Source organism: Carassius auratus, chromosome 16 (assembly GCF_003368295.1).
Source record: "Carassius auratus strain Wakin chromosome 16, ASM336829v1, whole genome shotgun sequence".
NCBI classification, from domain to species: Eukaryota; Metazoa; Chordata; class Actinopteri; order Cypriniformes; family Cyprinidae; genus Carassius; species Carassius auratus.
In genome coordinates, this window is record NC_039258.1 from 8943067 (window position 1) to 9231424 (window position 288358).

General features: G+C 37.2%; 13 protein-coding genes and 1 non-coding gene across 23 annotated transcripts in view; 6 read left to right on the top strand and 8 right to left on the bottom strand.

The window, feature by feature from the left end:
• Positions 1-21311: 21311 nt before the first annotated feature.
• LOC113116014 (ras-related GTP-binding protein C-like) lies at positions 21312-29217 on the bottom strand. The gene is made up of 7 exons (XM_026283830.1): positions 28853-29217; positions 27517-27720; positions 26388-26587; positions 24605-24719; positions 24168-24310; positions 22861-23009; positions 21312-22779 (listed from the first exon to the last, which is right to left on the bottom strand). Exons 1-7 carry the CDS (start codon positions 29030-29032, stop codon positions 22628-22630), a joined length of 1143 nt encoding a protein of 380 aa, XP_026139615.1. The 5' UTR covers positions 29033-29217; the 3' UTR covers positions 21312-22627.
• Positions 29218-31422: 2205 nt separating this feature from the next.
• On the bottom strand, positions 31423-34789 carry LOC113116013 (gap junction alpha-9 protein-like). Its single transcript, XM_026283829.1, has 2 exons — positions 34678-34789; positions 31423-32998 (listed from the first exon to the last, which is right to left on the bottom strand). The coding sequence occupies exon 2, from the start codon at positions 32974-32976 to the stop codon at positions 31480-31482; it is 1497 nt and encodes a 498-aa protein (XP_026139614.1). The 5' UTR covers positions 32977-32998; positions 34678-34789; the 3' UTR covers positions 31423-31479.
• A 3067-nt stretch (positions 34790-37856) lies between these two features.
• rhbdl2 (rhomboid, veinlet-like 2 (Drosophila)) lies at positions 37857-43054 on the bottom strand. 2 transcript variants are annotated; one of them, XM_026283831.1, is made up of 8 exons: positions 41918-43054; positions 41272-41492; positions 40323-40471; positions 39962-40074; positions 39217-39317; positions 39050-39110; positions 38852-38913; positions 37857-38726 (listed from the first exon to the last, which is right to left on the bottom strand). In XM_026283831.1, the coding sequence occupies exons 2-8, from the start codon at positions 41488-41490 to the stop codon at positions 38544-38546; spliced, it is 888 nt and encodes a 295-aa protein (XP_026139616.1). In that variant the 5' UTR covers positions 41491-41492; positions 41918-43054; the 3' UTR covers positions 37857-38543. The 2 variants fall into 2 exon arrangements, with proteins under 2 accessions (XP_026139616.1, XP_026139617.1); XM_026283832.1 differs by lacking the exon at positions 41918-43054 and adding an exon at positions 41603-41799.
• Positions 43055-43195: 141 nt separating this feature from the next.
• Positions 43196-51453, bottom strand: LOC113116016 (akirin-1-like). The gene is made up of 5 exons (XM_026283833.1): positions 51077-51453; positions 45501-45647; positions 44050-44184; positions 43800-43871; positions 43196-43672 (listed from the first exon to the last, which is right to left on the bottom strand). The coding sequence occupies exons 1-5, from the start codon at positions 51279-51281 to the stop codon at positions 43662-43664; spliced, it is 570 nt and encodes a 189-aa protein (XP_026139618.1). The 5' UTR covers positions 51282-51453; the 3' UTR covers positions 43196-43661.
• Positions 51454-52821: 1368 nt separating this feature from the next.
• Positions 52822-57018, bottom strand: LOC113116017 (cannabinoid receptor 2-like). Its single transcript, XM_026283834.1, has 3 exons — positions 56796-57018; positions 55519-55621; positions 52822-54858 (listed from the first exon to the last, which is right to left on the bottom strand). Exons 2-3 carry the CDS (start codon positions 55598-55600, stop codon positions 53795-53797), a joined length of 1146 nt encoding a protein of 381 aa, XP_026139619.1. The 5' UTR covers positions 55601-55621; positions 56796-57018; the 3' UTR covers positions 52822-53794.
• Positions 57019-59650: 2632 nt separating this feature from the next.
• On the top strand, positions 59651-63231 carry LOC113116019 (proline-rich nuclear receptor coactivator 2-like). The gene is made up of 3 exons (XM_026283836.1): positions 59651-59836; positions 60324-60541; positions 60744-63231. The coding sequence occupies exon 3, from the start codon at positions 60765-60767 to the stop codon at positions 61230-61232; it is 468 nt and encodes a 155-aa protein (XP_026139621.1). The 5' UTR covers positions 59651-59836; positions 60324-60541; positions 60744-60764; the 3' UTR covers positions 61233-63231.
• Positions 63232-63588: 357 nt separating this feature from the next.
• On the top strand, positions 63589-84810 carry LOC113116018 (protein dopey-1-like). Its single transcript, XM_026283835.1, is given in 37 exon segments — positions 63589-65794; positions 65930-66028; positions 66279-66378; positions 67152-67261; positions 69675-69789; positions 69890-70010; positions 70099-70218; positions 70295-70406; positions 70808-70837; positions 71407-71622; positions 73817-74357; positions 74771-74924; positions 75000-75065; positions 75719-75800; positions 75917-76017; positions 76092-76357; positions 76457-78566; positions 78861-78972; positions 79150-79332; positions 79445-79570; positions 79663-79797; positions 79912-79967; positions 80044-80148; positions 80774-80840; positions 80976-81120; positions 81237-81316; positions 81477-81586; positions 81736-81885; positions 81986-82047; positions 82169-82321; positions 82933-82953; positions 82956-83065; positions 83259-83314; positions 83461-83625; positions 83887-83967; positions 83969-84002; positions 84190-84810. Coding segments are annotated over 37 exon segments (6852 nt in total). The 5' UTR covers positions 63589-65506; the 3' UTR covers positions 84460-84810.
• LOC113116871 (U6 spliceosomal RNA) lies at positions 72444-72554 on the bottom strand. The gene has a single exon (XR_003294092.1). It is a non-coding gene; the product is annotated as a U6 spliceosomal RNA (small nuclear RNA).
• A 669-nt stretch (positions 84811-85479) lies between the features above and the next one.
• snap91a (synaptosome associated protein 91a) lies at positions 85480-129930 on the top strand. Of its 7 annotated transcripts, none has more exons than XM_026283840.1 (29): positions 85482-86304; positions 101530-101672; positions 105466-105541; positions 105744-105846; positions 107044-107137; positions 107313-107424; positions 107525-107631; positions 107731-107772; positions 110960-111021; positions 111180-111185; positions 111755-111767; positions 112334-112470; positions 112573-112655; positions 113098-113112; positions 113468-113626; positions 115231-115311; positions 116475-116726; positions 117888-117968; positions 118217-118285; positions 119236-119343; positions 119888-119959; positions 121435-121617; positions 124822-125043; positions 125129-125153; positions 125436-125529; positions 127578-127655; positions 127740-127847; positions 128171-128265; positions 128347-129930. In XM_026283840.1, the coding sequence occupies exons 1-28, from the start codon at positions 86175-86177 to the stop codon at positions 128255-128257; spliced, it is 2742 nt and encodes a 913-aa protein (XP_026139625.1). In that variant the 5' UTR covers positions 85482-86174; the 3' UTR covers positions 128258-128265; positions 128347-129930. The 7 variants fall into 7 exon arrangements, 6 of the variants coding, with proteins under 6 accessions (XP_026139625.1, XP_026139622.1, XP_026139623.1 ...); XM_026283837.1 differs by having other exon boundaries at positions 85483-86304; positions 124807-125043; XM_026283838.1 differs by having other exon boundaries at positions 85483-86304; positions 124807-125043; positions 128409-129930.
• A 264-nt stretch (positions 129931-130194) lies between these two features.
• Positions 130195-135849, bottom strand: LOC113116022 (inactive serine protease 35-like). The gene is made up of 2 exons (XM_026283843.1): positions 135447-135849; positions 130195-132465 (listed from the first exon to the last, which is right to left on the bottom strand). The coding sequence occupies exon 2, from the start codon at positions 132450-132452 to the stop codon at positions 131175-131177; it is 1278 nt and encodes a 425-aa protein (XP_026139628.1). The 5' UTR covers positions 132453-132465; positions 135447-135849; the 3' UTR covers positions 130195-131174.
• An 8193-nt stretch (positions 135850-144042) lies between these two features.
• On the top strand, positions 144043-223408 carry me1 (malic enzyme 1, NADP(+)-dependent, cytosolic). 3 transcript variants are annotated; one of them, XM_026283845.1, is made up of 14 exons: positions 144043-144253; positions 168204-168337; positions 172795-172944; positions 195155-195230; positions 196002-196163; positions 205497-205600; positions 216017-216126; positions 217744-217841; positions 218171-218284; positions 220528-220633; positions 220722-220864; positions 220947-221120; positions 222912-223010; positions 223122-223408. In XM_026283845.1, the coding sequence occupies exons 1-14, from the start codon at positions 144125-144127 to the stop codon at positions 223287-223289; spliced, it is 1767 nt and encodes a 588-aa protein (XP_026139630.1). In that variant the 5' UTR covers positions 144043-144124; the 3' UTR covers positions 223290-223408. The 3 variants fall into 3 exon arrangements, with proteins under 3 accessions (XP_026139630.1, XP_026139631.1, XP_026139632.1); XM_026283846.1 differs by lacking the exons at positions 144043-144253; positions 168204-168337 and adding an exon at positions 172682-172703; XM_026283847.1 differs by lacking the exons at positions 144043-144253; positions 168204-168337; positions 172795-172944 and adding an exon at positions 192498-192612.
• LOC113116023 (uncharacterized) lies at positions 186726-192388 on the top strand. Its single transcript, XM_026283844.1, has 2 exons — positions 186726-186883; positions 187122-192388. The coding sequence occupies exon 2, from the start codon at positions 189819-189821 to the stop codon at positions 192360-192362; it is 2544 nt and encodes an 847-aa protein (XP_026139629.1). The 5' UTR covers positions 186726-186883; positions 187122-189818; the 3' UTR covers positions 192363-192388.
• Positions 223409-230372: 6964 nt separating the features above from the next.
• On the top strand, positions 230373-238626 carry LOC113116025 (melanin-concentrating hormone receptor 2-like). Its single transcript, XM_026283848.1, has 5 exons — positions 230373-231630; positions 232878-233087; positions 235087-235281; positions 235646-235765; positions 236642-238626. Exons 1-5 carry the CDS (start codon positions 231317-231319, stop codon positions 236952-236954), a joined length of 1152 nt encoding a protein of 383 aa, XP_026139633.1. The 5' UTR covers positions 230373-231316; the 3' UTR covers positions 236955-238626.
• A 43542-nt stretch (positions 238627-282168) lies between these two features.
• Positions 282169-288358, bottom strand: part of LOC113116026 (PR domain zinc finger protein 13-like) — a 7244-nt gene continuing 1054 nt past the window's right edge. The window contains exons 2-4 of the mRNA XM_026283849.1: positions 287219-287350; positions 287018-287138; positions 282169-285696 (exon numbers count right to left, since the gene is read on the bottom strand). Coding sequence (XP_026139634.1) covers positions 284261-285696; positions 287018-287138; positions 287219-287350 — 1689 coding nt within the window. The 3' untranslated portion in view covers positions 282169-284260. The remainder of the gene's footprint in view (positions 285697-287017; positions 287139-287218; positions 287351-288358) is intronic.

Genomic DNA, 288358 nt, shown 5'->3' on the forward strand with positions numbered 1-288358 from the left:
GTCCCACCCTACACAACAATGCCTGAGGTGCCCGCTGGTTCCGCATGATTGATGATGCCGATTGAGAGGCAGATCATTTGGGTGCCCCTCGCTACCAAGGACGTAAATCACATCAGCCCACTCTAATGATTTCTCCCAGACCCATTTGGCAGAATCCACAATAACCTATTGAGCCTTGCATGGGGACAAAAAAAACATCAATAAAGTCAAATAATGATTTTATTTAAGCACTTTATCAAGGATTGACAAGCATTTTTCCAAGGTTGCATGAGGGAGAGAAGCTTCTGGAAACTGTCAAGGTGTCTTGGTGTGTTAAAAACACAAGGGTCACTGCTTACAAGAGTATATGTCCATTTCAGCCTCGCAGAATTAGTTGTTTTACTGAGTAAAGATCTGCGGTGTGCTACAGTGATAAATGATGAGCGGGAGAGCAGATTTGGACACTCGTTGCCCTAAGGGGCGACCCATTTCAACTTTTCATTAAAATGTCCAGTCCAGGCCAAACCATGATTTGCTCCTAATTGATGAGGCCATTATGATCTAATTAACCACACATTTTCAAAGCCACTCTTATTTTGGCTTCTTCGTAGCAATGGAAAGTTCACTGGCACCAGATATTCAGATACTTTACAAATGGAGAGGGATGAAAATCACACCAATTTATATTAAATTGACAAATAAAATAAACATTTTTTACAATAAAAGTGATTTTACATACATTCTGGCTTCTATTTAATGTTGTATTAATATAAACACATTTATAGCAACATACAGTTGATATCTAGTTTTAAGTAAATGCAGACAGGAATTGCATTATCTGGCATAATAACTGCCTCTTAAGTAATGTTACTAAAGGTTAAAAGTTCGATTTGGTTCACAGAATTCATAGTCACAGTGATCAATATTTCAATTTAGTTAATAATAATTACTGAACTACCATGACTTGTCTATTTGCATTTTGAATCAGAGTACTGCTAATGAATGATCCTACTGGAAAACGAAACTTTTTGGAGGTATAACCAGAAGTTTTTATATTTATACTACCTTTCTAAAGTTTGGGGTCAGTAGGGTAGATCGATTCGTTGCATTTAATTGATATGATTGCATTGATTGCAAGGATGCATTAATTTGATCAAAAAGTCAAAATGAAGGAATTTATGATCTTATGAAAGATTTCTTTTTAAAATTAAAATACTGTTGTTTATATTCATTAAAGAATTGTGTATGCATAAAATGTATCACAGTTGTGCTGCTTAATATTTTTGTAAAAACTTCTTATACCAACATAATAACAAGAAATTTCTCTTGTGCACGAAAACAGCATAGATATATATATATAAATATATTATATAAATGTATATAAATATATGAATATTTTTCTACTCTATAAATTTACTAGAATATTTGAATTATTTAGGTCATAATCATGCTCACTGTAAATAGAGAGAAACATATTTAAATAAACTTGTAAAAGGAGTTATCGCTTGGTTAAAACCACCAGCCAAATCTAACACCACCAACACCACAATCTTAAATCATATTTGTTATCATCTTCTCAAAATGACAAGGCCTGTCTTGAACCATTCACTGTGAAGAGAACAGTCTGATCCAGTGAGAGGCACCCTTGCATGAAAATCAATCCAGTGAAAGAGTATGAGCATCTACTTATTAGTAACACAAAGCTGGATAGGGACATGTAAAGCTCTGTTCATATAAGCTTGCTGTCCCCAGGCCAGGTTTTTATGTGTGAGGGGGATAAGAAAGAACAAGAAGGAATGGCTGAATGGTTGGATGGAGAACTTTATTTTAATTTGAAGTCTTCAGGGAAATGTGCATATACAATTACAGCACATACGAGCGGAGCCCAGGAACGGCACTAAAGAGGAAATGGAACAATGAAACAGAGAGAAATAAGATGATCTGGGGGGTGTTATCATCTCTTTCCTACTCCTGTCGTCTTCTACACAGTCTATCATGCAGGAAATGATAAATGTATAAGTAATGCCACTGTAATCCATTACTAAGAAGTGACAGTTAGCATGAATAAGCTGTGAAGTTGTGAGGGAGGGGACGGGGGTCCATCATCAAACTCAATTATCATCTTATTACGTGCACTAAGTGGCCTCATATTAGGGTCACTGCCCTTAATTTCAGGGGGAAATAATTGGTAACCCCCCGTAATAACAATACACAGACACCATTTAGCAAACCCTAGGGGGATCCTGTGGGCTAATCAATGAGAAGTCTGGTAACGCAATACGACCATCATCTGATAAGCGTCCATCTCTGTTTTTCTATGGTGCTAATTGAACTTAACGATGACCCAAAGTGATGATTATGTAAATACAGTCCAAAGAAGATGATATTTAAATGGATTGTCCACCTGAAAATGAAAATCCGGTCATCATTAGCTCACCCTTATGTAGTTCCAATCATTATTCTCTGTCACACACACATATATATATATATATATATATATATATATATATATATATATATATATATATATATATATATATATATATATATATATATATATATATATATATTTTTTTTTTTTTTTTTTGCAAATATAACTCAGCAGGGTCAAATACAACAGTGGACCCCATTGACCTTCACTGCATGTGAATAAAAGCTTAAAATTTATTTTTGTGTTCTGCAGAAGCAAGTCATGCCAACTTTGAATGACGTAAAGGTGTATCATTTTTAGGTGAACTTTCCCTTAAGTAGAAATAGTTCACCCAAAAATGAAAGTTAGTTTTTTTTTTTTTTTTTCAGAAGAGATTTTGAGAAGGTTGGCATCGATTACCTGCTCATATTATATGCTCTGCAGTGAATGGGTGCCATCAGAATTAGTTACATTTATTTGATTAAGTAATCCATAATAATGCCTCCTCCAGTGAAGCAGCCCATCCCTCTTGTCCTTGTAGATCAAAATCCACCACAACATATTTAATCAGAACAGTTTGGACTGTTATCACTTCCAAATGATGCTTGATCTGTGCCTATTTCTCTCATGACTCAGAGAAGACCTTTTGGCGAAATCAAAAGCACTATTATGGCGACTCATATTTTATTGCCAAGTAATAGTTTGAAGTTAAAACACCTTAAAAATGGATTTGTTTGTTACAAAGAGCTGGCTTTTCAAGTCGATGATTTATGGACTGGAGTTGTGTTCTCTTATTCTGACGGCACCCATTCACTGCAGAGGATCCACTGGTGAGCGATGTAATGCTAAATTGCTCCAAATCTGTTCCGCTGAACTTTGCAATTAAGTTTGCAAATGATTTGTTTCAAAAGGTCTGATTGGATTCTAGATGTTTTCATTTTTAGTCTGTTTAGATTTTTGAGCACCTTCAAATATGATATGTCCTGCAATCCAGCCCCCATGTGGTGCCCTTAACCATCACATTTAATTTAGAAGCAAATTCTATCCCCATGAGCCAAGCAGAGTGTAAAGCTTCTGAGAGGCATACATTGGGAAATAATATCTCTAAAGTGATATTGATATCAGATTTGACCAAACACACATTCACAACCCTATTTTTCATTCCCCCCAAAATATGCGGCTGAAGTCTCAGGAGGGACCAGTCAGAGATGAAATAATCCATCTGTATTGTAAAAGTAGTTTTCTTATTCAAAGAGCAGCCCCTCCGGTCCTCTGTTTTGTAGATTGAGAGTGACACTGCCCATAGGGCTCCACACTCTCAATGCTTTTAGAGACGCCCTCTAAATGAGTTACCCGATTCTGTGGACACCGCAGATTCAATAAAACACTTGCCTGTCTGTTCTGTTTTTCCGTCCACATACTCTCACTGCAGCTTTTTCTTCTCACCTCCACTCCTCTTGCTGCTCCATCGCTGCTTTGCTAACTTGACTAGTAAGAGTGGAAAAATACAATAGTTGAAATTTTAACTACATATTATAATAAATCAGACCACTTAATGGGTTCATAAAAGAGGAACGTCTCTTTAATTCAGGGGCATCGTTAACCAATTTTAATTTATTTTACTTTTTAATGTGTCTATAGAAACCTGTTTCCAAAAAAGCAACTTCATTACTTGCAATCGCGACTGTATCTCACAAATGCAACTTTATTTCTCATAATTGTGATTTTTATATCACACAGTCTGACTTAATTTCTCACTTGAATTTGTATTTTACAATTTCTTGTTTGGGTTTCGACTAACAGGAAACATGATTCCATGATTCCAAAAAAAAGAAGAAAAAAAAGCTAAATAAATAATTTAAGAAAAATTGTGAATAAATTTGAAAGGCAATGATCATTCACTGCATGATTAAACAATACAATTATCAAGCAACTTTGTCATAAAATATGCATTTCAATTATATTAATTCCACTTGGTTTGGCACAAAAATACGAGCGGGGCATGCTTTGGGAAGCTGTCCCATAACTAAACAAGCAATTTTAAGTAAAAGTCACAGAAATTCAACTGGTTGCATAGATGGTAAATTAAGCTGTAAGCGTGGTGCATGAGAGAAGGAAGGAGAGTGTATATGCACAAATTTGTCTCCCTCACTCCTCTGAGCAGATTCTGAGCTTCTTATCAATATCCCATTAGAGTTTCCTCTTACCACACTCTCTCCTTTATTTCCCAGGAGTGGAAGATGCTCGGTGCCTGCAGCTACATGACACTACCGTGCAAAACAATTAAATCAATATAAAAAATAAAAGTCTTTAGGGAGCTTTTATGAATCTGTATTTTGCTGCTCTCTGTCTCACCTTTCCTCTCCATCTTATAGATTACTGAAGGCTAGGGAATAACATTTTACCAAACAATCCTTAAAAATAAATGTTATGAAATCATTACAGTTAATCAGATGTCTATGAATCTCTTCAGATTCACAGGACAAAGCATATTAATCACAAGAATATTCTTAACATGAATGCACCGTATTAATAATCTTCATTTTAACTGACCAAAATATGACATTATCACTTATAAGCATTAAAACTACTACTAAAAATGATAATAATTAATTAGTCCTTGGTTCATCTTTTTTTTCTTCTTGTAGACTTTTCTATGTGTTTACAATGTTAAACGTACAAAACGTTTAACTTATTCATTAAACATTGTCTCTAAACATAAGTGGCTGTAAAATAAATGTAAGACTGACTGTAAAATAATAGTGTTTGGGAAAAAAAGTAGCTTCATGGGGGATTTGTTTTCTTTTACAAATATTTCTACTAGAGGATGTAAAAATTCAGATGCCAGCTAAACTTGCCTTAAAGGCTGTCATTTGGTCTGCATACAGTTAGGCTGATTTCAAATCTTTTGTTGGACACAAGTAAAGAAAATACATGTAAATAAAAAGAACCTCAAAAAAACAAGCAAAATCATTCAAGTTTGAAACAAACTGCATCCAAAATGTATTCAAATGAAAAGTCTTTCATGAATTGGAATTGCTGGCACAACGAATGCCAATGCATTTTTCTCAGTCCACCACAACCAATTTATATTTTCCATACAAGTCTTTAAACGGATGAAGCGAAATCATAGTGCGCTCTTCCATCCTGTGCCAGTCCCCCCCCAGGAGACAAGGCTGGTCAGAAGTCAAAATCATTTCAATTCCTCTCGTCTCTGTTTCCAAGGCAGAGCCACAAAACAACTCACTCTTCACCCAGTGCCATACTGGGGAAACTTTTCTGCTCTCTGAGGGAGATGCTAAACTATTTTAAAAGGCAATTACGACAGTTTTGGGGGCCCCACTGAGGGGAGGTGGGAATAGAGAGAGAGAGTAGACTGAAAAACAGGAAAAAGTGAAAATATGTTAATGGAAGTCAGAAAGTTTCATGGAGCAGAGTGTGTGTGTGTATGGAAGATCTAATGTGGTGACCTGACCTGTGGGGTGCGTGTTTTTGGCAATAAGGGCTGGAGATGAGGTGGAGGGTGCAATGACAGTTCAGTAGTTGTAATTATTTTCAGGTTAGGTCACGGTCCCTGAGAGGGCACAGGTGAGGGAGGCTGGAGAGGGAGGGAGGGAAGGGTTAGGAGGTCACAGTGTGGTTAGCAGTACAGTTCTTCTTCGTCTTTCTCTCTCTCTTTCTCACACACAGACACAGCTCTGTCCAGCCTTTGCTCGCAGACATGAGAGGAAACTTTAGTAATGCTTCACATTACAATACTATTATGGAAAAGACTGACTTTATAATAAAAAAAGGTTTTTATAATTTTATATGTTAACATTAATGTAAAAACTAACATGAAATAATGTGTACATATACTCAAATGCTTAAAGGGTTAGTTTACCCAAGTAGCAAAATTATGTCATTAATAACTTACCCTCATGTCGTTCCAAACCCATAAGACCTCCGTTTATCTTTGGAACACAGTTTAAGATATTTTAGATTTAGTCCGAGAGCTCTCAGTCCCTCCATTGAAGCTATGTGTACGGTATACTGTCCATGTCCAGAAAGGTAAGAAAAACATCATCAAAGTAGTCCATGTGACATCAGAGGGTCAGTTAGAATTTTTTGAAGCATCGAAAATACATTTTGGTCCAAAAATAGCAAAAACTACGACTTTATTCAGCATTGACTTCTCTTCCGTGTCTGTTGTGAGAGAGAGTTCAAAACAAAGCAGTTTGTCATATCGGGTTCGCGTACGAATCATTCGATGTAACCGGATCTTTTTGAACCAGTTCACAAATCAAACTGAATCGTTTATTATTATTATTATTCTGAGATGTACATTATCCTGCTTATTACACAGCTACTTGCCGTACATAATTAGACACAAAATTTAGGTTTTGTTGCTGTCGTTGTTTCTTAACTATTTCAAGCTTGTCATCCAGACATGTTACATTCCAACACCACGTCTCTCCGAACTCATGACAGTATAAACTCATCCGACCCCCTCTCTACAGTTATTAGACACGGTTTCAGCTTGCAAACGTGTCGGGTTGCAAAAGAGGTTATTTTCATTTACAAGACGAGCCCAGGCCATTGACACAATCCCCCCCGACTCGCCGCTGTGCTCCTTTCCTATTCTTTCTCTCCTTCCAAAAACGCCTCACTTATCAGTGCAATTACCACACAAACAGATCCATCACAGCCCCAACTGTCCTCTCAAACCGCCTCTCTTTCCACAGGCAACCTAATTAGTCCTAAAGAGAGAAAACTGAAGCCAGAATAGAGAAACAGAGAGAATGGACCTATCATGTCCTTCTGTACGCGTTTGCAATTGTGACTGCGTTTATCCTTTTCTCCTGCTTTCTTTTTTGTTGTTGTTCCATTCTTTCTCTCTTTATCAGTGAAGAGAAAGCCTTCAAAGGAACGATTGTGCGGCGGAGGGTTGAAGTGGCCTGTTGGTAGCGGCAACAGTGAAGGCGGACAACACAACATAACAAACATGGTTGCATCTAATCAGGGGCCTCTGTTAATGTAAACAATGTCATTTTTTGGCCTTAATGAGCCAATTTTCCCCGGACACAAGAGGCTAACAATTGGGGCAGCGCCTTTGATGTTCTTCATTTGAAGGTTTGTTTGTGATTGCCGGCACTTTTGTTGGAAGCCCCGTGCCGGGTGTCTTTCATCTCGCTGAAAAGGGAGAGTCACGGCTCACTTGGACGCAAAACAAGGAGAAGTGAGAGAGAGAAAGAGAGACATAGGAAAAGTGAAAGAAAGATGACATACTCCCTTTTTACCACAAACAATCCCTCATCAGCTGATCTTCCCCAAAACCTCCTCCTCTTCTTCTTCAGAAAGCACACACACACATACACATCAAGACATAAAACAAGCACATTGGTTTGGTGTCTATAACTATCAAATGGCAGGCTCATTAAAAGGCACCCCGGTGAGGGTGCATGTGTGTGCGTGTGTTTGTCGTTGACGGGGCTTAATTAACATGAGCCTGACAAAAGGTGACGCAGACCAAAGAGGCAGCCGGTGAGCCAGGTGTGTGTGCGCGGTGCCTTTCAACATCATACTGTGCAGACATCCCACGCTGACCAATATCAGCCATGTTACAGAGCGAGAGAGAGAGAGAGAGAAACGGAGCGTCAAAGCAAAGATCAAGATAATTAAGCATCTACTTTCCATAGATACGAATTTAAACTATTTATAATGTTTCAACACCCATATGTTGGGGAAACGGTTTACTTCTACTTTTAGAAGCTCATAAAACGTACACAAGAGAGTTGGAACAACAAAGAGAACAATGGAGTCAACTTTTTTCCTCCATGCATATTTCTCCCCGAGCGTAGCACACGTGTCAGTGAGATAAACTGCAAATTAGGAAAAAAAACTGCAAGGAAAAAGTTTGTTTAAAGGACAAAAGCATTGTAGATAAAAATCACAACTAATATGTGGAGGCTTTTATCTATCAGTCAAGCAAACACACACACACACACACAGGCTGTGTGAGTCAGGGGCCTCTGGGGCCTTGTCACCGCACCTGCTGGGCCCTGCGGAAGCCAGCTGTCAGCTCACATGTGCACCGGACTCTATATGTAAGTGTGTGTGTGTTTCTCTAGAGGTGAGGGGTGATGATGTCCAGGGGAGAGAGGGACGGAAAGATAGAGAACGAGAAAATGCAAATAAGAGCAGATTCTCTTGAAAGTTACATGACTCAGTTGTAGAAAAAGTAGAAGAAGCAGAGACAGAAACTGCTTTTTCTGACAACAAAACACATACAACTATATGCAAACATTTCTGGTTTGAAAGCACTAATGGTAAGATAAGAAGAGGATATGAAGGAGGATAGATAGATCAGAGTGTGTGTGTGTGTGTGTGTGTGTGTGTGTGTGTGTGTGTGTGTGTGTGTGTGTGTGTGTGTGTGTGTGTGTGTGTGTGTGTGTATACAGTGCATTTTTTAACTTATAGGGATAGTTTACCCAAAACTGTAATTTTTGTCATTAATTACTCACCCTCATGTCGTTCCAAAACCGTAAGATGTTAGTTCATTATCAAAACACAAATTAAGATATTTTTATGAAATTCGAGAGCTTTCTGACCCTGCGTAGACAGCAATGCAACTGACACATTCAACTCCATGGTACATATTTTAACATATTTATTACCTTTCTGGGCCTTGAATGTGTCAGTTGCATTGCTGTCTATGCAGGGTCAGAAAGCTCATCAAAAATATCTTTAAAAATCTTAATCCTAATACCAAAATTAACAAAGGTCTTACGGATTTGGAACAACATGAGTGTGAGAATTTAATAAGAGAATTAACATTTTTGGTTGAACTATCACTTTAAACGAGTATAACACAATTTTGCTCAGCAAATGCTAACACCAAAGTTGAGTCTCTTTTTCTAGGTGTTGATTGTGTACTGTCCAAGATTTTGAGAGTCCATGATAGTTTGGATGCTGTCTTAGAAGGCAGCTTCCTATACAAGCAGTAGACAGCGAGGCAGCTCACTAGTTTTTGGAACAGAACTAATTCCTAGTTTCTACTAACATAAAATACATTTTTATTTCTAAGAAATATGACCTGGTGGAATGTTACAATAGTATAAAAGTGTAAACAGTTCAGTCAATTTTTCTCCATTGTGTTTCTTCTAGCAAAGGAAAAGGAAAAATGGAGATAATCGTACAATGGACAGGTGTTCTCTACATCTGACAGCAGAAAACAACAGATGCGTAACCTGCTGTGGAAGAGAGAGAGGGAAATAGAAAGAGACACAACAAAGGCAGACTGGAAAAAATTGCCCGTTTTGGAAAAATCAATAATGTTCACTGATATGAATCATTTCCCAGCAGGACTATCTCTGCTGTGCAATCCGGTTTTGTTCCCCTGAGGTCAAGTGTGCATGTGTGTGCGTGCGAGTTTAAGCCTTGGAGACCTCTTTCCAGGCTGGAGTAGTGCTGGAATGTATTAGAGCAGCCCATGTCAAAGCAGGCTAAAGCACGTGTGGCACTGGGTAAATTCCACTGGGCTATTCTCTCCACACGCCAGACCTCTGCAGAACACCCTCTAGAGAGGCCACGGATACCTGTATGCCCCTGCGAAGGTGCAACAGGTCAGAGTTCGTCTGGCTGTTTTTCTTTTATCTGAATTGATGTGCGTATATGAACTGCTGCATTGTGATGTCAGAACAGATAATGCTCCACTAAGACTGACATTCAAGTATTTACAATCGCAGACAATTATTTTCAGAATTATTTCTAAACAGTAAACTGACAAAATTTTAAATGTGTTGAAAAGGGAAAATAAGACTTTCTACTTTTTTATTAAGCAGTTTTTTTTTCTTCAGTATATCAGTTACACAGTTCTCCCAGTCCTCAATTTTATGAAAAAAAAAAATTAACTTCATTGTGTGACAAAATGTTTCATATTTGGTCAAAATTTTCAATTTAAATAAATAAACCTTACATAAAAAAAAAAAAAACTTGTATACAAATAATACCAGTAATAAAAAAAAAAAAACGAAATCCCTCCCTCAAATTCTTCCCTCTCTCAACTGCTGGTGATTTGCCATCGGAAGGAATTTTGCATCTAATCTGTAAAAATAAAGTTTAGAGTTTCTAACAGAATTCATATATATATATATATATGAAGAACATACTCTAAATGTTAAAGTGCAATATAAAGAAAAAAAAGATCAAATTAAATATAATGTATTTTTTTATAACTCCCAGTATTAATTTTTTCCTATTTGTTAAATCATTCTTTATTTATTCTTTTTCACTATGTTTAATTTATTTGTTATGCAATGTTTTGGCCATACGAATGTGAAATACTAACATTGTACAAATCCTAATTTAATTTTTACTGAAGTATTATCTGTATCTGTATAATCTGATGACACTTGCTCCATGCAAACTGATGATTTTAATAAAAAACAAAAACTAATGCAATAAACAGCCTGGAAGTATAAGGAAGGAAGGAAGGCAGGAAAAAGAAAGGAAAAAACATTTGAACGACATCATATTCACATGAATATGAAACAGTATTAATGTCGGTAATGAAAACTTGTTTAAGTCTCTCTCGCTTTGTACAATTACCGAGATTAGTGATAAGATGAAGACTAAATAATTGCACAATAATAGCCAATAATGAGACAGAATGAGGAGAGGTCTGAGAAACAAATCAGTCAAAAGAGGGGAAGCGGCATCAGACAGCTGGCTAATTTCCACTGACCCTTCCCTTTCACACAAACACTTCTTTTTCTGTTGTCTTTGCTTCTTTCTTCTCTCGCTCTCAGCCCCCTCCCCAGAGAAGGCGCAAGTGTTTTGCATAACAGCCGCGTCGTGTTTGGACCGGGAGGAGGAGGTTCGAGTCAGGCTGGCACTGAGGTAAGCTTTCTCTTTTTCCATCCTGACCAAACCGCCTCCTCTCTTCCCAACACGCCACCTCCTCCTCGCTCCCCTCTCCACGTCACCCCTACACACTGGCTGTCCCCATCTCTCCAGGAGGCAGTTGTCAATCATCAGCGTCTCTCAGAATCCCGCTGGAGCTCATTGTGCCCGCGGTCGCCGGCGGAGGCAAGCGCTTGGAGGCAGCGGCGGGCCGCAGATGGAGAGTGCGCTGTCAATCATTGTCACTAATTATTAATTTCTGTCACTCAGCCCCGTGGCAACCACACTCTCTGGCTCCCCCTCCCTCCTTTTCTCTCTTTCTCCCTCTCTCGCTGTGGCTTCTCTCTCCCAGGGTGAGATGATTTGGTATGCCATCTCTGCGACGGAGGGTTCAACCTTTCATTATGTGTCACACACACACAGTACTCTCACCTAGGTCACTCCCCTTGACTCCATGCTTGGTTTTAATTGTATTTTACCTTCCACCCCCTACTAAACCCTTTGACCTTCGTCCTATACCTCCACTCGACTCCCCCCAGCTCACATCTTCACTGTTCCACTGTCCTATACCTCCATCACTTCAACAGAGGTGAGGTGCGACAGACAGTGTGTTTGCTTCATTAATAACACCTTATTTGATTAGGCCAGTGATTATGAGTTTTGACAGGAGGAAGCAGGACATTTGGATTTTGCAGGACAGTTCTCAACACTATCCAGTGTTCAGTACTTGCAAAGGTGACTATGTTTAATAAATGCACAAAATAAAATCTAAATGTAATTAACATCCATTCCTACAAGTACTTGCGAGTTATTAGTGTAACTTTTAATTGATTTTTATGTGAACTGTAATTTTATTAATAATATTTATGTTTTATTTTAATTAATAATTCATAAAAACATATCATATAACTGTATACACTTTTCTAATTTAAATAGTTGGTTTTTATTTGAGCTGTAATTTCATCTTTATTATTAAATCATGAATGAGATTATAATACTATATTTAATTTTGTATATATTTCTAACATTGATTTATATTTGATATTAATAATATAATATAATATAACTGTTGTATGATGAATTCCTTATCTTTCATTCCTTATCGATGTCTCTGCACTCTGCCTCAGTTCCCCCCATCTCCTTCCTCTGCTCCTCTTCCTCCTCATTCCCTGCTTGTCTCTGTCCATTCGCTCTGCTCTGTATCTTTTTTATCCACATCTCTCTCGTTCTCTCTCCTTCTGTTCTCAGCCCTGCAGAGAAACGGTTTAAAACAGATTATCAGAACCCTTAAACACATCCTCAGGTCATTCTTTGAGTCTGTGAGTTATGAAAACAGGATCTTTCCTGACATCAAACACTCACGTTCTCCGAGATCCACCGAGAAGCCTCCTAACCAGACCGTCAGTGGACAAATTAGACATCCCAGCAAAACAAGCAACTAAGCATTCTTCAAAAACAGCTGTCAGGTGCACAAGGAACGGGAAACAGCATTTAACTGTCTGGTATATAAGAAGGCATCATATAGTCTACTACAATAAACACAACTTAAATACGTAAGTCTTGTGGAGCTGAGAACAGAAATAGCGAACTATGTCTGTTATAATACACTAAAGATATCACGTCCAAAACACAAAATAAAACACATCCAAGGTGGCAGCACGCAATTTTTAAGTGTAGGCTATACATCATGTACCAGGCTGACTTAAAAGCCCATCATATCCAGCAATAAGCATATAATGAATTTCATTTTGTGTTCCCCTCTTTCTGACATTGTGACTTGAAGAGTAATGGATGTAATTGCAAGAGGAACTAAAAAGCAAATTGCACACCTATTACAGCTTACTTGTGGTGAGAGAGAGAAAAATCATAGGCCTATTTGTAGATTTGAGATGCATTTCTAAGAGGAAGAGAGTGAAATGTTCTCATGGATGGCTTGTGACATCTACCAAAGATTTAAAGACCATTTATGTTCCGAACACAATCAGAAATTTGGTTTCATAGATTTAATTGAACAATGGGTAACCAGAAGTACAACAGACAAGTAAACTAACAAATAAAAGTTTTCATAATTCACAGACTTATATATGTATATATATATATATATATATATATATATATATATATATATATATATATATATATATATATATATATATAAGAAAATTTAGTTAAATTTCAATAGAATTGTCAGATATCATTTCTGCATGACGCAAAAAAAGACCTTTTAAATTCAGCTCATGAACCACAATCACTGAAAAATGTATCCCATACTTGAATTTTTTTTTTCATGCACAGCAAACATTTGAAAGGTAGTGTACATTTAAAAAATAATAATAAAACATAACTGAGGTACAATAGTGTACATTTTTAAATAACACCTTATTTCCAAAAGGTAATTTTATTAAATAATGCTTGTAGCTGGACCACATTACAAATATTTATGGGACTTAAAAAAGTGGCATCCACAATTTTCTATAACAAAGTACAAAACACACTGAATATCACACAGCTAAAAAAAAACTTTGAATATCAATTTATTTCAGAAACAGTACACCCTGACAATAAGGAATAAGTGAGATAGAAAGAGAAAAGAAAGGGAAAGAGTGAAAAATGAGGCCATAGGATTAAAAGCTAATAGCCAGGGGTGCTTGTCCTGTTTGATTTGCTCTTAGTACAAAATGTTTTCACACAGTAAAACCTCCACATCACCACAGGTGTTGGCACAATGCTGTGATTGCCCTTGACAAGAAAAAACAGCGGAAAGGCTCCAAAACCAGGAAACTTTGAAAGACAAGGTCACAACATTGCTTGACATCAAAGGTTAATCCAAGAAGTTTTTTTAATCATAGAAATAAAAGGGAAAAAAACAATAAACCAGCAAGTTTATTCAGCATCCTTGAGACATTACCTTCACCCAAAGAGAATAATGGCTCTTTTGTGTTTAACATTTTTCAGTTCATGTTTCTTGGACAAATATTTAAATGAGAATTGCTGCGAGGAAATCTACTGGTATAGATCCAAAGCTCAAATAACAAACTTACAGAGAAATAGAAAGAGAGTGTGTGATCGAAACAGCACAAAAAGTTCCCAAAAAGCATGTGATGTAACTATAATGCGGTCTAGCAAGAAGTGCATTTGCCAAATTGCATCCCATGAACTTCTGCTTTGGACTCTTCTGCTCTGTCTTCTCCAACACATGCTCCTTATATACATATTTTATCCTCATGGCATATCTTGTTTACATCGCTTGTTTTCCATGATGTATATTTCATTTGTGCAGTAAGCCTTTGCTGTAATTCTCTCTGTCTTTTGCTCTTGCTTAGTTTGCAGCTTCACTGCTATGTAAGCACTCTCAAACGCACACTGTGCCCACAGCAGCAGGTCTCCAACTGTCACTTCTCTTGCTCCACAGTCGTTCACACTCTCTATCCGTCATCCGGCGAAGGTCTTAAGCCTGACAGTTGCAGCAAACACCATCTCGCACAAAAAAAAAAAAAAAAAAACTGAGGGAGTCATCACTTTTAAATCGAGCAAAAAGAACATCAATGAAAACGGTATGTTTGCTAGACATACACTTGCTCAACTGGCTGCTCAATTATAACCTTTGGGCTTATACTGGAAATTCTGCTGATGGACCGGCTGGAGAAAGAGTGGCACATATGGTACAGTAACACCAAATAAAAAAACATTTTAAAACAATGCTGTTATGTTGGGGATGTAGGTTTGATTCCAGCCCTCTCCACAGTAACTTGTTGTCTACCTCAAAAAAAAAAATTAAAGGAAAAATTACACTAAAATCAAATAATAAAAGTAAAAAAGAAATTAAAATCAATGTTACAGTGAGGAACTTTTGGAACGAATGACACCAATTCAGAAATGTTCAAATACTCAGTTTCATAGTCATAATATAACATAATATAATAAAATATCTAGTAAATAAACAAATAAATAAAAATAAATTAGCTTGATTTTTAAGTGCCTTGCCGGTAACCTGAAAGTAAAGCCCCTTTATGCTTTTTCAAAAAGAAAACAAAGTATGAGACAAAATTATTTTTTTATTACCATCAATATTGTGCCATTGTGCCGTCGTCTGAGTTTAGCTTGATTAAACCGAAATATTCATTTACTACATTAATACTATTTGTTACACATCACATTACATGTAGAAACTTTATATATTTTAAAAATCAGATTGCAGAATGACCAATAATATGCATGGTCTTGCATTACATTGAAAGTATAGCTGGCTGCACATTGTACTGCATGCATACATTCTTACACAAGGGTCAGAAATTTGATTTTATCTGATTAACTGTTTGTCTAAAATGTGACCCATGGTATGGTACTAAGGGCCAATGAAAAAAACAGAGCACTAAAGGTAGGCTGAGAGCAGAAGCATTGTGCTGTGCCATTTGGAGCTACCTGAGTAGGCCACATTTCTCAGGGAGTGCATTGGCAGTGACCGTCTGAGAGGTGTTATAGTCTGAGATGTGGTTTCTGTGGGATTTATTACCACGATGGTGTGCTCTCCTCAACCCTCCCACTGCAGTAAAATCCAACCTGCATTCTCCACCACCTTAAACCTGAACCAAGGAGGCCTATAAAACCTAGAGAGAGCAAACTGTTAGCATTTCCATTCACCTTGATAACAGTTGCTAGGTGGCCGCAGGACTCAATCCACTTGATGCCCTCTTTGCACAAGTGCACTTAGTTTTGGGCACAGAATTGTTTAAGCCAACCACATGAGCAGTAAATATCAAAACTTTTTCTAGCTAAAGAGACAAAAGGTCACCCTTTACTTTAAGGTCCAATTCTTGCTATTAACAAACCATTGACTATGACTTTTGCCTCAATAACCTCCACATTTTTCTGCTTAATAGTTAGTAAGGTAGTTGTTAAGTTCAGGTATTGGTATTAGGGATGTAGAATATGGTCATGCAGAATATGTGCTTTATAAGTACTAATAAATAGCCAATATGTTAATAATATGCATGCTAAAGAGCAACTAGTTAATAGTGAGAATTGATCCCTATACTAAAGCTTACTGAGACAAATACACAAAGACTCAAAATCTTCACTAGTGACTATCCTGAGCTGTAATGTGAAAGTAAGCATATATGAAGAATATCCATAAAAAGGGAAATTTTACACTCACTATGCACAAATATACCTCCCTATTATATAGAATGCGAAGAATCTGTTTCCGTATGTAGTTTGTCAGATACACCGTATTCATAAAATGGATACTAAAGTCTTCAAAAATCATTTTAATATGCAGATGTGGTGCTTAAAATAATTTCTTATTTATAGAGAGGTAAGAACAGTTGCTGGTAACATTTAATTTTAAGGAAGACCAGTTTTCACTCTTAACTTGTTGCTTATTAGAACTATATTAATAGCATTTTATTTAGCAGTTTATTAGTACTTATAAAGCACATATTTATGCCTTATTCTGCATGATCATTCTCTTAATCATACCCCATACCTAGACTAAACAACTACCTTACTAACTATTTATAAGCAGCAAATTAACAGTTTATTAAGGCAAAAGTCATAATTATTAATTAATAGTGATAATTGTTCACCAAGTTAAAGTGTTTCTTAATGCTTTTGAAGAAACTTTAACAGGAGAACTCAACAGAATATTATGTAGGCTATATAAATATATATTTTTTTAACATTATAAATGTCTTTGGCACTTTTGATCAATTTAATGCATCGTTGCTGAATAAAAGTATTAATATTTTTTTTATAGAGCAATCTTTAAAGTTTGATTTTATCAAATGATGTAGATAATCTCGCAACATGATTATCGACAAAGAAAACTTGGGCACTTAGAAAACATCTATTCTAATATAATAAAATATTATCAATATATGTTGTTTACAAACAAAAGGTACTTTTTAATGGAGAAATAAGCATGTTCACGACATTAGCCAGCAGCAAAGGAACCATGCTAACCAGCCAAACCTTGACCCGCTGGTCCTAACAGTTCTAAGAGAATGTGTAGGAGTTGGACCACCTATCATTGTAGCTATAAAAGATGTATAAGTATGCAAGATCTTAGCGATCATCTTGTCAGTTTGTATGTCCATGATCTGTCACCATCAACAGTAGCATGTCGTATGGGCTGCCAACACACTAGTGCAGAAGTACCGAGCAGTCGAGACACCGAACAGAGGACAGGAGAGAGAAAGGAGACTCTTGGGTGAAGGACCGGAGGATGAGAGATTTCAGGAGTCTTTGATTAGTGCAGCAGTGTCAGGATAAACCTACAAGACACTAAAGGAGACAAGAGAAAGGAAGAAGACGGGAGACAGTCGGTCGGAGTGGCAGGCAGACTTGGAAAAGAACAGCATGGTCACTTCATCTGCCACTGCCTATGGAGGAAGAGGAAGTTGAGGGAGAAAAAAGGCTAGAGGAACCACATTCAAATGCATGTGCCCATTCTCCCCCTTTTTGGTTAGTCTCAGCAGCTTCACGTCTGACTGGATACTCCAGCAAATTACTTGATAGGTGCCAATCCACTGTCAACAGCCATATAGCTGTCCCACATCACTGCACCAAAGCGAGCACGGATCACATTTGTTATACCCCTAAAAAATGTTGCCTAATGACTCCTTCTCACAGCCTGGGTCACACGCTCTCCGCCCTACTGCCGGAACATCCCTGGCGATGCGAGAAGAACATGTTTTAAACCCGAGCCTGATGAGGGCGGAAGGCCGGCAATATGTTTTTCATGATGCCTGTGAATAGGCAATGAGGAACGGGCGAGTTGAGCGACGTGTGTGTGTGTGCACAACCTCGGACAGGCGAGAAGAGGAACGGGCCATCCTAGAGCCAGAAATTCCACGATCCATCGTGTTCCATTAAGTTTAAACAAGCACTCACATGCAACTTCGGCACTGGGCTGAGCTGTCCGGGACGTCGTATCTGCACGAGGCTGAGATAATGGCATCTGTCGCTGTTCCTTTAGTCACAGTCGACCCAGCGCTGCCCATTAGCCGGCTGCTGGCTGACTGCCCCGGCTCGACACGCTCTGATGGCCCAACACAAAAAATACAGGATCCGACCGGCGCTCCTGTCTCGCTCCTTACTTCCCCTTTTTTCCCTCCCCCCGTTCCTACTGTCATGACTAGAGGCTGTCTGGTGTTGGATTTTGTTGGCAAAGCAGCGCTCTAATAAAAGAGGACCCTGACAGTGCTGAGGTATGACTACTGCTTCCCTCTGATCCATACCAGAGTAGGACAGGCCAGCGGATCAGGTCCCTAATTCACAATCAGAGCGCTGCTCCTGTAAGACAGATCTCTCCTCACAGGACATCTGGCTCAGATCATGGACCTGCCAGACAGCGCTGTCTTGATCTAAAAAAATAACCAGCACCTGGCGAAATGGCAACCGGAGCGGTTTCCTCAAATCACGTTGTTTAGCAAGAACCGAGCCTCGTTTCATCTGCTTCAGGCCTTCAGCATGCTCGGTGACGAGAGAGAAAAGTGAATGCGCAGCTGACAAATGTCTATCAGTCTCCACTCCAGTGTGGCACTTTCTAAACTTATCATAACATCAGACCTAGCCATCAGAAAAGTTCCAGACACTTTGGTGTTAGGACTGTAGCACAATCACGTCAACGATGCGGTTGGGAAGGTGTGTGGAGTGGTAAGCGTTCCCAATTATTAGCCAAGTTTGGTCATTAACGTCGAAGAGCGGAGGGGGGTGCGTGGCCGCGTCAGTTTTGATAAAGCAAAGCAATTTCAGCCGCTGCTATTCAGCCAAATTACAGTTGTACATCATGCTGGTTTCTCCCTCATTGTACAAGTGCGTGATGTTAACATTTCATTAGCATGTTGGTCGCCACTGAAAGGGTGAGAGAGAGAGAGACAAGACAAACAATAACTAGGCAAAGAGAGAGAGAGAGAGAGAGAGAGAGAGAGAGAGAGAGAGAGAAAGGCAGTCATCCAATATAATTCATAAACATTGGCGACATCTAGTGGACTGAAAACGGCATTACCAAGCGATGTGCTTCACACTTGTTTTTTAATATAAATTAAAAAACAATGGTAAATTAAAAATTTACAATGGTAGCCTAGCCATAGTTTTCATCTTACTACAGTTGTCATTGCTGCAACAACTGTCAACTTGGTACAATACAACACTGGAATAAAAAAATATATTAAAAAACAGAACTGATCAATTCTGAAAGCCTCTTATGTTTGATGACAACCCGTTTTAATTTTGGTATTACCCTAATAATGATTAGCTATACAGTGAGACAAGAACCATTTCTGACATAATTAGCCAATTCAGATATTAAGATTATAAGTAAATGACAACTTAAACATAATTATATAATAAATAGGCTATTATGCTTATATGTAGCACTTCAGAACAATTGCAACAAGTGTGATATTGCTTTAATAAAACCATAAACTGTAAAGTAATTAGGCCTAATTGGCCTTTGGGGGAAACTGTGGTTACCATTTTAAATTAATAGGTAATGCCTTACTCTTAATTCTCGCTGCCTATAAATGGTGGATATATATATATATATATATTTTTTTTTTTTTTTTTTTTTTTTTGATGCACACAAATTCCTTACAACAAAACCAGACTCTGAATTAACTAAAATTGTAATAAAATTCACCCACAGTTTGCATGGCGTGTTTCTTGTTTTGACCAAAAATTCTGCAGTGCACCAGACCAGTAGCCATTTAAAGGATTAATGCAACATTTTTACAAGAAATTAGGAGCTTAATGAAGTGGACAGAAATGCTGTCAATGTTTTATTGCCAGTAAATTGCGTAGATGTGGGGGTCTTGTAATGAGTCGTGACAGTAGCTGCGAGGCATATCTGCTTTTATTGGCTTCTTGTGATATTACTGCGTTATTCAAGCTCGTATTTAACAAGACTGCTCGAGTAATGGTGTCTTAGCCAATAGTGTTAGGCTTCTCATCAAACTGAATTAAGCTTAAACATTCAGAAAAATAGAAAGATTACCTAAATTATTATTAGACTGCTATTTACATTGTTGGCCTATATTGTTTAATGAGGCTTTTTAGTACTTTTTCATAAGGACAAAAATGAAGGAAACAAAATAGGATGTTTAACTTGAGGTATGACTGATTCAAATGAATGGAAAGCACCTCAGCACTAGAGCAGCATAATAGCCTATTGCAATTTATACCTTATAAAGTTGTTGTAGTGGTATGGTGGTAAGATATTTCCAATTCAGCCCATGTGTCTTTGTTGAGACAATTTAATTGCAGTACTCTGGCGCCCCCAATAGTCAAAAAAGTGGTAATGTTCAACTAATCTTTTTAGAACGTGTTCTATAATAATTCACTTAAAACTAAATTATATAATCATAAGTTATCATTCTCTATAATTGATGGAGTGTTTTAGTCATGAGCATGGTACTAAAGGGATAGTTTAAGCAAAAATTAACAGGTTTATAACTCACCCTTGTGCACAATTCTCCAGACCTGAGTCTAGTAGGAGAACAAATAAGATATATCAGAAAAAAATAGCGCAATAGTAGTGTTGAATAAGTAGTACGTTATATTCCCAATTTTTATGATAGATTTGTTTATCAAAACATCATGTATTTAAGCTGTTATTATTATTATTATTATTATTATTAATCTTCCACAAAACTCTAGAATCATTCAGACCGATGTGTGAACTAGAAAAGATTTGGTTCAAAATAACGATTGTGTTTGTGAATCAGTGGGCGGATATGAATATTACATTTCTTACATTTCCGCCCGAAATACATTTTGAAATAAATTTTGACGCACAACATTACGTATGACTCGGAAGATTTAGCAAGAGTCAAGAGTTTGTGGAGCAACAGCAAACCTATTTTTCAATGTTCATTTCTGAACAAACTGTTCTTTGAAGATTATGTGTACACAATATTTTTTCCCCCTTTTAGCAAGTGTCCTCAATCTCTTACACGAAAGGTCCCAGTATGTAAGTATTAGGCAGGGTTTTATACCTTGAATATGGGACCAAATCAATAACAGCATGCATACTCTTTCCAGTGTGTGTACGTTTTATTTTTTGTGAATGATAACACCTTCGGCAAAACGCAAAGACAGGCATTATTTGTGTCCTATATGTATTCTGACAAACAAGAATGACAAGCAAGCTTGAAGATCAGTTTGTGTTTTTCATATTTCATTTAGTTCCCATTAAATGAAATTAAAACAGAATGAGTTGATTTGAAACAATATGAAGCATCTCTACGGTCATGCATGGAATGGATTTTAACTGATTTACACGTCTTGTTACATAAGTTATCCTTCATTTCTGTTTAAAGCTGATTTTTTTCAGAATCAAAAACAACATGCTGATTGGAAGAGTGAAAGCAAAGAGTGAGTTTTAAATCTGAGCAAAACTGCACTGGCACCTCAGAACCGGAATGTAAGTAATTCAAATTTCATCCTACAATGTCCCTCAGATTGCATGAGCTACTGGAGGGTAACAGTACAGCATAGCAGTTTGAATTTTGTTAGGTAGGATCCTTGACATCCTCTGAGGTAAGTGCAATCACAGTGTCCCAGAGGTCGAATGAAATGGTACAGCTCTTTCGAAGTCACAAACGCTCTCCCATGTGTGACTTCACAACATCTCTGGGCCCCGAACCGATGCATATGCAATACACCCACCCACTCTCTCCACAGGATACATATATGTGTACACACACACGAGACAAATTCAAAACCAAATTTCAATCCCTTTACTAATCTTTCATACACAATACATGGGCTGTTTAGGTGACCAAGTGTGCATGTGTGCACTAGGGGCTTGCATCAGACAGGCCTCCTTTACATAAGGCTTCAGAAGTGGACACTCAAATTTCGTGCACCAGAAATGTTCACAGAAGTCTGCCACATTCACATGTTGAGGAGTAGACCGGCTATGCATTTAAACTTGGTGACCAGAAAGTGACCAGCAGCATATCATACAGCATTCATCCAAGTCGTCAGGCGGGACGGCTGGTTTTTTGCTGTGCTTTTGTTTTTTTCCTAAGTGACTTGCACTGTTACATGTTTGCGGCCTTTTCTGGAGGAACAGTTTGTTAATGCCTTTTAGTCACAAAAAAAGTGTTCCACCTTCTTTTGTGCCTCTTCCCTTCCATCCATCTGTAGCTTTGCAAGCATACCCACATAACATTTCTGCCCCACCCACTGCAGCAAGTTTATTTTAGTGACTTTCAAACGCTTGCTTATAAAGCATTTGGGAGCAGTAATGATGGTCTGCATACTCAGAATGTGGCTCATCCTGAAGTCTCTCTCTTTTGTTACCTTATCCATCATCTCCACACTTTCATCATTGTCTTTATCGCTATCTTTCTACACAGTGCTCCTGGGGGTTCCGTTTAACGTAACAGTCTTCAGGAGAGGGGTGCCAGCTGGCTGGTTGCTTGTCCTTGAGGTAGAACCACCAACCTCGAACACCTCATGAATGGCTTTCCGGAAACAGTGGAAATTGTAGTCTATTAATCCTGCGGCACAGAAAGGAAAATTAAAAACAACCGAAAACCGCTAGTTTGAAAGGCATCACTATAATTATTGCGGTGGTGTACCTTTGCGCTCAAAGCTCTCTTCTCTCAGGATGCAGACCAGGGCAAGGAACTTGGTGACCTCTTTTAGGTAGAGCACTGTGGTGTTGTTGAGTTTGATGATGGCCATAGACTCCTTATCATATGCACTGCCACTGCCATCCTCCTTTAATCTGTGTGATTGAAACATGCTTAGAATGCAACGGACAAAAAGCATACTAAAAATGACATTAGGAATACAGTTGAGGTCAAAAGTTTACATCCCCTTTCAGAATTTGCAATGTTTAATTATTTTACAAAAATAAGAGGGATCATTAAAAAAAAGCATTTTTTGTTTATTTAGTACTGACCTGAATAAGATTTTTCACATAAAGAAAATGTTTAAACAGTCCACAAGAGAAAATTAATAGCTGAAATTATAAAAATGACCCCATTCAAAAGTTTACATCTGCTTGATTCTTAATGCTGTGTTGTTACCTGTTTTTTTGTTTAGTGATAGTTGTTCATGAGTCCCTTGTTTGTCTTGAACAGTTAATCTGCCTGCCGTTCTTCAGAAAAATCTTTCAGCTCCCACAAATTCTTTGATTTTCCAGCATTGTTGTGTATTTGAACCCTTTCCAACAATGACTGTATGCTTTTGAAATCCATCTTTTCACATTGAAGACAACTGAGGGACTCATATGCAACTATTACAGAAGGTTCAAACAATCACTGATGCTCCAGAAGGAAAAACCATGCATTAAGAGCCAGGGGGTGATAACGTTTGAACAGAATGGAGATGTGTACATTTTTGTTATATTGCCAAAACATCATATTTTTTTACCCATTTAGTACTGCCCTTTAGTGGCTACAGAAGATCAAGTTCAATGTTTACATGAAAATACATTGAATTTGAAGATCGATGTAAATTCAATTTATTTGTAACATGTAAATTTAATTTATTGAAACATGTAACTATCTTCTGTAGCCTCTGAAGGGCAGTGTACAGTTTACTCCTAGTGCATTATTAAAATGGAATTTTATCACCATTCAAGATCTAACTTTTGTCATATACAGACATTTTAAATCACTGAATGATAATTCAAAATGCTTGCGATCACTGTGAGAGATAAAAATAAGGTATATATTGTCTGTCGCATTTCCATAGTTTAAAAACATATCCACAAATAAAGGATATTAGTAGGTTTTACAAGTTAAGAGAATTTGGGGAATATACAATTTAAACCGCACTCATGTAAAAGATCTGAGTGAAATTGGAGCCATTGGATAGATGTTTGTATGTATTGTGCATGTACTCCAATATGAAAGTAGAAATATTATACAAGGCTCACCCGTAAATACAGGAGACGTCGATGACCACATCGATCATGTCGCAGCAAAGCTCATAGGACTGCATGTCCACCGGTGAACTGTCGGTGGCGATGTAAATCTTACTGACGACATCAAACAGGAAGGCCTTCTCAATCCCTGAATTCTATTTGCAGAGAAACACACATACACTCACACATTGCATAATGCCCTGCAGGGTCTGATATGGGATATTACAGCATTGAGAGGATAATAAAACATGCATGAGCATGACTGCATCAGAGATGGAAAGTGAATAAGCCTTTTCTACCGCAGCAGCAACAACAACACAATATATTCTTCATAATGACAATAACGGAGTGACCAAAGAGGGACTGGAACTTTTATTAAGGTGCAACCATCATTAACGCAGCATGACCCATTTAGAAGCGTTGTGAAGTCTTGAGGGAGAGACACATACTGATATAAAGATGTTGAGAAGGTTCTCCAGTGTTGGAAGCTGAGGGATGAGCTTCTGGACAACTTTACTGAAGGCCTCAAAGATGGAGTGATCATATATACTAGTCAAATAGAAACTGTAGAGGACAGAAAAGGGGCATTCGATTAGACAGAATGTCATACAAAATTTTCCTCCATTATCTGTCACAGATCAGACCTTGTTGCACATGTTTAAACAATTGAAACATATCTCAGGACTGAACATTCACTTCTGACAACTGCAATGGATGTGTGTTAGTGGCAAACAGTTAAATGCACTTCTTGATCAAAATGCCAATCTTAGTAGGGTATTCATGTGAAAATAATGTTATTGACTGTAGATTTGGGAGAGAGTGTAAACAGATCTGTTGCCAATTGAATAGAAATGTAACCAAAACAAAGGACACCAGAATCTAGCAGGAAAGAAGTGGCATAAAAGCTCTGCTGTGTTGGACAGCAACCTTTAACTTAAAAAAAATCTTCTAATGCCACACTGGTCTGATGTGGCAATTTAATAAGCAACTTGTAAGAAATGGCAGGAGATGCCAATTATGAAAAATGACAAAACTGTGAAACTGCAATGCGAGTTATTCTAATATTCAAATTCATTTGAGGATTATATTATTAAGGTTAAGTGAGGCAGCAGCATGTATTATTCTGTCCTACTTAAAAAAACTATTCATATCACCAGGGTTGTGTTAGCTATTAAGACCACAGAGAGATTTGACACTGGTGATCACAGTATGCAGAACATGCCAAGTATTCTTGAAATTCACCCTTGTCTGTTGTTCATGAGGCACTGGCAACTCAAGCCTCCTTGAACTGTACACTCATAGTGCTGTAGTGAACAGAGCTGAAGAAAAACAAGCTTCTTGCTTTCCTAATATGACTTCAACACATAAGAATACTATATAGCCTAAACAGCAACCAAAATTTTATATTTTATATATATATATATATATATATATATATATATATATATATATATATATATATATATATATATATATATATATATACACACACACACACACAACAATTTGAAAATCTGGATGGGTGCAAAAAAAAAAAAAATAGAGAAAAACACCTTTAAATTTGTCCAAATGAAGTCCTTAGCAATTCATATTACTAATCAAATTTAGTGTTGCTATATTAACGATAGGAAAATTTGAAATAGTTGATATATGGAACATGATCTTTACTTAATATCCTAATTATTTTTAGCATAAAAGAAAAATCTGTAATTTTGCCTCATACAATGTATTGTTAGCTATGGCTAAAAAAATAACTATGTGACTTACGACTGGTTTTGTGGTCCAGGATCACAAATAATACAAGGTTAAATGCAAATATTTTCAGATAATGCACGATTAAGCAGACATAAAATCACATAACCAAATTAATTTTGCAAATGCCTATAATCGCTAAGATTTAACATAGAGCTCGTGAAATAAAAACTAACATCACCATTTCCTCAGAGAACTGCTTTTCGACATCAAACCATTACATCCATTATTATGTCAACACCAGAGCGCTGACTTAACAAGTTTCTCCACTTTTAGTAACGTAAAAAAAATCTACAGATTTCAGAAATTAGTTTTCCTCAAATTCACAAATTAATTTGATGTTCTTCAGAATTTTAAAATTAAGAATAGTGTAGATTTCTGCTCCATCTTCTAATATCGCATAAATAGTGGCACATATGGTTCAAGATGTAGGCTATTACATTCAAAAAACAGCATTAGAAATAAAACTGCAAACATTACCTGAGATGTAGTTTCTCTAAACTGGCATCTGCCAGGTCATCGTTAGCCCTCTGGTGTATATCCCGCTGGGTCTCGATCTTATGGTCATCAGACAGGCCATCTACTTTATGGATAAACACTTCAAAGTTGATCTCTGGGTTGACCCTGTAGGCGCGTGATACTGTGAGGTGGAGTCGACCAAGGGCCTCCACATAGTCATCCTGTGGTACAGAGGAAGAAGGCAAGATGGTATGAGCTGCCAATGTACAATGTAGAGGATGGCCAGGTTTAGAGAAAATGCCATACTTTAGGTTTACCAAACAAGTTGCATTTTACATATTTACAAAAAAATAACTATATACAGATGCAGAACTAAAAAAATCATGTAAGAAAGTTTCTTGAAATAGCAGAAGAACTTTAACAGCTCTTCTTGATAAAATAACACATCTTTTTGTGTGATATAGCACACACTGCTGTAGTTGAGACTTCCACTTGTAAAAGGGTTTGCAAATCTGCCATCTAATCGATCATATCCTTTAAAATAACTTTCAGCTGAACTAAAGGGCTGAGAGAAAACAGCACGGACTTCCCTTTATCAGCACAAGTCAATCTTGTACCTATTTTCACCTTAAGCCAATGTGATCCAATGATCTAAGCCTCAATGACAAACAACATACAATTAAATGAAACCAGAATATCTGGCCTCAATGCCAAGATTTAAATAAGCCAGCTATTAAGAACCATTAAAGGTATAGTTCATAAAAAAAGTAGGTGAATGTTAACAAACGTAGATAAACCAGTAGGTGAAGGTGAACAAACATAGGTTTTCGTGCCGATTGAGTTCCTACGTGTTTTTTTCCATACTATGGAAGTAAAAACAAAAACCTTCCTTTTGCAGTGACAACTTTGATAAGTTTGATTGATTAATACAGTTACTTTCTTATTGAAATATCATAAAACAAACCAACACAAATACTATGAAACCCAGCTTTATCCGCCTCAAACAATGAATAAAACATAGTCAGCCACGTTTTGTAATTATAATATTTCACAAAATAATCCAGTCGAATTACTGACAGAACTACATCACTATTTTCTGGGGGGGGGGTGCACAGTAATTAGTGTCAAGGCTTTGAATTTCTTGTTTCACCTGTGCGTCGATGACAAATATCAAGGCCCCAGTTCCTCTGAAAATCATCTCGTAGTCAAAGGTTGGATCAAAAAAGTCCACTTGTCCAGGGAAGTCCCAGATCTGGAAGTTGACAAAAGAGCTGCTGGAGATGTCATCTTTATAGATCTTGTTGGTGCTCTCGAGAAACAGGGTCTCGTTGGGGGACATCTTATGAAACACCACCTAATAAGTCAAAAACATTTTGCACAGTACATTACAGCATTCCTCCAGTGGGAGAGTGATAAAGTCAGACAGTTGTGAAATCAATCTAAATGCCCCGTCACATGCTTCATGGACTTTGAGGAGCTTACTGGTGGCAAGACTTAATTCTCAGGGAGAACTCATGCTTATGAGTTCTCTCCTTGTGGCATTTGTGTGTTTCACACACTGATCTATATATATATGAGTAATAACTCATGGTTTCACAGTATGGCAGTTATGACTGTCATGTGTTCATGTCCAGTGCTTGATGATGCAGCATTTATCAACTGACAGGAATTGCTTGTTTGTATGATGTTTTAATGTTTGGTATTTTTATATGCATGTTTTTATTTAAATGCTACATAAGACAAACTTAATCTTACTACAGTTTTTAATCAATAGTTGTCTCTCAATCAATTACATGGCACAGTATGTCATGTGACATCACCATGGCAGCGCCCAAGAGGGGGCGACCCGCTCCATGTACCATAAAACAGCTTTTTCTAGTAGACTGTGTCAAGTTTCATTCCATGTGATGCACTACTTTGTGTGCATTTTTAAATTAGCCACAATTACTGAGTGCATCTTTAATGGCTTTATTTCCTAAACCAACACGATTAATAACATACACGAGATGCACTTAATGTTACACAATTTATAAGAAATGAATACCAGTTGTTTATAAGATACACAAAGACGGTAGATGGTCCCCAGGAATGGACTAGGTTACTTCTAAAAATCGGAAAGGTGTCTTCTAGTCAACCATTTCTGTTTGCATGATCTGCATCATCTGTGTTGAGAGGGTGTGGTGAAGGATGAGAAATAACGTGCCGGGTGAGTTATCACAACATTAACATGGCACGCATATGCCACTTATATACTTCTTCGACAAGTGAATGCGAATGGTGCATTTAGGCCTGTATGGCATCCAGCTTGATAAATCCAGAAGTGCTTAAGAAATAGTTTGGCTGTAAGGGCTCTGGGTGGTGATCTTGCCCGTGCCCAGTGGCAGCAGGGCAGCCTGGAGCGGCTCTGTCCCGGTTCTAACTCGCTTGGCCAAGAAGTCCGCAGGGAGGATAAAATAAACGGTCTAAATATCATCTCTTCCTCCTACCTTCTGGATAGAGGACTTTCCGCTCCTCCTCAGTCCCATTAGCAGGATTCTTGGTTTGCTGTCGGAGGGAGTAGGACTGTCCTCAATGTCTCCTTCTTCTTCTCCATATCCGAAATCTTTGGGAAACGAGTCCGCCACCCCGTAGCTGTCCGCCAGCGGTGCCTCGTACTGGATAGACATGTTAACCCCCTCCCCAACCCCTTTAAAATCTAACCCGGCCGGTTATTAGTAATCCAACCGGCACGAAATTAATGCTCAACGAACAAACATAAAACCTTAGTATCGCAGAAATAGGTGAGAGCAAACTTATTATGGACTCTCCTTTAAATCTTAGTTCAGTCTCTTGTGTTTCCCTTCTCGAATAAACGCCCACTTAAGAACGACACTCGAGTGTAATTGGATGGCCGCCGGGGAACTCGTACGCTGATTGGATAACTAAGGTGTCACTCTACTAAGCTATTGAAATGCGGGTGGATCGTTGCAAGTCATGTGCCTGATGGTCACCTGACTAACGGATTTGTGTGAATGGCTGTTTTTTCCGACCTTTCACCTGAAATGGTATTTCTTACCTTGAAATGCTGATAAAGATTTGTTGGTAACTTACATGTTTAATGTTTATGAATTTTCTTTTATAAATGTACATTTAATCCGCTGATCTATAATAGACACGTATATTATATAGATGAGTGGTTTAATCCCATTTTCCAAGATAAGTGGGCAGATTTTGTTCTTAGATATGAAACAAAATGCATTAAATTTCTTAAAAAAAGAAGAATCAAATAAATAAGTGAAAGTAGCTAGTGATTGATTGATTTAATTATATTTTATTATATTAACTTTATATTTAATACATTGGTTATTATACCATTTTAACATTAGGTTATGCATGCCAAATATGGTAGCAGTACTTGTAGCCTATTATGATATGATATATTTTATGAAATAACACAGGCATAATCTTTCAGATGGGTAAACTGGAATTAACATCTCTGGTCATTTGTTATGCTCTGGTCATATCCATTTACCATGTAAATATGTTAATCATTTGGGCTGTTGTTTAATGTAATAATGAAAATTATGTCACACATAACTGATATGTGTACTGATTAAAGGTTAGGCCTCCAGACAATAACAAGTGATTGACCAATGTGTCACATGGCAGAATAAAGCCAATGTTGTTGTTACTTTTACTACAGTATATGCACAGCTGTACTGAATAATCAGATTACAAAACTGCTGCACTTTAGCTTCTAGTAGCACAGGTCAATTAAATTGAAAAAAAAAGATACATTTAAAAGATTATATTTTTGTGGTTAGGATGCCACCAAAGAAAGTATAAAGGATTAGATCTTAATTCAGATTTCTTGAAATGATAATTATAAAAGCTTTCAATTCAAAAGCTGAACAGGAATATACAACTGTCTTACAAACCAGGTTCATCTAAACAAACATGGGTTGTGTTTTGTTCATTTTGTTATTCTTTCATGCTTTCCTTCTCTAAAACAACCAGGAAGTATAACCAACCCAGTTAATCAGTTCCTCAAATTAGAGGAGCATTTAATTTCTAACATTTTTAAATCAGAATATAAATTACTTGGAGTATTCAAAATATATATATCAAAAGGCTTTAGTCCAGTAGATGGTGCTGTGAGTCCTTAACATTTTTTGAGCTGCATTATTAATACACTGGATCTTGTTAAAATGATAAGAACAATTTTCAAATGGCTCTATCTTTCCTCTTTTAATGTGAGGGGACAGCTTCCTTCTTCTCTGTGATTCTTCTCTTAACAATCAAGTGTAAGACAAGAGCAAGAATAGCTTCATATAAATAGGCTACTTTCTTTAGTGCCGTAGTATGACATGAAGCGATGACAATAACAGCAACAGACAACACACAAAAAAAGTACAAAACTATAATAATACAAAAAGTAATAACATTTTAATTTTGTGGTGTAATAAGTTAGTTTCAAGCCTGTGGGAAGAAACTGTTTTGGCTTCTTTTGGTACTTTACAACTTTGGTACAAACAGTAGCAGCAACTTTAGCCTTAAGGTTCTAAACCAGCTTTATTTTGCTGATCAAAGCATATCTAAATTCTCATCATCATACTAATATTAATATGAGTCAGCTAGAAAAAAAATATTTATTCCATTTGTTTAATCTTTCTTAGATTCCTAATTTAGAAATGCTGGTCGTCCATATGCTTAGAAAAGACAGACTTAAATAAAGATTTGATATCTGGTTTAATTGCATTGTGAATCAGACCAGTTTATTATCTGTTAATATGACATATGCACATAAAACAATTTTTTTTCCACAACATCATATTTTTGAAGATTTTTACAGTTGCTGTATTAAAGCACAATGTGTAATTATAATTATTTTTACCATTGCATCATTTTGACTTCTGATACAGGAAGAGACATGTCCAGACATATTGTTGTTGTTAATGAAATACACTGTCAGTGTGTACTGCTAAATTGATATGTAAAAAGAGAGTGAAAACAATCCATTAAGGAGTTCCACAACGTTATAGAGTTGAATATAAAACTAGTTTTTAATCAATATATTGTAACTGTAAAAATAACATGGCTAACATCAACAATGAAAGCCTATATTGAGTTTTTCTCATATCTGTAGGTCTGTAGGAGCTGCTCGTCTGCTACTGGAACTGCTGGCCAATGAGGCACGATGGCTCGGTGATGCTCTTGGACTATGCCGTGACTCGGAGCTGGATTCTTCTATTGAATCGGGAGAAGTGGGCCTGCTCACTTTGGAATCAGACCTGGATGAAGTACGAGCTCGCACAGCGGCGTAGGGACAGCGGGCCTTAGCACCTTCCGAGGAATCCGTGTCTGAGCCATTACCTTCTACCACCGTTGAGCAGTTCCAGGGTGCGCTGACCTTCCACGGCTTCTTTCCCACGCCGGATGATGTGTGAGAAGGTTCCCTGGGATGGCTCGATGAGTCTAAAGTCTTAGACTCCTGGCCTTTCTTGAACAAAGGTGGAGGGTGGATAGAATCTTCCCCTTCATCTTGCTTTGGCGGCGTGACGGAGTTGGAAGGTGGGGAACGTGTATCACTGCTGGTGTTGTTGGAATTGCTGTTGTGCTCTGTGGGACTGTTCTGTGAGTACTTTGGTGCATCAGAACCATCTTTGGTTTGCATAGCACTCTGAACGGGCAAGAAAGCAGAGGATGGGTTGATCAAAGGAGGGTAGGCGTTTCCATCAGGTGGTCTCTCGAGAAGAAGGTTGTATCCACTGGGTGCTGAAGCAATGGTGGTCTTGCGGCCAGTGGAGGTGCCAGTGCATGTCTGATGCACCACGGAATCTTTCTTCAGCTTGTTTGGATAGTAGCTGTCATCGAGATCATCCCTCAGCTGCGGGTAGTAGTTCAAGATGACCTTTTTAAGCTTCTTGTAGCCCAGGTGCATGATCTCCAGGATGTTGAGAAACAATGAGATGGCAGCTATGCATTGCATGAACACCATGAAGACGCTTTTCTCGGTGGGTCGAGACACAAAGCAGTCCACTGCATTCGGACAGGGCTCCCGCTCACATTTGTAGAGCGGATTTAGATGAAACCCATACAGAACATATTGTCCGGTCATAAAACCCACCTCTACAGCCGAGCGGGTGACTATGTGAGCTACGTAGGTGCGTAGAAGAGACCCTCTCAAGGGAGCTTTATTTAGCTTCCCCTGGTCGATCTGCCGAAGCTCACGTTCTATTTTGCGTCGTACCTCTGCCATCTCTATGTCCACAGCCTCCAGTTCACGTCTCAGTGCCAATTTCTTGCGCTGACGTTCTTTTTCAAGGGCTCGGAGGCGGTAGAGAGCATGGCCCATGTACACCAGCGAGGGGGAAGAAACAAAAATGACCTGCAGCACCCAGTAACGGATGAGGGAAATGGGGAAGGCTTTGTCATAGCAGACGTTACGGCAGCCAGGCTGCTCGGTGTTGCAGATAAAGTCAGCCTGTTCGTCGTTCCACACATCCTCCGCCGCCACACCAAGCACCAGCATGCGGAAGATGAAGAGGATGGTCAGCCAGATTTTCCCCACCATTGTGGAGTGGATATGCACCTCCTCTAGAATCCCACCAAGAAAGTTCCAGTCACCCATTTTTACTCTGGCATTTTTGTGTCTGTAAAAAGCATAAATGGGGAGCAAGAATCATGAAATTGCACTGTGGGGCTCAGTCAATATGTTCAGCATGCTCATTTTCGAGTAGGCTACCAGAGATCCTTGACCTCCACTTCCCAATATGTCCGTAACGTACCGATACGTAGAGACTTGACTACACTAGCTATATCCAAACACCAAGAAATATTCTTATTCATTGCACCGACTAAAACAAAATAGAATAATTTTACTCAAGAAAGACAAATCAAAGCTTCCAATAAACTTAATCTGCTAACAACACACAGTAATATACATAAAGACCTGATTCCTCATTGCACTGCTACATACTATAATAAACCTTGAAATAAAAACATGTTTGCAATCTAATTTAATGTCCCATCTATAGATTTCTTTTTGCCAGATATTTCTTTGTTAGCCCGTTTCTTCTCTTGTCAATTTTGTATTTGGTAGTTTCCTTTCAATTGTATCTAAAAACCTCCAGAAAGAGAAAAAAAGAGTGCCAAAAGAATAAAATGGACTAGTGGATGCATTAGAATATTAAAATGCATTCAAATAAAACCAAATTGTGTACCAGACTATTAACGGACTTGTATCACTTTCATCATTACAGTCACTTTTATTTTAAATCAACATTTTACCAACTAAAAGAAACTTTACTAACTTAGAAACTAAGAACATTTTAGAGTAACCCAAGTATAGTTATATAAATGCATACACTAAAAACTTTTTTTTAAATAGTAAGTAATAAAATAAAGATACACAAAATGTGTTGCCAGACTAAAACTACATGAAAAAAAAAGTCTCAATTGCAAGCTTCAAATCATTGCAGAATCAGGTATATGATAAAGTCCAGTCATAAACACTAAATCACTCCAACAAAACTTTTACAGTTAATCCCAAATATGGTATATTATAAATTTTGGTATAATTAGAATCCTAAAAAAAAAATCTAATATTTTTCACTGGCTTCTCTGACATCACTAAAAACATTAAATAATTTACAAAACATATATTGCTACAAAATGTAGGCAGTCTGTCAGTCTAATGCTGTGTTGATGTCCAATCTAACCTGCACCCGCTCATTTACTGCACTGGTCACAGTACTTTACATACATTATTTGCACTATTCATATTTTTGCACAGACTGCATATGGTTAAAGGTATTACACTATAAACCATCTATAGTTGTTACTGTACAAGCAAAGTAAAATATATTTGTAAAAAATATTGCACTACTGTTATTTTGCATAGAATACATTGTTCAACAATATTTTTTGCACATTCATCCAACTGTATTTATTACCACTGTTCTCACGTTCCTGTTGTTCATAATGTATATATAATCCTTCATTGCTGTTCATAATGTACATACAATCCCTACATTGCATTCATATTTATATTCTGTATTTACTCTGATCAATGTTGTATATAGCAACTCCACTGTACATTCTGTATATCATAGATTTACTTACTCTGCACTTTTATGTATATAAAACTATATATTCTATATATGAAACTATATTCTTGCACTTCTGGTTAGATGCCAACTGCATTTAATTAGCTCTGTAATTGTACTCTGCATAATGACAATAAAGTTGAATCTAATCTAAAAAATTGAATGTGTAGATGGTCTATTGTTAAATTAAACATAGATAAATAAACAGTAAAACACCAACATACCTTTAACAAATAAGGAGAAAATGAAGTAAATCCTCATGGTAACTCAAAAGCTACTCCAGCCTACACATTGTTAAGTACTAAAAGACTCTTGCCATCCTGATCATTATTGAGGTCTTGACTAAACACAAAACAAGTAGGTCTTCTTGCTGCCAACTTATAGCCATGCAGGAGAAATCAATGCGCAAGCCGATGCCATTTACCTTACAGCTGTATGGACAGACTGCCGGTGCTTTAGATCCCCTCGGGTCATACAAGCGCGATGAGGCTGCCAAAATATTAAAAATCGTTGGTGACCTGCTCATCTGACGCAGCACATCACCTGAACTTTTGTGACCCTTTCTTTCCTCTCTGTTGGCACCAAAAGAGGGTTTCCAAATACGCAGGGGCCTGTTGGCAAGAGCACTGCTTCTGTATCTCAGTGCGTCAATAACCAGTACTCCACTATAAATATGATGAAGTGAACCCTGAATTGATTCAGCTTGCCAACCCAGTGGATGCCATGCGTAAATAAAACATTGTGGAATTATAAAGCCCTCTTCTGTATGAATTTAAGGCTCGGATACTCTTCATGCTCTTATGCACCGCTTCTTAATCAGTCTTACATGTTTGATTGCTAGTTAACACCCATTACTGAATGATTTTTCTGCTGAATTGCAGAAATAGCCCAAGTGTGATGAACTAAATGCATGTGCACAACTCTGCTGGTGGACTTCCACATTTTATACAGAGAAATGAAGGCCTGTCAGTTCTTTTAAGCACATATAAACAAACAATGACTTGTTTTATTCTAGCAAGGCAAAGAGGTATTGTTTATTCTTTTCCATGAATGTGTTCACAGCTAAATGCAATGCTTTCTAATGGCATTTGGCCACATGTTGGCACTACTTTCAGTAGTCAATACTTTGGGAAGCAATCAATCGGTCATGTCCGATTTCATACTCTGCTGGGTCCAGCCCAGTGTAATTAAGTTGTCTCTCCTAGTTGTGGTGATATTTTATTCCATTTAAAAGAAATCAATGGTGCAACCCCATTACGCTCACTAACTATGCAGTTGGTTGGTTTCATCCAAGGCCTGCAAAATCTATTTAGGGGCATATCAGGCAAGTCCTAATTAATGTAGTGAGTGAGCCTCTTTATTACACAATATGATTCAGACTAGGCATGACTCTAATGAGTAGCTAAATTAAACCTTTGGTAATTTTTTAAAAAGAGAAAAGCAGCAGCATATGTCAGGTTGGCTTGAATGCATTTTATGCTCCCTGCTGAGAATGTAACTATTTCATGGAAATATATTTATAATAAAAAAAAAAAAAAAAAAAATATATATATATATATATATATATATATATATATATATATATATATATATATATATATATATATATATACTTAAAGACCATTCTAGTCTAAACTTAAATTAATTTTCTGATAACCTAAATCTGAGCCTAATTCAGTAGTTATATTCTATATGTATATCATTTATGTATCATTATGTCAACAAGTTAGTGTAGATCAGCGAGAACAAAATGACCATTTTGCATAAAAGTTAAATATACAATACATTTGAAATGATTGAGGTCTGTAAGAGGTCTATTATGAGGTCTATTATGCTCGCCAAGGCTGCATTTGATTAGAAATAATGTAAAATCAGTAATATATACTATATTAAAATATTAAGAAATATTGTGTTATTTATATATTTTATGTAGTTATTTAAGTTATTAAAATATGAAATTAATGTTATAGTGATTAATGTATAGAATTAAAAATGTTACATTAAATGATTATATAAAAATATTAAATAATTTATTGCAGATATGCTCGCTGAATATAAATCTAACAGACCAATCAGATCATTATGATCAAGTCAGTTAGAAATACCAATGGGTTCTCAAAAAAAAAGGGGGGGGGGTCCTCTTTTAGCTATTATTGTCTATTATTATGCCACCCAGAGTTAGAACCAGCGTCCAGAAGAGATCAGATGGGCTAAAACATAAGCCACATTTAAATCTAGACTCAAAACTCATCTGTTTAGCTGTGCATTTAGTGAATGAGCACTGTGCAACGTCTGAGCTGATTGTGATTGCACTGATTTGTATCATTTTCTATTTTGAATTGCTTTAATTTTAAATCAATTTTTAAATCATTTTAAAAGTTTTTATATTCCTTGTTTTATTGTGATTATTTTACTTTCTTTTATGTAAAGCACTTTGTATTAACATTGTGTATGAAATGTGCTATATAAATAAACTTGCCTTACTGCTGTGACGTTCAAAACTGATTTTTCAGCAGTCGTTGCTCGTGATTACTTGGTGAATATTTAGTATATTTAGTTGAAAATTGGTGAATATTTAGTTGAAAACACAGCCCCGGACATAGTCACTTAAGCTCTAAGAATAGCCCAGAATTAGATTAATACATATTATTCCAGGGGTGGGAGTCTCACACACTGATTTGATTCACAACCCAAATTTTTGTTTGTCCTGGAAAGTTCTTCTGATTGGTCAATAAAGTGGAAATGCAGCCTCACAGCCAATGCCCCTCTTTTCTCATCCTTAAATGCCCTTTGAGGACTTCCAGGTCACACCAGGTATAGGATATTTCTGTAAATTGCACTGATATGCACTGAATACTTAATATCACACAGATATTCAGTTTATTGGGTCAGGACTACCATTAGTAAATAATAAGATCGCTTTATGACATCATGCTTGAAAGACCAGTGAACCATTTTGTGCTATGTGGCTGAAGTTTAGGTTAAATTAAGAACAAAAAACTGAATAGGGGTTTGTAAGTTATTTTAACAAGCTATCCCTGCAGCAAATGCACCGTATAATTAAGAAGGACCTCAGTTAACATTGAAGTGCCATAAATATCATAGTAACTCATTTGTAATCAAAACAGTTCAAATAGACTTTTGCGTGAACTGAAAATACCTGGAATGTTCGGTTTAGCCTGGCAAGAACACTGTATCCATATTGGCCAGCAATCGATGATCTGTTTGGGAGAACTACCATCAGCTAATTAGAACAGAGGGACAGAGGACAGCAGTCGTTGTGGGATGCTTTCCGATAACACAGCTTTTACTTCACACTCAAATTCATTAACCAGTTCATAAAACAACTCTGTTAAACACAAATACTATTGCTAAATGAAATAGACCCATATGGACACATTGGTTTTAAAATGTTTTTAAAATATTTGTTTTTATTGACACGATTCTTCAAGTCACCACATGTCCAATCTTATACTCATTTCTGAATCTTGATGAAGTGATAATAAAAGATAAAAATCCAAGGTAACTGCAGATGCATATTATTCTCAATGATTTGACACAATTTTCTATTGATTACAGGTCTATAACTTATGCAATACCGCAATTAAACTACATTGTTGTGACCTCAGGTTGAGGACTGTCTTCATATTGATGAGTGTTGCCCTCTACTGGTATTATGATGACATATCAAATAGTATAAAAAATTAGAAATGCATTTAAAATGTTGGTAAATTGAGTTTTATAAAATGACAGCAAGTTGTAGACTACTCTGGAAAAGGGCTCAATAATCTTGTGAATATAAAATAAATGGCCCCACCAAATATGAATACAAAATACAATATTAAACTTGACTTTGTTCCTGAGAAACGACTTTATGAGTAAGCATTTAAACAAAACCGAAAGAATATTTGGATATGAATTACAGAATTTTATGAGTCTGTCTATTTACTATGTAGTGTAGAAGCATACAACCTTAAGAGTCTTTAAAAACCAACAGGATTTTCTGAAATTGACCTGAGACCTTCCCCTTTTTAAAAAGCTATGATTGTCCGTTGTGAACGAATGCAATATTTGAACACACACATGCTCCTCATGCAGGTGCTGGGGACAAGAAGATGTTGAAAATGATGGCAAAAAAGAAGAATGCGATGTATCCCACAATGCACAGCCAGAAGCGTGGGTCCTTCAGAAGCGCTTTACTGTAGTTGGTGAAAAACACATAACCAATGGTCATGCCTGCTACCCCACCAGCAATATGGGCCACAAAGGAGACCTAAAAAAAAAGCCAAGTATTAAGTTCCTTTCTAGTATATGAACAAGATTATTATCTTAATATGGTAGTAGCTAGTTATACAGGTATAAATGCTTGTTCAATATATGGTCTCAAAATCATCTCACCTTCATGCCAACCTCATGGGTAATGAACCTTCTATAAATAGCAAATCCAACATCTGTTCCAACTGAAAAAATAAAGAAATACCATTTTATCTGCCAGTAAATAGGTCTGGACACAGTGTTTAGTTTTTACAAATATTAATAGTGGTTAACAATAAAAAAAAGTCAGATTTAATGAATGGAAAGTGGAAATGGGCGCACCAATCAGAACAATTACTAAGATGCGAAAGGCTCCCAGAAGTGGCATCATCTCCCTGAAGTTCTAGAAGAAAAAGAAAACGTTTTATTTGGTAACTGAGTATGTATTAATAGCATTTGTATTAGTAGTATTATAATATCCCATCAAATATAACTGGAAATGTACTCACCACCACAGCATTCATGAAGTAACCTCCCATGAGGGCATAAACACCACCCGAAGCACCCACAAGAGCACTGTAAGGGTCAAAGATGGAGCTGGCGAGAGATCCTGAAAGAGGATTCATACATACACATTCCATGAGAATATGAAGAGAATCCAAAGATAAAGACTGAAATGAATGAAGGCAAATATATAATAAATAAATCAGATGTGACAGTTAAGACATCCAACATTTCTAAAAGATTTCAATTTTTTCAATAAATGCTATGAACTCGTCAAAGAAACCTAAATTATTGAAATACTGTTTGCAACACTGATGAGTATTATCAAATATTAGAATGATTTCTGAAGGACCATGTGACACTGAAGACCAAAGGAATAAACTTAAAAAAAAAAAAAATATATATATATATATATATATATATATATATATATATATATATATATATATATATATATATATATATATATATATATATATATATATTTTTTTTTTTTTTTTTTTTTTTTTTTTCTTTCCAGTATTACAGTTTCAACTGTATTTTTAAACAAATAAACACAGCATTGGGAAACATAGGGGACGTCCTTAAAAATATATTTTAAAAATCATACCGATCGCAACTCTTGAATGAGAGTATATATACATACATATTATTTTTTAATTGTGATATTATATACCGTATCCTAATCTCCTGAACTGTAATACTGTATCCTATTCACAATATAAACTACTGAAATGGACAAAAACTCACCTGCAAGGACCCCAGCCATGTAGACCATGCCCACTTCAAAGCCCTTATGCACCAACTCCAGGGGAATGCCCAAAAAGAGCTGCATTATCAGGTTTCCCAAGATATGCTCCACACTAAACCAAAAAAGATGGTCAGAGACACATATTTAAGTTACCAAAAAGAAACCGACTTGGATGTCAGATACAGTAATCAGTTGATATGGTTCTCTACAGTGCAACATGAGTTTATGCCAGGGAAAGGAAATAAATATATATATATATATATTTTTTTTTTTTTATTGTGCACTTTTATGTACAACCATAACTGTCTCAAAATTGAGAGTCATTTTAAAATAGAACTAAAGGCAGCAAAATCCCCTTACCCGGCATGTACAAACATGTAGGATAGAAACCGCCAAGCCTCCTCGCGGTGATCAGGCTTATAGGTAAGAGGACTCTCCCATATCCCTGTTCCCAGAGTTACCCACTGCTTTTGAGGCTTCCATACTGCATAGTAGATAAACACTCCCAACTGTCCATTGAAAATAGACACAGAACAAGTTGGTGACTGCATTATTTCAGTTGCCCCAAAGCACTGTCCTAAACCTGTTCTACTGTAGCACACGGCTCAGCAGTATTTAACTTTTATTCAAGTACATAATGTTAGTAGACAATATGTAAAATTTATGATTTGTCAAGTTTAACGAATAATTGGTTAAATAAAAATAAAAATGGAAGGTCTAATACATGTCTTAATTTTCAAGACACTGATCATCAGTGACTAGAGGTCTATTTTGAGGAATGTCCACAGAAACAAGGATGAATCTGGCTTTTTAAACACTGTGGCTAAGACTTGCCAAACAGGACCGGAAAAGTGGAAGGCTAAGCTCAAAAGAATCTCAGTTCTTTCATAGTGAGGCATCCCAACGAAAACATTCACAAATTATGGAAATGTACTGGTTGCTGCAAACAGTTTTTTACAATGAACAAACATTTATATTAGTACATATTGTATGTTATATATATATATATATTACCATTTTGAACAAAAACAGCTTAAACCAGTCTAAAATTGTTTGCCAGCCTTGAAAGTCTGACTTGTTGGCTGGTTTTAAAGGGCTTTTCAGCTTGTTCTACTAAGAAATTAGAAAAAACAGCTAAAGACAAGATTGATACCAGCTAAGACCAGTAAACTTGGACTGGTTTAAGCTGTTGAGGCTTAAAAAATAGTAATTGTGGCGACAGTAGAAACAGTTCAATTAATCAGATAGCCAGGAAGATCAAATTCCGCTGGTGCAAAGGTTGATGTTTTGCTCAAACATTTGATCGTACCTCCGCTAAACTGACGAGGATGATGAAGATTGGTGGCGGACAGCAGTTCGCGCGCTCCAGATACGTCTCCCGCAACTCCTCGGGAAGCATCCATTTGGAAACATGCTTGTGATACTTCTCGACCCTCCGACCTCTTCTCTTGGGATTTCCTCGATTATCATCTTCTTCATCGTTCTGATCGCGAAAACTGCCCTGCTCTTCGATGTCATTATCGCCCATTTCTTAAAAATGCAAATCAGAAATGTATTTTTATTGATACAAAAAAAGTAATTAATATTCTTTGTAATTAGCAAAACAGTATCAAACTTAAAAGAAAACTAAAATATAGTACACAGCATTTTTTTCTCGATCTCTCGCTCTCTTCCGGAGCTGTTGGCTCTTCCTGCATAAACAAACGTGTCCTGTGTGGAATTTTACGAGTTTACTACAGGCTATATGCTTTGCGTTTTAGAAGCAATTATATTTAGAAAAATCCTAATTGAAGAATGATTAATATATTGTTTGTTTGGGTGTTATTTTTTTATTTTCTATAAGTGTTTAAAAGTTGTGATTAAACGGAGCTAAAAATTCAATGCCTTGTATACCCGAAACTATTTTGCATAAGTTACATGTAGACAATTTGGTAACAACACTAAAGTCAACTTACCCCTTTCTTCTGATCCACCACCTCTCACGCAAATAACTTACAGGAGGTTTATCTAAGAGCGCACGCAGACCAGTGCTCATTAATATTGTAGGTTTCAAAAATAATAATAACGAAATAAAGAATATGTTTTAGAAATATCCCTGAAATAAACAAAAGATAGTTGTGTGGCCACCGCGGACTTAAAGGCGCTCTCCCTGGACGTTAATTACAGGCTTCATCCAGCTTTTCCGGTTCCAGAGTTCCTTCCTGTTGTTTTAAACTGAAGGGTCTGCGAAATCGTTTTATTTTTACCTTTGTTGAACAAGAAAAAAGCAACCTATGACCGCCAAAGTTGGGTAGAGTCTCTACCTTGACTTCCTCAAACCGCCACACCTGAAGTCACGTGCCGCAATTAGTATTCATCGATTTTAAGCTAGGGATCTAGGGTGCCCATACGGGCTATGTTTATGGGACGCATCCTTGTCAGGATTTCTAGCTTGCCTTAAATGACCAGGTTTAGTCTGTTAGCACAGTGTAGATCGATCGATGTATGACGATATTTCGCAATTATAGATAAATCGCTCTCGCGCTTCTTCGGTGTAATGATCGTTGTGCAGCTTCAAGTGGAACGAACACGTGCGTTCTTTGATCGTTCTTACCTTCTCAGGCGCTACGCTCCACGATTGGTCGATTATGTACAATACCTGCATCTTATTGGTCAAACTACTTTGGATGTTTTAGGCAATATAAAATCATGACCAGGACATTTCCCCTATAAATGGCACATAGAGCCACCCTATTTTAAGCACTTTTTCCAAACTTCACGATAAAACCAATATATTCCAACGACAACAAACAATGAATACAAGTCTGTACCAAGTAGTTTTTGAAAAGACAAGATGCAGCGAATGGTGGAACACCTTCTGACCATTAGAGGTCGCCATTGCCACTACAATTAATAGTCAAGTTTCTTGTACAAAACAGACAACACATTTTTTTATAAATTCACAACTAATTTCTTAAATTTCAGTTAAAAACAACTAGGTTAAATAATTGTTTTTTGAAGTTTAACAACTTCAGTGCACCATCATTAAATACATAGAAAATACCAAACAAGATATTCTTTAAAACTTCCTTTTTGTGTTCCACAGATAAAAGTCAGATGTTTGGAACAACATTATATGACGACAGAATATCCAATTGTTGTTTTGAACCAAATTTAAAATAGACATTCAAACGAACACAAACCTATACAACATATTACACCATATTTACAAGAAACCGAATCAATACAATTCCTGACTTATCACAGATCTTTTATTTGTCCAAAAAAAATAAAAACTAAAAATTGGAGAGTTAAAAAAAAAATGAAATAAAAAGAGAGAGCCTGAAGGATAGAGGAAGAGTCTGGTATATCTGCTGCAGGTCAGTCACATTACATTATACACAAATGATCGCAACAGCCAAGCTTTTTACAGCGGTAGTTTGACATCTTTTCCCACAAATTCTTGAAGAGATTAAACTTCCTTAGAATGCATCTAGATATGCATGTTTGGTGTTGGGACGTTAGTAACAGTTCAGCAAAAAAAAAAAAAAAAAATTGAGTTAAATGTTTATAGACAATGGCCCCCAAGCATTTTAAATGGGGGAGAAAAAAAAAAAAAAAAAAAAAAAAAAGGTATAAGAAAATTTCAAGTGAAACGAAGGGAGCTGGTTCTACAGCAACCAACTGGTGAGGGCTGGCTAGTACCATCTATAATGTTCTTCAAGACACATCTGAAAATAAAGAGAAGACAATGATCAGAATTTGGACAACTGAAATCAGTGAAACCGAGTTGTTATACTGAAAACAAACATGAGAAAATGTTAATGGATTGCTAAAAGAGGAACTTAATATACTTACAGCTTGCAGGCCTGGCACCATATCTTCGCATAATCTGATCCTGTGTGAATTTCACAAAGGACTCGTATTGTTCTTGAGGTAAAAAAAAAATAAGAAAAACAGCACGTTAACACCACAATTCAGTCATAAACTGATAAACCAGAAAACCTGAGAATGAATGATTAATGAAAAATTAACATGTTTTTCCTCACTTTTGAGAAAGGCATGAACTCAAAGCTAATACACAACTGTGGAATCTGCAATGTTGTACCTGCAAGCTTTGTGTTCAGTATCTGTTCGTACTCTTCGCGCATCTTTTCCTCATGATCTTTGATAAGGCGCTCGCACAAATAGCCAACCTGCCTCAGCGTAAACAGTGGCTGATCCTTCTTCATTGATGAGGCACCTAAAAACATACAGACAGACAGATCTTAAAATCCACCATGTCACTATTTTCAAAATGACAAAATATCTACACTACCGTTCAAAAGATTTACATCTTAGTAAAAACTCTTATGCTCACCATGGCAGTACTCAAAATACTGTAACAGTAATACTACGAAAAATTACAATTGAAAATAACTTTATATGTAATTTATTCCTGTGATGGGAAAGCTGAATGTATAGAAAACACTAATATTCTGGTTTGTTGTTCAAGTAACATTTCTTAAGATTAAATGTTAAACAATTTTATGTAATATTTTTGTGGTCACTGTTAAAATAGAAAAAACAGCATTTATTTAAAAAAATATTTTGTAACAAATTATAAAAAGTGACAGCAAAGACCACATTTAATGCATCCTTGCTATATAAAAAATTCATAATTTTTTTTACAAATATAGGATCACTTCAGCCAAGTTCTACAAATGTGCATGCATCAATTTTTACAACTGAAAATTACCATTTACATAATCGTGAGTAGAGAATGTACATTTCTGAAGGTTAGATTTTAAAGTGCTCACAGCTGTAGTAAGTAAATAAACAGCATTTCACTGTTTTACTTATGTACTGTAAGTCATCATGGGTTGTTTCTCACCCTCATGACAAAATGTTTGCAACAGAGAGACAATTTTTTTTAATGGTGAAACTGTTTGAAAAAGATCAGTTTATGCTTCACAATCTATAACAACCGGATTATGCCATAACTCACATCTCTTTTGCATTTCTGCATATTCAAACTAGAATCACAAACCTATGAAAATCAGCATTCAGACTTTACTAGCAACAAACTCTGCACACTTTATCGTCACACTGCACACTACACCTTTCTGCGAAGTGCAGCTACAACCCTAAACAAATGCATGAGCCAGCCAATTAAAACATTCAGAAACATAACTATTAGGGATGCCAAGATACAATTTTTTTCAGAACACAAAAGTCTCAAATTCTGAGTATTGGATCAGTGCATCCCTAATAACTATTAACAGGTGTAGGATAGGAACTGAACTACAGATCTCCAGGAACAAAACTAGGCACCCCTGGTATAAAGATAATGGCTGATAAATAGTTTAAGCACCCTAATGCAATGGTTTTAATCATGTCTGGGAGCCCTCTAACAATGCACATTTTGCCTTTAATCAAACAAACCTGATCCAGTCATCAGCTCCTTTGTTTCATGGTTGTGTCAGACAAAGGAGAAATTCTAAATGTGCAGTGTTGGGGGTGGGAGGGCTTCAAAAACAAGGTTGCAACCACTGGACATTGTGTTTTGAGTGGACTGACCTGTGGGAGAGCTGGGGGAGGTGAGGGCAGGACTGGAGCTCTGGATATCAGTGGAGCTGCAGGGCTCAGTCTGGTTGAAGGCCCCTTCCAACTGCCGTCGCCTCTGATAGCGGCTGTACTCCTGACGAATGTTCTGGAAGATCTGCTCTGTGAGGGTCAAAGATAGATAATCGAGAGTTAACAACAAGGCTAACTGAGAGCGATGAAAGAAAGAAAAAAGAAAGTTATTTCCTCCAAGTATTTTTGGAATACAATCTTTTCCAAGGAATAAACTTCCTTGCGTTTAATCATCTGTGGTGAAGAACAACAGTCATCACTGGTATTACTTTTTCATGCACATACAATGTAGAGAGGATATCCTGCTTTCAGAACATGTCCCATGACGAAAATAAGGCATGAAGAAATAGGTTTCACTTCAGTTTTACAATCGGCCACATTGGTACACTGACATCATCACTAACAATCAAATATTAGGGAAAAAGGGATTAAGGTTAGTTCCGTTCGGCTTTGTGGTGGGCCAGGCTTATTTCTGGAAACTGAATCTGGGTGACAGACTGCAATGCGGAGGGGAGCAATGCAACCGGGGACATCCTGAGTCTCTTCCTAGAAAAACTGGGTTGTTTAGTCCTCGGTCTTAACCTTCAACACCAGTGGAAGACTCAAAACGGAGTATTTTAAAACAACCACGACTTCCATAAGTAAAACTTTAATATTTTCTTCTCTGGTCGTCTTAATTGATCACAAAGGAGTGTATTTGGTGGGCGAGTTTCTTTACTTCCTGAATGTAGGTCATTTAGAGCTTCATGGGTAGACTTTTATCAGAGGACACTTGCATCACTTATCTTGGGCACAGAGCACAGAGTTTCTCCTATTAGCATCGGCCTTCAACTAGATGAAAACAGGGGAAACTCAAGGGTGCCAGCTTCTCTAGCTTGATGATAATGCATTCCAGCAAAGCAAGCAGTGTGGCTACAACCTAACAAAGCACAACACTGCAGAAGAGACTTCCTGTGTTTACAATGTCGCTCTCATCTGATAGGTTTTTATTTGTTTAAACACAGGAAGGATTTGCGTTCCCAGTACAGGGGTGTTATGGGTGCTAAGCGCAACTAGCGTTCACTCTAGAAAGGAGTATTTTAGAAGCAAAAGACTGACTAATGAAGTGTAGATAATCTTATAATTAGGGTTCTTCCTCACAATAGAGGTGCTACTTGTTGACAACAGCATTGCTAATGTAGACTGAATGGTTTTAGTCTAAAACATACAAAATAAGACTAAATAGAATGCTCACCCAAAAATGAAAATTGTCATTCCGAATCTGTATGACTCCCTTCTGTGAAACACAAGAGAGGTTATCTAGAAAAACATCTCAGCTTTTTGGGGGTGAGTGGCATCCAGTGTTGTTTTGCTACAACTAATAAAAATAAAAAAAAAATCAATAATGAAAATGGTCAACAACAAAACTGATTATCATTTTATTGCATTCCTCAGCACATAACTTAAATTTTACAATTGTATTCTTATCCGGAAATACTAGAAAGAAAGACTTGACTCTCACTTATAGGGAGAGTTCATCCAAAAATGTTCATTCCGTCATCCACAGACAGCAACGTAACTGTTGAAAACAACTTTATTCAACAATTCTCCTCCAAGTCAGTCTTCACCCATTATCAAGAGTACCATGATTCATGCGTGTGCACGTCTTACAGCTTGGTTACAAATTATGGTAAAGCTCTCGGAAATTTGTGTTTCGAAGGTGAATGAAGGTCTGGAAGGTTTGGAACAAAATTAAGGCGAGTAATTAATTGACAATTAAAATTTTTGGGTGAACTATCCCTTTAAGTCTCTGTTAAACTTTAGTAAATGAGCACCAGGCGTCCATGTGCGTCAAACAGACCGAGTGCAATAGAGATTAATCAATCAATTATCAAAAAATCATTAGTTGCAACCCCATTGCAGTACAAAGTCTAACAGGTTTTGAATCCCATTAGAATGAGAAAGAGATCAATTTCACTTGTGTACAAACTATTTCAAGTTTTTAGATTATGCAAAAATCCATTTACATATGGTTACAGAAAGATGCAAAAGCCAGCCCCCTTGAATGACAGGTGAGCCCCTCTGCCTATATCAAATGCTGCCAAATGGTGAGACCAGGTCCAACAGGTTACTTAGCAACTGTAACCTTATATGGTCAAACCAAGCAATCAATCACAGTGGCTTCCTGAGAAAGGATGGGGAGCGATTCAAGGCCCAAAAGCACAGAACAGGGATAATACGACCACAATGGAGGTGTGGGATGAACTGGACTGGGGGGAGGGGAGCGCAAGTGGGTGTAGAGTTGAGGCGTCTTATTCACTACACTGCCGAGGGCTTTGAGGAGGAATTTAAAAACCCCAAACCAGCAGGAAGTGTACTCAAGCTAAGGGGTTCAAGCAAGGGGCAAGGAACTCGACCGGAAGTTGAAGTCGGGTGGGGGCTGCCATCTTTTAGCAGAACTTCACTTGCGTTAGCATTCCCATTGACTCCCATTCATTTTGGCGTCACTTTGACAGCGAATAACTTTACATCTGAGGCGTTTAAAGACTCTGTTTGTCCATTATTTATTTCTAAAGATACACGACAATGTATAAAGGGCTCCATCACCTTCTATGTTACATTATGGCCCCGTATAAACAGTTTTTGTAAAAAATAGGCTAACGATTGCGTCATAACCACTGGGCTCTCTGTCGCATTACCGTACAGACAGGAGGAGAAGCTCGCAGGCAATTAACTTAATATGGCGTACTGGCGTTATATTTTAAAACACTATACAAAATTATTAATCAGAATACTTACTCCTGCTCACTCACGACAAAGAACTCCCCGCTCAAGTTCGCCATCTCTGCAAGATTAACGATGGCAGTTTGCACGCACAGCCACTTAGAAGATTTACATCTGTCAGACAGGTTGCTGACGTCGTCAAGCTTCGTTTGAGTCTGCGCGTCAGAAACGGAAGTGCTAAAAAACGCTAAAACTGGGCTTCATTTGTCTCAATTGAGTTCCAATGGGGTCGCTGTGTCCATTTCTTTTACTGTCTATGGGTTCAAGCCCTGGGTGTGTTGCTGCATAGAGCTTGGATCGCTTTGTTCGAGATTCGGCATGTTGCAGACAACTACGTTAGTTATAAGTAAGCAAAAGGCTTGTATTTGAATGTTAGAACAGCTCAAACAGGATGAAGAAAGCAACCCAGACATGGCTTGAAATATCAAGACACTGGCCCATAAGAGAAAACCTGCAAGCAGCAGATTGAGGACATAAATGGATACGATTCAAATTTGCCCATCTAGAGATCTAAACCTAAATGAGGATGTTAGTGAGGGTGGTTCTATGAAAACAACAGGGGGCATTTGGTTTCACAAAGGCAAGACTATCAAACACCAAAGTGGGCTCTAAGGGCAGTTACATTCTTTGCCATTTCAATCAGGCACTGATGGGCAGACTTGAGAACAAAGAATAAGCGCTATAAAATGTTTCACAATGTTTGTCTAGCCAGTGTCATGCAAGATTCTATCCCCGCTAGGGCACCAAAGCAATTGCACTGGCATAAAATGAATACTCTAAATGGCACCTGAATAGAAATCCTACAAAACTCACACTATGATGCATGTCACCGAACTTTTTGAAAACAACTACCAATTTAACAATTGTGTCACAAATCACACAATGAAAACAAAACTGAATAAAAATAATTTCTTGTGAGCTAATGGTAAAAGATTATAGTAACCATGTAAAAGATTATTTTTGTCGCTAAACAATTATTTTGCCATACCATAATACCAATAACAGATTCACCAGCTAACTTGGCATACTAACATCCCATGAACCTGCTTAATGTATTCACACAGATTACTACAATACCATTTTGATAGTCTTAAAAAAAAAAAAAAAAAAAAACAATGCTAGGGGTACAAGGAAAATAAGCACTTATGAATCAGAGTGATTATTGAATTAAGATCGGTTCACACCAACACAAACATTTTGCACAAAAATTTGGCCCCATTTTCACATTTGATTTGTCCGTTCTCGACCAATAAGAAATTAGCTTTGGCTTACAGATAAGCTTAAATACAGTGGTTACCCTGGTACAGAAAAAAAACAGATTCTAATTCATTTGTCACAGAGAAGAAAGTCAAATACTAGTTTTGAATTTTCGGTTTCTGCTGTGTATTTTAAGTCAATCGACATTCTGACATTCTACTCCGAGCAGTTTATTCCTTGGAATCAGAACTGTTTCTCTATAGAAACCCTATTAATGCCACAATCAGTTCACAAATGAATCTGCAGCGGTTTGGTAAAAGTGGTCAGAGCTCCCAGAAAACAGTAATTCTCATAATCATGAGTTCTACAAATACGTGAACGATTTTCATTTAAGAAGTCAGAATCAAGACATGATGGTGTTAATGCACCTATAGTTCTGCTCTGGTCATGTTACAAACAAAAAAAGAAAATGTCTTATTAGTTGGCCAGTTTTCTTTGCATTTTGAGGGAAAATAATTCAATAGTCCTCTCTTTTAATAAAAATGGATTTGATGACATGTAAATGTGTGTGCTCAAACAGATTTAATCTCACCAAATTTGTTTTGGTATGAACAGGCCTTAAATCTGAATCACAAGTAATTAGTTTTTATCATGTTTGGCTCAAAGTATTTTAATTCCTTTAGCAAATATTTCCTCCAACATGCTGGAACAATTGCTAATGGAATGGGAGTCCAAAACACAAAAACTTTGAAGCTCAATATCTCAAAACTGCTCAGAACGCAGACAGAACCTTATAATTCCAAGGGGACTAATTATGGCGTCTTTTTAAACGCGATAAAAGCTGTGACCGTTTTAGAAGCGCCAACCAGAAGCATTTGGGCCGGTTCATCAAGGGTCCACAATTTTTTCTTATTACAGGCTATAATAAGAAAAACACACGACGTTAAATAACCAATGTTAAATTAACTTATTAGTTGGCATATTTTGCCTAGCTTATTTTACACACATACGATTAACACTTACGTTTTTTTGTTAAACAACACTGTTCGATCAAAATGAAATAATGCTACTGCACCCTCGCGCACATACCCACCTTTCTTTGTTTGGACATGCTGGTTCAATCCAGTTGATAAACTAACTGGCTGAACACAGAGATGAACGTTACCAGGCCAAAGCTAGGCGTTTGTAGAAAGACTTTGTCATGTGTATTGTTCGGTAGTAATGGTCGATGACTGTGTATGCGTGTGTTCACACTTAACCATGGGAGTTAATTTGAGCTCTGCGGCCGCTTTCAGTCTAGTTAGCAGAGCTCAAAACAGCGATTCATCCAAAGGAATTAACTAACTAACGTTACAGCCCAAGCCCACTACTATACAGTCCACCAAGAAACATAATAACACATTCAAATCATTACGCAAAACAGCGTAAAGGGGAATTCAATTAACGGACTGTCGAAATTCAAATGTTAGCTGGTTAGCTGAGATTAAACAGCCACCCATTCCCCTCCTCCACTTCAAACAAACCGACGTTAAATGGCGAGAATCAAGCATTCATCTCACCTGGAGTTAGCCTGTGTTCTCCACCCATAGACTGGGGCGACATCGAGTGTGCCGGGCTCTCTGTTGACGGGCGAAGACTGCACCTCTGCGGGGAAGGAGTAGTCGGAGTCCCCGGTAGAGGATTGCACCTCCTCCGCTTGGGTGATTGCGGGCTGAGAAGGGCCTCAAACTCCATCGATCGTTTCAACGTCGCGCCACAAGCCATGATTGCTGAATTAATCAGACAATAAAACAAAACCAAAGGTAAAACAACACCTTTTCAAAATTAAAACACGTCGAATTCTCTTTCTAAATCGACTTTTATGGGGTTTTTATTGAGCTTCGCAGGATCTTGGTGACTCCCCTCCGATCGCACACCGGTTTAAACACCAAGTGTCTGATTTGTAGCAAAAATGCTAAAACGGCGTAGCCGTGGACAGTACCATTCGAGAAGAGGGGGGGTTCATATTATAAACAGGTTGTTTTTTTCCCCAGTGACATTAAATTATATTGAATTCGTAACTAAGCAAAAAATATATACACTCGATGCAAAACATAGTGCATAAATATAAGACATATGATAAAAAAAAGTTTAATTTATTAGTAAATATACTGAAATAATAATCGTCCCAACCTGTGATTACAGGTCTATACTGATGCCCTCTTTTTAACATTGCTTCCAGTGATGTGTTGGTCCAAATCAAATCAAAACGATTATAAATAATGAAAGTGATAGTTATACTTACTCAGGTTTATGCTTGCCATTGTTTCACTTTTCCTGTATAAACGGGCCTATTGCGCCGAAGTTGATGTGCAGGCTATTTGAATATACAATACATTTACTATAAATTAACATTATAACATTGTTACTATAATATTAACATCAAGTTTCCATATACGATAATTATCTATCTTATGTGTATCTATTAAATAGCTAAACAAATCATATAAATACATTATCAATGAAAAATGTAACCTTTTGTATTAATACGTATAATAAGCATTATATAATATTAGCTTTAAAAAAATCCTAATTAATACATTATCTTTACATGCAAACTGAACTATTTGAATTTACCTAAACTCCTTGTAGATCAGTATTTCATAACTCTTAGAAACAAAACCTATAATTTGAGAAGCTTTGATCTCAGATGCCCACTCCTCCAGCAGCTTAATCCTGATTGGTCCCTTACAGTCATATGACGCAGATCAACATTTATTGAGCGCAATTTTTTTTTTTTTTTTTTTTTTTTTTTTTTTTTTGGCCAATGGCCATTTTTCTGAAGGATTTGCAATTTGGTATCTATTTGTGTGAGCTTTCAAAGCAGTCTTTCAACTCACAAAGAATCATTCATTTTCTGTCTCTTCACCACCTACATGTCAGCGACACACAGTTTATCAAACACTATCATATACCAATTTTGACCCGATCCAATGAAAATAATATAAAATTCAAAACAATGTAGGCCTAATTGAGACACACACACACACACACACATACATATACATATATATATATACATATACATACATACATATATATATATACATATACATATATACACATATATATACACATATATACACATATATATACACACATATATATATATATATATACACACACATATATATATATATATATATATATATATATATATATATATATATATATATATTAATGCAGTTTTCATAAATGAGTCTAAAACAATATAGCGCTCCTCAAACAAAGCTATTTAAAGAAACTGAAGGTTGATATCCAGAAAATGTGTTTTTATTGATGACAATAAAAGTTTAAGTATGCATTTCTTAAACAATGTAGCAGTACTTTTATAGTTATGACATACAGCATTTTATATAGTACTCGGTTTAACATACAATAATGCATTAAAACTTATCTTCAAATTAAAATTAATACAAGATAAGAAGTTAATATAACATCAGTTAAATAGCACTTTGCATTTATAGCGGTTTTTCCAACATATACTTACTGTATCATAACAATTACTCTTAATAATGTAGTAAAGGTACAGCTTATTACAATCTATTGAAAAGGTGAAGCAAAACAGTGTAACAGTCATCAATTTTCACAGTGTAATCTATATATGTTTTGGCGTCTTTTAAGCTTGGGTCAAAATGTAGCAGTTGAGTCAGTTGTTCTGTTAACAGGTTTTATTTCACTGCAGAAAGGTGTTTAGAGAAACAGCATTTTACATGGACAGCTGGTCACATAGCCACCTATTCACAATAGACCTATTGTATGTTCCTAAAAAAACAAAATATTTTAGACACTTTTAAAATACACTTTCAAAGCGTTTTTGGCACATCCTCTTTACAAAATAATAGCTAATAGCTAATGCCTTTCTTAAAGTGTATGATAAATTATCCTTGTTTCTCCTTCTAAATACATACACAATACTATTTATAATGAGTAAATTCAAGCAGTACAATTCAATGTGTTAAAGTTCTTAAGTTCTTGTTAGTATGCAAACCTTCTTCATTTTATATATTTCCCACATTTTTAATGCTGTTTATTTTATAGCCTGTATTCTTATGATAAAACAACATGTTCTGCATTCTACAGTATTAATACAATGAATGCTAACCTAAAATCTAATCCTGAAGAACTACATTTTGTGATGTACTTCAAATGGATTAAAAGTTGGTGAATCATTAACCTCTTAAGTGCCACTGGTCCGCTAATATGAATTGGACTTTAAATAATATTTATATGCTGTTTTACTGCTTGTCTACGCTTTCAGAAATAGTATCTGGGTTACTCTCACTAACAGCCTGATCTTTGCTCTTTTTGCTAATGCCAGAACCATTTTCATTTCGTTGGCCCAGAATGTTTGCCAAAGTACGTTCCCTGCATGCTTTGCAACATGCTAACAATGCGAACGCTTCTCCTCTCAGCTCTTTGCAGCGTAGAGCGTATAGAAGCGGGTTTACGCACGAGTTAACTAGACAGAGCGTGCTACAGAAAGCGAACATTCGCTGTTGTTTGTTCGTAAGGGTCACTGTGACATCCACCATCATAAAGGACAGGACAGGCAGCCAACAAACAGCAAGGATTAGGAGGATCAGACTGAAGGTACGTGCGAGCTGAATGTCTATTCGCATTCGTGCCTGTCCTTTCACGGTGGGCCTCCCCAACTTTGGTCCACCCATAGCTGTTTCATGGCGATTTGCTTTCCACAGGATGAGAACGTAAGCCACTATGATAAGAAAGAGCACCACAAATTGTAGGCCCGTCCACAAGGCCAGGTAGTGACGATCCACATAAGGGAAGAGATGGGAGCAAGGAGGATCAAACTTGGTGGTGCACCTCCAACCCATCAGAGGAAGAAATGAAATTATAATTGTGACACACCATAATAATACAATAGCCAGCTTGGCTTTAGCGTGTGTCAGTAGCACCTTGTAATTGGAAGCCTGGTAGATGCAGAGATAACGGTCCAGCGCTGTCAGCAACAGGCTTCCCACAGAGCCTGTGAACGCCATTGTGACACCACCCAGCTTGAACAGATAGATATTAGGGCCGTCGTTCTGACTATAAAGATGGAAATCTAGAAAACTGATGGTGAAGAAACAGCTGGCAAAGGTGTCGGCCAGTGCCAAGCTGCTGATGAACAGGTACGATGGCCGTCTGCGCAGAGTGGCAGAGCTTGCAATGATCAACAGGACCAAAACGTTCTCCAGGAACGTCATAGGGCCGGCTAGCAAACAGATTGTGCCAATAGCTTTCTTCTCTGGTGGGGTCAGGACCATGTAACACTGGAGGCTGTTGCACAAGTTTGCATCTGTAACAGTACAGGTTCAAAATGATTCAAAATAATCACATTTTAATATAATTTCTAAGAATATTTTAAATGTTTTCATGGTTTTAATTTATATTTTAATGTAAAAAAAATTAAGTACTATTCAAAAGCTTGGAGTCGGTATGGTTTTTAGTGTTTTAAAAAAGACATTTTCAAAAAGGCTGCATTTATTCGATCAGAAGTACAGTAAAAAAAGTAATAATATTGAGAAATATTATTAACATTTAAAATAACTATTCTAATATATTTTAAAATGTAATTTATTCTTGTGATGGAGCTAAATTTTCAGCAGCCGTTTCTCCAGTGAGAAAGGAAACAGTTATCATTTATCAGTGAAAACTTCTTAACTGTTTTTTTTTTTAACTGATACATTTGCTTTGGAATTCTTTGATGAAACAGCATATTATAATTTTTTTTTAATTTAAATAGTTTTTACTTTCACTTTTGATCAATGCTTTCTTGTGGAATAAAATAACTGGTTTAGTTTTTTAATAAATCTTACTAGACTTTTGCAAGGTATAGTGCTATTTTTATTTTATTTATGGTTACATTTGAAAACTAGTACAATCAACACAACAGATCTTTGAAAAGACATGTCATGGTCACAGACAGGCCACAGAAAATCTTTCTGAGAAATAATACCTGTGGTTGTAATGTTTGGTGCACTTTCATTTAAATAAAGCGCAGTGGTAGCTTCTTGTTTTTGTGCCGTTCTGGTCTCCATTTTAACAAGAACAGAAATGTACTGTTAAAAAATAAATGACAAATGGTTAAAACACACATACACAGACACATGTATTCATGTGTCTACTGCCAATAGAAAAAATAATAAAAAGATCTGAATCTGAAGTTCTGAATATGACATGATTAAGAGAGATAAACCACACTCACAAAACTCATTTAAAGTCAAACATGTCTCCAAGCAACCTTTTATTAGGCTAATGCATTCTATAAATACAGCTGCATTTCAGATTGCATGGCTTAGATTTGGAAGAGAGGTGATGTTATCTTTAATATGAAATAATCAGTTTGTCCCGCAGGTCTAATCTAGTCATTTTTTAATATAAACAACTGGCTATAGATTAGATAACGTAAGATAATGCCCCCTGCTGGGAAAAAGATGACACAAGATTATTACAAGAGAAGGATTGACAAATAGTTTGTATGTCTACTAGTATCCACTAGAATTTTTTTTTCTTAATGTAATTGTGTTGCAAGCAAAGCCCAGGTATCACATTATTTTATATAGTATAGAATAAACACTGCTCAATTTAGTTTCAATTAAACAGCCTGCTCACTACACAGAGGTCATTTTCATTGTTCCCTTCTTCAACAATATTTCCATTACAAGAAGCACTAATATCATTATTTTTACCCTCCTGCATATCCAAGGTGTATTAGGTCCATGCTATCTCTGTGTGTCTCAATGTTGTTAAAATGTCAGGAAATTTATATGTTTATTTTTTGTTTAAAGCCACTTCTCTAATAGGGCTTTCCCCTCAAGAGTCTTGGTTCCTCCCAATATTCCTTCCTCGTGTATTTCTCCTAACCATTTTCACCCTTGGTGGCGAATTGAGGGTCAAAGAGGGTCATAGAACAAAAAGTGCCAGTTGTTTTCAACTGAACAAGGGCAGTTAAAAAAAAAATTGCTTTCAGAAGCTGTTATCTGAAAACTTATTCATACTGTATGCGATAGAGTGTAAGATTCACAAAAATCTCCCCAGGTTAAAGCTCTTTCAAACTCACAAGTGAAATACAAGAATTCATAATAACATACTTGACAATTAATAACACACTATACTATATGTCTTACAAATATGGCAAGAAAAAAACTGCTGTTCATTATTCTACCCGGAGTTGTTTCAGTTCACACATGATTTTAGCATAGTATACATATTGATTAATGAACTGGTTCTTACCTTCGTTTTTTGCTGTTGGTAAAATTGTCTGCTGTTAGGAGATACTGTCTCTCACAAATCTCAAGCCTCTGATTTCAGTAGGAGAGCATACTCCCCCATCCAGAGAGAAAGAGATAACCAAAATTTCAGTATTACACTGTTATAGCACAAACTGTGCTGTATTCGTTTTTTAATGAGCAGGGATGCAGGTGATTAGAGACTGAAGTAACGAGGACACATTATTGGGGACAGAAAAGCAACAGATGGAAAGTACCAAAGCTGTTTTTTTTCTCTGAGATGAAAACTCACACTCAAAGAGGAACCACAAGATGACATCCAATAAATATTGAAATATTTCTCTTTACCACAACTTCCTCATGGTGTTCTCCCCTCTGTCCACATCATTTTATTAATCCTTTCCTTACAAAAAAGTTTTTATTCTCCCACATATACATCTCAAAGCATATTAGCTCCATGCCACCTCAGACACAATTGTGTCTCAGTGTTCTTAAAATCTCTGTAAACGTCTCATCACCACAAGATGACATTAGTATAAAAAATTGGTAAAACAATTGTCTTTAGCACATCTTCCTCATCTCGTTGCTGACCTATTTCACTCTAATTTACTCTTGTTATGGAGAGCAGATGGTGGAGGGAAATATCGGTTACCTCTCACTGCAGCTGTCCCCAATTTTTTTATACATTTTCATCCCTGTAATTGCTTATTCTCTGAAAGGGTTTGGCTGAGAAGTGATTTTTGTGAGGAGCTGTAAAAAAAAAAAAAACAAGGCTTTTTGAGTTTTTATCTGTATTATTTTGAGCTCCCAGTAGGCTAATCAATAAATAAATACATATGTTGATGCTTTATTCTGGTGCGAGTGTAACCCAACAATATCCATAGATACTGAAAAAATGTATATCTTCCTGTTATCGATATCCAGTAACATATGTTAGTAATATCTTTAAAATTATATTTTCTCAAACTCTGTAACATGTTGACTGTAGTGCTATTTTTAAACAACAGGTGGCGCTTGTGAAGTTCTTCTAATTGGCTCAAGTCTGAAAATGTGTAGAAAGTTTCTATCTATCTATCTATCTATCTATCTATCTATCTATCTATCTATCTATCTATCTATCTATCTATCTATCTATCTATCTATCTATCTATCTATCTATCTATCTATCTATCTGTCTGTCTGTCTGTCTGTCTGTCTGTCTGTCTGTCTGTCTGTCTATCTATCTATCTATCTATCTATCTATCTATCATATAATATATGTATTCATCTATAAATACATTGACATATAGCATAATATAGCTCTTTAACATATAGATATGCATAGTAAATACTTCAACATTTTTTTATTTTGGGTGTAACAAAATCATAAAAGCATGTTTTGCTTCTTGTGTACATGTAGATGTAGAACACTGTCAAATTTGGTCACTTGACCTCTTCTCAATCGCGTGTGACCGACAAGAGCCTCCCACCTAACCTAGTTTCCAAACATAGGACACAAACTTAGGCCAAGCTCCCCTGGAAAGCTCTTAACCAAGGCTGCATGCAGAGGGCGTGCACTTCTGTCCCCAAATACGGATTTTGATTAAACAGGCAAACAAGCACTACATTATGCAACAGGTTTGCTTAAGGGATAAGCAGGAACTGGCCTATTTAATCTACAGATGAGGAACAGTAAAAGTTTTTAGAAGTTAGTTACAGTTTATTTTTTTCATTTTTTCAATTAACATTCTCTAAACAGTGTTAATGTCACAGCTGTTTTACAGCACATCACAATTCAAGTCTAGATAATGTAGTAGTTGACCTAAAAAAACATTTAATCGATGCTTCAAAAACCTAGTTTTGTGTCTTAATAAAACACAAATAAAACGTTATCTTAAAATATGTCAAACAACGGATGTCTAACATAAGTTAAATATTTGATATAGTATTTTGTCTGGTATAAGTCTAGTTTAAATCGTTTCAGTTTAATTAACCTTGAGCTGTTCAGATAAAGCAAGGTTGGAAACAGGTAAACAGGCAGAGAAGGTTTAAATTTGGTCTGAGTCTGATAAATGGAATGTTTAACTGTCTTCTAACAGCTGTTCAACTTAACACATTCTCAGAGATAGAGTGCCATAAACAATCTAAGCAGACATTTTGCTTCAAGAACACTAAATGGCCCATATGCCTCCTCCGAGCCCATTCATTGGTTTATGAAGATACTACACCCCCCAAATAACACCTTTATCTGTAGCTTTTCAAACACTTTTCCTCCCATTGTCATTGGCAGAAGAAACCACTTCACAGGTTTTTATCTACATGTTGTCACATGCCAGCAGGTGGTGTGTGATACTTCTTAAAGGTGTGTCAACGTTTCTTCTTTGTTTTCAAGACAAACTTGACCTATTTCCTGTATCCCATTCTCACCTTTCCTCTGATTGTGATAATGTTTTATTGGGTTATTAATATAAGATGGATTCAACAGCATCTTGACACACTCATAATTATTTTTAAGCCATTTGTACTTTTAAAGCCTGTTCCATTGCTAACAGAATTTTACACAGTTTACATAGGGCTAAACGTATAGCAGTTGTGCCCTTCGATGTTATGCCATGGGCATTCACTACTAGGTAAATGTTTAAGTGCTTGCGTTTTGAGCTTAAATCGACCGGAAGAAACCATGTGATCATTTTTTATATGCCTTTGAGTTATTGTTACAGCAACTCGGAAAAAAACCAAAAATTCCCCACAAACACGTATAACGTTCAGTGACGCAGGAAGGATGGCAACAGGCGTGTTCCTCGCTCCTATTGGTCACACGTCGGCAAGTGCTGCTCCCTGATTGGCCAGCACAACACAGCCCCAAACTACTTAGGCTTTGTTGAGGCTCCATTTTGTTGTTAGACGGAGACAAAGTGGAGAAGGAGAGTAATACCATTCCGCTGTAACCCCGGATTTGAACAAAGATTCGCATATTGGGAAACATTTTCTCCTTTATCAGCTACAGCTGACAGACTAGACAAAGGGAAGACGAAGGTCTTATTCCATCGAAGCCAGAGGAAGTCGGTAAGTTGTTTTCTATTAAGTTGAAGACATAAGGAGTCGTCGACAGTATTGACGCCATGTTGAGCGAGAGTCTTTGTTTTGGTACGGGTCCAGAAAACATGACCTAATACCCTTGTTTATATTATTTGAAACCCAAGTTTATTAGTAAAACATTATGGAGATTAACCTTACCTGCAATTTCCAACTAAGTTAACTGGATATTTACCCTTTTTTTTTTGCACACAATGGAGGAAGATTAGATGTTGCTTATGTAATACCATATTCACAAAATTTTTTGTTATATCCGAGGTTTAAATGTATAATTGTAAAGGTATATGAAACATTTGGTTTGACCCGAACTTATTTTTCACTTTTTATATTTTTACATTGTTTTACACTAACAAATAGTTTAGTTAATTACGCAATATTCGTGAAAATATAAGTGTTACCAAATTTTTTTTTTAAACGAAAGCATTTAGGAAATGATATTGTTGTTTTCTTTTGTTAGATTCACGGCTTCTAGAGCACCGTGCGCCGAGGTGAATTCATGTTCAGCTCGGTTACACGAAAAAACATCGCTCATTGGCACATGCAAACTTCAGATCTTGCTGGACATATATGTGCAGCGAGAAGTAGATCGACTACTTTGAGGACCTGGAGCCCGATTGGTGAAGAGAAATTAAAAAGTCAAGAGAACCACGCACTCAACTTTTCTACAACAGAGAGGTAAGCAGGAAGCGAGTGGGGGATGGGCGGGGCGCGCTGGATGTCTCGCGCTGCACGTAGCCCTTTGTTATTGTCTGCCTGCAGCCAGGGACGCTTAATAATTATTTTAGGCTTGTTTTCAAACCGGTTTTCAGATTTCAGCCTTTGTAATTCAAACATGTACATGTTTCTCTTTCATTAAAAAAAGTTCTTTGTCTGATAGGTGACATCCAATCAAAGCAGTATGGGAGGTGGTGAAAGATACAACATTCCAGATCGCCCGGCGCCCAAGAAGAGCCACCAGATTGGCAGGAGCAAGCAGAGAAGTCGAGACCAGAATGGAGTGGTGCATGCCGCCGTCTCAGGAGCCTTAGGGGTAGCCCATCACCACAGCCATCGCAGGGGTGAGAAGGGCACCGGCTATTCTTGGTCTCCTGAGGCACGGCAGGCCGCTTTTGTAGACAAGAAAAATGCCTCTGTTCATTTTGCCACACCTTATGATCAGAATTGGGAGGGTACCATGTCCCATCTGAACAAACTTTTGTCAACTCAGTGTGGTCAGAACTATGCTGGAGCCAAGTTTAGTGAGCCCCCATCCCCGAGTGTGCTACCCAAGCCCCCGAGTCACTGGGTGTCTCTTCCGATGGGTGCTTGCGATCATCGTGAGATGATGACCTTTCAGTTAAAGAGCCTCCTGAAGGTTCAGGCCTAAGAAGGTCACTCACTGCTGCTCTCTTAAGCCAATATATGAACGAAGGCTCTGCTTGGGCATCTCACCCTCCTCTTGAATGCTCCAGCTGCGTAATATATTTTACAACTATTTTTAGATTTGCATCTTAATAAGCTGGTGACCATTTGGCAAGCAGATGTTTCACCTGATGTTCATCACCTAATTTTTTTTTAAGCAAACCACTTCAATTGTTATTACGTTGCTGTAGCCTTAAGGGGAGGTCGAGAACTTTTAGTGAAGCCATATGCCATGACAAATGAACTGGATGTCCTCCTTAATAACTCATTGCTCTGTTATGCTCCCGTTTTGTTTTGTTCTTTTTTCTTTGTAATGGCTGTTTGAGATGGTGCGTTTTTTCTTCTCAACCAGAGTAGACAAAATTCCCACAATTTCCTCGCATAGTTTGTCGCTTGCTGAGGTTTGACGCATACTCTCGGCTTGAGTTTTAATCCTGCAGGGAGTGTCAGAAACCTTTTGGTGCTAAGCACAGCAGCATTTGTAGCGTTATAGTGCATACTGCGTTTCCAGGTATCTTTTTATTTAGCTTTTTGAGAAGTAAAAGCCACTTGACTTCGTTCTGCAGGGAGACTTAAGTGAACAGGATATGAAGGGGAACAAGCTTAAGTCAACATAGGTCATTTAACTAACCTCAAGCGTAATGAGGTGGCACAAGGGACCTTGTGTTTCAACACCTGTACTTTATTTTTTAATGGCGCTGTGCGCATTGCACTATAGGTGTTGACATTCACGAAGGTTCACAAGCTCTATTGCAGCATTAAACTTTTGTTTTTACATCCCTTGGGTTATAGCTTAGAAAACTAAGTGTGATTTTTAATGTTTACCAAAGCTAAGAAATCAGCAATTTTCTGTTGGGTACCCCCCCCCCCCCTTAACAAAATCTGGTTACAAGTGCCATAAATCATCAAGTAAGGCATTAGTGTATATCAAGGTTTTGGTTAATCTTTTCTCTTTTTTTTTAACTCTGTACTTTTGGAATGATCAGAGAGCAAATATGTGGAGGAGGGTTATAATGCGAGAACATAGGATGGATGTTTTCTGTGGTCTCGTCTCATAGCCTTATTTGCTCTGTGGTTGTTTTGATACAAGCATTGTTATGAAATGTGTGTATTACGGCGTGGGGGAACAGAGAAATAGGGCGCAAGTCCAGTGAGGACATGTTTACATTGTTTTATAAGAAGGCAAGTAGATGACATGATACACACACTGCCCTTTCTCAATTGTTGTTTTTCTTGCACTGCTGTTAATTTGTGTTCAAAAGTTTCAGACAATGTTGCTCTTTCAACTGTGGATATGATGAAGCACCCCTTCCCACTTCGTAATGAGTGTGGTGTAAACTACCTCTCTCGCAGAACGTGTATTAATAGCTATCTTAAAGATGACAAAACAAAGCTGACGAGTATTGATGTGTAACGGAGCCATGTAAATAATGAAATGTATAAAATGTTGTAGCATATTGTACATTTATGCAGGAATGTTTCAAACCTGCAGATAAAGTATTTTTAGTAATAACACTGAATGTAAAAGTCACGCTAAGGACGTGGCTTGTTTTAAAAATGCTGAAGAATATTTTGTTAAAAAAAAAGAAAAAGAAACTTTTGCATATTGTTCGTCAACCCCTGCACTGTGTGGTTTTGTTGCCAGTGATCTTGCACATAATATTTTTATTTTGTATAATGCACTGTGTAGGGGCAGAGCAAGCTTTAAGTGCAAGTAAAAAAAAAATATATAGAAAGAAAATAAAATATATATTTTGAAATTGAAAGGGACTTTTATACATCGTTTTTGAGTTGCCTATGGAATTACAAAAAAAATAGAAATTATTGTAACACTTTTTTTTTTGATATAATCCCAATTATTTTGCCCTTTATCCAAAGTCCATAAAGCAGTGTTGCATTTGCACCAAGTCATTGGTCTTTCCTCCACTGGCCAATGTTTGAAGCCAGCGATGCTGCATTTTTACCTCCAGAATGCCATACAATATTTTAACTCTTTAAAGTAAAAAAGTAAATAATTTTAGTGGAATGTGTAAAAGTCCTTTTCTCAAATCTTGAACAATTGGCTATGAATTTATTCCAACCTTGAAAATGTCACTTGAAATTGAAACTGAAAGCCCTTTTGGTAAGAATTGGTATGTAATAAAAGATTGTTTAATTTGGTTGTCAAAAAAAGAATAAAATCCCTCCCTTCCCCCCCAGTACTGTCTCTGTGTGTGTGCTGTTTGTAATCCGTAAGAGTGTTTAACATTTCAAAACGGTTGGATGTTAGTCTTAATTTCAGTTTGAAGGGTTACAAATATGTTATTTCAATGATGTATAAATATTAATGATGTACAAGTATGTGTTTTTGCCATTAATCTTAAAACACTGTTGCCAGTTCGAGCAGCAGGGCACGTAGAACAACTTGACACTGTATTGGACTTTGGCCCAGAGTTTTGAAACCATATACTGTGTAGCCCATGAAACGGTTTATCTATTTGGACTAGAGCTCTGTCTGTTGACGTAGACTGCAGCACCCATTGGATATGTTTTATAACAGTGGATCACAATGACATGTCATTAACAATTTTAAGAATTGTTGAAAATGTTCTTTGGAAAGATTATAAGAATATGCTTAGGTACTTTTCAAACATTTATACTGCATTGTTATTATTACAATGTAACAAAACAGGCAGAAGACTTGTGAAATATGTAAATACGTTAAGTCAGACCAAAAAAGAAGAGATGGAAAAAAACTACAACCTCTAACTGAAATGCCGGTAATGGTTGGTGTTTGGCCGGAAACGGTAGGAAGTGATGTTTGCTTTAGAGAGCATGATCAAAAAAAAAACCCTAACTCGTCTGAAGCCAAGTTTATTACAAACAAAATTCAGGCGACAGTGAAACTGGTTTGTATCATGAACATAGCAGTCGCATTGGCAAACAATCAACTTTAATTTAAATTACAAATGCCAGAAACTATATTTTTTTCCGTTGTTTATATTCTGTGGTTAGCCTGCAGTATTTGATTTATCCTGATCGCAACAGGAAAACGGTAAAACAATTATTATAAACAATTGTAAAGAATACAAAATTATACATAATCCGGGGTCAATAGTAAGTAATCCCTTCAGCAAGTTCAATTCATCCCCGAGTCTAAGGCTGTGGTTACTTTAGCAAACGTCTTGTAAATAACGTATTTTGATAAAATGCGCTTAACATCTCTTTGGAAATTAAAGTGCGCAACGTTTAATGCAGTGGTTTCTGTTTTGTTTTCGACAGCACCATCAGCTGGCAGCATAGCTAAATTACTGATTTCGATGAAGCAGACGTAACTTGTCAGAGAAACAACCTTTCAATTATTTACATTTATTTCAAACCACTCGGTACAGCCTGAATAGTGAGATACTTTTTTTTTTTTTTTAGCTAAAAGAAACGTTAGTAGTAGATATTACAACGCAAACGCTTCAGTTTGTAGTCCACATTTAAAAACAATGTGTATTCAAAATGCACGTTTGCTACATGAATGTGTATAATTTACATTGTAGAAAAAACGCGAAACTCCTTCAGTAATGTTAATTAAACATAAAGTCTTTTTATTCCATAATCTTTGCTAAATATTTTATTTTATTATAAATCGAAAATCGACGGTTAAAAAAAACGATTTCCGGAGTTTGACTCCAGCGCAACACGGGTACTTTTATTATGAAAGCATGCCGAATTTTTGTTTATTTATTTATTAACCAGGAACTGCTGGCGCATGCATAGAACGAAGCGTTTCACCTGTCAAAGACTTTAACCAAAAATGGTTTCAACCATAGAGTGTCAACGCTACCTAGACAGATGTCAACATTAACGTTGCCGTATAACAAATGGCTTTACTAAAAGCAGATATGTGATCTCGCCAGCGGCATCCGGGGAAGCGTTTCTTGCCGTCGCATCTGGCAATACATCGTTCACAACCTGTCCATTCAACCATTCACCCATCTATCCATTCATACATCCATCTGCACACAAGATTAACAAAAAAAGCCAGCCCCTCACAGCCAAGACCTCAAAAAGCCACCGTCAGCTTACTGGAGAAAATCCGCTGAATAAAACAATTTCTTTCAAAAAGCAAAATCTTACTGACCTCAAACCTTTGAACAGTAGTTTATATTCTGATACTCTAAAATATACGTAGTAAATAAAATAAATGTTAAATGAAGGAAATTTGTATGTATTAATAAGGCAAATATTTGAAATATACGGTAAATACAGATGAGCAAAAACTATTTTCAGTATCAGCTCGCAACTGATATGTTTTCTGATATATTGTGCATCTCTAATCTTAATCTTATTTCATCTGTTGTCCAAAGGGCCAGTACCCTGCTAGAAAAGGTGGCAGCAGCTGTGGAGCAGCCGGCCTTCTACAGTGCCCTCTGGGGCAGCATCCTAACCAGCCCTGCTGTGCGCTTGCCTGGAGTGTCCTTCGTCTTACTGCACCTTAACAGAAAACTATCCATGGAAGACCAGCTGTACATCATTGGCAGTGACATAGAACTGATGGTACACTGATCAATAGACACAATGCAAGCAAAACAGCCCTTATTAACGAATGATTCAAAATATAGAAATTGTATAAATGGCTGCCACTGAATCGTTTTTTTTTTTTTTTTAGTTTTATATCATTGTTTTTATCAGGTGGAAGCAGTCAGCACATCTGTACAGGATTCTAGTGTGCTAGTGCAGAGGAGCACCCTGGATCTTATCCTGTTCTGCTTTCCCTTCCACATGAGTCAGGTAACAATACTGATTTATTCAGGCTTCTTTCATCTTTATTTGTCCCAATGCTAGGAACATTTCCTTAAGTTCTCTCCGAGATCCATCTTTGTTGCTTCTCAGGTGGCATATTACTTGTCCACCTTTAAAACAGATATTTGTAGATTTGGTCTGAAATATGAGTTATTCATTAGTCAAAATAGAAATGTTAAAGAATTTCACATAGAAATGCAACACTAACATTATACTGTAACTGTGTGGTTCATTTCAGGCTACGCGTCCAGACATGATCAGAATTCTGTCTGCAGCACTTCATGTTGTTCTAAGAAGAGACATGTCTCTGAACCGTAGGCTGTATGCTTGGCTACTGGGTGAGATATTGACACTTCACTCTTTTCATTTATGTCCCAGCTTTTAATGATATGGCATTCCTTAGCCATGCTTTGCTTGTGTTTGCATATTTCCAAGCAGATTTTTTTTTTTAAATAATAATATTTGAATTTTTATAACAAATAAGTGTTGTATATAATATTTTAATATATTTTAAAATGTCATTTATTCCTGTGATGACAATTACTTCAGCCTTCAGTGCCATATGATCCTTTAGAAATCATTCTAATATGCTAATTTGGTGCTCAATTCATATTTCTTATTATCATCAGTGTTAAAACAGTTGGGCTGCTTAATATTTTTGTGGAAATTTTTTTAGGACTTTTTTTGATGAATAGGAAGAATAAATGTATTAATTTGAAATATAAATCTTTTGTTATGTGGAATTTTTTTTTTATATTGCATCAATTTAATGCACCCTTGCTAAGTAAAATATTAATTTCTTTAATCATTTTCTTACTGACACCAAACTTTTGATTGTAAATGTCCATTAGCACTTAAACAAACCCTTTTCTTTTGAAAACTTTGCTGAATGATTTGCTGAATTTTTTTGGTTGACCTTATTTTGTCTCTTACTTGCTGTCAATATGCTGTGGATGAATATTGCGGTAAGTTTAGATGTCTACAAATAGCTTGTTACCATATTTTCATAAACACATCTTTTTATCTCTGTAAGTCAACAAAAATTATGATTTTTTTTAACGTTTTTGTACTCTTGTCAGTGTGAAAATTGTTTGCTTGGTGGTGTTCTCAGGCTTCGATAACAATGGTGTGCAAGCAGGCCCTCGCAGCACCCGACTCAGTAATCCAGAAGAGTATGTCACACACTACTCTAACACTTATTTCAAGGACATGCTTGTTCAGGTAAGGCAAAACCTAGAAGTTCAAAGCAGAGTTTAAAGTGTAAACAGTATACAGGTTTCCATCCAACGTTGCGAATTTAACTTATGTGCAAAATTGGAATAATTTTCAACGAGTCAAAGAGAACAAAATCATCACTTCCTGATAAACTGGCACTATAAATCACTAAGAAAAGTAGGAGAAGCTACTGAATATAATAAATTACTTGCACCTCAGAACAAGCAGAAGAAACACTTAATTTAATAGTTCTGGGAGGCAATTAATGCTATACAGAAATACTTTTTCTCAGGCATTTACAAATGACCATTTAACAACATTTCAGATGCTGTAGAACAAGATTGGTCTGCTGATAAATCAGGATTTGCCATCCCATTGTGAAAAGTCACATGATTTTTTTGATGTGCTTGGAGGCATGTATTCGCAAAATTAATTTCCATCTTCCATTATTCGCATAATAACCCCATAATAACATATAACCCTTTTTCGCACAAGCCACCTCAAGCGAGCGTAAAAACTTTTTTGCGAATTAAGGATTTTTCTTTCTTTCGAATTTCAGTGTTTGTATCATTCGATTCTGATGTGATACTTGAAAATGCACATAAAAGCAGGGTGATGGAAACCCAGCTAGTTAGAGTTTCACCCCTTTTTTTAATGTAGCATTAGGGGTGGGATACCATTTTTTTTGTCTTTAATTAAGAAGGATTGATGTTGCTCTTTTTGTTGTTTTGGGCTCTGAGCATCAATGGGACTTCAGAAATCCCTTGTGTTCACAGTACTTTAAACAAATAATTTTCTAGACACAGAGAAATCGAAAGCATTGAAGAAACTTCAAAAGTTTGAGTTTCCTTTTGTTGTAAGATCAAACCGTTTTTGTTATGTCTGCAGTGGCACACAGGTGCATGAACACATTTTGTCAATAAGCCACTCTGTGAGTCTTCACTTCTTTCCATGTGGCCTACATGCATGGTTAAGCTTGCAGTCAGACACTGGTCCCAGTGCAGGCACAGACAGAGTTGTTCAGTGCCATGCGTTTAAACCGTCCTGCTACCCCTGGGGTTGAGTTTAAGGCTTCAGCAGGGGGAGTTTTGTTTTTGGCATTTTCCTCTCTTCTTTTATTGGAGGGGGATTTGTTTGATTGCATGCCATCTGGTTTGGGCCACTTGTTGGAACTCACTTGTTTGGGAAGTAGGTTATTGCAGGGACCGTCTGTTTCTCTGTCTGTGCAGCCATGCGTTAGACCAAGTCTGAGATCCCTAAAGAGCTGAAACGCACACACTTACTCAGGCATTCACAGTATAATGGAGATAACTTTTTTTCTCAAGGGTACTGCAGAGGAATCTATATTTGGTACTTTTGTTACATTTAGAATTTTTTAAATGCAAATTATGGATCTTGTTATACAGTTGTTGCAAAAATTTTAGAACACTAGTATTTTCACAAGCTAGAAATTGTTTTAAAGGGTTAGTTCACCCAGAAATGAAAATTCTGTAATTAATTACTCACCCTCCTGTTGTTCCATAACCATAACATCTTCGTTCAACTTTGGAACACAAATTAAGATATTTATGATAAAATCTGAGAGCTCTCTGACCCTCCCATAAACAGTAATAACTACAATGTTCCCAGGTCTAGAAACATAGCACGGACATTTGTAAAATTGTCCATGTGACATAAGTGGTTCAACCATAATTTTACGAAGCTACGAGAATACTTTTTTTTGTGCATAGAAAACAATAAAACCATAATTTATTCACCAGTTCTTTTCCCTAAGTTTTAGTAGGAGAGTACCCTAGAAAAGAATCAATGTAAATAGTGTTGTTTACGTTTAGTAGACACCGTGTGCATGTTCTAGTTCATGTGTTATGACATTATTTTTGACAACATCCTAATTTTAATGCATTTTTAAGTGCCTAAAACTTTTAACAGTACTGTAGCTTCGCGATAATTACATAATTACATAATAATTACATAATTACAATTGATGGAAAAATAAATGTTGGAAATGTAAACTGGTATTTCCTTTTGAAGCACTACAGCAAAAAAATAGAAATAACTGACAGAAATATCTGGTAAAAATACTAGTGTTATAATAATTTTGGCCACCACTGTAGATTGTGAATGATTCATCCATGTATATATTTATATATATATATAATATATTTATATACATTATATATATATATATATATATATATATATATATATATATATATATATATATATATATATATTTATGTGTATATAGCTACTTATATTTCATTTCAAATTTAAGAACTCTATTTACCTACTAAGACTGTTAAAAATAAATTTTTAGCAAATATTAGTTTTTCACACTGTACATTATAATTTATTATCGTTACTGACCAGGATTATATTGTCAGTGCATGCCTACATTTGTCTGTTGGTGTGTATGTAGGCCATGGTGGGGATCTTGCAGGGGAAGGCTAGAGGAGGGGAGGAGGAGAGCATCCTGATGCACGACTTAAAGCCATTTCGCATTCTCATCAGCCTTCTCGACAAGCCTGAGCTGGGTACAGCCATTTCTACATGATGTCTATGCTAGACAAATGCTTAGACTCACAGGAACAGTGCTTGCAATTGACTTGATGAGTTTTTGTCTACTTTATTTAGGCCCAGCAATCTTAGAGGATGTTCTGATTGAAGTGTTTCGCACCCTGCACACTCAGTGCCGCGCTGAGTTGGACCTTCAGAACCAAAATGCTTACAGCAAAGACCAAACTCAGCTTAGCAGGTCTGCACTGCCTTTATCCCACTAATAGTTTGACATTATACAGTTGTATTGCAATATTTTCAAATTGTAAATTTATTTTGGTTTTCAGCAAACTCAGAGAGAACAAGAAAACGGCAGAGCTCATTAAAACCGCCAACCTTTTGTTTAACTCTTCTGAGCCCTACTATATGTGGGACTATATTGCACGCTGGTTTGAGGAGTGCTGCAGGTGTGTGTGGAATATTGGGGGAAAAATATAATGTATTTTTGTTCCATTTTTACTTACCCTCTTTCTCTTTTTGTAGGTGGACTCAGGGCAGACATAACCCTGGAAAGACTATGAGCTCTGAGATGTCTGCACCCTCATTGGTTGAGTTCTGTGAGCTGGTGGATTTCTTGTTGGACATTGTATCTTTGGTTGGTAAACTTAAAAAGTTAGGAATTGAAATGTTTAGATTACTGCTTTATTATTCCCAATGATCCATTTTCTATTTTTTTTTCTAAAGTGACTTTTTGATAGCTAGAAACAGTAATTCATGTAAACATGCTGAGATTTAGATGGTCTAATTTATTTTCATGTTTCTTTATGTTAGCTATAGGGAACTAAACTAAACATTTTAGTGACACTTGGATTGTCATAGCCTCTACATTTTTTACATGTGTGAAAGTTTGAGAGATCATCTTGATCTTAGTTTCTCTAACACTGGTTGTGATTAAACCAATCAGTCTGAATCAGTTTCTGAAGTGTGTTTTCTGGCCTCTGCTCTGCTCGCTTCTGTCTGTTTGAAAACATCTGCTCTCTTTTTCTTCCCTCGAAGCCTACTAGAAGCATGAGGGTTATCTGCCAGGTATGGTACTGCTCTTACTTGCCTCCTCACCTTCACTTCACTCTAATTGTTTGGCTACCTTCCCAGAAACATGCATATTAAAGTGCCTGTAATCTCTTCAGGTTACCTTCTCCCTGCTTACTTAAAAAAAAAAAACAAAAAAAAAAAACTCTCACTCTTGACAAAAATAAAAGCCACTTCAGGTTCACACCGCTCACATACTCTGATCTGAAATGCCATAAAAACAGATAAGCATATAAAATATAAAATATATCATATAAAAATTAAGATGCTGTTATATTAAGTTATATGTAAAATGTTATGATATATGATTACCTCAAAATAATTCCTCATGTATATCTATGGATGTTGCGGAAGGTAGAACCATAAACTTGCATGTGCTCACCAATTAAAACGCTTGCTATTCCTTTTTATTCCACACATTAAGCCTAATTTGTTCTTATTTGCTGTTGCACTTTTGTTAACCGTCACTCGTAATGTATAGTACTGACTTAATGCAGCAATCGGCCTTCAGCTGGCTTAATATTAACGAAGAACTTAACCTCACTCCTGTCTTTTTGTCTGTCTAGGAGACGTACATTGAGATCCAGACAGTCCAGACTACCTCAGTTGCTGCTTCGGATGGTTTCTGCTCTTACTACACACCTGCAGGCCCTGGGCGTCAGAGAGCTCACCCACTGCCTGCGCCTCTGCTCGAAGATCCTCTGCAAAGTCCAGCCCCCTCTGGTGTCACCCCTTGCACTGTCACAACTACCTCTTCTGCTAGAGACAAAGATGAGAAAAGGGTGAGAGTAGACAATCAAATTATTAAAGCATGTTCAGTGAATACATACTCCAAGCCGATTTACATATATGACTTTCTATTTAAATTACATATTTATCTGTAAGTTATAAACTTAAGCTAAAGCATAATATTTGCAGGGATCACATAGTCATAGAAAAAACTGGGGACAAACCTGGAAAATACATGCAAATTTCCAGTTATGCACAGCGTTAAAATAGTTCTTTTTTTTGGAGGGCTATTTTGAAAATGATATGGGGAAAAAAAATCTGTATTCAGTAATTATCAGGGTTGCTACGGTCATAACTATTTTATTTCTGTAATTTCTATAAACATTTATGGTGATAATTGCTGGGTTTTATTGAACATTTTAGTATTAATGAATATTCAGTTATTAGTATTGTTTGTATATATATAAATGTTGACAATTTACTTTTCCCTCAGTAGCTGATAAAATAAATCAAAAGAAAGTAATAGAATCCAACTTGAATTTTAGTCGCTTTGAGAAGCTTTTATTCAAACCCAACTACGGAAATACATTGGCACCAGTGCAAAGACAGGATGTGATGCTAGACTGAAACATAAAACTTTCTTTCTCGTCTCTGTACTGTGCTTTATGTACATTTACATTTACATTTAATCATTTAGCTGACGCTTTTATCCAAAGCGACTTACAATTGTTATATATGTCAGAGGTCGCACGCCTCTGGAGCAACTAGGGGTTAAGTGTCTTGCTCAGGGACACATTGGTGTCTCACAGTGGGTTCGAACCCGGGTCTCCCACACCACAGACGTGTGTCTTATCCACTGCGCTAACACCACCCACCAAAGATGGAGCGCTTCACGGATTTTGCGTGTCATCCTTTCGCAGGGGCCATGCTATTCTTCTCTGTATCAATCCAATTTTAGTATATGTGCCGCCGTGCCTTTATGTACAATTTGTTTAGGCTTTCCTCACAAGGAATATGTCGTTTTGATTAAACAGTAGCTAGACTTAATTGTTTTAAAGTCATTGAAAACGGTCTCTACAGCATTAGACTGTTCAAGACAAGCCAATATGGCCTGTTTGCTAAAAAAGCACAGGCCTGGAAACAACCATCCTGTTGCCTGATGGTGTGTGTCTTCCACTGACTCCCTGCTTTGGGTCTAATAGATGGGATGGTCCTCCCTCATGACATAAGTTTGTTACGTTGTGTGTATGGCAGGACCTGTTTGCTACCTTACTAGAACTATGTGTCTCTATCTTAAGTGAAGCTTTATCAAAATTATGCCAGACTCCCTGGATGGTGCCAGCAAGGGAATAGGGATGAGACGTTCATGCACAGCTGAGTTTCCCTCTCTAGTGGGAGCCAAGTCTAACCTCTGAAGCCCAAGAGTCTGTCATTTCCACTCAGGTGAAAATGGCCTTCAACCTCTCAAGCTCTCGCCTTTTCCTCTGGGGCTTATGCAGCTCACGGTTTGCCACCTGAGTCCGGCTCTGTGCTGCTACACGGTTCTGTGAGTGGAACCACTTAGTTGTTGATGTATGAACGTTTTATAGCCAGCCCACAGTGTGATGGGAAAGGCTTCATGTAAAAGTGTAAGACTGCAGGAGATGTGGTCTGGAAAAAAAATGGCCTGCTGAATATGCTGTCTCTAAAAGTATATAATAATATAATATATTTTTAACACGATGCAAATAGGAATTTGCAAAAATGCATATTTTTTAAATCAACTAGTTGGTGGGATGCCTGAATGAAAAAAAAAGAAAAGAAAAAAAAACCTGTCTGAGATGTAAAACAATACTTTAAATGGTTAAAATAATTATTTTTAGGTTTCTTCTGTCCTGATAGCCTAGTGGTTAGCACACGGACATCTGGTGACCTGAGTTTGAGTACCATCTCACAGTCTGTTCCCAACTGTCCACCCCACACTGTCCAGTCATTCTCTACAGTCCTCTCTGCTAAAAACATAAAAAAGGCCAAAAATGTTTTTTTCCTTTTGCAAACAGTTTTTACTTTCACTTTGCTTACAGTGGAGGATACTGTTGTCTGAAATCTAAATAAAAGTATCATAACCTAAAAATACAGAAATTAATCCATTATATTTCATTTGAATTAATGAAACTACTTTGACAGTGAAACTTTTTTAGGTTTTGCACTGTGGTGTCTTGCTGGAGAGTAATGGATATAATCTTTTTCATTCCCAATCTTTCTCAGACTCTACCAGTCACTCTTGAAATCTCTGGGAGCACTGATGTATTTAATGATGGTGAGAATGCTTCAAGCAACCGGTTGTCAGAAAGTGGATTTACTGACTTCATCCAGTACCAGGCAGAACGTGTGGAGCAACCTGATAACATGCAACATCCCGAAGATGATGCATCCAGCCCTGAAGATGTACCTATTTAACCCAAATCTGGGCTTAGTAATTCAGCCCACATCAAGCTCCAGGACAAGCCAGTGGTGCAGTGCTGCCTTGAGCATTTCCAGCAGTTCCTTTCTTGCCTAGTGAGGCTTTACATTACCCCAGGTGGTCAGACAGAGGCAGGGAAGGACTGCAGTGCAGAAATGGACACTCTAATTGTGGTGGCTGATAAAAGACGCACAAGTGGGTTTGAGGAGCAGATGTCTTCTGAGCAGATGGAGTGTGTGGATGCATTCACTGCTGCCTGCCAGCTCTTCCTGGAGTGTTCTAGTTTTCCAGTCTACATTGCTGAGGGGAACCTGAAGTCATCACCCACAAGAGAGGAGCAGGCAGGTAAAAAATGACCTTCTGATGCCATTTCTTAACTTTAACTCTTTCCCCAAGTGTGACCAGGACTTTGTTTTGCTTGACTGCCACCCCGAAAAAATAAAGTGTTGGTTATCGCTTTAGTATACATTTCTTACATGCATGCACAATCAGTTTTTTCACATGGATTATACCTTTATCAAATGCCAGGGATTCTGGGGCAGCTAATTAGTATAATTTATGTAAATACAGGGTTTGTTTCACACTCAAAATCCTTTTTTCTAGCAATTTAGTTTTGTGCCAATGCTTGCCCGACAGGTGAGAGTGTTCAGCCAGCGTTGTGGCTTCAGACCTTGATGGATGCGTGCTGTTCAGATGCTGATTTCAGTATTCAAGCTGTGGCTATCTCACTTGTAATGGACCTTGTCGGACTCGCACAGTCTGTAGCTATGGTGACAGCAGAGCGTGTGGCAAGTCCAGACACGGGCCAGCCAATGAGTCCGAGCCAGGGGCGTGTTGCAGTGGTGATACGACCGCCACTCACACCGGGCATCTTGAAATACATTGCAGAGAAAACCAATTTCTTCAAGGTGTGCATTATTTCCTTAATTGCATTTTTTTTCTAGTCTCTCGTTCTATCTTGATCACCTTCTCACTTCTTTCCTGTAGAGGCCTTATCTTATGGGATCAGTTAGGAGTGGAGACACCCCAGCACCACAAGCGCAGCGTGGAGCTCTTTTACCCATAGACAGTAAAAGAAATGGACACAGCGACCCCATTGGAACTCAATTGAGACAAATGAAGCCCAGTTTTAGCGTTTTTTAGCACTTCCGTTTCTGACGCGCAGACTCAAACGAAGCTTGACGACGTCAGCAACCTGTCTGACAGATGTAAATCTTCTAGTAGCTGTGCGTGCAAACTGCCATCGTTAATCTTGCAGAGACGGCGAGCTTGAGCGGGGAGTTCTTTGTCGTGAGTGAGCAGGAGTAAGTATTCTGATTAATTATTTTGTATAGTATTTTAAAATGTAACGCCAGTACGCCATATTAAGTTAATTGCCTGCGAGCTTCTCCTCCTGTCTGTACGGTAATGCGACAGAGAGCCGAGTGGTTATGACGCAATCGTTAGCCTATTTTTTACAAAAACTGTTCATACGGGGCCATAATGTAACATAGAAGGTAATGGAGCCCTTTATACATTCTCGTGTATCTTTAGAAATAAATAATGGACCAACAGAGTCTTTAAACGCCTCAGATGTAAAGTTATTCGCTGTCAAAGTGACGCCAAAATGAATGGGAGTCAATGGGAATGCTAACGCAAGTGAAGTTCTGCTAAAAGATGGCAGCCCCCACCCGACTTCAACTTCCGGTCGAGTTCCTTGCCCCTTGCTTTTACCAGCTTCACAATTTTGCTCCCTCACCCAGCATTTGTGAAGATGTCATTAGCCAGCAGCTCATGCATCGCAACAGGGTCAGTCATACATGTAACCCATACATACATGCATACCCCACTAACAATTTACATAGAGTTACACAACTATACATGCTGTGATTTGTTTTTTACATCATTACAAAATGTTATTTTAGAGGATACATCTGGAGGCTCATGTAAAATTCTCAGTTCTTTGGCACCTAACCAGAGACTTAAATATCACCAAGTCCTCGCCTTTTAATCGGACCTTTGACAGGTAACAGCACTTCTATGGTACAAAAAGTCTAAATATGCAAAATTGGTTGCCTTACAGTTCTCTTTCTTTTGTAGGTCTCTGTATATTATGTTAGATAGCCTCAGTTATTGGGATGGCTCTGCAAGTGCTGTTGGCAGGGCCTGGCTGAACCAGGTTTTACAGAGACATGACATAGCTTGTGTTCTTGAACCTCTACTGCTTTTGCTGCTACACCCTAAAAGCCACCGCGTATGCATACAACGGGTTCAAGCACAACGTCACTGGACCCAGGTCTTTCCCAACCCACCGGAACAAGAGTCCTCTGAACCTATCTACATGAGTGGTATGGGCTGTACTGAAAGTAAGAGGGTTTTTCTAGCAATTGAAATAGATTTAGCATCTCCATTTTTTTTTTACCAAAACAAGTTAATGCTAACAAACATGCTATTGTCTCCTGCAGATTATAACCAGATATCAGGGGATGGCCACAGGGGTGTCCAAGCATGCAGCAGATGCCTCCCATTGGATGATATGGAACCCTTTAGTGTCACAGTTAACCTTTTGAGTGACAGTCTTTCATTCTTGAGCCTCAGCAGTGAGAATCTGCAGCTCTGTGGCGAATATCAACCTCCTGATCAGCAGGGGGAGCCTGAGAGCTCAGATTTGAGTGGTTCTCAGTCATCCACTGTAAACAATGGCAGCTTTGATGACCTCGAGGGAGGTGGTAGCACTATTAATATATCTGATCCTGTACTTTGTCAGTCTGTTTTATTAGAAGAAGAGTCCTTGCACAAGGCAGTGTCTGCTGTGCTTTTTGAGGTAGTGGACAGGGTGGTGCAAATGGTGGAAGAAGAGTCCTCTGAGACACCAGCTCCTGATGGCTGGCCTCAGACAGACTCTGACAGTTCCAACTTGTCAACCGATATGCCCAATGGCCCATGCATCACCCCTGCCCCGTTCTCAAACACCCAATCTAGAACGCTTCCAGAACTGGTTGCAGGGGGAACCTTGGAGTTCCTGGCTGTGGCTTCAATCGATGGTTCAGGGGAAGAAGAACATCAGGAAGGCATTGCCCACCATAGCTCCTCTCCTTCGATTATTATGCTGCCCGATGATGGTGGCAGTGCTTCCACCGAGCAGAGTCTACAGGTTGATAACCCCCACCGCAAACGAAGCCATAGCAGTATCCAGCTCAGCCTAAAGGGCAAGATTATGGAGCGTCTGGTTGATAAATCCCCAGGAGCCAAGCCCAAAAACAAAAAGGTCAAGAGGAGAGATGATGAGAGATGCAAAACCAACCAGGCCGAGAAGAGTCGGCCAACCAGCATCTTCTTTGGTGACAGTCTTGACCTGGAAAACTGGTACAGCTGTGGGGAAGGGGAGTTGTCAGAGATTGAGAGTGACATAGGCTCACCCAGAAGTGGGGCTGCTAGTGGGGTGGGAGGATCTCGCACCTCAGGGTCACCTCCTTGTTTTAACATCCAACCACTATACCAGCATGTGCTGCTGTACCCTCAGATTTATGACTCCTCTCGGACTCTACATGCGCTCTCTGCCATTGCAGCCATGCTACGTGCTTCACCAGCAGGATTTGTGAGTGCCATCTCCACCACCAGCATAAACAACACATACACGCCGCAGCTCTCTCTTCTGCAGAACCTGCTATCACGCCATCGTGTCTCTGTCATGGGCAAAGACTTCTACTGCCCCATCCCCCAGGACTCGCACTCCCACTCCTTCCGAAGTGCCATGTTCCTGGAGATTATCATCTCCCTTTGCCTCTATTTCCTGCACAGCTATTACTCAGCCCATGTGGCTGCCACATCACAGGACCTCGCAGGCAACCATGCCATGCAACTGACCAGTGTGGAGGTGTTGACTTTGCTCTTCAGTGAGCTCGTCAAAGTCACTGGTGGTTCAGCCAAGGGCTTTGAAAGCTTTATTTGTGACGTACTGTCCAAATGCAAGGTGCAGAAGGTGGTGCTACACTGCTTGCTTTCGACCATCTTTAGTGTACAGAAGTGGCATGAACACAGTGTCCGTGGCACTAACATGGCTTCAGTTGAGGAGGGCCTTTCAGAAGACAGTGTCATTAATCTGTCAGAGGACCAGTTGGACAACTGCAGTTCCATACAGTCACAACTCCTGCACCTGCTGCAGAGCGTGGTGGTGTTGGAGCACCGTGTGATGATCCCAGTGGAAGAGGGTGGTGAGGGAGGTCCAGGGTCGACTGGGTCTAGTGGAGGACCTAATGGCCCCGGGGCTGGGTTTGAGCTGATTGGAGGTGAGGTAGAGCATGTCAACCCACAACAATCTATGACTTCCCTGCAATACCTTCATGGGCAACCCATCACAGCTCAGGGCATGTTTCTGTGTGCTGTAATCCGAGCCCTGCATCAGCATCATGCTTGCAAGATGCACCCACAGTGGATTTGCCTTATAACAGCCACTCTGCCATACATGGGAAAAGTCCTTCGGCGAGTAGTTGCATCTGTTACACTTCAACTGTGCAAAAACCTTGACAACCTTATCCAGCAATACCGCTTTGAGACAGGCCTCACGGACACCAGGTATTCGTCCACTTCACCTATGTAGCAGAGAAAAAGATTCATATGGCAAATCATGTTATCATTTCAATCTTTAAACTGTTAATACAGAGTATAATCACAAACTAATTGGTTATTTTTGCTTAAAGTCATGTAGTAGTATATTTACATCCACAAGAGGACACTGTTCACCATCAGTTTCTCAGTTATTGCTCTAACAATGTTATGGCAGGCTTTTAAAGGCACTTTAGGGAGAATAAATGAAATACTGTGCAGAAATCCAGTGTGTGTTTGTGTGTACGCTGTGTCTATTTTTAGGCCCCAGTGGATGGCACTGTGTATCCCTCCTGACCTGATTCTGACCATACTAGAAGGAATGACAGCCATAATCCATTATTGCCTGCTAGACTCAACATCACAATATCACCAGGTGAGGGAGCTAGCTAGCCATGTTTGTGTTTCATGGCTCCTAAATGTGTATATGTAATGTTTGCATTTATAATAATGAGTGCATCATTTTTTTTTTTTGTATTAATGAGTTCTTACTATTTAAGTGTGGGCTTTGAATTATAGTTTTTCTTAATCTTTATGTGCATGCATTCCTCAGCTGCAGGCAAATGTAGATCAGAAGCACCTTGCAGAGGCCCGTGCAGGGATTCTTTCCATCTTGCACAACATTATGTCCTCTGTAACCTTGCTGTGGAGCGTTCTCTATCTGGCTGACAGTTCTGACAGGCCAGCTGCAGCTTCTGCCAGCTCCACCTCCAATATCAACCTAGGATCCACAAAGGTACCACAAGAAGACTGGACTTGTGTCTTTAGACATGTGATGTGTGTTCTTTAATGTTACTTGTAGTCCATGTGCTGTGCAAACTAGAATTGTTTTCTTGGGTTGTTCACAGAATCTCAGGCAGCAAATTCTAGAGCTGCTGGGTCCAATCTCAATGAATCATGGGGCTCACTTCATGGCCGCTATTGCCTATGTGTGGAATGAAAGGAAGCAGGCTAAAACGTCATCAAGGAACAAGGTATGAGCTACACCAGAAGTCAGTGGTTGGTTTTTTACCTTGTTCTTGACACTACAAAACAAACATATTTCATCTGTGTACCTGTGTTTTAGGTAATTCCCATAGCTTGTGAGGAACAGCTTCTCCTTGTGGAACTTATTCGTTCAGTAAGTGCCATGCGAACTGAGACGGTGATACAGACAGTGAAGGAAGTCCTAAAGCAGCCCCCAGCCATCGCCAAAGAGAAGGTTTAGTAACAAATACACTGACTACTCTAGTAATTCCTCTGCAGTCACTGTCTGTTACTGCTGTGGGTTTTAAAGGTGGCTTTAAGATTCGCTATGCCTTTCTTTATTTTACAGAAGCATCTTTCCCTGGAGGTCTGCATGCTTCAGTTTTTCTATGCCTATGTGCAGAGGCAAGTGAACTAATATCAGTATATGCCAAATGTATTGTTTAAATGAGTCTCACTGCTCTTTCCTTGTCTGCTTTAGAATTCCAGTGTCTAGTCTGGTTGATAGCTGGCCATCTTTCTTGGCATTGCTAAAGGACTCTGTCCAGCTCAGTCTACCTGCTCCAGGGCAGTTCCTTATTCTGGTGTAAGTGCTTTCTCACTAGCACAGCCATACTTTAACTTTGAAAGTACATTCGTTTAGTGGTTTTACTTACAAATGGTGGCAAATGAAAGAGAATGAATGTGTCTAATAACAAATTATATGAAGGAAACCCTGTTATAAATGTAAAGTTTACGCAGTGGTTTCATTTTGAAAATAGACACGTATACAAGATGCTGATTTGGTCACTTTAGGCTTACACATATATTTATTGAAAGATCACAAATTACCAGCATGTTAATTTTATTTTTTATTTATAAGACTTCATTAACTATAAACCACATTTTTTTAGAATCTCCTTTTAAAATAACATTAGGCAATATTTTATTTGTAGACTTTAAAAATATAAAATATTTTTTCCTGTGAAAATTCACTTATATAATTGCTATATCTGTTACATTGTTGTTAGAAAATATGATTAAATTATTGTTTATAATTTTCTTTATTTATTGAAGCTTTTTCGTAGTTATTGTATTATTGTTTATACATTTTCTACACTAAGTTTGCCATAAAAAATAGCTTTTGCTGATGATGTTAAGAAAAGAAACCTTAAATAGACACATATACAATTGTAGTAAGTATTAGAAATTAATTAGAATATTTTCTTTAGTGTATTGAATGAGTTTATTCTAAAGAATCCCACCCTGGAGAGCAAGAAGGACCAGCGAGAGCTACAGGTGACATTTCACTCACTCCCCACACTTACCTCAATTAAAAGTACAATGTTTTTTTTATATGGTTTACATGATTTTACTTGGTACCAGCTGTTACACAAGATTTTTTTTTTTTCACATGAAATTATAAAACCATAGGATGTGACCCATAAGATTGTAGAGGCCATTGCCACGATTGCAGGCTCATCCTCAGAACAGACTACATGGTTGAGGCGAAACCTGGAGGTCAAACCCTCCCCTCAGATCATGGTGGACGGGGCCAGTCTGGAGGCCGACGTAGAAGGTCAGTGACTGTATCAGTGTTTATGCAAGGCATATCCCATGTACGTCGACTCATGATTGCATGCACATCGGCGTGAGTGTGTGGCGAGTCTCTCACTAACACTATGTGCATTTCAGATCTAATGCTCACAGTGATGGAGGCCGCCAGCTTCACTCCATCTGTGTACAGCGTTCACGCCCTCACATTGTTGGCTGAGGTAAACACAGAATGTTAAATCCACGCTTATTTCCTTTTTTAAATACAAACCAAAGCCAAATCTACCACAGTCAGTGCAGAAGATAACATTTGTAGGGAAACTGGATGTTGTACTCCAGTGGTTTGCATTAATATGCTCATATGCATGGGTGTCTTTGCAGGTCTTGGCTCATCTATTAGATATGGTCTTCTATAGTGATGAGAAGGAGAGAGTGATTCCTCTGCTGGTCAACCTCATGCATTATATTGTGCCCTATCTGCGCAACCATAGGTATGTAGTCTTCAAAATCCAAAACTTGAAGACATAGGATGAGAAAGTGACAGTTAATTGGACACAAAGTTTCTGAAGCTGCTTCAGTATCTTGGATTTTGTATATTATAGGGATCAAGATCTTGTTGCTCTGTCCTCTTTTCCACCAGTGCTCACAATGCCCTCAGTTATCGTGCATTTATCCAGCTGTTGAGCAGCCTCAGTGGTTATCAGTACACCCAGAGAGCTTGGGAAAAAGAAGCCTTCGACCTGTTTATGGATCATATGTTTTTCCAGATGGACTCCTCTTGTGTCGGCCAGTGAGTACTGTACAGCACAACACATCCTTTCTTCTTGTCGCGGTGATTTTACTGTCACTCACAGGGCAATGTGACCGTTACCCACATCTCTCTCTTTCAGCTGGAAGGCAATCATAGACCACCTGATGACTCATGACAAAACCACTTTCAGAGACCTGATGAGTGAGTCTTCCCTTTCTACTAAATGGGCTATCCAGCTGCGCCCATCTTATTGCTTTATCACCATCATCTAGCAAATTGTTTTTAGCATTGTAGTACTTGCTAACATTTTGTATATGTCCAGCCCGAGTTGCTGTGGCTCAGAGCAGCTCTTTGAGTCTTTTCACCAATCGAGATGCAGAGCTTGAGCAGAGAGCCATGCTACTCAAACGACTGGCCTTCACCATCTACAGCAGTGAGGTGGACCAGTACCAGAAATACTTGCCAGATATCCAAGGTACACACATCCTTCAAACTTCAAACTAACTTGGTTCTTTCCACACCATCAAAATCAAGGGCCTTGGCTGATGTCATACAGACTTGCCTGTGAAATTCAAGGGCTGTATCCCTAGACACTATGGGCACTTTGTTCACTAGAAGTGCTGCAGCATCCTCTGATGAGATACAGGAATTCATTTAGCATGACACTCATAGTGTATAGGTATTCTCAAGCGGAGGTTGAGTGCACATTGGTTGTACACTTATTATTGCAGTGCAATATGGATTGAATAAGTGCATTTGTTAATGTCCACTATGGCTATTACAAAACAATTACAAATGGCTGACCCCATAATTACTGCACTAGAAGTGTATAGGCAGCAGTTTTGGATATAGGCATAGTAATCCTGAAGACCTTGGTTCAGGTTTGTGTATTTTGGATTGGACCTAAACTCTGCAGGGTAATGGACCTCGAGGAGCAGGACTGGACTCCCCTGTTCAAGATCAATCAAAGGATTTTATTCATTTATAAATGATCGAGTTTTGATGTGTTGGAAGACCCTACAGTTGCACTAGTACCCTGTCAAAGCATAAAAATAAGCTGTAAATAATATGTTGATGTGATTTCAGAGCGTCTTGTGGAGAGCTTACGACTCAAGTGCCCATCCTCCATGCTCAGGTCTTCCTCTTCTTCAGAGTGCTGCTACTGCGCATGTCCCCTCAGCACCCGACCTCACTCTGGCCCACTGTGATCACTGAGCTGGTGAGGATATGACACACCTTGCACATTTACATTTTACATATAATCATAAGCAAGCTGTAAGCTCTGAATCATAAGCAAGCTGTAAGCTCTGATTCTGAAATAACAGAAGTTCCTGGGGACAATCTTATTTGGTGGATTTTTTTGTCTCATTCATTAAGCACAGTTCAATAGGCTTGTTTGCTTCTTCCTTCAGGTTCAGGTTTTCTTACTCATGGAACAGGAACTCACTGCAGATGAGGACATCACCAGGTACTCATTATTTAAATCTGTTGCAATCCTCAATATTTTAGCTGTTTTATCTTTTTGTTTTTGTTTGAGAAGTAGAATCTTGCTCAGTTTAAGCATTATGGGTGATTCTGTTGGTTGAACTCTGATGTGATTTCTGGTTTCACCAGGATCTCAGGTCCCTCTGTTGTAGGGCTTGAGACAACATACTCAGGGGGCAACGGCTTCTCTACCTCCTACAACAGCCAGGGCTGGCTTAACCTCTACCTGTCTGCCTGCAAGCTGCTGGACCTGGCCCTCGCTCTGCCCTCTGAGAGTCTGCCTCAGATCCAGATGTGGGTGTCCTCACACGTTTTTGCACACTGAATGTCTGAAATGTATTTTAGTACAAGGCATCAATGTTTCTTGTTGAAAGATAATGGAATAGCTGTTTCTTTTGTTCAAACTAAGCTCATGAGTGCTGTTCAGTCAGTTAGATTCAGTCAAGTCAGTCAAGTAGATTCTCAAGACTGTGTTTTTTTTTAAAATTTCTTCATGGATACAATTTATTCCAAATATTGAGCATATTTAATGTGAAAGACATAATTACACCACAGGTATCGCTGGGCTTTCATTCCGGAAGCCTCGGATGACTCTGGTCTGGAGGTCCGCAGGCAGGGGACCCATCAGAGAGAGTTCAAGACTGGCCAAGCTGCTTAGAAAAAGGGCCAAGGTAATACTCCCATATAACATTTGACCTACATTTAATGATGGAAATCTATTAAAATTCTGTTCTATTGGAGCCTTATTATTCATTCCACATTATTAGCATAGGGCCTATAGATTATTCAGTAGATTTACTAATGCTTTAAGCCTAAAATGTTCATTAGCTCTCATGGTAATACCTCTATTATCTCTAGAAAAATCCAGAGGAAGACTGCTCCACACGCACTCTGTCCTGGGAGCCTGGACAGCTCCTGCTCACCCTTTACGTGATCCGCAGCATGGAGCAGCTCGTCCCTTTCTTCAACCTTCTCAGTCAGGTTAAAAATGGAAGAGAACAAACCAACAACAGAAAAGATTTTTGTACATTTTTTGCTTTTCTAATTAATGTATTTTTTTTCCACCAAAAGCTAAGCTATTTAAAGTCTTGTTTAAAGTCTTTTACTTGTAAATATGGCCCTTTGTGATTATTTCTTTAATTTCTTTGAGACCATAGGATAGTATGATGATACTGCGTCATTCCATATTGTGGTGACTTGCCTGATAAAGAGACATATCATGTGAATTTACTCCGTCATGCACAGAATGGCTTGTAGCAGACCTCATGTCCATAACTAATCAAACTTGCACTAATGTTTATTCTTTTGGATCAGTTTTCAATGGTGTCAACAAAAACCTTTTGTGTATGAATTTATTTTTTATAAATATACGTGGACAGCTAAAAGTCATATTGATTTGAAAATGATCAAAGCCGTAATGAAGATCTATATTGTTGCTTAGAGTAAATGTGAGAGACGAAATAAAACCGAAGTGTTTCACATGCGCCACAGCTGTTTTTTTCTTAAACTGATTATAATAGAACAAATGTAATCAAATTAGCCTTTAGTTTACAGAATATATGTGTAGCAAACCATGCTGATTGTAATGTGTCAGGTCAATTTGTGAACTACTCACCTAGAACGAATAATTGACTTATAGGATTCGAATTCTTCAGTGTTTCATTGAACGAATTCGGCTAATTGAGTCGTGTTCGAGTCTGAATGGGACATTTCGAAAAGGAATGAACTGAAGTGTTTGTGTGTGAACTGAAGAAACGAAAAGGAACATTTGCACAAACTCGGGTAGGTGGTGCATTATGAATGTGTAAAATGAGACAGTACAGTAATGCACCATTATAAAGACGTTAGTACAAATAAAATAATTATTTAATTTAATCATGACATTTTGTAGTTGTTGTATATAGCCTTAAAAAAGCACCTGACAAACTTGATAAAGAAATTCATAATCTATGATGTTAGTGAACTAATCCATGAATTGATCTTTTTTTTTTTTTGTGAACTGACCGAAAGGATTCGAGACAATGAATCAAAATTCCCAACATAGCAAAAAAAAAAAAAAGCACATTTACATTGGGCGCAGATAGTAAAACGCAATCTGGGTTTTTAATGACGTGTGACCTGACTCATGCGTGGGGGCGGAGTGATAGCGCAAATAAATAAATATTGAGTCCAGCAGAGACCGCGGCTTCCCGTTATCGCTGCGTTTCATCTTGCTCGTTCAGCAATTGTCCGAAACTGGACATAGCCTGGGGTGAAGGAAAGGAAGGCGAGCGTTTTTTAGAGATGAGGAGAACAACGCAAGCCGCCTAAAGGTTTGGGTGACTGCACATCCAGCGGTGTTTTTTCCGGAAGATTAATCCTTGATCTGGAGGAGAGAAGGACGACTGGTCGAGCCGAGCATCATCGTAACATCCTCTTCCAGTACAACGCGCAGATAACGAGGAATATCTTTTAAGACTTTATAAAAACTGTCTTTTATAACGTCAATGCTCAACGTTTACTCTTTATAAATTACTATTCGCGGTTGAAATACTCGTCACGCATCTCTCCTGCATCCCCACGAGGCGAATACACGGCGCAGGCGTTGACCTGAAATTTATATTGTAGTAAACACAAAGTGTCTCTCCGTATGTTCTAGTATTGCCTTAAATATGTCCGTTGCTTATTATTTATGATAAAGACTTCATCTCAGCTCGGTCTTGATAAAAGTTGCATCATATTAATATCTCAAATTGCGCTCGAGAATCCATTTTAAAGGGCCTCATCCTTGTGGACGATTTGGAACGACGCGTCGCGTCTCTTTATACGGGAATAAGGGCGTTTGAATCCGCGAGAGAAGGAAGATGTCGGGTCAGACTTTGACGGACCGCATCGCCGCGGCGCAGTACAGCCTCACGGGATCTGAAGTGGCTCGTGCAGTGTGTAAAGCGACCACACATGAGGTGATGGCACCTAAAAAGAAACATCTCGAATGTAAGTGGGTCCAGGTTCCGATTAAACCTTTATTTGCATTGTTTATGGCTATCAAACATCACCTATAGCGTTACACATATTATTGGTTTATCTGCCCATCATGTTCATGCAATGGCTCCTCAAAGGTCATTAGATACCACTGAATCAGTTAGAAAGGCCTTTGTTGCTGTTTTGGTGTCAGTATTGTGGAATGGGGATAAGCAATTGCTCTGTGATTAATGGGCCCTCATTTCACAGTGTGTCTGTCACTAAGCAGAGAGACACCAGAATGAACAGAGAATATGGCTTCCTTCCACTGTATGGCCTGGAAATAAAACAGACTATTTATCTTACTCCTCCAAGTCATTTGTTTGGCATGCCATTTATTTGATGTGAGTCCATTTTCATGCATTCATAATGCAAATTACACCTATCTGTCTGTATATCCTGTAACTGATGTACTGTATAAATATTACCTATCTATCTATCTGGCATGTACAATATTGGGAATAATGTATACTTTGAATGTTGAGGTATTTTAACTATATACTGTAAACCCTTTTGTCTCCTAACTGTAAGTTTACTATAAGTGTAGCCTACTAAGTGTTGATAGCATGATAGGAAGTCCAGTAAAAGACTGAAGTAATCAACCTCCTGCAGCAGTTGGCCTGGAATGATTTCGGCAGCCCCTGTGCTTTTTCAATGCCTCTCAGATTCACCCTTGCTGAATTATACATTCCACATTCAGGTCAGAGATGAAAATGTCACCAAGAACATTAACTGGAGCATTTGATACAGACGTTCGACCCTTTTGAAATTCTATTGAAGTGTAAAACCAAGTCTAATTGGGTCTCATGTAAAATAATCTTACTGACTGACAAATGCGCACATTATTTACCCAAATCTCGTCTGCAGTTAGATACAAAACAGACAAGCAATCCGTCTAATTCAACAATAGTTGTTTATTAAAGTGCATGTGATATTTAAAATGGGCTCATGTGGAAATTTGAGCACATTCTCTTTAAAATATGGCACATTGTGTTAAATCAATGGCTTTCAAACTGTCCAGATCAGCATCACAAAAGGTCTCCATTTTTGGCAGGTGTCCCAAGCTCCTAAGCATTGTGACACACCCACATCTGTCTCAGAAGAGCATGTGTAATAACACGTCAGTTAAACCAGAGATAAGCAATTAAACTGCATGGATCAGGGAAAAAAATGACATGTTTGAAAGCTTTTTTTTTTCTCTTTGGTTTCCATCCATGTGATCTTCCTGTGCAGTTTAAACCATTACTATTCTACTATTCATCATTCAGTCAGTGCGCCAGCAATCTCTTTAATGTGCTGACTCATTAATTCACCTCCCATTTTGTAATGTACACTCATTTCAGTATACCGTAGTATGGCTTTTCTTGATTTTTTTTTATTTTGTGTGTACTTTCTGTAATTATATATATATATATATATATATATATATATATATATATATATATATATATAAACTGTATATATAAGAAGATATTAACTTGCATTTTGCCTGAATGGAATGAAGCATGGAGGGCCAGACCTGCTGGGTGGATTTCCAAACTCTCCTTGGGCTGTTTATACAGTTTATTGTCTTAGTTTTGTGTTGAGTGACAGGGAAATCTGCACATATGTTTATTTAAACATATCTTGGGCATGCTAAACGCTTTGTTATATCAGGTCTGTGTTTGGCGCAAGTAATTTATTATACAGTATATAAAATTATTATATTCAATAGCTTCTCCTAATTTTCTTAGTGATTTAAAATGCCAATTTATCAGGAACTGAATATTTTCTTCTCTTTGACTTATTGAATGGAAACAGTGTTCGCAAATGTTTTATGCAATATTTAAATTTTGCGAACAAGTTAAATTTGCAAGTTTGGATAGAAACCTGACTAATGATTCACTCATAAAGACCATCACCTGTCTCCACCTACTGGTAAAAAACACAGGAAGGGGCAAACGGTGGAGTACCACAAACCGTGAAACGGTCCAGTGCTGTTGGTTTATTATAAGCATTTTATAGCTGAAATTTCTGCAAATGTAACCAATGATAGGATGCTTAATTATCTGAGTTATATGATGTTTGCATTGGCTGCTGGCTAGATATTTTTCTTGTTCTGCTTTGTTTAGCATAATCTCATTCTAATAGGATGCATGTTTGTGGTATTATGTTTATTTATAGATGAGTCAGCCAATCAAGGAATCAAAAATATTAATAGGTATCTGGTTCATTCATGTTGATTCAATTTGTGGAGACTAAAGGTAGAATGGCCATATGGGGCCAGACAAACTGGGCAGGGTGTCAAGCCTTAAACTTACACTTGAGTTTCAAACATCAACAGTATAATGATAAAAAATCATTTTGTCTAATAACCATAAGGAGATACATGACTGACTCTCTGCTAGACAAGAGGGACTAAAGGAGAAGGAAATCATTAATCTGAGTTACACAAGAAAAATGAAGAGGATATTGAGACCATCAGGGTGTCATTTCAACCAAAGTGCTGATTTAAGGAGCTTCTCTTAAAGCTTAATCAGTGTGAAATTTATGATAGCTTACGAAATACATCAAACTCACCATATTACTCAAGATAGAATAATGCATCCTGGCTAAGATGATTTTTTTTTTTTTCTCGCTCTGTACTGCTCTTTGTCTTTCTCTTTATCTCTCCTTGTCTATGTCGCTTTAGCTTGCTCTTTCTGTCCATGTCTTTCAGCAGCTACAAATCAAATGGTGCAACGTTGGCAATACTCTCTCTGCAGTGTGTTAAAGGAAAAGAGTGAAAGCTGGTGAGAAATCAGCAGTGCTGTGATGTCACAGTTTTGAAATGCAGCTTTCAGCCTATCACAGCAAAGCATAGTAGAGTGCTTTCAGCACCATGGACAGTGACACCCCCACTGCAACCAAACTAACACCTCCTACTATTCTTATATTCTGCCAAGTCCCATTTTTTCCAGTACCCTTCCCCTCATACAGCAGACTTGGAGGTCATTGTGTCCTTGGAGCCTTATTCATTGTGCGTTAGCCATCGTGCATGCTAATTTAAAATTCCAAAATGAGTCATTTATGATTTCGTACAAGAATGTGCACATAGTTGCAGTTGAACGTAGAGAGAGATGCTTTTCTGTCAATTCATTGCACAGATGTTTGCAGTGCTGCTTGCTTAGTGGTGAAAGTGCTAAATTTGTCGCCCGGTTAATCAGGTTAAAATCACACTGTCAGGCGTGTACATGGCATCAATGGGTGCTGTTAGTACAACGCTGTGCCATGAATAATGCAAAACAAGATGTGTTTTCTGTGTAATCTGACTGCCGGGCCCCCAAGAGGCTTTAAGAGACAGAGCAGGGTGCGAGGATCTTGACCAGGAGATTTGGTCATTAGAGATTAGGCCACATAGAATTGTACTGATTAAGATTTTCCATGTCATGCTGGAGAGTGAAATTAAGCTTTCCAATAAGGAAGGGGGTTAGAATGGGTCATGGGACTAAGCATTAGTCTGGAGAGGTAAAATAAAGCACTGTGATTATAATAGTGCATTTCTGTTTATCTGATGTCAGATGCTCAGTCCACTTGAAATGTGTTTGCAACCTATTTTGCTTGCATAAAATGACTCATTGCAGAGTAACACTCATTTTAGTTTTTATTAGTTTTATTTATGTAGACAAAATTATGTAGTTTTATATATTGTTCATATATCAGTTGTTAGCCATAACATGTAACTGTATCAGCCAGCTTCTAATAATACTGGTGCATCTCTAAATATACATGCACAAAACGTATATAACAAAATTAAAATCTGATTTTGAAATGTGTTTGCTCCCTAGAAATGGCCTTTAATATATTAACCAAAAAGACATTTTGAGTCACAGATCAGTCTTTTTGGAGAAAAGATTAAAAAATACTTGACATATTTTCGTTGTATTCTTAGAAAAAACAAAATGTAGGATGAGACTTGAATTTATCCATTAAGAAAAAGAAATGGTCTTCGTTTGGATTTCATATTGATTTTACAGAATATATCTTAAACACATTAAGCAAAATTATATATTTTTAGATATATTTATATATTTGGGGATATATATTTGAACATTAGACTGTTTTTCAGTATTATTAGCAAATTGTCATGTTGTATGTTAAGGGTGATTTACTTCAGTATTTTGTAAAATGTTAAAATTTTTCCTTGAGCAGTCACAAAATTGTCAAATTACCAGGTTTTCTTACTATCACTTTAATCATGCTAATATATGATTAAAGCATGATATATACTCACATTTGCACTACAGAAAGTAAGAAATTCTTCTGTACATACTGGTTTACACTGGTTTCTTCTTGGACGCTACGTTGCCACGCTGCTTGCCAGTGAGGGCACACATGGCCAATCTCTCAGTTGTTTTGCTCCAGGGAGAGGCCTATAAATACATAGAGCTTTTCAGGCTTCATTCATGTGCAGCGGAATATGACTGTTTTTGTTCTCAAAACGCACATATTCAGCTCTCATTTTACTTATACTTTCTACTTTAAAACCAATATTTATTCCAGCATGCTCATCAGTTTGCATAGTTCTGCAGAATGGAGATCCTGTCATTTCAATAAAAGCAAACATTTAAAAGTATGAGGAATTTCGGTAAAGATACAAACATATTAAAACTTTTGTATGATAATTACAGTGATAATTATAACCAAGTTAAACAATGTCTGACATAGTAAGACAAAACCACTATAATACAAGCATAATGCAACTTAGCATGCTAAGACTAGTATGAAATTAATATTTGGGTGCTTAGTAGGGTTGGGCCGATAGACGATGCCATCGTCCATCGGCGATGGCTCACAGGCATCATCACAATGTTGAGCCAGCATTGTAATTCCTTTCCCCTTTGCCCTCTTTTGCAATCTGCCACATTCCAATTCTGTGTTAGGAAATCAAATTTTGTGTAATACGGAACCCCTAAAGGGCTAAATAGCTTATGAGATAATGGACAGGACAATTAAAAATTAAAAAAATGCAATACTTTCTCTCACAATTCTATTGTTGGGTCATTATACTTTATATAAATGAACACAGGAAACTATCAAAAAGGTTGACAATGAGGCCCAGAATGTACTATAGGAGATGAAAAGGAAGTGTCATGTGGCCACGTATGGTGACCCATTCTAGGAATTTGTGCTCCGTATTTAACCCATCCAAGTGCGCACACATACTGTGAAAACACACCCAGGGCAGAAAATTGGAAAGAGACACTATATTGTTTGTAAGGTTGGACAAACTTTTTTTTTCAACCAAGAACTCTGTCAAAAGTTAAACTGCAGTAGTTACCTTTAAATGGTAGTTCAGTCTTGTGCACATGTTGTTTTAGCTATAGTGAGTCAAATTATTTATGGGTTATAGAATGTTTTAATAAATAAAAAATATTTAATTTGAAATGTCAATGTACAACATGGAAACATAACATAAAGATTTGTAATTCGCTAAAATGGCTGAGCAGTACTTAAAATACTAGTGCAAATTGCAGAGTAATGTATATGATATTATTATCTTATTTATGATCTTTAACTGATTAAATGGCAATCACCCATTGATTGGTTTGCCCTTCAAAAAGTGTTTTTAACCAAGTTCAAGGTCATATGTGCATAATGTTGTTTGTTGAGTCACAACCCGGATCAGAGCGGTCTGTCTACATGTGCTGCTAGATCAAGTGCAAGAGGGTTTTCTTTTACAGTCTTTAGCTATTCTATTAGGAGGACACTCATTGTTAACTGGCTTTAAACTGACCTCTTATCTCTCTCCTTGGCTGTGTACATTGCTTAATTAAATGTTGCTGTGTCTTAATATGCAACAAAGGAGATCTGGCTTCCCAACACCAGACGAAATGCTGCGGTTGCCAGGGAAACAGGCGGTTTAGGCATGTCTGTCTCCCCTCCCACTCATGTCTTTAGAAGAGTGAAAATTACTGGCTCAGCGACGGACTGCTCTGTGCATTTTAAAATATGGCATGATACCTATTTTAAAGGTGCCTGGTTTGTAAAAGCTATCTCAGCCTGCATAAATTCATGATGCAATTAGTCCACAAAGGTCTTGTGAAAATGCTTGTGTAATGACACCTCTGAAAGTTAATGGGATGTCTGAAGTGCATGTTCTAGCTTTGTCTGCTGCTAATAGTCACTTAATGTGGTACTCAAGGTGTCCAGTGCATTTATTCACCTTATTTTGCAACTCAGAAGTAAACTATTGTCTTTGAATGTGCAAGACTTTCAATTCATTAGCCACTATTAGTAAATAACTATAATAATAACAATGTACCGTAAAAAGTTTTTTTTATCATTGCGAGTGTATGTATGAATATGATAATAAATGTAAAGTAAATGGAAGCAATGACACTGAAAGCCTTGCTTGTTAAAGTTACAAAGGGCCACATCCACGCTTATGTTAAAAATAAGATGTGAATTATGAACGCATATACCAGGCTGTTATGAATTTGGGATTATATATACTGTTTACATATGTAAATCATCTTTCAAGATGTCTTAAAACTAAAACTAAAATGTCTTAAAACTACTTAAAATCTATTATAATAAATTATGATTTAACAATTAAAATGAAGTGTTAGCTAAAAAAATATATGCATTGTATTTATATACATTAGTGTTGCATGATACACCAGTTCTTAAAAGGTATCGTGATACCCTGCTTTTAAAAATGTTACAATATATCATTTTACTAGTACCGGTCCTTGACATTGACATTGTTTTAATAAGAGCTGAGTTGTGTCTGCTTTCCGCAGCTGGGCAGTATGTGTGCAGTGCTCGTGCTCTGCTTCCACTCCCTGCATGACCACTTTATATATCTGTGCAAAGCAAGAATGCTTATAGTTACTGACAATTTAAGAGACATGAATGAATTAGAAAATAAAGTGTGGATGCGTCTAAAGTTATTAAGTGCAATAAACCTTGACAGAGAACTCACACACCCATCAGACACACTGAAAGCCACCTATCACAGACAGCAAGCGATCGCGAATTCTGATCTGTTTCACAAGTTTTACGCTTTGACAGCCAAATGCACACACAATTATGTTAAAATGCCCATATTGGCTTTATGACTGAATGGTTTATGAATTATTATTTTAACAGCTGAAAAAGAAAATGCATCAATATATTGGATCAGTGCAGCAGGCGAATATTCCTCCTGCTCTGTATCTATAATGTTAATCAAAGAAAAAAAAAAGGATATCACTCACTGATCTTGACTGACTAACTTTAGCAGCTTTAGTAAAATAATCAATATATTAATGTTTAATTCATACAGTGAAGACTATGGGTGCTTTGCTTTTACTTTTTTATTTATTAAATTTCTGTATTATCTCTTAATTGAATACTACTGTTCAGTAGACCTACTGTACCTAAAACATTGTTCATTTCATTTGTCTTTGTTTTATTGCATTTGTTCTTTTGTTTGTTACTTTTTTATTATTAATAACAAAGATAAAAGCTTTTTCAAGCTCATATCTGTTTTGCTTAATTTTATTTTGTTTATTTAGTTTTCTGTAAATATGACATATATGCACACATATACACACATGTGTGGGTAGAAAATATCTTAAGCTCAATATAAAAAACAACAGAAGCCACTACAAAGTCCCGCCATGATAGAAAAAAAAGTGTGCATGTGGCCAATGGATCTGCCACTGATACTGTAATTTGCCCCTCTTATTGAACAGGGAAAGTGCCCTGTGGGCCAAGTTGATGGTCGATAATTGTTGGGGAGCTCAGAGGCTGCAAGGCTGCAGGCTAGTTTTTCAGTCTGCTACAAAGCTGGCAATGCAGCTGCTCCTCACTGCATTTACAGTGTGACTTGTGTGCAGCGCTTCAGTTTTGCACGGTGTTTATCTGTTTTCCTGTGTTGTTGTTTTTTTTTTACGATTTTTGGCATGTGTAAGCATTCCTTTCATGTGTAAAGTGAGAACCGTGAGATGTTTCATATTTGACTGTTCTACTGATTCTCCACCCCCAGCTTTTTATCTCTCTTTGTAAATAATTTAGGAAGTGAAGGCTAAGTCAGAGATACTGTGTCCTCTGAACTACCACTGCACAAAACTCAAACTTTTATTACAGTATGACTCATACGAGATTGTAATTTGTTTTAGGCACAGGATGTACAATACCTTAGTGCAGTCTTCAAGTACAAAAAAAGTATCCTCTTTGCTTACGGTACATACGTTGTTTTGCTTCTCTGCATCATGTGAATTCAATTAATTAGACAAAAAAAACTTTACACCTTAAAAGTTTAGAATGATGAACAAACCTTACTAAACTCTTTAAGGAGTCATTAGGTTTGTATCATTAGTAGCAATAGGCACTGGGTACTGAAAAAACACATATACACTATACTGTTCAAAATTTAGGGACTAGATGTTATTTATTGTTTTTGAAAGAAATCTCTAATGCTTACCAAGGCTGCATTAAATTGATCAAAAATGCAATATATCAGTAAAATTGTTAATACTGATACAGTAAATATTGTCACACCATTTAAAATAAAATGATGGGAAAATAACTAGGGTATAGTGCTCCGGTTACTCTGTTAACATAGGTTCCCTGAGATAAGGGAAAAAGTGTTTTGTTTTGTCATTTGACGACTGCTTGGGGAAACTCCTGTTTTATCTATTACTGAAGCCTGAATGGTTAACATTTTTGTAGCAGCACAAACCAATGGAGCTCGAGTCTTCCAGAAGGCTAGGAGCGCCATCTAATCAGAATCATATGACTGAAGTGACAGCCATTGATTTATGTGCAGTTATAACAAGGCCAGTTATGCAATGCTCATTCCCTCTCATCTTCCCTCCCATCTCAAGGAACCGAGGTTATGTGAGTAACCAAAGCATTCCCTATCGAAAGGTAACTCCTGATGAATCGTCATTTGATGACTGTTTGGGTAATGTGCCCAAGAGCACCATGCTATAAGAAGATGCAGAACTTGCTCTGTGAACTCAGCCCAAGAATACTCAGCGAGGGCTCCATAAGCCTGAGCCACAAACAGACCCGACAACGTTCTGATGTCTACTTGAGATAACTCTCTCCACCCGAGGGAGAGTAGAGATTCTACTGGATCAGGCCTAAGAGGAGGACATTCCTCTGGTCGAATGGGCACTCACACCTAAAGGGCATTGTAAGCCAGCTGAGGCATAAGCCAGAGCTATAGCATCTACTATCCAATGAGATAGTCGTTGCTTTGTAACAGGCAGCCCTTTAGTGTGACCTCCAAAGCACAGACAATGCTGCTCTGATTGTTTTGAAAGACTCTGAGTGCTTATGTAAACTCGCAATTCCTGGACAATGCATAACAAGTTGGTACCTTGTTCATCATTTGTTCAAGGGGGGGCTAAAAAGGAAATGACCTGGGCTCTAAATGGTACATAACCGCTGCACGGATGAAGAACGACTTTACATTCATTTAGTTCTCTGCACTTTTATATGAATTTTTATATGAAAGTGGGTGAAACAAATACAAACATGCATTTTTTTAATCAAATAATACGTCATTGATAGTGGTTCACTTCTGCGATTTGGTATGATTGTGTTCACATCAGCAACAAACCGTACCAGAGTTCACATTAACCATACCTCAGACCACCCTTTTTAAGTGGACTCGAGTACGGTTCGTGGGTGGGCACCTGAGTTCGGAAGACAGTGTTCATATCATCCAAATGAACCAAACTCTGACATCAATTGAACCCTGGTGTACCAAAAGTGCTAGTGTGAAAGCAACCATAGAAACTTAACGACCAAGTCGTTCCTGACATGTCGTGTTCAGACGATTACTAAACGTTTGTCATGAAAGCTCTCTATTTGTATGATCAATTTATTTTTAGAAATTAATTTTATACTTTAGAACACTGAATAGGACAAATATTCGATGCACAAATATTTTTCCATACTCTGTTCTCATTTTTTCCATACTTTTCTAGACCTGAAAATTACTTGAGGGAAATAGCTAGCCTACTTTTTTAAACTGTGCAGGAACCAGTGAGCCAAAGGAAATCATGAAATCATAAACCTCTAATATTACAATGCAGTAGCAAGTCTGTAAAGTAAATGAATGTACATTTTATAAATGAAATAAGCGCAAATGAAATTGCAGTGTTGCACTTGCCTTTACAAATACAGATACAAATACTGGCTTCGCTGCACACCCCTAATATATATATATATTAGGGGTGTAACGATACGCGTATTCGTATTGAACCGTTCGGTACGAGGCTCTCGGTTCGGTACGCGGTACGCATTATGTATACCGAACAGTTTGTTGGACTAATTAAAGGGGGGTGAAATGCTCGTTTTCACTCAATATCCTGTTAATCTTGAGTACCTATAGAGTAGTACTGCATCCTTCATAACTCCAAAAAGTCTTCAGTTTTATTATATTCATAAGAGAAAGATAGTCTGTACCGATTTTTTCCGGAAAAACACGAGCGTCTGTAGGCGTGACGTGTGGGCGGAGCTAAAGAATCACGAGAGCCAGTAGGCTTTTGCGCTGATAGCGTTTGGAAGCTGTGACATTACCTGAGGACAAAACCAACCAAAACAAACCATTGCTAACAGTCAGATTCAGCGTATATTTATGATCCAGAGGCTGAAATTTAACAAGAGCAGCAGCAACAACAGCGGCTCTATGTGGTATGTACTGAAACTGTATATATATTTGCTTAGCGGTTTTGGAAAATGATTAAGTTCCACTTTGTATTTTTTTTTTTATTTTTTTTTTTAAGCTGTACATGTGGAAAGTGCAGTTTGATGACAACATCGCATGTTGTTTACTTGATGTGCTTACGCGCCGACAGCTAAGTTAACAACACAGAGATATTTGAAGCTGTTTCACTCACCGCCTGTGGTTCCAACACACGATTGTGACCCTTTTTCGTTGGGACTGCATTATCCTTAAGAAATAAACGATGTGCAAATCCGTCGTCAAACTGGGCCTTGTTTGTAAAACAAGCATCTTCGAAATACAGGGGAACAAACAGAAACACTTACACAACTCCGTTGATGCTCTGTAAAAATAAACTCCATCCACTGGTCCCTTAATGCTGTTTCTCTTTAGGTAATCTGTGCAGGGTTGTCTTGCCCTGGCAACCAAAAACACACTCCTTTTGTGACATTTCGCGACGCTCTCGCTCTGAGCCTCTGATCAGTGAAGTCTGTTGTGCTCTCAGTGCTCTGCTATACGGGAGCGCGCGCTCTTCCGGCAGACGCGCCCTCAGGACCCATATAAGGAAATTCCGCTCCATCTAACGTCACACAGAACCATACTCGAAAAAAACTTTCCTAAACTTGTGACAAACCGGAAGTAGTATTTTTGGAACAGAAATACTCCTTCAATCATACAACTTAATTTTTGAAACTTTGTCCATGTTTAGCATGGGAATCCAACTCTTTAACAGTGTAAAAAACTCAGTATGCATGAAATAGCATTTCACCCCCCCTTTAATTATATTTGACAAAAAAAAAAAATATGATGATATGCGTTCAACAAGGTAGCCCAATAACCCAAACGACGTAACAGGCAACGCCCCTGACACTCCCGAAGAAGAAAAAAACACCAACTTATATGTGTATGTTAGGCTACTCAGTCAGGCGCTCGCTAACCAACAGGTCTGCTGTTTGGGTGCACTTTGGATTACCTTTAAGGATGATCTTCTATTTCTGCTCTGTTAAATGCATTAGACATTTTGCAACGAGCCTTCAGCGCGTGCTGAGTGAGCGAGCGCCTTAGGGGCCGTTCACATATCGCGCCTAAAAACGCGTGGAAAACGCTAGTCGTGCCGCTTTCTCCTCCTTTCCAAAGCGCTCGGGCAGAAGCACTCATGAGGCGTCTGTCTTTGTTAAGCAACAATGACGTGCTCTCTCCATGAGACACAGAAATTTCAGCAAAGGATAAATGGATTTGCAGCTCTAAAAATAACTTGCAGTAGCTCTGCTACTAAATTTATTTCAAAATTGCAATCCATATACAACTATGATCAGCTGTTCCTTCATCTTGGCTGAGTTTTCAACGTTATTACGGGAAAGGATGAAGCTGATTGGTTAGTTCTTGTCACATGACCTGTGGTGCGCTTGCAGCATTCTGAAATGTTGAGATGTTTTTACATTTTGCTGTATCTAAAACGTACCGAACCGAACCGTGACATCAGTGTATCGTATCGAACCGTTACACCCCTAATATATATATATATATATATATATATATATATATATATATATATATGTATGTATGTATGTGTGTGTATATATATATATATATATTTATTTAAAGAAGCACAATTAGACAAATACAATAGAGATACAAATTCAATTCAATTAAATTATTGAGACTGTGTTACAGTGCTTGTCAGTATGTAAAAAAAAATGTTTGAATCCAGATTCTGCTGTGGTTTCAGGATATGTTTTGTGATGTGTAGTTCATGATGACGTATGGATGGCGGATGTGTGGTCTGTAGGAGGAGAGCAGGCTGCTTTGTCATGATCTCCTAAGAGACAGATACTGATAGAAGTCTGAGTGTGTGTGGGTGTGTCCTGTAGCGAAGGTGTGATAGAAAGAAAAAGGACTGAGAAATAAAAAATCACCTTATCTGTGTCTAACTACATGTTAAACGATGGATCTAACTATGTCTGTCTATCCGTCTGTCTTATCTTTTCAACATTCTCCTTGTGTCTGTTTTGTCATTCTCCATCTTAGTCTCAATCACAATGCTATTTTATACCCCTTCCCCTTTCCCTACCCCTACGCCTACCCCTTCCCCTTGTCCCTTGAAACAGAGTGTCAAAGGGTAAAAATATTCCCCTAAGAATTGGGACACCACTACTATGCCATCACGCAGCACAGACATTTCACTGATCAGAGCGATTCACTGATCAGAGCGAGAGCGTCGTGAAAAGTCACAAAAGAAGTGTGTTTTTGGTTGCCAGGGCAAGACAACCCTGCACAGATTACCAAAAAAAAAAACAGCATTAAGGGACCAGTGGATGGAGTTTCAGAGCATCAACGGAGTGTTTTTGTTTGTTCCCTGCATTTCGAAGATGCTTGTTCACAAGGCCCAGTTTGACGACGGATTTGCGTATCGTTTATTTCTTAAGGAAGATGCAATCCCAACGAAAAAGGGTCACAATCGTGTGTTGGAACCGCAGGCGGAGAGTAAAACTGCTTAAAATATCTCTGCCTCCTTGTTAGTGCGTCCCCTCCCATGCCAGAGACCCGGGTTCGAGCCCCGCTTGGAGCGAGTCGTTGCTGCTGCTGCTCTCGTTCAGTTTCAGCCTCTGGATCTGATTCTGGATCATAAATAAACGACTGAATCTGACTGTAAGCCATGGTTTGTTTTGGATGATGGTTTTTCCCTCACGGTAATGTCACAGCTTCCACATGCTCTCAACAAAAAAGCCTATTCGCGCTCGTGATTCTTTAGCTCCGCCCACACGTCACGCCTCCAGTCGGTCGTGTTTTTCCGGCAAAAATCAGTACGGACTATCTTTCTCTTATGAATATAATAAAACTAAAGACTTTTTGGATTTATGAAGGATGCAGTACTACTCTATATGTACTCAAGATTAACAGGATATTGAGTGAAAACGAGCATATCACTCCCCCTTTAAATATTGAATTGCTAAATTATATTTTCCAGCAACGACAGGATACAATCGCTGTTTTTAAGTTAACTCAAACTAAAAAGAGAAAACGCACAGACGTGCATACACACAACTTCCATCCCTCTCAATCTCTATCTCTCTCTCTCTCTTTCTTGAATTGGCAATATTTAATAAAATGGTTTAGTGATTTCTAATTATTAGGGGGACTAGCCCCCCTCAATGTCAACGGTGGTTTTCAAATATTAGCGATTTTTTACAAACATTTCTTTGAGTAACATGATTTTTACAAAGCTCATCGGTTTGAAAAGCGAGGTGTGCTGTGATTGGCCAGCTATCCAGTGCATTGTGATGGGCCGAATACCTCAAGCGTTTGATGGAAATGTTATGCCTCTTAACTTATTGTGATCCTCTGTCTGGCTGGAGCATAAACATTAAACCCCATTATAAACATGATATAACCATATATATCCATCCATCTGTCCATTTCTTTCCATGTTCAGCTGATTGTCTGTCTCTCTATCTTTATCTGTCTGTCTTTGTCTGTTAATCTATTTATTCTACCCACAGAGTTCCCATCACACTGCTTTGTTCAATGTTATGACAGCACTGTAATATTAATAACCTTTTATGTTCCTTTATGCATTATTGAGCCTAGGCTGCTCTTTATGTATCCTGTATGCCATAACTACATTAAGATATGATAATGACTTAAAATTATGAGCACTCTTATGATTTGGTCTTCTGTCCCTAGATGTCTTTTAATAGTTTTTTTTTATATATTAGCATGCTAAGCGCAGTTCAGAAACAGAGTAAGACTGAAACTGAATGCAGGACAACACTGACTAGCACTGGCTTGTGTGTATCTAGAGGCACAATCCACAATTTTTGGTTGTCCCAGACAAAAGATTGACATGAAACAATCGTGGAGATTTTGGTGATCATGGCTCCTAATCGGTGTTCCTGTTCTATATAGTGAGAGAGGTTCAAAGATGGCAGTTGTCACTGTCTTGCGACCAAAGATAGCCTATGATAATTTTTGGACAGTGTCAAAAATTCAGCATTACCATTGCACAGTGTGTTTGCTTCTACGACCCATGTTTACTGACCACCCAAAATAATTTTTTTTTAACATGAAATCAATGCAAAATGATGGCACTACAATATAAAAATCTTATCCCTTCCCCTTTTTTTTCAGCACACATAAAAATATAACTACCCAAGTGTGATTTATCGTGCTCTTTTTTTTTTTTTACCACCATCGCATGTTTATGACGTTTTATTCTTCTTTCGAAATGTTCGTAATAGCATATGATAGTCAATAGGCGTCATCATTGTACAGTCTACATGCATGTCATACATAAGTTTATTAGATCCATGTTACACAGTGTGACCTGCAATTATCTTATAGGGTTTCTAAAATCATGCAGTGTGTCTCTGGCTTTGCTCTTAACCTGATGTTCTGGTATGTGTTGTGCCCGCTGCTTTTACCCACAATGCCATAATACAGGATCAGAAGTATTAAATGTGTTAAGTTTAAAGATCTAGATTTTCATCTTTCTACTTCATATTCCCTCACAGACTTGATCCAGGCTACCCAAGAGTCCAATGTCAATATTCCCCAGATGGCTGATACCCTGTTTGAAAGAGCAGGAAATGCCAGCTGGGTTGTGGTCTTCAAGGCTTTGGCCGCCACTCACCATCTGATGGTTCATGGCAATGAGGTGAGAATCAAGCAATTGATTTCTGTAGTATTATTAACATAATACTTGTGATTTAATCCAGACTTAAGGCAATGTCCTGATATTTTGAATGAAAGTAATTATTATAAATACAAAACATCATGTTTGTGGTGCATATACTGAGATGAAGCCTGTCTATGGACTCATAAGACCAAAATATGTAACCTCTCTAGTAGTAGATTTATTATTCAAAAGTAAATATTTGAACATTTCCACAAAAAAAAAAAAATATTAAGCAGCACAACTATTTACATTGATAATAATATAAAATATGAATTGCACAACAAATCAGCATATTACAGTGTTTATCATAAGTTGTTGGTTATCGTAAGAAATTTCGGTAACACTTTAAAATAAGGTTCCATTTGTTAACTATATTTAATGCTTAACTAACATTAACTAACAATGAGCAATACATTTGTTACAGTATTTATTAATCTTTGTTAATAAAAAATACAGCTGTTCATTGTTAATCCATGTCACTTGATTTTAATAATGTATTGCTAAATGTTGGAATCTACATGAACTAATATCAAATGTTAATAAAAAATTAAGGTATTTCATTGTTCGTTTATGTTAACTAATGTAGTTAACTAATGTTAAGTAATTATTACTGACATTTCTTTCAAAGCTTTTAGATGGTAATGAATGTTAGTTTCATTGGCAAACACTTAAAAGCAGTCAGACTTTTGTTTGTGAAAATGACTGCACTGACCTGGCACATAATTCCCATTTCAGCTCAGGATGTATTAAATGGTTCAATAATGCAATTTAAAAAGTGGTTTGGAAAAGAGTTTTTTCTAATTGATTCTGGCTTGGGTCGCAGATGTCTGCATTAATGAAAGACGTTAATGCAGGGTCTGCATAATATTTAACCTACATCAACAATGTTGCTTAAAGCTAACAGTGCAACAAACTTTTATGAAGTCTTGCCTTGAATTTTAACCATTTTCAGAGGAGCTGATCCCTACAGCTGACCACCTATTGCACTCAAAGCCCTCTCGCTTCCTCTTATCACCGTTATCACACCCATCAGATTCACAATAGGAGCAGAGACTGACAGGCGGGCAGATGCTCCAGCCTTCTCTCCCTCCCTCTCTCGCTCTCTTTTAATGTGCGGTTTACTCTTTCAATCAAGGCTGGCGCTGTGCAGTGACAGAGACATCGGAGAGTGAAAAGGCAGATGGCAGTGGAAGGCAGAATGAGATAAAGAGCGAGAAGAATGGATGATAAAATGAGGGAGTGTGAAGGAACTGAAAGCTTGAGAGGAACTGATATAATTTAGAGATGGAGAGGTGCAGCTTCAAAGGATAATTGAATAAATATGAAGCCAGGTGCATGCGGGTTGCGTGTGAATAGGTGACTGTTATAAATAGTGACAGGGACAGTTATAGAGGTGTGCACAAGGACATGCTAGCTGTGACATCATGGAATGGCAAAGGATTGAACAACCTTATATTTTATAAACAGTTTATACAACAATCCAAAAGGTTATGGAACAGTAAGATTTTTTAAATGTTTCTGATGAGGTTTCTTATGTTCATCAAGGCTGCATTTATTTGATCAGAAATTCAGTAAAAACAGTAATAGTGTGATTTTCTTTTTTACTGTCTATATATATATATATATATATATATATTATATATATATAGACAATTAAAAAGAAAATCACACTATTACTGTTTATATATACTGTTTATATATATATCGACTTTTTATCTCACAATTCTGACTTTATAATAAGCAGTTGTGATTTTTAAAGTCATTTATAAAGAGTTATAAAGTCAGAATTGTGATTTATACAGTCAGAATTGCAAGTTTATATCTTGCAATTTTTACTTTATAACTTGCAATTGTGACTATAACTTGCAATTTTAACTTTATAACTCTCAGTTTATTGTGAACTCGTGAACTTTTATATCACACAATTAAAAAAAAATGTTTTGAGATAAGTCGCAATTACCTTGATTTATTTTTTATTTGGTGGCGGAAACAGGTTTCCATACAAAACAGTCACATTTATTTAAAATATAAATATTCTTAACAGTGTAGAAGTCTTTACCGTCACTTTGGATCAATTTAATACAACTTGCGGAGTAAAAATATATATTTTCAAAATTATTATTATTATTCAATTAATTTAGCTATTGTGGGATTTAAAATCACCAATGCCGATCTAAAGATTAATTTACTTACAAATTAATCAATAAGTTAGCATTTAAACAGGAAGAGACTGATTGTTCATCTTGTGATATTTAGTTTTGAGTAAGAGGGGTCTGTAAAATCATCCATGGCTAAAAGTGATGGTCCCCCATATGCATGTAATATTATTTAAGATACAGAGTGTCGATTACTTTAAAAGTATTGCAATCCATTCTGCTGAACATGCAATAAGGAAAAATGTCATAACAATAATATATGGTAGATGAGCTCACTTTCCAACGTTCTATTTAAAGAGAGCTTTTTAATTATGAATGTGACCTGCCAGAGTGCTTTGTCTGAGGGGACAGAAGTGCTGCTTGATAATCCTCCCCCTAATGTTTCATTGTTATCGTGGATATGAAGTGATGAGAGATAGAGGTGTAGCATGATAGTCAGAAAGGAAGTGATTAGACTGTTATACTCTCACTCTGGAGGAAAACATCTGCAGGATATGTGTTCTATAACATCAGGCTATGTGCCTCTACAGGTCACATACACAAGGGATGTATTTATCCTGATATATGGATATTTGAAATGGTTAGAAGTCTGACCTAGATGATTAAAAGTGTTATATACATTATACACAGCATCAGCGCCCCACAAGCCTCTGTATTGATCAGCTGACACATCAGTTCAACTCTGAAAGGCAGAACTGAACAGGCACAGCACACAGAGATGATATAATGCTGGGATAGGTTTGCAAAAAACTATTTGAAAAGATCATTCACTAGTAAATAAAATAATACATACCCTCATATTTTTTTTGTTTTTTAAATTCATGAACCAAAAATGCAATAAATCAGTTTCTTTCATCAGTACTTTTTGTCTCATTTACAAGTAAAACATCTAATCTTGAAACAAATTTGTGAAAAATAAAAATGCTTTATGTAGTAAGGCTTCATGTAGATAGGTAAATATATATATCAGACATTTCATAGATATACATATCTCTCTACATCTGTCAGATGTAGAGAGATATTCACAATGTGCAGTGCTGGGGGTACTTCATGGAGAGCTTTGAGAAACCCTGTTGTCCATTATACAGCATGTTCTGTCCAATTATTTTTAGTTCATATTTTCAATACATTTCCTTTTCGTTACTCATTTCTGTTTTCCCCTTGACTTGTTTGCCTACAGTTATTTAGTTAATGTGTTAAGCTGCATAAATTTGTTTGCAAATTCAGGCTGTATTCACTGCTTGTATGCATTGAGTATTCTGTTTCTTCTTGATAAAACCTCTGCTATTACTTTCATATTTGCATTCACTCCCACTCAGTGCTTTAATGTGAGTTCTGAGTGATTAGTCATTAGATGGTTATATCGGGTTTGAAGAAATTTTTTTTTCTTCACTGAAGTGCAGTTTTCATGTGCAGTTCTGCATTTCTTATGCCTTTCTTCTTATAATCTCTCTATCTCGGTCAGTATTTATTTTTTATATTTTATATTTATTTATTTATTGAGGTCAGTACTGAGATTTTGTGTTGTGACAAACAGCCTTGCATCTGAATTATTCCACCTTCCAAATGATTATAATTAATGCACATGAAATGCAAAATATTTTTTTCTTCTTCAGAGGTTCATCCAGTACTTGGCCTCCAGGAACACCCTATTCAATCTTAGTAATTTTTTGGACAAAACTGGCTCTCATGGTGAGTGTTTTTTTTTTCAAAATCTTCTTGTTTGACATAAAAATCACTATGAAAAGTTATGCAATACATCAATAATTTCACTGTTCTTAAATTAGCCGCTGATAATTATTTTTTTGTCAACTTTGTTGTCATGCCAATATGAATTTGTCTATGAAGTCAAATATTATCAGTCTGTTGTATGTATTAATGCTTGTACTTTCAGGCTACGATATGTCAACGTTTATCAGACGCTACAGCAGGTATCTGAACGAGAAGGCGTTTGCCTACAGACAGATGGCTTTTGACTTTGGCCGAGTGAAGAAAGGGTAAATGAGTCCTCTGCTACATGGCTGTACCCTGAGTTAACAAGTGTGCCTAGTGCATTGTGGAACGCTACTGAGCAATAACAGATTTGAGTGGGATGCTGGGAAATCAAGGACAACCACTAGTCCTTGAAAATAGCCTTGTGCTACTGCTGTAGAAAAGATGTTATATTCACCAAGTTTCCTGCTCCTTTGATAATACTGCGTGCAAGACCATTGTTAAGTAAAATGGGGCATTATTCACAGGCCACCTAATGTATGTTAGCGACCAAGGTCTCATTGCATGCACAAAGAGCTACAGTACATAAATTGGCTGATTTAGCTTGCTTAGACAACCTGAACACGACAGTTCATGGCTAACAACTCAAACAAAATAGTCCAAAACAAAGTCCACAATAATAACGGCACAGTGGAAAGATGTCATTGGAATTACTTCCAGAATGTGGTGATAAGGAAAAAAATATTGACAGCCAATCAGAATCCATCCTGCTTTAAACAGCTTAAGCATTTAAGTGGCATATGACAGAACTGCAGCACACGCTTATAATAAGCAGATCTGGATGCTAAAATAGTTGTCGTTATTGTAATTATACGAAGCTACGAGAATACTTTTGGTGTCAAAAGAGAACAAAAATATTAATTTTATTCAACAATTCGTCTCCTCTGCATCCCCCTGGCGCCATTTTAGAGAGTATCACACACGTGGATACGTTGTTTACGTTCAGGTGAAAATCTAAACAGCATGAACAACGTAAACAATGTATCCGCGTACATAAGTTGCATACATATGCGATACTCTCCAAAATGGCTCCAATGTAATTGGTAGAATAATTTATTTATGCTATATCATTATACAGTATATTGGTAGTTAATATCAAACACGTTGAAGAACTATATTAATTAAGATTTTAAATTTAAATGCAAAAAGATGCAAAATTCTACATGCTTTCATCACTACTTCCTTCATAGATTTAACTAACTTACAGTATTCTAGTAATACTTACAGTATTAATCATGAGATGTAAAATTCCCAGAAGCGTTTTATTTCATCTTTCTTTATGCATTAATATGCTGAACAGATGATTGAAACATTTATGTTAGATAAAAAGACAAGAATTGTAATTCTTCTTTGGATTATGTTTACCTACATACAGTATATTATTTAAAAATGAATGTGTTGTGAATGTGTGTCTTACTCAGTGCCGATGGTGTGATGAGAACAATGTCTACAGACAAGCTCTTGAAAGGCATGCCCACGCTGCAGAGTCAGATCGATGCTCTGCTGGAGTTTGACGTGAGTCTGCTTCCTGTCACTTTCACAAGCTATATTAACACCTGATGCTTTTATGCAGGGTTCAAACTACAGGGTAGCTAGTTCATTTTGACAGCTGGTAAATAAATATATTTACAGCTCATAGAAACATTAGTTTTTTTGACTTGCCTCTCATTCTCTTGCTTTGTTGTTTTAGGTTCATCCAAAAGATCTTGTCAATGGGGTGATCAACGCTGCCTTCCTGTTACTTTTCAAGGATCTGATCAAGTTGTACGCCTGCTACAATGATGGCATCATTAATCTCTTAGGCAAGTCTCAGGAAGTTTTGAGATTTCAAAGAGGGTGGTTTGACGTCTGCAAGATTTGAAACAACTGTAGACCTACTATGATTTCCTTGTTCTTTTTTAGAGAAATTTTTCCAGATGAAGAAAGGACAATGCAAAGACGCACTGGAAATCTATAAAAGATTCTTGACACGAATGACCAGAGTCTCAGAGTTCCTCAAAATTGCTGAGGTAAGCGATGTGTCTTTGCTTTAATTATAAAATGTTCACTGAAAATTGCATTTGTGGTTTAAAAGATATGCCATATATTCTTACCTTGTCTTTCAACAGCAAGTGGGAATTGACAAAAACGATATTCCTGAACTCACGCAGGTAGGTTTTTTTTAAAACTGGATTTTCCACCTTTTCTACATACATCATGATGCCAATACTCTCAACGTCAGTACTAACAGTGCATGTCTGTGTTGTGCTGTTGTTTTAATATGTGTTGCATGTGTCGTACCCCTCTAATCCAAGCTGTTGTACCAAAATTGAGAGGTTGTTACCTTTCCCTGGCCACTGGGTCAGTCACAGACCTCCATGTGCTACATATACAAGGTCAATCTCTAATGATGGGGCATTTGTCAGATGGGACGTGTTCCATGGATCCATTCTGTCCCGTCCCCTCAGGCTGATTGACAGATTCTGTACCTGTCTTCTTATTTCAGCGGTGCAGATTGATCACACAGGCTGAGAGTGTGAGTAGCGTGTTGAGCTTTCCACTTTGGAGATTCCTGCAGCTCAGGAGAGAGCAAAAGTCAATCCTCATTAGCGCTCATCAAATAAACTGCACACAAAATCTCATTTTAGAGTGAACTTGGATGCGACTGAAGAATCATGATCGGAGTAGCAGCGATGCTTGCTGTCTGAGACGAGAACTCAAGCTGCAGTCACATTTGCATCTTAGTAATGCTAAAGAATCGCCAAGAATAGAGTTTCCACAGTCATTAAGACCTCTGTAATGTGTCGAATAAAACTATTTAAATACGTCTAACAGTTTTGGAAATTTCAGTAAATTCCTATCTAATGGAGTATTTAACTAAGTGACATTTAAGAGTTGTGGTTCCATTTTAGATTAGCAAAATATGAAAATAACATGCACTTTCCATGAATATGGACCACTTTGGTGTTCCCTGACATTTTTTAAAACGTTACAGGCACAAATTATATGTTTTTCATTTATAAGAGCTATTATTCTTTTGTTAATTTTGGCTTTTTTGCATAAACTTGACATGTTATTTTCACCATATTACAAAAAAAAATTCATTTTCTAAATTTGACGCCCATGAAGTAATATTTGAATCCTTTCATACAACATGGCATTTTTTTATAGTCATTTTTTCTCCCATTTTTTTATTTTTTGGAATTGTTTAAATTTGACTCCCAAAAGCAATGTTTGTATCTTATTTTTTATTTATTTTTTACAAATGCGGTTGTGTTGACTGCCTCTGTCAAGCTTTCAACACTGTAACCTAAAAAAAAAAAAACAGACAAATATTATTTTTAATTGATAGGAAATACACATTTAAATGTATACATTTTTTGAGTAGTTTCAGTTTCCAGTTTTGCTCCCTATTCATGGAAAATAACAACACTGATACTAATCAGACTCTATAACACAGAACATTATAATGGTTTTATGATTTTGGATGCTCTGTTACAAGATTAGGAGGGTTTTCATGCTGGCAGAAATGGGGGAAGCTTGCTCTGAAAGCATGCTGTGCGTGATGTTAGGGCAGGATTGTTGCCTTCAGATATTCTGGATCAACGGTGGAGTTCAGGACATGCTGGAGGGAGACGTGCATGACTGCCTGGGTTCTGGATTTGGCAGTGGTTGTAATTGGGTTTTGCACAGCTGTGTAGCTCAAGAAAGCTGATGAATTTTTGCAGGGTGTATCAATGTTCACAAACAATTTATATATTCCCTTAGCCCCTATTTAAAGGGAATCCTTTGATAGCTGCGCTTTGCAATGTTTGATGGATAATAGCTTCTTACATGATCAGTTGTGCATGCAGTCACAATCTACATAACCGAACAGAATTTTAACTTGAAGACTATTATTTTTTAGCGCTATTAGTGTGAAGATATACAAGTCTGAGAAAAGTCTCCCACTCCCACTGCAATTAGTAATCAAAATACATGTTTTTAACTCTCATGCATTATTCAGTTTAGCATTTGTGTCACAGCAAAACACTCTTAAAGGAGCTAAAGTGAGACAGCACTAGAGTCTTTCTAGGTTTTTAACCGCACACATTTGTGTTTAACCCACTGTTTAAAGATCACTATTATCAGAGCACAGGGTAATTAATGGATTAATTCAATGCAAATTAATCTTCATTATACCTCTGTAAATGTGTATGACAGTGTGTAACTATGTGTGTATGAGAGACCGAGAATGGGGAAGGGGGTGGGGGGTGATAATGAGGCTTTGCCTGAGGTTAGAGGACTGGTGTTGACCAACACTTCAGCTCAATCCTAAGTCCTCAGAGGCACTTCTCAAATCACTGATCCGTCTGCTGGAGCGCCAGTATAATTGTCTGAGAGTGCTTTCCTGAAGGTTTGGTTTAGCTGCCACTACTGGTATTACTGTATGAAATATCATACATTATTTTGATGAACAGCAACAGGGCATATATTAATCATACTTTGAAATACTCTGTTCTGATTGGTCAAACACACCATCGTGCTCTGCTTTAACTTTCTGCAGACTTATTCTGTTGTCATCAAAACAACTTCATATTCTAGAATGCATTTTGTTTATTATGTAAACTGCTACAGACATATAGCAGGGTCATCAAATTCGACAAGGCACTCCACTCTATCTGTACATGATAGTTAGTTGGTTTTATGATATTTATAATGTTATTATTACAGACCTGATCAAACTCTATTTTATTTTCAAGATGAATTTGAAAATTGTACAGGTGTTGTGGCATCAGGTGTCATATCATGCATGCTAGATGCATGTATTTTGATTAGACCTAAATAATGCTCTGTGCATTACATATTATGGCTCATCATATCATGTTGGCCAAAGGCTTTTATTTAGTTGTTATTCATGAATTAACCACAAAGTCCAGTTTTTATATATTATTTTAATTAATGTGATTTGTTTGGCCTATTTAGCTGTAACTCCATGACATTTTTACCCATGAGGTACACCCACCTGTGATTATGTGGCATGTCTAACAAATAATGTGCTCTGAATCTTTCTGTTGTGCCTGAATGCATGGGTGAGCATGCTGCAGTGCATTGTGGGCCCCACTGGGGCTGTGAACTAAAGCATTGTGGTCTGCATCTGAACCAGTGTAAACCTTACTTAAAAAAGTCTGTAAGTCTATTGCTTGTATACAATTAGTGTCTTAAAAAGTGTTATAGTAATATTCTAGTACATTTTGTCTTCTACTTGTCCTCATTTAGAGTTAGCAGCTTGACTTTGTCGTTTTGTTTTGCATTCTCAAACATTGTGTCTTTAGTGGTAGGTCACTTTTAACAATGCATTGTTTTGTGGCTTTGTAGGCCCCTGAGAGTCTTCTGGAATCTCTGGAGACACATCTCAACACGCTTGAGGGGAAGAAAGTGTAAGTGCTTTAATTCCTTTGAATAACATGAAGGCCTAAAATAAATTAATCTCTGCTTTATCTCAACAAACAAAGCATTTTTACTGCTGATAAAATAACTACTTCTTTAACAAATATACTGTTCAGTAATACTGTTCCTCCTTTCCTTGTGTTAACAGTGATGAGTAAGTATTTCTACAGAATTGATTTGTATGTAGACGTGATTATATTTATACTGTAATGGTGATGTTATCGTCATTGTGGTGTTCAAAGTTCTATAGACTGATGGTTGAACTTAAATTTTATGTTTCAGCATTTTAAAATTCTGAAGTTCCCTCTCTCTATAGAATGAATTAGTTTTGGTCTAGCTTTATAATTAAGTTCAATCTGTACAAATGGAAACCAGACTGAACTTAACATACTAACAGTGGCAGCCCAGAATTGATAGATTTCTCAATATGAATTTCAGTGTCGTGCATATTTGTTTTGTAACTGAATACTCCATATTCCCCAATGCATGTCTGGGGGAGGGGGATATTTTGGAATATTTTCTACAATAAATACATAAAAATAAAATAAAGAGTGGCAGTAATATTTTATTTTCATTAATAATGCCTTGTTAATCTGCCTGCTATTTAAAAAATTATTTTTCATATCATGAATTATTATGATTCCATCATTTAACCTTTTGAGTATGATGTTTTGTAAAAGTTATTTTATTATATTTATAATTTTTTTAATTTTCTATCACTAGGTCACCGACTAAGGTGAGTAATGAATAAAACTAAATTTTATAAAGTGTAATTATGCGGTATAACATTTTATAGATCAAAAGTTTGGGGTTGGTGAGATTTTTTCTTGTATGCTCACCAAGAAACTACAAAGAGTAATATTGTGAAATATAATTCCAAATAATATAAAGGCTTTCTATTTTAATTTATTTTAAAATGTGATTTATTCCTGTGACAAAGCTTTTTTCAGTTTTCAACAGCCATTATTAGTCTGCAGTGTTGCATCAGAAATCATATATTTTGCTTAATATTTTTAGTTTTCAGGATTCTGTAAAAGTTTTCAAGAACAGTATTTATTTGAAACATAAATCTTCTGTTTATATTATGAAAATATCTTTCCTGTCACTTCTGATCGCTTTAATGCATCCCTGCTAAAAAAATAATATTAATTTATTTTACATAAAAATCTTACTGACCCCTCAACTTTTAAATAGTAGCTTATATTATTCTGCATAATATTATAAAGCAATATAAGACATTATTCATGTTACTGTGAATTAAATGAAATGTATGGTGCTGTAAACCAAACATGACACATATAGAAGGGATCTCCAACAAATAATGGAACACCTGCTGGTACCCCTGCAAAAAGTGCAGAGCCCACCGCTGCAGCAGCTGCAGTTACTGAGACCACCGCAGCAGAGCCTGCAAAAGCAGCACCGGCTACAACCACCATCAAGTAAGATCAATAGATGTATAGAAATCATACACAAAACACAAGCTTCCTTGAAATGTCCTTGCTGTAGATGCATCATTCTCTCTTGTCCTTTTCTCTCTACAGCAGCGGCTTTAATGATCTAGTGGATTTTGATCTGTTGGCTCCAACTGCAGGGGCTTCAGCGGCTCCCACAGCATCATGGGGAGGTGAGCTGGTGTCATTTATGTTGTGTTTGTGTAGTACAGTGTTGTTTTATTACATTCTTTAATATTATTTTGTCAGGTCAGCTCAAGTGATCACACTTCAGGTTAAAAATGTGTAAAAAATCCCAGCATTTATTGTTATAGAGAGTAAAAAGCTGGTGGTTTTGGTTGTTATCTGTGTTTTATGCTAAAATGCAGATTACATTTTCTACCCAAATTAGGCTAATTAGGGGATTATATATTGAGTGTGCATTCTAATGAGTTATAATGACAGACTAATGGAAAATGTTCCTCCTCTCTGCTTTCCTGCCCAAGCTTGTCAAATACAAGTTTCTGTTGAAGTGCTGTAGAAATCAGCTGATCCAGGAACAGGTCAAACACTTGTTTTCATCTAACATGCTTTTCTTCTTTTCTTTCTCAATCCTCTTTTTTGGCAATGGTTCAGATCTGCTTGGTGAGGGTGAGTAAAAATGATTTTCAGGTTGCAAATACATCCAGATTCTGCCCAAAATAATTATAAACCTGCAATATATGTATTATTTTTATTTTATTTTTTAATCATTTCAAAATTTGAATGGACATGACACTCTTGTATCTTGTCTATGAGGAACTTCCTGAACAAACTCTTCACTGTCCGAATCTTTACACGTCTGATCCAGCTGTAGCTTTATGAAGTCATTTTGCTAAAATCTCTCTACAAAAATCTATTTCTTTCATCCTATCCACACCCCTACCCTTCCTCGTCTCTCTCTCCTCCTCCTCTGTCTTTGTGAATGCTGTGGTTTGGTTGTGGCTTGGCTGTGGCGGGGTTCCAGACTCTCTGGCTGCTCCTGCCGCTAGCTCTGAAGCCCCCCTCTCTGAGACTGACTCTGCCGCCGCAGCCTCTGCTACCGAACCCGCAGCTGACACCATCGCTGCCTCGCTGCCAGTGCCTGCCCCCGCTGCCACCATCTCAGACATGGACCTGTTTGGAGGTCAGTCAGGTCATCTCCAGGCTTAACTATCAGGGAAGAATGGGAGTTCACGGGTTGTTTAGCAGTCAGTTTGGTTGGTTTGTGTACATGGATTGGTAATGGTACTATTTTAAGTCACTTAGCTGACACATTATAGTACTTCATCAGGTACAGTTTGATGTAGAAGTAAACACCCCTTTGTCATATTGGCAAGCTTAAATTACCATTTCTTTCATGGCTTCTCCAATATGTGGCCTGAAGTCACATGTAGGTAAAAGCTAATTATTTTAGTAGACCATTATATATTTATTCATTTACCAGAAGCTTTTGACAACAGTATAAGCAGAAAGGTTTAATCCGTAAGAGAAAAGAACAGACGTATTATTAATCCTTTCATACAGCTGAGTTGATTCATTTTTTAGGAAGCAAACTACCAATAAAGCTAAGGATTAGCTCACTTGAGATTAGCTTGCTAGCATTGATGTTTTTCATTAGTTATGTCGCCTACAGCAGACATTTCAGCTTTGATTATACAAGGCCAATGGTAGGCTAGTTCATCAAATTTGATGCCTTGTAAATGTTTAAACCCAGGATTGTGCCAGGATAAATATATAAATAGAACATTTATGTTTTGATTGGAGTAAACCAGTTAAATACACATTGATCATGGAATTAAAATTTTAAATAGTTTTATATTATAATGCATTTAATTATTATTATTATTATTATTATTATTATTATTGTTTTATTTGTTTTTCCATTTTCCATTCCAAGGTTGTTGTTTATTTAATGTCGTTTTGACTAATTTTAATGCCAATTTTTAGTTTTAGTTATTTTAGTACATGAAGTTAAACTACATGAGAATGCGAAATGCTGAAAATAAAAGAAGTTAAACATTTTGAATACATTTTATTTTAACATCTATTTCTTTTTAATTTTAGTTACCTATAATAACTATAATTAACTCGCTGGTAATGTCTAATCATTTTACACATCATACCAGACAAAGATCACTGAATAAATCATCCACAATTTGTATTCAATTCATTTCTATAATATTTAACCTTGACACTCGAGTGTGAAACTGCTTGAATAAGACACTAAATTACATGCAGAAGTAGTATGCAGAATTAATGCATTTCTTTCAAATGCAGAATAATTCTGTGTTATATAGGATGTTGGCTTTTTCGTACAAAGCTGTGCAGTCTGTTGATTTAATATTCCTCTAATTAAATCAACCAGCAGTTAAACAACCCCAAGCTGTTTTTTGTTTTCTCAGCTAATAAATCAATTAATTCATACCTGGATGTGCAGGTCTCCATGGGGTTTGTAATATTAAATGCCACAATGTTCATCACTGCCTCGGCTTTAGCTTACCATGCTGTCAAAGCCAAACACTTTCTTTTACTTACTTGTTGGTCCCGATGGCATTGACAGGATGTTTCACGCAGCCTGACTTATTTCCCTCAGCGTGTGTGTGTGTGTGAATTCAACTGTATACAGCCCACACAGGTATATTTTAGCACCATTTGGGTTGTATAGAGTGTTTCTATTCAATTGTAAATCGCCTCTTCATCCCCGTTTTTTTTTTCTCTGTTGGGTTTCCTTGCTCTGGTTTTGTCCAGACGCGTTTGCGCCATCCCCAGGTGATGGTCCGAGCGAGGGTGTGGCCCCTGCAGCTGCTGCTGATGCATGTGCCGGATCTGGTGGGTGCTCATCCATACACAAGATCCACGCTGCTTTTTATTTGTGTGTGCCTGTGTATTTATGGATGGTTATGAAAGGTTTGTGTGTATGGGTGTGTGCTTGAATGGAAACATGAAATCCAACAGCCGATATGGTCAACAATGTGTGTGTGAGTGAGAGTGCATGCAATTTTGTTTGCATTTCTTGAGTTATTAAACCCAGCTTTTTCCCACACGTTGCAGCAAAATTATTTTGTCCATGAGCTGCCTTGGCACATAGACTGTTCTCTGCAGGCACAATTGATCATTTCTGTCCTTACAGTGCAAAATTCATTTTTATTCACTATTTTGTTTTCCATAACAAAGATGTATACATCCTTAAAACATAAAAAGTAAACTGTTTGATTACAACTTTTACCGAAATTATATTGATGTATTTTTTTTTCACATTATAGCATGTATTTTGGATTATATTTGAAAGAAAAAAAAAAAATTATATATATATATATATATATATATATATATATATATATATATAGTTGTAAGGATGTTTGGATGCTTTGCTTGGAAAACAGGACAAAATATTTTCAAGAAAGTTGTTTTTGCCTTTACTTTCTGCTATATTAGCCTTACTAATAATTCAGCTGCTTACATTGTTCATATAATTTCCCTTCCAGTGTTTATTTTCAGTATCAGTGATTCATTCTAACAACCTAAACTTTTATTTTTATAAAAGCTTAGTGGTTGTATTTACATAACGCAGCTGCTGTGTGACAGAACATGAAAAGACTTACTTTAACCTTTATATATGCTTTTATTTTCATCTTAACTTAGCTCTGCTTTCAAATTACTGCTAGGACTTAAAATCTGCAACCTATGGAATCCAGAATCTGTATTTTCTTGTTTTATTATTAATGGTTTCTCTATAGACAGCAAGCATCCTGAGGTATGTATGATTATATAAAACAGAATGAAAACTACATTGTTTTTATTTTCTAGGATGTATCTTTATAGTCTTTTTAATGGTGGTTGCAGTACTAAGGTTAATGGTGTCTTAAAGTGTGCTTTTAAAACTAAAATCCATCCTCAATCTCTGTGTTTCTGAAGTTATGTACTTTTCTTTTTTAGTTTGCAGTTTTCGTTAATTTAACAAACCTTCCCCCTTCCATTTTCACCCAATAAAGATCCCTGGGCTCCTTCCGAGGGTAGTGCAAGCATTGCCCCAGAGCTGGACCTCTTTGCCATGAAGCCGGTAGAGAGTGTTGTTACTGCTGCATCTGCTGCCAGTGCCGAGCCAAACGTTTCGCCAACAGTGTCCCCAGCTACCCCTTCTCCTCCAACTGCTACTGCTCCCACCACTGCCACAACTACCACAACCACATCCACATCCGCTACAGCTGAGTCTGTGGCCCCGCCAACACTAGACCTCTTTGGTGGTAATGTCTCTGCTAGAATTCTGCCTCTGTCATGCTTTACACTGCATTATGACAATATTAACTTGCTAAGCTAGTTCCCCAACATTATAAAGATTCTCTTTTGTTTGATTCCTCTCATTTAGATTTATATTTTACGTTTTGGTCACTCTGGATTGTGAATCGTGGCCTTTACCACCTTTTCAGTGCTGAAGAATATTCTTGACCTGATCTATATATATATATATATATATATATATATATATATATATATATATATATATATATATATATATATATATATATATATATATATATATATTGTAATTGTACAATAATACTGTAAATATAAATATAATTGTACACCTCCGTTCAATTTTTTTAAAGAAATTAATATTCTGCAAGAAAGCATTGACTTGATCAAAAGTGACAGTAAAGTTGCAAAATGTTGCAAAAAATGTTTATTGAATTTTTTTTTTTATCTTTCTACTAATCAAAGTATCCTGAAGAAAAATCTAAAATTTCCTCAAAAATGTTTCCTCAAAAATATTAAGTGACTGTTTTCAACATTGATAATAAGAAATGTTTCTTGAGCACTAAAATCATTATCTAAGTATTTAATTTCTGAAGGATCATGTGACACTGAAGGCTGAAGTAATGGCTGCTAAAAATCGAGATTCGACATCACAATATCATTACTTTAAATTGTAATATATATATATGTGTGTGTGTGTAAAACCCAAAATGAACGGTTTTGTACATATTTAAAATATATGTAAAATAATAGCTATTGTATATATTGCTATTGTATAACAATGTAAAATAATACTATATTTGCATATAAAGAGGGGTGGTCAATGTCACTGATTCACATTTGGCCTCTAAAATTGCACTGCAATCTGTCAAGATCCAGGATTTGCAGTGACCACATTTGTCCTGCAATCATTTTCTGGTGTTTTTGATAAATCTGGATGCTGTGGTCTGCACTGACATTTGTAGACTTGACTGAGTAGTCTCTTGTTCTACTTGCTCCGTGTAATTATGGAAAAAAGCAAGCAAAACAAGATATTTTAAAATCTGAATGTTTTTCAAATCTAAAATCAAAGTGTTTCCTCTCTCTCACTTGAAGTTGTCTTGATATGCACTGACTTAAAGCATAACGCTTATGTGTGTCCTTGTTTATAGATATGTTTGATTCTATGCCTGAGCAAAGCTCCTCCACAGAGCCCAAAGCAACCACTCCTAGTCTAGACCTTTTTGGTGCAGGTACAGGAGTTGATTCCCGTAGTTCTGTTGAACGTCTTGTCTTTTCTAGTCTCATCTTTCTTCTTTCTCATCTGTTTTTTTGGCCCACTCTGTCTTGGTTTGTCCTCATAGTTGAACGTGGACTTGTGCATGTTTGCGCCCTCAAAAGCACGACTCTGTGTCCTTTCTATGCTTGTGCTCCTTATTGATTTCTCTTCTCTTACGTTTCCTCCTCCACTTCCTCTTCCTGCTTTGCTTTGGTGTTAAAGATCTTCCTGCTGTCTCACGCGGGCCCTCACCTTTGCCTGAGGCCAGTGTGACTGGTGACCTCTTGTCTGGTGAGTTTGCTTGTCTCTCTTATTGGAGCATGTTTTGTCTTTTACAATGAATTATTATTATTATTATTATTATTATTATTATTATTATTATTATTATTATTATTATTATTATTATATTATCATCAATAATGAATGAATAAATCATGTTAATTAAGAATTAATCAAACTATTATTATTAATACTAAATATATAATATAAATAAATAATAATAATTTGTCTATTTCTATTTAATTTTCACTTTTGTTCATTTTTCTGGTCAACTTTTTAGCCAGATTCTTACACTGATAATTTAATTTGTAATTGATATATGTGTTAAATTAAACCATTTTAAATTAAAGTATTGAATAATATCATTAAATATATTTATATATCGCTCAGTATATTTACTATGAATTATTACTATTATAATGATACTTTAATGAATAGTTTGAATATTTTGGCATGTACCCTCATGTTGTTTAAAACCGTTTTACCTACTTTCTTCTGTATAACACGAAAGGAAAAATTCTAGAACTATTTTGCTTTGTTTGTTTTTTACAGTATTTTTTAAGCATTCATTTTCTGAAACTTTGTTCACTTAGAGTCTTTTCAGTGAGTCATTTGATCAAATTCAGCTTGCTGAGTAAATGATTTGATCACAGCAGTTAAAAAATAAGATTAAAAACTTCACCCAAAGATATTAAATGCCTTCAAAATACTTGAAATATAGTTAATGGGTTACAGTATATTAGTTTTTGTTTTTGTTTTCTCTTTAATTTGCCATTCATGCAGAAGACAGATATACATTTATGTTTGAGTGAACGATTACTTTAATTATTTAGTATTGTATCTTTGTTTACATTGCTCCAATGCACTTTTACTTCCATTACAGTTACATCTTAATACAGCTAGCATAAGCTACATTTTATTTAGAGATGTCAAAATCACCCCATATTCTCTCATCCATGTAGATTCATTTGTTGCTCCAGCTATTGCTCCAGTGGCTCCTAAACGTGGTTCTGCAGCTGCTTCTCTCTCTCCTCCTAAAGCCGAACCTAGACCTGTGCTGGACCTCCTTGGTGTGTCTAAACTCGTTCATACAAAACACCAATCCTGAAGACCAATATGGAAATATTATGGCATAGTGTAACCCAGTGAATTATGACCAGGTTTTTGACTGCATCTGACTGCACAATATTTGAGCTTGATGAGCTTGTTCATTTGTGCTAAGCTTGTTCAAGTTCATTTTCTTAGCATAGACATTTACATTTTTGAAGTGGTAAGTATACACCAGCTTTTTCAAAGGCCAGTTTTTCAATTATTGTGGTTAGTTTCTGCAGTTTGTTTTGTCTGTTTAGTGAGCAGATGATGATTTGTTTGGGGTGTGTTTGAGTTTAGTGTATATGCATGCTGTGCTGTCATGTGTTACATTGTAAGTATGGGACGACACACGGATCGTATATCCATGTGTCAGTGTTTTGTTGCGATGTGGGAGTGTGTTGCCTGTTGTATGATGTCAGCTCAATCTCTCCATCTGCCCCTCTCTCAGTGTATGCAGCTTTAAGGCTGACTAATGCTTCTCCTCCTTCATGCTGCGCTGTGGGACGTCTGGCTCTGGAACAGACACATTTGGTGACACTACTGGGGAGACCCAGTCCGCTGCTCCCGGAGCACCATCAGCTGACCTGCTCGGAGGTATGGGTCACATATCCTGATTTGGAAAACGCTCTTTTTTGTTAATGATGAAATAATGACGTTAGACGTGGCACTAACTAAGAGCTGTTCTATATATGTATATAGTACAGTTAATGCCTAATATTCAAACAAACAATAGTAATGAATAATTAAATTAATTAAAATAACAATAATACAATTGTAATAATACCTAATTACTTATAATTATTGATGTTTTGTTGTAAAATGTTTAATCGTAACTAATAATAACAATAATTATTATTATTATAACATTTATTGTTATTATTATTGTTGTAGTATTAATAACAACAACAACAGGGTTCGTACGGTGCTTGAAATTCTTAATTTAACGTAGTTTTCAAGGTTTGAAAAGTGCTTGAATTTTGGATAAAGTACTTGAAACTGCTTGAAATTGCATTGGTTTTATAATAATTTGCTTTATTACTGAATAACATAAGTTCACTTTCTAGAAAAAAATTATTTTCATAAAATTAAAACCATAGACTAAAACAAAATTGACTTGTGTGTGTGGCTCTATTGACGCGTGCCCTCTGATGGAGCAGAGCGAGAGATAAACACGTCGGGAGGTTGCTGCTTCAGTCAGCGTTGGCTTGAAAACGACAAACACAAATAATGCTTCAAATAATGTAAAGTCTCCTGTAAATGTAGCATTTTTTAATGGGAGAGTTTTCCCATGGTCAGTTAAACTATGTTACAGACTGTCAAGAATAAAGTGGAATAATAAAATAAACATTTCAAAGTCAAAATGGAGCGCAGGTGTTTTTCTATTAATGCATGAAGTGAACTGACTGCCTTGAGAGAGGTTTCAATGCCATTGTCGTTTCATCTCACCGACGTACAATATTTACAGACCGACAGTTATTTTCACGCAGATTGCATTAAGTAGTAATGTAGTAAAATGCAGATATTAAAAGATTAAATTCATTAAACACCTTATTGATGATTTATAATTTGTACAGGCAAACATATGAACCCAGAATATAAACACCTAAGACCTGCACACATCTAATATACAGGCACCTATATGTTTTTCTCTCAACTGTTTACTTTCATTTAAGACTTAACCAACTGAGTCTACATGTAAGCCTTGTGTGTTTTGACAGTATTAGCACAAAAATATACTTTATGCACCAAGAAAATATATTTTATGCACCAAGAGCTTGTAACACTCCAATGAGAGAGGAAAAATTTAAACCACGTCATATGACCCCTTTAATATTACTGTTTTAAAATATATTAAGGCACTTTTTTTGCACTATTTAATTTCAATTTTTTCTTTCTCTTTGGAGTGTTACAAGCTCTTGGTGCATAAAGAAGATCTGTAAAGTTGCAAAGGCTAAAGTCCCAAATCCAAAGAGATATTCTTTATAAAAGTTAAGAGTCAACCACTCTTGATATACATTGCAAATCTGAATCTGAAAGTGATTTGGGATCTTATCTGTTGATTTGTGCAGGGTTGATTTCCCCGGTCACCACCACGGTTACACCAACCCCAGCACCAGTGCCATCCTCGGCCCCAGCAGACCTGCTGGAGTCAGCTTTTGATGCCTTTGGCTCTGTGCCAGTATCCGCCACACCAGCGGCAGCAGACAGCGCCCCTGCCACCGGCGCGCCCTCTGGTGGCTTTGATGCATCAGGTGAGAAATCAAACTAGGTGTTTTGAACAGATAGTTATACTCTTAATAAACATGAATTCTTATCTATTTGATAAAACTGTTTTTTCTTTAGTTTCTCTTGAACACAGCGAGACATCTTTCAGGCTTGCTTGCTTCTCAGCACACTTTTGCCTTGCATGAGCACTTCCGTATCTGCTGACATTTATACAGAGAGGATGTGGCAGCACTTATAAAATGCATTCTCCCTGTGCTTTTTCTCCTTTTTCATTTCGAGATTGCTCTCTTACTGTAATACTGCTATTCTCAACTTTATCATCTGTCCCATTCTTCTGTCATCTCTCTCTGCATTTTGTTTCTTATAAATCTCTCTCTGCGCACTGATCTGGCTCATTGCTTGCTTCTGCTGTGCCATTGGTGAGTTGGCAAGAAAAATCAGGGCTTTGCAGCATGTATCGTTTTACCCAGTCGCGCCAAAGGGTTGGGAGGTGTGAATGTCCTAGCACTGTTTATTATTTCAGTCTACACCTTTACCCTTTAGCCTCTCAGTACATTTTTTTCCTGCTTGCCCATGTTGCAGATCTTGTGCATTACTGCATTAGAATGTATTGCCTGCTTTAGTGTTATTGGTAGCAAGAATAGTTTTTCATAAAAGGTGCACTAGGTACTTTGACAGTGGTTTTGGACTTCATACTGACACCTGTTGGCCGTAACGTAGGTTTATTTGACAATCAGTATGACTTTTCAACAACAACAAAAAAATTATATATTTTGTAGAAAATATATGTTTCAACATGTACTTTCATTAATTTTAGTTCATTTGATTAAATTATGAAACTTATGTTGATGTGAATAACACTCATATGCAAGATGACGAGAATGTTAAACTTTTTACATTTTAAAATTTAGATACTTCATAAAAGTCTTGTGAATTTTTTATATATTTCTAGGGTGTGCATTTTTGAACATTTTGAAAAGTTTTATTTCTTTAAATGTTAAAATTAGCAATTAGCAAAAATACTTGGTACACCTTTAAAAAAAATTGACAACCCTTACCCTTTGCTTTTAGGGTGCAAATGGTTCCTATCTGTCAGTCAATTTGATGACTCGACATTAGGGGTCTTACTTGGGAGCCCGAATACTCTCTGGTTAAAAGAAACGCCAATGAAATTTGGCTAGTGGATTTTGCATGTTGAGCCACACCCCCAATGCAGACGGGTATAAATAGGCGACAGTTGCATCCACTCATGAGATTTTGCTTCAGAGTGTATGAACACAGTTCACAGAGCACAGATTCACCAGGCAAATTTTCTCTGCTGCTGGAAGAAGAAGCTGTTCTGGGTGGCATTATGGCACAATCAGATGCTCCTAAAGATGTTAAAGATGCTGTTCTGATTGTGTCCTCTTGGTCGCGTTTGTTTCCTATCTTCGGTTGACATCCACCATTGTTGTCTTCAGTGTCTGGGCATTAACTTGCTGAAGCTCCATTTATGGATTGTTTTTACTTTCACTCTGAGTGTGTAACCATGGCAGCACTGTGATTGTGCCTCTCCTCATGGGCATGGGAGGGCTCCCTCTGTCACTACCCATGCTGGCTTCTCTGCCACGAACAGAAAACCATTATTGCTCTTGGATATCTAAGGGCAACAGTAGTGGCTACTAGCCTCTCCACAAGGTCAGTCGCCGTGGACCTCTTACTCCTCCTGGAGCAGCTGTTCTGTGCGGCTCCCCGGTGAATCTGCTGTGTCGTCTGACAGTCTTGCTCAAATCAGTGATGTTGACATAGTGTGCTTTCTTGACGCTCCCATATCCCAGGCTGGGCTATTCGGCGACACTATCAAGGACTCCATCAGCAGTTCTCTGTAGTGCTAAAGCCCTGGCGTGATCCTCCACCCATCACCATTCCACCTTGGTCCACGCTTCCCACCCTGCGGTTGCTCTGCCCCGTGATGAAACCATGCCGAGGCCGGCACGTCGAGCATCGCGCATGAGCAGTGGGAAGGTTATGACCTTTGTGTAGCATTTGTCTGAAACGCAGCTGCTTGCGAACATTTGTAATGCCTTAGGGTTGTGATGGGGTTCAGTTTGTGGCGCCTTCCATGGACCCCTTATGTCCCCATGCCACAACCTCAAACCATTGCTGGTGGCCAGGCATAAGTTCTCAACTTATCAGCATAAAACCTGATGAGTGGATGCCCCTGTCACCTATTTATACCCCTGTGGACGGGGAGTGGCTCTGCATGGAAAATCCACTAGCTAAATGTCTTTGGTGTTTTTTCTTAATCAGAGAGGATTCGGGCTCCCAAGTAAGACCCCTAATGTCGAGTCATGACATAACTTCTCCGTTCCCTGCATCAGGAAACACGGGTTACATACGTAACCGATCTGTTCTTCAGTGAGGATATTTTTTGTTGCCTGAACAAATGTGTCCAACCATGTTGTAATGCAATGAAAATGTGTATAAAGATGTGTTGATGTGTGTTGCCGGTTTGCGACTTTCCAATGCATGTAGTAAAAGTTTTGAATACCTCATGAATGTTTTGATAAATGTGTGGGTCTGAATTTTTTTATATGTATATATATTATTACAGTACCTTTCAAAAGTTAAGGGTCAGTAGGTTTTTTTAAGTAATACATTTATTTAGAAAGGATGCATTAAATCAATGAAAAACTAAAGACTTTATTGCAAGATACATTTCATATTAAAACTGTTCTTGTGAACTTTCTGTTTATCAAATAATCCTGAAAATTTGTATATCGTTTTCCACAAAAATATTATACAGCACAACTGTTTTCAGCATTAATAATAATAATAAATGTTTCTTGAGCATCAGATCAACATATTAGAATGATTTGTGAAGGGTCATGTGACACTGAAGTAATGATGCTTTAAATTCTGCCTAGATCAAAGTAGAAAAGTTATTTTAAATTGCAAAAGTATTTCACGATGTTACTGGTTGTACTGTATTTTTGATAAATAAATTCAACCTTGGTGAACATTAAAAAATCTTACCGACCCCAAGCATTTGAAAGGTAGTGTATATGTTTTATTGTATTGTTTCTGTCTTATGTTTTACTCCTTTTACATCTGATCTGACTTAGTGTATTATGGGATTGCTGAAAGTTTGTACAGTAAATCCAAATCAAGTCTAGGCTAAAATTGTCTCAGTCCATCCTGGCTATATTAACCCTCTCTCTTTGTGCCAACCCCAGTGTTTGACGTATTAGGAGACCTTCTGATGCCAGCCATAACACCTCAGAGCACAGGCGGGACCCCCATGGCTGCAGCGAGCACGCCATTGGCACCTGGAATTGTGCCCACCGCTGGACCGACAGTGGCTCCGGCCATGATACCAGCAATGGCCCCAACAATGGCACCCACAGCAGCTGCCCAACCAATCAAACCTATTGGAGGAGACTTGGACTCTTCACTCGCCAATTTAGTCGGAAGTACGTATGTAATAATGATGGACTGAATCATTTTACACACCATCCTTGCCGACGCTGACTTAACTTGTTTCTTCCTCTCTTGTAGACTTGGGGATGGGAAGCCAAAAGAAGTAAGTTAAGTGTCTGTTGCAGCGAATCTCCATGTCCTTGTTGTTTCCAGATACCTATTATACCTATCTGGTCACTTATTCATAACATCTATTTACAGACATTAATTACTCAGCCTGACCTGTATTGACAATTCATTTACACTGTTATGGCAGCTTGATTGATTTGCTCTCCCGTGGAGCACAATTTAATCATGTTCACTTTGTGTGGCCCTAGAGCTGTATTTATGAACCAAGAATGATTTACACATATTATGCTGGCTGACAGCTATTTGTTTTGTACAGGGACAACCAGTGGAATGAGAAGAAGCTGACAGGAGGAGCTAACTGGACCCCTCAGGTCGCCCCTACTAGCTGGGGCACACCTGGCGCTCAGATGGTAGCACTTGCTTTTCTCTTACACAATTAAAAAAATGTTTCAGACTTTCAACTTCAAAATTATTCATTTTTTTTAAGATTTATTTTGGGGTTTTTCACGTTTTTTATTATGATAGGATAGTTAAGTATTGACAAGAAGTGAACTAGGGGAGAGAGGGGGGATTGGGAAAGGTCAGCGAGCCGGGACGTGATTTCGGGACACCTAAAGTTCAAAGATGTTATATATTTTGTGGCACTGCCCACGAGGCTATTGGCACCAGCCTACTTCAAAACATTTAGAATTTGTAAATTTCTATGGCAGTGGTTCCCAACCTTTTTCAACTCGCGGCCCACACAACCAAACACATATGTTTGTGCTGCCCACTTCAAAAAAATTAACTGACCCCGCTATTGTTGGGTTAATAACTTAATCTAGTCTAGTACTCAGAAGCTAGATTTTAAACTGTATTTATTGAATAAACATGGACAAAAAAAAAAAACTATTGCAATTTTTTTGATCAATTTAGCAATTGTGACACACACCGATATGCTTTTACAGTCATAAATGCATTCAGGATTAATTTTAAACATATTTCCAAAAGAAAACCAATCAGAGCTTTATCAAAAAGTTGTAACATCTCTAGAACAGACATAAGTCAAAATTAGCACTATAGTGAAGATGTAAAAAAATTTATAGACTTGTGGCAAAAAAAAAAAAAAAAAATGCTGTATACTGGGACTTTTTTTCTTTTTTGCCATGCATTGTTCATAGAGCTCATTAATTGTAGCGGTGCCTCAGGTGTTTGCAGTGTGTATACAGTATGTGTATGCGGTCAGCAGTGAGAGCGCATAAATATAACGCGAAAGCACATTAAAATAATGCACGAGTGCGAATCTCTCTGTTCGCAGCAGATTTCCTTTGCTCTGTCACAAAACCGGTCGTGCTTGCTCAGATACACGCTGCTTTGCGAGGAGAGAGTGTGCACACTTAAAACGTGTCTCCTCTCACTTAAACTGCATCCTGTTCACTAACAAATTCACTCTATGCTCATGTGTTAGACATTAATTATTTTCGCACATTTTTATTTCTAGCCTTTTACCGCAGTGAGAACGCTCTGATCCGTCAACATTGGCTCAGAAAAAAGGTGCATCACAGACAGTGTGTGAACCTAGAGTTAGGCATATGCCCAGTCTCTGTTCTTGCGCTAGGCGCAATGCATTCTGATTGGATCAGATAGCATACTACGGGAGGTCAGGGCCATGGAAAACTGTGCTATAAAGCGATTTAGAAATCGCGCACGCTCAAATCGTGATTTTAGGACGTTTTCTTTTAATCCCACAGCCCTAGAATGGACTGCAAATGAACAGAAAATAATTGGCGGCCCACCTGCAAGTGGGCCGCGGACCACAGGTTGAAATCCACTGTTCTATGGAAAAGAATTACGGCCAAGCAATAATAAAACAATAAAACCATCTTTAGATTAAACTCATTAAATGTAAATGTAAAATTCTGAAATAAAATGTTGAGAATTAACTTAAGTTACAAGAAAAAAGTAGTTTAATTTTCAAGAAAAATCTCAAAAAAAAAATTCGATATAAAAGTTTAAATAAAATGTTCAGAATAAACTAATTAAATTACAAGAACAAAGTTCTTAAATTTAGAAAAAAAAAACGTTTTAAGTTTAATTAAAATGCAGAGAATAAACACTCATCAGGTTCATTTCATCATGTCGGAGTGTCAAACAGCACCTGCAGTGGCGTAGGTTGTAGAGTAAAGGGAGTTTCTATTCACCGGACGAGAATAGGCACATCACGTCACGCCACATCTTTAAAATTCAAACACATTGTTTTCTATGAGTGTATGCACAATGCTGGTGCCATTTGGCGTCTGTCTGCGGTGTCCAGCTACGACTCAGGACTCAGAGCGCCATCTGTGTTGTTTTATATTAAATAAGCTGAAAATTGAGCTTGTGCGCATAGAATGTGCTAGCAATTTCTGAGTGAAAATTGTTTGTACACCAAAAATGTTTAGCATATATTTAATTGTGGTCCTGTTCAAATTGTGTTTAGACTGGCTCCGCCCCTGGAGCTGCCGCCCCACCTGGAGCAATGGCACCACCTTTGGGAGCACAGCCTGGCTTTGGCATGGTGAGAAATCACTTTTAAAATGTTAGAGTTTCTGTATTTTGCACTTACAGTATTCACTTACTTTTATTTTTATTTTTTACTCAGGCTTCAGCAGCAGGAGCTCCCATGATGCCCCAGCCTGTGATGATGGGTCAGCCCATGATGAGACCACCATTCACAGGGCCAGCAGCAACAGGAACACCTGGAGCACCAGTAATTAACATTATATATATATAAATTTAACTGAAAATACCCACAAAATATATTTTTGTGGTAAATGAGGAAGTTTCAAGTAGACATTACAAATTGTAGCCTAACATAAACTTTGGAACATAAATGAAGATAATTTAAGAAACATCTCAGTACTGTTTGTTCATACACATTCATACTCTAAATAAGAAATTAAATCTACCTGCAGGTGGCAGTAAATGTCCTTATAAGTCGACTTGTTCAAATTGCTGATTCATTCAGAAACGAAACACTGCTGTGTTGCTCATAGACCAAACGGCAACCTCGCGCTCTCTCTCCTTTTTCAGTTGTCTCCAGGGCCAGCTGCTCAGAGCCCCAAAAAACCTCCTACCAAGGACCCCCTTGCAGATCTGAACATCAAGGACTTCTTATAATTTTCCAGGTAGATATATTTCTAGTGGCTGCTCAGATGAGGCACTAAATCACAAAGCACCATGACATTTTCTCTGTGCTCTGTTTGCAGTATTTGTTTTCTCAAAGAATGAGCTCCAGTGAGAGAAGTCTGCTGTCTGTTTACACCCCCAGACACCCGAGGAGCCTGCAGCTAAGATATCCACTGACCCCGCCCCCAACCCAAACCCCGCCCTGTCTGCCCCGCCCAGCCTTCCTGTGTCATGTTGTAGCACAAACTGTGAAGTGAATCATAGAGAAAACAAGACGAAAAATTAAGATGTGCTTATTTCGATGTTATCCTTTGTTTTGAACGAAAATACAATTATTTAAAAAACACAAAAATGAAAATGAACGGTTAAAAAAAGATACGTATGTATGTCTTTTCCAGTGTTTAAGTCTGAAATGAATGATGTGTGTGTGTGTGGATCCCCTATACTTCTCATTCCTCTAGGACTTCCCTTTTGGGGTCAGAGTTCCTAAACAGGTTGTTGAAGAGCTTGCTGTTGTATGTTAGTTTTGGAGCAGTGTGCAATGTATCATGATTCGCAGACGGTACTCTGTGTATATTATCCTCATTGACCAAAAAAGGTCTCTCCTCTGCTCCAATTTTTATCTGTGTACAACTTATTGATGTGAACCTGGTACTCGGATTATAAGACATGCTGTTGTCATCTCCCATCATTGACATTTGTTTGTTTACAAATAATAAATATATGAATTATAAATATATATGAATTATGTATAAATTAATAACATATCCAGGCTCCTCTATCATAGATAATTCTCTTGGTGATTGCATGTCATTTTTGTATTTTAACTGGTATTTATTTTTCTGATATATACATATATTTTTTGATTCTTTAGTTTAAACTTCGTTTTGTTTTTAAACTTTAATTGTCAGTCAACGGTTTACATACGTTCCCCAAGAAAATAACCTTAGCGAATTTGGACTTTTAATTCACCAAATCTAAAGTGCTACAAATCTCAGATGACCTCTTAGAAAGGCCTTTTGCAGTATCCTGACATAACAAACGTACAGTGACTTGTTAACTGTTTATATGTTTCCCAAAAAATAATAATAATAATGTTTCACAGTTATAGTCAGTGGAATGCTGTGTTTGAGTCTCATAGTTACTTGTGCTTGTATGAAATCCAAATTTAAGCTGGTACATGTAGTGTTATTTTGTATAATTGTAGATGAACTCATCCACATGTTTGGTTCTCAGTCCTTTCCGCTCATACTATAATAAACCCTGACCCTCATTCATGCTCCCTCTGTTGGTAAGTGATGGTACTGTAGTTTGTAAAGTAAGAGTGTGGAGGAGATCTATCAGATGAAAATACCTGAGTTAATAGAAAACAGCGTAGGTTCTTTAGATAGACTCTTAGATCTGTAAAAAAAAATGTCAGGAGGTCACTGTTAAACAGTGTTACAGAAAGGTCTGGTATTGCCAACCCTCTGTGACTCACTCTCCCTTTTACAGTAGAAATTTTATGGAAATGACAAAGGCAGATCTTTGGATCTCTCTTTTGCAATTCTCTTGAAATTTTTTGGTTGTTTGTTTTTATTTATTGATTCATATGATATTTGACACCCCTACATAGTGCATGTAAGCCCTCTGAGATGCAATAAATACTGATGGGAAGAATTGCCCACGTGCGTCCCCCTGTGTCTGTTTTCAAAAGGATAGATCTATATCAACACATGATCATTAAAAAAGAGACAGTATCATTATTCAGTATTTTTTAAGCTGCAAAGTTTAAGACACATGTTTCTGGTTAAAAAAAATATTACTGGTATGTGTGTGTATATATAGGCTATATATATATACATATATATAAAGGGAAATTAAGCATCAAGAGTATAAAGAAAAAAAAAATTGAAAGCTTAACTAAAAAAAGTGAACACACTATTTTGTCCTCTTAGACCAATGCATATAAATTTCAGTTTATTTGGTCCTTAATAACAAACATTTGGAAAAAGTTGTACAAATTGAAAAATTATGCCATCCTTTTTTGTTTTTAGTTCCTATCAAGTTATATTGCCTTTCTCTTTATTATAATTACAGTGATATGTATCATTCACCATATGTCAATTTAAATAACCCTGTGTATTTTTTAAGGAAGGACATGATCATATGAAACTCATAATACGAGTCTTACATTAAATACATACTTACAGTTCTACAGTAGACTGTTACTCCAACAGGTCCTCTGATGTTTTGTATTTTTTTAAAATTAAATTAGCACCAAAAGTCAACAAGGGCATCTGAATCTGAAGGGTGAACCTCCAACTAATTGCCTGCACTGTGATACAAAATGCAGAACAGAAGCCCAAGAAGACAGGTTACAGTTTATGCTATCAAAGGCACAAAATTAAAAACATCTAATAATGATAACAAGAACAAAATATTTCAAAGAACAACAGCACATTGATATTCAAATGTGTTATTCAAGAAGAAAAAGGAAAGTAAAATCCACAAATAAACTTCTAAGCTTTTTCTCTCAGAAAAAAAAAAATCCTTTTCTTGTGTCAACTAGTCATCTAGCTTTCTACTTCAAGGTATCTAGACAGATTACCAGACAAAATAAATGCCTCCCATATAAAACAACACGGACTGAAGTACATTTTCTAATTCAAAATGACAGTTTAGGACAGAATTAGTTCTCGTTAGGACATCTGAATCTAGAAATACATTCGCTCTAACTGATTCATAACAAAAGTTTGTCTAATAAAATAAATTAAGGTATCAAAATAGCTTGGAAAAGTTCAATGCTAGGTGTGTTATGGTCTTTAGTGTTGATGAATGCAGCAGTTTGTGTAGTTCACAAATGGGAGGCACAAGGGTTGTTGAGAGCCAGGACAGAGGCAATCAGATGGGCCGCTGATTGAGTCTCTCAGGTGCCCCGACACTGGCTGGAGTCCCCATGGACCCAGAGGCAGATTTGTGCGTACTTAGGGGGTGTGATTCGCACGGCCACGTTGTAATCCTGCTGCATCCCATTAACATCCACCCACTGGTGACCAGAGAACACTCCAATGATCTTCCGCTTCCACTTCTTCTTGCCAGGTTCTTTAAGCCGAATGTAGACACCCGAGCCGCTGGAGCCGGGCTTGGCGTCACAATACTGGTACAGCAGGTCGTTGGACTCATCAGACACAGAGCAGAAGCGGTACACCAGGTTCCCTGGCCGGTCGTCGTCGAATCCAGAGAAATGGATACGTCCTGCAGGCAGCTTCTTGACGGAGGGGATAACACCTAAATCCATGTACTTAGTCTTCTGTGCCCGTTTGAGCTCCAGGATGGCATAGTCATAATCAGCTACAACGTTCTCCGAGATCCCTTTAAACCAGCCCTTTGGCACCTGCATCTGTTTCACCCGGGTCCACCGGAACGAGGGCTGTTCGGAGGTGGTGCTACGGCGACTACGGTTTCTCCTGCCTTTGCCCTTTCCCTTAGGCTCCTGCTTCTCTCCAATTTCTATATTTTCATTGATTTCCTCCTCCTCCTCCTCCTCTTCCTTATGCTTCCTCTGGCCTTTCCCTTTCCGTCCTTTCCCTTTCCGTCCCTTCCCTTTCCGACGGGAACGTTCTTTCAGCACACCAACGCTGAGTTTCTGTACCCCGTCCAGGTAGTCTGTACCATTGTGGATGCAATGAGCCGCAGTCAGGACGTGTTTGGGGGACACGAGCACTCCGGAACACCCCGTGGAGATCTTCACAGATGTGGAGAATGGATACTTCAAAGAGTACTGCTTGTCAGCGATGGTAAACCGTGTGTCCGTGCCGTAGACTTCTCGCCTGCGCCGACTATGTGACCCAGAACCTCCCATCAAGTCGTTGCTCACATTTAGCTCCTGTATTGTGACGGTGGTGAGCGTGCGGGTTCCGTTTTCGTACATGGTCTCATAGGACAGTAGCTGCTCCAGATCGTCCAGGCTGGGCTCTGGGAAACCCTGCTGGCACTCAATGCCACATATTCCATGGAGCTCCGTTTGTGGCTTGGCCAAAAACTCAGAACTTCCCAGGTGCACCGTTTGCTTTTCTTGCACCAGTGGTACTTTTCTCTGCGGCCAGGTGTAGTCATCTTCACCTGTGGGATCGTCCAGTGCTGCAGACACCAGCACAGACAGTGCTGAGACGCAAAGCAGGAGCGTTAAGGGTACCGGGCCCATTGCAGAGAGACCCCTAGAACAAACAGAAAGAAAAACAGAGACTCAATATCACTTTATATATTTCATATTGAGGTATTTCAAGAAATTTACTGTCTTTGGATAAAACATGTTCAGCTTTGCTCACAAAAGGCCAGAACAGTCAAAGCCAAAAATATGAGAACACATTGTGCTAATTATACAATATTGGTATTTCCATTTTTTTTTTTTTTTAAGATTTTTTCCATTTATATTATCATTTTAGTCAATCCCAAAGCATACTTAGATTTTTATGCATATGCTAGTATATGCGTCCAGTGTGCGAATTTTCTTTCCTTGTGCTTCATTTTTTTTATTTTTTATTATTATTATTATTAGTTGTATCAGTAAAATCACTGCATGCAGTATGCCATGCATTCATGCATGTGGTATGTTTCTTACATGCATTCATACAAATTGGTGGATCTCGTTCATGGTTCAAGCACTGTGCATTTTGGATGTATCTATCATTTAGCAAACCTGATTTATTTCATTAGCTCTTTAGTATGCATTAAGGGGCCTTCAATAGGAGCGGGCTGGAAGTATTGAAATCAGGAACCTGGGATTACATTAATACAGTCATGACCACTAGGGGGAGACAAATAATAAGACTTTGTAGCACTAGTTCAAGACCACTGAGAATATGTGACTGTCTTTACTGTATAGTTCACCTCATTCCCCATCATCACATTCCACAGATATTTAGATCAAATCCTAATGTGGAAAAAAACTTGGAATCTGCTTTTAAGGCACAATAAAATGTAAACATTATTTAAACACAATAAAATGTTATTACTAAAGAAATAGTTCAAATAATTACTGAAAGCCAGATTTGCTGCATTAGCTTTAGAGACTAAACAAATAGCATACAAAAATGCTTGCATTTAAAAAGTAGCCCCTAAACGGCCAACTGAGAGAAAATATCTCCCATTTGAGGAAAATTATGCTGCCTGTGGAGAATGGAGGTTTGTGGCGGGGACTGTGTGAATATTGACCCTGTCGACACTGACTTGAGTATTTTTGAGTCAGTGTTTTGGAAACCTGTTTGCAGATTTAAGATTTAAGATCTTTCAGGGTCCTGATTGGAGTGACAGGTTTATTTTGCAATAATGACCAGTTAACTTTACATTGTCCAGTTTAATACACAGCTACTAACCAGTAAAGTTGGAATATTGAATTCAAAAACATATAAAACATGGCCTGAAAATGGCAACAACATCATATTAAAAGATAAAAAAGTCACCTGGAGTTACACCATAATCATTAAATAACTGACAAGATGGCATGCAAGCAATTCAAATCTTGAATTTTGTATCTTGAAAAAGGAAGAGCAATATAATAGCACTGTTACAAGTATTTTTTTTTAAGAATAAGGCCAGCATTATCAAACAAAAAAACGTTTCCACCATGTGAATTTACATTCTTTACATAGAGCATAATTACTATCTTCCCCCTCACAATTCTGAGCCCCATTTTTTAACCCCATGTCAAAAAACGAATCCATAAGCTCAAACAGCCCAAGTCTGAAAGCATTTCTATAGGAAAGTCTTTGCATAAATGCAACATGACAGAAATTATTATCCAGTCACACAAAGAAAAAGGAAAAAAAGGCCAACTACAATGCCAAGTGTTTCACAGCCACCACTCTTTCTCATTCATCATATTTTAGATGGCTGAGCACCCAAGAAAAACATTGACTGCAGCAACCTTTTGTAATCAGTAGGGGTGTAGAGGGTGGGTTGGAATATAGATTGTTGCTGCATTCTTGCTTCAGTTCATCCCCGAGGAGCTGAAATCCCTCTCCTCTCACCTCACACTTCACTATGACATGTCGTCAATGTGGATTATCTACATCAGCCGCTCTGTCTGTGAGAATCAATCTGCACAGACAATGTTGTGTGGCCTCAGTGGAAGTGTGAGGGGAAAATATGTGTGCAGGGAAGTTATGGATCCAGGCGATGACAAATCAGATGTATCCCTACTGGAGAGGGCCACGAGAACCGAAGCACTTACAAAAGTCCAAACAATTTTCAGTAAGACGATGTTAAATGTGCAGACAGCTTGAGCTTTAAAAAGCCTGCAAAACAGACAGACTCAGGCAAACTCAGTCTGACATGAGGTCTGATCTCTCTATCAACAGTTCTCTTGCTAAAATGAGCATCTGCAATCTGACATTCCTCCATCAGTGCTGAAATATCACTACGACATTTCCAATGGCATTTCCGATGGCTTTTCTGTAATAGACACATCTGCCTTGTTCAAAAAGATCTTGAGATGCTTAGATTAGCGGAGGGAAACTGGCTGTGGTGCTAGATGTAGAAAATTCCCCTCAATGTCAGCATCAGCCCATTTTTCCATTACAAGGCACAGAAATTTCAGTCTTGCACATGTGCAGACTTCTCAACCAGCTTCATCAACCAAACGGTGGCGCTAATGGTCCCATTTACAATTACATTTAAAACTGATTCATTCAAAGTTGCCAGATCTTTCAGTGCACGTCTTTTCCTCACCATCAGTCATTTACGGATATGTGAATATTTGCATTGATAGTTATAAGTAATCTGCATGGTAATCCTCTCGTTTGCACAACAATTACTATGACAACCAGACTTTCCATCAAAAAAAAAAAAGACCTCGGCTGTAAAAAAAAAATCAAGGCCTGATTTTAAAATACATTTTGTGAGCTGAGAGGTCTTTAACATATCCTAAATGTAATTAATTATAATTAATGATATATTAGTGCAGATATATAATTAAAGTATTCAGTGCATTTTCAACATGACGAACTCAACTAAACTTTCATGAAAAAAAAAATTAATTATAGCCTATCTTTCATAGAAGCTTTGCAATCAAATACTATACTTGAGATGCAAAGGCGAGAATGATGGGCAAAAGGTGTTTTTTTAATGCAAAGAGGAAAACTTTTACAAGAAAATAATAATAAAAGTGATAACTCTCTGAAGGAGAAATGCGCCATACCTGCTATCATTCGATTGATGGAGATGTTCAGTCCGCAAACAGATGCTTGTTATATAAGCAAGAACCGTCTAAAAGTTACTTCATCTCAGAGGGTTTTCTGCTGGATGGGCTGATAGTCCGTTTCTTCTCATATCTGCTCCACCTTCAAGACAGGGAGAGCTCAGAGTCGAAGCCCTTGGTGTGAATTACACTTGACGTTTAAGGGAAAGGGAGGAAAAAAGTCCCAACAAGTTTTTCACAAAGAGTTTCGTATAGGGGAGGGACCACCATGCTTTGCAACGATGGAGCGGAGAAAGTGAAGCTGAGAAAGCGTTCACCACTTAATCTTAATGAATCGTGGGATTTGAATAAATCTCTATTTGACATTTCAAAGAGTTGCTTATATCCAGAATTCAAAGGGGCTTTCCACGGATTCGTTCCACTGAGAGCACAATATAGCGCAGCAGCGGCTTTATTATGGTTCAGTTCCGTTCCCACATCACTGACACTTGTGTCCGTGTACATGATGTGGCAAACACACGAGCAGGGGGTCTGTCAGTTAAAAGAACGCCTCCAAAGTGGCACATGTATTCAGATTCTAGTTTGGGTCGATGACGTCACGCTCCTTTTTTTGTCTCTATGTATTCGATCATTCACAAATTAGATCAAATACATATCACGCAAGACCGACTTTCTGTGATGAATGTGCTTTCAGTTTCTGAATTCTCTTATACATTTTTGTGAGACTAAAGACATAAATGTGATAACTAACTACTATTTATAAAAACTAATAGTAGTTAGCCTAAGCCTATTAATATTTGAAAAACTTGTCTTGCCAAATCAACGTGAAGGAAGCAAATTTGGTGTCATGTGACAGAACATAACAGGAAATTTTACACTTTGACACATGACTGTCTCAGGGTAAGGTTTTATTAGAAATAATTTTTAAAATATTTTTATTAAAAATAATTGTTTTTCAGTTCAAATGAAGTAACCCTATGAAAATGTTGTGATATGATTTTTTTTTTTACCTACATATGTGGTAAACTTCCTAATTTATCTTAAAATTTCTGTTTATCATCCTCATTGACTCATACAAAAATATAGGGGTTTTATGTTTATTCACCCTTTACTTCATGCACAGTCTCTTTAGAATAGTTAGTTTGTTCATTGCCATTTATTCATTGCTTTATTCAGTGAGAGTAACACTATCAAAAGTGTTAATTCTTCCACTTAATGAGCTGCGGGCGAGCTCTGAGAACCTGAATGACTGGGTTTTATTTTTTCCATGAAATTAAAGAGGCCCCCAAACAATAGTGTTGTGTGTAGACACAAATTCCTTTCCTATTGAAGTGACTGGAACAAGAAAGAGGCATTGAGATGCAAGAACTGACTTCAGATGAGATATGTCATATACATTCAGATATTTTGCCTTTTTTCTTGTTTATGTTCTAATTTACGTTCATTACCACATCTTAAAATCACCTTTCAGTTTTGTTAATTTTTCCCAGAGATTTAGGGAAAGGGTCAGTCTTTCTGGTTCCACAATGTTGGCTCACATCAGCACCCTGTGAGGCTCTCTGTCAAGTCTGAACAGAGAAAGGCGATCTCATTGCTTTAGACTGCGGCATTCGCCCTCCAAATAAGAGAATGTGCCCCTACAATGATCATCTTGAGCTCTCTCTCAATTGCTCTTATTTTTTGAACATAGGCATTATTCATTTTATTTTATTTCATTAGAACACATGACATGAAATGATGGAGGCAAAGTGGGGGAAATCAGACTCTTGTCTCCTAAATAAGAGCCACTTCTATTTGTCTGTAGCATGTGCAATAGGTTATCTGATATTGCTACGGCTAAAATGTGTGATACATTTCATATCTAGCAGAACCCATAAACTGTTACATGAGTGTTTGGCAGAGTCACTCTGAAAGGAAGGGCCTTACTTGATATTTCTGCTCTTGGTTGTGTGATGCAATGGTTCCATGGAAGTTATTTTGTCAGGAGAGTCAGCTCTATGAAGCGCTAGGTTTTGTGCAAGCATATGTCGTTTGAAGATTGTGTCACTGAATATTGCAACTGTAGTGTTTGCTTTGAGTATTCGTTTCTTTGAAAAATAGTTTGAGATTCAAACCAGCATTGTGTCTTTGCATCTTGATAGTCTTCAGCAGACAAAACAGCAGATTAATCTCCTCTCAACTGGGTTTGCATTGGCCATGACTGGATTCCAGTTTGCTTAACAGCATGTAGTCAGATTTCAGCTGCTAACAGTCCATCCATGATTCATTTATATGCTAAAGAAGACAATTTGCTTGAGTTTAAGGGAACATGAGTGTTGTGTTAAGTGGCTACTCACGCACATCCTTAGAGAGTCGATGAAGGCTATATACTGTAGATTAAAGAGTCAGGTGTTTATTTATGCAGGTCATGGTCATAAACCATCTCAGTAGGCCTTCACCTTTCCATGGCTTATTAGAGCTTCCTGTCTGACAGAGAGAGCCATTTATTGCCGCTTAGCCCCCCTCTGCCCTGTAAACTAGCTGGAAGATAACTTTAGGTTAGCCCTACAGATGTGTTGACAGCAAATATTTAGACACATTCAAAAGTGTGAAATGTCAGGCTGCAGTGTCATTATATAGCAAACATACAAGCAGTGTTCGAATGTTTAGGCTAGTTTGCCTACAGAGCAAACAGGTCTGTGGACGATGCAGTAAACATTGGACTGCATTATGTTCTGCAACACCTAGACAGACCAGGGACTTATGTGAGGATCCTGTTTGTGGACTTCAGCTCGGCATTCAACACGATCATCCCAAACCTCCTCCTGCCCAAACTAAATCAGCTCTCCGTGCCCACCTCCATCTGTCAGTGGATCAACAGCTTCCTGACAGACAGGCAGCAGCTAGTGAGGCTGGGAAAATACACATCTAGCACCCGTACAATCAGCACCGGAGCTCCCCAGGGCTGCGTTCTCTCCCCACTGCTCTTCTCCCTGTACACTAATGATTGCACATCTAAGGACCCCTCTGTCAAGCTCCTGAAGTTTGCAGATGACACCACACTCATCAGCCTCATTCAGGACGGTGACGAGTCTGCTTACAGACAGGAGGTAAAAGAGCTGGCTGTCTGGTGCACTCTCAACAACCTGGAGCTTAACACCCTCAAAACAGTGGAGATGATCGTGGACTTCAGGAGAAACCCCCCTGCACTCCCCCCACTCACCATCATGAACAGCACTGTGACTGCAGTGGAGTCATTCAGGTTCCTGGGCACCACTATCTCTCAGGACCTGAAGTGGGACATTCACATTGACTCCATTGTGAAAAAGGCCCAGCAGAGGTTGTACTTTCTCCGCCAGCTGAGGAAGTTTAACCTGCCACAGGAGCTGCTGAAACAGTTCTACTCCACCATCATTGAATCCATCCTCTGCACTTCAGTAACTGTCTGGTTCAGCTCAGCTTCTAAATCTGACCTCAGAAGACTACAGAGAGTAGTCCGGACTGCTGAGCGAATCATCGGTTCAACTCTCCCATCTATTCAAGAACTGTACTTATCCAGAGTGAGAAAAAGGGCTGTCAAAATCACTCTGGACCCCTCACATCCAGCACACTCCCTCTTTGAACTGTTGCCATCTGGTCGACGCTACAGAGCACTGAGCACTAGAACGACCAGACACAGGACCAGTTTCTTCCCTCAGGCAATCCATCTTCTGAACAGCTGATAATAATGGCGAACACACTACACTTTATATTTATATGCACACACACTTTATTTATCTAACACACATACTTAGTATACACTTAAATTTTGCACACAATATATATGTACATACATAACTTCACTGTGTAATATACCTGCCTACAATTGTCATTTGTATATTGTCATTCACTGTCTACATATTTGTATTTTTATTCTTTTATTATGTGTTTTATGTTCTGTCGCTGTCATTCTGTTGTACTGCGGAGCTTCTGTCACGAAAACAAATTCCTCGTATGTGTAAACATACCTGGCAATAAAGCTCATTCTGATTCTGATTCTGATTCTGATCTTTTTTTTTTATGTTTTTGAAAGAAGTGTCTTATATATACCAAGGCAAGGCTGCAAAAATCAGCAACATTGTAAAATAATATTGCCTTTTAAAATAACTGTTTTCTATTTTAATATGTTTTGGACTTTTAATTTATTCCTGTGATTTTTGAGAAGCCATTACTCAAATTTAAAGTCACACAATCCTTTAGAAGTCATTCTAAAATGCTGATTTGGTGATCAATAAATATTTCTTATTATTCTTGATAATAAGATAAAAGTAGCCCACCAAAACTCCTGCTAAAGTGAGACACTTGGACAGACTTCTCTACGAGACATGACCTCCTGTGCTCGAGGCGAAGCTGCCAACATACACAAGAGAGGAGCACAGCACTTCAAGCATGCAAACACCTAATACAATCTAAACAGAAATGGTTCCTAAGCAAACACACCAATTTGGCACAAGGAGTCATTCTGCTCCGATATTGGCCCAGACTTGGTCTACAATTCAACATGTAAGTGTTCTCAAGTCAGTAGTTTGAAACAAGTTCAACATTTTACAACAAAATGATAAATATATGCTGACTTCCATTTTTGGTTGAGAGTTTTTGTTAGACTGTTGCCTTCTGCATTTCAGTGTCAATAGTTTGTAGTGTTTCAAAGTCAGGGTCCTGTTGATTGAGCTCACAGGTTATTTAGTTGTTTTGCTGAATCTTAAGTGTAATATATACAAGACTTTTGTACAAAGCACTCACAGTCAGACTCTGGAGACTTGCACTGACTGAGGTGTCTTCAGAGAACTTCAGGGTTAGAGGTACCTCAAATAGTCACACGCCTAAAACACACACATCATTTGCTTGAGATTCAAAAGCTATTCAAACACCAATGCCAATACATAATTCAGAATACCCAGACCAGAATTTACATTGTGACATCTGTATAACTGTTAATGAGCTTCTTGTCTCAAAAACGTCAAGTATTGCAAATTAAAAAAATTGCAAAATCACACTGGCCTCACTATTTGTGCTAGATCACTTCAATTAACCAAGTTAAAAAGCAGCTCTTATTCCTCTTGTGTGACCTTTGACCTGCCTTTGCATTTTCAGGCGAGTCTCATTATGCTGTATGACTGGTTTCCTTGTGCTTTTCCTCATCTCTCATGTTTTCTGACGGTGAAATACGTTTTTACTCAAGCATCACGACACTTGGGCTTTTCAATTCATGTTCAGACCTCTTTCTTTTGCACTCATATATAGCTCCAACTTCACTCACCTTCTCTAAGTGCCCTTTTATCAGTTAAGAGTCTACATTTCAGAAGAACTGAATATAAAATTGATGATCATTTCTGTCTGGAACTCTTTGTCTTTCCCTGTCTGTCACTGACACCAGGGAAACTCAGACGTCTGTGTGTGTGTGTGTGTTCCTGTAGTTCTGTGGAAACTCACCAGGACCTGAGGTGTGTGTGTTCCCCTTGGCTCACCCCTGCTGAGATTTTTATTGGGATATGATTGTGCTTGTTAAAATCAGCAGAAATCCCTCACCGGGAACTATTGTGTTTAAATGCTTCCCTCTTGAGATGCAGCTCAGTGGGCAGGAGCCTACAATGTGTTTCATTAAGACAATGTGTTTATGCATTTGTGTAAAGCGGAACTAACAGCATGGAGAAAATGCAAAATGCTAATTTTGTGACATTTCTATGCCTTGTTCTTTCCATTTCCCACCTCTTCTGATTCAATTACTCTCTTGCTGCTAAATCTTTTCTCTTTGTTCCTAAATACAGTATTACTTTCATATGTTCACAGTTCTTCACAGTTCTATTCAAATTATCCATGCAATTTCCGTTATAAGTGCAGAGGGATCCCCTTTCTCCCACAGCAGGTCCTTCACTGAGAAAACTCTCCACTGATAAGAGTTTGTATTGGCAGGTATATATCACGACACAGGGAGTATAATTTCTTCATTCCTGGAAGTCTAGGTTTTTTGGTTCACACTATGTAAGTATGTGAGTGTGTGTGTACGTGTGTGTTAATACCATACACCACAGCTTCAGCAACACCAGGTGCTGGTTTTCAGAGTTTAGGGAGGAAGTTCAGCAATCCTCTGTAATCAAGAACATCCTTCACTGTCTTTTTAGATATTTCCCCAACCCTGCTGTTATCTGACCAGTGTTGTGTCTTCCTTGATTCAGCGAGGGTCCAGTCTTGTATAAAAATACCCAATAGGGTCAAACAGCTTAGATCTGGGAATAGAGTGTAATAGAAAGCTACTGGAATTCCTGTATGGAATCACAAAACCTTATCGCTGAACTCAACACCTCTGCAAATATAATTACACAGAAGAAAGCAAGCCTTGTTATTATGAAGCAGATAACACAGAGTGTGCACAGAAAATAGCATGTTTACATTTTAGATCCTCTCTAAATTCTTTTCAAAGCACAAGTGATAGCACTACTGGCTTATCGGACTTTTGGGAACTACCATTCCATGTGAGAAGAAGAAGAAGCATAGAAAAAGAAAAGAAGAAACCAAGGCTTTTTCTTTTTGCTGTTGAACTGCTTGTGTGAGGCTATTTATATTTTGTTGTTTCACAAAGTAAGGCTGTCCATTTAGACTATTTCCATAGACTGTTGCTTGGTAGATAAAACTGCAGTGTTTGTATCTGTTATATTATCAGCTTTATCAGCTGTGTATCATCCTGTTTATCATTCTTTATCACCCTTGTCCTGTTGGTGTAGAGTGTAATGAAAAATGGACAGTGTGTTCCTATCTGGGCCTCATTTTGCTTTTATCTGAGCCTCATATTCTTGCCAAATTTATCGCTCCATTTATCTGTACGTAACTCTGTGTGACAGTGTTTGGACAGCTAGTGTTTGTCATTTTGTCATATCATTTACAAAGCCTTCGCCTCTCTGAAAAATCATCCTTTTATGATATTTTTAGTAAAAGAAATATTTGATAGATTTAGCAAGCTAGGATTATATTTAGTGACATCATCTCAAACCTGGCGCTGTCTGGTTTGCTCCTTGTTCTGTTAATCATTTCCAGTTTATTTCTGACAGGTTTAGTCACCTCACACATGGAAGAAAAAATTATACCCTATTTATCCTATTTAAACAGAGAAAGTTCAAGAATATATATATATATATATATATATATATATATATATATATATATATATATATATATATATATTTTTTTTTTTTTTTTTTTTTTTTTTTTAGAAATGTATAGGGTTAAAGTTAGCTATTTAGGGTTAACAAATAGGTACTGTAATTCTGTAAGATGAAATGGCTGTGCATTTAAGTATGTCTTGGTTGTTTGTTTTATTTAGTTTTTTTCCCAAATGCACTTAACTTCACTATCTCCCACATTTAGCCAGTGCAACGCCAAGATAAAGTAACATGGGCCTGAGACTAGTAGGAATACACTTGAACAAGTTGTCCTTGAGTCACACATCATACTTCAGGTAAGTCTCTGAAGGTCACAGAATATCCATTAGCTTCCCCAATAAGCCAGTCCCTTAATGTGCTCTATAGGTATCTTTCCAGAAAATTCCATTGTAAATTAACAATCTGGACAGGTTTCCTATCTACATATTTGTTCATATGGGAACAGTAATTGGTATGCGTGAGCAATTTGGACATTTTTGTCCCTGGCATGCAGTGTTGGATCAGGGCCAAATACTCTGGCCTTTCAAAGCAGTCACAGTGACTAAGCATCTCTGTAAGAGGACCCTAACCACTTCTAAGTCTGTAAGAATGGACATACCATACTGTACGAACCAGATATCTTGCACACTTGCACACACATACTGTAGGCCAGGGTTCAGCCAGAACAGTCCTTTAAGACATGCTCATTTGTGAAACATGATCCTTCTTATCATTAGAAGATAGTTCAACTAATTCAAAAGGTCATTATCCATTAATTTTCTGGATTTCTATTAACATAATGCAATTTAACGCAAAATTCAAAATAAAAATAAAACACCCATAAAAAATACTTAAAATTCCTTAATATAAATATAGTGTGCCGTATTTATTTTATGAGTTTTGTGTGTAAATTATTATCTATTGCTAACTGTTATGATTAAATTGAAATAAAATATTACAAATGAATGTAGGGTAGTTTTTTCAGGATTGGTTTTATAAGTTAATTTCTAGGTTAGGTTAAAAACAGATTAAATATTTGTTATTGCCAAGGAAATTGCTCATTTAAACTCATTGCTAAGGGAATTTTGTTGTCACTATAAACCTGCTGCTGAACAGATTGGTATAGGTAAAATAATACAACTGATAATTATGTATTTATTTACATATTACATTAACACGTAAACACTTTTTATTAAGCCTTTAAAATCAACATATAACCACTGCTATAGAAAACACTTTGTGTATCGACTAATTCTAACTCAAAATATTTCGACAGATTTTGTGACAACTAGCCCCGGTCAGTATTTCCCCCGTTTATTTGAAACCACGCGTGAAAATATTACATAAAACCTTTATTTTCTGCTTCAGATAGGACTTGCCAGTATATTATCGACTTTTTCATCTAATAGTTTGGCGATAACAGCACACACGCATCCGCTGCTGACACTCTCTCTGTGTAACGTCTTCCTGTCTGATGCAGCGCGTGCACTTGTTGAGTTCAGCGCTATTTAAAGGGGAAGCAACATGGCACACGCTTTAGTCAAACAGGAATCTGTCGAGTGGGAGATGGAAAAGTCAGCAGACCAAAGCAAGACATTTGTTTACACGAAGAAGAGGGGGTATGATGTTACACGCAATCCCCACTTGAATAAGGTAAAAAGACAATGTTTTAATAACTCTTCTAGTAACGTCTTTTAATAAATAACATTTTATGTTGACTGTTTGCTAATAAGACAGCAAGGCAGTGGATATCAGTTTCGAGAGAAACTATATTTAGACTTAAAGGGCCACACATTTTCTTTGTCCGCTGTTGCTGTCTGTGTCGAAAGCAAGTCCGTTTGTAGTTTACTGGTGCTCGTGAACTGACGTTGGTCATGACGAGTCACCTTCAGGTTCATCGCACTGAGTTTTCTTTTAACATATATATAGTCTATAATGTCCACATATATTGTTATTAGGCCCCAGATTACGCTATACTTCAGAATAAAGAATAATATAAGACAGATAATTTTATGTTTATAATGGTTTGGTAAAATCAACAGCAGGCTCTGTCCAAGGTGCTGACCAGTCGTTGCTATGGCATCACCTTGAGAACTTGCATTCTGTTTATTTAACAATGATAGTGTTTAGCTTTTGCTCTTTATTCAGTGTGAAGTTCAAACCTCCCAAACAGCAATTAACAGAGCTTTCAGAGCTTTTTAAATCTGCTACCAAACTTACCAGTTGATTGAGAAAATGGTTAAAGTGTTAAGCATTATTTACCCTGTGGAATTATTATATATATATATATATATATATATATATATATATATATATATATATATATATATATATATAATTTTTAATAATGCAGACAATATTACATTGGCAGGTTAGGAAATTTATTAGCAGTCTACTGTTCGCTATTCTAGATTTAGGCCTACGTTTCTGTTTTATGTAATTAGAACGTTTCCTTCAATTCCATGGCTTTCAGAGAAGATTTTCTATAAAAACACTTTCACTGGTGTATACCGAGTTATGAGTCGAGATGGAAAACTTAAGAAATTACACAGATAGATAAACCTTTACAATCATTACTTGGGGATAAAAATTCAGCTGAAAGGAGTTACAGGAAATTAAATAATTGGACCGGATTCTCACTGAAGTTATGGTTTAGAGTTCTGAGGAAATGACAATTAGAAAGACAGGCTGGGGTATTAAAATGGATAGTGCATGACCCAGATTTTGAACCAGCTAATTTGGATTGAAGATTTAAACAATGGGTCTGGAGAGGAATTACATCTTATTGCTCAGTCACCTCTAAGGGAAATTTACTGAGCTTCCAGGATATGTTAGACACATTTGGATTGGAAAAGCAGGATTTCTATAGATACTTGCAAGTTAGGGATTACTTTAATAAAAAAGTAAAATGTATAATATTGAGTGAGGAAAATCTGATTTAAAAACATTTATTAATGCATATTCAAAAGAAGACAATAATAAGTTGATATCGAAATTATATGGACATATACAAACCACTCAAAAATATACAATAAACTGTGTAAAACAAAAATGGAGAAAGAATCAGACTCTCAAATAGCAGAAGAAGACTGGGCAAACACAAAAAACTCAAGATCTTCGCGGGAGTTTGGATGGAAGAATTTAAAGGAAGGTTTTTTATAACTCCCAAATTAACAGCAATACGAACAGATGAACAGAGTCTGGGCCTTTGTTGGAGTCAATGTGGATCCTCAATGTCTAATCATTTTCATATTTTCTGGGGGTTTTCAAAAATACAGCCTTACTGGCATGAGGTGGCAACTGAAATTGGGAAAATAATAAGGGAGGAGTTGGATTTTTCATTTATCATGTTGTACCTAGGGAAAATTCCTAAAACAATTCTAGACAGTCACATACTTTTAGCAAGCAGTCGGAAAGCCATAACACATAAATGGTTTCAGGTTGACCCTCCCACTAGGGACGAGTGGTTGGGAATTGTAAATGAAATATACTGTATGGAGAGACTTAAATTTACTGTAAGACATAAATTGGAAAAATGTTTTAAGTACTGGGATAAATGGATTGTGTACAAACACCACTGAGGATAAGTGTAATACTAAACTCCAGAGAATGTATGGAAATTGTATTGTCTTGACTTTGTAACACCCATGATGACCTTTTGTTACTAGTTTTCAATTAAAAATACAGTAAAAAAAAAAATATATATGTGTATATATATATGTATATATATATATATATATATATATATATATATATATATATATATATATATATATATATATATATATATTTTTTTTTTTATATAATGCAGACAATATCACATCATTGGCAGGTTAGCAAATTTATTAGCAGTCTACTGTTCGCTGTTCTAGATTTAGGCCTACATTTCTGTTTGAATTAATAAGAGTGTTTCATTAAATTTCATGGCTTTCAGAGAAGATTTAAAAAAAAAACACTTTCACTGGTGTACACCAAGTTACTTTATAGACAGCAAACGGCTTTTTTGTTGTTGTTTTATTTATATATATATATATATATATATATATATATATATATATATATATATATATATATATAAACAACAACAACAACAAAAAGCTGTTTGCTGCATGGGCCTGCACTCTGCACACTTGTTTCATTAAGGTGGACTTTACATCCACTTGAACCATTTGTGTCAGTTTTCCATGCTGAAATGAAGGACCATAGTCTGATCAAACGTCACGTCTCTTGGCATTCAGCCACAGGTCAGATACTGATGACAACACAGCACACTGCCTGTCGTTAAGGTTAATGACTTCTCATCTGCACAAGAAATGCCACAGAATGAGGTCATATTTTCAATCCAGGTGCAGACTACCAGAACGATCTGAAAGGTGTCTTTATGTATACATGAATACATAGGGTTGGTTGAGGTATGAAGATCACTTCAGTCATTTCAGCTATGTTGACCCCGGCTAAAAAATAACATTTTCGTAGGCCTATAAATAATGCAAAGGCACTCTTTAATCAAGACTGTCTATTGAAGTAAAACATTTTCAGTGACCCACTCATTACAGAGGTCATGATGCTGTTTTTTAAGAATATAGACTGTGTTTTTAGATCACTTTAATCTGAAAAGGTCTTTCTGTATTGGCAAGATGTTAAATATTTATAATTGACCTTGGATATTGAGTTTAAAAGCTTTTTTACTGCAAAATAAACTAAGAGTTGATGTAGCTCAGGGGCATGTTGTGTGCACAGTTTCAATTTCAATGTATTTTCAGTTGATGTGCTATTTTGTTTAGCCTGTTAAATAAAATTTGAATGAAATCACTTATGACGGTATATGATTTCGAAACAGAGGTGACACTTTATTACCCTCCATGGTCCCCTTTCCTGTAATCAAACAAAATCTTAAAAGAATGTCTCTCATTAATGCGGCTCCAGTGTCTGTGGTGCTGGAAGTTGCTAGACTGGTGCCACAGCTTAAAACTAATGTGGTGCTTCGAGTAGTGAGAGCAGCTCAAACGCTTTCATGTTTTTATGACGTGGCTTTCCAGTTCCACCCACGTTCTTGCCTCTAATGAGCTAAATTCAGTGTTATTGTCTTGTTTTATAGACAGAGACGTGATTTAATGAGATTAATTAAAAGAGAGGCTTGGATTTTGCTCTGTTTCTTTGTACGATTGAGAATCAGCCTTTGCTGAATGCGTCAGGAAAATTGTGTGAAATGCAATATTTCTGACATTACAAAGGAAAAGAGGATTACATAAACAAAAGAATGAACCTTCCGCACAAAAGACTGTGCACGATTGATATCACATTTTGCAGAGCGATTATACAACAGCTAAAGAGCGTGTGTCACTAAGTCAGACTCAAGGTTGAAGGCAGTTCAGGGAATTCAATATGTTGAATTAGAATGTTAGGAAATAACATGAACGTAAGTTTTTAGAAAAGTTAGGACAATATTTAGATCTTGGATTAATTAGATTGATAGACAGACAGAAAGACAGACAGGCAGACAGATCGATAGATAGGCAGATATCAGATAAGATCAATATGTTTAACTAACCTAAATATAACCACCCCCAGGCCAACACAACTGTTTACCACAAAGTACTTTGGTCAAACGCTTACGTCTTTGTTTACGCACTTTTATTTTCTGGACTGTGATGTGTCAGTTGGATATTGCTAAAACTGAGGTTTGTGCAATCAATGACATATCAATCATTCATCTGATGGGTATTATTTCACGATTAGACAGTGATTCTCTCTTGTAAATACAGTCCCACATCGAGTGAAACATTTGCTCTTTCATACAGCTCTCTAAAAAGCCAACCTCCAGAACTCATGACCCAAAACAAGGAAATTAAGAGAGAAGGTAGGAAATTACCCCTGAGAGGAGCTGTGCGAGACCGTACACTTGGTATACTGTGGTTCCCCAGTGGCACATTGTTGCCTTCCCATGGGCCCGGCAATCACAGTGCTTGAGTGTTCTCCTGTTTTCTCGCTCTCAGCTGCTGAGAAGCAGAGGACAACATGCTAATTGATGCTGTGGGACTGCAGACATAGAGGCCTCACGTCCGCAAGCTGGAGTTTACTCTCAGTGCCCCTCCCCGGTATCCCCTCTGACCTCTACCCTTCCCAACAGCCCTTCCCTCTCTCTTCCTGAAGTGCGGGCAGGAATTTATCCTTGTGTTTGAGGGAAGCTTTGCGCAGTAAGAGACTAGAGTGAGGAGAAAGATTTCTCTGTGGAGCAAAGGAGAGAAAAAGGGAGCTGCCCTGCTCTCCACAGACCTCCTCTGTGTCTCTGCTTTATCTCTCATTAATGACTGCCTGTGTGAATCGAGGCCAACAGTGCTGGCCTCTGGCTCCATGCCATGCCAGAGACCAAAAACACAAGCAACGCAGCACAAAACTCGCCTAGCATTCAAGCAGAGATCCTGTTTCACATGGAGAAATGTGCTTTTAGGAGCACAGGTGACTAACAGATGCCCATTCAACTCGCAGTGGAAAACAAGAACTCAGTTGGAAATGTGGCACCTTTTGGGCTGAGCACTGGAGACTTTTAAGGCCCTCTTGTGGTTGTTATGTGTGCCAGTTGCCACCAAGTGTCACTGAGCTATTGTTAGAGACAAAGAGGTCTGGAATATCAAGGGAAATGAATCTGTTTAGCATTCCCATTCATTTCAGTGGAGGTAGCTATGTGACTTACAATCTTTAGAAAAGCTGACGGCAAATGTTAAGTTAACTTAAATTGATTCATGCAGACAAACAAACATGTTCTACTTTATCTGGTTCATTAATAAAAAAAAAAGAATACTCAAATCTGTCTTTCGAAACCTATACTGTATATAATATTGTATTCTATTTATTTAGTTAGTCATATTTCACAGATGAATTGAATGGAGAAAATGCTTCTTTTTGCTGCTATGTTGTGTATTTCCAGCATCTACCAGCAGGGGCTAAGTGGAATAGGCTAACTAGAGCACTGACACAACTACTGTAGTTAGCATGCTTACTGGTGCTTTCCCAGCACACAGGTTTGTCCTGTTCTGTTTCAAATGTGGTGTGTTTAATCTCGAAGGGGGTTGAGGTTAGTTTTGCATTTAAATGAAGGTAAATATGGGTAAGGTAAATAAAATAAGCAAAACATCAAAGGCTGTCAAGTGCATTGAAGGACAGAGCTTTTAATTTATAAAGTAAAGCAGGTATTTACTGCATATCGCTAGTGCATTAGTGTAGTTTAAACTAAATGTTCTTTTTCCTTTTAAGTTCGAAAGGCTTGGATCCTTGTTTTAAAGGTCAAATTTTTTGTGTTTTTTGAAGCTTTGATTGTGTTTACAGTGTGCAATATAACATGTTCATGTTTTGCGTGTAAAAAAACCCCCAGTATTTTTCACACAATTCAGTATATAATCTGTATACCGCTGTTTTCACTGTCATAAAAACGGGCTGATGACTTCCTTGTTCTATGAAGTCCCTCCTTCATAAATACGTAACGAGTTCTGATTGTGCCAGCGGTTCCTGTGTTGTGATTCGATAGCAGCTGAGCACACGCTGCCCTCCTGGAAAAGCTAGTTTTGGAGTAGTTTTGAGAAGCAAGTGGGCAGGATTTGTTTTGAAAACCTGGCAATCCTGATCTGAACGCACATGCTGGAGATGTACTTCTTATCACAGAGCACCTTTACTGACGAGATGCACATGAAAATTGCGTTTGATTTTTTTCCACAGCCCTACGATCTAAACAGCGTTGCCCTTTGTGTAATAAGTTACAGAAACTGTTAAACGCACTAACTTAAATAATAAAATACACTTACCAGTTATGGTCCATAAACAACGCCTTCTCCAGACAAAGAGGGAACTGCTCCATCTTTCAAGAATAGTCTTTGTGCAAATACGTCATTACACTGATTGAGATTGAGGAAGCTGTCCTCAGCAAAATGTGCTGCACATAGTTTTACAACATGTGGATTATAATTTTCGGGATTTGAGTTAAACAAATTGTAACCATTGATCTCTAAGTACAGCGTCCCTGGGAAGGGCAAACAAAGGTGATTGGACTCCGAGATGAAAATAATAGCGTTTCGTCGACATGGCGACAAACACACTCTTCAAACCCAACTCTTCCTCCTACTCCGTGCGAGCGCAACAAGACCACGCCCCCTTTTTTGTGTATTCCTGTGGGCAGAGGTTAGTCAAAAAAACGGTTTTAGTGACGCCATTACGGGTCGTTCGTTGTAAGCAAATTCGGTTATATAAAATATCTTGCTTGGCGTTGAACTTTGAGCTTTAGAATTTTACAGATATTATTTATACTCTAACAACAACATTACACACTAACTAAAGTTTAAAACATGGGATCACGAAGAATGGGAATACACAAAAAAGGGGGAGTGGTCTTGTTGCGCTCGCAAGGAGTGGTCTTGTTGTGCTCGTATGGAGAAGGAAGAAGAGTTGCGTTTGAAGAGTGCTTTTGTCGCCATGTCATCGAAACGCTGTTATTTTTCATCTCGGAGTCCAATCACCTTTGTTTGGGCTTCCCAGGGATGCCGTACTTAGAGATCAATGGTGACAATTTATGTTTAACTTGGTTCCCAAAAATTATAATCCACATGTAAAACTATGTGCAGCAAATTTTGCTGATGACAGCTTCCTCAATCTCAATCAGTGTAATGCCGGATTCGCACAAAGGAAGTCATCAGCCCATTTTTATGACAGTGGAAAGAGCGGTATACAGATTGTGTGTGAATTGTGTGAAAAATACTGTGTTTTTTATATGCGAAACATGAACGCATGTTATATTGCACAAAGCACAAAGCTCAAAGCTTCAAAAAAACGTGACCTTTAATATAAATAAATAAATAAATAAATAAATAAAAACATTAAAGGGATAGTTCACCAAAATAAATAAATAAATAATGTAATCATTTACTCTCCCTACTGTTGTTTCAAACCTGAATAACTTACTAACTTTTGAACAAAATAAAAGAAGGTATTTTTGAAGACTGTTGGTAAGATGCTTACAATGACTTTCATTGCATGAACAAAAATGCTGAGATGTTTCTCAAATCAACTTCTTTTATGTTTAACTTTACACTACTTTACACTAAACCACCATGGGACCTGATTAAAAGATTAACCCATGCAAGAAACTAATGAGTTTGTTTTTAACATTAAAACTAACAGATGTTCGATTGGCATCTCAAACATTTTAATTAGCTTCACATCTAGCCTATAAACTAGAAATGTTCTCAGGGAGTTAAGGCTGCGACATAATGTCATTTTGTTATATTAATGCTCCTTTTTTATGGATTGTGCTGATGAGACCTATTCACAAAAAAATTATGATAACTATAATGACAGATATAGTTTAAAAAAAAGGAACCTTACATAACTGCAGCGTGTACTAATAACAAACAGAATGTTATCATGCATTGGTGTGGTTGCTATTATCTTTGTAGTTATTGTTCTTGGTATGAACGTGTGTGTGTATGATATATACATTCAACTGAGATGCTTATACATGTGTGTAGAGTCTGTATGCTACTGACAAGTTGATGGAACAGACCTCGTTTTGTCTGGACTGGAGAGCATGTAAGCTCTCAGGGAGGGTCAGGTGCTGCTGTCAGTCACCTCTTTCTAGGTGGGCTCCAACAGTTTGTATATATGTATGGCAGTCCAGGTGTACCCAGGTGCATATGGGAGATACTGACCACCCACAGGGCTGCGGTAAAGCATTCCACCACTAGACATCATGTGAGTGAAGTGGTTAAATGAGGAAAGTGCTCTACTGTTCACAGAGAGATTAAGTGCCACTCACCCTTATCCAACTCTAGACAGACACACACATGCATGCATGCATTCACAGATCGCTCGGACCGCCTTCTGATCGCAATCTCCAGGCTTATTTGGCCTTCACATTTTTCTCTTTGACAAATTGTTAGACACCAGACAGTGCTTCAGCAGAACAGTATTTCTAACTGAGACATGATGCAATTCATTTTTAGCTTGGAAATGGTTAGTCTCAGATATAAGAGTGAATTTTCAACCTCATAATATATACAGGAGGCATTTTTAATTATGTTCATGATATACAGTAAGTTTGAACAATAAAAAATATAAAATCTGAATACACTGATTGTTTTGCCGACCTCGATAGCAAAATGTTCACCATAGCTGAGCTTTTTCATGTGCAAATATTGATGTAAAATGTATACAATAAGTTTCTTAAAGCTGCAGTAGGTAACTTTTATAAAAATGTATTTTTTTTTTTACATATTTGTTAAACCTGTCATTATGTCCTGACAGTAGAATATGAGACGGATAATCTGTGAAAAAATCAAGCTCCTCTGGCTCTATTGCCATTTGCAGAAATGCACCGCTCCCAGTTAAGAAACAACCAATCAGAGCTGTGGTCCATAACTTTTTTTTGTGTTCAAGATTTACAAAATGTATATTATAAGTGAGTACACCATTAATCCATTTTCCAAACCATGTTTTCAGCCTGTCCTGAATCACTAGAGTACACCTATAATAAGTGTTTATATTCAGACTATTTTAGATTGCTTCAGCGGAGTTACCCAGTACCTTTGTGATTCTTCATAGACATAAACAGAGAAAAGTAGTTCCGGCTACAATGTTCTTCTGCAAGACGCAAGCAGTTCTGTTTATTAACCGCTAGAGCGTCAAAAGTTACAGACTACAGCTTTAATAAGAAGAAACCTGATGAAAAAAATTTAATTGGTTGTTAAAACGTCTTTTATTTATAAGGTGCACAAGGCCACATAATCAGCCCATCGGATGCTTTGCAGTCCTCTAATGACCTCTGTTTATATTCCTATATTTTGGTAACCTTCATCCAGTTTATGTAAATGTAATAATTCTGTGTGAATACTTTGAGGATATTTTTGTACTAATTTACAGTCAGATTCTTAATAATCAGACTTTTTTTCTGCATGTTATATCAATACACCATTACCTGTATGTGAATTGATAAATTAATTCATTCCAATTGATTCATTCAAAAATGCTGATTCATGCAGAAATGAATTAAAGAACTTTATGATTCAGTGAATCATTTTTTTTTTCAAACAAACTGATTTATTCAGCACTAAGACACCAACATTTGTTTCTTGGAGACCCAAAACAATTCATTTTGGAATATTTTTTAATTTGTATCCAAAATGTACAACATTTACATCTTGTTATCACACTTTCAATCATTCTTCTGTAGATCCACTAAGTGTTTTTTTTTTTATTTCCCACTCCCTGAATCACACTGAATAATTTGATTTGACAGACCTTGATGAAAGTGGATGTGCAACAAACATTACAAAATAATGTTTTTTTTTAAAAGCCAACATTATGCTTTGGTATTCAGTACAAGTTTTTGTAGCTGTCAAATCTCATTTATTGATTTTTAACAAGATTTTTCCTTTGGTTGTCAGATTTGATTTAACATCCAAATTTGTTTGGTGGACCTAAGGCAGTATAGTGATGTACAGCTCTAATCTGATACATATGCTCTGGAAGGTCTTGACAACTGAAGGTTAACCAACATATCTGGGAGATATAACACAGTAATATTAATATCCATTATAAGCTTTGACTAGTCTTTTTCATTATGAATGCACTGAAGCAGTTAAAATATGATGATATTAAATATTAATATTATGGGAATGAGCAAAGTTATAAAAAAAATCAATAATGTTAATAGCAACTTGAGTACAGTGCTTATCAGATTTGAGAACTCTACATGGATTACATATCCAGAATGTTTTGTGAGGAATAGGTGAGAGTAATCTAATTTTCAGAGGCTCATGGGATTTTTAATCTGCTCTGATTTTGTAATTGCTTTCCTTTTTTACTCAGACTTCCCACGGGGAATGGGGAGAGTGGTCACAGTCTTTGCTTACAGAAAAAGAGAAAGATTTTTAAGCCCACTGCCTTTTGTCTTTTGTTTTCTTAAAGATGTGCAGTTTTTCACATGGATGGCCTCCCTGTGGGTGGGCATGTGAATGACTTAACTAGATGTAAGGAGGATGTGAATGAATGGTGTCAAATTAAATTCCAGGCATAATATATAGCCCCAAAGGGAGAGCGATGCTGATACTGTGTAGCAATGAGGTTTAACAGCCATTATGTCAACAATCCAGTGCAAAATAAATGTAGTGTTCTCAAGACAAGAACATAATTCTCACAATTCGGATTTTTTCTTACAATTCCAAGTTTATATCTCACAATTTGGGCTTTGTTTCATGCAATTCTGAGAAAAAAGTCAGAACTGTGAGCTATAGCCTACTTAAACTTAAAATTGTGAGATATAAACTTGTGATTCTGAGAAGAAACATCTAATTCTGAAATATAAAACTCACGTTAACAAAACAAAAGTAAGAATTATGAGATAAAAAAGTTTTTAAAAATGTACATTTTCACATTGTTTTCAATTTATTCTGTGGAAGAATTGTGAGATTTATAAAATAGTGTATTTGTTTATATGTGTTTATTTTTTAACAGTATTACTATTTTCCGATTCTTTTCTCCAAAATGGATTTTGTAATAAAAGCTTCAATTACTTTTTTTTTATTTTAGTTCTGTGGTGGAAACAAGCGTCTAAGCACATGTCCCAAAGTCTGTTCAAAAGGTTTTTCTTAAATGCAATGCATGGGAGAATGTTCATCAGTTTATTCAAGTTCATTAAACATTTCTGATTGTTGGCAGAGAGCATTAAATTGAATCTATTCCTTTGACAGAAGCTTTTAAAGAACATACCTAGAATTCTTATAATGATGATAGAAACTGTTGCTCCATTCCTACTCGTTTGAATCTCTAAGAAAAATAACCCGCCTCATTAGGTACCACTCATCTGCATCAACTTAAACATCAAGGTTGTTTTGAAAGCACTTGCTCGGGTGTTGCTTGATATTTCCGTTTGTCCTTTTAATTTATTAATACATGAAGGCCAAAATATTTCAAAGCTTTCAGAAAATGGTTTGATATTTACCATATGCAATTTTTGTGGTAGATTGGAATCTATAAAAAGTTGAATTATCTTCTGTGAGCTCATTATGTGTCCACTGAGAAAGGCTTCTGATCATGGTTATGGCTTCTGCTGTGTCTATGTATTTGAAATGCATGGCCCTTTTTAAATTTAAATATTTGATTCTTAGATCAGGACTAGCTGCTAAGTACTAAATGGATCTGGCAAGATTAACACAAATACATTATTTTTATTAAATACAAATTATATTAATTAAATTAAATATTGTATTTATAAAAAATACTGAAGATTGACAAATGGGAGAACAAAAGAAAGGCATGAAAATTTAAACAAGATTGACAAGATATGAAATGAAACACACTTTAGACTAGAAGAGAATAGATTACAAAATAAGCGACAAAAAACTGAAAAAAAGGAGAGGAACACAAACAATTGAGTGCAATTTTTACATCTGTCAGTTTCCCTGGAATCATTGCATCAACCTTTAGCTTTTTTCAGGGCTATTTAACTAACAATCCTTTTAGTCATCCTCAGTTGGCATTTATTTTTGTGAAAAAAAAATGAAATGTGTCAAATTCTTCTGGGTTTTTATTGAGTCGGAATGGAAATCTTAGTTATTGCATTCCAGTATTTTGCTCTGATCTGAACCATGATTTGTTGGACAGCGTCACAGCATAAGGAAGACCATTTAATGAAGCATCATGTTTACTTTTCCTGTTGGAAGAGGAGCCCTTGCAGAATGTAGCCAATGCCTGCTTTCACTGCTCTGCTTTGTCAGTTTGCTTGGATCAGCTAGTGCAGAATGTCTAGCTGTTTTTATGTAACACTGTCATTGGTGTCGGTGACATTGAGATTTTATGATTGGATGTGAGGTGAAGTGCCCTTGTCATGGCAGAGCTTGTGTAGCAAGTGGAAAACAACAACAGACACTCTTCACTCATGATTATCTGATGTTTGTTAGGATGGCAACAGCATTTGAGATCAAATCAAAATATTGGATCTTCCATACAAACAACATCAAGAGACAAATACATCAGTTGCCCATAATTCAGACCTTTTTGAATGAACAGTTTATGGAGGAATTTACCCTTTTTCTTGAGCACATGACGCATTCGAAAGATGTCAAGAAATAGATTATGAAAGCCTTCCAAGATTAAAAATCTACAACAATGTTTTGAGAAAGTGAGCAGCAGCAAAACATTTTACCTAAGCAAAATGTGACTAAAGCTATACATACTAATGTTATGCAAATTGTATTAAATAAATTATATTATAGCATTAAAACGAGATGAAATAAGAATTGTTAAATTCCCAATTCTTTGCTTAACTTGCGGTAAATTCATAACATTAACTGTTGGGGTGAAGTGAAAATTCAAATTACCATACTGACCCAAGCAACATTTTCCAAGACAATATTTCATCTATAAAGTCATGTTTCTGTATTTCTGTTGGCTATTTAGAATCAGAACTAGTGATACCAGATTTGCGAATAAATCACTATTTTAATCAGTTCTTTGAGTTGGTCAAACTAGCTAGCTTAACAGTTTGAATCAGTTAGCGAAGTCTAAAATAAAATAATTGGGACGACTGCTGTTTGGAGCTGTTTACCTTAAATACATTTAAAATAAACCAGAAAATACATTGTATCGTTTGGCAGCATTGTATCGTTTGCACTTTGGCAGACTGACACAGTCTGAAAAGTGACAAGTAGCAAGATGAAAAGTAGCGGAGCCTAACACTCTTAAACTTTTCTGCAGTTGTTCTCCTTTAATCGGTGTAAATTAAATTTTAGGTTTTTAAAGTATTGTGCTTCGATCGATCATTGCTGTCACTTGAGTTCTCATATTCATCCATATTCTGAGTTACTGGATAGTAACCACAAAGTGTCATATTACAAAGTCCAGCTATTCTTATTTTTATTTTTTTTAGATTACATGGAATGCTTTGTTTCAGGTAGCCTTATCACCTAGGTCATTCTGTCTGTTACTTAAAAACTCTCCTCTTTGGTTTCCTGTTTAATCTTTTATGTAGGCCTAGTTGTTCTGATCCTGTTCCCCACTACTCTGATGAAAAGATACAGCTGGAAATGCTTGCTTTTTGTTCAAAGAGAGGTGGTGACAGACAATTTTGAGAATGATAAAGGAAAGTGGTGCACATTTAAAAACAGAAGAATAAAAAAAAGTGTCATGGTTGTACTTGAGAACAAGTCATGAGTCTGACCTCGAGTGTCTGGTGGAATTGAATACACATTTACCCGGCCTTGACTCGCACTTGGAATTTTTTTTTAACATCCATTATGCAATTGGATCTTCTGAGTCTATTAATTCATTAAAAGAAAGGATGTCTCCTAATTTAAATAAAATAACCCCAGTGGGGGTTTTGACTCTTGGGAACTGAAGTTTGAGTCTGGCCTGTGGCATGTCCTGACCTTATTTCAACTCTTTTACTTCTATTTCAAAACCCATTGAAATGAAATTTGTGTGGTGTTTAATCTTATATGTCTTTGCTTTAAAGAAATGAAAAATTAGCTGACTGCAACTTTGGGCCATCTAAGATGTAGATGAGTTGTTTCATCTCGTAATGTCTTGTGAAGTGAAAAGGTGTGTGTTTGTAAGTCACAAATCATGTTGTTTCTGGACAAAATATAATTTCATAATCCATAATAATGCTTCCTCCAGTGAAAAGTCTGTCTCCTGTTGTCCTTTCACATCAGAATCCACCAATATATTCATTTGGTAATGTTTTAGCCTGTTTTCGCCTGTGCTTGATTTGTCCATATTTATCTCCTGATTTAGGCAAGACAAATTTTTCCATGGAAGAAAGCAATATTATGGATAGAGGATTCATACTTTAGCCAGAAGTAATGATTTGAAGCATCTTTCATGCAGCATTTCACTTCATATGGCATTAATTGATGGGCTGGAGTTGTGTGGATTATTGTGATACTTTCAGCTGCTGTTTGACATCCAATTCTGATGAAATTCAAATTGACTTTTAGCCAAGACATTGGACTTTTGGCAGACACATTTAAATGTCTTTCTTCTCTGGGAAGTCAAATATCAGTGACTCATTCTGCACAGTTTTGTTGACTGATCAAACTCTTTGTTGAATAGGACTGTCTCTAAGAGCAACTACTGTGATTATCAAGTAGCAAATGGTCTGTGACTGTGACTTAACTGATCTTTTGTGTTCTTTTTAGAAAAAAAGGGTATGACCCCTTTCAAATGATAACAGGCACAATGAGAAGCAATAAAAACAGCAAGGGATAAATTCTATCTTCTTTATTATTAATCTCCATGTAAATGTCACCTTAGAGTCATTATTTTTATTTAATAAGATTTAAACTTTAATGTGTTAGATTAGACAGCTTTTGTACCATTGTTAGAGGTCATGACTGAATATTCAATACAGTTTTTTTTTCACTGCAAGCTCTAACACCTGCAATCCAGGCCTGTAAAGATTTTACTTGCTGTATAAGAGTCCACCAGCAGGGTTGCCAGGCTTTCTCAAAACCCCAATTGTTACTCAAAACTAGCCCAAAATGCATTCGAGGAGGTAAAAAACAAGTTTTTTGGAAGGGATCTTCTAGAAAAATTTGCATTCCAGGGAATGTATATCACATTATTGGTTATTAACAACCCATGACAACAGTGTTTAGGTTGCCCAATTCTGCGAGAAAACCAAAGTCTTGGCAACACTATCCACCAGCCATCTTGCACTGAAAGAACATTTTACAACTTTAACAGAAAGTGTTAAAATCTACCCCCTTTTACAACACTTTGGTACCTTTGTGGACAACATGGTCACTGTTTTGAGAGTAGAATTGAATGCAGAGGAAGGGGAATGTCACTGTTCGTGATCTGTTTGTGTACCACAGCTATGGCAACCCTCCTTAACAGTCATCTTACTTAACATATCAGGGTAAAATGTGTGACTTTTAACAATTAAAAAGCAGCACAAAAGAAAGTGTATTTTTAGTTTGTGTCTATTAGTTAAATCCTGACTAACCTCGCTGGAAACATGGCTTTGGATTGTTGTTTTTAGTAAATTTGCTGCTCTGTTGCTCAGCTGGATTGTACGGAGCCCCACACATGACATGCAGGAAAAAATAGTGGCCTAAATCGTGTGCACAATTTACGAATTCATTCCCTCAATGTACTAAAACGTGCACATGGTTACTATTGTGTTCCCTCAATTAACTAATCGTTCCCTTGATTTGCTAAATCGGGGCTCCGTAGGATTGTGTCTTCACAGATATGAATAGTTATTTAGATTAGAAGCATGTTGACAGAGTTTTTAACAATGCTACATTGTGCAAATGTGTAATTTAAGATTAGCACACCAACATTCAGTCAGCCACAAAGATTATTTAGAAAGATACATAATGTACAGGTGTGTATCTTTTTGTTTTTGTGTTTTAGTCTTGAAAAACCTCCCATGAAAAACCTTTTCTCCCATGAAAAGTTGATTCTCAAGTATTTTTTTTTTTTTTTGACATTTAGAATAAAAACAAGTAGGTAAAAATAAGGGCAAAAAGAAAACAATGCTGACTTTGCTGAAAAGACCAGCAAACACCACAGCATTGTTTATGGTGGTCACAATTAATTAGTGCAGTAAAAAATACCAATGTCAGGTAGAGCCAACTTGTCCGTCTCTTGGTTTGTCTCCTGAAGAAAAAAAAAATATATATATATAATGGAGTAGAAAGAGGAACCTTCTTTCTTCTTTTTATTTTTGCTTTTTGGCTGCTGTTTTGGAAAAAGTCTGCAGATCTTCCTCTGATTCAGCTGACTGTGATTTTCTCCGGGCTAAACAGATAACAAAAATTGCACCCCTTAACTTTAAGGAGCGATTGCAGCATTCATAAGAGAGATATTCGTGCAGGGAAGAAATTTGTCTTTGGTGTTCAGGGTCAAAGTTTTTGTTCAGGTCATAGTTTCTTTTGGAGAAGGACCCTGAGCTTAGGACCCCTTTGATTAAGAACAGATCAAAGAACAGGAAACAGAAGCCTTTTAATGTCTTCATTTCATCTCTATTTTTTTTCTTTTCTTCTTCACATATGAACAAACACTTCACAAACCGTTCCTCATAGTGATGTCTATTAAAAATTAGTCTAATCTTCAGATTTCTTGTGGAGCTCTCAGCATACTTTATACATATAATGTTGGCTTTCAATATTTGACTGTTTTCTCATCCAGCTATAGCAGAAGACTTTTAGAACATACATATTTCACTGCTGAACTAAATATTTAGAGATATTTTACATAATAATCTTTTCATAGGGTTCCTTGTGGAGCCGTCTGCATATTTGCTTTTTTATGCTGGTTTCTGCCTTTGAGTTATAGCTTTAAAATACAATAAGGAAAGGTTATTTTATGTTACGGTTCGATTTTTTATTGATGTATAGGGAAAAACTGCATCTCCAAATAATATTTTACACATTTATGACATTCATCTATTTTTTTCAAAATATAAATAGATCTTTATATGTGAAAAAAACTGTTGCTCTTATATTTTTGAGGGGATTTCTTAAAAGGGGATTGTCACGTTTGAAAATTTGTGCGATTAAAAAGTTTGAAACCCCACGGGGAAGCAATAAGGTGCTAAAAATATATATTTATGTATATTTATACCTTTTCATTGGAATAATAGTTTTTTTTTTATATGTGTGGCTCTAATTGAATTATATGTGCTTGTTATAAAAAAGCAGTCCAAGAGAATTAACCTGAACTTAAATTATCAGCTTTTCATCACTGTTTATTTCTCCTTACTGTATATGCAGATCCTTTTAACTTTCCTCTTTATTGGTGTTGAGAGATAACACTTATTGATGTTTTTATCATTGAATTTTCAGTAGAGTGTTGTGTGTAAATAGAGCGATCTCTGGGGAAAGTATCAAGCAGGGAAGTCAAGAATCTGAGTCATAATTCTGGTACCATGCTTTGCTTACCACTAAAAAGTGATACCACAATTCATAAAACATAGGGTTGGTCAGAAGCCAGACAGTCTAATATTGATGGAGGGGGATTTTTGTACTTTAGCTGATGTTTAGGAGATCTTGTTTCACATTGATATTTGTTGATGCAGCCTCCTCTTTTTGTTTGTGCATGTGAGTCATGCCCTCCTTTGGCTGCTAAAGGACTCTAATTCCAGCTCTTTATTATTGCTAACTGTTCAAGTACATATTTTTGGCATTTAGAGTCATCTTACGAATTAATGGTGCACATTGGGATCCTGCTTATTTCATTTTCCTCAAGGTTCACACGAGTTTGTCTTTTCATTTGAGATTTTTTGCTTCTTGTTTTGTCTTCTTGCCTAGTTGGTTGCTTGCCATTTGAGGGATTCGTTTATAGAGGGTTTTTATTTATTATTATTTTTTTACCCAGACCAGACACATAAAATGTCTTGCTAAGAGTTACATGCAAAGTCATCGTAGATCAGAAGAATTAAAGGAATACTTCACCCACAGAAAAATCGGTCATTATTTATTCACCCTAACATTATCCCAAAATCATATGTGCATCTGACTTTTTTTGGTTCATAAAATGTTCATAATGTCTTATTTTGTGTTCTGCAATAGAAAGTCAAACAGGCTTGGAATGACATGAGGGAGAGTAAATAATGACAGAATTTTCTTTTTTATGTGAACTATCCCTTTAACTTAGCACAAACAATGCTGATGTCTCATGGCTTGGTTCTAGAGGGAATTGAACAACAAACATTCAGTAATCAGGTTTAACCGCTATGCCACTCAAAATGACATTTACCACACTCTCTCCACCCTTGACCATCTGCTAGTGTCCTAAAAGTCATAAGTTCCTTTCCGTGGTTATCCTTTGTTTTTGCCTTGGCTCTTTTAGCAGCTCTGAAATGGCTGCTTGTGGCCTGAATTATGAGTGTGGGAAGATGCATATGGCATTAATACAGCAATTTAAGTGACGAGGGTGTTTATGAGAATAGCATGTGCTCATACATTCCCTATTTGGTCAGCTGGAAAGGTCTAGTCTGAGTTGTCCTCCGTGACAGCTTCTATTGGAACTATGTGAGAATCTGTTTTTTGGTTTCACCATTAGGAAGCCAAACCAGACTGGTCTTGTGTTTCACTCCCCCACCCCAGCATTCATATTTTGTGTCTGCTTATACCTGTTAAGACATTTTTAACCCTTTAAAATTACCCTTTAACCCAAACCCATGATTTACTGATCTTCTCAGGTCAGTAAACATCTCCTGGAAAACCCACTCTCATTTTATTTGAATACGGCAGTCTCAACTGAGTCTCAGACAGCTGGGAAAATCATCCTCAGTCATTATCAATGCCATAGCAATCTCCCATACGGCTCCCGCTGAACCTGGAGGTGGATCATGTGACCAGTACAATTAATCGATATAAGGTAGCCTGGGACTTTTGTCTGATCACTCGCATGGCTGTTGCATCAGATCAAAGCACTCTCTTATCAAAAAACTTTTCAGTGTTTTCGCTTGGATGAAGGTCTTCATTTGGTCATAGGAAAAATGTGAGAATGTGGGAAGCACATCAGAACAAAAACTCAGCCACTGATCTCTGAGAAAGAGAGTCACTTTGTGTATTTAACTGACATGAAAGATTTCCTTTCTCATGTCCTGAAATGGACCAAATTTGTATCGGGCAATTTGTAAATTCTGTGGGTCTGGCTTCTGGTCTCATCTGTGTCCACTCCGTCCAGCTATATTTAGCTGAACAAAACAGTTTGATTTACTGCTTGATATTGAAAGTCTTATCATATTATTTTAATGTATTATCTTAATTATGAACTCACTGGTTTTTAGTGCAAACAGTTGTACCGTTTACTGCACGTTGTTATTCTCCTCGTTATTTACCTATAGCGGCTCATGAACCTGAAGTCTCACTCATAAGTTTACTTCCACGTTGAAGAAAAAGGTGGATAGGCACTTCTGGCCCTGAGAAATTTCAATATGTATCTTTTGAAAAAAGCTCTCCCCACTCTCACAAGTTCCCACCAATTCCCAGTATTGAAAATTCCCACAGGGACTTTTTCAGTTTCATTGTGTCCCAGAAAATAATATTTTGCAGTAATTGCATTTTTATTTAATTGCAACTTTTTATACATTTTTTTTAGATAATTTGACAATTATAGCTTGGTTGTAAATTACAATATAAATATAATACAATATATCAATATTATTTTTATATAACAAATATAAATATTCTGCTTGCAAGTTGCAAGTGATATTTACCTTCTTTTTTCTTTGTACCGTGTTTTGTATTTAACACTTTACAAAACTTGCTTGATTACCCTCAAGGACCTTTTCCTGGGCTGTTCACAGCTGCTGGAACAACCTGCCGATCTCAACCCGAGCAGCTGAAGCTTTAGCCATTTTCAAAAAAACATCTAAAACTCTTCTTTTTCACCATCACCTGACCAATTAATACTAGCACTTACCTATTCTATTCTATTCTATTCTATTCTATTCTATTCTATTCTATTGGGTCTTTATATATATAAAACACCTTGATACAGTATGTGTGTGCTTGTCACAGCACTTGTATATTGTCACTCTCTCATTGGTCTGATTGCTTCTTCATAAGTCGTTTTTATTAAAGCATATGCTAAATGACTAAGTGTTAATGTAAGATTTAAAGTCCGCGTAAAACTGTTCTAAAAATAATTTTTAATATGATCTTCATATAAAACAACAACAACAACAAAAATAATCTTTTTTCATAAAATAAAAACCAACTACTGGAACATAAAATTGCCCAAAGTTAAAGAAACTCCCTAGAGCAGTGCTTTGGTCTCTCTCCAAGAACATTAAGACAGTCCAGACTATGTGATAAGAAAAGTCAAATTTCAAATTTTAAGGAATGATTTTGGAAAGCAGAGGTTATGCAGATGGCTCGGCTCAACATTTCTCACCATTGAGAACATGAAAATGCAATGTCTTTTTTTAAAGCAGCTCATTATAGTGCTGTTGACACTGATGTGTTTCACGGACTCTCATGTATTCTCCATTACAGAATAAAAAAAACATCACTTCCATTTCAAAGTTCCACTGAAGAACAGCCTTGCTTTGCTTTTCTTCTACCTTGGTACTTTTCTGGCACCTTTATGGACCAGCTGCAACGTTTTCCGTAGAAGTACCGGGAATTTCAGGATTTGGATTGAGTTCTTTGAACTGGAATCCCTGTGTTCTTCAACGTGACCTCTTGCTTGAAGTCTAGAAGAGATTTTGCTTGCTTTTGTCGGGTCAAATACCAGGCTTTTATGTTTGCCACAGAGTACTTACTAGTTACTGCTGTGTGTCTTTGGTGGTGCTAGTCATGGCAAAGGTAGAAGGGTGGTGGCACTGATCTTGTGATTACAGGTTGGCATGCACATCAGCTCTTCTTGCTTGAGCTTGTGTGGGCACAACACGCGCTGGCACACAACACATTCTTTATTGTGGTTGTTATGCATGTGGAAGCGCTCACACATTCCTGCTCAGCCTGTCCCTTAACTGCTACAAAAAGCAAAGCTGTAATAAACCAACAAAACATGGCAAGCCCTATGATACATTTCTTAGCATTTTGACTCCTAGTGGTTTATCATAGATTGGTTGGTTTATCATTTAATTATCATTATGTTGCTGCAAACCTGTAATTTTCTTTATTCTGTCGAACACAAAATATGTTTTGATGTTTCAGTGTTATTTGAACACCAATGACGTTCTAAATATCTTCTTTTGTGTTCCACAGAAAGAAGAACGATAGTTATTCAGGTTTGTAGGGCTGCACAATACAATACTGCACATTGAAACACATTGTGATATAACTTAGTGTTATCATGAAATTACAAAGGCTGAGATTTAAATGTGTATAGCTCCGTTTGCTCTAAGCTTTGGTCACTTATAATGCAACTGTCTCATTTTTTCAAACTTGTAATGAGAAGTACTGATAAACAGATGTACCCATCCTACTTTTTTTGTCTTCTATAATCGGTTTCACTTATATATGCCAAAATACAGAGAAAAGTTCTCTCTCTACTTCTGCTTCATTGTGGCTTTGAATGCTTCCTGTGGTTTTTCACCAACATGTAAACTATCCCTTTTAAATGATGCATCCATATACATTATTTTCATGTGTTACTGTGTACAATCCTTTTTATTTAGATAGCCATGGTACTGTTTTGTTTTCTATATGATGAGCAAGATTTGCAAGTCTCGCACTCATCTTGGCATCTTGGCAACGCAGTGTCGCTCCTAGCCAGTGCCAAGTTCCTCACCGTTTCCCACGCCAACCTCGCCAGGAGCTCCGGGACTCATTGCTCTAATCTTGCCATCCATGCGTGCCATCAAACAGACCACTTTCCCCAGTCCAGCCATCCATGGCTACAATCAGAATGCCAGTCCTGGGGCCTGTGGACGTGCCCTCTAGGGTTTCGCCCGCAACTCCATTGCCAGAGACATTAATTTGCCACTTGTGCCCAGTTCCACCGATGTCTCCATTACACATATGACGCAAGGAACCATTCAGTGTTCGCAGAGCTGTCTGAGTAATTATATTTGATTAGTTAAAGCTATTCTCACTGAGAATGTCTGTTGCTGTTGCTTTCGACTCATCATCAATCTTCTCAAATCACTAGTTACAGGAATGTGTTGGCTTGCAGACACCCTACCAAAGCACATTTAGCCATTTGCATGTGTCAGTAAAGGTCAATGAAATGCTTATTTAAGTCAAAGTTGTCTTGGATATGTTTTCAACAGCTCTCCGGTCTCTAATATACGGTATAGTTAGTGTTTTAACAACCCTACAAAACCAACAAAACCAAGGAAATCTGAAGTAATCATAAGTGTCTTGGGATAGTCTTGCATAAACCACCAGCATTTCGAGCAAAATAGAATGTCCGTTTTTAATCACAAAGGTTGCAATTCAGACATGGCAGAGCTTTTAAATCCAGACCATCAGTGGCGCACTGCATAGTTACCTTCAGAAGATGACAGACACGATAGAAACTACAAATAACATCCAATGTCTACTGAGTCTGTATTTTTGCCAGAACATCTGTCTAGAAGCCAAAAAAGTACTGTTACTGAGTGCTGTTGATTGTATTTCTACTGTAGCTATCACAAAGAGGCATTTTCTGAGGACAGTTGAATGTTTGGAGTGTCAAGTAGAATATTAATATATATTATAAATGTTATATTGATGTATTTTTTAATAATTATTTAGATTAAATATTAATATATATTTGTGTATTTTGCCTGGTTTTCTGGGTTTGATTTGAATTAGCAAAATTTCATTGTTAATCAAGTTAAATTGGCTTGCAGATATTACAGAAATATATCATTTTATTTAAATCTCATGAAGCAGCAGCAGCATAATCCTCAGAATGTTCATACGGCTAGTTCCCTTTCGTCTCACTTGTGTCAGTAAAACCACATCTTATTGCATATGTGCAGAATAGTCTTCATGTGTTTACAAGGCCAAAATAATTTTTACGAACAGACCATTTAACATAACCAGATGAAAAAGGGCTAAAAAGCTAACCTTGCATATACTTGTTTTAAAAAACAAATCTAGCACAGCCTTTCAGGGTTTTGGGCCTTCCTTCGTGGTTGCTCTGAAGGAGCAGCCAGAGGCACGGCAATGATGATGCAAGTCTGTCATTAACGAAAAGACAGGCTGGTTTCAAATGCCACAGCTTTTGGTCTTCATAGATATTCCTAAATAGGCACCCACCTCTGTGGGGCACAGTCTTACTCAACAGGAGTCTGGTAATATGAACTCAGGGCCCCCTGGCTGTAGCATTTGTTTTATAGAGTTCAGGATCAGGGTAAATGTGAAAGGTCATGGCAGCAAAGTAGCGGTCTTGTCCTTTTGGCTGTGCGCCACACTGTGATGCGATCCAACTGTGACCTCTGTGACCATTCCTTGGCTTTGCTTGCATTGCAGACTTCATCATATAACAAACATTAGTTGGGAATAGAGCTGTATGAGCAGCTACATAAGGCCTTTCTGTCACCTGAGACATATGGAAGGGATATATGGGGATTTATTTAAGCTTTTCCAAACAATATTTTAATAAAACAGCTGCAGAGGCTTAGCTGAGTAAAGATTAATTATTGAAATTAATGAAAAGTATATATGTTCATTTGTACTCTAGTAGCCCATGTAGAGATTTGAGATATTTCCCCAGAATGCAAATGTAATTAATGTAAATGTGAACAGGAAAAATCAACAGGAAATCAACACTGGCCCTGTTTTTTATAAAATAATATTTTATATATACATATTTATATACAATAATGTTTATGAAATAAGTCCTTTATGCTAAACATGTATAACTGTTTCCATTTTAATATATTTATTACCATAATGTTTTGATATAATATTAAAACATGAATATTATTTTCATATAATAAATGTATTAATTCGCATGAGGTTAGCATCCAGTACTCCAGTCTTCAGTGTCACATGATTCTTTAGAAATCATTCTAATATGCATTAATCACGTTTTGTCATGCATGTTTAACTTGTTATGCTGTTACACATTATGGAAATAAAATGGATTTCAAGATTCACTTCACTCCAATTTTAAACTTGGATAAATTGAAATAGTTGACTGTTCTGTGTCCTCTCTGCAGGGGATGGCCTTCTCCCTGGAGGAGCGCTTGCAGCTTGGCATTCATGGCTTGTTGCCTCCTTGCTTCCTCAGCCAGGATGTGCAGGTATTGCGGGTCCTCAGAAACTACGAGCTGAAAAAGGATGACTTGGACAGGTGAGGAAATTATGTCCTGGCATCCATCCTGTTGTTGTCAAACGGTCCTGCTCCACTACAATTTCTTTGTCTCATGTCGATCTGTTGTTCACTATAACTAGATTTCACACCTATCAGATCACAGAAATAGTGTTAGATATAAGACTTAGGCCCAATCCCAATTCTATTTTATACCCCTTCCCCACCGCCTACACCTTCCCCTTCTCCCTTGAAACAGAGTGTCAAGGGGTAGGGGAGAAAATATTCCGCTAAGGATTGGGACACCACTATTATGCCGTCACACATCTTCATTCGTCGTCTAGCTCTTACAGTACACACATATACTGGTGTGTATTAGAGCCTTTAATTATCGTTCTGTATTAATGAGCTGCTTACTGACACACACACATATCGGAAATCGTGCAGCTCACACATCCAGGAGAAAATATACTTGTCAACACTTCCCCACAACTTTCATTAAATACAGTTTTTAAATACTGAATCGCTACATTATATTATCCAGCGACGAGAGGATACAATCGCTGTTTTTAAGTAAACTCAGTCTAAAAAGATAAACGCACAGACGCGAAATACAAGCAACTTCCATTTCTCTTTCTGTCTCTCTCTCTTTCTCTCTCGAATAGGCAATATTTGAGAAAATCTTTTAGCGATTTCTAATTATTGGGGGGATAAGCCCCCATCAATGTCAACAGCAGTTATCGCTCTGATCAGACATATGCTGTGGCACTATCATTCAGTCTGTAATGATATGATGTTCTATTAGCAATTTTTTGCTAACCTTTCTTTCAGGTAACATGACCGTTAATATGAACTCACAATAGAATCTTACATAAAACCATTGATTACTTTTCGTTAAAATCTTTGTTTATGCCAAAAAAGCTTACATTTATGTGTCTTTTTGTTCGCTGTAGCAGCCATGTTGCCGAGATAATTCATACCCTTGTTTGAAGTGTGGTCCTGAAAAATCTCCGTTTGAAGGGCTATCTGGCCCTTCCACTTACCCCTACCCCTCCAACCAAAAGAGAATCCAGACACCCCTACCCCTTCACGTGAACGCGCAAAACGCGGGGAAAGGGGAAGGGCTAAGGGGTAGAAATGGGATTGGGCCTTACTGTTGTTGCTGACATTTGGACATTAAAAGTTGATCCTTTGTTGTTGCTTTTTCTGAACTACAAAGCAAAAGAACATCAATAGTTGAATACCCCTGCTGGTTGACGGGACTAAAAAGGCATTATCAAATATCATCTAAATAACATAGAATTCATTAGCCCCTACTGTTATGCCACTCCCAGAGCAGTAGGGGATCTGTTCCTATTTTTTGCAGGCCTGGAAATTAGTCATGTAACAGTCTTTGCCAGAGAGTGGACGTGATTTTTTTCTGGATTTGTCTCTTTCAGTCGATTGACCCTGACCTCGGCATGCATATTACTGACTGATGGAGCAATGAGGGATTCTTTCCCAGACTATCAGAGCTATTTTGATGTGTGTTTTGTGAAGGGACGAGACACATGGCAACATTTTGAATAAAAATATTTGAAGGGTATTTTGAAAAAGATAGTAAAAGCCCTTATTGGCTTGGATTAGGGAGACAAATAGTTTTGACAATTTGTTGACTAAGTACAGAATCAGCCTCTGAAACAAGTCTCTGCCATTAACAGTGGTCAGTGGACTGAGGAGAAGTCGTGAGTAGACATTTCACAACAGAGCTAATTCATTGCATACTGTAATAAAGCTTCTCATTCTGATCCTTTATTTGATTAATATCAAGTAGTGGGGACTTCAGAAAGCATTGATTATCCATTCTCTCTCTCTCTCTCTCTCTCTCTCTCTCTCTCTCTTTAGGCATATGAATAAACTAAATAAAAGCTCATTGTGTAGTAGTGACATGCAATTTGTGATCAGCTTTCATTATCATACATTGGGCTTTCAGTCACTGTATTTTTGTCCTGCCTAGAAGCTGGCTTCTTTTTATGATAAGCTTGGATAAGCTCATAAATGGGGTGGTGATTTGCAACAAATAGGCAAAGAATGAAACTGTGGTGACTGATGTCACTTGTTATTTAAATGCAGAGATATACTGTAGGCACAGAGTTAATGGAATGTCATGACTTGTAAGGAATATTATTTATTGTGAATGTGTAGTGCAGTATGTAAATATTGTAAATTCATGGTTTTGAGCTTTGAATGTAAGTAATTTCACTCTTTAGTGATTTTGGGGACTCAGCATTTTGGGGAAATGTTGCAGAAAAGCATACAAAATACTGTATATCTTGATGCGTGTTTTGCCATAATACACAATTGTTGTCAATCTTTAGACTTTTATCAACAAGAAAAAAAGGTTGACACATCAGTGGGACTGCAAAATATAGAAATGATTGGAAAATCATGAATTGATTGTACACTCACTGAACGCATTATCATATTGTGATATTTAAGTTATTGCAGTATTGTGCAGCCTTTCACATCAGAAAGAACATGTAAGTTTGAAAGCTTGACCGGAAAAGTTTTAAAGAAAGAGAAATCTGATTTAAGCATATGCAAGGATAAAGTTCATTAAGGTCCAGAATTATCACGCTTGTTAACATAGTCTATAAGCACCTCATTTTAAGTACTGCTTTCCCCTTGACAATGCCAACGCATATAATAGGAACAGTATAAACTCTGTGAAAGCCATTACATTCAACAGTTTATTGGGAATACATACAGCTTTACAACAGCAGTTGGCTTTGCCAAAATAGAAGACGGCCAATCCAGCCAGATTCTAGTGTAGCTGAGTCTCAAGAATGACGTTTGGTTGATACTCCTGAGACGCTTGGGTAACAAGGTGGGTAACAAGGTGGCAAAACATCACTCACACATTTCACCTTCACAAACACTGTTAGAACGCCGGGAGCCGACAACATTCACGCAGAGTTCGATTTCTCCCATTCCACCTTTTACAGTCCTGGTAAACATCTGTTTCCTTCTGCCTCAGGAAGGTGGGCACGCTTTTTCTGAGCCAAACAAGAGAGATATTATGCTTTTGCCTTGATGGAAAGCTCGCTCGGACTGATGGGGAATGTGACGCGCTCTTGTTAATTTGGGTCAGATGTAGAACTTGAACGTATTTCTCTTTAACGTATTTCTATAACAAGGAACTTGTGTCTAAGCTCTCAAGGGGCATTTCTGTGCACAGTGTGTGTATTTTTCCTAGCATTTGACATAAGCAGGGAAAATCCCCAATTATTCTTGAGCTTTGTTTAGAAGCAGCAGTCAAGACTTTCAAATGTGACAGTCTGGTCATCTCTGTAATACATTTGTTGGCATTTTCATGTAATTTCTTACCTAATATGTGCCACTGTGTCTGCACTGTAAAATGAAACTATTCTTTTTTTTTTTAATCATCGTTATATATATAAAAATAAATAAATTATATATGAAATAAGTTGAGTTGACTACAATAAGTACACCATACAAAATTAAAGACAAACAAGTTTGTGAGTTTCATTAAAGACAGAGGAAGTGGTTTAGTCTGTTTTTTAGTAGCCACCCTAATAATAACGATAATGCTAAATGAAATAATTTATAGTAAAAATAATAATAATAATAATAAAAATAAAACTATTTTGGTGTCCAAGAAGGGCTATGTCAGAAATAAATTTCATCTATTATTAGTCTCTTTCATTCTGTCTCACACATTTTCTGCTCATCCTCATATTTTCTGTTTCCTTATATAAACTTTTGTTATTCTCTTGTGGATGTTGGCATGTCTGTTTCTCCTTTAAGCTGGTGTTACACCAGCTGAATTGTGACGGCTCAAATATGGGTAGGAGATTTCATGCTTACTGACTGTTGTTGGTGGTAAAGATTAGTTTTTCTTCCATAATCACAGATTAAGAATTAAATAGGTCTGACTGATTAAACCAATTCATCTGACTTTCCCTCCGATTCCCTGTCACATACTGTATTCAAAAGCCCCATTTTTGCAGCAAACTTTAACATTAAATTTACCAGTCTACTCATCGGTCTTTGCAAACATAAGTCTGTGCTGGCAACTTTAAATGATTGAGTTTACATAAACCTACCTTAAAGCGATAGTTCACCCAAAAGTCCATCCTAGTTTACCTCAAGCCATCTGTAAATGACTTTCTTCTTTCTTCTACACGCAAACACACTCCTTTTGGCTTATATCGAAATCTAGGATTTTTTTTATGTAAATCTGATAGTCATATACACCTAAGATGGCTTGAGGTTGATTAAATTATGGGGTAATTTTTTTTTATTTTTTTGTGATCTGTGCCTTTAAATGTAGAGCAATATAATCCCAGGAAGTCCTGAAAACCCAGAAGCTATTCTCCAAACCTTGTGTCTGTCCTGCTTTCTAGCTGTAATTTATTTGTTCCTTTAGCATTTGCTGAAAATTGTAATAAAATGTCCTTTAATGTATGTTGATATATTTATGTTCTACTTTCTTACAGATACGTCTTTCTTATGGGCCTTCAGGATCGTAATGAGAAGCTGTTTTACCGAGTCTTGACCTCAGACATAGAGAGATTCATGCCCATTGTGTACACGCCTACGGTCGGCCTAGCATGCCAGCAGTATGGCCTTGCATTCAGGAGACCTAGGTAAGAAACTGCTGAACATAATTTAATTTGTTTTTATAGTTAAGTTCTTTCTCCTTCAACACGTTCCTTGAGCAAACACATCCATCCGACTGACAGATTTCTTTCAGCTCCTGGCATTGTTTCTCTGCTTTTTGGAAATTGTTCTAAAAATCTTCGAATATCTTGCCTCCAGGCAAACGAAACTGAATGCCTCTGGAAAGTTTAAACATCTGCCTGGAGAGATGAATATACATCCTGTCATTACAGAAATCTATATTATGGTGGAATTTGAAGACTGTTCTGTCAGATTTTTATTTTTTATTTTTTGACTCCTTGAAGTACAGTATATGCCAGTATAAATAAGCATAACCTTTAGCTCATTGACGAGCTGGCATATGCTGTGCTGGCATATGCTGTGAGATTGTTATCATTCGCGGCTTCCTTTGATGGTTCAACTTGTGATTAGCAGCCATTATCACCCATTTTATCTATCAAACTATGTCCCTTTTTGCCTTTTTTTCCCTTTACTTTGTGGAATGAGTTAGGTCTGGACATGATCAAAAATAAGAATGCGTTTCAAGTCTTTTCATTGTTTTCACTGATTCATTTTGAGGGATTTCCTAGGATCCTCAAATGAGGGGAAATTTTAGAGCATTCCACACCCTCAACTTTACACAAGAGCCTTCCACAATCTCCCCGAATGCAAAGTATTTGGAAAGAATGCCTAGCAGGCCCATTACGTCTGATTTTGTGATTATAGGACAGTGGTTCTTAACTGGTGGATTGCAACCCAAAACTGTGCCCCAGGTCTGTTCTGATAGGGTGGAAGGACAGCAGGGGAAAAACTAATTATGCACAAATTCAAATTATTATTATTATTATTTTTCTTTGTAATGCATGGATTCCTGAACTTTTTTTGTCATCTGAACCTCTTTCACCTAATATCTTACATAAATAAATATACATTTCAATATTTATGTATAACATTTGCATGTTCACAGTTCTCTGACATGGCTTAATGGTCGTATGACATGCATGTTAACATAAAATATTTAGTCTTTTTTAGAAAGTGTTTTGTTTATATTGTTGTTACTTTAAATTTGATATATTTTTATGATATAATTAATTGTAAGCTTTAAAAAAAAAAAAAAAAGTTTCAATTCTGCTTAATGATTCCTGCGTTCACATTTCAATTCGATTAAAAACGATCAAGTGCAGGAACGGAAAGAATTTGCGCCCTGTTTGTGTAGGCGCGTGCACAGAGAGCAGCGCTCGGCAGTCGCACTGCGGGTTCCCAGTTTGTGTCAATTCTCGGACCGTTCCGTGTATTTCTACTGTTGAAAAGGTTGTTCCGAGCCGAAACTGACTTATTTCATATTTGTCGACCAATATACAGGAAACTACATCAGTATATAATCATAAACACAGCCGTTTTTGTCTTACGTGAACGTAAACAAATGAGAAAGAAAACACACGTACAGCATTTTTGCTTAAAGAGACAACAGCCTAATAAACGCACTGCCTGTCATTAATGTTAATCAAAGAACAAAAGAAAACCATTCACTGAGCTTGACTGAATATATTTAATAACTCTAAATGATTAATCCTTATTTTATTTATATAAAGAAAACTATGCAGTGTTTTTAAACTTTTAAATAGTTTCTATACCTGAAATTTAGTTGTATTTATTTATGATATTGCTAATTGATTTGTTTGTTCCTATCTTATTACTTACATCTTATTGCTATCTTTAACACTTTAATATTTGAAATTTATATTAATCTAGGTGTTTTTGTCTATGTTTTTTTTTTTTTAAGCAGAGGCAAAATTCCTCTTGCAGTGTTTTGTAGGCTGCTGATTTTTTGCTCATGTTATTCAGCTGCAACAGAATGCTTTGTAAAAAAGACAGAATACATGTTTGACATCTAAATGTTTGACTTAATTTTTTTATATATTGGAATTCAGAATCGGAATCAAAATCGATAAGCAGAATCAGAATCGGAATCGGAATCGATAAAATTCCAATGATACCCAACCTTAGTCACCACCAGGTAGGAGCGACAATCTCAAATTAGAGCGCTTATCACAACAATGTGAAATGCACATTGCTTTGAATCTCACACTCAGACAAAAGACTGCAGCAGTGTGTTCCAGTTACATTTTACATTAAGTGCTCAGCCAGGGATTTTACAGATATTAACCGAATGTTAGTAAGAAAATATTGAGAGAGTCTTTTAGAGAATTAATGACCTGGGGGAAAATGTACAGGTAAATGAATTTGCTTTGTATTTAACAGAAACAGATAATAATATTTACATATACTGTAATGTGCAATGTAATGTTTTTTTTAAAGACAACATACTGCATAATAAACCAGTTTCTTATCACTCAGGATAACCAGAATTTACAAAAGCGTGTTGAGATTTATCATACCAGCTTTCCTGTGTGTTTCCAGTTGGGTTCAAAGATTTCATAACAAATCTTTGAACTCAACACAGTGGCTCAGTGTGAGTTGACCTTCTGCAGTGATGATTTAGAGAGATACTCTTGCTGACCCTTTTGTCCCACCATTGATCTTCTAGTCGGTGAACTTTCTGTTGAAATGTCAGAGGTGTTGTCTGGGAATGTTGACAAATAGATATGATTGGCCTTTGCATGACCCGGAACTCTCGACTAAGTTGCTAACTTAATGCAAATTAAAGAACGTTTTTAGTGTATTAGTAAGTGTAAACAGTTTTTCTTGATTTCTAAAATACAATTCATAAAACAATTCACAATTTTTTTGCAACACATTGTGATTTGAAGCCACTGTGTTATGTAGTAGATTTAGTTAAAAGTCTGTGCAATATTCAGTGTTACCCAATTCTGGGCCAATGCTTGTCTGTAACAAATCATTGAAATTGGCCGTTGAAGTTGGTTGTTGAGATTCGATTCCTCCCCTGTAAAATTGTGGAACCTTGCCCTGAAGCGAATGAGGCTGGTGAAAGAAATAAGGTGTAGCATTAGCAGTTTTGGTTGATATAGTTGTTCATGATGAAGAGTTTTTATGGTGTTATTTCCTCATGGAAGTATCAAGCAATGGAAGACTGTGGTAACAATATTAAATAAGACAAAAAATTAGGGAACATTTTAAAGTCTTTAAGTGCTAGTACAGATGCCAGAGCAATTTCAAAACCATTTGTGTTACAGAGGCCCCCAGTGTCTTCCTGTCCTGTGGATTTGCATGCGTTGTAGTTTCTCTGCTGTTGGTTATGTGAAGCACTGAATATCACAGGACTCATTTAAGAAGAACCCATTTCCTAGTGGTAAGAGGTTGAATGGTTTACCATTCTGTGATGGATGTGAATGCCCTCTAGTTATTCAGAAACCTCATTTTCCAACCACTGCGACATGCCGGCACGTTCTGCTTTTTTGCTTTATCCCAAGAAGGAGTTAAAGTAATCTCTGTGGGATTGTTTCTTTATATGATAAGATATTGATCAGAGGGCAAAAAAATATATATATTATTTTATAAATATATTTCTTGTAGAAAACTTCTGAGCAGCTGAAATGGTAAGTTTGTTTGATACAGAGAATTATTAAAGTTGTTTGCAATCCTGTGATTCTTGTACCAGAAATTGAAATTGAGGCTGCAGGAAATACAAAATGTAGGCTTAATGAATTAATTTAGCATGAAATGGGAAAAAATGTTTTGTAAAATGGCTCCAAACATTAAAAATATATATAAATGTATTAAAAATGCAGTAAAATAATTTATAATCTAAAATATAATTTATAAAATAATATGATTTTATAATATTTTTTATAATCCTGTGGTGGCAAAGCTAAATTTTCAGCAGCCTTTGTAGAGTTGCATGATCCCTCAGAAATCATTTTAATATACTGATTTGGTATTCAGGAATTGTTAATATATATATATATATATATATATATATATATATATATATATATATATATGAATGGTCATATATATTTTATTAACGTTGAAAATATTACTGTTTAATATATTTTTCAAATATTAATTTATTTTGGAAACTGAGAGTTCAAAAGAAAACAAAAATGTCTAATAAACATTCATTTCAAACATACTTGCTTTTATTGACGTTTTTGGTCAATACCCCCCCCCCCCAAACACACACACACACACACACACACACACACACTGCACCCGACACAGTGACTCTCACATAATGTACAAATACACTGTTCTGACCTCAAGGTTAACAATGCACATTTACCAGGTTTTAGTGTCAGCTCTTATAAGGGAGGAAATAAAGTATATCACACAGAGAAAAACAGGTGTTGTACACGCAAACAATGTTGTAATAATTATTAGCATTTTTATATACTGTTAAACCTGTGGTCTTCAGTCTCAGAGGCCAAAAAATTCACAGTCCAGATGTTTTATTTTAGGTTAGCTGTTGATCCAGATGTGTTCATCTGGATCCATGCCATTTTTTTTATTATTTTTTCAGTCACCTTGGCAAGAAGCTTTTGCTCAGTGGTTGGGTGGATTTTAAAAAGACATCTTCATTTTAAAATAGTGTAGCAAATTTATGCAGCGTTTAGCAGAACTTAGATCTTGCATAACAAGCAATCTATAATAACATTTGTTAGAGGTCTTAGCCATGTGCACCATTATTTGTCAGTGGTAAGAATATTTTGATAATATTATGAACCCATTTTCACCTGTTTTGCAGAGATGAGACATTATACCATGATCAATGCTTAACAAATCACATAATGCTTGTTGTCTGTTGTTTTAAGATTATATAGGAATGCATGAGGCTTGGATTTAGTGTCACTGTGCAATTGTTGTTTTGTTTTGATTGTTTTTTCCATGGAAAAGCTCATGAAAGCATGGAATTAGTAAATATGAAAGCTAAGTTATCTTAAATGTTCAGAATTTATTGCTGGAAGATATTAAATGAATATTTTACCGCATAAAAAAACATCCTGAAATTAATTTACTCACTAGTCATATGAATTGGACTGAATTAATTGTTTACAAACTAGACCAGTCTAGTTCCCAGAAAGCAGAATTATCAGTGGATGACAACTTAAATGCAGTTCTTTCAGTTCCAGGTGCATTTGTTGAAAAGATTACTTTTAAAGTCCTTTCATTGAAGCTGCATGGAAAACCCCCAGTATATTATCACAAATTTCTCTTTTTGTGTAGAATGGAAGAAGAACGTCATACAATAATTAATTCATTTCTGGACAAACTTTAATCTCTTTAAACCTAGCGTGTAGAAAAAAAAAAAACTCCATATTTGAAGTTTAGTACTAAGTCAAGCTCCAGACTCCGGTCTGCCTGTACTGTTTCTCTGAAATGAAGCGAAGTAGGGAAGTCACAGCACAAAGTCTTTGGCCTGACCATAAAGAGATCTTTTAATAGTTTGGGAATGAATTGAAGATGCCAGAGTGTGTTTAATAAGTGCTTGTGAAACACTATGCAGCGTGCTATGATTTTCTCAAGGGGAGGAAAGAACTCTCTATTGCAGGCTCTTTTGCAGTGCTGAACACTATTGCAGTGTTTTATAACTCTGTGTGGTGTCATATTTTAAAAAGGCCCTGTCTAAGGTCACTGTGCTGACGCTTCTACATTTAATTTTAGTGCCTTATTATTTTATCAGCTGCAATAAGTCCAACAACTCCTGTGGGAAAGCAGAATCTCAGCCTGAACAGACTTTAAATGTTGTTTAGTTAAATAAATAAGCCTGTGGGCAATTTTGTCCTCTTTGAAACTGTGGGAAAGTAACCTTCAGGGACAAAAACTCAGACATTCTTCACTCTTCAGCTCATTAATCTTGCTCTTTTTCTTTTTAGCAAATCTGTTGATGTTTGGTTCCGGATGCACACTCATAACTAATTATGTGTAACAGGACATTTTTAATTCAGATTGATCTTTCTGTCTAATGTGGATAGAACCCAAAATTGTTTGTAGATGTGAATAAAACACATACAGGTAAGACTTGTGGCCTTAAAAACCTGTTAAATTTTATAGGACATTATTAAAGCATTCATTTTTCCTGTAAGTGCATTTAGTCTTGGAGTTTTATAACTTGGAAGGCATCAAGAGGTTGCACATCACTCCAAAAAGCGTGACATACACAGTTTTTGAATAAATTGTGTCTTAGGATGGTAATCACATTTAAAGAGGACTGAAAAAGCATGACAGGCATTTCAGCAAAAATGAAATTGCATGACGGGTGTCAATTTACCTCTCCATTTGTGAATATAATTCTGATATGTGGGTGTTTGTCATCATTAAAACTTTGATGTCAGACTTGTTTTTTGCTTGGATCTCTATGGCGTCAACATTTTGGAGAAATGTGAACGTCATGGACCACCATGCCATGCTAGCAGTGAATGGATAATTCGACTGCATATGGCAACTCCTTTAGCTGTTATTTGATGTTTACAATGGTTTTTAAGATTTATGCTGTGATTATGAAATCTTTTTTTATGCAGTGCACCTTGCCCATGCATGTTGTTTGAATAGACCCTTTCTTTGAATATCTCATTAGACACATAAACACAGCTGTTCAGGATGATTCGGATGCTTTGCTTAGGGGAAATTGGCAGTAATCACCGCACTATAGCAGCTATTCAATGAGCTACGTGGGTGCAGGACACCTACAGTCAACAAAGAAGGCTTTGGAATATATTGTTGATGTATTTGTTTGGGAAAAAGCTTTACCTAAATAAACATGCCATGAACAATTCAGGCTGTTTTTCAAATTTTCTGTTAGATTATAGGATTTGTCCACTTTGCACCTAACCCAAGCCTTCTCAGTTGTACAGTTGTAATGGGGTGGGGAATGTCTAGTTTAATTTTTAAACCCCTTAAGGAACAAACCATGAATGATCACCATTGTGTCCTTGGGAATGACACTGAACCTTGTTTAAGGACACTGTCCATGCACTTACTGTATCTTTCTTCGGATAAGTCGAATGTCAGGTTAATGACATCTTCGTAAATGTTTATGGAAACTTTGACTAGCTCTGCATGACTCCATAGCGATGTAATTGGTGATGACTGTTAAGAATGTTTTGTCAACTGAGCTGAAAATCTGTGGAAAATCTTTTTTTTTTTTTTTTTCATGGCTGCTCGAAATTATGCAATATTATTGTGTGACTTTCTTAATTAACGTTTAAAAAAATACACATATATGTATATCGGTAATGTTACCTTTTATTAATTATTACTGTTATCAAAGAACTAAAACATTTACAATTAATAATAAAAACATAAATCCAATCATCACAAATAGCTTTGTGCATTGTTAAGTCTCAAATCCTGTACATTTTGTCACAAAATTCTAACAATAAATGCAGTTTTGACACTGTGGCGTGAAGAATCACTGTAGCACTTCAGTTCTAGCAGAGGCATGGCATGTATCAAATGAGGGGAAATGTGTCTCATGTAATCACTCAGCATGAAAGAAGGACAGCAAATAAAACAGCTTGTGATCATTTCACTTAAAGTGTTAGTTCACCCAAAAGTGCAAATTCTGTCATTAATTACTCACCGCCATGCCATTGCAAACCCGTAAGACTTTTGTTTATCTTCAGAACACAATTTAAGATATTTTTGGTGAAATCCAAAAGCTTTCGGACCCTGCATAGACAGCAACAGAACTAACACATTCAAAGCCCAAATACATTGTTAAAATAGTCCATGTGACATCAGCAGTTCAATCCCAATTTTATGAAGCTATAAGAATACTTTATTTGCGCAAAGATAACAATAATAACAACTTCAACAAATCAAATTTTTCTCTTGCTTGTCAGTCTTCGATGCACCTTGAGGAGAGTACCATGATGCATGCGTGTGATGCTGCTGATGCAGAATTCAGCATTCTGACGTAGAACTCAGATGTGCTGCGCCTTGTTTACAAGCAGTACCACTGCTCCGTATACGCAGAGTATGCAGTCTGTGTAGGGCACCAACTCCCAGAGGGGGCACTATCCCAGTTGCTCAAAAAAACAAAACAAAAAACAAAACATGCGCCATTATCCCATCCGCACTTGCGACCACTCACACCTAATGTTTGCGGCTGAATGTTAATAATTGATGGATGGACATCTATGTTAATAATAATACATAATGTAGGCAAATACAAAATAAACAATTTATGTACCCGTTATTACAAATGCCTGTAAAGGGAGCCAAATGCCATGTAATTGCTGCTGTTACATTACAGGACAATCAAATGCACATGCACATACACTATTTATTTATTAATTTATTATTACTTTTTATCTCTGTAGGAGTCAAGGTTTAGAGAATCTTAATCTACTGAGTAGGATCAAATCTTGCTTATTGTACTATTTTACATGAACCTTACATTAATCTTCTGTTGAAATAGGGTCCGGAGAGACATGTGAATCACACTAACAGGGATTTGTGTACAGTTGTTATATTTTACATGCTTGTAGAAAATGCAGCCCGCATTCATCTATAAAATATAGCACATCTGTACAAACCATAAATCATAGTCACACAAGCAATATTTAATAATGCTGTAACTGTGCCTTTTAAATAATTTCCAAGGCTCTCTGAATTAACTTTCCTTAAAAGAGTCTCTGTGTGGTCAGACACAGTTAATACTATTTTCATATGGGATGTTAGTGCAGTTTTGGCCTTTGTTGTAGAGTAGAAGTCATCTTGTGGCACAGTGAGCCATTTACATTATTTTGATATGGCCTTTTAAGCATGTCAGCTGTTTCATAGCCAACATTATGCCAAAATGCAACAATTCCCGCATGGTAATTGATGGAAAAATGGAGAATATCCGTAATTTATGTGTCCTTTTTTTTCTTTGACTGCAGAGGGCTTATTCCATTAGCATTGCGTGCATGTGTGTGTGTGTGATAGAGAGTTTCACTGTTATGTAAGCTTGGGTAATTTGACTCTTCTGGCTGTCTGGATGCTAGGCCGAGGAACTGCCTGTGACTCTCACAAATATAAACGGGCAGCTCCCTCTGACCCACAGACATTCAAATGCAGCTGATTTGCACCACATTTTATTGAAGGAGGAAGGCCAGTACCATCTACGCACACTTTAATCATTATATTTATTCCTTTCTAGCAGTCATTTTTCATCTAAAAGCCCTCAGCCATGTCTGGACAGCTCATAATGAGAGCGATGCAAACCTCAGACTAGCACTCGAGGTCTGCTGATGATGGTCTGGGATTATAATTCTCTGATTTCAAGAGCTGAAATGGCTTTGCACTTTGCACAGGCTTTAAGGAAAAGGGTGGTGGGTTCAGAGAGATGAACGTCTCATGCAATACACTTCTCTTACCAGAAAAAGAGGAAAGTTTGGCTGCCGTCGGTGGCTGGGTGGAGAGGAGTCTATTGTTGCTGCTAGTGGCCCGCATAGAGCGGAGGAGAGGGAGTTGGAAAGAACGGATGGTCTGTTTGTCCAGCTGATTCTTCGTTTTTCATCCGCGTCCCCCCATCTCGTTCCAGCCAAGCACTTTTCCATTCCTCAGAGCACACGCACGCCCTTGCACACTCCCACACAGCGCTCTCACGGATTTTAGGCTTTCTGTTTTATTGTTAGGTGATTGTATCCCCACAATGACGTTTGAAGCAAGATGATGTTTACGGAACTTTCATTTTTCCAATCTTTTCCAATTTTCCAATCACAACGTGCTCCATTTCCATTTGCCAACTCTGTAAATATCAGAGGGGTTTCATAAAGATGGAGCTTAAATATGCCCTTCCTTTCAAAAACCAGGTGCCGAGTGCTTTGAATAATAATCAACTGAGACAATCCCTTATGAAAATTATCCATGGTTTTAATGTGGTAGAACTGTAGTAACAATGTTTTTTTGGTGTATTGATTACCATTTGTATAACCACAGTTTTACCACAAATTCCATGGTTAAACTATAGTAAGTGTAGCAAAATCATGGTTAATTTGTTGTTTCCATGGTTTAACTATAGTAACCATGTTTATTATTTTTATTAATCTGTAGTAAAACCATGGTTAATTTTCATAAGAGATCTCTCCTCCTCTCCTCTCCTCTCCTCTCCTCTCCTCTCCTCTCCTCTCCTCTCCTCTCCTCTCCTCTCCTCTCCTCTCCTCTCCTCTCCTCTCCTCTCCTCTCCTCTCCTCTCCTCTCCTCTCCTCTCCTCTCCTCTCCTCTCCTCTCCTCCATACGCGTCTTTCCACTCTGATAAACTTTCTGTCCTGTAATTATCTCATAGATCAGGATTAGGAAGGAGTCTGTGTCAAGAAACCAGTAACCACATGCTTAAAGTATTGTATTGCCAGTGTTATTTGGGGCCAGAAATTGGTCAAATCCAGCCACATAATTTAAATTCATGTCCCATTCCTTTCGCTGTCCTTTATCATCACATTTTTCTTTTTCTGTATTTATTTAAACCAGATATTAATGGGATTGTTCTGTCTTTTGGGATAGTTGAATTTTACCAGTTTATTTCCGGATGTCAACATACTGATCAGAATTTGTGTTTTTAAGTAAAGGAACAAAGTCAAAGCGTTCAAAACAGATTTAAAGGTATCTCATTTATAGAATAGAGTTAGAATTTTTTTTCAAGATCTCCCTTTAGAAGGGTGCTGCAGGCAAATAGTATGGTAAATTCTGAAATTCTGATATTTTGTATTTGTTGATTCATCTCAGAGAACAGTAACATATTACCAACCCTTTTTGCTTTTTCTTCAGAAAAATATCAAAACACATTTGTTAGTGTTGCAGAAGTTGGGAAATGATTGTGATAGAGTGAAAATAAGCTTTCAGAGCTGATAGCATTTGGCTTTTTTGTGGCTCCCACAAAGGCCATCTTCACTTTAATGTACAGTAGCATGACCTTTTGTTGTCTCCCTCTACTGATTAATGATTTTTAGATCTTATATCAGAGCATTTGTCTTTATCACTGCTGTATACTTTTAGAAGAGTAAGTTAATTGCTGCAGAATAGAGCTGGCACATACAGAGACCTGCAGAAGCTGAAAATTAATGTTAAATGAGGGAGTCTCTAGTATGAATCTGCTCAAAAAGGACTTCTTCATTTAATTATTTGGTTGGGTAAAATTTTTATTTTTCATATCATGCCAGACTAGTGTTATCCAAAATTCAATTTAATTTAGTCTGTAACTCTACCAGTGAAATTCTTTGTAACAGTTTTGGTACAATAACAAATCCTTGTTGAAACTATTTAACTGTTAAGTGAAGTTAAGCAAAAAGTTAATAATAAAACGAAGAACAATGAATAATGTTACACATTACATTGTATTAGTTTGCATATTAAGTCCAAGACTTAAAGCACAAATCTGTTGTGACAAACATTTCTTTTGTGGTCCATCAGTTGCTATTCTTACTGCTTTTTATCACAGTTTCAGGTTCAACCAACAACTATAACTAGCATTAATGCACTCAAAAGAAATGCTCAGTTCTTCAATAACAGCAGTTTGAGTCATCTATCAGTGGCTACCAAGCTGATGTCAGACATAACGCGGGGGACGTTTTCCAGGCTATCTGCGTATGGTCCAAAACTGTTCAAATAACTGTTGTGGTTTTCCCCTCATCATGCATAAGATGATCCACTGTGGAAGAGAACATCATAGAGCAGTCAAAACCTGGGAGACTTTAGTTTTAAGTGTTTTTGAGAGGGAAACAGGTTTCCAAGGCATCATAACATCATTTGCAATGATGTTAATCAAATTTTCAAAACATTTTGATGACAACTACATTTATTTCCCAGTAAAATTACAAAAAAAAAGAATTTTGAATTAAATTACTAGCAAACCACTCCTTTAGATGCCAATTTAATGCTTATGACAAACAGCTGAACCGCATGCACATAACTACTGGATATAGGCAGGAAAGAACGTATATTTAAAATTCTTTAACTGTCCTTTAACTTTTAGATCTGAGGAAGATAATGGTCACTAGTTGTGAGACTTTCACTGGATACTTTCAAGCAAAGTTTTCACAATACCACATATTAATGATAAAATGTGCATCATCAATTTAATCTATTATACTTTTACGTTTGTTTACTGAAGCTTTAGGAGATATTTCATTATGTTGCTTGGAGATGAATGACTTCTAAAGAATTCTGTGTCAGAGGAGCATCCGATGTGAATCATGTTTGTGTTTCGAGCTTGATCCCTGCTCCCAGGAGTGTGCTTCTCATTTGACCATGGGTCAGCTACTGAGGAAGAACTCTTATGTGTCTTTCCGCTGCACTGGAATTTAACAACCATCTTGTTGATGCCTAAAAAGGTGTCATATGCTTCTTACCAATCTTTCGATTTCCTGTCATTGACTGAGTTCTTCCTGTCAAAAGATGGTCTCCATTTGTGTCTTCTTTAGGCAGGATTCTTGGACTCTTATCTAGTCCACCTGATGAAGTCTAATTTCAAGATTCTTCCAGATGTAAGAATGATTAGTTTTTTATGGATTCTGTGAACTCTGACTGAGAGATTGGAAGTTTTCCATGAAGCCGTGGGCGGAAGGAAGAAAGATCTACAGTAGGTGTATGTCCTCAAGATACCTTTGAGTTCAAGATGAAGGATGTCCCAGGAGTCCTGCTGATCCAGCTATGCTCAGTGGATGTCATGAGACCAGAAAATAAAAACTGTAGAGAAAAAGAGCGGTCAAGAGTTTGAAAGATAGAGAGAATCTTTGCAAGTCCAAGAACATGTGAAATGACACTATGAAGTGCATTTGATTTTAGCTACTGCATCTTCTGACACTAGCATCTATGTAAAACAATATTGTTATTTGCATATTTATTCATCTAGTGATTTATAACTGCTCACACCTCTTTTCCCTACAAGCGTTTTCCAACAAGAGACGCCACACACCAAGATCAAACACTTTTCACAGATCACACTTAAACTGTTCAAACACATGCCACATCTGAGCAAATCTTGCACTGAGTATGTATGGATCAGAAAATCTCAGTGTCAGCATTTGTTCATCTGCATCAATTGGTGAAGTATAACCTCTACTTAAACCTGCCACCTTCAACAAACCAGATTTTCCAGACTTAATAAGCACTAATGGTGTGATTGGTAGGCCGGTGTAGCCATGCTCAACCAATTAAGACTTTTGGGTGAAAGAAGTTTGTTCTTTCTTTCTTTCTTTCTTTTTGCATTTTTAGTGACAAAATCATTGATCCTACACTCCAAACTCAATCACAAGTGGTCACGGGATCTGCATTTAAGAAATTTTTTTTTTTCGGTAGCCCTGGGAATGAAGCTGTTGATTTGTTTATGGTCAGAAGGTTATGGGTGGGCATGGAATCCTTATTATTAGCACATGTGGGGAAGATAGAATGCTCCACTGGGAGGTGGATTAGAATTGATTCATTCGTGTTCACTGCAAAACTGATGATACTGAATATAAAGTTTTGGATGCTCAAAAGAACAATTATCTGAGTTCTTGATTATTGCATTCTGTCATCTGTGTTATTTTTTACCTGCTTTTATTATTTTATTTTTATTCAGGGCTGTTTTCTTCAAAGCTATCTCAAAAATCTATGATATGAAAATAATTGAGAGAAGAGAAATAAAGCAAAGCAGTCATATGAAATTGAATGAGATAATATATAATCAACTTTTTCTATAACAACACAATAACAGCAAAATATAAAGATCTAGAGGGATTTTCATTGAGTTTCAATGTGTTTTCAATGTGCTCCTGAAACAGACGGTATAATTTTAGTGATTTATATATATATATATATATATATATATATATATATATATATATATATATATGCTGGACTTTAAACTTCGGTTTCAACAAGGACTTTTATTTTGATACTTATTTTGGGGTTTTCCAATGGTTTCCTGTTTTAAAGAGGAAGTAGGCCATATTCCTTCAGTGGTTTAGTTGTGCAAGGTACTCCATGTGGTTGCAGACATCCATCTTCATCTCGTTTACCAAAGCCTTTTGAAATGCAATATCTGTAAGTGACTGTTTGATTTTGTTAAGTGAGCATTGAGTTTTTCTTGTGCTATGCAATGTAGCATTTAATTCAGCATGTTTGTTATCTTTTTCTACTCAAGCTTGCAAAGTATTAATCTATCCTGTTGATTCAACTATATTGTTGTTGGTTCTTTGCCTTGTGTGTTTGTGAATGCTCATTTATTTAATGATTTATCTATTTTTGTGAAATTCATGTTTGTGTATTTTTCTTCTTGTAGTTTCACACTTTTCATGATTAAACTTCATAAATTGCACCTTCGTGGAGTTTATTGTGGAAGTGTTTAGCGGCTGGATAACTGGATCCATTAAAACAGTGAGGCCAGTGACAGTGGAAAGATAAGCAGCAAATTGGAAAGCTGGAGGGGATGCCTGTCTAACAACTGCATCTATTAGAGAGATAAAGGAATATCTCTGTGTGTTAGTCTACACAAAGATCATGTCTTCAAGAGAATCTAAATCATCACTGCGCCATCGCATGCACAAAGAAAGTGATGATGCTTGCTCAAGTTCTCAAGCTTCCACCTCATCAAGAAGCTCTACAGCCAGTTTAGCGGTTACGAAAGCTCGTGCGAGGGCAGAGGCAGCCAAGGCAAGAGCGGCTCATGCAAAGAAAGAAATTGAGATTAAAGTGGAACAAGCCCGACTTCAAGCAACACTAGAGGCACTGCAAGAAGAGAAAGAAAAAGATGCGGCCATAGCAGAAGCAGAAATTCTAGCAGCAACCTTCACAGAAGTTGACCATGTATCAGCATCAGAGTTTTCCAAAGAGATCAGCCTCCAACGCACTGCAGACTATGCAAGAGACCAAGCTTCTAGCCGTAGCTTACAGTGTAGTCCTGAGCACATGTCAGACACTTACAGCCTGGCCAAATTCATTGCACGCAGTCAGTTGGTAACTTCTGGACTGAATTCTTTTGATGATAAACCTGTAAATTATTGGGCTTGGCGATCATCTTTCAAAAGTACTATTGCAGACCTTGACCTTAAGCCAGAGGAAGAGATGGATCTGCTCATCAAATATCTCGGTAGAGAATCATCTGAACAGGTACGAAGACTAAAATCAGTTAATATTAGGCACCCTTTTGAAGGTCTACAAATGGCTTGGGAGAGGCTAGAGGAAATGTATGGTTCGTCAGAGGCAATTGAAAGAGCTCTCTTCTCTAAATTGGAAAGCTTCCCTAAGATATCTGGTAAAGATCTGTATAGGCTGCGTGATCTTGGAGACCTGCTTGCAGAACTGGAGGCAGCCAAGCTGGATGGCTATCTTCCTGGGTTGTCTTATCTTGACACCACTCATGGAGTGAGCCCGATTGTAGGAAAACTCCCTTATAATATCCAAGAAAAATGGATATCATATGGATCGAAGTATAAGAGAGAACATTTTGTGGCCTTCCCACCATTTTCTGTGTTTGCTGACTTTATTCGTTCAGAAGCTAAAACAAGAACGGATCCCAGCTTTGCCATTTTTCCTTCAGCACCACAACAAGAAAATCGAGATAGATCAGATAAATTCAGGCAAGCTTCTATAGCTGTTCATAAAACCCAAGTCAACATGTCTGAAACAAGAAATGCTACGGACAGGATACGGACTGTTGATCCTCAACGATATTGTATCATCCATGACAAGCCACATCCATTAAAAAGATGCAGAGGCTTTAGAGCAAAAAGTCTTGAAGATCGTAAACAGTTTCTTAAGGAACATTCAGTATGCTTCAGGTGCTGCTCTTCAATAGAGCATATGGCAAAAAACTGCAAAGCTGAAATCCACTGCACTGAATGTGATAGTGATCGTCATGTGTCCGCTTTACATCCTGGTCCAGCACCCTGGAGGAAAACCGTCTCTCCTGTCTTAGAAGATGGCGGGGAGGAAAGTGAATTAACCAATCAAGAGGTAACATCAAAATGTACTGAAGTGTGTGGAGTTGGAAAGAGTGCTAGAGCATGTTCCAAGATTTGTCTGGTTAATATCTATCCTGTGGGTAACAAATCAGAATCCAGAAGAATGTATGCAATTCTGGATGATCAGAGCAACCGCTCATTGGCAAGAACAGAATTTTTTGAAGAGTTTCAAATTGAAGGATCTTCTTTTCCATATTCACTCAAGACATGTGCTGGATTAACAGAGACAACAGGAAGGAGAGCTAGTGGCTACATTGTGGAATCATTGGATAAGAGTGTAAGCCTTCATCTTCCTACACTGCTAGAGTGCAATCAGATTCCTAACATTCGTTCTGAAATTCCTACCCCAGATGCAGCGCGTCATTTCAGTCACCTCAGGGATATTGCTGATGAAATACCAGCCCTAGATCCAGATGCTAACATCCTCCTCCTCCTTGGTAGGGACCTCATTAGGGTCCACAAGGTCCGTCAACAGATTAATGGTCCACACAATGCTCCATTTGCTCAAAAGTTAGATCTGGGATGGGTAGTTATTGGAGATGTGTGTCTTGGAGGTGCTCATCGACCTGTTCATGTAGATGTTTTTAAGACCTCCATACTTGAAAATGGCCGCCCCAGCTTCTTCTGGCCCTGTGAAAGTCAGTTCCACATAAAAGAGCAGTATGGCACCAAGCTTCAGTTTCAATAGCATCTTACATCAAAAGGTGTAGGTGCTTTAGCAACATGTGCAAGCGAGGAGCTAGGCCAATCAATCTTTGTCCGTACATCCAGAGATCACAAGCTTGCACTGTCAGTGGACGATGACAGGTTTCTACGCTTAATGGACAAAGAGTTCTATCAGGATGAATCCAATGGCTGGGTGGCTCCTTTGCCATTTCAAGTTCCCAGAAGGCGGCTTCCAAATAACAGAAAGTATGCTTACAACCGCCTATCCTCACTTCGTCATACTTTAGACAAACGTCCTCAGATGAAAGCCCATTTTCTTGAGTTTATGGACAACATGTTCTCTAACGGACATGCAGAAATTGCTCCCCCACTCAGGAAAGACCAAGAGTGCTGGTATCTGCCTTTGTTTGGTGTATATCATCCGAAGAAGCCAAACAAGATCCGTGTGGTCTTCGACTCCAGTGCACCTTATAATGGATATCAAAGATGTTGACCTCTTCTTTGAAGATACTCCAGTCCAGCGTAGCCTAGGAGTGTCATGGAACTTGGCATCAGATACATTTACTTTCCAAGCTATTGACGACAATAAGCCATTCACACGGCGAGGTGTACTGTCAACTGTAAACAGCTTATATGATCCATGTGGTTTTATTGCTCCTGTTACCATCAAAGGTAGGCTGTTGCTTCGGGAGCTCTCAATGCAGGCTGAAGACTGGGATTCTCCATTACCAGATGACATAAAGCCAGAATGGATCAGATGGAGGAACTCCTTACAAAATTTGCAAGATCTAAAGATACCACGAACTTACTCATCTTTTCCTACTTCTGAGGTTCAGTCAAGGGAATTGTGTATATTTGCAGATGCATCTGTAAAAGCTGTTGCAGCTGGCTTTGTGTTTGGAAAGACAAAGTTGGCACCACGGCCAGATCTGACTGTTCCGAGATTGGAACTCTGTGCAGCAGTTCTAGCAGTTGAGATCGCAGATATGGTTGTAGAAGAAATAGGCTTGCAGTTCAATAGTATCCAGTTCTACACAGACAGTAAGGTTGTTCTTGGATATATTCATAATCGAACAAAACGCTTTTATGTGTATGTGAACAACAGAATCCAACGAATTCTTCAGTCATCTACTCCTAGCCAATGGAACTATGTTCCATCAGATGTCAATCCTGCAGACCATGGGTCTAGATCTGTATCAGCTGATTGTCTCAGTAGTACAACTTGGCTTACAGGGCCAGATTTCCTTTTGAAATCTCCAACCTTAAACGCCTTGCTTCAAGAGGATTATGACCTTGTTGATCTTGAAGTAGATCCAGAAATCCGACCACAAGTGATTTCATGTTTAACTGAAGTGCCTAATCAGTTCCTGACTCCTGAGCGTTTTGAACGCTTCTCCAGCTTGAGTAAGCTAATTAGAACGATCGCTCGTTTAAGCCACATCTCCCAGTCATTCTCCCATTCAACAAATAAGCCAAGATGTAGTGGATGGCATCTCTGTAGTAACAGCCCTACAAATGAAGAGTTGGAAAAGGCCAGGATTGTTATTCTAAAGAGCGTTCAAAATGTAGCCTATCCAGAAGAGCTAAGTGATATAAAAGCAGGATGCAATCTCTCACCTAAAAGTAGTATACTGAAACTTCATCCTATTCTGGATGATAAAGGCCTTCTGCGTGTTGGAGGCCATATTGCCCAGGCAGGTTTTGAGAAGGAAGAATGCAATCCTGTTATTATTCCTGGGAAACATCACATAGCAACTTTGCTTGTTAGACACTACCATCAAGCAGTCAAGCATCAAGGAAGGCATTTTACTGAGGGAGCAATACGAGCAGCAGGGTATTGGCTGATGAGTGCCAAAAGATGCATTGGAAGTCTACTTAACAAGTGTGTGACATGTAGAAAGCTTCGTCGTCCTACAGAGCTCCAACAGATGGCAGATTTGCCCGCAGAAAGACTTCAAGTGGCTCCACCTTTCACATATGTAGGAGTCGATGTATTTGGACCATGGCAGGTTGTTTCTCGCCGCACAAGAGGAGGCTGCTCCAATTCCAAAAGATGGGCAGTCATTTTCTCTTGTATGTGCACAAGAGCAGTGCACATTGAAGTTGTAGAGACATTGAGCTCAAGCGTATTCATTAATGCTTTGAGACGTTTTTTTGCAATAAGGGGACCTGCTAAGCAGATACGCTCTGATTGTGGCACAAACTTTATTGGAGCAGTACAGGAGCTCAAGATGAAGAAGGAAACTTCAGGCTCTGATCTTCAGAAGTATCTACAACAACATGCTTGTACATGGATATTCAATCCTCCCCATGCGTCACATATGGGAGGTGCTTGGGAAAGGATGGTGGGTATAGCCCGACGTATTCTTGACTGTATGTTGCTTGAAAGAAAGTCCCTGTATCTCACACACGACGTTCTTGTAACCCTTATGGCAGAAGTTTCTGCCATCATTAATGCACGCCCTCTCGTGCCAGTATCTTCAGATCCTGAAGTTCCTTTAATACTCACTCCTGCTATTCTGTTGACCCAGAAAACCTGTTCGATCCCTCCACCTCTTGGCGAATTTACAGATAATGATCTTTTCAAGGCTGAGTGGAAAAGAGTTCAAAACCTTGCAGAAACATTTTGGACAAGATGGCGTCGTGAGTATCTTACCACTCTACAGAGTAGGCAGAAGTGGCAAGACAAGAAGCCTTGTCTCAAGGAAGGAGACATTGTGTTGATGAAGGATAGCCAAGCAGAGAGAAATCAGTGGCCTATGGCTGTCATTGCAAAAACACTACCTAGTAAAGATGGTCTTGTGAGGAAAGTGGAGCTGAAATATATCAGAGAAGGCATGCAGAAAAACTTTGTTCGCCCTATATCAGAAGTGGTTCTGCTTTACTCCTCCTAAGATATTGGAGTACAAAAAAAATTAAAGTGAGGTCTTTACATACCCCAGGCGGGGAGTGTGCTGGACTTTAAACTTCGGTTTCAACAAGGACTTTTATTTTGATACTTATTTTGGGGTTTTCCAATGGTTTCCTGTTTTAAAGAGGAAGTAGGCCATATTCCTTCAGTGGTTTAGTTGTGCAAGGTACTCCATGTGGTTGCAGACATCCATCTTCATCTCGTTTACCAAAGCCTTTTGAAATGCAATATCTGTAAGTGACTGTTTGATTTTGTTAAGTGAGCATTGAGTTTTTCTTGTGCTATGCAATGTAGCATTTAATTCAGCATGTTTGTTATCTTTTTCTACTCAAGCTTGCAAAGTATTAATCTATCCTGTTGATTCAACTATATTGTTGTTGGTTCTTTGCCTTGTGTGTTTGTGAATGCTCATTTATTTAATGATTTATCTATTTTTGTGAAATTCATGTTTGTGTATTTTTCTTTTTGTAGTTTCACACTTTTCATGATTAAACTTCATAAATTGCACCTTCGTGGAGTTTATTGTGGAAGTGTTTAGCGGCTGGATAACTGGATCCATTAAAACAGTGAGGCCAGTGACTATCTATATATATATATATATATATATATATATATATATATATATATATATATATAGTCACTGGCCTCACTGTTTTAATGGATCCAGTTATATATATATACATGTTAAATTATATTATATTGTTTATTAATATTTTTAATTGTCATTTATTTTTACATGTTCATTTTTCAAATTTTTGTAATTTTGTTGAACTTTTTAAGTTTTTTTATGTTTAGGTTTAATTTTTTATTTCAGTTTTAGGGCCCTATTTTAATGATCTAAATGCAAAGTGAAAAGTGCACGGCACTCAGGGCACTTTTGCTATTTTAACGACGGCAAAATGGCCCATGCACCTGGGCACATTTTTGGAATGGGTTGTCCTTATTCTCATAATGAGTTATGGGCGTAACGTTCAATAAACCAACCAGAGTGTCATCTCTCATTCCCTTAAAGAGCGAGATGTGCTCACGTCATGGCTGATGTCTCTCCAATTTTCTCATGATTTACAAGTAGTTGGAAACATTAGACATATTGTTAGTAATCAGCTGGACAAGATATATATAACATTAGCCTAGTGTTTTTTTTTTATTTTATTTTTTTATATATTTAACTGCAAATATCTTACAAATTGTACCTTTAAATAACAAAAAAATATTGCACCATTGGCTTTAGACTTTCGACCAGGTTTGAGCTGGTCTATGGTGCAGTCTATTTTCAGCTCCTTAAAATAGCAATGCATCTGAACACACCTCTTTTTTTTTTAGACCAGCACGTCCATGGGCGCACAAATGGGTGCAAATGCATTTCCTTATTAAACAACGTTGCGCTGGATGGGAAAATGCGAATGGAGCCAGCCTGAAACTAGCAAACACACTTGTGCTGCGCCTTGCGTCGCATTGCACCAGGTGTATGATAGGGCCCTTAGTAATTTAGTACTTCAACTTATGTTTTTTTTTTGTTTGTATCAGTTTGCTGCCAAAGAACCAAGTTTGATTTTGTTTTATTTCAGCTTTATTTCAGTTAGTGAAAGGGGGTAATGCAAATCTGTGTCACATGACAGGAGAAACTGTAATTTAAAAAATAGACAGACATAAAATAAACAGAATGCACAGACCTTAGCTTTGTGAAATTATGCAGCATAAAAAATCAGCATGAAACAGAAACAGCAGATGAGGATGCAAATTCATTCTCTGTCAGCAGGTGGTATTACGGAACAGCAGCGTTAAATCGTTTCCTAAATAATTTCTATAAGCAAAGGAGCAATGCACTTTTAAATACTTATACATTACATGGAGGTTAGATGAAAAGAAAATACCATATATAAACTTTTCTGAAGACATGCAGTCAGTTTCCCTTAGAGATATATTCATATACTGTAAGGGGTGTTGATGGCGCAGTGGATAAGACACATGCCTTTGGTGTGAGAGACCCGGGTTCGACTGTGAGACACCAATGTGTTCCTGAGCAAGACACTTAACCCCAGTTGCTACAAAGGCGTGCGACCTCTGACATACTGTAAATAGCAATTGTAAGTTGCTTTGGATAAAAGCGGCAGCTAAATTAATAATGTAATATAAACTCTCAATTCAGTATTTAGGATTTTTATTTGCCCAATTTTTTATTTTTATTTTTTGTGTGTGTAGTGAACAGTGATCTTGCTTTGCACGCTATAGTATTTGCTCTTCTTTACATTCATCTTCTCTGGCTTCTGATATTGGCTGTTTATAGTTGGTGTATTTGCCCATAAGGAATTAGTTGTGTCTTATTAATAGTTCTCTAACCATAAGTCAGAAGTGTATGCAGATAACAGGAATGTCCTGTAATTCAGATGTTGTCTATGTTGCTAAGCCACTTGGCTGTATTATTTATTTTATTTTATTTTAAAATTGATGCTGTGTGCGTAGGCTAAATCGAAACGGTTTACCGTTTAAATATGTATTTCACCCAGTACTAATAGTAAGAGTTTTGTGAATATCAATACTTTTACCTGAAGGCAGAACTTCAAGCATGAATTGATCCAAATGCAGCTGGAACATGAATTTATTTGCTTAATGACAAAAATACTGACTCTGCCTCCTCATTTTAGATGTCCACCATTTTGTTTTGATAATTCAATTCCATATATAATGATTGGAAGCACTTTTGACATGGCCACAAAGCAGAATCAATTCAGTTGACCATGTTTTATCAATTTACTCTGTTTTTCTCTCTTCTAGGGGCCTATTTATTACAATTCATGACCGCTCCCACATCTCCACACTACTTCAGAGCTGGCCAGAGAAGGACATTCGTGTGAGTTTTGCCCACTTACAACTACACCACCCTGTACTATTACACAATGTACCAGAACTCTGACTGTCAGACAAATTAACACTCTCCAGGGTTTCACCAATTCCAAAGACATTGATTCAGTCACACTGTGAAAACAGTGCCAAAAAGTCATATTAATCTGCTCGTTAGGCATTTAAAAGTTATTAAGGTAATGATGTACTGGGTGGCATGAAATGAAGCAGTAAAAAATTTAAACACCTTCTGCATTTGAATCACAGCGTTAACGAATAAAAAAAAAAAAACATGTTGCTCTTGGGATCAATTGTGTCTGGTAACGCGATTGAATTACACAGCCAAGCTGTTATTTTAATTTTGTTAGTTTTTTGCGAATATGTGCAAATGTGATTATAAACACAGAAAATCTGTTCTTGCTGCAGGGCAGACTCACACGCCAGCCCAGTCAATCAAATATAAATATGTGTAATTTTAAACAAAAACATAAAAATATAATGAAGGAAGTGATTTGATAATAAAGTGCATAAATTCAGCCAGTGTGCTTGGTAGTTTTCTTTAGTTTTTACAGGTTTCTATTTTAAAAAAAGAAAAAATGTCATTTTAAATGTCATTTATTCATCTGATGGCAAGCAGAAATTTCAGCATCATCCCTCCAGTCATTCTAATATACAGATTTGATGCTAAAATATACTGTTTTGTTATCTCTGTAAAAATGAATAGCCTTTAATGAATTCCTGTCTTAATAACTTTTCTACTTTTGGTTGTATTTTCCACTAGGCTGTAGTGGTGACAGATGGAGAGAGGATTCTGGGCCTGGGGGATCTGGGCTGCTATGGCATGGGCATCCCTGTGGGTAAACTGGCCCTCTACACCGCCTGTGGTGGAATGCTGCCTCAGCAGTGTCTTCCTGTTATGCTGGACGTTGGGACAGACAATGAGGTAGGCTGACCTGTGGCACTGCAGCCAACCAGACCGTGACTGCTGACACACGCTTGCCATCTCGCTAACTCTGACATAGTCAAAGAGGGACTTAACTATTCTTAGCAGCCACATCCTCTCTCACGACTCTAATCCACCAGCTTGTTTGTTTTTAACGGTTGCAGCTTTCAATGCTGTAGCAGAAAGACAGAGGTGAAGGCTGCAGTAACTGAAGGATATGAATAGCCCTGTGAGTTCAGAGGTAAATTTAGTGAGCGTAAAGCCTATGTTAGTCTTAACAGGGCCAAGGGTGTGGCACTGCAGAAATAGAAAACCACTGCCTCATCTACCAAGGCTTGGTGCCAGTGGACACCTGGCACTTCCTTCTGTGCCAGAGCAGTGGCTTAGCCATGCCATCATAGATGCCAAATTTCAGACGAAGAGAGAGAGGAAGAGAAGTGAGAGAGGAAAAGACTGAGGAACAGTCTGTGAATTTCAAAACTTTGTTTTAGAAACACTTTTCATTCTATTAAGTTATAGCTGTATAAACAAATATTTGTTTATAGTGCATACAGATTTTCTTACAGAAATCGAGCATCGCGTTAGTTCAGTCAGGCCATGTTAATCACGCTTGCATCAGCTGACAGCTGATAGGTTAAATTTAATCAGATTTATTATACACACAAAGTCATGATGGAAAAACGTTTTTTTTTTTTTTTTTGTATTTTATTCTCAGCAAAGCTGCATTTATAAAAAAAAAATACAATAAAAGTCTTATTTTAATATATTAAGGAATTTAATGTAAATGCCTGTACATGATCCTTTAGAAATCATTTTTAATATACTGATATGGTGCTCAAGAAAAATTTCTATATATTATCAATGTTGAAAGCAGTTTGTGCTGCTTATTATTTTTATTATATTTTTACATTTTTCTGCTGCTCATTAGTTTTTCTTATTTAAATTTTTATAATTTTTTTTTATTGATTTATTTTTGTTTTATTATTATTGACTTTATTAATTTATTAATTTCTTTATTGTGGAAATTGTGATACACTACCATTCAAAAGGTTGGGGTAAAGACATCCATTCACTTTTCATTTGAACTTTCTATTCAACAAAGATTCCTGAAAAGAAATCATAGTTCTCATAAAAAATATGAAGCAGCAAAAACTGCTTTCATCATTAATGATAATGTGAAGAACCATAATTAATATTAAAAAACAATTAAAAAACAATAATAATTGATAATAAATTAATACAATATCAGCATATTAGAGTGATTTAAAAAAAAATAATGTGAGACTGAAGACTAGAATAAGGGCTTGTGTGATAAATCAAAAAGATTAAACTTCTTACGTTACATTGTTTGTCCAATTGTGTGTGTGTGTGAGTGTGTGTGTGTTTAAATACTATCAGTTAATATGGGATTATTTATTCGTCATCTCAGCCATTCTGCTTTTAGACTAAAATTTGAAGTTCCTCAACTAATCAGACAGCTTCACACTTTTGTAAGTCTGTACAAAAGCTCATAAATGAGTAAGAGAGTAAGAGCACATTAACACTGTTGTGTAACTGCTCTGAGTCAGTTTTCCCATTCCCTTCTGCTTCAGTATCCAGCAGGCCAGCTCCACATGTGTCTACTGCTGCAATGCTAAATTCTGAGTGGCCAGTCAGCTATTCAACATATCCTCAGGCATCAAAACACTTTAATGAGTTGACTCTCTAGATTCTGCCCCCCTGTCTGTGTCTGCATCAAGTGTATTCAGCTGGAAGAATGAAGAAAAAAAGTTATTTCATTTATTTATAATTTGTTTTGGTAAAACTATTTATTTGTTTATCTCACAATGTCTGGGTAAATTTTGCATGCACGTGTTCGCGATAAAGTGTCTGTTTTTGTTATTAAAATGATCTCAACGTAGACAGAGAGAAATGCATACATGCTTCATACCCGCACGCATGGTTCGCTGTTTAGTCTTCCGTCCCTCTACAAGTCTAAAATTGAAAAACTTCTTCTGCTGTACCATTTGGCCGACTTTGGATGAAGTCAGAGGTAATTAAGACCTCTTTTTCAGGATATTCTGAAGAGATGACAGATCTAATGATTGATGAATTCACTGCTTATACCCCCACAGCTGTGTGTGTGTGCATTTTATAGGATGATTAAATGAGTGTTATTAAAGGATTAAGTCTACTGTTATTTCTAAAGGAGCAAGACGCCTGCTGACTGGGGTCAGGCTGTCTCCTGCCTTTCAGACCCTCAGAAGGAGTTGGATGACTGAATCTGGATCAGTTTGAATCTCCAAGCACAGTCAATACAGACAGTGAGGGATCTGATCCATGATCAGCATACATAATTTATGGGTGTTTGGTTAAACTCTAATCCGTAAAGAACGCTGTCTGTGGTCTGGCTGCTAGAGAAAGTTCAAGATGTGCAAATAACATTGAGGTACTTTGTGCAGGCCTTTTGTGAAGAGCTTAAGTGTGCTAATTGTTTAGTGTCAGCAAACTGGATATCCTGTCAGATACTATTTGCATCTCAGCGTAAATATTCTCAGCTGTTATTTGCAACCCTTTGTAAATAAATACACTATTTTGTATAGAATTTGTAATTAATATTTTATTTAAATTTCAATGTAATATTAGATTTTTTAATATTACTTTAATAAAGTTTTATATACTGAAACAAATACTCCAAAAAGATTGTTTTACATGTTTATTATTATGTATTTTATTATAAAATAATACAAATTTTAACCATTAAAATATGACAACATTATATAAAACGTCTCAGGTTACGAATGTAACCATGGTTCCCTGAGTAGGGAACGAGACACTGCGTCCTCTAGGGGGCGCTATGGGGAACACCTCATTGTGACCGTGTCTGAAGCATACATTGAAAAAACACCAGCGAGATGGCCGGCGACAGCCTCTGACGTCACTACTGGCACGACTATAAACGGGCACTGGGAGAACACATCATTCACTTCTTCGTCTGAAGCTTGCGTCCGAAGCATGGCAGGGAGCTAGAGGACACAGTGTCTCGTTCCCTACTCAGGGAACCATGGTTACATTCGTAACCTGAGAAGTTCCCTTTCAAGGGAACTTCGAACTGCATCCTCTAGGGGGCACTATGGGGAACAGTATACCCACGCCGCCATGCTGAGTGGAGTGCAGGCCAGAATCATGGTGAACACTAAGTACCAACTCTACCATTTCCATGGGAGTTGCCCCTGGGATGTTTAGATGGCTGTCTGTGACAGTACCGCTTATGGCCAAAGGCCTCAGCTACATACCAAACTTAATTGTTAGGGCCTCGGCCCGGGGTAGAGCTGAAGGCTTGGAATCAGGAAAGATTCATTTAAAGGGATATGGATAAGAACCTAGCATTTTATATTTATTCTTGCCTGTCACACGGGCTACCGCTTGCTTTCTCATAAGCTTGCTGAAGGAGCTGTCTCAACAGATCCCTACTAGCAATACCCTGTTTAGATAGGCATCCGAGAATACATAGTGGTGCCCAAGATGAACGGGGCTTTAACCAACTCAAGAAAGGGCACGAAGCAACTGCGCGAAGCATCATATTGGATTTGAGAAAGAACACAGAATATTAGCGTGCGAATTTACCACAGTGTGGATTTTAGAAAGTGTGCAAAGACTTCATGTGCACACTTACCATAGCATGGATTTTCAAATACTGTTCTAAGGAGGGGCTGTCGTGGCACTCTGATAGAGCAGCTCATAGATTGAATGGTGCATCTCAAAACAGTATGTTTGAGAGTCATCAACTCGATCTTTGGAAATAATGCTGGAGCGCTCTGGGAAAAGAAATCAGAAAGTGTCTTGGGTGCACACTTACCACTTACGTGGATTTTAGAAAGTTCAAAAGTGTTCACGTGCACACTAACCACCATGTGGTTTTCAGAAAGTACACAGAGCTTAGTGTGTGTACCTAAAGGTTCCTATGCATCGCAGAGGCGCTGAACTGCACGGGAGAGGCAAGCTCAAATTTTACAAACCTCTGGCGAGAGGAGCATCACCTGAGGCAGCATATACAAGAAGACTTCTGTAACTGCCACCTCCACTTCCCGTTGTATGCGACAGCGCAACTAAGCGGCCAGGAGACCCCTCAAGGTGACCTGGCCAGACATCCATGAAATTCCCTGCAGTGCTGTGCCAGGCCTGATGATCAAGGAGGCTCCCGCAGAAACCTGTGATCTCAGCTGCCAAATACTGGAACATGAAGCTGGATGGCTGGTGCTGATGAGTGTTTAGTAAACACTGTAATGGAGCACTGCAAAGGAAACTCACAGAGTTTATTAGTAGACACATGACCACCCGCAATTTAATACACATTAGTATATACAGGGTAACATATTCACCCGCCCTCCTGTGCTGGAGCCCTGCTCAAGGGGCGCCTCCTTTTAGTCCGGACCATCAGTAGGGTGGTTGCTATGAACATAGAACCAGCCAAAAACATTATAGGTCCAGCATAGAAGACTGTTATGCGAGAGGTTTCCACCTAACCTCGATCAAGTGGAGAGCTGGTGGTTACAGTGGAATTAAAAAGGGGAGGATAAAAGCAGAAGTTAAAAATCCCTAAAGGGAATTAGTAGATACCTCTGTATCGCTCTGATTCAGACGAGAATGCTGCCTCGTCTGGATCACATCCCTTAGGTTCTGCTTACCTCCTTTTTGACCCATGATTCCTCTTACCCCTGCCCGCAGGTGCCTGTCTTTGATCCTCAGATCGAGACAGGCCAGGACCCCTATGTTGCTTGGTCTCAGACCTGGACCTTCGTGGAACAAAGAATCTGAAAGCAGCAGAGAGCACCTTTGTCTCCCTGAACTTCTCAATCACCATCTCAACGGAAATACTGAAAATGTTAGAAACTAAAACCTGAGCATCGAGAAGAAATCCTTTTCTTTCTTCCCGATGTCTGCCAGGTTCATCCACAGACGTCTCTCCACCACCACCTGCTTGGTAGCATGGAGAGAGATCTGTGGTGCTGTGCAGCTCGGCTACCTGATCAGGAAAAAGGCCCTCGCCTCTATCTAGGTTTCTTAGCAGATCAGTCTGATATGCTTGAAGCACCACCATCATGTGTAATAAAGCCACAGCCTGACCTGATGCTGCGTATGCCTTGCCATTTAAGCGAGATGTATTTTTTGAAGGGGCTTATATGGCAAAGAGGGAGATTAAGAGAGGATGGCTCCCCCGCAGAAAGAAAGCTCTTTCTACAGGGGGCATCCTCTCATAGCCATTTTCACACATCTCTTATGCCGAAACTGATGGATGCGAAAAGAAAACAGCCCCTTTCATTTCTTTTTGATCTCTGTATGGAGATCAGGGAGAAATGGAAGACTCACCTGAAGACTTTTCCTCGGAAAAAGAGATGAATGAGAGCAGAGCTTTTTCATTGAAGAAACGCTCACAATGCATGCAGATTGCCTCCTCAAAGACATCGCATGAGTGCTCTTCACCCAAACAAATGACACAAAGATCATGTGTGTCATCGGGTGTCAAATAATGCCGACACAGATGCACACAATGTCTAAATGCTTGCTAGTAGTCCGCATGATAGACAGAGAAAGATCGCTCTTACCAGTTCTTTCAGATGCACGCTTCAAACAGAACAGTCAATAAAGACGAATAGAATGACCTGTTCTCCCGGTGCCTGTTTATAGTCGCGCCGGTAGTGGTGTCAGAGGCTGTCGCCGGCCAACTCGTTGGTGTTTTTTCAATGTACAGTATGCTTCAGACATAGGTCACGACGAGGTGTTCCCCATATCGCCACCTAGAGGACGCAGTTCGAAGTTCCCTTGAAAGGGAATCCCAAATTAATATAACTTTAGTATTAGTAAATGTTTTTATTTAGAATGTCATCTTCAAAATCATCATCATTATTATTGTTATTATTATTAATAGATTTGACTTAAGGAAACATTATTATATTTGACAAGAAATCTTATTTCTTTTGAGAAATTAATCATATATTATATTATATTATATTATATTATATTATATTATATTATATTATAGTTGTAATCATAAAATATTTTACTCCTATGAGTTTTTTTTTTTTTTGCCAAGTTCAGTGATTTAGTAGCTGCGATGTAGAACCAGATTGTACAAACAAAAACAGCCAAAACAGACATTTATAATTTAGACTGCAATCAAACCCAATGTAAACACTATCTTCGAATTTCCTTTTTTGAAGTTTCTCTATGTAAACATCTAAGTTTCCTGAGTGTTGCTGGAGTATTGTGCCTTGTCTAAACAGTGTTGGGTTGCATGGAGATCTCTGAGCTTCTGTATACACTACAGACAACAGATTATGATCACTGACATGTGTCTCTGCTGTAAAAGAGGATTATGATCCCTGATGATGTCTTTTATACAACTTTCAGAGGCTACTCCTGTTGATTGACAGCAGAGACACTTACTATCGCTATCACCTCATGTGACCTCATCCACATGCATACATTTCACTTACTGAAAGGAAACCAAATGATGTAACTGAAAATAAAGTTATTTCTGTTTTGGTTGTGGGTGGCCAAGGAAAAAAGACCTCTCTACAGTATATTGCTCTCTCTAATTCTCTCTGACACTCATTTTCTCATTCTTCTCTGACTCTGTGGCTAACAGACCCTGACTGTTCCGGTGCCTTAATCTCACCTGAAAGACTACATACACACAGTTCACACAGACAAAGCACAGTTCACCAAAACCCACTATTAATCCCTGAGAGAAAAAGGCTTCCTCTCATCACCTAGCGACACAAAAGAACTTCTTGGTAGTTGTGCAGATCTAGGATCAGATTTTGTCCTGTTTTTGCATGAATTATCTCAGGTGGATCATTTCACATACAGCTAATTTTCTGTCGAGGTATATCTGTTATTTTAGATAATATCTTAGTCTGATGTATTAGAATTTCAGATATTACATTTATTACAGGGCTTTTTATAATGTCAACATCTGGTTTTCATCAAATGGTGAAAAGATTAAGGATGCTGATAGGAAATTTAATTTGGAAAATATTAAACTGATCCTTGTTAGTCCCAGAACTACATTTTCATCAACCGATCAGACTTAAAGGTTAAGCTTAGGGTTGGGAGTCAGTAAAATGTTTAAATTTATTTAGATTAAAAATCTGTATTGTGAAACATTATCAAATATTATTTATAACAAACAAAAAATATTTTCTATTGTAATAGATTTTAAAATGCAAGTTATTTTTGTGATGGCAAAGCTGATTTTTCAGCTATCTTTACTCCTTTCTTCAATTTCACATGATCCTTCAAACATCAGTCAATAATATTTTTATTTGTTACTTGTTTTTGATTTCTGGTATTTAAAATTGAATTATTATTATTTATTTTTTTTATTTTATTTTTTTTGGTAAAATGGAAATTAATGTAATGCATCCTTGCTAAGTAAAAGTAAAACAATATTTTCAAAATCACAGCTATGACCAATAATGTATAGGTTTTTTTTGTTGTTGTTTGTTTGTTTTCTGGTGCAGTTTATGATCATCTTATAAATATAGTGAGGAAAGGGCTTGTTTTGGCTCTGCCCCATTGATGGGTTAGATGGCACAACATGTCATGATCCATTTCTGAGGAGGTGTGGCAGTTTAATGTTTGTTTGGGTTCCTGGGAGGTTCAGAGAAGCTCCTTTTATAGGGGCTGTCTTGAGATTAAAAAACAAAGTCACAACAAACCAGACCCTCTGGAAGTATATCCCCTCCCACTGAGTGTGCACTTAAAAGTGCATTATGAACACACAATAAATCTGCCTGCAGTTACCGTCTCATATCTCAGACTGCACTCTCCGTTTCGTCTCCCACACTGATGAATTTGCTTGTCGCCTGAAACCAGACAGTCCTCCCTTTTAAGGGCACATTTATGAGCTCAATTGCTGTTTAAAAGTCTTGAATAGAAATCCAAAGTAGTACTGGGAGAAAAATATTCCTTTATTCAGTTTCACTCTTCCTGCATGTGTTTTTTTCAGCCAGCATGCCAGCATAGTTGCTCAATGTCATATCATGATTTTGTATTGTTTAATGCCACACATTTTGTTCTATTGTGCTATTGTTATATATATATACACACACACACATATATGTATATATATATATATATATATATATATATATATAAACTTACTAGATTTTTTATGGGAGAACTATCACTTTAAAATGGATGAACTATGTTAATTACATAAAAGAAAATAAATTAATGGGTTTTAAATGTATTTATTTATTTATTTACATCAATCAGAATCCAATTATCCCTTTTTATTCCCTAACTTTACTTATGATAATTAATACTTGATACAAAACATTTTGAAAGATGAAACGAAAGTAGCGCCATATATATTTCTTATTTGTATTGTGCTATACATCGCTATCAAAAAAAAAAAAAAAACTGTGCTCACTTTAAAATTAGGGTAAATTTTCATTCCATGCTGACTTTAAAGACTTTAAGACTTCATTTTTACTTACTGCTTTTTCAATCCCACACAGCAACTACTATTTTTTCTCTTTCACTAGTTCTATCAGATAAAAGAAGCTTTAATACTAAGAACAGATCGTCAGAAAAGATTATGCCTGAAATTTTGTGTGCCATGTGGGAATGAGTTCTGATGAAAGCACTTCCTCATTCACCGTGATCAAAACATGTGGAAAAACTTCCAGACTTGTTGCACCACACATCAGTACTGCTGAGAGTGATGCAGGTGCTCTGTTAATCCGTTTTCTTTTCTGCTTGACTGGCAAACAGACAGTGATGGGGCGTGCAGAATTTTTATATGACGCTCGTCGCTCACATTCTCTCTCTACTTCTCTTCTGTTTTTCCTATAGTGTTAGTGACTCTCAGTGTGAAGTCTGCAGATCTGTACTAGAGTGACAGCTACTAGACATCCAAATTGAAAATACAGTGCAGTTCTTTTTCTTCACATGTTGGCCTCTTTCTGTCTTTTTTATGCTTTCGTGCTTTTCTCTTTCTCTTGTTCTCAGTCTGTCTTTTAAACACGCTTACAGGGATAAACAACTGTGAGAGATTTATATAGCTGCGGGGAAACCAGATTACCATATGCAATCTAATTATAGACCAGATTACCATATGCTATTAAATTAAAAACCAGATTACCATATGCTATCTAATTAAAGAGGAATTGTTCACATAATAAACATTCGCTTTTGAGTTTTGATGGTATTGTATTTTTGTTTCTAGTTTCCCCCCCCACTGGTTAAAGTAATATGATGAATAGTCATGTCATGCTCTTGTTTTTACTTGATGCCTGGAATTATAGAAGTGAAAACCTTTTCTTCTCTCTTTCCCTGTCTCAGGAGCTCTTAAAGGACCCTCTGTACATTGGTCTGAGGCATAAAAGAATACGTGGACCGGCCTATGATGAGCTTCTGGAAGAATTTATGAAGGCTATCACAGACAGGTATAGTAAACCCACTGTACCCCTCCCACACAGCACTCATTTCCTTCCACAGGGCACTGATAGAAATGCTTGGAGAGCATAGCTGAGCCATTGCGTTGCAGGAATGTGGGGTGAAGCGCATGCCTCTAGGTTTGTGGGCTCTGAGCGACGACTCCAGTGGCAGAGACCTGAACCGGATCGCTGACTGCACGCCTCATCAGTTCTCTCCCCACATATCCTGCTCCACACTGAGCCATGCGGTGACGTAATTCACCCTATAACCAGCCCCACTGCTTGATGGCTCAGTCAGCTCACTGATGCTTAGAATGGTTCACGATCTCGTGCATTTGTCTTCAATAGTTTTCGAAGATGTCAGTTTGGGTTATTTGAATTTGGTTTGGTTCCAAGATGGCAGTGCTTCCACACGCAGTGGTTCTCTCTATCCCATCAGAATGGTGCTTTCGTGTTTATTGTCTTGTGAGTTGCAGTGTTTTGTGAGTTCCTGTCTTTAAGCATGCATACAGTCGTGAGTTTCTGCTCGAAGTTGGTGAAACCAATTTTTTTGACGTTTAAACTCTGTGCAGACTTAAAGAGAGTGTCCTCCAAAATACACCAACACAGTGATTTTCCAACACTCTTGATTTTGTTAACACCACCCAGAGAGGAGCTTACAAGGCCCTCCCCTACCTTGGTGCCTCAGACCACATGACTGTCATGCTAATGCCTACATACAGACCGCTTGTTAAAGTCACCAAACCAGTTCACAAACAAATACAAGTGTGGCCGGAAGGTTCGTCAGATCCTCTTTAAGACTGTTTTGACACCACTGACTGGAATATGTTTAAGCAGGCTGACACATACAATAACACCAAAGACCTCCAAGAGTACTCTGAGACTGTCACTGCCTACATTACCAAGTGTATTGATGATTTTACAATCACAAAGTCCATCACTGTCCGGGCCATCCAGAAGCCGTGGATGACAGGGGAGGTCTACAAACTCCTGAGGGCTTGAGATGAGGTGAGCATGAGGACAGCTAGGGCCAACCTATCCCACAGCATCAGAGAAGCTAAAAGACCGTACTCCAGGAGGATATCCCATCAATTCAGCGACCGCAGTGACACTCAGAGCCTGTGGCAGGGGGTGCAGACCATTTTGGACTACAAGCCCCTACCGTGGACTTCTGACAGCACCATCTCCCTGCTGAATGAGCTGAACACTTTCTTCGCTCGCTTTGAGTAACAAAACAGCACCACTACACAGAAGACTCCACCTCCTCCCGGCGACCAGGTGATGACGCAGTCCCTGGACAGCGTGAGGAGATCCCTCATCAGGATCAACGCACGCAAAGCTCCAGGTCTTGACAACATTCCTGGGCATGTACTGAGAGACTGTGAAGTGGAACGCACTGATGTCTTCACAGACATTTTCAACATCTCACCAAGTCAGGCTGTTGTCCCCACATGCTTTAAAGCTACCACCATCATTCCATTCCTGAAGAAGCCATCTCCATCCTGCTTTAATGACTACCATCCAGTTGCACCTCACTCCTATTCTTATGAAATGCTTTGAACGGCTAGTCATGCACCATATCAAGTCCGCCCTCCCCCCCTCCATGGACCCCTTCCAGTTTGCATATCAGTCCAACCGCTCAACCGATGATGCCATCCCCACTGCACTCAGCACAGCACATCTAGAAAAAAGGACTCAGAATGCTGATCATAGAATTCAGTTCAGCATTCAACACAATCATCCCTCAACAGCTCATTTACAAACTGTTCCAACTGGGGCTCAACACTTCGCTGTGCAACTGGCTGTCGGACTTTCTGACTGGAAGACCTCAGGCAGTACAGGCCGGCAGTAACACATCCACAGCACATCAAACTGGACACTGGGGCCCCTAAGGATGTGTGCTGAGCCTCCTCCACTTCACTCTGCCGACACACGACTGCACACCGTCACACAACTCCAACCTCTACATTAAGTTTGCGGATGACACAACTTTGGTGAGTCTCATTAGCAACAAAGATGAGACAAACTACAGGACAGAGGTGAGCCACCTGGCTAGGTACAGTGACAACAATCTCTCTCTGAATGGGGAAAAGATGAAGGAGATTATTGTTGACTTCAGGAGAGTGCACACTCAACATGTTCCTCTGAAAATCAATGGTTCAACTGTGGAGAGATTGAGCAGCACCATGTTCTTGGGTGTGCACATCACAGAGGACCTCTCCTGGACACTTCAATGCATGGGGGAGCAGTTGAGAAGATCGCTGGTGTCTCTCTCCCCTCTCTCCAGGACATTTATGGAACCGTCTCACCAATAAAGCCCTCTGCATCGCAGGTGATCCCACTCACCCATCACACAGCTTCTTCAGTCTGCTGCCATCAGGGAGGAGACTGCAGAGTCTCCAGGCCAGGAACAGCAGACTGAAGGACATCAGGCTGTCAGGAAGCTGAACTCCCTCCCGACCTTGCCTCCCCTCCCATCGTTTGCCACCCCCCCCCCCCCCCCCCCCAAGCTCCCACATCCCCATGTCCCTACACTTCACCCTCCCACCAACAAACTCTGACCTGACCTGCACCAGTCACTTTGTGCAGCATTGGTCTGCTCACTCATTCAACAACCTCTTCAGTCAGTTTAAATAAAGAACTGCTCTCTGAGCTTTTTGTCACTTTAAATTAGTCTGAATAAGCTCTTTTGCACTACAATCATTTTATCTGCACTTTTTGTTTACTTCACTGGTTTGCACTCTGTCTGCCATGTGCCGTGCTGCTTTATTTAACTGTATTTTTTTACTTATTAGCATAGTTGTATTTTATATTTAATCTGTATCTATCTGTATTTGTATGCTTTACTGTTAGTGTTATCTGTATGCACCAAGAGTCTGAGAGTAATGCAATTTCAATTATCTGTAAGTGCTGTACATGTGGAAGAATTGACAAGAAAGTTTGACTTGACTTGATTCTTTATTACTAGAATATTTAAAAAGCCTTTGTTTTTTGTTTTTGTTTTTGTACTGTTCTCTGAGGTCCACTTATAATGTGATCAAGATTTTTACATTAAAAATATCATAATTTAGAAGAAATAGTCTTTTTTTCTGTCTTTTTTGACCCCTCTCATCAGAATGCTCTGCTTGAATAGGCGTGTCAGATTGTAGACTTTGAAGTAAATGCCCACTGCTATGATTGGTTGTGATGTGAGTTGTGTATGTTTGACAGCGTACATCCTTCACAGGGACACTGAAGTGATTTAAGCACTTATGATTAAAGCATAAGTACTCATATCAAACGACCTGTTTAACAGACAAAGCAATAGTGGCAACATAATAAAAACAGTTACTCACATGTGTGTTGTGACTTCTGTCAGATCCAGTATTGTCGGCACAGCATCATCTTTCAGTTTCAATCTTTCTAAAAATGGCATGTTGAATTGTGCCTTGTTTGTAAATGAATATGCAGTAAAACTAATTGAACAAAGGACCAAGTTCTTACTGACATGGTCTGGATATCAATATATATAAAATAAAGTTAATCCACTCTTTTCTAATATTGGGATCAGAAGGAAGGCAATTCAAAGACTGTTTTTCCACAGCTTGGCACAGCACAGTGTCTTGCTGTCTAGCCCATGTTTTAATCACCCTCAATGCATCCTATGTATCTATATTCTTCTTTCAGACGAATCAAATTGGAATTATATAAAAGAATATATATATTCTTGCTCTTCCAAGTGTGACAATGGCATTGGATGGGTGTTTATTTATTTTTTTCAACACACCAAAAGTAGTCAAATAAAGTGCATCCATCCATAATAAAACATTCCTCACAACATGGCTCCGGGGTGTGAATAAAGGCCTCCTGTACCAAATCGATGCATTTTGTAAAAAAAAAAATATAAATATTTTGAACATTATAAACACGTTTAACTCTTTCACTAACTGTCCTATGCAGAAACTGTTCAAATTTCCTTGTTGCGATTAATTGCTCATGTTTTTAGCACAGTATACGTTATTATCACAGTATTGGAATTTAGTTTCTAAAAGGGGTCATAATACAGTATAACAGGTTAAATAACCTTTTTATAACAAAAATAACTGAATATTTAAATACAAGAAAGCAATACAGACAAATATATAAAGTTATATGTTTTACACAGATTAAAGTACAAAAGAACTATAAAGAGCCATAGGTATCACTTTACAACAAGACCTCATTAGTTAAACTTAATGCATTAACATTCACAATGAGCGATAGCTACATTTGCTACAAAAGTTATTAATCTTTGTTAAAAAATACAAGTCTTAGTTCATGTCAGTTCTTTAAATAACACAGTTGCAACTTTTGATTTTAACAACGTTTTATTAAATATTGGAACACCTAAGATTAATGAATGTTCAGAAGAATTTTTCATTGGCAGTTTATCTTAACTAATGAATTAACTAGTGTTAACTAATGAAGCCCTAATGTAAAGTGTGAATTAACAATAAAGAATCAAAACTCTAGACCATGTTGTAGTCCAGATTTAAAAAAAAAAAAAAAAAAGTCTGAAAATAAATAGCCTATTAAGTCTAAATATTTAATTATTTGGCTGTGATGAACACTATTGCAAATCCACACATTTGTATGGCTATTTTAATATGTTTTTGAAAGTAGTGCAGCTGCTTATTTATGGGGTTTCCAGAGTAAAGGCTGCTATTTTTGGGGGAATTTAGCGCCTTCTGCTGTCAGAGAGTGAATGTGCTTTCATTTAGCGCGTCTCTCACATGTTCCCCCATGTGCTTCTCATGTGTGCTTGTTTACATCAGTGCGCATAGGACTCTTTCAAGCAACATACAGCAGTGTTGTGCATTTTGATCAGTTGAATGGAATAGTATTCTTAAAATGAATTCCAAATTCTGAATAATTTGTAATATATAATTATTCACGGTATTTAGAAGTGCCTACAATGACAATATTGTGCATATTAATTACCGTGATATATTGCATTACCGAATACCGGCACGGTTGATATAGGACATATGCGAAAACTAATTATCTTACAATGAAAGATGGACACAAACAGTATCTAGTGACCAGAATATCAACCAGCTAGAAGCAGCAACAAACTAGCAACAGCATTGCAACCACCTAGAACATAGTGACAATTTCTGCACTGGCAAACACCATTAATATTTAAGAACCAGGGTCTTGGTCAAAGTTCTCTTGGTTGCTTTAGGCAGTGGTGTGGCCTGGTTTGACAGTGGTTGTCATAAGAGCATAGTGCCACACATGGCTGTATTTAAAGCAGAACTCAAAAACCAAGTGTCTGATTTTCCTCCAGCTGGCTGAATATCGCCATGATTCTATAATAATGGGGTGGACATGAAACTACAGGGAAAAGCATCACTTTTCTCCAAAATTGCAGAGTTGGCGGAAAATGAATGATTATAGGTTGCCGACTGAACAAATGATTACAGTCCTGGTGATTTTTAATAAACTCCTTATAATTTTACATTTCAGAGGCTCAATGCTTCAGGAGAAATCCTGAAAATTAACATTAGCTTGTTGAATGAAGGTTAAAATACATTTATGCATACATCTTAGATTGCATTGAAGGCATAATACGTTAGACCATAAGTTTATACTTTAATTGGGAATTAAACCCAATTAGCATCCATACCTCAAAGGTGATCCACACTCAAGAGCCAAAAATATGCATCACATGGAGAGAATTGAGATTGCTAGCACCATTTTCTGCTCTTTGAGGTACATGAACAGTTCTAAATGTCTCTCAGTTCTAGAGTTGAAGAGTTTTAGAAGAAACCACACCCAACACTTTATTGGGATATGGCACTCTCCAGTAGTTTTTGAGGTCAGTGAAAGCAATAGTTTGTCTTCATTTTACTGCATATTGAGAGTATAGATAAAGAGCATTTGTGAAGAATAGCTATGCTAGTTTGAAATAAAATGTGAAAAGAAGACAAAGGAAAATCATGAAAATTCTTTAGCTTTTATTGAGGTTCAGGCTTTCAGACTGTAAGTTTAACAGCCCACAGGTGCTCTGTTTCCCCATCAAGCCTTTTTGTGTAAAAGCAGACTCAAGAGATGAAGAATAATGACACTAATCCCCATCAGGCCACTTTTCTGCCCCACAATGGCTTTAACAAGAAGAACTAGAGCAGATAGAGCACACAGACGCTCTTTGAGGCCTTTAATTTGGGTAAAGAGTCTACAACACCATTTAAAGAACCATGCATTCAAAAAAAGCAACATTTTAGGTAGTGAATGCTGGGATTATTCTCACAGGGGGATGTTTTTCTTCTTTCATGATGTTGTTAATTCAGGAATAGTTTGTTTCTCACTTCTCAGGCTTTGTGTTGTGGTGCCGAAGTAGTTTGTGGGGGTTGTCTTTGTTTTCCATCTTCTCCCAGGGCAGACAGTCTTCTGCTCATCACTTTTCATAGAGCTCTAGTGGTGATGGTGTTCCAGTTATTTCTATGTTAACATGGGCCATTTCTGGGCACCTTTACAAAGCCATGTTAGGACAGGAGATGTAGGGGAATGTTGCTTGATATTGAGGAATGATCTTTGAAGTAGTTTTTTAACAGAAGGAGCATCCTTTGAAGCCCCATGAGCCCCGTTGGAGCCTCTGTGTGCTGGAGAAGAATACTGAAGAGCTGCATGTTCACTATTAATTAAATGTATTGCCTTTACCACTTAACCTTCACCTGATGGTAATGATATGAGGCATTTCTGACATTATGAAAAATATGGTTGTGTTTTAGAAGTGTTTGCGATATTCACTCTTTGCATATGAGAAAGAATGGTCTGTAAATGTGGATAATTTTTTGCTTTAAACCTGACTATGTGGGTAAACCTGTCTAGAATCCTAGAAATTTGGTCATATTGCATGTGTGTGTGTCTGTGTGTGTGTGTGCACATATTTAAGTTTTTGGCTGAACAGCTGTGTTTGGAAGGGATTCTTAGGATGACCTTTAACGCAGAGGCCCGTGGCACAGTAGGCATGCGGGCAAAATATTATCTTTGTGATCATCAAGGTTCAGGCTCTGCCAGAATTCTTTCACACAATCAGCAAACGTCCTGAGTGTGTGTGGCCCAGCAGGATTAAGCTGAAATTTAATTTAGTGGCTGTGTTTTTCATCTCTATTTTCTCTACTCTGTTGAGCAAACCGATTTATACGAAATGCTTAATTCCCTACAGCCATGTTGTGCTGAAGTGCAGCAGTGAGATTTAGCTGGATAGCATCAAATTTCAGTGCTTTATCAGTGACTTAGACTCACTTTTGTCTGCAGGTAAATCATTTACGTTTGAAAGAAATAAGTAGTAAATCATCACTGATTGAAACAAGGTGCCTTGTTGTGTTTTTTTAGCCATGGCATGGAGATGGGTTTAGCAATCTCTCATGGGCTCTGAGCGCATTTACTGCATTCCTCTTTAAGAGTGATGGAGCTGTGCTTCCTTACTAAGATCATTTAGACACCGACTGAAGTGTATTGTGGTTTGTATAGAATTTGCTGGCCACAGACTTCAGCTTCCATATGCCTGACAAATAGATTTGGAAATTGTGAGATGCATGGTGCATGGTAGAGTTGTGAAAATAATAAATGAATGCTCTAAATGTACAGGTGTTCATCCTTCTATGTCTGAGCTGAGGAGACGGCCCTGTGTAAGTTTTGCCATGCTGTGTGTGTATTAACTACTCTGAGGCTGCTCTGTTTGTTTGATAGTTCATTCAGAATGCTACAGAGTGTGAATGTGTGTGCATGTGTTTGTTTGGGTTTGGAAGGATCAGTTTTGCCTACATTTATAGGGACCCAAATGTCTAGGCTAAAAATGAACTGCAGAAATACTTTTTATTTGTTCGTTTCCTTGATACACAATAGGTATTGAAATATATATTGTATTGAATTACATTTTTTTTTTACTTTTTTATTATGTATTTTTGCTTTCACTATGTATTTTTAACCTATTTTGTTATTCTTATTATGTTTGTAATAAGAATGTAATGCAAAATTTATAATAATTTTTATATATTTTTAATGTACAATTTTTGTATTAGTCATGGAATAGGATATTTTCACATAACAGTTTTGTCAGTTAAGGGTTGTTTTATTGTCATGAAAACAATGTCTGTTTTAATGAGCAGCTTAAAAAAGGCTTAATTTTCTTGGATGTTTGCTTTTTGACTCAACTCTGCTGGCAACAGGCTCACAGGTGTGTGTTCACCACTTACATGTGCCTTTTCCCAAAGAACAGAATTCCAAAAGGGTCAAAGGGAGTACAGTAGCTATAGGGTCTTGGAGCAAAGTAAAAAAAAAAATGTTTTTATTCCATCCTAAAAAAAAATCCTCATTCTCAGATGCTGATCTGTTGACCTAGAGAACTCAAGCAAGTTGCCTGTGTGTAATAAGGGATTTTTGCACTCTTTTTCTGTTAGTAAAAGCATAGCACAGCTGTCTTAGAGCACTGAGTTGATTTAATATTGGCCTGAAGAGCTCCACTCAACACTCTCAACACTTTCTGACCTGTCTGGAGGTAAAGGCAAATGAGGAGAGAGAGAGTCCCTGCAGCTCAGTGTGCCTGGGTGTGTCTGTCATTGTCTGGCCTGAATTTTGGTCGAGAGGACCAGTGCAGCTGATCTCCTGCCAGCTCTTTGTTTGAGTTTTACAACAGACACAGAGGTGCCTTGTGGATCTCATTGAACAAGGCGCCAGAAAAAGACAACAAGCTTTGGTGAGAATGAGACCACAATCCACCGAATGGGTGTTTTGTTGTGTCGGTTGGTTGGTTGTTTCTGTCTTTTTCTGTCTGTCTCTCAGGCACATTTACTCAAAATGAACCCGAGAGCCATAGTTCACTCTGTATTACCTCAGATGTTAAACAGTATTTAGTTGACAGACATTTTTCTGGTTCTTGAGCTAGATCAGTAGGTTATGATTTCATTTTTCATCTTCCTCTTCAGATGATGCACTTCAAGAGATCAGAGAACATGCTGGGATTATGACTCATTTTCTCTACGTTCCTATTTATGTCTGCCAAAGTTCTCCTCCAAATCCACAAGCAATTACTCTGTCAGTCTCTCTTGACTGCTTTCCTGCCTCCTCCTCAAGCAGATATGCCAGAGTTTAGGCTTCAGTTTGATTAGAAGTACCAATCTGAGGCCGGGTCTCAGGACAGGGGTTCTTAAAACTTTGGATGAGATTCTGAACTCAGTTAACCTTGTTTACCAGAGTACTTTGGTGCTGGAAAGTCTCTGGAGACAATGAAAACTTTATTGCGTTTTTCTGTTTTCGTAGCATGTCTGAACCCCATTTTATATTACTTAAAGGATTAGTTTACCAAAAATGAAATGTCTCTGCACAAACAGTCACGACTAACTAATTTCTACAATGATGCATCATAGTAAAGCAGTGAGTTACATTGTTGTATGTGAAATTCATCCATAAAAGATTAATTCACAAATCATACTTAATCAGTTATCAAATTCAACTCACTTGTCTTAATGGGTTTAACAGACTATTACAGGGAAATATTATTACTCAATAACAACTTCCCATCATGTATCAGTACATTTATGGTGTTGTTGATGTTGTTTCATTTTGTGTTTTACCCCTTATGATTTTTTAATGGGAATAAAGAAACGTATGGATATTTCAGGAGACAGGCTGCTTTTGGCAGCAATGCAGATCTTTATTTCTGTTGCATTGGGTTGAGTGACAGGTCAGCTCTCTATGGAGCCACACTGCAGTGTTTATCCATCCTGTTTCCAATGTCTAGGTGTCTGGGAAATATGTTGGGCCGGTATCTGCCCTCTACAATATCCCACTGGGGAATGAATTGGTTGCTGTGTACTGTTCTTCCAATTGTTCTGCTGACTGGATAAATAACATGAGAAACCACTGAATTTCTTCTGTAGTCCATTTTCAAAGTCCATAGTTTTTCTCATGAAGTTATGTCCCCAAGAGAGAAATGATTGTGGGCCCGCAGATCATTGCAATTGATTTTGAATAATCATTTGGGAAGGTTTTTCTCTGTACTCCACATCATTTACTAACTGATCATCCAAGGGTTGTTATTTGATTTTCTGGCTATTGAGAGTTGTTTTTGGCTGTGGAAATGACTACAAAGCAACCGTAACAGTCTCAGGCCCACACTGAGAAAACCTCTAGGATTTTACACCCACATCCACCCCATCTGTGATAGGCTTGAGGAGCAGTTGGATGGCCCCCTCTGCAGGCTGAAGTGGAGTGCATTTAGCTAGCCACTAAAATTAAATTTTACATGATTGTTTAAGATTTTTGGTTAGCCTGTAAGGATTTGGACAATTTTGTTAGGATTCTTTCCATTTGAGAAACAAATGGCTATGAGATGATGTATTATTTTGTTGTGTTTCTGCGTTCTGAAGAAATAAACATAGATTTTTCCGTTGTGCACAGGTATGGGGTGAACTGCCTTATCCAGTTTGAGGATTTTGCTAACATCAATGCCTTCCCTCTGTTGAGCAAATACCGCAACAAGTACCTCACCTTCAATGATGACATCCAAGGTATGGGCACAAAAATAGACTTTAGTCACAGAAACCACTTTTTGTAATTTAGTCATTCAGACCATTTCTCTCTCTCTCTCTCTCTCTCTCTCTCTCTCTCTCTCTCTGATTTTCCTTTCTACTGCTAAAATCCATATTGTATTTATGGTTCAATAGCAAGACTGGGCGGTTATCTTGAGTGCATTTTTTCTTCTACTTTCTTTTCTATCATTCTCCCCTCTCAGTCTTTATCCTTTTTTACTCAATCATTGCAGACACATTCCAACCAACAATTTGAACACAATCGCACTGTTTGAAATTGATTTCAATCAAATGTTTGGGTGGAGCACACTGAGTTGATCCCAACATACACACTTAACTCTTATATGTGTCCACTGTAGTGGACTAAGTTGAGCTGAGGGGGGCGATTTCAATTTATTCTATATGGAAACTGTTGATATTGGAGATTCTTGTGCTCATTTCAGTGCTTGTTTCATATTTAACATATAGTTTGAACATTTTTGATGTTTTATGTCAGTGGTTCTCAACCTTTTTTACTAGGGCAAAATATTCAGGCCCCCCTCCATGTATGCAAAATTATTTCTGGTATTTTTAATGAATGAATTACCCTGATAAATTGAATATTTAATTTACTTGCATTCATATTATAATTCCAGAAGGTATATTCTATAATTCAGAATTATATGTTTTCAATTTATGATTTGGAAATATGCTTTCAGTTTACATTGTGATTTTATGCTTTATTTTGAATTAATTTGTATATTGATAATATTGATAATATATATTAATAATGATTTTTTAATCTAAATACTTTTAATTCATCCTGTGACCCACTTGAAAGTTGAGCTCTGGTTGAGAACCACTGGTCTATGCCACTGGTCTTTAAAAAAGAAACACCATAAATACTGTATATTGTCAAGGAAACACCAGTCTTGTCAGGTCCCAGTTCTCAGCCTGCACGATCACAATCACCTGAATACAAATTCCCCATACATGTCACCAAGCAATCACGACCAGTATAAAGCCACATTCACTCCTCACCAACCTGCAAAGGAAGAGAGAACTCCTGTTAACTAAGTTGATTCATCTCACCAGCTAATGTGCTATTCACCTGCTGATTCTCCGCTCCTCAACTTTCTTTGAGTTTAATTAATAAATACCTCTTCACTTACCATTCACTCACCTTGTGGTCTCATTCTGTTCTGTGACATATAAAGTATATATATATATATGGACCATTCAGAAATAAAGTTTACAATTCTCAGACTGTTTTCATGCATATGTATGATGATTTTATTGACAGTTAATTGAAAGCAAGCTAGAATTCTCTGAAGACAGCCACACTGTTGTATATTTAAAAGACTCACCCCCAAATCAGATCTAGTATTTAGAGCACATTTCTTCTTCGACAATATATAAACAGCTGCTTATCTCACTCCTTTGACAAATCCTCCAGAAGTCCACCACTGTATTGACTTCATCTTTATGTCTACAATTAATGAGATTCTGGAGTTGAGTCTCAAGCTTCAGCTCATGCTTTTTTGAACTGTTTTTCTGTTTACCTCGGAGATAAGATTAACAATTGAGTGAAAGATGTTTGTGTTTTCTGTCCCATAGGTACTGCTGCTATGGCTGTGGCAGGACTGCTGGCTGCCCTTCGCATTACCAAGAGCAAAATGAGCAACCATACCATTGTATTTCAGGGTGCAGGGGAAGTATGTTCTGCACAGATTCCTCAAATAACAGTTTAAAACGTTTTTTTTTTTTTTTTTTTTCGTATTTTGATGGTTGTTAATCCATATTGAGTGATCAACAACAGTACATGGGTGCAAACATACCATGATTTCTTCATGTCTGTCAAATGTATTTAATAATTCTTGTGTTTTTAAGATGTATGGAATGAATTCGTTAAAGATTCATTATTTGGGTCAAGCTGTGAGATTTTTTTATTGCAATGTTGGGAAGTTAACAGAGTTCACATCTCTTTAGATGTGTTCAAGTGTACGTGAAATGTAAATCTGTAACAGCATTTTTATGTTTCCAGGCCGCAATGGGCATAGCTGAGCTCATCATTATGGCGATGGAGAAAGAGGGGCTTCCTCGTGAGCAGTGTATAAAGAAAATCTGGATGGTGGACTCTAAAGGACTTATCGTTAAGGTGAGGTCATCATTAAAGGCTATGTTTTTTACATTTAGTGTTGAAATTCCAACACACCATGTGATTTGTATTTGAGTATATAAGCTTCTTATTCAGTCATGTTTATTGATTGTCCATGAACATTACTGTACAGGTCTTCATTAAAACTGATTCATCGTTGTTCAATAGATGTTTTTTTCTGTTGTTTTTGTTTAAGGGGCAAGTTCACCCAAAAATGTAAATTCTGTAATTATTTACTCACCCAACATTAATAACAACAATATTCAGCATTTTCTTCTATTTTTTGTCCATGCTGGCTTCTGCATTTTAACAATGTTCTAGGATTTGAACATGTCAGTTATTTATAGGGTCAGAAAGCTCTCGCATTTCATCAAAAATACGGTTTGCTCTTACGGTTTGCAATTACATTAGGGTGAGTAATTAATGACAGAATTTCCATTTTTGGATAAACTGTCCTTTTACAGGTCATTTTGCCATTTTACATACAAAGAGACAGAGATCAGAGAGGTTTTGATAGTTATACTTTCATCTAGGCGATATGTTACACCAGATGCTGTCCACTTCCCTGGAACTCCTTGGAGTAAGAATCCTGCTTTAGGGCAAGATGATGATGGAGAAGTTCTGTGATCTCAACGGTTTTCACATGTCCAGTCTGACTCTGCTCTCCTGCAGCCTGAAGCTATGTCCTCAACGTTTTTCTTAGATGCTGTAAAGCGTGAAATAACCTAAAGTATTCGGGGCATGTCCCTTGAACAGAGCTTTTACATATATGCATTTAAGTGTACAATTGTTTTTTTTTAAATGTGCACACACATGTGCAGTTTGTGCACACATTTTTTTTTATATAGTTGCTTTTAAAGGGTTAGTTCACACAAAACTGAAAATTAACCCATGTTTCATTTAACCTCAAAGCATCCTAGGTGTATATGACTTTCTTCTTTCAGGCGAAACCAATCAGAGTTATACAAATAGGCGATATATATAAATTCACGATATATATAAATTCACGATATATATAAATTCACACGACTCAGGGCTTGTGAATAAAGGCCTCCTGTAGCAAATCCATGCTTTTTGTAAAAAAAAAAAAATATATATATATATATCCATATTTAAAATGTTATAAATACTTTTTTCTCACTTCTGCTGACTATCATACGAGCAAGCCATTCTCTCGCAAGTTTGATTACAGGAACAAAGGAAGCAAAGTTTCCTTACTTTAGCAAAGAAAAACCATTCTTCTCTAGATTATATATTAAATCTTCCTACATTCTTCTTACAAATCCTCGGTTTGTGCTTCTAATCTAATTCATGACCAGCATTTTTTATTTTGTTTTATTTGCTCTCTCCCATGTGTACAAATGCATACATCCTACATGATCCCCGGAACAACTTCCACCTACAACAGTTAGCAGAAGTAAGAAAAAAGTATTTCCAAATTTTGAATTATGGATTTTTTATCGATTCAGTACAGAAGGCCTTTATTTACCCCCCAGAGCCTTGTGAGGCATGTTTTAATATGGATGCGCTTTATTTGACTACATTTGGACTGTTTAACAAAAGCACCCACCTTCTCCCATTCTGACATTTGAAAGAGAAAACGAACACTCTGACTGGAGTCATCTAAAATAAGAAAGTCAAATATACCTAGGATGCTTTGAGGGTGAGTAAAACATGGGCTAATTTTCATTTTTGGGTTAACTAACCCTTTAATATTATTATTATTTTTTTATTTTATTTTTAAGAAAAGTGGCTTGGACATTTAACCCACCCCCTAAAAGTGTGAAGTTGATTCCTTTAACATACTATGTGCTAGACCTTTTATCAATGCTACCTTCACTTTTTTGTGTGCCCTTTCTATGATTATTTTAACTGACTGGTCTTCAGGTAGTTACTTTATTAGTGGCTGTATGAAGTCAGCTCATCTCTTGAAGGTGTAGTTCATCACATCAACTATGAACGTGTTTGACAACCAGAAATTTTGACTGTCGCCTTATCTAACTAACTAGTACTTGTGCTGTATTTAGTGAAAAGAAATGTTGGATATATAGATAAAATATTAATTTTTAATGCTATCCAACGCAGTGACATTTACACATTTCTAAGAGTGACGTCTTACTCTCTTTGTTCCCTGCGGAGAGAACCTGTGTTCATTATGAAGTGCGGTGAGGTGTGCTGTGGAATGTTTCTGATACGCTTTCAATATTTATCTTTTCCTCTTTCTGCTGTTATCTCCCATTCAGGGACGGGATCACCTCACACATGAGAAAGAGAGGTTTGCACATGAGCATGCTCAAATGAAGAAGCTTGAAGATGTTGTGAAGGAGCTGAAACCCACTGCTATAATTGGTATATTTATAAATAAATATACACTCCTGTTGTTCCAGCAGTCCTTGTGAGGACTATTTTACTCAAATCCCTCTCTTCTTCTCTTCAGGGGTGGCAGCTATCGCTGGTGCTTTCACAGAGGAGATCATCAAGGAGATGGCATCTTTCAATAAGAGACCTATTATCTTCGCTCTAAGCAACCCCACTAGCAAGGCAGAGTGTACAGCTGAGCAGTGCTACACACTCACTGAGGTGCTTTCAGAAGGAGTAGCATGTGTGCATTCATGTGAGAGAGTGAATCGATTTAATTTTTGCTTTGTGCTTTATATTACAGGGACGGGGGATATTTGCAAGCGGCAGTCCCTTTGATCCAGTAACCCTTCCCGATGGGCGAAAGTTTTACCCTGGTCAGGGCAACAACGCTTATGTGTTCCCTGGAGTGGGGCTGGGGGTTACCGCTTGTGCAATGAGACACATCCCTGAGAATATTTTCCTCGTTATGGCTGAGGTGATCAAATCTCACTTGGTTTTTACAGTCTGTCTCTAAAGCCCTATTTGGATGGTAATTGTTTCCCATGGGAACACCTCAGTGATAAAACTCATGCTTACGGTTGAAGGTAAATTCAAGGTGGAGGTGTGAGTTTGTGGTCCTACAAACCTGGAAATGCACTTCTCAGGTGGTCAGTCATGTTCAGTCCCATTGTTTGGACCACAGTTACTGTACAGTCTTAGACAATAGTTAACCAGGATTGACAAAATGACTTTTGAATTTATCCCCTCTTGTAAACTCATTCAGATTTAGAGAGCAATCAAATTACCAGAAAACGTTTGTGTCTGTCAAAAAAGGTAGGTTATTTGACTGGGATTTTTACATGGGTGGTGGAAATAAAATACAGACATTTTGTATTCAGACTGCTCGAAAATCACAGACTAGTCCCTGTAAATGTTGAAAATATCTTATTTCTCTATGAGAAACAATTACTGTGTACTTACTAGTTGAAATATGTTATTTTTCATTTGTGCTTCCACTTACTGAATCAAAAAAAGTGGTGAACTTTTCCAACCCCAAATGCCCATTGACAAATCTACGATGTTTTTCCAAATTATACCCTGATACTAATTGCTTCCAAGAGACATTCTAAGGGAGAAAAAAAAATGTCATCAGTGCTTAGTGCTCTGAAGGTGTGTGTCATGTATAATGAGAAAATCGCAAATTTGTCCAGCTCTTATACTACTTTACATGCTCAATATAAACTATAAAATCCCATTACAATATGCAAACATCGTATCACTTTGTGCAATGTCATCTTGTATTTTGCTGAACTTATCTGTCAAGCTGTCCTCCATGTTTCACCTGATCTCAGCCAGACAGTGGTCAGGTACCATGGATGGTTGCATCAGAAGGGGTAAACATGAGAACTGGTTTGAATCTCAATGAACCACTGTCCTGTTCTAATGGTAACAGCCCATTGCAGTCTAAAAGGTTAGCCAAGGCCATACAGGTCCACATATCATATCAGCATGTGCCACTAAAGGAGATTTATCTCTTTAGAGCCGCTCAGAGTGGTTTTATGTACGCTGAGCATGAGCTGGATCTCTTTCCCTGCTCCACTGAAGCTGCAGTGTGGATGTCTGAACTTCAAACAGCATTGGGCATCAGGATTTATTCCCACTGGTTCTTCTACCTTTTCGTGTATTTCAAAAAGTTATGGTTCTGGAATATCGAGTCTCGGGGTGACCTTAAATTGCACACGAAACAAACAGCTGAAAGAAATAGAGGGAGAGATGAAAAATTGATGTAAATAAACCAAGAAGATACGAGCAACAAGATTAATGAATGACTGAAGCTGATGGTGGCTGGAGAATTTTGTTGTCTGTCTTAATTAGGTCTAAATTGAAAAATGACAAAAGCGAATTGTGAATTATTATGCCTTGATATTATTTGCAGAAGGTTTGGACTCCTTTCTTATTGACAAAAATAAATGATCTTGAGGGTGGCACAATGAAAAACCGCATTGTCCATACCAAAGAATTCAATGCAAAACCAAAAACTTTTTAACTACTAACAATCTTCAAAATACTATCTTGTGTCTTCCACAAAAGAAAGTAAGTCATACAGGTTTGTAATGACACAAAGGTGAATAAATAATGAAAGAAGTGATGAATGAAGTAAATCTTGTTAAAGTAATTAATTTGGTCTCTATCTTGCATGTGCATGTGCACAAATGGTATAATTAGACACATTGTGTTCTGTTTATGTTAAGTCCATAACAATCATCAGTTTGACCTGTGTTTCCAGACCATAGCAGAACTGGTGACCGAGAAGAATCTTGCAGAGGGGCGTCTGTATCCTCCTCTCAACAGCATCCGGGAAGTGTCCATTAAGCTGGCTGTGAAGGTGAGCTTGACTCAATACATCTCAAGCTACAGCCGTGATTCATGCATGTCGCTTTTTAGATTCTTTGTGCTTGTTTTTTTTTATATAATTATTTTATGAACATCATGACAGATTGTGGAGTACGCCTACAAAAGCAAAATGGCAACGCTGCATCCGGAGCCACACGATAAAGAGGCTTTTGTTCGTTCGCTCATCTACAGCACAGACTATGAAGAGTTTGCAGTAGATTCGTACAGCTGGCCTGAAAATGCCATGACTGTCCAAACATGTAAACTGTGAGCTTCCAAAATTAGATTTATATGACAATTCTCTTTTAAATGTGATTTTATAACATGATTATAATATTAAACACTACTGTAAACTTTAAAATATCCTAAATAAAATGCCATTTATTGTCATTTTGTGATGGTGTGTTATTCAATAGATTGTATGGAATTCTTTATAATTTCCATCATCCATTCGTGATGTACGTTAATTGGGAATCATGAGGAAATACAGTATCCAGCATTGAGGAAGCTCATTATGTATATATTTGTTTTTGCTTTCATCAGACCACATAAAGAATTGTTGTATAATTAATTATCAAGTTCAATGAGTCATTCTCTTCAATAGAAGGAGAATTCTGGCACCAGATATAGAGAACCCTCATGCACAATGTTTTAACACCATAACTGCTATAGATATTTCCATGGGAAATTAGTCATGAGTTGGTACACATCCTGTAGCAGTTAAACTGAAGTGCTTGTGTTGAAACATTGGTAGAACTTAAGTTTACAAGTTAAATTTATTGTAGCTACATATATATACAATATACAATATGTAAGGGATAACTGACAACGGGATGTTAGAAAAATAATGCACACGCGAGGTGGTGATGTGGTCACGATGCGAAGCGGTGGTGAAGTGAAGGTGAAGTGACATACAGCCAAGTAGGGTGACCCTTCTCAGAATTTGTGCTCTGCATTTAACCCATCCAAAGTGCACACACACAGCAGTGAACACACACACACACACACACACACACAGTAAACACACCCGGAGCAGTGGGTTTTTCTAATAATTCAACAGCCCGGAGTCAATTACTCTGCTCATACTACGGTTACCACACCACAAGACATCGATCAGATGATATATTTAAAGCGATTCGTCCGGTTTTTGTACCTAAATTGCTATTGTGAGTAGGATTATTTATTCCGCATCTCATCCAATGCCTCTTTTGCTAGTACTTAAACGTCATTTTAAAGATGGTAATGGAGGCTTGAGCCATTGATAGGATTCTAATGCAGTTATTAATGAAGTTATTAGAAAGAGAAGGATATTGACAGAGACACACACACACAAAGAGAGAGAGAGAAAGAGAACGAAGGCGTAATGCGGTCAGGAGAGTTTCCCAGAAAATAATTTCACACCTCAGAACGTTCGTCAGCCAATCAGATTCAAGCATTCAACAGCCCTGTAGTAAAATTGGTTATATAGCCTACTTGATAACATAGACATAATATACTTATATTATGGCTATTCTTGATAACATCAGATTGCACATCATTATACTACAGGACTGTTGAATGCTTGAATCTGATTGGCTGACAAAAAGTGTGCAATTGTTTTCTGGGAAACGCATGGCGAACATAGTTCCAGGCAGCTCTCCTGACTACATTAAAGTTCCATATATCACTTCGCATAGTTAACTGTTTGCACAAAAATGTGTCAGCACTGCCCTGGCGGTTTAGCCTATATACAGTAGTGTAGCAACTAAAGACCACACATGACATTTCTCACTAGCATAGAGACAGTGCTGTTTAGAGATGCAAAGAGGTAAGTTAGCCTAATTCACAGAAGCTATCTCGCGCTCTCTCTCTCTCTCTCTCTCTCTCATTTTCGGTGTGAGTGTGAGCGTGAGTGTGGAGCATGATTTTGCGATTTTAGTTTTTTTGTTTTTTCTTTATTTTTCTGTTTTATTGCCTTTCTCTTTTTCTCTTGGTTTTGTTGTTTGTTTGATTTGGGTCACAGGGTTTTTTTTTCACCTTGTGCGGCTATGGCGGAACTGCAGCTGTTTTTTAAAATAATCTCACGCGACGTCGTGGTGTTAAAGTAGCTCCGCGGTGAGTGTCGAAGATTGCTGTTTGGCTATGGGAGAGGTTGTTGGGCATGATAGTATTTTGTCAGCATCCAAAACTAATAGTGCTGTTGTTGTTTCATTCAATCATTCAAGCCGTAAACATGTTTTTTTCCTGTTGTAAAGTTAAGCATTTTGACATGGGGAGTCTATGGGATTGACTCCCTTTACAGTTTTAGTCACTTCCTTGTTGGTTTCATGAGAGAGAGCGGGAGGTTGCCACTTGGTCACAACCGATAAGATGAAGTGCTTTAACTGTGGGGAGAGGGGCCATCTAATTCGGGCTTGCCTTGAAAGGAGTAAAGAAGATCTTCCATCAACTGATGATCAAAATATGAGGGAGATTAATCTAAATAATGATCATGAGGAGGAAAGGGTAGAGGCAGGGCCCTCCAATGCTCCCATTTTGAATGTTTTGAAATTTGACTGTTGTGGAAAATAACGGTAGGGTGTTTGAGGCTCAGCATGCGGCTTTAGGTGCAGATGTATCAGTAGTGTCCTTGCAAGAAAGTGGAATGGAGGCTACTACTATAGTGAGTGAAGAAACTAGTGATTCCACTAGTGAGTCTGTTTTGACAAGGGATGAAAGTGAACATGTGAAATGGCAGCGATTTGGATTGTGATGAGGCTAATCTAGAATCAGATAAAATGGAGTTCAAAGTTCCAGTTAAAGGAAAAGTTCAAGTGAAGCTCAAAGTGCGAAGCAGAAAAAAACAAACGTGATTGATGATGAGGACAAAGAAGGGATGGAAAGTGGCAATGAATCTTTGGATTCAAGTTTCAGTTTTTCTCAAAGTGATTTATGTAATCATAGTTACAATGTAGAAGACATTAAACTCTTCCTTAGGGCAACAAAGAATAAGAGAGGAGTACATGTCTGAATAGTTTACAGACATCAAATAATTTGTTGATTAAACCAAGTTGTGTATGGCTGATAATTTATTCACAAATAAGGAGATTTATTGGTTAAAGAAAATTGTAAGAAATTTAAACTCTGATCTTGTTAATGAAAATAGTTAAAAAGCCTCAAGTTACAAATAATGGGTTTGTAGTTTTTTAAAAGTATTTGCTTTTACTTCATTTCCTTTTTTTCTATCAAAAATGAATGAAATCAATATTGCCTCCTTGAACATTAATGGGGCGAGAGATTTTAAGAAAAGAACAGGAATTTGTGAAGCAAAATAAGTTAGATGTGATAATGTTGCAGGAAACTCATAGTGATTAAAATAATGCTTCGGATTGGGCTATAGAATGGGGTGGGTTTTAGTTTTTAAGTCACAATACTTCACTTATTGGTGGAGTAGCCATTCTTTTTGCAAAAAAAAATTCAACCCACATTCTTTTCAAGTAGAAGAAATAGTAAAAGGTAGACTTTTAAAAATAAGAGCAAGCTATGGAAATAAAGTTATTGTATTTATTTGTGTGTACTGCCCAGTCTCAGCAATAGAGAGTATGTTTTTTTTATAATAGCTTATGGTCTGTTTTACAAAAATGTAATCAAGAAGACTTTTTATTCTTGGGAGGTGATTTCAACTGTAATAAATCTAATCTAGATAGAAATCACTTAGAGCTTCATATGCCTTCTAGAAATCGAATGATTCAAGATGCACGACTTATGTGATGCATGGAGACGTTTAAAGGGTACACAAAACAATATACTTGGACTCATGTGCATGATAAAGTAATTTATATGGCAAGTTTGGACAGATTTTATGTTTTTAAACATCACTGCAATATCATAAGGGACTGTCACATTGTACCAGTTAGTTTTTCTGATCATTGTATGGTCAAATGATCATTGTTTATTATTCTTTTGAAACCAAAAAATTCTTATTAGCAGTTAAACACTACTGTATTAAGTGACAGACACTTTAAAGAATTGTTTAATTTCTTTTGGGAAGATTTTAAAACCAAGAAAGGGTGTTATAGCTCTGTACAACATGGGTGGGATGTAGGAAAAGCTCAAATTAAGCAGCTCTGTTTACAGTATGCTCAAAACATCACTGCAGAGACTAATTTTAGAATGAATATCTTGGGGGCTGATATTCTAAAGCTCCAAGAATTGGCAGAGTCTACTGATACAAGAGGATTTGTGGATTTGCTATTAGATTAAAAAAAAAAAACAATTGGCAGATCTACTTGGTTCCAAGACACAATGTTGCCTTGGTCAGGTCGAGATTCCAAAGTGTAGATCAAATGGATGCTCCAACAAAATTCTTTTTAATTTGGAAAAAAAAAAGAATGGTCAAAGCAGAGCTATTCATGCTCTACGATCTGACTCTGGTATTCTTTTAACAGATCTTTCAGAAATTCATCAGAGAGCAGTTATCTTTTATAAAGATTTACATAAAAGTGAGGTTGCTGTAGAGCTAGAAAACGGGGGTGAGTTTTTCTTGCATCAACACTGATATTTCTGGTCCTCTGAGTATGAGTGAGCTACAGAAAGCACTTTGAGGGATGGTGTCCGGTAAAACACCAGGCATCGATGGTTTACCAGTAGACTTATACAAGTCTTTTTGGTCAACAATAGGAGAGGATCTCCTGGAAGTGTTGAATATCAGTCTGGCAAGGGGTAAGCTGCCTCAAAGTTGCCGAAGAGCTGTGTTGACCCTCCTACCAAACAAAGGAGATCTTGGAGATATAAGGTGTTGGCGTCCAGTTTCTTTGCTCTGAAGCGACTATAAGCTTTTATCAAAAGTTTTAGCTAATAGGTAGATTTTTGACAACATTGCTTTTGTTCAGGATCTTATTGAAATCCAAGATTTTAAACCTAAAATTTGGTTTTATTTTGTAGGTCAAGAAAAAGCTTTTGATCGGGTTGAACACTGTTTTTTGTGGAAGGTTCTATCTGCATTTGTATATATATATAATTATGAGTGTGCAATTGAGGAACACGCGCTGCGAACACAATACCGTTTGCCTGCCGCTGAAGTGAAGTTGGTGCTCATGCCTGAAATGTCTCCCGTTTGATGTGGCGACAAAGATGTTATGTGTCTGAATAAATCCACTTCTTGTTAAGAAAAAAGAGACAGAAGTAGCAGTTATGAGTGAAGTGGCCAACCCCTGCGTTAACAGCATTGTATAAATAAATATATACAGATCCCTCCACTATTATTGGCACCCTTATTAAATATGAGCAAAGACGGCTGTGAAAATAAATATGCATTTTTTTATCCTTTTGATCTTTCATGCAAATAAAAATCACAAAATTCTAAACTTTCATTGAAGTAAAACAATTGAAAGTTGGAGGGAAATCTCATTGTGAAATAAATATTTTTAGTTCACGTTTACCACAGTTAGCACCCAATTATTGCAACATCCTTTTCCCAAGATAACAGCACAGTTTTGTCCTATTATGCCTGAAGAGTCTGGAGAAAACCTGATAAAAGATCAGAGACCATTCCATGCGGAATCTCTCCAGATCCTTCAGATTCACAGCTCCATGTTGGTTCTTCTTCTCTTCAGTTAACCCCTCTCATTTTCTATAGGGTTCAGGTCAGAGGACTGGGACAGCAATGGCAGAAGTTTCATGTTGTGCTCAGTGACCCATTTTTGTGTTGATTTTAATATTTGAATTGGATTATTGTCCTGATGGAAGTTCCACACCCCATAATATTTCTTATGGAGGCAGTCAGGTTTAGATTTTTTATCTTTTGCTTTCTGATTAAATATATTATGCCATGTATCCAGCAGTATATTTAACCCTGGACATGAGGTACTTTTTTTATCCCTGGTTGTACTAAACCGATCTGGTGGGTTTGCTGCTCAAAAGCTCTTTTTTTTCTTTAGTTTCGTCTGACCATAGAAGCCAGTATCTTTTGAAGATCCAGTTGTGTCTGATAACTGAATATGCTGGAGTTTGTTTTTGGATGAGCAAGGACAATTTTTCTTGAAACCCTTCTGAACAACATGTGGTGATGTAGGGGCTCTTTGATTATTTTTTTAGGCTTTTTATTTTTACCAAAGTCTCAACTAATCTCTGCAATTCTCCAGCTGTGATCCTTGGAGAGTCTTTAGCGTCTCAAACTCTCCTCCTCAACGTGCCTTAGGACGATATAGACACATGTCCTCTTCCAGGCTGATTTGTAACATCATTAGTTGACTGGAGCCCTTTTATTATTGTCCTGATGGTGGAAATGGGGATTTTCAATGCTTTTGCTCTTTTCTTACAGCCACTTTCTATTTTGTGAAGCTCAACAATCTTGTTCTGCACATCATAACTATATTCTTTGGTTTTACTCCTTGTGATGGATGATTAAGGGGTATTTGGACTTTGTGTTCCTCATATTTATAATCCTTAGGAACAGGAAGCCATGGCTGGATAATTTCATGCTCTTAGTCACCCTGGTGTGCTAAAAAATGTAAATGTCAATGGTAATATACGTCAGAGATATTTTACTCAAAGTAATTTCTAGGGGTGCCAATAATTATGGCCAACATGCATTGGAGAAAAACAATTAATTTATTCATGAGATTTTCTCCCCATCTTCAATTGTTTTACTTTAATGATACGTTAGAATTTTGTGAATGAAAGATAAAAAGGATAAACAATGCAGATTTATTTTCACAGCCACCTTTGCTCATCCATATTTACCAATGGGGCCAATAATAGTGGAGGGCACTGTTGTAGTTAATATATAGAGAGATTGTAAAACCAAAACAAAATTCCATTAAGGAAATATAATGTATTATTTGTTCAGTTGAAAAGTGCACAGTGTTTAATAAGGATTCAGATTATGCCCATCTCTCTTTACCTCACTGGGATATCTCAATTACTGAAGTTTGTTGCACATTAACCAAGTGCTGAGATCTATGCTGTTGGAACATGCTGTTCCATTGGGAATACCCTCGAAATTAGTGAATTTAAGACACTCCAATCATAAGGATGCATTCTTTAGCTGCACATTTTCGTCATTCCCACAGTGGGAAATGATGGGATTTGCATGTTAATAATATTTAATGAGAAATTTCCTATATTTGTAGCAGACATCTCTGGTGATATTTTTCAGACAAATGTTTAAAGAAATCTAAATAATGATAGGGAACTCACACTGGAAAGTCTATTGCCCTCAAGGCTTTGATTCATATTAATGCACTCAAAACAAGTTTTCTGCCTCTACCTGTCATTTCATATGAACTATATGCATATTTATGGCTTTAGTACATTCATATAAAAGAGTGTTCTTTTTCAAAGAACATTTTATTGTAAAAGGCAAATTCCATGTTAGAAAAGAGAAGTTGTCTTTTTATGATCTTCACTGTAGAAGATGTATCACTATGCAGGAACACTGCATGCATGTTTGCTTTTCATTAAGATTCTTTCATTTGAAGGGGAGTCAGGGAGTTTGCTTATGGTGGTATAACTATGCCAGTGAATATCATTTATACTTTTTCTCATCCAAAGGATTGATTTAACTTTCCTAAAGAAAATGATCAGATCGGAAGCTTTTTTCTGTAGCTCAGTGTGGCACTAGCAACACCGAGGTTATGATTCAGTTGCAATTAACTGATTAAATAAATCTTGAATAAGAAACTTTGAATAAATTGTCTAATGAATGTAAAATATAAATCTTTTTTTGCCAATGAATTTAAAAGGTGAAAAAAAAGAGGTCCTTCTGGAGTCCTGATTAAAACACAATTTCTTTTCTTTTCTTTTTTTTTTTTTTTTTGTGAATCTGAATATAAATGTAAATGTACTGTAAGTTTCTTAGGGTACCCGAGGCTGCATTTATTAAAAATAATAATATTAATAATAATTCCTATGATGTTGAAGCTTAATTTTCTGCTGTCATTACTCCAGTATTCTGTTTTATGAACCTTCAGAAATCCTTCTCAAAAAACATTGCTTATTACTATCAGTGTTTAAGACAGTTGATTAAAAAGAATCAGTTATGCCAAGTCTTAATGACAGTTACTGTATGTTTGATGTCTTTTAATATGTTTCAGTTGTTACTTTTTTCCTAAATGACACTGTAAATGAATCACATTATTTCCACTGAAGTGAAAATAATAAATAAAGTTAAACTGGCTCAACAGGTTTGATTGGCTATTGAAGAAGGACCGATGAAATAAAATCCTTGTCAATAATAGCAGTCAATGATGTCGAGTTGGAGTGAGCGGGACTGGAAACAAGGAGCTGCGTACGTGCGCGCGCTGGTGAGAGTGGAGACGCCAGTGCTCGCGGTGTGGTATGTTGAGGATGCTGAAACCTACAAGGACTTTTCATGAATTGACAAGTACGTGTGCTGTTACCGCATTTTATCGCATTCTCGTCGGTTTAACGCAAATGATGAACGCCATGGTGGAGTTGGAACCTGTTGTTTGGAACTTTACGCTCAAATTAGACAACAGCACGCGCGCTAATGAGACAGTAGCAGGATACCCGGCTGATGAGTATTATAACATTGTTCACGTCACGGAAACCAAAATTCTTCCTGCATTTATTGGATTTTTGTGTTCCACTGGGCTTGTTGGAAATATTCTTGTTTTGGTGACTATTTTAAGGTGAGTTTACAGCTTGATTAAGAAAAACTCTCTTTAATCAACATAATCCACTTCCTTCAAATTTCACCATATCTCTACCTGGTATGGTGGGATATCTTCGGTTGACGATTTTGTATTTATACGTAGACGAATACCTAAAAAGAAATAAGTCGAATTTCAAAGAACAACATATAATGTCATCATAGCAAATAAAGAATGCTTATGAAGATTTTTTTTTAAATCATGATTGAAAGGTTAAAATTTGATTTGCTTTAATAACAGGATAGATGTATTCAAATAAGAAATAAGTGAGACACTGCCACTACAGCCTACATTTAACCTCCGATTTATTTTTCACGCATAGATTCATATAATATGAGAAGATTAGATCATTTAATTTGATGATTAAAAAATAACATTTTTTCATTGGCCAAATCACTAATTAAAGTAATATTACTTTCTGTTTGCCAGATTTATTTTCCATTATGTCAAATAAATTGTTTGATTTAAATCATTATAAATATATATATGTATGTACAGTATATATATATATATATATATACATATATATATATATATATATATATATATATATATATATATATATATATATATACATATATATATATATATATATATATATATATATATATATATATATACATATATATATATATATATATATATATATATATATATATATATATATATATATATACATACATACATATATACATACATATATGCACACACACAGAAACACATGCATACATACAATTTATGTATTATTATTATTATTATCATTATGAACAATAATTGACCATCAAAATTAAAAGTATCAATTCATTTTGCTTGGACATACATACATAGGCTACATACATTCATACATACATGTATACATATATAAATAAATACACAATAAAATAAATTTCAATTATGAAATATGTCACATAAGGGCCACACCAAACCATAAATGGGGCTGATTTGAACAGTGATGTGAGCTGTGGACCATGGCACTGGAAATGGTTGATATGAGTAGCCTCTTTAATTAGCTGTGAAGGAATTCCTCTGAGGATTTTCACTGCTCCAGTGGATGGATTCATTCAGGAATTAGCCATGACCCAACTGGAGCTGAGGTTACATAATCCTGGTTATGGCCGCTTACAATTTCCCATTATTATTTTAACTCTTTTTTTTTTTTTTTTTTTTAGCAGTATCTCACCAAGGGATAACGGATCACAACAAATTATTTCTTGTTTTTCTTGCAGATCTGCCAAAAAGACAGTGCCAGATGTGTATGTGGGGAATTTGGCTGTGGCCGACCTGGTCCACGTGACGGTCATGCCGTTCCTTATTCACCAGTGGGCGCGTGGAGGGCACTGGGTGTTTGGCAGCACGCTCTGCACCATCATCACTTCTCTTGATAACTGCAACCAGGTGGCGTGCGCTGCAGTCATGACCGCTATGAGTCTGGACAGGTGTGTATTTAGAGAAATATTGATGCTGTGTGCTTCAAATCATGCTCTAAAGAAATTAATTCAATTTCCAGATCTTTATTAAGATGAGCATTAAGTGGGTTTTTCAGCAAATATAACAATATTCATTTGACAAGTGATTCTTTTTACATTTAAAGGGTCATGTTTTATTTTTCAGTAGATCTTTTTAAAAAAAAAAATTTATTATTTTAATAAAAAATATATTATTGTCTCTATTGCTTTAATGCACTCCAAACAAATGGGCATTCATATATACCTCCTGTGATGAGAAATGGTTGTGACTCATTTGATGAGGTGTCTGAATGTCCTGATGCATGATATTAAAAATATTTGATGAAAAGTGTCCTCTGTGAATCACTGATGTTAAATTTAAATTTAATCTCATATAAAAATAACAGCACAAACTATGAATTCTTAGAAGAAGAAAAGGAGACCGATGAATTTGAAGCAACCTGTCAGAGGGAGAAGCTGTTATGAAGTAATTTATGTCTGTAATATCCTAACTATAACATTTTGAGACAGAATCTGATTTCATACTTTGTTTTTCTTTTTCTTTAACAGTGCATTGTTTGTCACTTTCATCATAAATAATTTGTGTAATTTTTGTCCTTAACCCTCTGATACTTTATTTTATCATTACATCAGGAGGGAAAGTGAAATGAAAATGTGTCTGTTTAAAATAAATAAACAAATACCATTATATAAATAAATAGATTACCTTTTCTCTCCCCAAAATGATCTATTTTTAAGTTATTGGAGCATAGTTTAATGTTTATTAAAATATAGAAATAAGTAGACAGGGAGAATAGTAGTAAATATTTCAGTGGTACTTGATGCAGCACCACTTTCATCAGATGTATAAATTCATAAAAAAAAAACTGAAATAATAAAAAAGCTTTTGAATACCTGCCCATTGTAGTGTATTGAATACTTCAGTGTTTGTAATCAGGTAAAAAAAAAGCATAAATAAATTTTTATGAATTACCTATGATTCTCAATTAAATTAATGAATGAGTAGTAATTCACCGAATCGTTGAGCTACAATGCTATCTGATAAAAGTTGATTAGGTTTCGAATAAAGCTTCTCCACTGGGAACTGCATATAGTTTTCGGATTGTGGCTGTTTTGTTTTTATGCTGCATAAAGTTCAAACCTAGTGCTCCAGTTCTCTCATTTAGAGCTGCGACTCTTTAATCTCACCACTAGAGGCCACTCTTACCACAATTATAAATGAGACAAGTAAACTCATTATTCATCAACGCAGCACAATTAAAAACAACGGTTTGACCAAAAGTGCTTTGAAATTCAAAAAGCGAAATATCAAGTTATTGCTGCACGTGACTTCTCACACTTTTGGTCAGATTCTTCACACATAGGTTTTGCACATTGTATAATATTCATAAATTGTTACGTAACATTATATAATTAGAAATGGATGCATTTAGAATGCATTATTAGAATGGATGCATTTGAGAATTATATGAGATGATTTTGATTAAATATTTTCCAGACCAGGGATGCAGAGAGTGTTATTTGGACGATTTTAGAGTTTGGCTGTCTAGCAAACCCTCATTTTCAAATCAAAATTATAGATTTTCTTTTATGCCAAAAATCATTGATATTAAGTAAAGATCTTGTTTCATGAAGATATTTTGTACATTTCTTAATGTAAATATATAAACATCATTTTTGATTAGTAATATGCATTGCTAAGAACTTCAAGTTGATTTTCTCAATATTTAGATTTTTTTGCACCCTAAGATTCCAGATTTTCAATTAGTTGTATCTTGAACAAATATTGTCATATCCCAACAAACCATTAATCAATGGAAAACTTATTTATTCAGCTTTCAGATGATGTATAAATCTCAGTTTTGAAAAATTGACACTTATGACTGGTTTTGTGGTCCAGGCCCATATATGACTCCAGTGTCATATATGGGAAGCGAAGTCTACATTGTTTTATATTTTTGTGCTGCAGATACCTGGCCCTTGTTCATCCATTTCGCCTGCTGAGTCTGAGGACCAGATCCAGGACAATCCGCATTAACCTGTTTGTGTGGGCGGCCTCTTTCATCATGGTTCTACCTGCCTGGGTTCATGCCAAAGTGATCCGCTTCAGGGACGGGCTGGAAAGCTGTTCCCTTAACCTGGTCTCTCCCAAAGAAGTGCTCTGGTAATTGGTTCTGCTTTACTTGTGTACTATAACCTGCTGCTCAGGTCTGACGATCCTTCCATCTCTCACCCGCTGCTTATTTATAGACATAGTCTTGCTTTGGCTGAATTTTCTGTTATCTGTTATGAAAACTGCATTTTAGCATAGTGGCCCATAACTTAAAAGCTTAACTTTTAAGCAAAACAATAATACTGTAGTTTTTTCTCCTTCATCCTCTTCACCAGAAAATTGCATGTACAGATGTCTGCAGCTCTGAGGAATCCATCCTTCTCGTTTAATTAAAATAAGTGAAGTGAAACTTTCAACTTTCGTTTAAGGTTCTTCTCCCTCATGACTGACAGCATGTGTCCTCATATATCTGTAGGTATACACTCTACCAGACTGTGACCTCCTTCTTTCTGCCATTACCTCTCATTCTCATCTGCTATATGCTGATTCTCTGCTACACCTGGAGAATGTATCGCAAGAACAAAAAGGCTCACAGGTGACTTTCCCTTTCATTACAGCAAGTATGTGATGTAAAACTGCCAAATCTGCCAATTTAATTGCTTGTGAAGTCACTGGCTTGACTGTTCTAGCTAGGTCTACAGTAGTTTTTTTTCATTAATATTTTAATTGGCCTTGCATTAAGGGAATAAACTGCAAAGTGAGTTTCTTGTATGAAGCTGTGCAGATATGATCTTTTAGTTTTAGATTGACAGCGCAGTCTTTAAATTGTATAAGCAGGATAACTTTTGATGTAGAGTTTACTGATGTAGAATTTATCGGCTAAACCATGAATTATAAGTAATAGCCTATCTATTAAAGAGATCACAGATTCAATACAATATTTAAAAACAAAACAAAGATGCACGTAGATGGGACATAAATGTAGCCGATTTAGTTAAGTTAAGAATGATATAGAAGCACCTATGCAATTATTTCTGTTAAAAGTTCTGTATTATTTGAGCTGTAAAGATTTTCTAGTAATCATTTTATACAGTTTTCAGGGTTAAAGGTTTTATGGCATGATATTGCCATGCCTTGCTGCAACCTAGTTTTTTTATGCAAAAAAAGGAGAGACATGCAGACATTAATTTTGATGTTATAATATTTCACAAACTTTGTCGGCTGAGCTTATAACTTGTAGTGAAACCGTAATATTCCATTAATCTTTGCTCTACCTTTGTATTTACATATTAATGGGGTAGTTCAACCAAAAATGAAAATTCTGCATTAATTTCTTTCTTTGGCCGAACACAATAATATATTTCAAAGAATGTTTATAATCAGACAGTTTCGGTTCCCATTGACTTTGATATATTTAATGTTAAGGCTACATACTTTATGACCAAATCCTACATTCCCTACTTTCTCTCAGGTATAACACCAGCCTGCCTCGAGAGCGTGTGGTCCGCCTCACTAAAATGGTCCTGGTTCTTGTAGCCGTTTTCCTGGTCAGTGTTGGGCCATACCACATCCTGCAGCTGGTTAATCTGAGCATACCTCGCCCCTCCTTAGCGTACCACACCTGCTACTACCTGTCTGTGTGCCTGAGCTACGCCGCCAGCAGCATTAACCCCTTCATATACATTCTGCTGAGCGGACACTTCCGCCACAGGCTGGTCTGTCGAGATACACCCAGCATGCCAAGTGTGGAACGAGAAATCCAGGCCCCTCGCTCCAGTTTTTAAGCTGAATTCACACTGAAACGCACATAGCACTGCAATGAACAAATCATTGCACAAGCCTTTGTTGGTCTTAGGCAAAGCACGACTGTTTTGGAGAAAGATTCCTGTTCTTTGTTTTCATTTCTAATTGTTTTGAAGTATTTCATAAAGAGCACAGATTGTTTTATATGTGCATGTATTGCACCTTTTTTTCCACTAAGCGTTGTAAATGTTTTGTTATTTATTGGTTAATGTGGTGTTTTGGCTCCCTCTACTGTTTAGGTTTAGTAATTCACTCTAGCATGTGTATTGTGCATTACTTCAATTGATAAGGGTTGAGCAAAAATCTCTACTCTGTCCATAAGGCCTATTAATCGTAAAAAAATTTTTAAACAAGGCTTTGTCGAGCTAACATTCAAAGTTTGTTCTTACAAACTTCACTTTTCTTACTAAAAACTACATTTGCATTTATTTTAGTCTTGACTTTTCAATGACGTTTATTACAATTCTATTTCCTAACAATTTAAATTTGAATTGCAATTATGCGATTCAAATTGTGAGACTCAAATGGCATTCTCAGTTGAAAAGGCATGTTCAATTCTATTCTGATTGGCACACAACTCTGCCTTTAATTGAAATTGAATGAATGTTTGGGGCATTTGGCAGTTTCAGACTGCATTAATTTGTGGTCTGCAGCGTTTAACACTGGAGTAAATTAAATATAATGATAATAATAAATAGCAACTGTGTTCAGGGCACAGAATTAGATCTCACTGTGAATTTGTACTATAAGTATCTTTTTTTATGCTTGATTGTATGTGACATCTGAAAATGTGATATGTTATTATCTTGTGAATGTTATATTGTATTATCAACGGATTTTAAAGGAAAATTCATCATACCAGCAAATGTATTTAAAGGTTGTTTTGTACTGTACAGTATGTATTGAGGCATGTTTTCGGTCATCTTATGTGAGTAAATCACCATTATTACACTCAAGAGAAATCAATATTGTTTGGGCAAAAAAAAAAAAAATGCTGTCATGCAGAAATCCTTTAAGGGCATTTTGTCTGGTGTGTACTGAACATGATGAAGTGGCTGGCAGCTCTGAAGAGTAAGGTCATTGACCAGGCGGGCAGAGATGCAGGGATATGTTTGCAGCCCAGCTCCCAGAGTGGAATCAATTCTCTGACCAGACCAGGGACAGACAGGGATTGTGTCTGACCTAAAGCATGCCTGGTGGCAATGGCTGGAAACTAACCCCAATGCTCTGTTTCTCTGTGTCTCAATTATGCCTCTTATGGCCTAGTAAACCAGCCAGAGGCAAAATACCAACTGGTGTGTTCAAATACTTGTCAATATTAGTGTTTCAGTGTTACAATAGTTGCATTTCAATAATACTATTCAGTACAATAACATACAAACTGTTGTGCTATTGGCTTTGTCAATGATTCCAGTGCAGCAATAAAGATTCTGCCTGGGCAGAAAGGTTCATACAGTAACTCACATTGTGTATGTTCCCCATTCCATCAGTTTTCTCTTTCTTAGTGTTCATCATTCTGGTCTGTGACTGACTACTGCTGCTGCTGCTAATCTGACATTGTTTGACCTTGTTTGTGACTTGCTTCATATGGCATTGACCTTGTTACTTCCACCTCAGCAGTTTGGCTGCCTGTTTGTGCCTGTTTTTCACACACACCAGCTTTTGTTTTTTATGTTTATTTTATTTTTGAAAGATGTATTGTATTGTAAATAATATTAAATGTTTATTAAGAGTAAATTTGGTAAATTTGCGAATATGTTTACTGTACTGCTGATTTTCCTTCAAATATCTATTAGTAGTAGGATTGATAAAAGATTTACGCTATTTTCCCGCATATTACTGAGCATGCATTTGTTTTTCACCAGTAGAGGGCACGTGCTGACAATTTTCCCAGCACACAAAGTTGACATGCATTTGAAAAATCATTAAATGTATCATGTATTTTAAGTACTGTATATAAATTAAAGCTTGGATGCAATATCAAGTAATTTTTCTCTCTTTAAATATTTATTTATGATGCTTATTTCCTTGTATTAGCCTATGGGACACATGATCACAGCGGTGCTATGTCGATTTGTGCTACCCTGATAGATTTTGGGTCTACTTTCGCGAATTCCTCTATTTTCTTATCAATGCATAAAGTAAAAACAATTAATACCTTTGTGATTGAGAATAAAACTTCAGAAAAAAGATTACGAGAGACTGGATGTTAAGGACTATTTTCAAGGAGTAACCCCCTCCATGTATGCAACATATTTTATGTACTGGCAAATTTAAACAAACAACTAGCTTTTGATTTCTTAAAAATATTTGATGTGGACTTAATTTCGCTGACATTTTCATTGTTGATCATCAACTAACTTATACCAACCCATTTCCATGACCAACTTTAAGCAAACACCGGTCTTTAAAACCTTTAAAACAATTTGACGCAGCCAGTTCCGCACTCTGACAAATGACCTCGGTTATTTAATCGTTTTAATGTAAGATTAATATTCCCGGACGCCTCTGTACATGGTAAAACTGTGTGAAGACATAAGCACAGGTTTTCGCCTGTGAGGCAATGGTGCGCGCAGGTTTCCCGACAGCCTGTTGTTTCGCGCGCGGGTACCACGCGCAGAAACCAAGCGAGAATGAAGGGCATGACAACTTCTTTGTTAATTGGAACAGGCTTCTCGCTATGTGTGTAGCGAGACTGGTGAAAAGCCCGAGATATAAGATGACAAGTGTGAAGTAGAGTCGCGTTTAATTAATTTTTCTTTCTCCTTTGGGAACCTAGCTGTGCTCGTTTGTGATAGCCTTCATTTTGAACTGTAATCAACGAAATCACAGGCATTTGATGTTTTCTGTCGACCTGGAAGCGCCTTTGTGTTTGTGGAATCGATGCGCTGCCTGCTACACAAGAATAGAGTGAAAACCATAAATATAGTAGAGTTGACCTAAAGATTAAATATTGCTGTGAAGGCTGTAGGCCTAATAAATGTATGGAAGTGTCACTGAACCAGCCTATGAGCTCAACTGAAACACTGGACACCCATAGTGGTAAGTGAGTAGTTTATTGGGTTTAGCCATGTTGATATGGGTTTCCATCCACATTAAGGATTTTTTTTTTTTTTTTTTATAAAACAAATATTGTCCTAAAGACACTGAATGCAGACAGCTACAGCTCACGTAGGAAATCTAAAACTACACAGGCCTAGAATAGTAATCCTACTGTTTATAATGATTTATCAGACGTATCATATACAGTATGTGTTAGATATTTGTGTATATTCTTTCTCTTTTAGTGTCATATTTTGAATAAATTTTCATTTTTTCTGTCATTGACCTTCATTTGGTCCCAAACCATAACTTACTTTCTAATAAGAAAATACAATTATTTTATTTTGAAGAATGTGTAAACTGTTTTGGTTTCAATGCAATTTTATTGAGGTCAATAATAACCTATTGCATGTTCCACAGAAGACAGAAAGTCAGGTTTGAAATGACATAATGGTAAACAAATCATGACAGAATTGTATTTTTTGGTGGGTGAACTATCCCTTTTTTTTAGGATGATTATAAGCATTATTTGGATGTTATTATATTTTTAGAGTGAAAGCATTAATATATATATATATATATATATATATATATATATATATGTAAAGGTCTCTATACGGCTGTTTCTTTCACATAAAAGCTGCTCTCAGTTTGTGTGAGGTAACTGTGATGTTTAGTGGACCAAAATTGTTGATTCAACCGAGTTGTTATTTGACTATGCAAAAGTATGGTGCACATTGCACATTTCCCGCTCCTGCAACCGCGGCACATGCTCGTGTGGCTTGTGCTGATTATCCAGCCTCCACAACTCCAGATGGATCAACACATGCTGAAAATGCGACAAACCAAGACACAATTTTCCATCTGACCTCAATCTATCACTTCTATTTGCCTGTATAAATGTCAGCGTGCTTCCACTCTCCGACTTGGGGAGTAAAACGTAATCTTGTTGTCGTTTTAACAGCCTTATCAAAGTTTGTTTGCATGTTAATTGAATCAGTGTGGGTGGGCTTGGTTTAACCTGTTGTCATGTATGTTGTAGAAACTGCTTCTGCCATGGGCATTCTTGCTTTGTAGAGTTTATTACCCTTATCTTGGGTGGGTTTGTTGAACTCCTCTACCTTTTGTGTCAGGCAGTTTAAGATGTACATGATCAAATTTACCTTAGAAGCAGGTTAGAAGACACAAGAGGGCGCAGAATTACCCGTACAAAACGCAAACCAGGCCGCTTTAATGGTTTTTGAAAGACTGCATGCATTCTAATGGAGAACATTAACATGCATGTGTTTGAAACAATAGCATCCCTCATTGTTTCTCTATTCTTCATTAATGCTGTAATTCAGTGCAAAATGATTGACTGCCAAGTTTTGTGAACATCAAAGCTTTTTTTATATATATATAATTTCCCCCCAACCAGAAACCCCATTAAATTAACATGCGTTTTGAATCTTTTACCCAATAAGTTGCTTAATGAATTGTGAGGGGCATTGACAGTGAACAAGGCCTCACATTAATGTCAGAATTAGACATTTAAAATATTGTGTGTGTGTGTGTGTGTGTGTTTGTGTGTGTGTTGTCTGTTTCGAATCGGAATAGTGAGATGTGATACGAGTGAGGTCTCTTCATGCCCCGTTAATAACCTGGCCTGCTTTGATGTGGCAGTGTGGAGCGAGGTGGCTCTTTCTCCGCATCACTTGTGGCATGTAAGTCCGGCCAGCATTTTATCTCCTTACCTGCTCCGGGCCACTGGATTTGCTCTGGCTGCCTGCGCTCTGTTGTAGCGTGAGTCATGAGATGTCACCTACCAACCGGCCACTCACAAACGCTTTGGGAAGACTGTGCTTCTGTGTGTGTTTGCTCTTCTGGTCATTAGATGTTACTGTTTGTCTTTGTATGAAATTCAGTTCATGTAACACTAAACATGAATATGTGTAATGCTCCATTACTGACTGAAGGGCTTGTAGTACTTGTAACAAGTGCTGGTCTGGCTTGTTTTTATGAAAGCCTACTTCTGCCACAGAGTGAAAAAATGACTTTATGTATCACACAATTGCACTTAATTTCTCATAATTGTGACTTCATATCTTCCAGTGTGTGAAAGTGAAAGGGACATTCAGCCAAGTATGGTGACCCATTCTCAGAATTTGTGCTCTGCGTTTAACCCATCCAAAGTGCACACACACAGCAATGAACACGCACCCGGAGCAGTGGGCAGCCATTTATGCTGCGGCACCCAGGGAGCAGTTGGGGGTTCGGTGCCTCGCTCAAGGGTCATGGTATTGCCAGCCTGAGATTCAAACCCACAACCCTAGGGTTAGGAATCAAACTCTCTTACCACTAGGCCACGATTTCCCACTAAAATAAATGTGTGTATGCTATAAATGATAATGTTAGTAATTACACTGTTTATTTCTACTCTGTTGTGTTTGAAACATAACAGTTAAGATCCAGTTCATTGGCTGTCAATCATTTTCTGTGATTTTGTTCATTGACCAGTTCTGGTCAAAGCATCTCTTATTCAGTCATACAGTGTCAAAACTGCACTTCATTGTGCATGTGGTTGGTTAAAAACACATCTTTTGTCTTGTGCTAACCCAGAGAGAGCACGTCTGATCGCCCTCTTGACCTTGAGATGAATGGCTGCCCAAACCAGTCCCTGCTACACATTACCATTTAAATGGCCCAAGGAGAAGGTTAGGTCAGCTTATTTGATGTTGAAATGCAAACAGAGATCAAAGGAGAGAACTCGCGGTTACAGTAGTCGGTCTTGGATTGGTGTGTTCGGTGGCAGAGGTGCAGCGTATTGAATGTGTGTATGTGTTAGACAAGAGATTTTTGTAGGAGGGAAGAGCACATTGTCTGTTTGTTCTGCTTGGTCCTCGTGGGTAGATAGCTCATTAACCATTGTGGCCTGGCACAATAGCCAAGAGCGCCGGCTGCATGGGTACAACAAGTCCAGCACAATACCTGTAAACAGCCAGCGGCTTAATTGAAAATGGCCCCTGGGATCACCAGGCTGTCATAACAATAATAGACTTGTATAGATGCATAATATCAAAATTGCAGATACCTATTGGTGGAGAGTACATTGTGGTTTTCTCAGCAAAATGCTGGTTTAATGATGTTTTAATGTTTTCCAGCTATTTTAAAAGACGTATGTGTACTAGCTGAGTTTTTGTTTGACATGTTCTTATCTGTTTGCTCCTGTTCCAGGTCACTGAACAGACACAAGCTCCACCACCACTCACCTTCAATCATCACCTGAGACAAGAAAAGACTGAAAGATCCAAAAGAAGAGAATGAATGGACAACAGTGTGTGGTAATAAAATTTAATCAGATAAAAGACTAGTCCAAATGTTGGGAATCAGCAGGGACCTTGGTACAATATTATATTGATTTCTCGTGATGTGATAATGTTGTGTTTCTTTTTATTTGGTGAACTGACAGAAGAAAAGGCATAAATGCTGTCACTGGGGTAGCACTTTTTCAATTTGTATTATATTTACCCCAAAGGTGTGCATATTGGTATCATTTGAAAGTGACAGTTTCTGTACTTTTTTAAAGTGTGTGATTGTGATATTGGGACTGGATTCAGTGTTTTGTAATTGAATATGTAGTTTGGTCTGAGTTTGTCAAATAGAAAGAATCTAGAATATGTTGACCTAATGCCACAGTATATTTTCTATAACTTTCTGTAACTAAAAGCGTTGCTTTTACACTTTCTTGCACTCATTAAACTTTTTTTATATATAGATTCAAAGATATAGCTGGTGGAAGAACATCTATTGTTGGCTGCAGTTATTCTTATAATAATTATAACTCTGCTTGTTGGAAAAATTCTCCTATAGTATTTTAGCCTCCTTAAAGTTTAGCATGAGCACCACTTAAGCAGGGCTTTCACTTAAGCAGGGCTTCCCAATAGATAAGAGCAAGGGCAACCTTCTGGGCATGAAGTGCCATTTTAAAATGTTCTTGTTAATCTTGTGCCCTTCTCCAATTCTTTAATGCATGATGTATTTATACATAACTTGAGCATTTTTAAATATTCAGATAAAATTTTTTTTGATTATCATACAAATAGTTTCTTAAGCATTTTTCATAAATTTCGTAAATGTTTTGTTATTTTGCAGAAGTTTAATTTAATTGTTTTGTTAGACTTAGAATAACAGATTTGCAATGTGAACCTACTGAACATTACATTTAATTTAATGAGCATTCTATATCAATGCGCTGCTTCAGTTGACGTGCACACACACATCACTTGCGAGCTCAGAACTTATTGTCAACGCTGCCCTGCAACTTCTGTTTATCGATACTGAATCACATATTTCTCGGTAACAAGAAGGTAAAATTGCAGTTATTTTAAGTAAATAAACTCAGCTTTATTGTTCGTAGAGAGAGAGACAGATGCAGGTAATTCATACATGCAACTTTAGTCTGTCTCTCTCTCTCTCTCTCTTTCTCTCAAATGGCCAAGCTTGAGAAAAAAAGTTGAATAGATTGCAACACTGCATATAGGCCTAGCTGTATTAACATTTCTATTGTAAAACAGTTGACGTATATTAAATGATTTGCAACTTCCACCTTGCCACGCTCTCTTTCAACATTAAAATGTTAAACTTACACTTTCCACTGGAATTGGCGCTCTGCTTCTGTGAACAGAAAACCCATCTAATTTGATTTGATTGACAATCTCAATTATTTTGACAATGACGAGCGCCATTAGACAGCTAGTTTAAGCCTCAAACGTCATGCCCATGGACGGTTGGCTAAACGTTTGATGCATATGGGACACAAAATTGGAAACACTTCAGGAGTGTCGAAGTTGTCATTGGATTGGTTGAATTATACAGGATTTCCGGGAGACGTGTGTGTTGCTTTCTTTAACACTCTGCCTTGAAAAAAAGATGCTGTGGCGCCAAACCCATTCACGAAAGAAGAAAACCATGTTTACAACTGTGACGACGAGTGCTTATCAGGATCAGCCAAACACTAGAGTTTCTAAAGTATGTGAAATATTTGAAGTTTGCAGCATAGAATCTTTAAAATATGTTTTGAGTTTTACACACCGGTCGGTTATTGTGGCAACATTTCCACGCCACAAAACGTGATGCTGAACAAAACAAACTGTCAATTGGTTGTTTGACATGTCGGTCAATGGCCTCATGGGTGGGCCTTGGCCAATGAAAGCTACCATAGATTCCAGACATTCTGCCGTCAGTCTGAAGGTATGGCTACGCGAGACTATTAGACCGCTAACCAAGGCTCGAAGCATTAATCTAAAGCACCTCATATGCGCAGCGGTTGCGCACTTATTTGTAGACCAGTGAAAGTTAATTTTCACACTTTAGTGTGATTCTCTTAACAGGCTTTGTGACTATAAGGAATGACTACGTCATAATGTATGTCGGTATGCAGTTTTCCTGATTGATCGCATGCCAGTGATTATCCCTCTGCTAGCCACTGATGGCACACATGCATAGGTTGCCGACCACTGGATAAGAGTATAAGTGTGCTTTCTTTTGTGCCTGACCACTAAGGTCTTTCTTGCATCTCTGAGCAAACGCCCTTGGTGACACCCACCAGCTGTTCTAAAAGGGCTGTGTGATAGAATGGCTGGGTTGCTGGTTTCTGGGTCGTCCAGCTAAAGATGACCCCGGGCAACAGGAGTGGACAGAGATATCCCAGACCTCAGGCACTAGTAAACTGAGGCAGGTCTTTGGCCCATCAGTGCCACCTCACATTTAAGTAAAGTCCATGTAATAGACCCAGCTCCAGAGACTGCAAGTTATTGGGTCTGAAAGGTGCTAATACGCTGGGCTGGTTGGATGCGGGTTGGAACTCTGGTGTCCTATTAATCGTAGCCGGGAGAATCATATCTGGTTAGAAGTTCAGGCTTTGGACTGTTCTGAAGTAATATGATCTGAAGGTCTTCCCTATAGTGATTCAGCACTGCCATGAAGATTGTTAGAATAATAGACTGTGGAGAGGACATTATTGCCTCAATGCCTATAACACTTTACTAAGAGCAGATAAAGGAGAATATAAATGGTAGGATTGTGGTACTCAGTCTAACACAAGTTTGCATTAGCATGTTCTGTCTTGTGACTGCTAGAGCTTGAATGCCATTTTATTCATTTCTACATTAAACAACAATCCAGCTATAGACATTTACTTCAGCTCAAGAAGTCACCCAGTCTCTTAAATGACTGGTGTTCTGTATGCTGCATTGTGTCTGTTAGAAATAAAATAAAATAAAACATCAATTTCAGAGTCTCAGATCCAGCTTGGCCAATATATAGGCCCAAATGAAAGCTGGTGTCTCATTCGATTATGTCCCCGGGATATGTCCCCCTTAGGCCCACTTTTTTGAGGGAACGCCTCACATTGCTAATTGGGTCTCGTCTCACACCAGGTTGATTGGACGTGACACTTAGTGCAGGGCAAGGGCTCCAAAAGTCACTGGAGCAAAGTGAGGGGAAATACAATCAAAATGGAATTACTGACCAGTAAATTTGCTAATTATAGTCCATTAGCCCAAGCACAGAGAGGTGTGAAGACAATCCAGAGCCACATGCCTCAATGAGACTCCTGACACTTTGACCTAAATTACCCAGAGGGGGTGTTTAATATGCAAACTATATCTCTGTGTACTATATGCTCTAGTAATGGCACTTTTTGATTTTAAATTCAGACCCGCAGTTCGTAAAATGACCACAATTCATGCATCAGTGAACTATATTGTGTGTGTTTCTGTAAAGTTTATTTGATCAAGAATACAGTAAAATAATAATATTAGGAAATATTGTTACAATATTTCTGTAATTCACTGCTTTGCTGGCAAAGCTGATTTTTTAAGAGCCATTACTTCAGTCTTCAGTGTTACATGATCCTTCAGAAATCATTCTAATATGAGAGATATATATTATACAAATAATAATATTCTTAATATTTTAGTCTTTGTTTTTAATAATTTGCAATCTTTACATTTTAAAACCTAATTTAGTTTGCAAAATTTTGGGAGCTGCTAAACAGTATATGTTTAAAAGTTATGAAGGAGAAGTTTGAGTTCAAGTTCAATATCATGTTCAGTTCAATCACAGGAAACAGCAAAGAACTGTCGACTTAACATTCAAAGCATTTTCAAAAGAAGTTTAATTTTCAGAATATTCACACCACGGGCAGAAATTACACAGCAGCACCTTATGAAAGTGGATAGTCTAGATCTTCTAAAGCAGGTTTTTCTCCCGTCCCACTGTCATTCTTTTACTGTCACTTGTTTGTTTTGTCCTGTCCGGGAGTTGAACCGTTCAGATATTATCTTGGGATCTGGAGTAGAGGAAAGATTGATATTCTCACACAAGGTCACTATACATAACACCAGCACCTTAGAGGACTAGTCTAGTGTGATCTTTTGTTCTGCCCGTAACACTCACCTCTTCTCCTAGAAGCTAAAACCATTTGAGGGTGCAGTATATCAATTAAAAAGCTCCTTTTCTGCCCTTTGGAGGGGGTGGGGGTACAGGTCCAAATATTTACATTAGGGCATATCAGTTTGACGACTGTGTGGCGGAGCGGAGAGAAGGGCCATTTGGTGCAGCAGAGAGGCCATTAGCAGAGTTAAATGGCTAGAAAGAATCTGGACCAGACAGCTTTCCACACAGGATCACTCGACCGCAACCACATAACTGCATAAATACTTCCTTCATGCAGTAAATACAGTCGTGAACAAAGACTGGGTTTGTAAATTAGTTGGTAAATGAGGAAACACCTTTTCAACACCTTTGGGCAGGTAAATGGATTTGGATGGTGTAAAGAACAGGTCATGTACACCATCTGCCCCCAAATGTCAGCATCTACCCCCAAATGTCAGCACAATGTCTAATAAACTAAAATAAACAAATGTATAAAAGTAAAAAAAAAAAAAAAAAATTATATTTATTTAAATATACTCTTTAATATATTGGCTTTGGCTGCATTATCAGCCTTGGTATAGGAAATGTATACGTATGAAATATAAAATGTACAATTCATCATTTTTTTTCTCCCCAACACTGCTAAAAGCAAAGCCAATGCTATTATATTTTGTTCAAGAGTTCTGATTCAAGAGTAATATTTCTGGAGAGCCATTAGTTTAAGCCTTGACTCTTTTTCAAGTACACTCGGTTGTGCTTTGTACCATCTTTCTTATTCTTTCCGGCTGGCAAGGCTGCGTGTTTGTTTATCCACCTTGTGGCAGGCATTAGAGTTACAAATTGCATTTATTTGAATAAAACTGAGCAAAATAGAGCTGAAAAAATCAAATTACCAAAAGTAAAAGTTTATAAAGTGTTTGCTTGTTGTCAAGGACAGAGGGAGGAGACCAGGAATTGGGTTAATAGTCTCCTCACTAGATCCAGCACACTTATGCCATGCTTACAAAAACAATATTGATTTAATTTTCATTTTTTATCATATCTAAGGAGCCAATTGTGAACATGCTGTAAAAGTCTAGAAAAAAAAAAACATGCAAGATAATTGTTTGGGAAAGGTTTGGATGAGTTATTGTCATCTGACTTTTGATAACAGACTTTGGTCAAATCTGAACACCATTTATAGAGACCGTTGAGAACTTTTAAGTTCATTAAAATCACTTGTGGTTAGAAAGTGACACAATCATCTTCAGTTTGTATTATAGAGGACAAACTGAGATATTAAATTCTTCTAAATGTAAGTGTTCAGACATTTTTACCTTAATCATGGATATTTTGTTTGTAAAATAACTGCAGGGGGAAACAGCAGAAGCAATTTCTCTCTTTTGAAGGGCCTTTGCTGCTTCCTAATTATCTTCTTTGATGCACCAAGAACTTGTTTGGTTTCCTGCGCATCGCTTGCTGCTTCGGGTGTAAACTCTGCTGCATTGGTGATTGGTCTCTATCCGCAACATTGTGTGCCCAGCTTGAGATGACTGTGCAGACAGGGACAACGCATTGGCCTGGAGTGATTCCAAGAATAGTTAGGCTGCTGTGGATCCTTGGCATTAGAAAGATTATTGTTTATCCCTCTCCTCTCGTAGTGACATCTCCACTCTTGTGAAATTATGAACGCTGCACGGTTTCCCTCCAGGTTGCTTCTCTGGTTTGTGAGGTGTGAACTTGAGTGGAGGTGGAGGATAAAAGATGGTCTTTGAAGAACATCATTAGATAAGCCATGACCTAGGGAGGCATATCTGACCCCTCAAGCTCAAACATATGCAATGAGCATTACTTTGTCTTCTTATTTCCTATCAGACTATTTGTAACAACAAGAAACTAGTAGTAGTAGTTCTTTCTAGTTAAAGTTCCTTCCTTTTTATATGTCAAGCAGCATGAGCTTTTTTCTGTTTAATACTGTAATCCAAAATAGATTATAATAGTGATGCTTTTTTAAATCACTACAGATATTGTAGATATTGTACATGCTCTTTTCATCTACTTTTACATTTAGGCTGCCTTGCCATCAATTAATATTCACTTAAATGTTATGTTTTAAGGGGAGACACTGCAATTTGTAGATTTGGGGCTTTTTGGCTTTTAAGTGTTTTATCAGACTTATGGAAAAATTGGTAAGTAAGGTGATTACGTTTTTTTTTTTTTTTTTACCCTATTCACCTGCAATGTCTCGCCTTAATACTGAATTTAAAAACACTTTTAAATGTAGACCTGAGCAAATCTAAAATAAATGACCATTTTTAAAACATTCCAGTGGTTAATGCCTAAATTTGTTCAATTTGTAGCATTTACAATTAATTTGTAATGCTTAATTTTGAATTGTAGAAAAAAATAATTTATTAGTTAGGCATGAAATAATTTTTTGACTTGATCCATATGTTAATATGAATCTTAAATGTGAGTGTTAAACTTTGTGATTTTATCTGTTATATTTTAACCCAGATTTGAGCAGTAAAAGCAACTGTAGAAACTAGCATGATAAAAACACCTTAATGTGATATTTAGCTTTGGAGGGATGTGTGGATAAGCAAGCATTTGGCTAAACTGACCTTGTTTTAAATTCCCTAATTAAATGCCTCCTCCTGAGTTGCACTATTGGGTAAAAAGATGATGAATCTTCAAGACATCGCTGTCATGCAGTCAAATCAACTCAAAAACCCAATTATCATGATGAGACACAGGTTGCAATGCTGGTTAAAGTTGGTTTGGTTGCATGCGCTGGCTTATATTTTAAAAAGCACACTGGAGGGAAAGAACTAAATTTCCAATTATCATAACAAGAATATTCTCCTATGAGGGCAGACAGCAGCAGAAAAAATGCTTTTTTATTCTGCATGATTTGGCATCTTAAAGAGGTCAAGACGTACATTTGCATAGCCTTGAGCTATATCAAGTCTTCACAACAACAGAAGGGGGGGTTGAGGGCTTTGTGCTTTAACGTGCACGCTGGATGTGGTTGCATGCACTGCATGTGCTCACTATGTCTTCCAATCTCCCTTCAGGATAACACATTCACACGGCCTTTTAAATACATCAAGGAATGTCAATTTACAGTGGGTTAATTACTGATTTTGGTACCAGAACAAATTTAGGAAATAAGATGTCATTAAATCATGTTTCAAAGAGCACCTAAAGAGGGAAGCGAATAAAATGTTGGAAGAAAACCTTTTGACTTTGTGCTGAAATGCAGTTAAATAAAGCAGGCATTGGTTCTTCCCATAGTCTTCAAAAATAATTGTTTTAAAAGGTCTAGATGTTTTCATGTTTCTGTTAAATACACTAATTGATATTCAATATGTTTTATCTAATATTAATATTTAACATCCATAGATGTTATATAAACTACCATTCAAAATGTTTGGGTTTTTAAAAGAAATTATACTTTGATTCAAAAAAAGATCCATAAAAGTAAAAAATAATTTATTCATTAAAAAATCTGGGAAAAGTTTTCATAAAAATAACCATTTTCATCTGCATTAAAGAAATGGTACTAGAGCACCACATCAGCATATTAGAATGGTTTCTATAGGATCAAGTGACACTGAAGAATTGAATAATGTATGCTGAAAAATCAGATTTGCCATCACAGCAATAAATTATGTTTTAAAATATGCAAAATTACAATATTACTGTTAAAAAAAGAATGCAGCCTTGCAGAGCATGAGAGACTTCTATCATAAACATTATTTATATTTTACCAATGCCAAAGCATAATATTGTAGGTGGAAACATTTAGATATTGTGTGTAGTGTTGCAGGATTTTTGCAGATGTTTTTTTACATGCTCAGATGAATTAATTAGAGCCTGAATTTCACTCTGCTACACAAGATACAAGCACTAGCGAAGAACAAGCCAGATTCCCTGTACCCTGTCTTTACAGATCCTGTCACTGTCAGTGAATCCCAGTCTCCACACCATGAGAAACATGAGTGTGTACCGATCCGCCCACCAAACCCCAGGATTTCATTTGGATCCATTCTGTAGCCCCGCCCTCTCACCCTAAGCCATGCGTCCATTCCTGCATGACAGTTCCCAACATCCCCTGCCAAAAGTGTTTCCTGGATACATCATGATCCATGACACTATCAGCTTCCTGACCTTTGAGGTTTTTTTTTTTTATAATCCGAGCATGTCAACGGTTTCTCACTGGCTTGCGATACGCTGCCCCCACAATGTGCGGTCTTGCGCCTGTACGGCCTCATGAGGTTTGTTTGTGTGTCTATTTGATTCCACTCCATGAACACGTTCTTATAGATGCACTCCATAAGATAAAGAGTAGCACATGGTCTTGTCATTCCTCCACCGCTTAATCAGGAGCTACACAGAGGAGAGGAGCACAGCGGCATGGACCTTCCTGATCATTCTAATGAGGACCCCTGGCAATGCAGTCAGCAAAGTATAATTGACTTGTTCGTCTCTTATTTTCATAATAGACACTCCCTGACCCAGAGCACATTTAGTTTGCTATGAGAGATGTCAGAAAGCATTGGAAGTTTCCTCAGCTTGCCCATTAAATCTGAAGGCATGCCACCCTGTCTTCGGCCAGCAAGCATTGTCATTGGCTGCCCGGCTCATTATGCAGATGGGAAATGCAAGTAAATGATTCCCAGACTGGCCGAAAAACCTTTCGTGCCTGTACACACCCTGCGCCCCCTCCACCCTGGAGCCTTTCATCGCATCCAACCAGACAGAAAAAAAAAATATTACAAATAAAAAAAAAATTCAATTTTGTTGCTTTGAAAAAATAAGTTTCATATAAATAATAAAAGCGCAGCAGTGCCCCCTTGACGTGAAAACCTGGTGAAGCGTGTGGATGTCATTGTTGTTGCAACTAGGCCTGCCATCTACCTTTCAGGACCGATTGAAATCAAATTACATATTTTTTTTGCGGAGGTAAGGGTTAGCCAGTGAGGGTGAGCCCTGGATCTCTGTCCCTGCTAGCTGATATGAAACAGAACAGCTGTAGATATCAGTGCCCTCGCGCAATTCTCCACTGACCGTGTCTGCTGCAATTTTTGGAGCTGTCGCATTCATTGCTATGGACGTCTGTAATGGGATACATCCTCATACATCTGGCATTGAGAACACAGGATTAGATCATTATCACTTAAGTAAACCTACTACTGGCACGTTTTAAAATGTCTGCAAGTAATTTACTGCTTTGCAAGGATTCAACATTCTCTATTTCCTGGCACCCATGAAGTCCTAGAAAATATTACCTCTCTAATAGGTTTTTTGCATTACTGGAGAGGAAAAAAACACCACTTTGTACACTTCTGCACTTTCTGTCTCTGCGTCATTTAATGAGATGATTGTGTCTCCCATGTGCCTTCATTGAACTTTTATTTTATGGTCAGCCTTCTATTGCTCGTGGCACGGCGGCTGAGATGCAGGGACATCATTAAAGTAATTACTACAAGCTCTAGTAGTTGCAGGAAAATAATATGGTGGGGGTGGTCTTTTTTTCCCCACAGACAATTTCTTTTTTTTTTTCACTAAAAATGATCGTTAGAACAGACAGGACCCATCACATTTCTTGGACCTTCAATTCAGTCACACAGTTGTCAATCCTGTTTTAGAGGATGCAAAAAGTGCATTAACTTTCACTTACAGAACCGGAGTGACAACTGTATTCTGTAACTTTCTGGACTTTCCTACAGTTTCTGCATTTTTAGTTGTGACTCTGTACAGTACTTAAATATAGTGTGGGTTGTGTTTTCATGTTGGATTTTCATGGTCTGTGGTTATTTATGTTTTGATGGATTAGTTTCTGCTTTTATTGCATTCATTTGTAATATAATGTTGTGTCAGTTGTGAGAAGATTTCCCAATGGTATAGAAGTTGTTGTCTGTCATAATGGTCATATTTGAGTTTTTATTGTGCAACAGTATGGTAAAAATAAAAATCTCATCCTTTTTCTCTCTAGAGAATGTTTATATCTATATAAAGCTTTTATATCTACCATGAGCTTTGAAGTTTCTAATTGACTGTTTATGATTATTTGAACTTTAATTTCATCTAAAGAGGTTAAACAAAATGATATATATACATAGATATATATATGCATATATGCATATATATGCATGTGTGTGTAAGTTATCTAATCACTTATATAAAGGTCAATCTTTGTCTCATTGATCCATCAACTCAGTTCCATAACTCTACTGGCTCACATTTGTGAAGAACCTTGCCTTTCTGTTTTTGGTGCTGATCAGAGGTTTGCATCTTGCTGAGTAGCTTCTGTAATTCTGTGTCAAATTCTCCTGCGGACTTCAATGTACATTGACAGAGCATCACCCCAGCTTTCTGGAGGTTGTTGATGATCTTACAGACATGTATTTTAGGGTTCTTTTTCTTCTTTTTTTATGATTTGTATGTCATCAACTGCTATTGTTTTTCTCAACCGATCAGGGTGCATTTCCCAAAAGCATAGTTGCTAACCTGTTAGCAACTTAGTTGGTTGGCAATGGGAAATTGCATTGCAACCAACAAAGTTGCTAACTTAGTTAGCAACTATGGTTTTGTGAAACACACCCCAGGTCGTCGTGGTTGGTTGCTGATGCTGGTTGCTGATTTCCAAACTCTTGATTTCTCCATGCCCTTTGTTTTTCCTATAGTTCTAATTGACTCCCTCTTTTCTTTTAGCATCAAAATTGCTTGCTTTTCTTTCAGTGTCGACTTCCTCGTCTTCATCCTGGTTTGTGTGTGTCATCATCGAATCCAAGACTTACAATGCAGAAGCAATGGATATAACTGATTAGACACACTCCCTGCTTTTAATATCTGAAGCATTAATGCAACAGCACACAGCTGAACACTTAGAAAGACCTGTGAGGCAACTGTACCAATACTAATGCTCACATCAGATAGGGAGAGGAAACTCTTAAAGTGCTGATCTTCTTAGCTGGTAAAACATCTTTGTGTTGAATCACCCAATAATGAAATGTGACATTCTGTAGTTTTGTCTCATATTCATCTTTTAATCATATTTACAGATTTTTTTGACTACAAAGCAAACAGAAAAATGTCTTTACGGTTCCAATACATATATACACACTATCACTTTTCAGTCATGTGGTAGTAGCTGCTATAATTTTAATACTGTTTAGATTTACAGCGAATGGTGTTTGTCTGTTTGTGTATCCATTGTGTGTGTAATATGAAGAGAGAGCACGAACCTGCATGTGAGAGAGAAAATCTAAACAATCTGAAAGCTGCTTTTCTCATTTCTTCTCTCTCAAGGTTTTGGCCTTGATGCAGACGAGCAGCACAGGTCAGTCCCTGCCTTGTTTCACCAGCCCTTTTCGGTGGCTCATTTATAATGTCCTTGAAACTGAGTAACACTCAAGTAAGAGTTTGTAATAACTGGGTATTTTAAAGAAGTCTGCTATTATGAATCAAGAATACTTCTTTCGCTGTAACCACACTTTTAATAAAAATGGTTCTGAACAGTACCAGAAAAGGGTTCTTCAGCTTGTAACAATAGCAGAACCCTTTTTAGTGCTAAATAGGAACTTTTTTATAGGGTTCCATATAGAACCATGCTTTGAAAACCCTATATAGGACCTTAATGGCTATGTTAATATCATTAAAATTGGTATTATTTGTATGTATGATTTATTAATATTGTTTTTACCCCTCTGCCTGGTCTTTATAATATCTTAAAGTGTCTATTAGGGTTTTACATAAAATCAATAACAACTTGTACATTAGGAACTTTTTTATCACATAAAATTGTAGCAATTGAAAAAAAATGACAGTGTTCAAACTGTCATTAGCAGAATACATTAATGCATGACAATGGACATCGAATATAACAAAAATGCTTAAAGTAAAAGAAAATATAACATAAAATAGTATATTGAAGACCAAGCTCCAGTGAAATATCTTCACAATCCTCTATGATGCCTTTAAGTTAACCATTATCTGTATTTTGGTGGGACTGAATGGCAGTTTCTCTCTGCAGATGATGAGGATGTAGGATGTGACAGCATCTGAAATGCACAATTGAGTTTAGATATACAGTGTGTCTCCTTTTATTTGGTTCTGTGAAAACAATTGTTTATGAAAGCCAAAAGTAGTATGTGAGCACTTCACAATGTTAAAATGAAAAAGTAATAAGTCATGGGATAGTTGGATATGTTTATGCATAAACCCTAGTAATAAAATATATATAAAAACAAAATGGACAATAAATTCAATGTCTCTGTTACTTACGTAGTGAAGAGGAGGATTTCCAGTATTCTTAACTGAATAGAGCTGGTCACACTTAGATGTTCTCCTAAAAAGAGAAAAGAAGTTATCAATTAAAGTCATTTTAAGAAAGAAATGATTTACCTATTGAGAGTGTGTTGATAGTCTTTGTAGTTGCTTGCTGAGTTACGACAATGAACATGAATCTACATGAAGTAAAACACAAAATAAGAACAAAAATAGATGTGATGAAGACCAACTTTCAGTGAAAAATCACAATCCAATCAATATGATGCCTCTGAGTCCATCATTTTGGTATTATTAAGTAATGATTTTTCTCTGCAGATGATGAGGTTATTGGATGTGATGCACACAATTGAGTCCATGCATTTAAGTAAAAAAACTTTGTTTATGAAGGCCAAAAGCAAAAATGGACATTATATGAGCCCTTTACAATCTTAAAAGAAAAAAAGTTATATAAAATCATATTTTGTTTGTGACTGGGTGTGAATTATAAATTCATGGTCTCTTTTACTTAGTGGAGAAGAGGAGAGAAGTTTCCACAGCTTAGCAGAGCTGCATACACTTATTTGTGACCCCCCCAAAAAAAAATTACAAGAACATGTTTGTTTGGAAATTGGTTTTATTTGTAAAGTTAAATTTGTATCTAAATTTAAGAATGAAATTATATACCTGTTGTGAGTGTGTTGACCGTCTGCGTAGTTGGATCATTGAATGCCAGAAAATCAGTTTGTGGTGCCATTTCAGCATAAAAGGGTTCTTCGGAATGCTATGGTTCTAAATAAAACCATTACTGCATGAAAAGAACCTATAAAGAACCATCTTTTTTTGAGTGCACTTTTGTATGTGACCGCTTATCCCCTGGAAATATTTACAATGTCAGTGTTTAATCCATTTGAAAGAGCACTATGACCATAAAGGAGCTCATTCAAGAAACGAGAGTTTGCATTCACTAATTGGAGATAAAGGAAAAATATTGCTAATTAATTAATGACTTGCGGTCTCTAAGATTACTTGACATTGAACTGAACTCAACACATGCATGATGGAATGCAATGCAATACCACGTCTGAATTTAAATAGATGATCTGCATAATAAAGATGTTCTGTCAAGTGTTTGTTCACCAGAGAAGTGGCCCTTGCTTGCAAGAAGGGCTCCTCAAAATATGCTAACATTCTTATGAAAAAGGAAAAGAAAACAATGTTTTCCCACACTCTTCATTCGCTACTGTATTATTTCCCCTTGAACTGTCAATATTTCAAAACTGTCCATGTAAAAATGTATTCTTTGATTCAGTAACTAGGGTAAATGTACCTATAAAGCTCTCATACTCATTAAGCAATTTTTGTAATTTCAAGTCAATCAGAACATTGCACACTGAGATATGGTGGTCCATGTGAATATGTCTGTCTGCCAGTGTTTAAGTCTTTATTTTGGGTAAGTTTCACTACTTACTGTAAAATTAAGAGATTTATGTTTAGACTTCTGCATATTATAACCTGGAACTTGGATGTGGGAAATAGAGTAAGACTATCCAAAAGATAGTTTTAGTAACCATTTTAGTTTTAGCATTTGCTTCAGAACACAGTTAGCTGACTGGCTGTAAAAGATTGTTTAGTATGCTAATATATAACTTCACAGGTATTTACTGGCTTATACTTATATATCCATATTATACATGTGACCGTTTATTGCTGGTCTATGGTTTTACACTGCTGTCATTTTTTTATTTTAAGGTGAGCCTAAAGGGTGCACTACTATGAAAAATCACACAGCTTCAGTGTGACATTAATAAAAAGTAACATTTCATTGGTATTGTTTAATAATAGCTGACCTAAATTATTTCTTTAGCAAAATCTTTTCATTTTAATAAATATTACCTGAAATTTACAAAAAATGTTGCTGCTCCTGTTAAGATCAGTGTGCTTTCTTTAAGCTCTTGCACATTGAACGTATGTAAATACTTAATAAACAGACTTTAAATAAAAACTGATGATTGCCACTTTAAGTTAATCTTTATAAAATGATAAATAACTTATTTAACAGCTTTGAGATTTGAGATACAAAAATCTAAACATAACTATAGTTTATGTCCAAAAGATTAAAGAGGCGTGTCATATGTACAAAAAGGAGCCAACAGAAACCTGTCATATCTGCCCAGGAAAAAAGCAGCTAAACGCTGGAATACACTGCATGGCTTTTGAAATTTGAACAGAGTTTTAAAATGACAGGCATCATACACATGACTGAGGATGATTCACTATCAGACATTAAATTCCTTCTCATCACAAAAAACTCGCACAGAAATGTGCGCATTGTTGCTAGGAGATGCATGACAAATGAAAACCTCAAACATGCTTGATCTCCTCCAAATGGATGAAATCATAGTCTAAATCATAGTCTGAAGCTAATCAAAGTCTGTGACCACCATACCATACACCGTGATTATCTATGGAAAAATCATGTAATGTATTCCAGCCTTAAGAGCCTACAGATAAGTTGCCATCCATTTAATAAGAGGCTTCATAATGAGGCTAGTTTCTGTGTTCATCACCATAAATGAAATGTTTTTTTGATTGGTTTTATTTGATTTTTGAATGTGTTACTGAATGTGGGCATGATGTGAGCTTAATGGGAACAGGGGTGTGCTTAAAGGTTACAGAAATTTACCCATTAAGCACAGTCATATTTTGTAGGCCTATATCTTAATTGAAATGCTTTTGTCATTAAAATGATTTTAATTGAATATTTTTTGTGTGAGAGATTCATATTTTATTTTAACATAGCTTCTTGTACTGAAACCAATAACTTGTACACTAAAAATGCCTCAGTGTCGATTTTGGTAAGCTTAATAGGTATATTTACTAGAGTTGGGTACCGAAACACACCAATATGGCACCGGTACCTACTGGAGCTTTTCCAGTGCATGGTACGACTTGGATTATTCACATGCTGTTATAGTTGTACTGTCTCTACTGCAGGGACTCCTGAAAAACGTTTTCATTCCGTCTTGCCCCATCAAGCTCTAGCTGGATCTGCTTCTCTGCATGAGAGGAATGTAAGCACCATAAAATGCACCATAAGTAACCAGTATGTACTAGAACCAAATCAGAACTCAGATTTCCGTGCCTGAGCAATCAATTTAAATATTTGTCCTCTGTTTCTCCAAAACGGACATAAGAAGCATCATCACAGACACCGAAAAGTTGGAAAGCTCTAATAATAAAAATCCAACAAATCTTTGTAGTTGTTTTACTTTGTAAATGACTACTTATAACCTGATTGAATAATTTGCTGGTCTGTATAATGCGGAGGAACAAAACCCTTGTTCAGAGACTCGTTCTGCTGTTTGTTCTATTTTCTTACTGACATAGCAAAACGGAATTCTGTAATTTGTTGCTTACTGTACATTTGCGATATTGCAGATATTTGAAAAAAAAAAACAGGACTTGTTTGTGTGATAGGCTAAGTCCTATCATGGGCATAGCTATGTTATAAAAACAGAAACTCATTAAATTGCTATTTTTTATTTAAAATAATTTTGATGGCATTTCTTCCTCACTACGTGTAATGGTAGTAAAATGAGAGAGAGCGCTCACAACTCATATGATCACATAATTTAGTGGAACATTAGTAATATCCTCTGTAAAGAAATGAAATGTGAACATTTAAGAATTTATCATTATCTTTCTAAATGTGCGCTCTTTTGGGCTAAAGGCTTAATGGAACTAAAATAGGCATGTGATAAACCACTCGGTGCAGAAGCAATTCAATACGTGTGTCCTTCTGTGTGAAATAATCATGAATACCAGTTTATGCAGTTTGTCACGCAATGCTGATGTTGTTAACATTAATAATTTGAGAATAAATTATAACAATAATAATAATTTTCAGGGTTTGATGTGATATGAGCTAATCGATCGTTATATTAAATCACCATTGGTAGTGCAATTTATTGTAATGTTTTTTTCCTCAGTTGGTCAGAACAAAGTGTGGCACACTTGTTACTTACTTGTTCAGATGACAATATATGGTGAAAATTCTTATTTCATATATTCCGAGACTAGAATCTGTGATTACTGAGTAAAGTGAATATCCACACTGGTCTGGTGACTGACAGCAACACATTCACCTCAAAACAGATTCATCCGTGCTTGATCACAACCCACACATGGAATATAATTCCACAAGGAACTGCAATTCCAGGTTTTCAAACATAGATGGTGACAAAGAGGCAAAACACTTTTTACTCCACAACACCAGTCAAATGCTTCCTTTTGTGATCTAATGTGGCTTCTTGTCACAGAATGATGCAGAAAATATGTTCCATAGGCTACTTTAAAAAGAATACATCGATTAGCAATTTATTATTAATGCACTCAATTATTATGAAAAAAAAAACAGAGATGGCTTGAATAACACAGATAATCTACAGGTCCATCTAAAAAAATTAGCATATTGTGATAAAGTTCATTATTTTCCATAATGTAATGATAAAAATTAAACTTTCATACATTTTAGATTCATTGCACACCAACTGAAATATTTCAGGTCTTTTATTGTTTTAATACTGATGATTTTGGCATACAGCTCATGAAAACCCAAAATTTCTATCTCAAAAAATTAGCATATCATGAAAAGGTTCTCTAAACAAGCTATTAACCTAATCATCTGAATCAACTAATTAACTCTAAACACCTGCAAAAGATTCCTGAGGCTTTTAAAAACTCCCAGCCTGGTTCATTACTCAAAACCGCAATCATGGGTAAGACTGCTGACCAGAAGGCCATCATTGACACCCTCAAGCAAGAGGGTAAGACACAGAAAGAAATTTCTGAACGAATAGGCTGTTCCCAGAGTGCTGTATCAAGGCACCTCAGTGGGAAGTCTGTGGGAAGGAAAAAGTGTGGCAAAAAACGCTGCACAACGAGAAGAGGTGTCCGGATCCTGAGGAAGATTGTGGAGAAGGACCGATACCAGACCTTGGGGGCCCTGCGGAAGCAGTGGACTGAGTCTGGAGTAGAAACATCCAGAGCCACTGTGCACAGGCGTGTGCAGAAAATGGGCTACAGGTGCCGCATTCCCCAGGTCAAGCCACTTTTGAACCAGAAACAGCGGCAGAAGCGCCTGACCTGGGCTACAGAGAAGCAGCACTGGACTTTTGGACAAATTTTGCATGTAATTCGGAAATCAAGGTGCCAGAGTCTGGAGGAAGACTGGGGAGAAGGAAATGCCAAAATACCTGAAGTCCAGGGTCAAGTACCCACAGTCAGTGATGGTCTGGGGTGCCATGTCAGCTGCTGGTGTTGGTCCACTGTGCTTTATCAAGGGCAGGGTCAATGCAGCTAGCTATCAGGAGATTTTGGAGCACTTCATGCTTCCATCTGCTGAAAAGCTTTATGGAGCTGAAGATTTTGTTTTTCAGCACGACCTGGCACCTGCTCACAGTGCCAAAAACACTGGTAAATGGTTTACTGACCATGGTATTACTGTGCTCTAAATATTGTATATTTATTTACTGTGGCTTTTGATCAATTTAATACATCCTTACTAAATAAAATCACTACTTTTCAAAATGCTTTCACATAAAAAATTTGATAAAACCTTATTTATACTTTGTAAGGAAAATATTAGGTGTGATATTCTGAAGGCATTTTGTATTTTTGATAATTTAATTTAGGGGTAACATTTATTTTGTGTATAATGTACATTATTGTTTCTCTATGCCCTGCCTTCTGGAACGTGTCATTTTTTACAAAGCTCATTCGTTCTGAAAACCGAGGTGTGCTCTGATTTGCCAGCTATCCAGTGTGTTGTAATTGGCCGAATCCTTTAAGCATGTGACAGAAATGTTATGCCCCTCAACATAGTATTTTGAGGGGCGTAACATGTTGAACATACTGTGAATGACATGTGTCCCGGCACAATAAGACAAAAACAATAAATCCCATTACAAATGAGGAATTTGTTGCATCTTGTGGGAACATAACTACTGATTATAATGACACCATCTCTGCATTTGTGATTGGAGAAACTGCAAACAACAAGCTCGACTCTGTACTGCTCAAAACTTGTGTTTTAATCATCAGTGGCAAATCCTTTTAAGTTACATATGTAAAAATACTCAGACTGTGATCCAGAAGCACCAGACTGTCCTTGCATTTATGGAACTGGCCCACTTTATAGAAACAGACACCGGTTTCATGAAATATTCATAAAGAATGTCTCTTTGGATTTGAGACTTTAGTCTTTACAGATCTTTTTTATGCACAAAGAGCTTGTAACACTCCAAAGACAAAGGAAAACATCATACATCAACATCGCATCATATGACCCCTTTTATTAATTGCTTATTATATAATTAAAATGTATTCATTTAAACGTATATTATTAATATTTATAGTATTTTAGGGCTAACATGTTAACTTTTACAACCCAAAATATCAGTCCCTTGAGCCCATTCTGATAATCCCTGCGCAAGACAACCGGAATTACACAAACAGTACATGTGTAAATAGAAACATCAGGTAATGAGTAAAGAGACATTCTGTATTATCCCAAAGAAAGAACGACATCTTAACCTGGGCCCTGCAATTGATATAGGACACCCCACAATGAAACAAATAATCAAGACCTAATTATTGAAAATACAGACAAATGAATGAGAACTATTGAAAGGGGTTCACAGGAAAGTGTCATTTCAACTGCGTGGATCCCATTGCATGGTTGCAAGGGCCTGTGGCACAAAGGAGACCACGGCTGACAAAGCCGGCTCCGCGCTATGTGAGCCCAACCTAAAAGCATCCGGCTAATAGGCTGATCATTCACATGTTGAGAATACAGAGAATGAGGGGGCTTTTTACTCCCTGTCCAGGTTAAAACACAGGCCTCAATCTCCTCATGTTCTAATCATTGTCTGCTTGCAGGGGATTACGGGGGCCAGCCCACCTTTTATCAATGGGTGTGGTTCAGCTATAATCATCCCTAATTTTCCTCTTGTTCCACTGGTTCATCCTCGCTCATTCTAATTCACTGCCTCTCGTGGTCACACTAACATGTTCTAAATGGGTGTTGCTAACATGTGCTGTCAATCAATGGCCCTTGAGAGTGAAGCGGTTTGAGTTGGCACTCTTTTTTTCTGCCAGTCGATGCTTGTATCCCACTGCAGGTGGGTGGTACGATCGTGCTCTATGGGTCTTTTCATTCAAATTTAGACAGGTTAATTTAAGTTTAAGAATTATAAGGATAGTGCCGAAAAGCTAATAATTATTTCCTCATTTCATGTTATGGGCAATGCGGAATCAAATTTAGCAATATTAATACTGTGCTATTGTCTAAATAAATGTAAAATAAAACTAATCATTTAGGTGGCACAATGGGTATCACAACACCAAATCTCAATGTCTATTTTTTCATGCTGGATATTATAAAATTAAATTTTATTAAATAATAGAAAAGATCAAATGTAAGTGACTTTGTGAATGAGATGTTCTTGTCTTTTTTCATTCCTCTTTTTTGCCTTTACAGTTAAATGAATCTCCTGTTGACACTCTGAGGTATTTTGAAGAAGTTTACAGCATAGAATAGCAGGCAAACAGCTAAACACAGAGTCCATTTATCAACAAGGCCATGATTTTGGCTCTTCTAGAACTTTTAGAAAGTCCTCTGTGTGGACGGTTGTCAATTTGATTCAAGATGAGGGGCTTTAATGCATTGGCTGTATTTCAAGTTGCTTAAACAACTCTCTAGGAAGTTATTTTCTTTTTTTTTTTTTATCACAAAAGACCGATTTGTGTAAGCGGTCATGCATACAGCATGAGAAGAAAAGTTTTTCAAGAAGAGCAAAGGTCACATAAATGCAACTTAATTTTTTACATTTAATTGAAATTTAAATCATTAAAGCATTCATGCGTCCAAGCAAATGTATTTCAAAAAGCACGAGCGATGAGGAGGTAACTAGAAGTGCATTGAATTGAAAAGATGAAAGGTTCTGTATGCTGGTGTCCCCGAGCTGAGAATACATTTATCCTTTAAATATCTTGTCTGCATACCTCATGTAATCAAATTCATCATGCGTGAGCTCCAGCTCTATCCACTCCATGATTATCCACTAACAGCAATTACTCTGATGGCTGCTTGCTGAATAGAGCCATCAGAAGCAGGGTTTTAAACCCTAGCTGCGGCATGTACACTTTCTCATGGTGTGTATTGGTGAGCGCAGAGCTCCTGTGAGGTAGGGTCACCTTGTGTTTATATGGAGATGCAGGCCGTCACAATAAAGGCTTTTCTGGTGGAGTGTGCGAGCCTATGTATGAGCACGATTGAGTGTTTGGTGTGTGAAATTCTCTTTTGGTTCAATCGTGGGTGAGAGCGGGCACGTGTGGAACATGTGGCGGTGTTCTCAGAGGAACAGCGGGGCTTTAATGAGGACTAGCCCTGGATGACAGCTGGTAAAGTCCAGCCGTAGAATAGGTGGCTCTACATGCCCTTTTATTCATGCACAAAGGAATGCTAATGAACCCCGCTGCTGAGTGGGGACTGGGAACCAGCCCACATGTCGCGCACACACACGCATATACACTCTTACTTGAAGGCCTTTTCACTGTAACTTTCACTAACATCTACAAAACACAAGGGGCACAAGCCTTGTTTTGGCTTGCCTTTGAGTATGTGTGTGTGTTTGGGTTCAAAATGTTACATTGGTGCCTACCTGCCACTCATATATTAATTATCATATCTTGTCTGGTGACCTGGTCGAAATAATTTTGTATTGAGGGAGGAGTGGCTGAATTTTGAGGACTCCTCCTGAATGAAAATTAAGTGCATTTGTATTTCAAATAAATACAAATCTTTACTGTCACTATTGATGCATCCTTGCTAAATAAAAGCATTACTTTTCTAAATGTTTTTATGTATAAACATATTTATACTCTTTAAGAAAGAATATTTGGTATGATATTGTAAAAGCAACACATATTTTTTCTTGTTTTTGATTATTAATTAATTGTTCATAATTAATGTATAAATTTAAATGTATATGATTAATATTTAAAGTATTTTAGGGCTAACGCATTAACTTTTAATTAACATCTTAGCCCTAAATTTTATATTGCAGGAGGAGTGGCTGGATTTTGAGGACCCCTCCTGTAGAGACATAAAGCCCTTCTTTCTAGAGCCCACCTGAGACCGGACCAAACAGACCCTTCTCTTGCCTTGGCAATCAGGCTTCATTTACAAATTATTCATCTTTTCATTAACCACTGCAATGCTGTTCAGACTGCTGCATTTTGACAAAAATTAGGCCAGCTTTTCAAAACTGAAAAGCATATCAAAATTTTAAAGGCTTTTATTGGTCAAGAAATATGCTCTGTAATTCACTCTGGGGTGCTGGATATTAGCTTCTGGGGCAAATCCTGACTGGTGGTGATCCATTCGTGCTTTATTAGTTCACGGAGTTGATCACAGTTTGTGTGCTTCTGCTTGTCCACTCACCTTTTGAGGACTGAACACAGGTTCTCTATGGGATTGAGATCTGGGAAGTTGTGTGGCCAAGGGATTAAAGATTTCGATGTAATAATCTTCGATCCACTTCTTTATCACTCTTGCTTTGTGACATAGTGCTCCATCCTGCTGGAAAATGCACGAGTCATCACCAAATTGCTCATGGATCATTGAAAGAAGTCATTTTTGCCGGACATTTTGATACCATTCTTTATTTCTGGCAGTGTTTTTAAGCAGAATTATGAGAGAGCCCACTCCCTTGATGAAATAAACAACCCCACACATGAATGTTCTCGGAATGCTTCATTGTTGGCACGAAACAGGATTTCATTGTAGCTTTCACATTTCTTCTCCGACCATCGATTTTCCAAATGTCGCAAACAGTTGGAAAGGAGCTTCATCAGAGAAAATAATTTTGCACCAGTCCTCTGCTGTCCAATCCTTGTACTTGCTGCAGAATTTCAGTCTGTCCTTGACATTTGTCTTGAAGAGAAGTGGCTTCTTTGCTGCCCTTCTTGACACTCCGTTGTCCAAAATATTGGCCTCACTCTGTGTGCAGATGCTCTCACACCAACATGCAGCCATTCCTGATCAAGCTCTGCACTGCTGCTGACACTATTCTGTCACTGACTCCTCAGGAGAAGATGGTCCTGGCACTTGCTGGACATTCTGGCACGTCCTGAAGACCTCTTCACTGCAGTTGAATCTCTCTCCTTGAAGTTCTTAATCTGGTAAATGGTTCTTTCAGGTGCAATATTCTGTGTAGCAATTTTCTTACATGCGAGGCCATGTGCTCTTACAATCTAATTAGTATGATAGTGATTTCACCTGACTAGTACTCATTCAAACTTCCACATGCTGATATGATTAGTCAATTAATGTTAGCTGGTTATTTTATGTCAGGATCAGGACATTTTTTGTGAAAAGTTTGGTGTTTGTTTTTTTGGCGATTTTTAGAAAAAAAATTTATGCATCTTGTCACTATACACAATAACCTAGCAACAAAGTGAATGAACGCCACAGCAGCTTATGCAGCAAACTTTGCAAAACACACAATTTGTATCACTGCAAAACCTTTTGGCTGCTCATCCATCATCTGGAAATATCTTAATTTCTCACTGGAGTGCCTTTTTGGAATTAGGGGGGAGAGTATGTGCTCGTGCCTATAACCGTGAGTTTGCACATTTCTATGTTGATGCATGTTTGAAACATTAGGTTGCTTTGATAGTGTACTTCAGTTCTGTTCTTATACAGTGTATAGCCATTGAACTTAGTCAATCCAGATCTCTCTCTCTCTCTTTTTTTAAAGCAATAAAATGCTCCAGGCAATACTATACATTACAATGATTGTACCACAGTTATGACATGTTGTTAGTGGATTATCTGTAACTGTCTTAAACGTGGTGAATTAACATTAACATCCACACTCAAGTGGATTCTTTTTTTAAACACTTGCAACTGCTTTAAGACAGTAATTTTCAAAAATAAAATGTTTACAATTAGCAGTAAGTTCTAATAATTTAACTTTATGCAATGTATTACGTATCATGAATCAGCCATGAACAATACTTTTGCTCCATTTATTTATTGTTCAATATTAAATAATTAATGAATTAGTTCAATTACAGAATAAAAAATATCCTGATAATTTATTCACCCCCATGTCATCCAAGATGTTCATTTCTCTTTGTCTTCAGTCAAAAAGATTTTTACGTTTTTGAGGAAAACATTGTGCCAAACCCCCTCACGAAAAAAGAAAGCCGTTGTGTTTACAACTGTAATGACGAGTGCTTATCAGGATCAACTAAATGTTGGATTTTCAAAAGTATGTGAAATATTTAAAGTTTGCGGCATATAATCTTTACACACAGGTCTATTATTGTGGTGACATTTCCGTGCCTCGAAACGCGAATTGCAGTTTCAGTGCAGCTTCAAAGGGCTCTACACAATCCCATCTGAGGTATAAGTGTCTAGTGGTTAAATTTGGTTTTCACATATTTTCAACATTGCTAAAAATAAAAGCACCAAAATCAACATATAAGAATGATTTCCGAAGGATCATCTGATACTGAAGATTGGAGTAATTGCTGATGAACATTCTGCTTAGTCATCACATGAATAAATTAAATTTGAAATATTAAAATAGAAACCATTTATTTTAAATTGTAAAAATATTTCACACTATGCTGTTTTTACTTTTTTACTTTTTATCAAATAAATGCAGCCTTGTTGGGCATTAAGGACTTTATTCAAAGATCTTAGTAATATATATATATATATATATATATATATATATATATATATATATATATATATATATATATATATATATATATATATATATATATATATATTAGCATTAGTCAAAATTAGTGAAATCTGTTAAATTATTGTTCATTGTTAATGATACCTAACCCTATTTTTTTATATAATACATTATCAACAATTTGTACAGGAAGAAATATTTTTCATTGTATCACACAATTCATTATACAGCCTGCAATTAAAATGAGCTTGACTGTAAGCTGTTTCAGTGTCCAAAATTAGGTTGTAGTCATGGATTATGTACAAATCAATCTAGTTTTTTGGATGATTAGTATTTGTTGAATGCCTCATGCTTTGGGTCTGTTTTTTGATGGATAATATGTTTTTGTTTACTGCCTAAGCAGGAACTATTGACATTTTTGTTGGAAAGGTTGTAAAATTTGCATTGCATAAAAAATGTTGATTGTGACCAAGGATGTTGACTGTAGCAAGGCTGCTACTGAAGGGCCAGATCTCTAATCCTACTAAATAGACCCTTCTGAATAAATGTCTTTTTGTTACAGGATTTTATGTAGTTTTGCTACTAAATAAAAGATAACACAACCAATTACTTGCATATAAAACTCTGCTTTATAGTGAACGGCACTGCAAAACTCAGACATCATTGAGATTCACTTTATCGTGGCTAACCTTAAATTGATTTTCTTTTAATCGGGCTCTCCAGTTATAATGTGGAGCTTTAAATGGCAGTGTGCTGAAGGCTTTTAAGTTAACATTAATTAAATTAAGGCAGTCAGCATGAACCATCACTATTCTTTAAATGTCCAAATGTGAATCTGCATCAAGAACTTCATCTGAGGTATTTGTGATGTGACACAGCCATGACTGGACTGCATCTTTTAATCGAAAATAATGGGATTCCATGGGATGCCGTTTTCCCACCGTTATTTTGTAAGATACCTCCAGGCGTTGCCCACCCAGAGACCAGTTCAACTGGTTATGACAAGTTCCTATGAAGCCGATCTCAAAGGCGAAATAGTGTGATCATGATCTTTCACTCATCTCACCCTCAATTCAGGACAGTTGTCAGGGTAAAGCATTAAGCGAAATGGCAAATTGAGAAATATCAAAGTGTTGCAGCTGTTTTCTCGAGCGTGGAGAGTTTTGTGGGGGAGCTCACGAGGAGCACTTTATGGAAGGAGCCAAAGAAAGAACTGAAAGTGAGACTTCAATAGTAATTACGCCGAAAGTAAATCATAATCGTAAAGGGTCCTAGAGACCCGTGTGGTGCCACTTGATCCAATCATCCAGGGTGATTTCAAGAAGACTTCAAAACAAAAGTCTCATTACAGGTAATTATGGTTTGCCAGTCTCAGAGCAGAGCCTATTGACCCCCCTTCCTCTTCCTTCCTTCCTTCAACACTTTCATCCCAACTTCTGTAGAAGAGGCCAACAGGGTCTGGAGAAGGAGGCTATTACCTGAACGTGGTGCATCTGACATCACGGATACTGATGTTCTTCTTCCATTCATCTGGAGTGGCTCACTTTCAGCAGCAATTACCGGCCTCAAGATCAAAACTGGACCATCAGGGAGAATTGCGAGTCCTACGGCAGACGGTTGCATGCATGTGAATGAACTGGCCGATGGTACTTGGCCGTTGAGTGCACTGGCAGAGTGACTCACAGAGGAAATTGGTAAAGTGACCAACTGACAGCACATGATAAAACTCTGGCTGATGTCCAAAGGCTTTAAGGTCATGTAAATTTGCCCAAAATAGTACAGAATTATTCAGGTACTTTAAAATTTAACTTTATTGTATTCTGTATGCAGGCTAGTGTAGTATACTGTATTTAGTACACACAGTGTGTCTGTTTGTGGTGGTCCGCTCCGGAGCTGGTGCAGCAGCAACAGCGGCACTGTCATCTGCAGACCATTTCACAATAAAAGGCCAGCAGAGCTCGCTGTCAGATTACTCCAAGACATGTGTATTCATTAGCCTTGTGTCACACTCAGCTGTTTCCTCTACTACAATTAAGATAAACAAAAGCTGAAGAGAGAAGGAAAATAAAGTAAATGGATTTTAAAAGATAAAATTAGATTTGAGAACATGCTATTTGTCTTCATGTGTCCACATTTACATTTAGTCATTTTTATCCAAAGCGACTTACAATTGGGGGATACATAAAGCTATTCTTGAAGAGGCGTACAGACACAGGAAGTGCTTGTAATACCAAGTAATATACATTGTTAAAATAAGTATAAGAAAATGTTCAGGTATTCAGCATTCTGGATAGGGCTGGGAAGATAATTCCACCAACCAGGAATGGTGAACGAGAATGTTCTGGAAAGTGATTTTGAGCCTCTCTGAGATGGTACCATGAGGCGTCGTTCACTAGTGGATCTCAGACTTCTGGAGGGGATGTAGATTCGTAATAGTGAGTGGAAGTAGGCAGGTGCTGAGCCTGTGGCTGTTCTGTATGCAAGCATAAATGTCTTGAACTTAATGCAAGCCGCAACCGGTAGCCAGTGCAAGGAGATAAAGATAGGTGTAACATGGGCTCTTTTGGGTTTGTTGAAGACCAGTCATGCTGCTGCATGTAGAGGTTTCATTGTGCTTGATGGAAGTCCAGCTAGATGAGAATTGCAGTGGTCTAACCTAGAAATGACAAGGGCCTGGACAAAAAGTTGTCCAGCATGCTCCGTTAGAAAGGGCCTGATATTTCTGATGATGTGCAATGCAAACCTGCAAGATCGAGCAGTCTTTGCAATGTGGTCTTTAAATGGCAGCTGGTCATCAAAGGTTACACCAAGATTTCTGACCGAAGTTGATGTGGAAATTGTAGAAGTGCCTGGCTGGATGGAGAAATCATACTGTAGTTTTGGAGTGGCAGGGAAGTCAAGAAGCTCCGTCTTTGCCAGGTTGAGCTGTAGGTGATGTTCTTTCATCCATGCCGAGATGTCGGCTGATTATCCGTGCAGCTACCGTTGGATCATGAATGGTTGGATGGTTGAAATGAAAGACAGAGCTGTGTGTTATCAGCATAAGCAATGGTTGGAGAATCCATGTACCTGTATGATGGGACCCAGTGATGCCATGTATATGGAGAAGAGGAGGGGTCCAAGAACTGGTCCCTGAGGAACCCCAGTGACAAGTTGATGTGCTTTGGATACCTCCCCTCCCCAAGCCACCCTGAAAGACCTATCTGTAAGATAGGGTTCAAACCAGCGAAGTGGAATCCCTGTGATGCCCAGTGATGAGAGAGCAGACAGAAGGATCTGATGATTGACCGTGTCAAAAGCAGCAGACAGATCCAGCAGAATAAGAACTGATGATTTGGAATCAGCTTTTGCAATCCGCAGAGTTTCCGTGACTTACAGTACCGCAGTCTCCATTTAATGGTTAGCCTGAAACCTGACTGGTTAGTGTCCAGTTGTTGTTCGGTGGAAGAGACAATAATATCTGGTTGAAAACAACCCCTTTCGTGTCCTTTATTCCTTTATTCATGAGGCTCTGTATCTATAAATGTTGTCCTCAGTGTTGCATTGAGATAAATCCCCAGCTTTCAGTGGTACATATGCTCTGTCGATAGAAATTATAAAATATTTTTCTGTGATGTAAGGTATTGTTTAGGTCAGGGTTATTGTAGTTAACTTAAACCATCAAAAATGGTTAACTGAAAAAGAAAAGAAAATAAAGCTATTTTTATAGCCATTAACATTTCTCATTTATTTAGTTTAACTTCAATAAAAATTTACTAAAATAACAAAAACTAAGGTGCAACAATATTACTAACACTTGAAATCATTTCATTAGATTTTAAATAATTTATTTTATGCTAGTGCTGGGCAATGATTAATTGCAATTATTAATGTGTTCACTGTGTCTATTTATTATGTACAGTATATACAGTATAAATAGACACACATGCATGTGTATATTTCAGAAAAATGTTGTCTTAAATATTATTTATATATAATATAAATTAAATGAAAATAAATATATACATAATACATTTTACATAAAGTATATACATAATAATATTAATACACATATATTATATAAACAAAAACCTTTATTTTGGATACAGTTAATCGCAATGAAGTCTTCTTATCCTAGCACATGACTTGCGCAATGTATGATTAAAATGTGGAATTATATTTGATCATTCAGACTGAGACACCTTAGAGAAAATCTGATTTTATTCCTGTTCAAAACACCTGTGTTTAAAAAGAAAAAAAAATTATTGAGATTTTTGACATATTTTTACTGCCTGGTATGGTTTGCCAAAGTCTAACAGTTTTGTCTTCTATACCCTCTTCACAAATGAAATTCAAATCATGATAGTAACCATATAGCATAATTTTTTATTTTTTTTTATCTTTAAATGAATGCTGCCAAGAACAAGTTTTAAACCTGTTTTCCACCACTTTCATCCTTGTAAGCCTGCCAATAAGCGTCATCATATAAAGTCGCAACTCCTACTCACAAGTGTTTTCAGTTGTAAAGTATGCAAGAATGATAAAGCACATTCATATTTGTTTGGAAAATATATTCAGCACATTGTTGTACCATTTTCTTTTTTAATATAATGCCAAAGGCATGAAGAAAAGCATCTACATTAAAGTCTGTCCTTTGTTTATGGATGGAAAAATGAAAGTAAGCTGAAATGTTTGGTCTCACTGCTTGAAATGATTGTAGTCTAGGTGAATAGATGTCCTTGAAGCTCAAAGAAAGGTCTTGAAACAATGTGAGGGAGGTTTTTGTCGTTTTTCTCTAAAAGATGCCTGGCTTCAACTTAGTTGAGCAAATAGTTACTTCAATTCAAAAAATATCAGGGTTTTTGGCAGTACAATATAATATAATATAATATAACATAATACCAAAGAAGAGACTTAACATCTTGGTTCAGTTCTGTAGATTTCGTATACAACTGGTTGCATATTCTGTTGACTTGATTCCTGGCCATGTGAAGGGCTTTACACTGCTTTTGGCTCACACACTGCAACAAATTTCCAGAAAATTATGGAGATATTCTTACTATTGATTGTATTAGTTTTCTGTAGTATCGTGGCTACGCTATTATGATGGGGGTTTTTTCTCCACTATTGTGCAATAGACGGGTGTATCATTCATAGAGCAGCTCTTTTCTTCTTTTTGTGAAAGGACCGCCATCTTTAAATTACTTCCTCTGAAGTTAAAAGGCTTTGCGGCTAATCAGCCTATTATTCTCCACTAATAGATGACCAGTAATTGCAACTAATAACTTATTACTCACCTATACAGATATTCTAATAGCATGTATTTAGGGAACAATTTCTTCAATAGAATGAGACCGAGAGAAAGGGAGAGGAAAAGAGTCTATTCAGTGTTCAGAAAAGAGGTGTAAAAAAGCCCTCTTACAAAAGGAGCTTAAAAGGCTACCTGTAGCATGTTCTTTCCCCCTTTACTAGGATTAATATGTAATCTCATTCACAGACACTGAAGCCCAGACGTCGTCTTCATCTCAAGATCAGACTCTGGGGCTTTGTTTGCTCTCCTCACATGAGGATGCTGGGAGGAATTAAACATGTGTGTTTGTAATGATAGGTAGTGAGGCGCCTACGGGCGTCATTCTTATCTATGTTTTTCAGGCCATGGATGCGAAAGGACATATGAGCTTCTTGTGCCCAGTTACATTGAGATACATTTATTGTATAATTGGTTTAAAAGCTCTTGCACAGTGTTGTCAAAGTGCTTTGATTCAATATGAAGTCAAAAGCTCCCCGATAACTTAAAAACGAAATTCAAGGAAAACAAGGCTCTTCAAAAAAGTGTGAAACTATGCTGTCTGCTAATTCGACCCACTGACCAGTGTCCATGGGATTTCAAAGGCGGCAAGACCAAAGGGCCATTGGCCTTTTCAAACCAGCAATAACAAACCCAGCACCAGACGTCCAATAAAGAGACTTCCACTTCATTTAAAGGTAATTAATATTCTCTGTCAGCCTGGCCGCTTTCTTTGGAGTGGCAGGTCCAGGCACGCCCCCCTGCACTGTAATGGAGTTGACTGGTTAACTTTGTGTTTGTGGCCTGTGTGCTGCTGCCCGGGTGAGTGCGCTCAAGCACAGCCTGACGGTCATCTTAGATCTGTGTGAATGGACCTGTCTCATAGCCCACTGCACTCCAATAGACCTCTCTGTCTCTCACTGTCTGCCTCTCTTTATTTCACTGTTTTCTTTTTTTTCTTTTTTCGACCTCTAATTTTTAGATGCGCTCTGTTCGCAATGCTTTTTTTTTGTCTGAGAACCTTCAAAATCTTACATTTTACAAGTCGCCAAGAGAATGTTTAAGAAGCCAAGCATTTTTAAAGCATTTAAACTTAAAATGAATGACATTACCAACATTAGGTGCTGACAATACATAAATTCATGGCAAGGAAATGACATTGACTCATTTGGGAGGAATTTATTTTTAAATGTGGGAATTAACCGATATTAATATTCCAGCCAATACTGATATATTAGTTCATTTCTAGATTTTAAGAAAGAGTGCATTTATTTGTAACGGCATTTTGCTTTCGTAGAATAATTTAAGATCTTGAGGAATGTGTAGAAAAAAAGTGGTTAGTTAAAAACTGAAATTGTTGCATTATACCGTTTCTCTCATTTTCCCCCCTATTTTACAGGAACCTGCCTTTCATTCTTAACTCAACTTGGTCATAGTATCATGGATGGTTTGAACCCATGTAGCTAGTCCTTCTAGTGCGGTTTTATTATCATGGTGTCCTAAGCAAGACATTTCTCACTAAGTTACTTTATGGGGATTACTGGTGCAAATAGTTTACAGGAATTAACTTTTAATGTGAAGTTCTTGTAGTGTACAATATCATACTGTCTAAATGTGAGTCTGCATTTATAGGTGCATTTCGTACTGAATGTTTGTCAGCATTCAGTTTCCTAAGCTAACTGTGTAGCAATAGTTTAATGGAAAGTGGGTGTTGTAATTGCTGGTACATTAGCAGCCTGGTTTGACTGCTTGTTTACTAGGCTGAAGATAATGAGGAAATCAATGGGGCACATTAAGCTCAGCTTTAGCAGTACTTGGACAGAAAGCATGGCCACAAGTAAACAAATGTCCATTAATCACTCTGGTCCCTATGCCTCCAGCTCAGTCCCTAAATGTGAGGAACATGGGCAGACCTAATACTTGCTCTTCTGGAAGCAGGTGATCAGGAATATTTGGTGCACATCTTCGAAAATTTACACTCAGAAAGGGTTCTTTAGGATCACCAAGAGACTGGGATGTCATGTCGTGTGTGTTTTTGTCAATTGCAATTAGCTGATTAAATCAAGATCAACCTTTGTCAGTGAAACTTGGTACTTTTGTTAGTAAGGAAAAATGTTTCAGTTTATATTGTGATATCCATCAGCCACCGGCGATGGACGATGGAATCATCTAACAGCCCAACCCTCGATCGGACAATCTTTTATGTTCCAAAGAACAAATCTGGAACAACATGAAAGTGAATAAATAAAGACAGAATTGTTTATTGGTGAACTATGTCTTTAACCATACACAGATATTTTGTGAGCGTTTTCTACCTGTTCTAGTTTCTTGGTGTAGCTGCTAGTGCATCATTAACTAAGCATCAGAAATCCCATCTTTTGTAACAGTTTCTCTTCGCTGTGACATATGCAGTGTGTCACACAATACCTGCTAGGGTTCCATGTTTGTGGTGGAGAAAACCCTCTCATTGTGGCCCACATCAAACAGGGGTTCAGGGGGAAGAGGCCAAAGCCTGACCTCATTTGCAGCTGAATGTGAGAGCTGGGTCTGTGAGAGGGAGCTGTGATTAGCATGCGTTTGTTTGTGGAGGCCTGAGAGAGAGGAGGAGAGGATACCAACAGAACACAGCTGGTGTGAACTGCACCCTCACCTGCAGGTACTGTGGGTCTTCATCTGAAGAACAGTGTGGTGTGTGGTAATGGTATCAAAAATTTTGCTTTATTAATCGAAACTGTGGACCTGAAAATCACACTTTGTGTGGAAAGGGAGTTTCTCTGCCTCTAGTCTTCAATTCAACTGGAAACTGCAGCGATTAGTATGTATTTTGAGTTCTGTGTGAGATTTATGTAGGGGCACACATTTCCAATGAGTCTATGCTGCTTAAATGTAGCACACTAACAAAGAAAAAAATCATGAAATTATTTTTCAATTTTATTTTTCAAAAAATCATTAAAAATTACATTGAACCAGGATTTTCATATGTAATGTAAAATAAAACATTATTTAAAAATAAAAACAAAGCACTTGAACTCTAATAATCGAACTATTTAATTTGTTTAGCTGCATGTTTGTGTTACATTAAACAATATAAAATAAATTAACATGCAAATGTCTACTTCAATTATTATCATTAAATTTAAAATTCATCTCTCAACTGGAAAAACGTTTTACTGTATTACTACTGTTCTACTGTTCAATAGTTTGAAGTTTTTTTGCAAGAAGTCTCTTCTGCATATCAAGGCTGCATTCATTTGATGAAAAGTACAGTAAAATTAATAACATTGTGAAATACTACTGGTAATGTAACATTTCAATATGCTGCTGTAGGTTCAAGAAACATTTCTTATCAGTGTTGAATACTCTTGTGCTTCTGTACTTTTGTGAAATTAGTGATACATTTCTTCAGGATTCTTTGAATAGAAATTTAATTTGACATCTTTTGTGACATTACTGTCGTACAATGAAGCCAAAGCAAAGTAAATTTCCATTAAATACTTGAATAACTTTATTTGATAACCTGTTTGAAATCTTTGGTTCAGCCAGCCAGTCAGTGAGAGATTATTGTTAGAAAGGTTCTGCATGGAGCTGTGCCATGGTTCACTATGCATTATTGTTCTCAATAGGAAAGTCACAATTGACATGAAACCCTGATGCCTACATTGTAATACCACATCTGAAGGATTTCTTTCAATAACTAAGCCCTTTGTATATTTTTGCATTTGAACTGGGACCTCTATTGAAGGCCACCCTCTTAAAACTAAAGAGGACAGTGGTAACACTGTTCATCTCAAATATTTTGGTACAAGTCCAACTGATCAGGTGTTTTTTTATTTATTATTATTAAATGTGTGATGCTAAAATGATAAACACAGTAAACGTAGTAAACGCTGTTGTGTGAGCTCTGAACTAGGACTGAATGACATCTCTATTGGTGTGAATAGGGAGGAAGAGGTCTGTGACCTTGAAGGACAAAGGATTGTGGGTTATTGACCACTACCACTGAAACACAATGAGCCGTGGTTAATGGAGTAGTACAAGACGTCCAGAAAAGATGTGTTGTAGATTCATTTTGTGTGTGTGTGTGTGTGTATGTGTTTGTGTAGCCAAGCCAAGTTAAATCCTTCATGTCCTTGTCCTTCTCGTGGATGTTGTGACCAGCTGTGCGTGTGCTCTACCTGTGTTGGCCCTCTGGTTTTACCTGCTCCAGGAACACAGACGATCAACTTCAACCTCAGAGAGCTGTCACATCCACTTTCAGTAACACACCCACAACAAACTATCCCCTCAGCTCAAAGGAGATGTCAGGAGAGAGGAACATTTGGCTTGCTATTCTGACATGGCTCATTTTTCCAAAACCATTCCGTCTTTCAGATGAGACATTAAACTGAGGTCCTGACTCTCTACAGTCATTAAAAATCCCAGGACTTCCTTCAAAAAGAGAAGTAGCGTAACCCCGGCATCCTCGCCAAATTCACCCATTGGCCTAAGCCCATCATGTCCTCCTAACCATCCTCATAATCTGACTGGCTTCATCACTCCACCAATAAGCTGGTGTGTGTGTGGGCGTTCTGCCACAATATGGCTGCCATCACATCATCCAGGTGGATGCTGCAAACTGGTCGGGATTTGAAGAGATTCCCCCTTCTATGTAAAGTGCTGTGAGTGTCCAGAAGCATGAGCATGAGAAGTCAGTGGAAAGTCCCCGCAATTCACAGAAACAAATGTGTGAATGTGTGTTCTGTAGAAGAAAGTAAGTTTCGCAGGTTTGGAACAATATAATGGTAAGTAAATTGTGAAAGTCTGCATGTTTGGATGAACTGTCCCTTTAAATAATAAATGTTGACCCTCTACATCTCAGTTTAATTTGTTTTAGAAAATTGCACAAGGCAAAGCCGGTCGGTGTTCTTTGTACAAAAACACTTGTTTTTTTGATGCAGTCTATATATGTGTGTGTGTAAGGAGGTGTATAGATACACAAAATGAGTTAAACAAGATGTATTTGAAGTAACGTTTATCTGCTCTCATGTCATCCAAACATGCCATCAGTTCAGCTACAGTACAACATCTGCAACTCCTCAGCCATCTCTGTCCTAACTGGCACTGAATGGCTTTACCCATTACTCCTTTAAGGGAGCTTATTCTTATCCTGATTGGCACTGACATCCCTGTTGCCTTAGAAACGACTGGACGTCTGATCCCAAACAAACATCCTCAGCGTCCCTGCACATCACACACACAAAGCTTGCCATGCCCGGAACCCCGCAGATTATTCACCGGCACACAGACTCTTTTGCTGAAAAAGCCACGCAACCAGACAAAAGCCTCAGAAACCTGACCAAGGCTCTGTGCTCTTGAGCTCCTCAATGTCTCGTTGCACTTTTTCTTCAATTACTTTTCTACATTGTCAGGCTTGAAAAGGGCCATGTGTTTACTCCACACAGAGTAAAATGCAAAATATATAACTCTTTTCTCTTTTAGTTTTAGGCTTAAGGATGTCTCTTAAGCATAACCTTTGTTTTTGTAATCGAGACTGTTGGAGTATTGTTTTCAAAGCAATAGAGAGCCTTGTGTGGCTATGTTAAATGGCGTTAATTCAATGAGTACATTTGCTTGATTGGTGCTTGTAGAAACAGGTGTATATACAGTAAATTTGTGGTAAATGCAGTGAACCTGCTTGTTTTCCTTCTTTGCATCTTACTGCTCTTTAAACACACACTGTACATTGGCTTGACGTTTTTCACATTTCCAGGTTTCTCAGCAGCAGAAGTCATCATAGTTGGGTTAACATGAAGAGCAGTGAATGGGAGAGTACCACAAATATATTCCCATTTGCTCAAATAGCAAAAGAAAAAATCAATGATAGTGTTTTCATGACATTCAATAAAGGGGAAAAAATTGATAAAGACCCATAACGGCAGTCAGAAGAGAGAACGGTATCAAATTTACCATCCCTCCCATAGACGCTGCATTAGAAACTCCCTCGCATTTTTAAGCAAATCAGTGTTAATTTCGTTAACGAAGACAACGACGAAAAATATTTGTTAACTAAAAATATTTTCTGTGACTAAGACGAGGCGTTGACAAGCTAAAAATAATATCTGATGACGAAATTATGATTCGAGAACCGAGTTCGATTTGGTGAACTGGTTCAAAAAGATCCGGTTACATCGAATGATTCGTTCGCGAACCAGATATCACAAACTGCTTTGTTTTGAACTCTCTCACAACAGACACAGAGAAGAGAAGATAAGACAATGCTGAATAATAATAATCATAGTTTTTGCTATTTTTGGACCAAAATGTATTTTCGATGCTTCAAAAAATTCTAACGGACCCTCTGATGTCACATGGAATACTTTGATGATGTTTTTCTTACCTTTCTGGACATGGACAGTATACCGTACACACAGCTTCAATGGAGGGACTGAGAGCTCTCGGACTAAATCTAAAATATCTTAAACTGTGTTCCGAAGATAAACTGAGGTCTCACAGGTTTGGAACGACATGAGGGTGAGTTATTAATTACATAATTTAGTTTTTGGGTGAACTATCCCTTTAAGTCTGATGTCACGTGTCACCGCTTCCATGTCCAAACGCTTTATCAGATACAATGAGAAAACAACAAAAGGTGCTAATATAAACTAACAATGTGATATAATACTAGCGAAAAAGTTATAATATAATCTTAACCTTTAACTCCATACCGAAGTCCCAGATAGCCAGATATTGAAAATATAATGTATATATATATATATATATATATATATATATATATATATATATATATATATATATATATATAAATAATTTGTGTCATAATTTATTCAAGATTTTCCAAATTCAGTCATTGATTCAAATTTCTCATAAGCTTAATTGATTTGGTCTAAAGAGAGAAGAATTCATGATTATTTTAATTTGAAAACTACATATAGAATAGCACCAAAATAAATTTTGGTGACTACAGTTTGGCTAAAACTATTGACTAATAGTAATGACTAAAAGTTGACAAAAATGCAATGATTTTTCTTCGACTAAAACTATGAAAGACTCAAATGACTAAAATGACTATTAAGACTATTAAGCATTTTCGTCTCAAGACTAAGACTAAATAAAAAAACTGATGCAAATGTGATATAATACAAAGAACAGTGTAATAAATGTACATATATTTGAAAAAATATATACAAATATGCAAAACTTTCGAGGATTTACGATGCTGATTACCGTAAACATGTCATCACAGCCTTGTGAAAAGGGTCCATGTCATAGTAGAGTAACTGTATAATAGCCATGAACAGTATTTATTTGGTGCTCTTGATATGATCAAGAATAATGTTTTTACATTGCATCGTAAGTGCACTGATGAAGTGAACATGTGGAAAGTGTGTTGAATAGAAATCGCAGCATGTAGTCTTGTTTCAAAAGTGGTTACAGATGAGACGTTAACCTGATTCACAGCTCAACGAGCATAAAGCCTACAAGGCATCTCATCCTTCACCCACTTTGACCTGTGTGTGTATGTGTATGCATGATAAAGAATTATGTTTGTAATTCTTCAGTAATGGTAGGGTTGGTTTCTAACTGATTACCTGTCTTAGCAGTCACTTGTATCTGTCTAGTGCTGCAAACTTGCACAGAGATTTCAAAATATGGTGGGTCAAAAAGGGTGAAGGATGAGATGCCTTGTTGGCTTTCTGTGCTTTAACATTTGTGTGTCTCCCCTTTACCTGTCAACACATTTTCTATACTTCTATGTGTTCCACGGCTAACCAGTCTTTAACAAACTCCTACAAATCCAATAGATGTGTGGTGGATGGGTGCCGAGGTGCAGATGAAAGAAATGGAATCATTCTGCGGTCCTGTTCCTTGACCCAGCTGTCAAGGACTGCAATACATCTTTTTTCCTGTTTGTATGCATTTTTGGTTTTGTATATTTATTATTGCAATGTTCAAAATAGAATCCAGCACTTTTCTGTACAAGCTGTACTTTTAAAATGATGGTGCTTTTGCTGAAGTAACAAAATCAGTGTCCATTTTGTAAATTAAACCCTCATATGATTTTAATGGGTTAGTTAAAGGGATCCACTTACATTATAATACTGACAGACTGCAACGGTTTCAGTTAAAAATCTCAGTTTGTGTTCTGCTGATGAAACAGTCACCTACATCTTGGATGCCCTTGGGGGTAAAGAAATAAACATCAAATTTTCATTTTTGAGTGAACTATCCCTCTAACCCACTGTTCACAACAAAATAAGGGGGGACTCTGTAAAGTGATGCAAACAGTCCAGAGAGCTTCTGGGATTCACAATATTGTCCATTTCAAGTAAACAGGCATTTGTTGAGAATCTCTCATGAACATGCATCAGAGAGCTACTTGCTATGTGCAGATATGATTAAAAGATGAATATGCAACAAAACTACAGAATGTCACATTTTATTATTAGGTATTTTAGGTATTTTCTTGAATATTGGTAGCCAAGATGATTTTGTAACCTTCCAAATTCACTCTGCTACTGCCATCATAAATTAAGTCATCATTAAAATGAACAGGTCCTGTTCTAGAGACAGCCATGCATGCCCATGCCATGACACCACCTCCACCAGGCTTTACAGATGAGGTTGTATTTTGCAGTTCCCTTTTTTCTCCACACTTTTGCTTTCCAAACACTTAGATAAAAGTTAATCTTTGTCTCATCGATCCATCAACTCAGTTCCATAACTCTACTGGCTCACATTTGTGAAGAACCTTGCCTTTCTGTTTTTGGTGCTGATCAGAGGTTTGCATCTTGCTGAGTAGCTTCTGTAATTCTGTGTCAAATTCTCCTGCGAACTTCACTGTACATTGACAGAGCATCACCCCAGCTTTCTGGAGGTTGTTGATGATCTTACAGACATGTATTGTAGGGTTCTTTTCTTTTTTATGATTTGTATGTCATCAACTGCTGTTGTTTTTCTCAACCGATCAGGTCATCGTTGGTTGCTGATGCTGGTTACTGATTTCCAAACTCTTGATTTCTCCATGCCCTTTGTTTTTCCTATAGTTCTAATTGACTCCCTCTTTTCTTTTAGCATCCAAATTGCTTGCTTTTCTTTCAGAGTTGACTTCCTCGTCTTCATCCTGGTTGGTGTTTGTCATCATCGAATCAAGACTTAGAATGCAGACATCAGATATGCTCACATCAGATAGGAAGATGAAACTCTAAAAGTGCTGATCTTCTTAGCTGGTAAAATATATTTGTGTTGAATCACTTTGTAGTTTGTAGTTTTGTCTCATATTCATCTTTTAATCATATTTACAGATTTCTTTACTCCACAGCAAACAGAACAATTTTTTCTTTACTGTTCCAGTACTTGAGGAGGGCACTGTATATAACACACAAACAAATACTAATGCATTGAATGAAAAAAGTATTTATTTATTGTGGTGTTGTCATTACTTCTATCCTCTATTTTTATTCCCAGATGTAACGTTGGTCTTAATAAGTGTCTAATATATGTGGGAAAGCACTCCCAAACTTCTCTGATTCTCAGACTGTGTGAAAAGTCAACAGACTCTTTATCAATCCCTTTTTCTGGTGTCAGTACTAATCAACGGCACTAATGGATTTGAGCGCTGGTGGGGGTGGGGGGCACCAGGGGAGGGGATGAGCAGGTTATCTCTGGCCCTGATCCAAGATCTTTCATATTAGCAGTGAATGAACAGTGAACAAGTAAAGAAATAAAGAGGGGAAAAAGACAATTGTATAAATTCATAAATCTGTAATTAAACAGACTTTCATTTATCCAGAAGTAAGAACTACACAAGCCCTATCCTCTTTTATTTCATCCACAATAGCAAATGAAATCAGTCATGGTCGGATGCTGATGCCATAACTTACAGGCTGTTGTTCTTGTGTTGTCAGTTCTTTGAAGACACAGAGGCAATGACTAGTAAGAGCCCAGGCTATGAAACAGAAAGTCATACATGTTTGTGCCACTGTGTGAGGAACGCCCAGGCGTTGCCACAGAGGAGAAGAAGAATGCACCATATCAAGGACACAGCAATGTGGGAAAGGACAGAGAAAGAAATAAAGCAAAGGATTTTGTGTGGAGAGAGACTTCTATTACAGCTGTGCACAAAATCCACATCCCCCAATATTAATGGTAAATTTCTATAACTTAAGTCTGACTGTTTGGATGTGTTCCTTATTTGGAAGACCTAATTTTATTCAGTCAAGGTGTAATTGTTGATTTGCAGTGTATATATATATATTGTAATATTTAATGTGTTAAAGGGAGACAAAGAGAATTAATTTAAGTAGAAGGCCTAGGAAGCGGATAGATGAAGAATGTAGTTAACAGGTTTTATTCATACCAAATATTTTTTTATGACGTTAAGTAATATCTCATTAATAATTAAATAATTTTTAAAAGTTAGATCATAAAAAGATAAAGAGCTCTATCCGATTTTTACACTGTAAGAACTGTAGATTAAATTGAGTTGCTGAAAAGCATTAACCGCTATAGGTAATTTTAATAATCTAAACTGCTGTCTGAGAAAGAGAACAATTAACTGTAAGTAAATCCAGGAATCCTTTTCTGGATGTCTTCTCTATTGATAAAAATATTAAAGGCAGACGGTTATGTTTCGCGTCAAGTGCGCATCAGTCTAACCTTGACCATTTTATGCCTTCCACCTTTTAATTTATATTTAATCTTAAAATATAATGAAGCACATCTTCAAAGAATTATGGGGTGTTTTGGTCAGCAATTATTAATTCCTGCCATACCGTAAGTTATTTTCAGGGAGCTTGAAGCCACAGAAAAATGCTCAGCCGTAGATATCCTCCAGTTAAAAAAAATATATGAAACCCTCAAACCCTTGATCAAACCCTTTTCAATATTGTCCCCATTTTATTCAAAACAGACAGTGAAAATGTTTTCGTTTGTTTGGGGGAAAATATATAAAATCAAGTAACATTATCTTAATAATAAACGATACAACTCTTATCACTCAACAATAAGGAACGTCATGATATTCACTTTTTATTTTTTATTTTCTTTTATTTATTGTTTTTTTATACAAATGCTTTACGACTAAATAGACATGCCAGTATTTCTTTTAAACATCACTTTTATTTGTATTGGTAGGTGCCGGTTGTTATGCAAAGATCTTTTTTTTTTTTTTTTTTTTTTTTTTTTTACAGAATGTATTAAATGCTTTTGGTAATAAAAGTGCTATTCTGATTTAAACGGTCAGATCATTTTAACAACAAAATAACGCAAACTCGTTTTATGGCATTAACCCGTCTTTATAAAGTGCTGCTCCATTGGGGGTGCCGAGATGTCCTCAATACCAATAAGCATGTTATTAGATTAACTTGATGAGTGACTCCTTCACAAAATTATTATAGAGGAACATTTGCTTCCACAAGGTTTTCTGATTTTATAAAATAAACAAACAAATTCATAACTAATTTATGTACATGCATAATTTAGCTACTTAAGAGCAAAGTCCATTTCAACGTGTCCAGAAATTAGTCCATTAATCATTGTGTTTACTCGATTCCTGGTCGCTCTGGTCATCTGTGAAGCAAACGTCGACGTCGCTGTCGTTGTCGCTTTTTTGTTCGCCATCCTCGAACATGCCTTCGATTTTGTCATCGGATTTTTTGATGCTTTGGCCTGGATGCCTCGATTTGACGTGCCTCTCCAAATCTCGCCTGCGCACGAGCACCTTCCCGCAAAACTCGCACCTGTAGGGCGTATTTCCCTCCGCGTGCAGTCTGATGTGTTTGTTGAGATTGCTGGGATCGCCAAAGGGCCTAAAACACACTTTACATTTGAGTGGTTTGTAGCCTGTATGAGTCCTCATGTGAATCTTCAGCCCGTATTTTCGAGAGTACAATTTGCCACAGTAAAGACACAAATGTCCCTTTTTTGGCTTGCCCGAGTTGGGGTTAGATGCGGGCAGAGACTCCAGTCGTGAACGGTTCTTCTCTACGGCGATTTCAGACAGCTGTTGCGTGTGCATCGCTATCTCCCTGTCGATGTTCGTAATCGCGTTTAGATCTGGATTCAGAGCTGGTGCGCCAAAGTAGTCTGGGTATTTAAGCAGGTTGCCAAAGTGAAATTTAAGAGGGTAGTATGGGGAGCTATAAAGGATCTCCCCATTGTAAACCGTGAATGGCATTAGGGGTATATTGCAGTCCCCATTGTAGGATTTCCCCCCATCAAACTGTGGCAAGGAGAACCTCTCGAAGTGAAACCCGGCCGGTAGCTGGGAGTAACGCGGGGGGGACAGGGCAGAGTGCATGCGGCTGTCAACGTGCTTGAAAGCGGAGTTTTCCTCAAAATGTGGCAGAAGAGGAAAGCCACGGATGCTGTTTGCGCAAGGGATCGCGGGAGGTGTGCTGTCCATGGGGTGCGAGCATTTTGACGGGTGAACGTTAGGTAGAACGTTGTTCCCCAGTAGTTTGCTAAACCCGACACTGTTTGGTTTCCCATTAGGCTCGTCTCTCGCGACCTCGGCCCGGGAGATCTTCGAAAGTCCCATTGGTTTGAAAGCAGAGCGCACGCCTGGATGGAAACCCATGCTGTGGAGCACAGAAGAGGTCCCGCCGAGGCCCAGGATGTGTCCGGGGTTTCTGGAGGAGGTCACGCTCATGTCAAGGGCTCTGTCCTGATCCTCTGCGCTCAGTTTTTTCGATAGTCCCGCTTTATTGGCGAACGGTGAGGTGGACGCGACCCGTTTCACGGCGTCTGGCATAAAGGTGTTTTGGCTGTTCCGTGGAGAGGAGGACGTATTTGGGATGTCCCCTGATTTCGGAGATCTGTTAAAGCTGTCTGTGCCTCTAGCTTGCTCGTTGTTTACCAAACTTCTGCTGTTGCTTAACGCACAGTGGAAATGCACATGGGCTTTCAGGGTGTTCGGGTATTTGAATATTCTCCAGCAGTACCAGCAAATATAGCGCTCCTCACCTGAGAAAAATAAAAATAAAATATTAATTAATAAAACTGAGAAGCAATTAAATTGCGTTGCTTTGTGTAGAAAAGTGTTTTCCAAGTTTACACTGAAAAGCTTTTTTTGAGTTCAACACAAATAAAAATCTAGTACTGCGTCATAAAGATGTTTTTAATGCACACGGGGAACTCAAGAACACGTAGTATAAAATTCATCATTGATCAGAAATGGTTCTTTGCGAAATCTGATAACCTTCCATTATTAAAGCCCGCCGTCGTGATTTTTTATCACCTCGCCTTTGTCACGTTGGCATGACACCAGTTGGGCAGTCTGGGGTCAATGATATAGATGTAATGATTTTGTAATCTGCAAAACCCCGTTGTTTATTGTCACCATCAAATGAGCAAGCTCCGGTCCAATCTGGCGCTTACAAGCCAATACATTGAATAGAGACTTTCTCTGTGTGTTTTCCCGTGGAATTGACGGCAGCTGCTGCTTGAAATCGCTAGTCGCATAAGACAATGAGGCTGGCCCATCTGTTGACGCAGGAGAATAGGACGCGTATGTCAAGGAGCGCACCGTGTATTGGCCGGAGAGGAGCGCTCACAGTAAAGCGTCGCAAATCAGAGCAATATACATCCCACATAAAAGTTTGCATTCACAAGCCAACAATACCTTACGCAGCCAGCTAATTTACCGTAGAGCACCTTTTTGAATTTATATGCTTTTGAATAAATTAATATTAATGACTAGATGACATTTGTTAACCTCTTCCCCCAGCTAAACTACAACGCGCATCAGCCCATGAGAGGACATCCAGGACTTTATTAGAGAATAAAACGAATTAGGAGAGAGATGATGCAGCCATAGTGCCAATCATGATCAAGCATTATTATATAGCAAATACAGTAGCTTGCAGTAGCTATATGTGTATGCAGCTCAATAATTCTCAACCAATCAATAAGAGTTACTGCCCCAGACAACATATCTTTCGATTTACTAACTAAACACGGATAATCTGACAGCATTCTCAGATAAGCCTATTAAATCGGATTAGATTCTGCTGGTGGTGGCGTTACTTAAATCCGTTTGTTGCTCTTCATAACGTGCTTTCTATTATTTCATAAAATGTTATATTTAGGAATTCCTCTGCGCTTTATTTAATGACAACAAAATTGCCAGATTTACGTTTGGACAAAAATAAATACATTTCAAAACAATTTCATAATGTAAATTACCATACAATTTGTATTTCTGAGCTTTATTAAAAAGTGAAGTGTATTTTCTACTCCCTATAAAAATGTTAATTTTTAAATAAACATTATTATTTTATTATACCTTTTTCGTCATGTGTTGGAGTTGCAGTCGTAGGAATGTCAAACCATTGCGCCAGTGCACTGGAATACCAAACACTCAGTTCTTCTCCAGCCTGTATTTCTCTCAGAACACGGTAGAATATCTTTTGAAAAGAAGTAAAATTATTAGAAATTGTCTGTATTTTTTTTTTTTTTTAATTTTTTTTTGTTTTGTTTAGCTCACCTGTCCTCCAGGTAAATCCGAGACTGCCTCGAGGTTCTGTTCTTGACTGTTCCTGGCTGCGCGTATTAAACCGATCCAATCTGGAACTGCACTGCCAGACTCATCCACGAATTCTCCCCTCACCAAACGAATCTGCAAAAACAGATTTTTATCATGAATAACGTGTTTTAATGTTGCTTACTTGGCTTATATCTAAAACAGTCCAAATGATCCATGAAATTGAAAAATATATTTTTTTACCACGTTTGCCTCCTTCAAATCTGTTGGAAATATTTTGTAATAGCATTTTTGAATATCTAGATTTTTTTACATTTAATTTATTTGAAATGCTACTCATTTCAGATTTTCTTTTGTTGTCTTTTTTATTTTTCTCTTTCTCAGACATTATTAATTACATCACCCCAAGGTATTTCAAACAAAAGAGCGTTAATATCATTTATTCGGTCTATTAGACAATGGCGATAATTTTCAAGGAACGGACCACATAATTGAGTTGATATGAGAAACGAATTTGAAGAGTGTCAAAGCATTTCTATTCTGTTCAAACAAATTAAAGATTAAAGCGTGACATTTGACACAGAGATTGCACCTGATGATCGCCCATGGCCCTCGGCGTTGCATTTACGCGCATCAATCACAGAAGCAGACAGCGTAAAGAGCTCCAGTCTATTTACAACTTATTTAGGAAAGTAAATGCCATTTACATGTGACGCCTTTTACGACCCTTAGATTTACGAATATTCCACATATTATTAGACTTGTAGAATAAAATAATTAAAAGATCTTTATAATTTTAATGTAATATTTTTAGTTCATTTGACTTCATCTGTATTTAATAGAATTACGATTGCTATTTTTGTTCATATTTAACATTGTTTCCAGTTAAATGTAAGCAGTATTTTATGTAATCATTTGTTTATCTTTTAGATTACTGTTTTCTTTAAAAAAATGAAATGATGGGAATAAGCAGCTCTCAAGGCTTTGAAATTTAAAGGGAGAGAGGGCATGAAATCTCGCGCAGAAACTCAGGTCACCCTATTAACGCGGTTAAGTGAAAGGCGTAGAATGACATGTTGTCCTGCTAATATAACTCAATTATTTCCAAACTGACAGCACAAACCAATTAATACGAGGATGCTT

What these genes read in the sequence shown, in the direction of transcription:
- rhbdl2 (XM_026283831.1), bottom strand. Translation starts at nt 41,490, where the DNA reads ATGGGCGATAATGACATCGAAGAGCAGGGCAGTTTTCGCGATCAGAAC. An exon ending in ACTTCATGAATGCTGTGGTG is followed by an intron (nt 39,111 to 39,216) that starts GTGAGTACATTT and finishes TTTTTCTTCTAG; the next exon opens with AACTTCAGGGAGATGATGCC. An exon ending in CTTAGTAATTGTTCTGATTG is followed by an intron (nt 38,914 to 39,049) that starts GTGCGCCCATTT and finishes TTATTTTTTCAG; the next exon opens with TTGGAACAGATGTTGGATTT.
- LOC113116022 (XM_026283843.1), bottom strand. Translation starts at nt 132,452, where the DNA reads ATGGGCCCGGTACCCTTAACGCTCCTGCTTTGCGTCTCAGCACTGTCT.
- LOC113116016 (XM_026283833.1), bottom strand. Translation starts at nt 51,281, where the DNA reads ATGGCTTGTGGCGCGACGTTGAAACGATCGATGGAGTTTGAGGCCCTT. An exon ending in CTCCCCCAGCTCTCCCACAG is followed by an intron (nt 44,185 to 45,500) that starts GTCAGTCCACTC and finishes GTATGTTTTTAG; the next exon opens with GTGCCTCATCAATGAAGAAG. An exon ending in ACTGAACACAAAGCTTGCAG is followed by an intron (nt 43,872 to 44,049) that starts GTACAACATTGC and finishes TTTTACCTCAAG; the next exon opens with AACAATACGAGTCCTTTGTG.
- LOC113116023 (XM_026283844.1), top strand. Translation starts at nt 189,819, where the DNA reads ATGCAGAAATTGCTCCCCCACTCAGGAAAGACCAAGAGTGCTGGTATC.
- LOC113116014 (XM_026283830.1), bottom strand. Translation starts at nt 29,032, where the DNA reads ATGTCTATCCAGTACGAGGCACCGCTGGCGGACAGCTACGGGGTGGCG. An exon ending in TTCTCAACATCTTTATATCA is followed by an intron (nt 24,311 to 24,604) that starts GTATGTGTCTCT and finishes CTCTGCAAATAG; the next exon opens with AATTCAGGGATTGAGAAGGC. An exon ending in GACGTCTCCTGTATTTACGG is followed by an intron (nt 23,010 to 24,167) that starts GTGAGCCTTGTA and finishes TCAATCACACAG; the next exon opens with ATTAAAGGAGGATGGCAGTG.
- snap91a (XM_026283837.1), top strand. Translation starts at nt 86,175, where the DNA reads ATGTCGGGTCAGACTTTGACGGACCGCATCGCCGCGGCGCAGTACAGC. An exon ending in ATATTCCTGAACTCACGCAG is followed by an intron (nt 107,773 to 110,959) that starts GTAGGTTTTTTT and finishes GTGGCTTTGTAG; the next exon opens with GCCCCTGAGAGTCTTCTGGA. An exon ending in GCACACCTGGCGCTCAGATG is followed by an intron (nt 125,530 to 127,577) that starts GTAGCACTTGCT and finishes AATTGTGTTTAG; the next exon opens with ACTGGCTCCGCCCCTGGAGC.
- LOC113116019 (XM_026283836.1), top strand. Translation starts at nt 60,765, where the DNA reads ATGGGAGGTGGTGAAAGATACAACATTCCAGATCGCCCGGCGCCCAAG.
- LOC113116017 (XM_026283834.1), bottom strand. Translation starts at nt 55,600, where the DNA reads ATGGAGACCAGAACGGCACAAAAACAAGAAGCTACCACTGCGCTTTAT. An exon ending in ACCAAACATTACAACCACAG is followed by an intron (nt 54,859 to 55,518) that starts GTATTATTTCTC and finishes GTACTGTTACAG; the next exon opens with ATGCAAACTTGTGCAACAGC.
- me1 (XM_026283845.1), top strand. Translation starts at nt 144,125, where the DNA reads ATGGCACACGCTTTAGTCAAACAGGAATCTGTCGAGTGGGAGATGGAA. An exon ending in AAAAAGGATGACTTGGACAG is followed by an intron (nt 168,338 to 172,794) that starts GTGAGGAAATTA and finishes ACTTTCTTACAG; the next exon opens with ATACGTCTTTCTTATGGGCC. An exon ending in ACGTTGGGACAGACAATGAG is followed by an intron (nt 196,164 to 205,496) that starts GTAGGCTGACCT and finishes TCCCTGTCTCAG; the next exon opens with GAGCTCTTAAAGGACCCTCT.
- LOC113116013 (XM_026283829.1), bottom strand. Translation starts at nt 32,976, where the DNA reads ATGGGTGACTGGAACTTTCTTGGTGGGATTCTAGAGGAGGTGCATATC.
- LOC113116025 (XM_026283848.1), top strand. Translation starts at nt 231,317, where the DNA reads ATGTTGAGGATGCTGAAACCTACAAGGACTTTTCATGAATTGACAAGT. An exon ending in GTTTTGGTGACTATTTTAAG is followed by an intron (nt 231,631 to 232,877) that starts GTGAGTTTACAG and finishes TTTTTCTTGCAG; the next exon opens with ATCTGCCAAAAAGACAGTGC. An exon ending in ACCGCTATGAGTCTGGACAG is followed by an intron (nt 233,088 to 235,086) that starts GTGTGTATTTAG and finishes TTTGTGCTGCAG; the next exon opens with ATACCTGGCCCTTGTTCATC.